At 39.9% G+C, this 288358-nt stretch overlaps 1 protein-coding gene across 1 annotated transcript; it reads right to left on the reverse strand.

Annotated features, from left to right (window-relative positions):
* Positions 1-421: 421 nt before the first annotated feature.
* On the reverse strand, positions 422-240599 carry MYO3A (myosin IIIA). The gene is made up of 35 exons (XM_080662723.1): positions 240397-240599; positions 239517-239600; positions 206927-207111; positions 203681-203815; positions 185539-185643; positions 184653-184752; positions 160192-160268; positions 152882-153027; positions 150294-150359; positions 144390-144545; positions 117381-117480; positions 114918-115034; positions 113217-113321; positions 113029-113112; positions 108161-108363; positions 104891-104989; positions 104688-104802; positions 97058-97184; positions 90606-90816; positions 86910-87057; positions 73723-73876; positions 71936-72024; positions 69903-70032; positions 59216-59295; positions 58653-58730; positions 55663-55868; positions 52003-52114; positions 49359-49521; positions 47442-47565; positions 44346-45228; positions 42474-42618; positions 15737-15843; positions 10783-10823; positions 8255-8398; positions 422-1071 (listed from the first exon to the last, which is right to left on the reverse strand). The coding sequence occupies exons 3-35, from the start codon at positions 207092-207094 to the stop codon at positions 942-944; spliced, it is 4848 nt and encodes a 1615-aa protein (XP_080518849.1). The 5' UTR covers positions 207095-207111; positions 239517-239600; positions 240397-240599; the 3' UTR covers positions 422-941.
* Positions 240600-288358: the final 47759 nt, after the last annotated feature.

A 288358-nucleotide genomic window follows, 5' to 3' on the forward strand; every position in this document is an offset into this window, starting at 1 on the left:
TAGGCCCCCTCCATCTTAAATTCACCAAAATTCAGAGCTGGGAGATTGCTTCAAATCTGCAGACGGAGCGAACCTAAAACATCTGACAGTTCATTCAGCAGTGGACCAAAAACTTTATAGGTGGGGCCAAAGGAAGCCACAGTGTTTGGGCAGGCTGTGTGTGTGTGTGTGTGTGTGTGTGTGTGTGTGTGTGTGTGTGTGTGTTGGGGGATTTGGAGATTTGGAGGCCACGTTTGTGTCACAAGTACAGGTTGTAATTTCGTATGAGCCTTTGGGGTGATGGTGGTGTATTGTTCGCTAGTGGAGACAGAAGGCGAGGCGCCTCGCCCGCATACCTGGTCGTCCCAGCCTGCACAGCAGGACCACAGGAGCTAGACCTCCAAGGGGAAGACGCGCACCGGCCCAGAAAGCCACGGACTCTCCAAGGCACTTCCTTTATTTAGTAATTTAATAACCATGGGAAGGGAAAGCGCGAGTTTAAGTTCATCTTCAAAACTTCCCCACATCCTAGCACTTCTCCTCCCACCCAGGCTTTATTCTGTTTTAAGAGACTCAACCCGCCCACGAGTGTTCCGCGGGCCTGGGAGAGGCGTTTCCACGAAATAGGAACTCTTTGAAGTCACCCTAAATGAGAGAGGAGGGGGTCAGCGAGAGCTCAGGCGCCTTCCAGTCATCAGCAGGAGTGAGTGGCAGCCAAGTGAACAAAGAGCTGCATTGGGGGCCAGCAACAGGGGCTGGTGGGCTGGTGGGAGTGGAGGGTGAGGCAGCGCAGCCAGTTGTCGTCCGAAGAGCTCCCAGTCTCCGCCTTCCGAGCACCAAAGCTGGCCGGGGCCCTCCATGGAGAGTGTAGCACCTGCCAAGATCGGGGTCCAGACTTCAGCGCTTTGGACCCTACAAACAGCGGTCTTGGGCACATTACGGCTGCCACTGTGGCAGCGGGGCTACACCTGCTGGACCAGGCGCCGGCGCTGGGAGGTTTTGCGCAGGAGCCTCCTGTAGTCGTAGGGATTGCTCGAGGGTCCATTCTCCCCCTCCTCTTCCTCCTTCTCGGGATCCTCCACCGCCCAGCACCTGCCAGCGAGATCCAGAGCCCAGCGTCAGTGGCGCCATCACGTGCAGCGCATCCCCGCCCACCCCGAGTTAGCCGAGTCTTCTCCACACATTCCACCATCTTCAGGCATTTGAAAAACGTACATTTAAGCAATCAGGGTAGTGGTCAAACGGATCTGCGATAATTTTTCTCAGGTTTTCAAAGCTCCTCTAAGCTGAGGAGCAGAAGAGCTGGTGAAATCTGGTGACTTTGCGTTTGAATGACAGCTAAGGCTAAGTAAAGCACCAGAGAATGTGTAGTTCAGAAAGACTAGCTTCTTTGGGCTTGAAATAGCTCACAACCAATAAACAAGCACTTACTTTAGTTGCCTAATAGACAACCATTATTTTGCATTTTTACACTGCTCAAATGTTTCTTAAAAACTCTCCTGCCAAATCTAACACACCACTGGGTTAGCTACACAGTTGGTGTTAGCCCTGTAGGCATTTTCCATGTTTTCAATAAGGCTGTTGGGCCAAATTTCCCATCGCTGGGAAACCCTGCCATTGATTACCTTTGGATTCTACAGCCATATACACCTAAAAGGCAGCCACGGAGATTCATCCATTTTATGGAGCACCCACTAAGTGTCAGCCACCAGTGCACATGATGAGTGAGCAGAAGTCCCTGCTCTCATGGAGTTTATAGTCTAGTATGGGAAAGGACCATAGATAGCTTCTAATACCAGATGGTGAGCGGAGCTAGACAGACCAATTAAGAGGCTCATGGGAAAGAGTGATGGGTGTGTGTGTGTGTGTGTGTGTGTGTGTGTGTGTGTGTACAAGCCATCTCCTAGTGATCAGGAAAGGCCTTGCTAATAAGTTGGCAAATGAGGAGAGATCTGAAGGAAGGGGAGAAGTAGGCCAGACAGATTTCTGAGGGAATGACAGTCATTCCAGGATGACAGTCAAACAATGAAAAGGTTCCAAGACTACAGTGTATATATTGTGCTCAAGGAATAGCAAGGAGGCCATTGAAGCTTAAATTGAGCAAGCCAGAGGAATAATAGCAAGGGATAGAGAGAAGAATGAATGAGGGGATAGTATGGCAGATAATTTAGTGCTTTGAGACCATGACAAGGACTTGAATGTTATTTAGAGTGAGAGAAACATTGGAGAGTTCTGAGCAGAGGAATGATTCCTAAAAGGACCTGACTCTCAGAGAGGAAGTAGGGAGGTCTGTTAAGGCTTCTAGAGGAGGTAAAAAATTGATCAGATTCTGGTCATATTTGGTAGGTAGAACTGAAAGAGTTTGCTGATGGATTGGATATAGGATGTAAAGAAAAGGAATCGAGAATGTCCCTAAGGTTTCTGGCTTAATCAACTGAAAGAATGGGGCTGCCATTTGAGATGGGGAAGGCTGCAGAATAGTATTTTTTGGGGGGTGAGGTAAAGATTTTGGTTTTGGTTATACTAAGTTTACTTATTAGCTATCCAAGAGGGGGTATTGAATAGGCAGTTGGCTACATAAGTCCTGATATAGGCTAGATATTTCAGTTCAGGAATTTTAAGTAAATAGATGACACTTAAGGTCTTGAGTGTATATGTTGACAAAGCAAAGGACTGGGACACTCGAATGGTTGAGAGATCAGTGAAATGAGGAAGACTCAGCAAAGGAGAATAATAAGGAGGAGTCAGAGAGGTAGGAGGCAAAGCAAGAGAAGTCCTATCCTGGGGGCAAATGGAAAGAAATGTTTAAAGAAAAAAAATGAGTAATTGTAAAAGAAAACATGTTAAATGTTGATAGGGCGAGATAAAGATTGAGAATAGATAATGGCATATGGCAAAATAGAGGTCACTGGTGGCCTTGGCAGTGGAGTTGTTCAAGTGTGAAGTGGCTCAAGAGAGACTGGGAAGAGAGGACATGGAAGAGGTTGAGTCATTCTCATGTATTACCCTTGCTATAATGAAGAGCAGGAACATGGGTGGTTTGGCAGGGGATTAAGTCAAGGGTATTTTTTTTATGATGGGTCCAACTGCATCCTGTTCACAGGTTGTCAGAAATGGTGTTGTAAAGAGAAAAAAATGTTCAAGTTGCAGAGAAAAAAAGGGACAATTGTAGGACAGTGTTCTTGAGTAGAGGAAGACACTGGATTCTGTGCTCAAAAGGAAGGTTTGGTCTTACCTGGAGGACAGTCATCCACGCTAAACTGAGGGAGGTATATGATAAGTGATAGATATGGTGGTAAAAGCATGTGCCTGTTCTCTACTATTGTTTTCTTAGGAAAAGAGGTTGTCTGATGAGAGTGAGGAGATTTTGAGGGTTTGAAGAGAGAAGAGGAAGTCTGAAAGAATGAATTGGAAAAGTTGCATAATGGATTTTTAGGGAAATGTAGTATTGCAAAATGACTTTTAAGTGCCCACCTAACATGTGTGGTTATAAGTTTTAAATGATAATAGACTGTTTTTTTTAAAGCTACATTCAGCTACATGGGTGTATGTATAGATTGAGTAGGAAGCTGGGTTTACCCACCACTGAGATTTATCAGTTGAATATAACTGAAGGAGAAAGGGGCAAGGTCATTGAAGATATATGCAAATGAGTGAAAATACTGACAGGCTAGAAAGGAAAGACTAGAATTTCTGCAGATGGAATAGACCTTTATTCTAGCCCACTCTGAATAGAGTATTTTAAAAAAGAAATCCTTTGGATTTTTGCACAGCAAAGGAAATCATCAACAAAACAAAAAGACAATGACTGAGGGAAAACATATTCACCAATGATACACCTGATAATGGGTTCATAGCCAAAATTTATAAAGAACTCATACAATTCAACATCAAAAAACCCCAAACAATCCAATTAAAAGTAAACAGAGAACCTGAAAACACACTTCTCCAAAGAGGACATACAGATGGCCAATAGACGTATGAAAAGATGCTCAATGTCACTAATCATTAGAGAAATACAAATGAAAACCAAAATGAGATATTACCTCACCCCTGTCAGAATGGCTACCATCAATAAATCAATGAACAGCAAGTGTTAGTGAGGATGTGGAGAAAAGGGAATCCTTGTGCACTGTTGGTGGGAATGCAGATTGGTGTAGCTACTATGGAAAACTGTATGGAGGGTCCTCAAAAAAATTACAAATGGACTTGCCTTATGACTCAGTGATTCCATTCTAGGAATATATCCCAAGAAACCAAAACACTGATTTGAAAGAATATATGCATTCCTATGTTCATGCAGTGTTATTTCCAATAACAAAGATTTGGAAGCAGCCCAAGTGCCCATCAGTAGATGAGTACATATAAAAGCTGTGGTACATTTACACAATGGAATACTACTAAGACATAAAAAAGAATAAAATCTTATCATTTGTGGTAACATGCATGGACCAAGAGGGTATTAAGCTAAGTGAAACAAGCTAGTCAGGGAAAGACAAATATAATATGCTCTCACTTTATGTGGAATATAATGAACAAAATAAACTGACAAATAGAATAGAAACAGACATCATAGATAGAGAAAACAGACTGATGGTTGCCAGATGGAAGGGGGCTTGGGGCACTGGGTGAAAAAGGTGAAGGGATTAAAAAGTACAAATTGGCAGTTACAAAACAGTCACGGGGATGTATTGTAGAGCATAGGGGATATACTCAATAATACTGTTATAACTATGTATATAACAGGTGGGCACTAGAAATACCAGGGGGACCACTTTGTAAAGTTTTATGATTATCTAAGCATCATGCTGTATACCTGAAACTAATCTTCTATATAATAAAATCCTAAGCGGTCATTACAGCGGAACGACCAGAATGACCAGTTGCTATGATGGGCACTGACCACCAGGGGGCAGATGCTCAATGCAGGAGCTGCCCCGTGGTAGTCAGTGCGCTCCCACAGGGGGAGCGCTGCTCAGCCAGAAGCCAGGCTCACAGCTGGCGAGTGCAGTGATGGTGGCGGGAGCCTCCTCTGCCTCTGTGGTAGCACTAAGGAGAAGCGAGCCGAGCAGTAAGGAGCAAGCAGGTGGGTGGTAAGGAGTGAGGGATACTGGCTTGTCAGAGGGCGCAGGCCAGGCTGAGGGACCTCCCCTCCCCCAGTGCATGAGTTTTGTGCACTGAGCCTCTAGTATAAAATAACACTGAATGTAAACTGTACTTGAAAATTGAAAAAAAAAACAACAACATTTGGGAAGGTCTTTTAGGACATCATGAGCTCAGTGGATACTTGAGAGGGAGACTTTGGGTGGTACCTATGGGGAGGATCTTGGGTAACTGATGTGAAATCTCATGCCTGTTCATCTCATTTCTGATCAAAGAATATTGAGGATCAACTATCTGCCAGGTACATGGCATACATTATCTTTAATTCTAAAGACAGCATGACAAAGCCTTAGTTTTTCTTATCCTCAATCTATACATGAGAAAATTCTAGTTGATATGACTAGTAAGGAATAGAGTGGGGTTTCAAATTCAGGTCTAGAGCACTTAGATCTCATACTTTCCCAATTGTATCCCTTTGCCTACTTTTTGCTGACGCTTCTTTTGTGATTCTCCTAACCCTAAAATGAGGAACTCTTGTTCCATTTTATGTACCCATCCTTCACCTCCTATCCTCCCTATATCTTCTTGTCCAAATTAAAACCCAGCTATGACTTAAATACCCTACATCACTCTCTATTGCTTAACAGAGACCCCACTACTTCCTGTCTTAGTATTAGATAAGGAGACATCAGTTCTACTGTTGCCCTCTAATGCTAATTTCTAATCACTGACTACCTGCCACCATTTTTATTCATTATGAGACTCTTAACTTATCATTGCTGTTCCTGATTCCCAGATCTACTCACACCTTCCTGGGTTATATCAGTACTTGGTGTGTTTGTGTGTGTGTGTGTGTGTGTGTGTGCGCGTGTGCATAATACATATAACATTGTTAGAATAATATATTATACTTATTACAGATGATATAAATATGTTATATTTATGTGCTATAAATATATAATATAAACTATATATATTTCATAATAATTTAATTTATAATATGATATATATTCTTTCTGTAGTACTAACACCATCCGACTTTTAGTTTAGACTCAAGTTTCTCTGTCCTAAGTGTCCTTTAGAGCTGTTTTTCTGAATTGTTTTTTATTTTAAATTCAGGATCCTATAAGATTTATCTAATGTCTTTGGGTATTTTTTAAAATCCTCACCCAAGGATATGTTTTTCATTGATATTAGAGATAGAAGAAGGAAGAGCGGGAGAGAAACATGGATTGGTTGCCTCCCATAGGTCTCTCAACTGGGGGTCAGACTTGAAATTGAGTATGTGCCCTGACCTGGAATCAAACCTGAGACCCTTGGGTGCATGGGATGATGTTCCAAGGGACTGAGTCCCACTGGCCAGGGCCATTTGAATGTTTTGTCTTTTTAAGCTTCTTTAATTTTGAAAATCCCATCTCAGAGCCACCTTGTTCAGCTTTATTAGATCAATATACTTTCTCTCTAGAACCAAGTTCCTTCAATATAAGGGTCACATTTCATGCACCAATGTATTACAACTCCTTCCTCAAACACCCGGGGGGTGGGGTGTTGCTTAGGGAGGCGATACAGAGCAGTGCTTAAGGTCATTGACTCTAAACTCAAGAAGGCCCATGTTCAAATTCTGGCTCCATCAATTATTGTTTAGGTGAGTATTTAGAGTCACTAAACTTGTAGACAGCCTTCTCATCTATAAAATGGGGCAATATTAGTAACTGCCTCAGAAGGTTGCTGTGAAGATCAAGTGAGATATTAGCATAGTGCTTAACACAAGGTAAGCACTCAACCAATACTAGCTTCTAGCATTCTTATTCCAATGAGCATTAACTACACATCCATAGACACTACTAGAATACCAGGCAGTACTTCAGGGATGTAATGCTTTTAGAGTATGTGTGTGTCTGCCAGTGGAGACACTGGAGAGGAGGCAGGCTGGGTTGTTAAAATGGGAAGCAGGTAAGTAGGTGAAAAGCAATTTGAGCAGGGAGTAGAAAACACTTGGATTTTGGTTCACTAACTCAATGTATGACTTTGGGCAAATCACTAAATCTTTCTGGCACTTGGTATTCTCCTGTATAGAACTCTGTGGTTAGATTGAAACATCTCTAAGCTCCAACATGTTACAGTTCTTGATCCCAAGATGAAAGAATGCATCCTCTTTGGGTATAAGGAGAAGAAATCATAGTTCAGGTAGATTCTGGAAAAGCAAATAGAGATGGTAACAGTCTTTAAGGACTGCCTCTCCGATGCCACATCTAGTGTTAAGCGCTTCATATACATCATTTCATTAATTTTCATGACAACATGGTGAGGCAGTTATTAGTAAATCCCTTTGCAGATGTAGAAATGGGAGCTTAAAGAGGTCCAGGAACATAAGCAAGGTCACTCAACTAGTAAGTAGCAGAGTCAGGATCCAAGTCTGAGATGGTCTGACTCTAAAACCTCTTCTCTCAGGCACCATCTCACACTGTAGAAGAGACTGGAGCGGGGCCGAGTGGCCCAGGTTGCTAGAATGTTTGTTTAGGATTTTAGAAAAATAGCTTTTCATGGTTTGTTATTGCTCCCATTTCTCATATACCATGTTTCCATCTTATTATGTGCCCTCAATTTTACAGCTTCATGAAGAATGTCTGGGGAAAGAAAAAAAAATTACCAAGGTAGTAAGTAAACTACAAATGGTTTGTTACTTGAAATGAAAGCCAGTGGCAAAGTGAGAGAATAAATCCAAAATACCAGGTACATATTTCTCCCAAATATTGGTTTGGTCTGACATCACTGATTCTGAGAAATTACACAGCATAGCTGAGAAACTAGTGATTAAAATTATATTGGTTAGAGGTTAACTACATTTTGAATATGGTTTATTGCTTATGGTTTATATGACCATAAATTTATCATCCAAACTGAGAAACTTTTAAAGGTGGGGGGTTGTAATTAATGATTACACCAAAAAAATAGGTATAAACTAGGATTGTGCTAGAAAAACTGGGATGTCTGATTACCCTACCATAATATTTACAGTTTTACTTTTAAACAACATATTAATCATAAGATGCAATATTCAGTAAGTGGCTTGTCATTAAATGATTTGTCATACATAAAATGAAAGTGCTTTAGAAATGGGATTGTGAGTATAAAATTGAAAATGCTATGCTTTAACGTGCTATGCTATTACCTTTCATCAGCCTTAAAACATTGATTCTGGAGTTCTCTCTGTTGTCTTCGTTCTCGTAAACTAGGGTTATGTTCCTTTGGTCCAGAATGATGGGGCAAAAATTCCTTATAATAGAAATCTTCCAAATCTAATAGTTTTCCCTGACTGTAAATGAACACATAAACACACCAGAGTATCAATTGAATTTTCTATTAACTTACAGGACACTTGCTTTCTTTTTAAAAGTATTTACTGTAATTTAAGAGTAACACATATATGTCAATAGAAACAGGAGTAATCTTGAAATGTGCAAAAATAGCATATACTGTAAATTAAAGAGAAAAACAAAACCTTTACCTCTTACCTTTAAGAGAATATTGGTTGCTGGAGGGAATTGTCCTGGTTCTGTCGCCTTCAACTTGTCGCAGCATTAGTAGCTACTAATAGCCAGTGAATACAATGTTCCAGCTTGGCTGGACTAAGTCAGGGTTGACAACAGACCCTTGGGCCACTTTATGTACTAACACATAGCATTTTCCAATTTTATCAATCATCAATACACTGATGTACATGATGTGTCATGTTCTTACCTTATTCCTTTACAGCTAACCTTCTGTCTGCCCCCTACCCGTTGGTCTTTTGGGAATCATTTTTTGTGTGTGCTAGATTTTAGTTCCTGCCAAGGGGGTGTGCCCTCAACCATTTTAATTCTTGGATCTACTCCGACTGCAGTTCCGGTGCCTGTGGTGCTCAGCATCTGTAGGACTCAAATGAGGTCACCAGGGACAGGTCTGGACAACTACCAGGTGCTACAGTGCTTCTGGGGACAAGTGCTTTTCAAGTTACAGATGCCAATGTATAAATTAACTTTCATAAATTAAGAACTCTGCGTCCATTCATGCCTAACAAAAGAACCTGCAATTGTAATTAACACTGTCTGGACATTAGTTGATTGAAATAGCGGCAAAATATTGAAATAGTAAAGTTCTGGTTGGCTGAAATACTATAGGTAAAGGGGACCAGTGTGAATTTAAGTGTGCCACACCTGCAGGTGACACAAACCTTATCGTCCTAACAAGTCCGTAAAAGTGCGATTTAGCATGTCTTATCTTCAAGAACAAAAAGCAAAAAGGAGTTTGGGGAAAGAAAGTTCATGGGCATGGGCAGGTTCAAATTGCCCAACCAAAACCATATCAATGGACCAAGAAAAGCAAATTCTGTATTGTGACAGTACAATTCATTCAAAACTATTTGAGTTCTTAATGTATGCTTCGCACTGTGCTAGCTCAGTGTATTGCCAGTAGACAAGATCTTAGACCACATATAGGCATTTATAATATAAACTGGAGGCCCAGTGCACGAAATTCAGCCTGTACCCTCTCCCATCCAGGACTCCTTGGGGGATGTCCAACTGCCGGTTTAGGCCTGATGCCTGTGGGATCAGGCCTAAGCCAGCAGTTGGACATCCCTCTTGCAATCTGGGACCGCTGGCTCCTAACCACTCACCTGCCTGCCTGCTTGGTCACCCCTAACCACTCTGCCTGCCTGCCTGATGCCTCTAACTTCTCCCCTGCCTGCCTGATCACCCCTAACCTCTCTGCCTGCTTGCCTGATCCCCCTAACTGCTCTCTCCGGCCAGCCTGATCCCCCTAACTGCTCTCCCCTGCTGGCCTGATCCCCCTACCTGCTCTCCCCTGCCAGTCTGATCACCTCTAACTGCCTCTGCCTCGGCCCTGCCACCGTGGATTTGTCCGGAAGGACATCTGGAAGGTCGCCCAGAAGATGTCCGGCCTAATAGCATATTACCCTTTTATTAGTATAGACTAGAGGCCCGGTGCACGAAATTCTTGCAAGGGGGGAGGGGGTTGCCCCTCAGCCCAGCCTGCACCCTCTCCAATCTGGGACCCCTTGAGGGATGTCCGACTGTCCGTTTAGGCCTGATCTGGCAGTCAGATATCCTTCTCACAATCCAGGACTGCTGGCTCCCAACTGCTTGCCTGCCTGCCTTCCTGATTGCCCCTAACTGCTTCTGTCTGCCAGCCTGATTACCCCCTAACCACTCCCCTGCCAGCCTGATTGCCTCTAACTGCTCTCCCCTGCAGGCCTGGTCATCCCTAACTGCCCTCCCCTGCAGGCCTGTTCCCCCTCAACTGCTCTTCCCTGCAGGCCTGGGTCCCCCCCCAAACTGCCCTTCCCTGCAGGCCCGGTCGCCCCCAACTTCCCTCCTCTGCCAGCCTGGTCACCTCTAACTGCCCTCCCCTGCAGGCTTGATCACTCCCAACTGCCCTCCCTCGCAGACCTGGTCCCTCCCAACTGCCCTCCCCTGCTGGCCATCATGTGGCAGCCATCTTGTGTCCACATGGGGGCAACCATCTTGTGTGTTGGAGTGACAGTCAATTTGCATATTACTCTTTTATTAGATAGGATGCATTGAGAGCACACTACTTTCCAAATCTATCCACATAAAACTGGTGATTATTAATCTAATTTGAACATAGAGATTTATATTTTGGTTTGATAACTTACTGAAATCTAGAAAAAATAATTACCTATCTTTCCTTGGTCTTCGTTTTTCTTCTTGGATTGACTTCTAAAGAAAACATAATTAATTTGAAAAATCTCTATATATTAATGTCTTAATATAATTTGTATATTACTATAATCTTAATAAATAAATACATTTGTTCCTATAAAGCTAACTTAGCAATAAATAAATGGATACAATATTTTTAAGATCTGAAGACATATAGTTTACTCATATTTTACTAATTGTGAATTTGTAATTATTTTTACCAGCACTGGACTGAAATTAATCTTTGCATTCCATACGAAAAAGGAGTTCACCATAGTGACCACTATACACAAGACTACATAAGGTCTATCTACCTAACAATGGGGGGTGGGGGTCAGAATTTCCTGAAAATCCATCTCTTCACAAATGCAGTTGTGACTTAGGCAGATAATTAGGCTGCTTTGTGGTATTGTTCCTATGCCACCCTTGTCTACAGGTAAAGCAGATGGGCGGGCAGTGAGGGTAGCTGCAACAGTTCACAGGCCAATGAAACCGACTTCACTAACCTATAGGAGTCCATTTATGGCATAAAAGTAGCAGCACAGCTGATATATACGTTCATTTGCAAAATGTTTTCAAGTTGAGAACTTTATGTATGGAGGCAAAAATGAGAATATTTAAGTATAGGTATGATTAGATATTTTTTAATCAATGCTTTGATTTGAACTCTAGCAAAATGGTACTTTACCTTACTTACAAAGCAATATCCTCTTTGTAACTGGGTTGCCCTGTGTGCTAGCTCAATATATTTGAACATATATTTACATGCTGCAAGGGCATATACATCTCTTAGGCTGAGGAAACAATACCAGAGTCACCTTGATCAAGCCAAAGTTGTTATAATTGTGGAAACCCTAATGCAGACATCAACTTGGCTGGTACCATAAAAGTGCGAAATAATAAAAATAGCAATTAATAACGGTTTGTAAGGACTGAGGGTTTTCCCAGTATTTATAGACGCACAATCATTTTTTTCTCATGATTTATCATTTGCAATAAACTAAAATGTTGCATGAGTCAAACAGTTCATAGTTTCATTCATTTTCATTGGTTGTAATTTTAGTGGGTGGATGAGGCAGAAGTAATACTTAAATGCATCAAGTCTGGGAGTGGACCTTTCAGGAAATAACAATGTAAGGGGCAGGACACCAATTACATTCCTGCCCTCCTTCCCATTTCCTATTACTTTGTATTCTTGACCCAATGCCCTAGGCTAGGAGGTGCTTAGAAATAATTGTATTACCAGTATAGGTACAATGGCCCCTAGTGGTCCAATTAATGATCCCTGGGACCAGGGTGGTGTTTTCTGTGGTTGATGTTGTTGTTTTAATATGACAGAGGTCCTGTCTCCTTGATCCATGGTCTGAAAAAAATGTCTGTTTTGCTCTTGGTAACAATTTTCTATAAACCAAAATTATGCTGAAATGATAGCATGATGTTGTGCAGTAGAGATCCCTTTTATACAACCAAGAATGAAATAACGTCCTGCCTTTGAATTCCCAAGCTGGCCAGAACCCTCTCTCCCCCTTTTTAAAGCTCACCTAAGGATATGTTTTTATTGATTTTTTTTAGAGACAGAGGAAGGAGATAGAAAAAGAAATTTCGATCAGTTGCTTCCTGTACGTACCCCAACCGGGGACTGAACCTGAAACCTTTTGGTGTACTGGACATGCTCCAACCAACTGAGCCACCAGTCCAGGGCAACCTCTCTTAATTCTGTATTGCCTTTTCCCCTGGGAGGTAGTGTGTGTGAGCTGGCTCTCAGTTACAGGAATTCTTAGAAGAGGAAACACTGTCCAGGCTTTACTTCACTCTTGCCTGTGTTAGAATATTCTAATGAAATGCAATTCCATAATAAAAATTTCCCAAAATGATTTAAGATGGTTTATAATAGGAGCAATTATACAACCAAGGTAATCCAACGTAAGTTGTAAATAAGAAAGGAGGACAAAAATGAAATGTGTTAAGATGGAGCCTTAGTGTTTGTCTCTTAGATTCCTAGAGGCTAAGTCCAAAAGGGAAGCACGAAACTACATTCTTTATCATAAAGAAGGAAGCACATTGTCCCTCACGGGAGAGGATTTAATGTAAATTTTAACCCATGGAACTTTATATTAGGGGCATTTATTGCTAAGACAAATAATGTTTTCAATTATAGTTTTGAAATTACAAGTTACCAACTTGAAATCTTAAGTGAAAATAAAGAAGCAAATGTCCTCTGGCAGTTTCTTAGGGAACACAGTAAAGAAGAGAGAAGGACAAGGAGACAACAAGGACTCAAGGAGGAGATTTTCCCGTGAGGGGGTTTCGTAAGGGGCCTTTTGAAAGGACAGAGGTCTTAGCTCAGAGGACTTGGAAGACTCAGCTGCATCACACTCCTTCCCCTCTAACCTGACGTAAAGAAATTTCTTTACGTTTATAATGAAACTTTAAATTTCACATCCATTATATCATGGTGGACACAGTTTTACATTCCTTTTGGAAATACACTATATATTTAGAAGTCTTCACAAAGATAAAGAAAGTAGGCAAATCATAGGGGGAAAAAGATCTTGGAATGGCCAAATACCTACTGCTATAGTCAGGGAAGGTACTGGAGAAAATAATGAAACTGGAAGGCCTTTGGAATTATGTGGTCAGTTACTCTTCTTGAGGAAACTGTTGGCCCTGAGCTGTTTTTGCTGGCTGCCCAGCTTCTGCGTGTTACAGCAGCCCCACACGCCATTACAGTGTGGTGTGCAATCCCAGCTAAGGTTCTCCCCTCCTCAGGCATGCTTCTTAGGCTCAGCCTACTCTTATTTTGGACACAACTATAGCAACATTTCCCAGATGTAAGAGATGAGGAGCATCAAATCATAGAGGAGAGCTGGTATTGATGTTAAGGCAGTCAGAACGACCGTAGTGAGAACTGACATTCAAGGAGAAACACAAGCTATAAAAACAGGTGAAACAACTGAAAGCACAGCTGTCTATGATAAGCAGGTTTAGGGAAATAATTTTCACAGCTCAGCAGCTCCATAAATATTTATAAATGCTCTGAGAAAATGAAGCAGGGCCACGGGACACAGAGTGATGGGGTGCTCCTTAGACATGGTGGTCAGAGAGCCTCGCTGATAAACATGGATCTGAATAAAGTACTAACATTGCTGCTCACTGCAGTGACCCTGGATCATCAAGAAAAGGTTAAAATGTGCATTATAATATATTCTAGAATGATTTTCATGCAAACAACTTAAAATTACAGTGTTTTGATGGCTAAAGGGAGGTGTTTTTTTAATGTTTTCACTGATTTTTACAGAGAGAGGAAGAGGAAGAGAGAGAGAAACATGGATGTGAGAGAAACATAGGTAGGCTGCCTCTCAAACACAACCCAGGCATGTGCCCAGAACCAGTGACCTTTGTTGCATGAGATGATGCCCAACCAACTGAGCCACACCAGCTAGGGCAAGGGAATGTTTTGACAAGTAAAGGAAGTGGGGCCCCATCATTTCTGTAAATTTCACCTACGTGTAGCACCGAACTCAAGTAAGGGCCAATTGAATATGAATACATGGTGTGTTTTCACTTATAATAATAAACTAGTTTTCTATGTTTTATTTTTCACTGAAGCCACAGATTTAAAGACTCAGGGTTATATAAAGGATTCCAGTCACTATGGTAATAACTCAAGATGTATTAAAACACTGTACATTCATTAAAAAAATCATTGTTCAATGACAATGTAAGCTTTTTGGGGGCAGGGACTCATTTGTGGAGGCTCAGAATGTGCTCCACTCTGGTTGGCTATTAGTCATAAACATTCCTCCTTTATTTCAAAGTCTCTTATAATTTCTCATCTCGAGAATAGTATCTGTTGTTGAAGTCACTGTAGCCAATTGCCATTTCAGTGGCAATTAATAAATATTATTGAGCATCATGTTTGGTACTTTCTAATTTTGTGCTCTGCTATTAGAAATAATAGCGTCTTGGCCTTCATGCTGAGGGAGTTGCTGAGCTATAAAGGGATTATCAAGGGAAGAACACGATCAAATTGACCATTTAGAGAAATTTGCTATTATGGGCTACAGAGGCTGAGATTAGAAGCTCTTAGGTGGGGCCTGAAGCATTGCAGGTGAAGAATGATGATAGCCTGAAATAGGGCTGTTGCTGTGAGAGTACAGGAGGGGGATGGGGATGAATGGGAGCGAGGCTTTGCTGGTAGAAGCCACACTTCAGATTGAACGGTTAGATGCTGTGTATGAGAGAGAGGGCCAGGTCCAGGATGACACCAGGTTCTTAGCTTAGGTAACCAAGTGGATGATGGTGTCATTCACAGAGAACAGGAACATGAGAGGAAGAGGAGGCTGGCAGGGGGGATGCCAATGAGCTCACATGGTGCCCACAGTGAGTGAGAGGACCCCAGTACAATGAATGACCTTGACAGCTAAGAAGTGCCCTATCTGTGTCTCAGAGTCCTGATCGGTGAGATGGGAATGCCCCTGTAAAGGCTGTTTCTAGGATTAGATATTCCAGTGCACGTGAACATACCTCATTCCAGGCCTGGAATTTAAAAGGTGCCTAATAAAGGCCTCTTTTTCCTTCCTTTCTTCCATTTTCACCTAAACTCACCCATTCACATTCAGGTCCCTCTCAGGAGAGCTCCTGCTACGACACAGTTCTCTTTCTGGGTTAATGTTTGCATATCAGCTCAGATGAAAGGACCAGCAGAGAACTGCTGGGAGGCCATGGGGTTACAGGACTGGGGGAGAGGCCTGGGTGGTGAGGATGGCGGGAGGATAGCCACGTGTCCAGGTCCTCAGCTAGGGATGGGGCAGGGAAGCAGAAACTGATGGGAGTCTCCCATTTAGAGTCCCCCCTTTGGACAGGCCTAGTGTGGACACGGTTTTGTGGATGCTATGGCTCCCATCTGATAATAAGAGTGAGCCACTTACATGTAGCAGATAATAGTATGTGCAGTCTTCAGGATTATTTAATGTTTTGGGTTTCCGGGGCCGTCTTGGGGGTCTCAATATTTTTGGCTCCTCTCCTTTAGAAATACCTACAAGAAAGGTGATCATAAACAAGTATTCAATTACAAAGACTATCATCAAGCAATGTCTTCCTTTTGGGATAAATAAAAAATAATATATGCACTACTGGGGCAAAGCTGGGAGAAAGAGGAAATACCTTTTGTTCCCCAACCAACCCTCACCAGATTCCTCACCATGTGCTTCCTTCCAGTTGTGTGGTGGTCTATGACTTTGAATGTTAAGGGGGAGAAGGGAAGGGGAAGAAAAGAAATGCATAGTCTGGTGATGTGGAATAGTGTACTGCAGTTCAAAAGGTAGATGGGGAGAGGAGACAAAGCTGCTAAAAATCTTTTAAAATGGGGATTATGCTCATGGAATTTTGCTCCTCCCCTCTCCCCTGCTGCCAGATTCACACATCCACCTGTCCGTCTAAGACCTGCCTGACTTTCACTTTAAGGTACCATCTCATGTTATGGCCCAAACAAGGACTCTTCCTATAAGACTAATCAACCCTTTTGCCAAAATTTAGAATTTTCAGACCTGACTTTAAAAACCATGACCAAGAAAGAATAAAGACTGTCATTCTTTACTGCCCCTTCTGTCAATACTAGAGGCCCAGTGCATGAAATTGGTGCACGGGGGGTTGTGTCCCTGGTGCACCGTCTCCAATCTGGGACTCCTTGAGGGATGCCCGACTGCCCGTTTAGGCCCGATCCTATCAGGATCGGGCCTAAATGGGCATTAGGAAATCCCTCTCACAATCTAGGACTGCTGGCTCCCAAATGCTCGCCTGCCTGCCTGCCCAATTGCCCCTAACTGCTTCTGCCTACCAGCCTGGTCACCCCCAACAGCCCTCCCCTGCAGGCATGTTTGCCCCCAACTGCCCTCCCCTGCAGGCCTGGTCCACCCCAACTTCCCTCCCCTGTAGGCCTGGTCTCCCCCAACTGCCCTCCCCTGCAGGCCTGGTCACCCCTAACTGCCCTCCCCTGCAGGCCTGGTCACCCCTAACTGCCCTCCCCTGCAGGCCTGGTCCCTCTCAACTGCCCTCCCCTGCAGGCCTGGTCCCTCCCAACTGCCCTCCCCTGCAGGCCTGGTCCCCCCAACTTCCCTCCCCTGCAGGCCTGGTCACCCCTAACTGCCCTCCCCTGCAGGCCTGGTCCCTCTCAACTGCCCTCCCCTGCAGGCCTGGTCCCTCCCAACTGCCCTCCCCTGCAGGCCTGGTCCCCCCAACTGCCCTCCCCTGCAGGCCTGGTCCCCCCCAACTTCCCTCCCCTGCTGGCCTGGTCACCCACAGCTGCCCTCCCCTGCAGGCCTGGGTCCCCCCCAACTGCCCTCCCTTGCAGTCTTGGTTGCCCCACTGTCCTCCACTGCAGGCCTGGTCCCCCACAACTGCCCTCCCTTGCAGGCCTGGTCCCCCCTCCCAACTGCCCTCCCTTGCAGGCCTGGTCCCTCCCAACTGCCTTCCCCTGCTGGCCTGATCGCCCACAACTGCCCTCCCCTGCTGGCCATCTTGTGTCCACATGGGGCGGCCATCTTTGACCACATGGGGGCAGCCATCTTGTGTTGGAGTGATGGTCAGTTTGCATATTACCCTTTTATTAGGATAGCCATGTTCTCAAATGGTTGCAACATCATCAGAGCATGCTTGGTTGTTAGTGATCATAGGTGGCTTTATATTTACAGAGATAATAGGCTTCTCATAAAGTATTCCTATTTTTCATGATTCTTGACACTCCATCCACTGACTGCAATTGTGCACGAATGTCTGCTTGATAGAATATAAGAATCAGGGTGGAAAAGGGTCATGGGTGCTTATTAGAAAATACTACTTTAAATGGATACTTGAGCATACATTTCATAGCTGAATTTAAGGGTATTAACGGATCATTTTTGTGTACAGGAAGGGGACAGGAACAATCTCTAATTCTTTTATAAGAATACACAGAGAAACTGAATTGCTCTAAACCAAAAGTAATCAAAGCAAGTCAAACAAAAACAAGTCAATGAATATTTAATAGTTACTATGTGTAAACAACTGTGGCTGGCAGTGTAAATCAGGTTCAACCAGATGTAGAAGCCACAGGAATGTGTGACTTTCTAGTCCTTGTTCAACCCACTAGGTGAACATACTGATCACAGCAGCATTCATAGTCTAATGTCATCCAGCTCATTCATTTTAAAACGTATGGGAAATTGCTGGATGACAAAGATACATCAATAGTTGAGAGTACTTCCTAGAGATTTAACGCATAGAACAACGCTAATCAGAGAAAACCATGACAATCTTACATTACCATTTTTTAAATAAAACAAAGGAAAATGAGGTCTCTATTAATGAGACCATGTTAAATAGAGATTAGTAATAGACTAAGGAGTGACATACTTTTCCAACCAATCCCTGGAAGTTCATCTCCCATTCTCTCTCTCTCCCTTCTTCTCCACAGGAATAGACAGTGGAGAGAATTGAGATATCGAAGCCCTGACAGCATCCTGTCTTGCACTGTCACAGGCACAAGGAGATATGGTAAAACCTGAATTCTTGCCACCACCATACACAGTATTTTTTTTAAAATTAGTTTCCTCTCTTTGCTTATCATCTGTCCCAGTGCTGATCAATAAACAGCTTCCATTGACTCTTACAAAGTGTTATTTAGAAATGTATTGGTCATATTCACTTATATTACTCAGTTGAATCTGAATGGAAGGAAACATAAAAAGACAGTATGAAATTATTATGGTTTCAGAAACATAAAAGTCACCTGTGACTAAATTTAAAAATTTTTGAATTTATTTTAGAGAGAGGAAGGGAAAAAGAGAGAAAGAGAGAGATAGATATCAATGTGAGAGAGAAACATCATTGCATCATGATGGGTTGCCTCCCGCATATGTCCCAACCAGGGAGAATCAAATCCCCACAACCTCCATATATGCCCTGAGGGAGTTGAATACACCACCTTTCAATGTATGGTGAATGGGATGATGCTCCAACCAACTGAGCCACAGTGGCCAGGGCGACCTGGGACTAAATTTTAACTTGACTGTTAATTTTATTTAAAGTCTGAATTAAAGTATCAGAACATTATTATTGAAATTAAAATTAATTAATTTGAAAATGACAAGTAATTTGAATAAATGCCAGGAGAGTGAAAAACAATCAAATTCTGGGAACAAAAGAAGTCTTGCTCTTGCCTCCATTTTCTCATCAAATTTTCCCCATTGAATCTGATTTCTATTATCAAGACTCTATTGAAGCTGCCCTCCAGACACCCAAGGGTGAACACTTTATTGACAAATCAAACGCCCTTTATCTGTCCTTATTATCTCTCAGTGTATCATTTTACTGGTACATTATTGACCACTCCTTGCCTTCATGACTGAGGATGAGGTTTCTGAGGGCAGACACTTTATCTTATTTACCTTTGTATTCCTGGCACTTAAGGAAAAGTGGGACACATAGTAAATGCTTAATAAAAGTTTGCCCGCCATACTGACCACTTCCTAATGCATACCTCAGGTTTGACCCTCTCAGCCCTCTAGACTTCCTGCCCTAATTTCTTATTGAGTACTTCCATCTCAAACTCTCAGACTCAAAAGGACCAGTGGCTGCCTTTCTCCTCTATCTACAGTTCTGTATACCACAGCCTCAATGGTACTATTATTTCTGTCCTTCACTAGGTTCAAAATACTGATGTCATCTTGTCTTATCCCTCTTCTTCATTTCCTGTAAACAGGTAATCATCAACTTCTGTCAATGCTGAAGTGGTATTTCAGGAAGGAAAATCTGGTTTTCATTTGTGAGAAATTTCATTAAAAAATTTTATGAAGCTTCTTTTTCTTACTTCCTTAGGCCTAAACTTCTAAATCCAGATTATTTCAATCAGCAGTTTGAACTTGATCTTCCACTCCCCCCCAAAAAATTATCTCCTCTGGTCAGCCTAGTTACCTCATAGGAACCCTGACACACCATGTTTATAGCTATGACTCCATTTATTCTCATCTTCTTGCAGCAAGACTGAAATCTCCAGCCTCTTTCAGTGTCCACCTCCAGGCCTCTCTCTTCCATGATGCTCTCACTAACTGTCCAGCGACCTCTCTCTCATGTGAACACCGTTGGTACTTAAAGGCTGAACAAATCATTTGAAACATGTTATGGGCTGAATTATGTTTCCTCAAAATTCATATGTTGAATTTCTAAGCTCTAGTACCTCAGAATATGACCATATTTAGAGAAAGGGTCTTTAAAGTGAGGTCATATGGGTGGGCACTAATCTAATAGGACCAGAGCCTTATAAACGGAGATGAGAACACAGACACACGCAGAGGATGACGATGGAAAGACACAGGGAGAAGATGCCGTCTACAAGCCAAGGAGAGAGGCCTCAGAAGAAACCAACTTTGCCAGTGCCTTGATTTTGAACTTCCAGCCTCCAGAACTATGAGGAAATAAACTTCTGTTGTTTAAGCCACCCAGTCTGTGGAACATTGTGATGGTAGCCCTAGCAAAATGTATAAAACATTACTATTTTTAACCTGTGATTTGTTTTTCTAAATAATGCGTCCGTATGTTTTGGAACGATGGGGATCATGACTCAGGCTTTCATGCCCTCCTGCCTTGCCGGTGGTGGTCTGCAGGTGCCAGGTGCTGGATGGATTCCGTCTTAGCCTAGAGACACAGTGCTAAGTGAAGAGTAGACCCTCAATGTACTTTTGTTAACTGGATCTCTATTGTCACTAGATATAAAATTAAATTCCTGATGCTTTAAAGAAAAATGTAAATTAAAAAACCAACAAAGCTCTTGAAAGAGAACCCAGAGGCTTCATGAGCAATCTAGGGGTACACATGTCTTAACCAAAACTCAGAAGTCATAAAATGGTAGATATATCTGCCTATTAAAAAATAGATGATGTGGGATTACTGGGTCAAATGGGAGTTCCATTTTTAGTTTTTTGAGGAAACTCCATACTGTTTTCTACAGTGGCTGCACCAGTCTGCATTCCCACCAGCAGTGCACGAGGGTTCCTTTTTCTTTGCATCCTGGTCAGCACTTGTCGTTTGTTGGTTTGTTGATGATTGCCATTCTGACAGGTGTGAGAGATGGTACCGCATTGTCGTTTTGATTTGCACCTCTTGGATTAGTGACTTTGAGCATGTTTTCATATGTCTCTTGGCCTTCCTTCTGTCTTCTTTCGAAAAGTATCTATTTAGGTCTGTTGCCCATTTTTTTTTAAAATTTAATAAATCTTTATTGTTCAGATTATTACAATTGTTCCTCTTTTTCCCTCTGATAGCTCCCCTCCACCTGGGTCCCACCCCACCCTCTACCTTTACCTCCCCCCCACTATCCTCATCCATAGGTGTACGCTTTTTGTCCAGTCTCTTCCCGCACCTCCCACACCCCTTTCCTCCCGAGAATTGTCAGTCCACTCCCTTTCTATGCCCCTGATTCTATTATATTCACCAGTTTATTCTGTTTATCAGATTTTTTATTCACTTGATTTTTAGATTCACTTGTTGATAGACATGTATTTGTTGTTCATAATTTTTATCTTTACCTTTTTCTTCTTCTTCCTCTTCTTAAAGAATACCTTTCAGCATTTCATATAATACTGGTTTGGTGGTGATGAACTCCTTTAGCTTTTTCTTATCTGTGAAGCTCTTTATCTAACCTTCAATTCTGAATGATAGCTTTGTTTGGTAGAGTAATCTTGGTTGTAGGTTCTTGCTATTCATCACTTTGAATATTTCTTGCCACTCCCATCTTGCGTGCATAGTTTCTGCTGAGAAATCAGCTGACAATCATATGGGTGCTCCCTTGTAGGTAATTAACTGTTTTTCTCTTGCTGCTTTTAGGGTTCTCTCTTTGTCTTTTGCTCTTGGCATTTTAATTATGATGTGTCTTGGTGTGGTCCTCTTTGGATTCTTTTTGTTTGAGGTTCTCTGCGCTTCCTGGACTTGTAAGTCTATTTCTTTCACCAGGTGGGGGAAGTTTTCGGTCATTATTTCTTCAAATAGGTTTTCGGTATCTTGCTCTCTCTCTTCTTCTGGCACCCCCATAATTTGGATGTTGGTATGCTTGAGGTTGTCCCAGAGGCTCCTTACACTATCTTCAAAGTTTTGGATTCTTTTTTCTCACTTTCCTGGCTGAGTGTTTTTTGCTTCTTTGTATTTCAACTTTTTGACTTGATTCTTGTGGTCCTCTAGTCTGCTGTTAGGTCTCTGTATAATATTTTTTATTTCAGTCAGTGTATGATTAATTTCTAGTTGGTCCTTTTTCATATCTTTGATGGCCTCGCTAAATTTATCGGCCTTTTTTAGGAAATTCTTGAAAAACCTTATAATCATGGTTTTGAACTCTATATCCAGTCATTTGCTTTCCTCCATTTCTTTCATTTGTGATCTGTTTCTTTGTCTCCGCATTTTCGTTGCTTCCCTGAGTTGGTAGAGTAGCTTTGTGTGTTAGGTGTCCTCTAGGGCACAGTGGCTCAGCCTCCCCAGTTACCTGAGGTGGACACTCTTGGTGTACCTCTTTGTGGACTGTGTGCTCAGCCTTGTTGTAGTTAAGCCTTGATTGTTGTTGGTATCACTGAGAGGAACTGACCTCCAGACCAATCGGCTGTGAGGATCAGCTGTGTCTACGCTGGGAGAACTTCTGTGCTGGAGACACCCTTATGAGGCAAGACTTGCAAAATTGCAAAAGCCTCTGTGCTCAGCTTGGATGGGGCAGAGTTTCAGGGCAGAGCAGACAGCCTTGGTTTCCTGTCAGCCCTGCCTTATGAGGCCCCTGGGTCTCAGTGTCCCGCGGTAATCACTGCAAGCACCTCTGAGTGAAAGCCGCCCTCGAGTTTCGCCCGTTGCCAGACAGTCCAGTTTCTCCCCGAATGAGTCGGGGTTCCCAGAAACTTGCCCGGAACTGGAGTTCAGCGCAGTTGGGAGCTTCCGTCTCCCTCCTGCTTTAGAAAGCCAGCTGCGCACTCAGCCACCTCTGCATTCAGCAGTCAGTCCTCTCTGCGCGTGCGTGCCTCCTGACCTCTGCCTTCCACAGCTCCTGAGTCTCAGTGTGCTTTCTCTTTTCCTGACAGTCCAGATTCCCCCCAAATGAGTCTGGTTTCCCAGCGTGTTGCCTGGGACTGGAGTTCAGTGCAGTCGGGAGCTTCCTTCTCCCTCCCGCTTTAGAAAGCCAGCCATGTACTCAGCCGCCCGTGCACACAGCCACCTGTCCTCTCCACGTGTGAGTCTCCGTACCTCAGCCTTTTGCAGCTCCTCTGAGTCTCAATGTGCTTTCCTCTTTCCTTCTAGTTGTAGAATTTCCACTCAGCCAGCTTTCCTGTGGTTCTGGATGGTGTCCGTTTTGTCTTTTAGTTGTAGTTTTGATATTGTTGTGCAAGGCAGCAGTTTAGGTGTTTACCTATGCTGCCATCTTGGTTTCTCTCTGTTGCCCATTTTTTTTTTATTGGATCATTAATCCCACTTCTAGGAATATATTCCAAGAAACTAGAAACACCAATCACAAAGGATATATGCACCCTTATGTTCATAGCAGCACAATTCACCATAGCTAAGAGTTGGAAACAGCCTAAATGCCCATCAGCAGATGAGTGGATTAGAAAACTATGGTACATCCACACAATGGAATACTACGCTGCTATAAAAAAAGAAGGAATTCTTACCATTTGCTGCAGCATGGATGGAACTGGAGAGCATTATGCTAAGTGAAATAAGCCAGGCAGTGAAAGAAAAATACCACATGATCTCATTCATTTATGGAAAATAAAGAACACTATATCCTGATGAACAAAAAGATAGATACAGAGGCAGTAAAGCATTGACTAGACGGTCAAATTACAGCAGGAAGGCTGGGGAGTGTTGGGGAGGTGGGGAAGGAGATCAACCAAAGGATTTGTATGCATGCAAGCACAACCAATGGACACAAGACACTGGGGGGCAGGTGGGATGAGGGCATGCTATGGGGGGTAGAGGAGGCTGGGGGAAAGTCAATGGGGGGGGGGAAGAAGATATATGTACTATTATGTGTAATACTTTAAACAATAAAAAAAAATATATGAAAGCCTTAACATGTCAATGAAATCAAAGAGACAAGATAGATTTAGAAAACCACATGTATAGCACAGATTCCAAATAAAGAGGTGATATTTCTAATATACAAGAGGAAAAGCAAATGACTACAAAATTAAAGAGCAACAGAAAAATGGGTAAAAGATATAAACAGGGAAGTCAAGATGAGCAAATCCAAAAGGCCAATAATCACAGAAGACACCTAAGCTTACTAGCAGATAAAAACTATATATAAATTAAAATAGCAATGAATTATCATTTTACTTCAGACACATCAGCAAAGATCAAAAAGAAGGATAACACGATTGGACAGGATGTCAGAAAAAGTGTATTCTCAGAAATTGTTGAAGGAAATATCAATTTTAAGGGCCTTTTAATGAAGCAATCTATCAAAATCAAAATTACCTTTCAACTCAATAATTTCTGAGGACTTTTCTCAGAAAATTAAAATCCTAGGCTACAAGGACATTTGCAAAGATGTTTACTGCAACATTTTTCACAGTGCCAAAAAATTTAAAAAGTGAATATCTGACAATAGAAGAAAGGTTATATAAAGTATTGTGATCCACACATGGAATATTATACAACCAGAAAAAAAGAATAAATTATAACAATTCCAGTTGATATTACGGGATTCCTGTTAAAGTACTGAGGGAGAAAAGCAAGATACATAAGTGTTTATATTATGATTCTATTTATATAAAAGAATGACAGAAAACTCTGTCTATATGTGTGTATAAGTACATGTATGCATATCTACAAAAATATTAATGCATATTTGATAATAAAGGTTCCATTAAGGGAAAATAATGTGGGTTGGGGAGGGAGAACAGAGGGGTGGGGGAGAAGAAAATAGGAAAAAAGAGAAAATAAAACATACTGCATAAAAAGAATCCTGAAATGTATGGTATGGTCACATTTATTTACTTAAAGTTATAAATTTATATGCTAGTATGCAGATATTATAGAGATTTAAAAAATGTCAAAATGCATTGAATTTTCAGAATTTCTGTTTAATTCTTGTATTTTGCAGGATCTGCTTAGTGTTAATTGACTTTTTTCCTTCAGCAGGACAATCTCGAGGATGCATATTCTTTTTTTTTTTTAATACATTTTATTGATTTTTACAGAGAGGAAGGGAGAGGGATAGAGAGTTAGAAACAATGATGAGAGAGAAACATTGATCAGCTGCCTCCTACATGCCCTTGACTGGAATCAAACCTGAGACCCTTCAGTCTGCAGGCCGATGCTCTATCCACTGAGCCAAACCAGTTAGGGCGAGGATGCATATCCTTAAAGGGTGTCTCATTTAAGATCCTTCCATGCAAAGTGGGCAGCCAGCAAGGGAAAATTATTGATGAATATAATAAACAGGGTCTGATTGTTCAGATTAAATTTACCCAGACTATTTTTTATTTTTGAAGAGCAAAGTTCTCATGAGCTTATCAGCATACAAATGTTTCAGAAAAGTTCAAGTTTATTTTTGTTTTCTAAATTTTTGTTCCTTTGGGGGAGTACAAACACTGCCTGCTACCATCACTCTAGTCTAACCCCTTAATTACAAAAGTGACATAAACATTTATAATCACAAATGATCAGTAGCATATCAATGTTGGCAGTAGCAAAATTAGGTTTGTGACTGTTTTGTGTGATGTGCATGATAAATATTAGATGGTAAAGGTTATTGCTATATTAAATAGTCAGAGGGTAAATATTGATTTATATTATAGTTCTGGTAATTATCTCATTAAGTGTCTTAGTTTACTAGGAATGAACATTTTAAAAACAACGAATGGACAAACATCTCAACACTTTGCATCCTCCTCCCCAAAAAGATAGATTTAAAACTGGTCAATATTTGCTTTAGGAAATTAAATTTCAGTATTACTCTCATTTTAATAATTACACGATTTTATTTAAGAATACATGCATGCAGAGTATAATTTGTATAAGTATCACATGCCTAAATTAGATGAGGACAGAAGTGCATTTATGTTACTGTAATTTCTTAAGAAATCAGTTTTTGTAAATTTCCATTTACTCCCGACAGTCTGAATGTTGAGCAACAACAGTGACCTACAGGAAACCTTGGAAGGGAGGTATATTCATTGCTGCATGTCCAGGGCAGGATTCACCGTTGTCAAGGTTGCAACCTGCCTTTGGGAAGCTGCTGGTTTTGCCTTTCCCCTCCTCTGTCCTTCAGCCGGGCTAGCCATTCTTGAAGAGAAATGGATACAGGTTCTGAGCTTGTGTGGGCCGTTTAGGTCTGCATGGCTCCTATCTGCTTTCTGCTGAGCTCCTGGAGGTCTTTTCATTTCTCATGCGGGGCCTAGATTTGACCACTAGCTTTACTCTGCTACGTGGTCTTTGTTCTTTTGAGTCTGTCTGAGGTGAAGAGTTATAAGGGTGGGTTCTTCTCGTGCGTTGTGTGTCCTTAACACTTCTGTTTGCCTTACTGTTCAGTGGGTCTGACTCACCCCTCTCCTCTGACCTTCTCAATAGGCAGCTACCAGCCCCACCCCATTCAGAACTGCTCAAGCGATTCCTTCTGTCTTCTTTTCTACCACCTGGACACTGATGCCCTATAGCCAGTTTACACCTGTACTCACCCTATAGGTCATGGGCTCTAAGCTTTTTGTCACTCTCTGATTTAGGTATGTTGCACTGATATCCAGAACCTTATCACAAAACATTTCGTTTTTTAATTACACTCTCAGATTTAGGTAAGTTGCTTCCCCCAGCCTGCCCTTTATGTCTCTTCTAGTTACATCACAGGAGAAACAGGGGAGAATCAAATAGCTCTGTTTGTGGCATGAGGCCTTTGGACTATCATTTGTCTCTTGGATATGATCACTACATACCTTCTGTCATTTTCGTTGGGCTGGGATCATGGGGGGTGGGCAAACTTTTTGACTCGAGGGCCACAATGGGTTCTTAAACTGGACCGGAGGGCCGGAACAAAAGCATGGATGGAGTGTTTGTGTGAAATAATATAAATTCAAAGTAAAGGAGCGGAGGGGAGAGCAAGAGAACCCTCTGCTCAATCCGGCCTGCGGGCCGTAGTTTGCCCACGGCTGGATTAGAGTCTTCAAAGGCTAGTTAGTTTTTTTTCAATCCCTGGGGTTAGGTTACACCCTTACTTCCAGCTATCTGCCATTCATGTGCACAGTTATCGAAGGAGGGTGCCCTAGCAGAGGCGTATGAGAATGCACAGTGATGCTGATGCTGTCTTGACAGTGCCGTCTTTGATGGGGACAGTGAGCTGTCACACTGACCCATGAGCATGTATCCTGTGTGTGCCCATCCACAGGACAGGATACAGTCAAACAACAGAGCACAGACTTACTTGCCTGAAGAATGAGGAAACTCAGGAGTAGCATTTAAGGCTCCCTAATAACCTCTTGGTTATAAATAGTTGGGTATATAGCCTGAGGTGAAAACCTGTTCATTTCTTTCCCAAAAGAGCCAAACTTTAGAAAATTATTTATTGACTATTACATAGTAATTTTCTCAGATTGGCCTTTTTTAAAACACATTGCCTGATTTTAAACAAGCAACATTTAGGTTTTTTTCTTACCCTCTGCTCATGTTTGATAACACAAGCATAGATGGTTCCTCTCAAGGTAAGGTAAGACATACCAATACTTTAAAAAAGCCATATTCCATATTAGAGCATGTCTGGTCACAAGCATGGCCAGAGAAGATGCCAAGCAAGATTTTAGTGGCTCAAGCCAGCCTGGCAGCAAAGATAACATACCTGCAGATGACACCCTAGTCTTATTACACATGGCTGTGCAAGCTCTGTGCCAGGCTGCAGTAACATTATTCAGATGATTAATTTTATACATACATGGACTCTGAGGGCCCAAGTCAGCAAGGGATGGAAAGTGTCTGCTCTGTTGGTGAGTGAGCACCTAGTTCTTATTCAACCAGTCACCGGGCTTTTCTAAAGCTCTCTACACAGATGCTCTTGTTAATGAACCATCTCACATGAGGGAATATTAAGCTGATTTATTTACATTATCCAATTCCAATTCTGCAATATTTTATCCTGTAGCTAGCAGTTTGCCAAGGTTATTCTTTGAAAAATGAATTTAAGGGCTGTTAGTATTCCATATATGAATGTGTCATTCCTTATTAATCATTTCCTTATTGTCTAATTTTTTATTTTGCCATGTACATACATTTTTATTTTTCAGCTCTGATTATTCCTTTAGGCTATGTTTTCATAAGTGGGTTTACTGGGTCAATGATATAAATTATTTCAATGTTTGTTTCTTCTTTTTACATAGTCAAGTCACTTTTTGAAATGTTGACTCTTTACAGTCTCACCATTACTATTTGAGAATAATTAAATTCGCACATTATCCTCACAGTTAAATATTTTTTTCTTTCTTGCCAGTTTGATAAGTAAAAATAGCAACTTGTTTTAATTGTATTTTTAGGGTGATCATATATATGTTTATTGCCATTTGCATTTATTTTTCTATAAATAAATCCATTCTTGTGCCCATTTTTCCACTGGGGTATTAATGTTTTTCCTAATGATTTGTGAGAGCTCTTTCTACATTACATATGACAACCCTTTTTACATTTGTTTTAAATATTTTGTCCAATTTGTCCTTAACCCTTTAACTTTTAATCTTGGCTTTCTAATCTCTAGAAGGTTTGTTTATGCAGTTCAATTTTTTCTTTGTAATTCTTTTATTACTTCTTATGCTTTGTCCTGTCCAAAGTAGAGATTGTACAATACTCAGTTCATACCATCTGGTTTCTTTTGGGTTATTCCTTACTTTTGAATCATTAGTATAGCTGGGTAGTCAGCATAAGGTAGGATTCTTATTTCTTCTCCCCAAATAAGAAATATTTCAAGCATTATCTATCCATTTCTTATTGCTTTGCTGTGTATATTTTAGTGACAAGTTTTCAGAAATACTAAGGTCAATTTGGGGGCTATCTATTCTGTTCAAATAATCTGTGGTTGATTATTATAATAGAGGCATATGGTTTTAATTGCTATGGTTTTATATTATTTATTTTATTATTTAATAAGAAAAGTCCTCATTTATAATAATTTTTCCTGAAATGTACAAATAATCTTTAGGGACATTTTCTTAAGTTCTAAAAAAATCTCAGAGATTGAATGCAACATTTTTTAAGTCTAGAAATTAATCTTAGGATAGTCATGTTTATAGTATCTTATCTTCCAATTCAGACACACTATGTAATGTCATTCCATTATCCACCTCTTTTTTGGTCTCTTTTTGGTTTTCTTATTAGCTTTATTTCAATGTCTTTAATTTTTTTTGCTGTTATTTCCAATGATCTCTTTCTCCATTTTACATTTTTATAAGAAAGAATATCTGTATACCTATCTATCATTACTGAATTTTATTGCTAGTATCAATCATTATTTTGGCTCATTCTTTTGATTTTTAAGGTCAAAATTCATGTTATATACAAATACTCTTACAATTCTGTCTTTTCCTTTTCAATAGGTATAAGTTTTAGAAATTTCTATTTTCTGTCTTAGTGTGTCAGTTAGAAATTCTCCCAAAATACAAAAAAGTATTTTTGCTAGCATGCTTATTGTAATGCTGCCTTCTAAATGGAACTGCTTCCAGTGTTTCATAGTTAATTATGATGTTGACAACGTGTTTAAAAAATACATTCTGCATATTGCTAAAAAGTCTGCTCTTCCTAACTTAGTAAGAATTTGGCTTCTCACCAGGACCACTAGTTGGATTTTATGAAGACTGTTTCAGCATTTATCACGGTGACTGTATTCTTTTGACCTTCTGATATTGTTACATTAATGTGTTATTTGGAGAGTCTTTTAATGTAATATTGCATGCAATTATCTAGTACTGTATTAGGAGTCATACCTCTAAATTTCTGAGATTGATCCCTAGCTTTCTTTCCTTGCTTCCTTCCTCCCTTCCATCCTCCCTGCCCCCTTTCTCTTTCTTTCTTAAATGTTATTTGTCAGACTTGGGTTTGAGGATACATGACTGTCATAAGATATGTAACCTCCATTTTTCTGTTGTTTTTTTTTTCTCAGATTACATAGTATGGGAATTACCTGTTTCATGAACTTGGATTGCAACTGCCTATAACACTAAGTTCTTGGAACCTTTTTGTGAAAGTAATTCTTTTACAGACATAAGGTCACATTGACTAATTTATTCTTGAAAATTTATATGTCAGACCCAAATTGTCTTAGTAATATTGATTGCATTTATTGAATGTGAGATTTTAATATTATCAATTATAATTGTTATAATCTTGTTCTATTTTCTATTCTTTTTGCCTTCTTTTTTAAAGTAAGTAGCTATATATTTATTTATTTTTATTTTCAAAAACATTATCTTAGCTTCATTTAGATCTTTGATGTATTTCTTTTTAAATTTTTATTTAATTTATTGGGGTGACATTGGTTAATAAAATTATATAGGTTTGAAGTGTACAATTCAATAATAGATCATCATATCCTGTATGTTCACTATCCCAAGTCTCCTTCCATCATCATTTATCCTCCCTTTACATCATTCCACTAGCATCCAACCACCTTTCCCTCTGGTAATCACCATGTTGTTGTCTGTGTCTATGAGATTTTTTTGTTTATTTTTTGCTTAATCCCTTCAACCATTTCACCCAGGCCCCAGCACCACTCCCCTCTAACAGCGGTCACTCTGTTCTCTGTATCTATGAGTTTCTTTTTCTTTTTCTTTTGTCTACTAGTACTTTGTTCATTAGATTCCGCATATAAGTGAAATCATATGGCATTTATCTTTCTGTGACTCGCTTATTTCATTTAGCATAATACTCTCCAGGTCCATCCATGCTATCCCAAAAGGTAAGATTTCCTTTTTTATGGCTGAGTAGTATTCCATATAAATGGAATACTACTCAGCCATAAAAAAATTACAATGTACCAGAGGTTTTTAAAGTTACAATGTACCAGAGGTTTTTACAATATTACAAAATGTACCAGAGGTTTTTACAAAAATTACAATGTAGCAGAGGTTTTTACAATATTACAATATTTTACAATGTACCAGAGGTTTTACAATATTACAATGTACCAGAGGTTTTTATCCACTCATGTACTGATGGGCACTTGGGCTGTTTCCAAATATTTACTATTGTCAATAGTGCCTCAATAAACTAGGGATGCATATATTATTTTGAATCAATGTTTTGGATTTCTTTGGATATATTCCCAGAAATGGAATCACTGGGTCATAAGGCAGTTCCACTTTTAATTTTTCGAGGAAACTCCACACTGCTTTTCACAGTGGCTGCACCAATCCTCATTCCCATCAACAGTGCCTGAGGGTTCCCTTTTTTCCACACCCTCACCAACACTTGTGTTTGTTCATGTATTGATGATAGCCATTCTGACAGGTGTAAGGTAATATCTCATTGTGGTTTTAGTTTGCATTTCTCTGATAATTACTGATGTTGAGTATCTTTTCATACGTCTATTGGCCATCTATGTTCTCTTTGAAGAAGTGTCTATCTAGATCTTTTGTCCATTTTTAAATTGGATTGTTTATTTTTAAGGTGTTGAGTTATAAAAATTTGTTATAAATTTTGGATATTAACCATTTATCAGCTATATCAATAGCGATTATGTTCTCCCATTCAGTTGGTTGTCTTCTCATTTGGTTGATGGTTTCCCTTGCTGTAAAAAAACTTTTTAGTTTGATGTAGTTCCATTTGTTTATTTTTTCTTTTGTTTCCCTTGTCCAAGAAAATGTATCAGAAAAAATATTGCTATAAGAAATGTCTGAGATTTTACTGCTGATGTTTTTATCTAGAATTTTTATGTTTTTGAGTCTTACATTTAAGTTTTTAATCTATTTTGAATTTGTTCTTATATATGGTGTGAGAATGTGGTCTAGTTTCATATTTTTCATGTGTCTGTCCAAGCATTCCATCACCATGTACCAAATACCTCTTGTATGTTCTTCCCTCTTTGGTAAATATTAATTGACCATAAAGGCATGGATTTACTTCTGGGTTCCCTATATTCTGTTCCATTAATATATATCTCGGCTTTTTATGACACTACCATGCTGTTTTGATTACTATAGCCTTGTAGTATAGTTTGATATCAGGTAGCACGATTCCTCCAACTTTGTTATTCATTCTCAAGATTCTGTGGCTATTCAGGGTAACTTCATGGTTCCATATAATTTTGAAACATTGGCTGTATTTCGATAAAATACACTTTTGATAGGAATGCATTGATCTATGGATTGCTTTGGGTAGTATGCACATTTACAGATGTTAATTCTTTCTATCTATGAACACAGTATATACTTCCACTTATTTTTACCTTCTTTAATATCTTTCTTCAGTGTCTTACAATTTTCTGAGCACAGGCCTTTTACCTCCTTGGTTAAATCTATTCCTACATATTTTGTATTTTTTGATGCACTTGTTAAATGGGATTCTTTTCTTAGTTTCCCTTTTTGATAGTTCATTATTGGTGTATAAAAATGCAACTGATTTCTGGATGTTTATTATGTATCCCAATACCTTACTGAATTCATTTATCAGGTCTAATAGTTTTTTTGGTGGAATATTCAGGATTCTCTATATTCAGTATCATGGCATTGGCAAATATTGACAGTTTTACTTCTTCCTTTCCAATTTGGATGTTGCTTATTTCTTCTTCTTGTTTGATTGCTGTGGCTACAATTTCCAGAACTATGTTGAATAATAGTGGTGAAGGTAGACAATCCACTTTTGTTCCCGATCTTAAGAAAAAAGCTTTTAGTTTCTGCCCACAGAGTATGATGTTGGCCATGGGTTTGTCATATGTGACCTTTTCTATGTTGAGGTATGTTCCCTCTGTCTCTCTTAGTTTCATTGATCTTTTTAATATATATGTATATGTGTATTTATATATATCTATTCTATATCTATATATACATATATACATGCATAAATATATTCATATATACATATACATACATACATATATACATACATATATATATAAATGGGTGCTAGATTTTATCAAATGCATTTTCTGCCTCTATTCATATGATCATATGATTTTCATCCTTCATTTTGTTTATGTGGTATATCACATTTATTGACGTATGAATATAGTACAAACCCTGAATTCCAGAATAATTTCACCTAATAGTGGTATATGATCTTTTTAATGTATTGCTGGATCTGGTTTGCTAATATTTTGTTGAGAATTTTAGCATCTACATTCATCAGGGATATTGGCCTATAATTTTCTTTCTTTGTAGTGTCTTTATTTGGTTTTAGAATTAGGATAAAGTTGGCCTCATAAAATGAGCTTGGAAGTCTTCCCTCCTCTTGCGTATTTTGGAATAGTTTGAGAAGGATGTTAGTTCTTTAAATGTTTGATAAAATTCACCTATGAAGTCATCTGGTCCATGACTTTTGTTTGTTGGGAGGTTTTTTTTGTTGCTGTTGTGTTTTTTTTAAATTACTTCTTCAATTTCACTAGTTGTAATCTGTCTTTTAAGATCCTCTGATTCTTCCTGATTCAGGTTTGGATGATTATACATTTCTAGGAATTTAACCATTTCTTCCAGATTGTCCAATTTGTTGGCATATAGTTGTTTATAATATTTTATTACAATTCTTTGTATTTCTTTGGTGTTGTTTCCTCTGGTTAAATGTTTATCAATCATGTTTATCTTTTCAAAGAAACAGCTCTCTCTAAGTTTCATTGATCTTTTTAATATATATGTTTATGTGTATTTATATATATATTCTATATCTATATATATACATATATACATGCATATATATATTCATATATACATATACATAGATACATACATATATATACACACACACATACATATATACACACACACACACATATATATATATATATGTATTGATTTTAGAGAGGAAGGGAGAGGGAGAGAGAGATAGAAACATCAATGATAAGAGAGAACCATTGATTGGCTGCTTCCTGCACATCCCCCCATTGGGGATTGAGCTCGCAACTTAGGCATGTGCCCTGGCCAGAAATAAAACTGTGACCTCCTGGTTCATAGGTTGACGCTCAACCACTGAGCCATGTCAGCCCGGCTCATTGATCTTTTATATAGTTTTTATAGACTCTATTTTTTTTTTTTATTTGCGCTTTGGTCTTTATTATTTCCTTCCTTCTACACACTTTGGGCTTTGTTTGTTGTTCTTCCAGTTGCTTTAAGTGTAAAATTAGATTGGTTGAGATTTTTCTTATTTCATCAGACAGGCTTCTAGTGCTATGAATTTTCCTTTAGGACTACTTTCACTGTGTCCCATACATTTTCAGTTGTTGTATTCTCATTTTCATTTGTTTCAAGGTATCTTTGATTTCTTCCTTGAACTCATTGTTAACCCATTCATTGTTATTTAGTCTCCATATCTTTGTGTGTTTTTCAGATTTTTTCTTGTATTTGATTTCTAGTTTCATACCATTATGATAAAAGACCCTTCAGAAGCCAAAATCAAGCTTATTTACAAGTAATTCTGCCATTAAAATAAGCCTAAGAGGCACCTGAAATTTTAATTATCTTGTATTTCTCAAAAATCTACAGGCATTTTCCAATAATTGCTGCACCCAACTCTGTTGTAAGACCTCAATAAGCCTTAGCTAGATTATGTAAAGTGGCTTGGAAATGCTTCTTACCTACTCTAAAGAAAGCATGGATAATAAATAAAGATAATTAAATTTTGCAAATTTTAACAAGCTATAACCTTATTTTATAAGGTTTCTCTTTGTGTAAGACATGTTTAAAAGGGCAAAAGTGCCAAGAGTAAAATAATATGCATATGAAAACTGAGGAGCTAATTATGAAATTTAAAAATAAGGTAAGTGCTTGAACAGATTATTTTATATCTTTGTTTTGCTAATTATGTTTATAAATTGAAACTGATATGAGCTAACTTCCCCTGCATTTTCACCAGGAGAAATATATAAATAGGTTGTATTTAACTAGAGCATGGTCATTTGATTACAAATTCTAATAAATGCTGTTATATTCATAAGTATGCAATGACATTGCATTATTTCTCCCTGAATGGTGTGCGGAGTTTGGGAGATGTTTTCTTCTTAATTATGGTACACCTGGCAATTTGTGTTGACAATTGTGAAGAGCAGAAAAAGATTAATTGTAGAACAAATAAACCCAGTAACACAAAAGCATGTTCTCCTCTCCTTTTATGAAGAAGCTATACCACCAACAAGCTACAATTTTTAAATGGTTGCAAGGTTAACAAATAAGGATGCTATTATAATTCTGTGTTTCATTTGCATAATATCATCAGTAAGTTCAACACTAAATCAGAGCAGTCCTTTGCCATGCAAACGTACAGTAGGTATAATGAAAATGCTTTTATGCTGCTTTCAGAGTAAATGTCAGGGAGGAAAATAGCAATTTTCCATTTGCTTCTAAATATTTATGACATTTAGATCCATACAATAACCCTGGAATTTTCAGTTATAATGGTGCAGATTTGATATTTTTTAGATATGCCTATCATTTTACCATTGTAATGCTAGCATCTAGAAATGTATTTTGCAAACTATCCAACAAGATTCCTCCACATGTATCTGTAAATATACCTACATTTATGTGAAAGCCAGGAAGCTCAAATAATGTTGGGTTATATATTTTATATGATTATTATTTCATTAAGAATAGAAAATAAAGAGGTTATATTGCTTCCCACCCAACATACCTCTGGTGAACACTTATCTTCCTAAGTTTATTTGCTATTTTTTTTCATAACTGGTAATACTAATTCCCCAAAACTCTTAAAAACAACAGCAACCTTTAGTATTCAAAAAGAAATTATTTTTATTTATAAACTTACAATTCAGTGAGAATCATTTATTTCTAGTATTTTAGTAATACTAAATACTAATTATATAAAGCAGTTTGCCTTACATAAGTTTGCACTCTGAAGTATGGATTTATGATGAGTTCACCTAATTAATTCAGACTAACCACTTGACCTAGAAGCCTTAGATGAAAAGAGCTAAATTTTTTTTTTTTAATATACTTCATTGATTCTTTACAGAGAGGAAGGGAGAGGGACAGAGAGCCGGAAACATCAATGTGAGAGAAACATTGATCAGCTGCCTCCTGTACACCTCCCACTGGGGATGCACCCGAAACCAAGGCAAATGCCCCTGACCGGAATCGAACCCGGTACCCTTCAGTCTGCAGGCTGACGCTCCATCCACTGAGCCAAACTGGTTAGGGCAATAGCTAAATTTTTTGCATCCAAAATATTTCTTCTCATTCCATACTTTTAATCTACTTTAAACTACAGAGGACATGGAGTTAACATGGAAACAGAAACGTTAGGAACAATATATCCCCCCATCTCCCCATTATTTTTTTTAATTAAAATGCACCCAAAAAAGACCAATAATATTAGCAGTACTGTAAACTAAGTTTTTTCTTTACATGTTGTACACCATATTACTTACTACATGAGGTCAGTTCAAAGATAAATTGCATATCATATTTAATAAGATAGTATAGTCAACAAGGTAAATTCACATATAATCTATACTAATAAAAGGGTAATATGCTAATTAGATCGGATAGACTGGACATCTTCCAGTCATCCTTCTGTCCTTCCGGACAAAGCCACGGTGGTGGGGGCCGAGGCAGAGGCACATAGGGGAGATCAGGCCAGAAGGGGAGGGCAATTAGGGGCAAATCAGGCAGGCAGGCAGAGGCAGTAGGGGCGATCAGGCTGGCAGGGGGGAGCAGTTGGGGGCGATCAGGCCAGCAGGGGAGCAGTTAGGGGCATCAGGCAGGCATGCAGAGTGGTTAGAGGCAATCGGGCAGGCAGGCAGGTGAGTGGTTAAGAGACAGCAGTCCTGGATTGTGAGAGGGATGTCCAAAACTGGCAGTAGGACATCCCCCAAGGTGTCCTGGAATGGAGAGGGTGCAGGCCGGGCTGAGAGACCCCCCACCCCCATGCACAAATATCATGCACTGGGCCTCTAGAATATTCATATTTTCATATCAAATAGAGAAAATGCCTTCTTTTAAAATCCTAGTATTTTTAATTGTTCTTATAACTAGACATATTAGACTAGTTCACAAATCCTGAAAATTATAAATTGACCCAGATTATATTTCCTGACCATGATGTAATTGAGATAGATGTGAAAAATAAATTTGCATATTAAAAATCAATAAGATAGTCTGGAGTGAAGAATTTATAATTAGTTATAAATTATTTCAAAATAATGAAAATAGCTACATATAAAAACTATGAATGAGATGCAGCCAGAACTATATTCATAGGAAAATGTAAATCATTAAATGTTTTAATTATTAATTGAAAGAAAGTAATTTAAAAATGGTTGTAATTTAATAAATATTTTTAGAAAAAGAAAAAAATACTATTCAACCACAGGAAAAACAGAAAAGAGAAATACACTGGGAGATCCAAGATGGCGTGCAATAGATGGAAGGTACCTCGTCCCCCAGGACCAAACTGGAATTACAACTGAATTATAGAACAATCAACCTGAATAACCAACTGAAAACCAGCTGCAGAGAAGTGTTATAACCAAGGATTTACAGAAGAAGCCACATCAAGACTGTTAAGAAAGGTAGAGATGCAAAAATGACTCACCCAGTTCCCATAGGCAGTGACTGGGGTTCTGGAGGAATAACTCAGCTGTGTGGGATTCTCCCTGAGAAATTGGGGTCTCAACCCCAAGCTGGGTCCACAGCCCAGAGCAACAGAGCCAAGAAGAGATGCCAACATAACATCTGGCTGTGTAAATCAGCAGAGATTCTTTCCATCAGGAGAGACAGGAGTCCACTAGAGACACCGGTACCCTCTTAAAAGGCCAACACACAGAATTTCCTTTGCACCACTGGGCTCTGGCAGAGAGAAGGCAGACCAAGCTAAAGTCATGTGAGTAGAGTCTGGGTTTGTGACTCTGGGGAGAGAGCTGAAGGACAGCTACCAGGATTCCTGAACTGAGTTCTTCTTCCACACCATACATGCTACCTTTCTTGGTGAAGCACTCCTCTCTGTGCAGCATCAGCCTGGGGAAATTCAATAGCCCTACCCTCTGGACTCACTCTTGCCCCACCCTGATGATCTTACACCTTGCTGAGGAGTCAGATGCCTTGGCAGGGTTGTAGAGATCTGGGCAGACTCAGAGAGTATCACTGACTGAGTTGTGTAGCTTTGGGGCAGGTGAAAATTCTCATGGGGAAGTAGGGTTTGCCATGAAGGACAGTACTGCAGGGGTGGCCTGTTGATCCCAACCTAACAGGTCCCACAGCATATCAGCTAAATCTGCCTCTGCATGTGAGGGCAGCTGTTTGTACTTTGAGGTTCCAAATTCAGTTGTTTAGCAATAAATAGGTGATCTAAGGAGACAGGACTTCTATATAAGAACTTATTTATTTATTTTTTATCACAAGGTGCATTAGAGTAGACAATATATGAAAATAAATGAGTATTTAAAGAATGTAATGTTACATTTTTTTGTTTTAACAAAAAACAAACTTTCTAATCTTCACTCCACTGGTCACTATACTTCACTCCCCTATAAATATTGGAGGAAATTAAACACCTTTTCAGCCAATTAATAAGCAGTTATTGAATGTTTACTATGTGATGAATAAATGTGTTATGGTAACAAAAAATGAATATATAATATATGATATTGTCCTGCTGGCAAAGGATTGAAAATCTGTTTGAGGAATACAAAACTAATCTACGTGAAATAACTTTGAGACAAGTGGTAGTGATAACCTAATCCCTTCAACAAGTATGCACCTGAATGCCTGTGTGAAGTGTATAATGTCTACAGGTGTATAAAGGTCACTGAGAAAACCACTAGAACTAGAGGAATAAGGAATGGGTGGTGGGAATTCTTGGTTTAAATATGGTTGGCAAACCTAGGCTGTTCTATAAAGAAAATCAGAGTCTGAAAATTTAGGGTGGAGTTGTCCAATTCCTAGGTAAAACAAGAACATCCAAAGATATAATAATGGACCTGGAACCATTTCAGGGATTAAATATTGACCAAGCAATATCTGGTTCAAATTGTGACTTTAGTTTGAATTAATTCAACTACATTTTACCATAACATTTTATAAACTACTCAAGAAATAAAAAAGCATTTGCATAGATCATTAAATATATGAATATAGACTATATCCAATGATAAAGTCTAGCAATTATTGGGGGTGAACTTCCACAAAAATAGCATAGTAATTATTTGTATCTATCCCTCTTTTCAATTCATATCTATTCTAATATTGTAAAAAACTGAGGAATTTAGTAAGTAATTGTTAATACTTCGGCAAGTCAATGGATATGTTACAGTTCTCTTTGTCTTGCTCCATCAGCATCATTCTGTACAATATCTTAGGAGCCTCTTCCCATGGCTTCTGAGGTACTGGGCTCCCTGGTGTCCTCCCTCCCCTCCTATTGCTCCTCTTTGCTGGTTCCTTTCTATCTGACCTGTACACGTCTTAACTCTTGCTCTGGGTTCTTTTCTCTTTTCATTGTATGCGGAGTACTTGAATGATCTCATTTACTCTATGGCTTCAGTAACCACATACGTGTCCACCTGCCTACCTGGCAGGTCCTCTACTGACTAACAGTCACTTGAAACTGTTTACCTTCCAGCTATCACTTTGTCCAAACCACTATCATCTCTTGTTGGCCTTCCATGTTTCTTTAAAAGTCATCAAATTCTATTCATACAGTGCAATCTGAAGGATCTTTCAGCAATGTAGTTGTTTATGGCAGGGTTAAATTTTCACAACGTGCAACAATTCAGATGTAACTTGATTTTCCTATAACTAGACTTAATTCCTACCTCTTAGTGCTCATTTCTATTTTCTAGCATTATGTTATTTTTAATGAATCCTAATTAAACTCAGTGACTTTCAATTTTCTTAGTATCTTCTGAGTAAACTTAATCATTTTAGGTTTCTAATTTTCCTCTTTTTTTCCATCTTTATTTTATCCTCTTTTAGTCCACATCTAAGTTGGGGTTGGGGGTGGGGAATATTTGCACCTTCATGGCCTTAATGAAGATAGGCCATCTGCTCTGAAGCTATTCTTGGCTTTTCATCAGCATCTGTTGAGAGTAACTGTACTGTCTAGTCTTGTCACTGGCATCTACTACATCTCCCAGTGTCCTTCCTTACTCCTTGGTTCTGGGTTTTCACTCACTCAGGCACTTCTTCTGCTCCCTCAGGGACATGGAATGATTTGGATATTTGCCAATGTAGCCTCAAACAAGTGGAGTAGACTATGTAACCTTTCTATATGTGCATGGAGCAAAAAGTTCTCTCTCTATACCTGAAGTTAAAAAAAGTCACTGAGTTACAATTCTCTCCAGATAAGCTAACAACTGGTTCTGATAGCCTTTTTAGGTTCATTAAAATATTGGCACACTGAAGAAGAAAGTGAAGTAATTGGACTTTCTAGAAAAATTTAGCTGTTATGAGGCCTATTCAAAGTCCCTGACAAAGAAATCTTGAGAGACAAGAACAAAGCTGGAGGCATAACATGTCCTGATTTCAAGCTATATTATAGTAATCAAAAACAATATGGTATTGGCATAAAAATAGACACATATACCAATGGAACAAAACAGAGATAAACCTAAGCATAGCATGTCTGAGTAACTACTTTTCAACAAGGGCACCATGAATACATAGTGGGAAAAGGATAATCTCTTCAATAAATGGTGCTAGAAAAACTGAATAACCACATGCAAAAGAATGAAATTGGGCTCATATTACATTATACACAAAAGTTAACTCAAAATAGATTCAACACTTAAACGTAAGACCTGAAACCATAACAATCCTAGAAGAAAACAGAGAAAGTCTCCTTGACATTGAGATGGCAATGATTTTTTGGATATGACTCAAAAGCTCAGGCAACAAAAGCAAAAATCAACAAGTAGGACTATATCAAATTAAAGAGCTTCTGCACACTAGAGAAAACCAGCAACAACATTAAAAAGTAACCTATTGAATGGGAGAAAATGTTGTAAACCATATGTCAGATAAAGGTTAATGTCCAAAATATATAAGGAATTTGAACAATTCAATAGCAGAAAACAAGCAACCTGATTTAAAATTGTCAAATGACCTGACTCATACAAATGGCCAACATTATATGAAAGGACTCAATATCACTTATCATTAGGGGAATTATATCAAAATCACAATGAATCACCTCACATCTGTTAGGATCTATTATCAAAAAAAAAAAAGAGTAAAAATGCTGGTGGGATGTGGAGAAAAGGCAACTCTTGTACACTGTTGGAGGGAATGTAAATTGGGGCAGACACTAACCACGTGGAGGTTTCTCAGGAAACAAAATTAGAACTATCAGAAATCCCTCTTCTGGGTATATATCTAAAGGAAAGGAAAGCATACTTGTATTTCCATTTTCATTGCAACATTATTTACAGTAGCCAAAATATGGAAACAACCTCAGTGTCCGTCAACAGATGAACACACACACACACAATGAAATATTATTTAGCATGAGAAAGAAGGATGAACCTGGAGGACATTATGGTAAGTGAGATAAGCCAGGCACAGAAAGAAAACAACTACATGATCTCACTTATATGTAGCATCTACAAAAGTCAAATAAGTAGAAGCAGGGGAGAATAGTGGTTACAAGGGGCAGGCAGGTAGTGAGAGAGTGGAGGGCCTCCAAGAAAGGGAGGGAGAGTGAGTGCGGGAGGATAAATGTAGATTCTCTCAGGGAGAGGTCAGAGCCACAGGGGCTGCCCCTGGGGGAGGTGATAAGGCTGCAGACAGTATTTGCAGCACATGTGGACCATCTAGGACTCCAGACTCGCCAGTTACCAGGTGCCCCTTGCATGAATGGGGAAGTAGAGCCTCCCAGCTTGAAGGGATCATCAGGCCAGCTAACAATCAGAGTCCCAACAGTGACTGTGTGGGCAAAGGACTAGTCACCACAAGCTCAACCTGATCCTCACCCTGGGGTGAGGGGGCAGAGTATAAGGCTGAAAGGCCTTTGCACATCCTTGGGGAGCAGGCAGCCTGATAATCACTGATCTGAATTCCCATCCATTTTAGTAGAAAGGGAGCAAAATGTGACTTAGGTTGATTAGAAGAAAATTGAATAATGCATCTGGGTTTGTATATCTGCAGAGAGTGGCACTTTCACACTCTCCTCAAAGTGGCAGACACTGGCAGGAGGAACAGATACATTTTACTTGTTGGCTCCCTCTTATCAAGCCTGTACGCTGCCCAGTCCCCCCAACTCCATCCCCTTTTATTCCCTCTGGTGTCACCTGCCAAGTTCTAGTTAAAGTGTATATAAAGGGAAAAATAAAACACAAGAAAGAGGAGGAGAATGAAGCCAGAGAAAGAACATTCTGCTTATTAGAAACAAAATGAAAAGGTTCTCCCCAAGACTGGTCAAACACAGTCACCTCAAATCTGCCATCGAATAAGTGTGGGAAACTCAGAAGTAAGCAAAGGACAGTATCTGGCATTGTCTTTCCTTCAGGGAGATCTAGCTACTGATTTTTACCTGAGAGGTACTGCTGAGGAGAGACTCGTCTATTAATTGGCTTATGAGGATAGACACCCAGATAAAGAGGCTTCAGTTGCTGTGACAAAATCATTTCATTCAGTTTTTTCTGCAGAATGAAATATTCTTCAGATAACTTTGATATCTAAAAAGAAGGCCATGTGTCAGATTAAATCAAGGAAAAGAATTCAGAGAGCTCACAGGTACACTGGGGTCTAATAAATTCCTTATCAGTGGTCCCTGGGCCTGTCATGAACGTCTTCTTAAGGACCCACCCTGACCCTGTAACAAGGGCTGATGAAGACCTCACTTGACAGACCCCCACTCCCTGTGCTACCTGCCTATTTCACATTTTCCATTCAAAACTGCCAATCATGTCATGCCACACCGAGTGTTCTGTCCTGGGGTTCCTAAGACCTGGCTTCTGTCCTTACCGTTCTATTGGGACTGCCTGTCTGCTTTGAACTGGAGGAACCCCACTGCTGACTGACTGACCTTCTTTCCTTTACATCTCCTCAGCCTGACTTCAGGGTCATTGTCTCCTGACTCCTCTCCTCTCGCTCCGGCCCCTCTGCCTCCGTCTCTCCTGTGAACATGGCTGTCCTGCGAGGTTGAATGTGGGGTCCTGCTTTTCTGCCTCTAGCTCTGTCCCTGTGGAGCACCCAGGGCATACCAGCCTGCTCTTGATAGATGACTGGCCATTCTGCATCTCCTCAATGTCTAGGTTGCAGAGCAGGTTAGGGTTTTAACCCCGAGTTCGGTCTTTAGTGTGAACAAATTTATGCACCAAGGGAAAAGAGACTTAAAAAAATAGACCAGGAAGGGGTGGGTAAATTAATCAATTGCATATCTCTACTACCAGCGACAAGCTGGAGATGTCTGGGCCACACCTCTAACCCTCAGGGGTGTCCAAGGGCTGTTACTGTGCTTTCTCATGGGCTCAGACACGGTCAGACAAAAAAACAGTTTTGGAACTCAGGAGTATTAGCTGATCCTTCTTTGAACTTAACTATTATGATACTTCTCCCATGATTTCATACACCAGTGACCACCCTGGTATTAATTTATAATATGAACTTTATCAGTCATCTAGTTAAAATCCTTCACCTCCCAAAAGAAAATAAAGGTTCTGATACACACGGTGATTTCTTAAGGTCAAACATCTAGTGAGAGCAGGAGCTGGAAATGGCATTTACAGGAGCGAGTCCCTGTGATTGCTTCATAGCACTAACTTTTCAGAGTGCCACATGCACCTCGGAGGAGCCCTATAGTGGATTGCTCCCTGCTAGAAACAGCTGAGACATGCCCACTAACGGCAGGCCATATTCTCCAAGAGGGAGTTTTTCTTGGTGGTTTTTCCTTAAGGTTCCTCACTGTCATGACGTAACATGTAGACTTACAGCTGCAGTGCATGTGTGCCTCGGTATGGCTGCACATCAGATTTTGATACCTGATTATGTCTTCTCAAAATCTGAGGTCAAAAAGCATAGGCTTTAAAAATTTTAGGAAACCTTTTTTTACTCAAACCCCCCCCCCCCCCGCAAAAAAAAAAAACCTATACTGAAAGATCTCAGATACATAGAAACATGCATGGACAAATGCCAGAATTTTTAAGTTGTATAAACCAATGACTAAACCAGTCTTTCTACACAAGATTTCTATCATATTTTATACTAATTTATCATAACAAATTGATTCAAAAGTTATGGCAATTTGAATAGCACAACCCTTGGATATTTTATTAAAAGTGTTTGCAGTGTCATAAAAACAGATGAAACAATATGTCAGTTATTAATGAGCTGTGTGTTTAATTCAGTTTTTATGTAGTTCCCAGAGATGTGTACTAGTAAATAAATCTGCTTATTTACATACCTGTTTTGAAAACATTGCCAAATCACATGCTTCTTTTTCTGACATTGCTTTTGAGTCTTTATCATTCCTCATGTTGATATTATAGGATTCCTCATGTTTTGTGGAGTAGGAATACAAATTGTGAGTATTTCTTGCTACTTCTGTCATTGTTGGAACAATATTTTGATTTTTAAAAGAAGACCTCCTGTCCTTCCTTAACTGCTGCCTTCTCCTGTAACCCCGGTATTTGCTTTGAATGAACACTGCCGCTTTATCCTCTTCGTCCTGGGCTTGTGCTGGTGGTTCAATTTGACTCTCTTTGGCCATCCCGTGCCTCAGGTGGCTTCTCTGTGGGCTGCATGTGGGTGCATTGTGGGTGACCACAGATGTCTTTTCTTTTTCCTTACTGTCTGCATTTTGATAAACTGACCTCTGGCTAAGACTAGGTTGCAAAGGTTGTTTAAAAGAAGGCGGCTTAGTTTCATTCTCAGCTAACCAAAGTCCTGGGTAGCTTGGCCTTTCTGATATGGCCTTCCTTTCTAGGTACCCTGCTTTTAAGTCTTCAGAATTCCTTTCCTCAGTGTAGCTCTGGTAGTAATTCTGGATCACAGTCCCCTCCTTCTCTTCTTTGCTTATTTTATTGTTCTCTTCCAGGTCTTTCATATACTTCTGTCTGGGGCTTACTTCTGTCCAAGGGTCCCCCACCAGATATAATTCTTGCTTAGCCTCTTCCCCATATACATTATTCATTTTTTTCTGAGTATGATATCCTCTGTTTTTACTTTCGACAGCATTAGTGGCTTCCTCTTCAGCTTTGAAAGTAGAAGTCTTGTTATTTGGAGCTGGACTGATTCTTTCATTAGTAGGGGCTGCATTTTCTGTCTGTTTCTTCACAAAAAGTTCCCTGTGGTAAAACATATTGCATCTGAATACATGATACTAAACTAGAGCTTATTACCGCTTTTGTCAATAGTTACATGCTACATAATGGAAGAAGAGCAGAAGGGACAAAAAAACCTCAAAATAAAAACTTTGTGAAGTCACATTAATCAAGTGGTTTCCAAAATGCTCGCTTTAATGATAACTGTAATGGCTACTCAAACAATCATAAAACCAGTTTAAACTTAGAGTGAGAAACATCCTAGCCTATTTTCACTTTATGAGGGAAGCATCAAAATCTTAGAAAATTAATTACTTCAAATATGTCCTTTTCAAACAAAAATACCTATAGTGAGGAGATGTTGAGAAAAATTTGAGACCAGTAAGCAGGGCATGTATGTTCTCTAGACTGATGTGCTGATTTTAAATAAGCTTTAAGTCTACTGATCACAGGAAACACCTTATGAAATGGAAGGAAAAGCAATGTTCCTGAGACAGCTCATCCTAGCTAATAAAGAGGAAATATGCTAATTGACCCTCATGCTGTTGCAAAGATGGTGGCACCCACAGCCAATAAGGAGGGAGTATGCTAACTGCTGCCCCGCCCTCAAAGATGGTGGTGCCCACAGCCAATAAGGAGGGAATATGCTAATTGACTGCCCCATCCTCAAGGAAGGCGGTGCCCACAGCCAATAAGGAGGGAATATACTAATTGACTGCCCCGCCCTCAAAGATGGTGGCACCCACAGCCAATAAGGAGGGAATATGCTAATTGAATGCCCCGCCCTCAAAGATGGTGGCACCCACAACCACAAGATGGCGGTGCCCAGTCCCCTCAGCCCTCCAGCCACCCAGGGCCGGCCCGAGGCGAAGGCAAGCCTCGGATGGTGGCTGCTCAGCCACCCAGGGTCGCCTGAGGCTCAGGTAACCAGGGCTGGCCGAGGCTTGCGCTGCTGGCAGTGGCAGCAGCAGAGGTGTGATGGGGCGTCGCCTTCCCCTGATCACCGGATCGCCTCCCGCCCCTGAGGGCTCCTGGCCTGTGAGAGGGGGCAGGCCAGGCTGAGGGACCCCCCCTCCAGTGCATGAGTTTTCATGAAACGAGCCTCTAGTAAACATATAATATGGTGGCCAACATTTTACACTTACTACTTTACCAATATCCTTCCAAAATCATTTCCCCTTAACTTGAATATAAGATTGTCTCCACAAATCCTTTGTGTGTGTGATGGCAAAACCCTCACAAGATCAATTTGGGCATGAAAAAACAAACAAACAAAAAACCCTGGCTGGGTAGCTTAGTTTGTTGGAGCACCCTCTCATACACCAAAAGGGTAAAAAAGCTTCTGCACAGCAATGGAAAGGCAACCTGCCAACTGGGAGAAAATGTTTTCAAATTATATATATGATAAGGGGTTAATTCCCACAATATATAAAGAACTCATTACAACTCAATAGCAAAATAACCCCAAACAACATAATTAAAAAATGGCCAAAAACCTGAATAGATATTTTTTCAAAGAAGACATACAAATGGTTAACAGGTATATGAAAAGGTACTCAACTTCATTAATCAGGAAAATGCAAGTCAAAACCACAATGAGATACCACCTCACACCAGTTGGAATGGCTACTATCAGACAGACAAGATTTCTTTTCCACAACTCTGCGAGCAATTTGAGGGTAAGGATTTTGTGTCACTTATCTATGTGTCCCCACTGCTTAGCATAAAGCCAACTGTATAAATGAATTCAGGTTGGTCTGTGAATATCCACTTAGAAATACAAGTATGAAGGTTCAGGTGGGAAAAGGGCTAAGATGCTATGCATTGTAGATTAGATTATGACTTAGAAGCCAATGGCCTGTTCGTTATTAAGGCCATGAAAATGAATGAGAGGGCCCAGGAACAATATTTAGAGGTGGAGAAGGATTGATTAAGTATGGGGAGAGGAGAAGAATTAGCAAAGGACACTCAGAATTAGAAGCAGAAACACAGAGAGCGGTGTGGCAGAAGCCCAGGAAGAAAAAAATTCGAGAAAGAAAGTATGATCATCACTGTGAAATGCCAACAAACTCCCCGGAAGGATAAAAAACTTGAAAGTGCGCACGAGTGTTCGCTGACATTTATGCATCAGTATTAGGACCTGCTGGGTATAAGAAAGATTGTGAACTTTACTTGGTAACTTTACAGATTTGAAAACTCTATAGTGTCAAAGTGGTATATAAATGACATTATTATACCTTTTATTTTCAAAGTTTTTCTTGTAGTCAAATTCCTGATCGTGAGTCTGAATGGTTGCTGCAGCTGTGTTTTTGGTGTTGACGATTTCTTTTCTTTGCTTCCTGACTAGAAGTCCTCTTGCAGCTGAAACATATAAGGCCCAGAGTAGTGTTAATCCTAATAAATAGAAGACCATTATTTGAGTAGAACAAATATTTTTTTTGGCCATCGATGTCAGAGAGGAAAATGAAATTAAAGGCTCCAAATAGAACAGATTCATAAAAAAATATGGGACTCATTAACAAGACTCTTCTAGAGGACAAGCTATAGTATGAAAATAATTAAAGTACCTTTTGTATTAAGTAGAGAACTAAGATGAAACTAAAGTTATAGAAATGAGTGAAATTAATAAGAAAGACAAAATGTACTCATTTGCTTAAAATTTGCTGATAATTACTTTCCTTTTACCAGTATTTAGGCCATGTTAACCTATTCACAAGAGAAAGCCCCTATTACCTAAATATATGTTTTGGATCTTTTGGCCAATTATCCTTGAAGCCAGATATCTTTCAGACATCAGATTTAAACATGTCCTTTTTTTTTTTTTTTTAAAGAAAGGTAATTCAGAACAAATAACATATATTTTGTAACACTCCCCATATCAGGGCAGCATTCCATAGCCCAACACTATTTTTAAGTGGCCTGGGATGAATAAAGGACTGTAAAAATTAGGTCATATTTTATTTCAAATGAATTAGGAAAAACATTTTTTTATCATTTTATAAATTTTGGAATTGTGGATAAAGAATTAGATCCCTGCCCTGACCGGTTTGGCTCAGTGGATAGAGCGTCGGCCTGTGGACTGAAGGGTCCCCAGGTTTGATTCCGGTCAAGGGCATGTACCTTGGTTGCGGGCACATCCCCAGTGGGGTTGTGCAGGAGGCAGCTGATCGATGTTTCTCTCTCATCGATGTTTCTAACTCTCTGTCCCTCTCCCTTCCTCTCTGTAAAAAATCAGTAAAATATATTAAAAAAAAAAAAAAAAGAATTAGATCCCAAACTATAGGGTTTGCATTTTGATGTCCGGGTGAGGAGTTAAGGGCTTAAAATTCCAAGAGATGACAAGGAGCCTTTGTAGTCCACAGCAGTAAGTTGGAGCACGCATTTCCTGAAAGGGAGTTAGCTGTTCTTCAGAACACAGGTTGCAAATCAATAGTGGACCCTAAAATGGATTTAGTGGGCTATAAATCTAGCATCTAACTATGAAATAAAACAGAATAGAAAATGTCAGAGTGCACTGCTTGCAGTATGTGTATGCATCAGGTTACAGAGTAAAATATATTTTTTACTATGGATGTCTAATCAAAAATTTTGGAAAGATACTATATTAAGCCATAATAGGTTCTAAGTTTAGTTTCTTACAGATGAATGGAAAGCAAAATCCAAAGTCTATAAATATATTTTTAAAAAATTTTGAAATATGGTTCTAAATATTATTTTCCTACAGTTAATAAAAAGGAATGAATGCCATTTAAAATGAGATTTAATTAAGTTGTCAAAAATTATGGCAAGTGTAACCTTTGGAATAAAGTTGGACAAATCTTATCATCCAATGGATTATAAGAATACGATCCTTGAGATCTCTAATTAATTCAATCACTTGCTATGTCTTGCACAATAGGTCAATTGTGTTTCATTACTACTTGACAGAAAATTTAATGATTACATTATTTTATTTAAAACAAAACATTTATTCAAATATTAAAAGTGCCAATCACTAAAACAATCTGATTTTGATTCAGTATAGAGAAAGCATCAGGGTAAGAGTCTGGAATTAAACATGAAAGCTACATAAGAATTGGAAGTTTGTATATAAAATTTTGTTTTATGCCCATACCTAAATATAACATTCTATTTTGAGAGGTCTGAGTGATTACCTGACTGGATTATTATAGCGCTCTCTTTCCTTTTCTCTTGTATTTTTTGGTACCTTCTTGAACCCAAGAATCCTCTGACACAGGCTTGAATCAAAATAAGCTTGTCAATGGCTTCCTTTCGCATTAAATTTAACTGTTCCACATGATAATATTTAAGAAACACCTTAAAAGAATTAAAATAAAATACAAATAAAACTCAGACACACAGATGTGAAACAGTCATGTGCTATGCTTTGAAGAACAGATTAAATTTTAAATCGTTTTAGATTTTGGAGAGCACTACCTTATGCTTCTTTGGCCTGAATGTTGCTCTAACACTAGGTATTTATATGCTAGAAGAAAACCTCTATTTGAGAAGAAATGCAGTTTGAAAATCATACTGTTTATTTGCAACAGGTAACTAATTCTTGTTGGGGGAGCCAATACAAGTGGAGGATATTGAGCTCTTGTATCAAAAGTTTTAGCATCATACACTCTGAGCAAAGATGACTTTCATGCTTTTATTTTTTTTTGGAAAAAGGCAATTATACTTCCCAAATATAAAAATATTACAAATCTATTTGTAAGACAGAAAACAATTATATTATAGCTGCTCGTTTATCAAATGCTTATTGAGACCTATTTGTACTTATCTGCTGGGGATACAAAGGTGAATCAGGAGGTGCACTGTCCTTCAGGGGTTCTGATGTTGTCAGCGAAGACAGGATTGACAACTTTCTCACTAGACCCAGTGGCCACCAGGGAGAAAGGAGAGCTGACTTTTTATCATTTTAAAATAAAAATGAATTCCAGCAACAGAGGAGTCTGAGGGCCTGAGATGTTCTCACCTAAATGTTTTCAACTCACCCCCCTCCCCGCCAGGAAATTTTTGTTTGTTTATTTTCTTACTTCTTTTAAAGGCAACAGTTTCTAATGAAATTCACCTCAAAGAGAGTTTACTGAATCCACTAGAAAAGTCACTTAATTTCAAATTTAACAGCTGACTCATGACACCTGGTAACCCTGACTCTAAAATTCCCTCAGCATTCCATTACTTGAAAGCTTGGCCCCACAGGCAAACAGTTGAGCATTACACAATTTGATTGAAGTTAGTTTTAATTTATGCAGGACTCTGGATGTTAACATATTTAGTCCATTCCACTGTTGACAATTCATTTAAAATTCAATCTGTTTAAAAAGGTCATCATTTTCTTTGAGCAGCATTAGAAGTGTTTTTATATTGAATACTTTTATCCATCTTAATGAGTTGGAAAAAGTGAAGTGGAAAAATATAAATAGCTTTAAAATGCTACTCAAATATCATGCACAACTGGAACTTCAAAGGTCTTTTTCACAAGTTAAAACTCCATTTGGAGTTAGGCATGTGTTTCAGACCATGAATCATAAGATTTCAGCCTGAAAAAAACTCATCTTTGTGAGCATCTAAAAAGGTGTGAATAAAATACAGACTTTGTTAGTGGTCAGAATTTCCCCTTACTAAATACTAAAGTAAATATAGATTATGAATATGTAGGACTCAGTCTAAGATAAATATTGAAACAAATCCCTGAAGTTGTTACTTCTCATCTAAACTTTATGAAAATTCCCTCCCACACCTCCCACAACTAATACAAATTTCTTTTGCAATGCCGAAGTTTGTTTCAGTTTGCATCTGTGGTGTGGCTGACAGTGGGTATTCTTCTGTTTTTAAAATTTAAATTCTTTATTGTTGAAAGTATTACATATGTCTCCCTTTCCTCTCCCCCACTGACTTCTCCCTGGAAGCTCCCACCCCCCAGCACATGCCCTCACCCCCTACTGTCTGTGTCCATTGGTTATGCTTATATGCATGCATACTACTCATTTGTTTGATCTCTCCCCCTTCCCCGCACCTTCCCTCTGAGGTTTGACGATCTGATCTGTTCGATGTTTATATGTCTCTGGAGTGGTCACTTCTTTTCTTTAGCTTGACTCTTTTCTCCCCCGTCCCCCAGTGATACATTTAGTGTGTCCTTAAGACCTGCTACCCTGTTTATCTCCTTATACCGGTCTTGTAATGCTCTGAGGATATCTGCAAAGCCCAAAGCATCCTTTCTCCAAGCAGCCACCTATTTTACTTCCATATTCAACACTGATTATGATTTTTTCACTTCATTCTTTAAGGGACTAAATAAGCTAAGACTTCACAGGCTCTCAAATCTAATACATGAGCATACATAGTAATATTGGTGAATATTTCACTCTGGATAAATTTCAAATTTATAATAGAAGATTTGAGAATTAACGAAAAAAGAAAAAATGCTACTTAGAACATTATGATTCTTTACAGCTTCTTGACTATATTTGGTGGTGATAAAATCGAAAATATATGCATTTGTTTTCAACACTATTTGAAGTATACTCACTATAAATTTCATCCTCTTTTTAGATACGTCTTCAAGATAAATTTTTCTTGAATTTCTTAAAAGATAGCATTATGAGAGCAAAGTATTTAATTTTCCTGAAGAAAACCTTTATAAATTTATCAGTTTACTTCTCCTATGTTAAAGGTAAAATTGTGTAACATAAAAAGCTTAACATTTTCAGTCAATGTAGAATGTTATAACTCTCAGTAGATCCAATATAATTATTAACTTTTGTCTTGAAAATTACATGAAAACCTTACTTTTGTTTTTCCTAGAGCCCAGTTATCAAGACCAGCTTTTTCCAAAATTGCTGCGCAGGTGTCAGGGCTCACGGGGGGCTCCTCGCTCCACTTGTAGCAGAGAACCTGGTACCTGGGGTGGGAGGTCAGTCAGGTTAGTGTTTCACAAAGGCCCAGCATCTCAGAGCCTGGTGGACACTGGACAGCTCTGAGCAGTGAGGGAAGAGAATCCCAATTTAATGCATGGGGTCCTAGGCATTCTCAGAACAGCTCTGGAGTAGACTGAATTCCAGGCTGACACAAATCTGGTCCAATCTATTTGTATAAATTTGAGCAATGTTTTTTTTCAGTTTAGTGATTGCTTTTCAATACTTAACACTGAAATCCCCAACAAAAACTCCACTGGGACAAAATAAACAAACGAACAAAATACAAACAGACTCAAAAATGGAGAACAAAGACTGACAGCTGTCAGAGGGAAAGAAAGTTGCGGGGCTGGGTGAAAAAGTGAAAGGATTAAGAAAAACAAACAAACTCACAAACACAGACAACAGTATGGTGATCACCAGAGGGAAAGAGGAGTGGGGGCAGGTAGAAGAAGGTAAAGGGGGAATAAATGGTGATGGAAGAAGACTTGACTTGGGTGGTGAACACACAATACAATATACAGATGATGTATTATAGAATAGTACACTTGAAATCTGTATGCTTTTATCAACCAATGTCACCCCAATAAAGTCAATGACAATTAACAAAAATCAGACGGGCATTTTTAAAAAAGTAACTTTTTTCTGGGCATTAAAAGTAGAAGGGCTACAGTAGCAGGAAGCAGAGGGAATGATTTTATTCTCTTTTTCACCTTCACAAAACATTGGAAGCTGATCTGAAAATTGATAAAGGGATTTAATTCTATGCAAACTTCCCACATGCCATCTATCGCTGATCAAGCCTGCAACCTAGGCATGTGCCCTGACTGGGAATCGAACCTGGAACCTTTTAGTGCAATGGACGACATGCAACCAACTGAGCCACACAGGCCAGGGCTTTGGCTCTGATAATTTTAACTGGATTGTTAATTCTTGAAAATCAAGCCTGCACTTTAAAGTTTTAAAATTCAGTGTTTCCCACAGATTAGCATGGTGCCTTATACATTAAAAAGTTGCTAAAATATAAGGATACTTATATTAATACTAGAGGCCTGGTGCATGAAATTTGTGCATGGGGTGTGTGTCCCTCAGCCCAGCCTGCACCCTCTCCAATCTGGGACCCCCTCAAGGGATGTCCAACTGCCCGTTTAGGCCCGATCTTACCGGCCACAATCCAGGACTGCTGGCTCCCAACTGTTTGCCTGCCTGCCTTCCTGATTGCCCCTAACCACTTTTGCCTGCCAGCCTGATCACCCCCTAACCACTCCCCTGCCAGCCTGATTGATGCCTAACTGCTCCCCTGCCAGCCTGTTTGCCCCTAACTGCCCTATCCTGCTGGCCTGGTCACCCCTAACTGCCCTCCCCTGCAGGCCTGGTCACCCCTAACTGCCCTCCCCTGTAGGCCTGGTCCCTGGTCCCCCCCAACTGCTCTCCCCTGTAGGCCTGGGTCCCTCCCAACTGCCCTCTCCTGCTGGCCATCTTGTGTCCACATGGGGGCAGCCATCTTGTGTGTTGGAGTGATGGTCAAATTGCATATTACTCTTTTATTAGATAGGATAGAGGCCTGGTGCACGGGTGGCGGCCAGCTGGTTTGCCCTGAATGGTGTCCTGGATCAGGGTGGGGATTCCCTTGGGGTGTGGGGCAGCCTGGGCGAGGGGGCTGTGGTGGTTTGCAGGCCGGCCACACCCCCCGGTGACCCAAGTGGAGGCCCTGGTATCTGGGATTTATTTATCTTCTATAATTAAAACTTTGTAGCCTTGAGCAGAGCCAAGCCTCCTGCTTGTTCCATGGCCACAGCCATTTTTGTTGGGATTTATTTATCTTATATAATTGAAACTTTGTAGCCTTGAGTGGAGGCCTAGGCCAGCCAGGGTGTGCAGAAAGCTTGGCTTCCTCCATTACTGGGGAAACCCAAGCCTCCTGCTTGCTCCGTGGCTGACGCCATCTTGGTTGGGTTAATTTGCATACTCGCTCCTGATTGGCTGGTGGGCGTGGCTTGTGGGTGTAGGGGAGGTGGGGTCAATTTGCATATTGCTCTTTTATTAGATAGGATTATATCAATGTTATTTATATTGATATTTAAGTGAGTTAAAGATTTACTCTTCACCTAAAGATGAAAATAATGATAATAAGGTCAAATTTTAGTTAAATTTGGAAGTCCTTTGCAATAAGTACTTTTGGGTTACCTGCTTTCATGTACAGAATGCAGACTTTACCTAATGGCCAATAAAAAAATTACAGTATCTTTTATTTCTTAGTTTTGGATGTAAAATGTGAGAAGTAAAGTCAGTGATTAGATGCTGGCTGTACTTCTGAACTCTAAAACTTGAAGTTTTAAAATCTGTCTTAAGCTATTATAAAGAATTTGCAAAATGAAAATACCATATTTATGTAATTTTGTGCTGCATCATAACAAAGTGGTAGGGTGTTCTTTATTTAAGGTGCTCTAAATGAATACATTTGCTTTGAAAATTGAAATTTCAAGTTTAATGGCTAAAACAAATCATTGAATTGATACATATAAAAACATGAGCATTTAGCCCTGGCTGGGTGGCTCAGTTAGTTGAAGTGTCATCCCATACAACCAAAGGTTGCAGGTTTGATTCCATGTAGGGCACACACATAGGTTGCAGGTTCCATCCCCAGGTGGGGCATATATGAGACCCAACCTATCACTTCGATGTTTCTCTCCCTAAAAAAAAAAAATATCCTTGTGTGAGGATTTAATAAAATAAGCTTTTAAAATATTATATATATATATTTTATATATATATATTAAAATATATATATATATATATGATACTGAATCTATATCACCAGTAATGTGTTACTTAATAAAATATATTTAATCTATAGTTTAATTCATTTTACATTAATCTCCTATATCAGAAAGGACTCCTTATACCTTTTATGTGTCCTAAATCACCTTTAGAGATACTACCTCATTTGACTCTTATAACAATTCTATCAGGCAGTCATGGCAGATTTATTAGATGAGGAAAGTGAGGTTCCATAAAGGCCAGGGTTTCTCAACCACTGCTTACATTGTAAGCTGGATAATTATTTGTTGTTGGGAGTTGTCCTGTGCATTTTCAGATGTTCAGCAGGATTCCCGGCTCCTATCCACTAGATGCCAGCAGCCATCCCCCCATCCCACCAGTTGTGACAACCCAAAATGTCTCCAGACATTAACAAATGTCCTTTGAGGGCAAAATTTCTCCTCACTGAGAATCACTGGTGTAGGCCATGGTCACACAGCAAGGGGCAGCTCGGACGGGAACCGGATAGAAGCTCAGGCCTCTCACTCATGCTGCTGTGCCATGCGCCCTGTGCTGCCACAGAGGACTCCCAGCTGGCGAGAGGAAGTTCCAGCTCCAGTTCAGAGTTACCTTCTTTTCAATACACAATCCTTAGCATGAACAAAATGCTTCCTTCCTAGAATGCCTAAGTAATTGTTTCTTATCATTTCCTGTATTTCTTCCAAAGCATTTTGATATAAACTGCACAAGGAAACTTAAAAAGAAATCCACATACCGCTTTATAAAGTTAGCAAAAAGTATCCGATGTGAATATCCTAGCCTTCGAATTCTTGCTGTTTCCAGAATTCCTGTGTAGCGGAGCTGTAGCAGAACTTTCTCTTTGTCGTATTTTCTTGCCTGACGTTCATTGTTTGGTTTGATGCAACGAACAAAATGAGGTTGGCCCACCACCATTTTAGATAACAAATCCATCAGGGAATACTGTAATATGCAACAAAAATAAATTTCCAAGTGTACCATGCAAAAACTTATAAGCTTGTAATTCTTATTCTAAGAAAAATATAAAAAACTGAATGTTACACATGCTTGCACTAATTCACAGTAAATGGAGGGAAAGCTGTATTAATGAGAATTTTATATATAGCATTTTAAAAAAGACAGATTTACTCATAAAAATGTAGAGGCAATAACTAGGAACTTAGCTATTAAAAGGTTGCCTATAAATTCTAAAGACAACTTTAATTAATATATAAACTTATTTTTGATAGTTTGTAAATAATTATGTCCTCTCAGGGAAACTTGCCAAAGTACAATATTTAGGAACACAATCTAACTTCCTGCTTATGCTACTAATTTCTTTATCTTTCTTTATAGAAAGAATAAAAGTAAACACTTTAATTCCTGTCAGAATCATCTCCTAATCTAAAATAAGGACTGAGAAGTTAATGCAGTTTAATATATAGGACATAGTTACATCTTTTTGTTGTTGTTGTTAACCCTCACCTGAGGATTTTTTTCTTTCACTGATTTTTAGAGAGTGGGGAAGGGAGGAGGAGGACAGAGGCAGAGAGAAACATCATGTGAGAGAGTCACGATTGGTTGCCCCCTCACGCACTGCGACTGGAGCGTGGATCGCACCTGCTACTAAGGTAGGTGACCTTGACCGGAATTGAACCTGCGGCCCTTGAGTCCATGGGCTGATGTTCTAACCACTGAGCAAAACATCTGAGCTAGGACACAGTTAATACACTAAGCAAATTCATTTAAGTACTCTAATATACTCCAGTTTGATAATTTTCTTATTTTAGAATTTTAAAATCACACAGATGAGAAAACTGTTATGCAGCAATCAATTAAAACAGCAGTCAATACTTTTGCTAAGTATAATGAACTAGAAGCCAATTAACTAAGTATGTAACATATTAGAATAATCATGGGTAAATTAAAATTGGAATCCCAGAAAACTAGTATTTTAGAGACCAGGTTTACAATTTGTTGGTCAGGTAATGAATATGCGGACATCCATAGCTGTTGACAGCTGGATCTCAGTGCTGGAAATGCAAAAGCCTACAGTTGCAAAGCCAGAGCAAACCGAATGCTGGAACTGGGGAACTGACACAGCACTGGATTCACATGGCTTCCTCCTGGGCACTGAGATTCAGATGTGATCTTCAAACAGCTGGGTTTGTTATGTTGGAGCCCTTTTTCATTACATTTATCAGCGAGTCATCTTCCTTTAGTCACGCAAACGTCTGCCAGGGAGCAGAGATACTAAGGTGATACACTTGTCTGTTGGCAAGCTGAGCAAGAGCTCACCACCATTTAGGCATCAGTTTTCTTTAGGGAGCAAGGCAGAATGTCACTCTAGATTCATTCTTCTCTGCAGAATGAAAAATAACTTCAAAAACACATCGCAGACTTCATGAAATCATCTTCTATCACTTTTCACTTCAGCCTGAAGAATAACATGATTTTATGATCTAATGGTGTAGGCATACACACAGTATTTGATGTTAACAATAGTGGTATGGTAATGGTTTGGATAGGTCGCTTAAAAAGAAAGAAAAGAATCTGGCTGTAAATATTCTCGGTGAGTTAGCTGTGCTGCAGTCTTGATGTAAGCTGAATGTATCAGCAGCAAATGTGAGATAGTAAGCATTTAAATGTAGTAGGTGCTACTCAAAGATGATTAAGCACACACGGTCTACTTTAAGTTGAGGACTGGAAACATATTTAATAAAACTACCCAGGTATTTTTAAGAAGTATTTTATGATGCTGTTAGGGAGCTGGGTTTATTTACTGAGCACTTACAGTAAACTTAACCCAATGTCCTCCTCCACATTAAATTATACTATTAAAAATTTTAGGTGGTATTTTCTTCCTTTTCACTGGCTGGTTAATATGATTTTATCAGAAGACATAAATAAGAACTGGAACCAATAATGAGAGCAGGGTTATCTAGAGCTCTCCAGTGCTTCTTTTCCCCTGTCTCCCCTACTGTCCAAAAAGGAAAGGTCACCTTGAACCTAAGCTGAGGACACAGTGAGTCACTCCCATGGCATGTCCCTCTGTTTCCCTCATGTCTCTTCTCCTTGCCCCATTCCTATACCAGTTCTATTTTTCTTTTGAGGTTTTCAGCTTTTCTGTGTGCAGCAAGATATGGAATGGGAGGGGATGCTCAACCTTGTCCCACCTGTTTATTCAGGAGAAGGAAGGGGCATTGATAGTTATCATAGCATCAAAAAAGCCTTTTTTTTTAAAAAAAAATATTTTATTGATATTTTACAGAGAGGAAGGGAGAGGGATAGAGAGTTAGAAACATCGATGAGAGAGAAACATCGATCAGCTGCCTCCTGCACATCTCCTACTGGGGATGTGCCCGCAACCAAGGTACGTGCCCTTGACCGGAATCGAACCCGGGACCCTTCAGTCCACAGGCCGATGCTCTATCCACTGAGCCAACCCGGTTTCGGCCAAAAAAGCCTTTTTAAGTTTTACTGGTTTACTCGTGGAAATTCACTTGCTTCTAGGGACAAATTTTGACCCAGGTATAGACCTCCATTAAGATGGACCTTGTATACATTAAGTTTACAGAGTTTTTACAGTATACTCTACCATAGCTTACATCTAAAAAAGAATAATTAAAATACAGTAAAAATTCCTTTTTGGCTAATAGCACTCTATGTTATTTGCTTTTGATATGTCACTATCATTTAAAATAAATGACACCCCTAATCACAACACATCATAATTTAATATCTTACTCTAAAATATGATGCAACTGTTTGTGTTCTCATGTTGGTCGTCTCTCTCGCATGAAATGTGGCTTCTCCAGTTTCACCCTAAGACCAAGGGAGACAGTGATGCATTAGTACTGATTGTGCTTTCGGATCTACAAGGAGCATGGGGAATTTTTCTTCAGGTTATCATAGTCTATGAATTCAAATACCTAAAACAACAAAATGTCATTGATCATTTTACTTTAAGGTAACTGTTTACCGGTAAGGTAATTGTTTAAAGTCTCATTGAAATTTGCATTGGTCATGCATAAGATGTGAGTATCTCTGACCTTAGCTAATAAACTTTTAATTGGCCTTAGTGTAACATTAAAACTAGCTATAAATGAAGAGTTAAGAACATATCAGAAATGCATGATTATTTTAGTGAACAGTGGAAATATGAACATAACATAAATATCTGTTTAAGCAGAAAAGAAGATCAAAGGAAGAAAATGAAGAAAAAGACTGTACTTTTAGGAGCACACAAATGTTGCCCTTGTAAAGGTTAGATTCTTAGATTGACTGCCATGAAAAATACATTTTCTTACCTTTGTCAGGTTGATTGATTTTTCTGAAGTTCTCATTTGATAGTTTATTATATTTTTAGTTTTTGAATGTGGCAGATTACCTGTGTGAATTTAGATAAAATTAATATACCTTTTAGAATCCTTAAATGGCTAGAAAATTTCCCTCATTTACTTGAATGTTAAAATAAGCATTGTTGATCTCACAATATTCAGACTTACAAGCTTGGTTAACTATTTATTGAGAAACTTAGAGATAAAGTAATATTATGTGAAATTTTATGCCAAAATTTTAATTCAGAAATAAATAAACTCAGCTTGGAGAATAGAAAGATAGAGGTAACTGTTGGATTGCCTTTTATTTATTTTTTAAACATATTTTTATTGATTCAGAGAGGAAGTAAGAGGGAAAAAGAAATAGAAATATCAATGATGAGAGAGAATCATTGATCGGCTGCCTCCTGAACGCACCACACTGGGGACTGAGCCCGCAACCGGGGCATGTGCCCCTGATCAGGAATTGAATCCTGACCTCCTGGTTCACAGATCAACACTCAACCATCCAGCCGTGCTGGCCAAGCTGGATTGCTTTTTAATTGCTATAAAATATGGGGTGATTATGATAAAGGAGGCAATGTGTGTGTGTGTGTGTGTGTGTGTGTGTGTGTGTGTTAAATGGCATCTGAGATTTTCTTTACTACAAAGATAAGTTTTACAATGGGCCTTAAAAATCATGTGGATCACCCTAGCCGGCTTGGCTCAGTGGCTAGAGCATCAGCCTGCGGACTGAAGGTTCCCAGGTTCGATTCTGGCCAAGGGCACATGCCTGGGTTTTGGCCTCGATCTCCAGTAGGGGGTGGGCAGGAGGCAGCCGATCAATGATTCTCTCTCATCACTGATGTTTCTATCTCTCTCTCCTTCTCCCTTCTCTCTGAAATCAATAAAGAAATGTATTTTTAAAAAGTTTTTTTTTTTTTTAAATCATGTGGCTCATTAATTCATGCAAAGTGGTGAATCAAGTGTGGCTGATAGCACTGGACAATTTCAACTTAACATTCAGAAATGTGTGTCTAGTTCGAGGACTATATAAAGGTTCACAACACAAGGTTGTAGAAAAAATAGTGGTGTAGTAAAAAAAAAATGACCTACGAAGCCAGGAAGACCTAGGTTTGATACCAGCTGTGGTACTTAAACTGTGTTGCCTGTAGGTTATTCACTTACTAGTAAGTCTCTGAGTTGTAGTTTGGATCCATAACATGGGGTTAATGATGCCTCCCTCACAGAATTTTGATGAAATGTGATAGTATGTCTGTTACATCGTAGATGCCTGAAAATGTTAGTTCACTCCTTTCCCAGCCCCTACCAACCACAATAACTCAACCACCCACAATCCAAGAGTTTATCATCCTAATAGTAATGTTCAAAATATCTCCAGAATTGAGTATCGCTTTAGAAAAGTCATTTCTTGTCACTCTCACTCTCTTAGGTGAAAAGCAGAGGCTACATATTTCTGGCAAATCCTTCACATTCTTTGTGGTTGAAAAGGTGGCTCAGAGAGGAACTCTGCCTGAGGTGTGGCTGGCAGTGCCTCTGCTCTGTTCATGCTCCCCCACCCCCTTGCCTCTTTATTCCAGAAAAAGTGCTGAGAAGAGTGCAATGGCTTTCGTGCTGTGCTGACACTGCACACGGCACTGTCACTCTTCAAATGGGAAACTTACTGAACACAGCAAGGTGGATAGAAACAGCAACAAATGACTTCCAGACAAGCATGTCAGGAGTTTCAATCAGTATCATCATCATTAGGATTACCAGGGAGTTTTAGAAATAGATTAGCAGACTTGGAGATTTCTTAGAAGTGTGATGAATATACAAAGTGCTAGTAGCACATTAATTAGGATAGACCCATTACTTAATAGATACCATTACTTTGTATTACCCAAATAAAAATTAAAAATTGTAAGTTTATCTGAAACTAAAAAACTAGAAGAAATTTAGTAAAGGATTAATAATTTCTCTTAAACAAAAGTTGTATGCTATACATCAAATAATTTAACAAAATATAAATGAAAGCCTTTTAAAAATTCATCTATGCATATTGATAGGTACTAAAATTAGCATAAATCTTAAATTTAGAAACTATATTCAGTTTGCTTTTATAGTTTATCTGATGACAAACCGATGATAAACCAAATTGGAGATGTGAGCTGCATTTCCCCTAATGAGGGCTGACCTCTTTAAAAAAAATTTTTTTTTTTTAAATTTCAGAAAGGAAGAGAGAGAATGAGAGAGATAGAAACATCAATGATGAGAGAGAATCACTGATCGGCTGCCTCCTGCTTGCCCCACACTGGGGATAGAGCCTGCAACTCAGGAGGAGAACAGTGACCTCCTGGTTCATAGGTCAATGCTCAACCATTGAACCACGCTGGCTGGGCAGGGCTGAACTCTTTCATATTTGAAGTCACACATGCAAAGGGCCATGGTTATTTTAGAATCTTGGAGACAGCATAAATAGAGAATTGAAGAACCTGACTTTTCAAGCCTACTTCTCTGGGGTAACACTGAAAAAGCTGCTCACCACTTCTAAGCCTCAAGGTCTCATCTGTAAAAGTAGTTCCTCCTCAGAATGTGGTTATTAGGATAAATAAAAGAACTTGGCACAGTGCCTAGCATAGTGCAATTTTAAAACAAATTTATCAATTATTGCTGTCGCTGTTATTATTACATGTTTGCACAACTAAGTGAATATAAAGCCCATATGCTTTAGATAGTTTTGAGGTTCTGAGTTCCTGAAACACTTTTTGACTATGAAGTTCTCTTAAACTAGAGAACTGTTCTACTGATAGTCAGGAGGCATAACAGAGTATTGAGAACCTGACTGCATGTTTTATAAGGATGAAAAGCATGAAGTTAGATGCCTAGAGGCTATAGGTGGATACAGAAAGAGATAACAATTGTTAAGATCAAAACTGAAGACTTGCTTCTAGACAAGATAAAGTAACAGACTGGATTAAATGAAACAACTAAAAAACATACACAATACATGAAACAGTTTTTTTTCCTTTCCCTCTTTTTATTGTGGTAAAATACACGTACCATAAAATTTAGCATTTTAAAGTGTATAGCTCAGTGGTATTAAATACATTCATAATGTTATGCAGCCACCACTGCCATCCATCTCCATAGGACTTTTCATGCCCTAAAATGGAAATGCTATACTTATTAAATACTAACTTCCCATTCTCATATCTCTCAACTCCAGACAACCATAATTCTGCTTTCTGTCGCTATGAGTTTGACTAACTTATATAAATGAAATCATACAGTATTTGTCTAGGAGAAACCCTTGCTATACATTGTTAATAAAGCAGTACAGGACAGTGATCCATGAGAGAGGGGAAATAAATGAAGTGAGTCCTATAATTCCCCCAGTTTTCTCTGTCTGCAGAGATTTTAGGCTGAAATGCAGAGAGGGGAACCCAGGTAAATAATGGGAAAAATAATAGATGGAACAAATAGAAAACAAATAACATGATGGTAGAGTCATCCCAAACATATAATTAATCACATTAAGTGTAAATAGTCTGATCACCACAATTGAAAGGCAGAGATCGTCAGATTGGAATTTAAAAAGCAAGGGTCAACTATGGGTTGTCTAGAAAAAAAACCATTTTAAATATAAACACAAAAATGAGTTGAAATTAAAAGTATAAAAAATGCCATTCAACCGCTAATTATAAGAAAGTTGGAGTCTCCATATCATTATCAGGCAAAGTAGACTTCAGAATAAAGAATATTACCAGGGATAAGAAGAGTCATCTACACTAATAAAAGAGTAAGATGCAAATTGACTGTACCTTTGTGATGCCCACCAGCCAATCAGAAGTGAGTATGCAAATTAACCCAAAAAGATGGTGGGTTAATTTGCATACAAAGGCGCCAAGTGGCAGGGGTGGGGCAGGATGCTTGCGTCATTGCCATGCGATTATGCAGGAGTTCCGCACTGCCCCAGCCACTCCGGGCCTCTGGGCAGCGTGGGAAGGCGAAAAGGCAGCTCTGGCTGGAGCGAGGGGGGTGCTGGCAGCCAGCGGAAGGAAGGCCCATTCTTGCACAAATCTTTGTGCATTGGGCCTCTAGTTTAATAATAATAAAAGGGGTCTATTCATCAAGAAAATGAAATAATTCTAAATTTTTATGTCCCCACTAGCAGACCTTAAAGAAACATGAAACAGTCCTGGCAGTGACTCAGTTGGAGCATCACTGAGAGGTCGCAGGTTGGATCTCCAGTCAGGGTATGTACAGGATACCACCAATAGATGTTTCTCTCTCTCCCTCTCCCTTCTTTTCTCTCTAAAATCAATAAAAACATATTCTCAGGTGAAAAAATACAAAAACTATATAAAGCAAAAACTGATTTTAATGAAAGGAAAATGTGATAAATTGACAATTATAGTCACATATGTCTAAGCCCCTCTCTCAGTAATTGATAGAAGCAGGAGTAAACCAGTAAGAATATAGAAGATTTGACCAATATTATCAAACAAGTTGACCTAATAAACATTTATATAACACTCCACCTAACAACAGTAGAATACACATTATTTTCAAGTGCAAATGAAACATAAAACAAGGTAGAGCATATTATGGGCCATAAAAATGTTTAGTTAAAATTAAATGGATTAAATAATACAAAATATGCTTCCTGAGCCCTACAGAATTAAATTAGAAGTCCAGACAAAAAGATATCTGGAAAATCCCAACATATTTAAAAATTAAATATAAGACTTATAAATAACCCATATAAGTGCTTATATTAGAAAAAAGAAACATTTTCTTAAACTACTGACCTAAGTTTTTAGCTTAGAACTTAGAAAAAGATAAAGTACCCAAAGTAAACAGAAGAAAGGAGGCAATAAAGATAAAAGAAAAAAATCTACAAAATAGAAAGCAAAGGTAACAGAGAATATCAATGAAACCATAAGCCAGTTCTTTGAGAATATCAATAAAATTGATGTCTCTAGAAAATATATCAAGAATAAAATTAGAGAGGACACAAATTATCAATATCAGAAATGAGAGAGCTGATATAACTTCAAGATCTACAGATAGTAAAAGTATAAGGAAATAATGTAACAAACTTTATGTCAATAAATTTGACAGATGAACAATTTCCTAAAAGACACAATCTACTGAAGCTTATTTAAAAAATTGGATAACTTAAATAGCCTTATATTTATTAAAGAAACTGCATTTGTACTTAAAAAATTTATTACAAAAAGCCCTTCAGGCTTAGCAGGTTTCACAAGTAAATTCTATAAAGCAATCCTATATAATACAGAGGTAATATGCAAATTGACCATCACTCCAACACACAAGATGGCCGCCCCCATGTGCTCAAAGATGGCCACCACAAGATAGACAGCAGGGGAGGGCAGTTGTGGGTAATCAGGCCAGCAAGGGATGGCAGTTGGGAGGGACCAGGCCTGAAAGGGAGAGAAGTGGGGGCAATCAGGCCTGCAGGGGTGGGAAGTTAGGGATGACCAGGCTGGCAGAGGAGGGCAATTGGGTGAGACCCAGGCCTGCAGGGGAGGGCAGTTGGGGGGGACCAGGCCTTTGGGGAGGGCAGTTGGGGGGGGGGACAGGCCTACAGGGGAGGGAAGTTGGGGGCAACCAGGCCTGCAGCAAAGGGCAGTTGGGAGGGGGACCAGGCCTGCAGGGGAGGGAAGTTGGGGGCAACCAAGACTGCAGGGGAGGGCAGATGGGGGGGACCAGTCCTGTAGAGTAGGGCAGTTGGGGGGGTACCAGGCCAGTAGGGGAGGGTAGTTGGGAGGGACAAGGCCTGCAGGGAGGGCAGTTGGGGGAGACCAGTCCTGCAGGAGAGGGCAGTTGGGGGTGACCAGGCCTGCAGGGGAGGGCAGTTAGGGGCAATTGGGCTGGCAGGAGAGCAGTTAGGCATCGATCAGGCTGGCAGGGGAGTGGTTAGGGGGTAATCAGGATGGCAGGCAGAAGGAGTTTGGTGCAATCAGGCAGGCAGGCGAGTGGTTGGGAGCCAGCAGTCCTGGATTGTGAGAGGGATGTCCGACTGCCCACTGGGATTGGGCCTAAATGGGCAGTCGGACATCCCTCTAGGGGTCCCAGACTGGAGAGGGTGCAGGCTGGGCTGAGGAACACACCCCCTGCCCCCGTGCACGAATTTTATGCACCAGGCCTCTAGTTTAGAAATAAATAATACTCATTTAACTTTTCCTGAAAACTGAAGAGGAGGCAATACATCTCAATTCATTCTATGAGGCCATTATTACTTTGATTCTAAAATCAGACAAAATAATCATAAGAAAAGAAAACTACCCAATGTCCATGAACATAGATACAAAAATTCTTTTTTTGTTGTTAATACTCACTCGGGGATATTTTTTCCATTGATATTCAGAGAGAGAGAGAGAGTGGAAGGGGATGGGGGGAGACAGGGAAGAGAGAGAGAGATAAAGAGAGATAGATAGATAGAGAGAGAGACATCAATGTGAGAGTGACACATTGATTGGTTGGCTCTGAAAATACCCCAATTGGGGCTGGGGATTACTAGTAAACCAGGTACATGCTCTTGACCAGGGCTTCGGTACCAGGGCTGATTTTCTAACCACTGAGAACACTGGCAAGGGCGATACAAAAATTCTTAACAAAATGTTAGACAATTGAATTAGGCATTACACTAAATGTCCAATGTATCATGACCATGTCTGGTTTTTCCTAGAAATAAAAAATGGGTATAACATTAAAAAAAAAATGCATCTCACCCTATTTACAGATTAAAAAACAAGCAAGGAAAATAGCTCAGATGCAGAAAAAGAATTTGGCAAAATTCAAACATGTGTGTCTGATAAAAAACTCCACAAACAAGGACTAGAAAGTAACTTCTTCCTGATAAAGACCATCTACGAAAAACCTACCACTGGCATCATTCTTAATGGAGAAAAACTGAATATTTTTGCCCCAAGATCAGGAATAAGGCAAAAATATTCTTTCTTGCTACTTTTATTCAGTATTGCATTGTTGATTCTAGCCAGTGCAACCAGGTAATATCTATAATAATAAAAGCCTAAGTGACCATCGCAACCAAAAGGATGACCGAACAGGCTGCGTGGGGCGACTAGGCCGGCAGCAGGGTTAGTGAGGGACAATCAAATGACTGAGCAGCAGGCTGTGTGGGGCGACCAGGTCGGCAGGGGGGCAGTGAGGGGAGACCAAATGACTGAGCAGCAGGCTGTGTGGGGTGACCAGGTTGGCAGGGGGGCAGTGAGGGACAAGCAAATGACCCAACAGCAGGTTGTGTGGGGTGACCAGGCCCGCAGAAGGGGCAGTTGGGGATGACCAGGCCAGCGGGGGGGGTGGGGGTGGCAGTGAGGGGCAACCAGGCTGGCAGGGTGGGGGCAGTTGGGGGTGACCAGGCTGGCAGGGGGGGCAGTAAGGAGCAACCAGATCAGTGGGGGGGGGCAGTTGGGGGCGACCAGGCCAGCGGGGGGGGGGTGGCATTAAGGGGCTATCAGGCAGGCAGGAAGGTGAGAAGTTAGGAGCTAGTGGTCTTGGATTGTGAGAGGGATGTCCGACTGCCGGTTTAGGCCCGATGCCCAGGATCAGGCCTAAACTGGCAGTTGGACATCCTCCGAGGGGTCCCAGATTGGAGAGGGTGCAGGCTGGGCTGAGGGGACCCCCGCCTGCCCCCCTCATGCATGAATTTCATGCACCAGGCCTCTAGTGAAGAAATAAAAAGTAAACAATTTGGAGTAGAAAGGGAAAACTCCTTAATCAAGAATGACATGACCATCTATGTAGAACATCCTATAGAAATTACAACAAAAAAACCTACTCAAATAGTAGCTAGTCAGTGTGCTAATAACTCAATGTTTTATATCTGTAGTAGAGACAAGGTGAGTTTGCTGAACCCCAGTTATTGTTTACAATGTCAGTCTCAACATTTTAGATACCTTATGCCATAGCATCTGTAATGTCTTGAATCTAAGTCCTTTCTAAATTTATTACATCACTAGAGGCCTGGGGCACAAAATTTGTGCAATTGCTGGGGGGGTCCCTCAGCCTGGCCTGCACCCTCTCAATGTCTGAGAGCCCTTGGACATCCTTAGGGCTGTCGCAGAGGCGGGAGAGGCTCCCACCACCACTACTGCTCTCGCCAGCCATAAGCCTGGCTTCTGGCTGAGTGGTGCTCCCCCTGTGGGATCGGGCCAAAACTGGCTCTCCAATATCCCCCAAGAGGTCCCAGATTGCGAGAGGTCACAGGCCAGGCCGAGGGACCCCACCAGTGCATGTTCGGGGCCAGGGAGGGATGCGGGAGGTTGGCCAGCCGGGGAGGGATCATGGGAGGGCTCCAGGGCATGTCTGGCCCATCTCGCTCAGTCTGATCAGCTGGACCCCAGCAGCAAGCTAACCTACTGCTCGAAGCATCTGCCCCCTGGTAGTCAGTGCACATCTTAGCAATGGGTCGACCGACTGACTGTCTGCCCCATGGCAGTCAGTGCACATTATAGTGAGTGGTTGAACAGCCTTAGCATATCATTGGCATGACGCTTTGATTGGTTGAACGGCCAACCAGACGACTGAACACTTAGCACATTAGGCTTTTATTATATAGGACTAGAGGCTCGGTGCTTGAAATTCGTGCACTTGGGGAGGGGGGAAGGAGTCCCTCAGCCCGGATTGTGAGAGGGCGCAGGCCAGGCCAGGGACCCCACCAGTGCACATTCGGGGCCAGAGAGGGACACGGGAGGTTGGCCTGCCGGGGAGGGACCGCAAGAGGGCTCCAGGGCATGTCTGGCCCATCTTGCTCAGTCCTGATTGGCCGGACCCCAGCAGCAAGCTAACCTACCAGTTGGAGCATCTGGCCCCTGGTGGTCAGTGCACATCATAGTGACTGGTCTACCAGTCGACTGTCTGCACCCTGGTGGTCAGTGCACGTCATAGCAAACGGTTGAGTGGCCTTAGCATATCTTTAGCATATTACACTTTGGTTGGTTCAATGGCCGACTGGATGATATTAGGCTTTCATTATATAGTATTATTATTAGGTTTTTATTATATAGGATTATTATTCTTGTAATTTAACTCTTTAGGTTGAAACTATTCTTTGGGGAAATGAGTTCCATAAGCTCTTGCTTCGAAGCCTAATATAATATTTCCCCATTTTATCTATGTTATTATAGCAAACTTTATGTATAATAAACGATACCCACCTACTCAAATAAATTAAGCAACATTGCAGGGCAAAAATTAATACACAAAGATTAATTGGGTTCCTATATAGTAGCAACACACAGAACTTGAATTAAAAATTACCACTTATAATAGCTTAAAATGTGATATACTAGCAGATAATTTGACAAAAGATGTATAAGACTTGCATGCTGAAACTACATAATATTGTTGTAAGAAGTTAAAGAAGACTTAAATAAATGAATAGCTATATTTTGCCTCCTGATTGGAAGACTCAAGATTGTGAAGAACATTTGGTTAGGGGCAGGGAAGAGTGGGAGGAGGATTACAAAGAGTCAGGAAGAAATATCATTTGGGGGTGATCAATAGGTTTATTATTGATTGTGGTCATGGTTTTACAGGGATTTATGTATGTCAAAAACTCATTAAATTTTATTGTCTAAATATGTGCATGTGTATATGTCAGTTATACATCAATCCTATCTAATAAAGAAGGAATATGCTAATTGACCCTCATGCCGTTGCAAAGATGGCGATGCCCACAGCCAATAAGGAGGGAATATGCTAATTGACTGCCCTGCCCTCAAAGATGGTGGAATCCACAGCCAATAAGAGGAAATATGCTAATTGACTGCCCCGCCCTCAAAGACAGCGGTGCCCACAGCCATAAGATGGTGGTGCCCAGTCCCCTCAGCCCCACCTGTCTCTGGAGTCCCCCAGTCCCCTAGCCCCCCAACCCCCAGGGCCGGCCCGAGGCACAGGCAAGCCTCAGATGGTGGCTGCCCAGCTGCCCAGGGCTGCCTGAGGCTCAGGTAACCAGGGCCGGCTGAGGCTTGTGCTGCTGGCAGAGGCAGCAGCAGAGGTGTGATGGGGTGTCTCCTTCCCCTGATTGCCAGGTCACCTCCCACCCCTGAGGGCTCCTGGACTGTGAGAGGGGGCAGGCTGTGCTGAGGGCCCCCCCTCCAGTGCATGAATTTTCATGCATCAGGCCTCTAGTAAAACTATAAAAAATGCAGAGGAAAATTTCAAACTCCAGTAAAGAAAAACAACCCAAACTACATTTTTTTCTACTTAAAAGCAGATTTAAGAATGTATGTGGTTGAATGGAACAAGGTTGTGTGAGTCTTTAGTCAATAAGTCAGAGCTCACTAAACCTGTAGACCTCAAAGAACCATCCAGATGCTACCTGCTCGAAAATAGCAGGCAATTCTAAACTCTCTGGAGGGAAGCATATTCTTCTAGTGAGGTGCTAGGACACCACCATACTTTCTGGGAGGTGCTTCACTTTCTTTAATGAAAACCTGCCTTCTTTATGTTTTATTATGTTCTTCAGATGATCTAGGCAGGGGATGTTAATAATTGCCTATTTAGTGAGCCAAAAACAAACCAATGTGAAAAACTGAGGATCATACTCTTGAAAATTACAATCAGAAATTATTTGATCAGGCCTGAAAAACTTTTTCATTTAAAGGTAATTGTCTTATCTTACCTGTTTTTGTCAGAGGGTGGTTAACTAGTTCTCGAATTACATTGTTTTCTGATGACCTCAAGAGTAGCACAATATCAGTTGGAAGAGTATCTCTATTTTTAGCTAAGAACCCACTTGCATTGTAGAGGACCTGTTGATAAAGTATATTATCATCATCATCACAATCAGTGTCACTGCCATCATCATCATCATCATCATCATCAATAGGTATCTATGATGAGAGCTTACTCTGTGCGGAGTGACAGACAGGCATACAAAGATTTATAAAGGTAGTCCCTTACAATTTGGTTGGAAAAGCAAACTTCTCCAGGTTTACAATAAATCTTGTCAGAGAAATATTTGTCTCACTGATTTTTGGGGTGTTGAAATGATAAGTTTGATTCCTCCCATGTTTTATGTTGGAAATCTGGTGTATTTCTGGAGGGTTGGGTGTGGCAGGAGGAAGCACACTGGGACCACCCGGGCATTCTCATTTCTATTACAATTGATTCACTGCAGTGAGTTAGCCATTACAGATTTTTGTCTCAGTAGTAAGAATGGTCTAAGTTCACTGTGGGGGTGAATAATTTTAAGGCTTTAGAAAAATCAAGGTAACCCAAAGATCTCTGTAGGCTGGTCCAATATGGTTGTTGTCATGGACTGAATTCTGTTCCTCTAAAATTATTATGTTGAATCCTCATCCTCAAATGTGACTGTATTTGGAGAGAGGGTATTTAAGCAGGTAACTAAGGTTAAATGAGGTCATCGGTTGGGGTCCTAATCCCATAGGACTGATGTCCTAAAATGAGGAAGATACACCAGAGATCTGTCTCTCTGGACCCCAACCTGTACACAGAGAAAAAAAAGATATAAGGACACAGCAAAAAGGCAGTTGTCTGCAAGCCAGGAAGAGGCCTCAACAGACACCAGCCCTGCTGGCACCTTGATATTGGCTTTGTTGTCTCCAGAACTGTGAAAAAAAAATTTCTATTGTTTTAAGCCACTCTGCCTGTGGTATTAATGGTATGGCAATCCAAGAAGACTGATATAGTTATTAAAACCTGGATAAAATGATCATAGGCAATTCTTAATGGTTGTTTTAAAAGAGGCTTTTTTGAAAAATCAGATGCTAAAAATCATGAGGGGCTATAATTATGTTTAAGGCAGATTTTTTTTTTCAGTGACAAGTCTGTGGAATATCAAAGTTTGTGGAATATAGTTCTAGCAAACTAGGGTACTCAGGATTATGAATTATTTTATTTTGTTTATGTATTTTTAATCCATTGCATTCTTTCTTGATTTTAATACCTTCCTAGTCCTCCAATATTTATAACATCATTGTGAGGGAATGGCCTGTTATTCTCTGCAGAAGGTAAGGAAAACGTCCTCTAGGTACTGAGGTTTGCTTTGGTGTGGGAGTGTGTATCTGTCGATGCATAAACATTTCTTCCTCTAACTGTGCACCAATTCCATTAGCCAATTCCATCTATCTAGGTTAGCTCAGTTATCTGATCACACCTCTAAGCCTGATACCATCTCCTGTTGGGAGGAAGAAGAGACAAAGTCGGCAGTGAAGAGAGAAGCACTAATGTTTGAAAAAGTCAGTTTATAATGAAGTTTCCAGCTCTCATTAAAAGAAGAAAAAAGTGGGTACCCATTGCCAGCCAATCTCACCCAAAACCAGATATCAGGATCAGAAAGATGGACTGTTGAAGACTTGTCTCTTTCTTTTCTTTCTTCTTTTCCCTTAGTTTAATAAAAATTCCTCTAGAAAAACTATTACCTTGTGTTGTTGCAGAATTTTTAATTTTTTTTTTTTTATCTTTTCAGGATAGATGCTAGAAGTGGAAGTGGTTGGAGCAAGAGTGGTTGGTGAAGAACAGGACAGACTGTAGGAAGTTGCAGAGCAGAGTAAGGGCCAGATAGGGGCAGACACAGATGGCTATCTCATTATAACCATCTGTAAATATTTCAGGCCATAATTTTCATGTCTACCCTTATTATTCAACAAAAGACTAAAGAGAAATTCAATCATAATTCCTTAAAGTTCTTACCTTTCCTGCAAAATGGTGAATTCCAAAACTAAGTTCCATTCTTTTGGCCCTCCAGAAGTACTGTGACTTCAGATTATCTTCAAATTTTTCTATAGAAAAAATGGAACACCAATATTAAGTATGTAGGAGATCCTCAAAAAATGTATATTGACAGAATCACCCCTTTCTCCATAAAATGGACAATGTGCAGTAAAAAAGAAAATTTTACATAGCTAATATGTGCAGATTTGGAATATAATTATAAATGGTATGGCAAAATTCAAGATAATGAATTTTACCATTCCGTTATGATTTATAGCAGTAGTTCTCAGACCTTAGTAAACAACAAAGTCCCCTAGAGGGCCCATTAAAAACTCAGATTGCTAGGTCTTACCCCCAGAGTTCCTGACTCAGTATATCTGGAATGGGATCCAAGAAATCACAATTCTAGCACGATCCCAGGTGATGCTAATGTTCCTTGTCTGGGGACCATATTGTGAGAACCGCTGGTACAGAGGAAGGGAACTGCTGGAGTCTGACTGAACAAAGGGGTTTGTGAAACACAGCAAAGCCAGGCACCTAGAAACTGGGTGTTTGCCTTTCCTTTCTATTAGATGCTATATGCTATTATTGATTGTGTGGAAAACACAACAGGACCATAAAGACAGTTACTTTTCTATAACAATTTTACTAACCTCAGAGAACTTTTTACTCCATGTTCTAGAAGGAACATTTTAGCATCAAAATAGAGTGACTGCTATGCAATCATTTTCCCACAATTTGGGTATTATTTTCTTTTCCATTAGTATTGTGCAATTAGAGGACAGAAGAAACCAATCAGTAAGAAAGAATTAGCACCACTGACTTTAATGGTCAGAAACAGACCAATATATCACCAAAAGTAAGTGAGAGAATATCTGAATTTTTTGCAAATATTGAGTATACATAATGGTTATCTCCTACCATCAGGGAATATAGTGTTCCACATTAAAAATTATTTTTTCAGATAGCTGAAAAAGCTGAAGTTTTTTTTTTTTTAAATTTAAGGAGTAGGACATTTATGTTAACCATTTTTAGATGATAATCTTTTAAATAGAGTATACATCTCTGCCTTATGAAACAGAAAAAATGTTTAATATTTTTGATGACTTGGGATTATTATAAACACTTAATGTACTGTAACTTAGAGACTATTAAGGTATTTGAGTCTAGTTGCATCTAGTAGATAAATGACTAGAACATCACAGATGAATTTATTTCCTTTCCATTAGCTAACTCATTTCAAATTCTAGAACTATCCTTTTGCCTTGCCCTCCAATTTCTAATTTTGGGCTGGATAATTTCTAAGGTCATTTCTAACATAACATCCTATGGTTGGGGTGCTACCATTAAAGTTAGGAGAAGTCCAATGTCTAAATTTGTTTAATTTTTCATGAAATATTTCACCCTATTATCAACATTCACTGGTCCAGTTATTAAATCCAAAGCCTCTTTAAAATCCAATATGCAGGCTTTGTGATAGCTGTTTTCTCCCAAATAATTAAAAACCTATTAAAATTGTTTCATTTCAATCCTCACCTGAGGATATGTCTAGAGAGAGGAAGGGAGAGAGAGGGAAACACTGATAAGCTCTGTCCCCATGCACCCCAACAGGGGATGGAACCCGCAACGCAGATAGGTGCCCTGAATGGGAATCAAACCTGGAAACCTTTTACTCCAACCAACTGTGCCACCCAGCCAGGGCTAAAAGTCTGTTTTTCAATCATTCAGAATTAGATGACTATATCAGAAAAGGTAGACATACTCACCTATTAGAGTCTGGTCAGTGGCCTTGGGAAATCTACTTTCTTCATCAAGTAGGGATAGTAAACCCATTGGCTTCTGCAGAAACATATCTAGGATGGGCCGGTTATCTTCATATTCAATAACTCTGGCATCAACATCCTCATTTACATATTCATTCTGTAATAGGACATGAAACATATTGAAAAATACACTTTAAAATTTATGAATAATATGTAGCTTTACAGTAATGACCTAACATCCTACTTTACACATATTATAATAAATCACTCCCTCTGACCTTGACCTTAAACTGAGGGTGTCACTGTATTTTTCTCTCCCCAGAAATACGAGATCATTAAAGTCAGCACTGATTCTTATTCAGGGTAGTTAATGAAAAGTTTCTAGTCTCTAGACCAGAATTACAGACAACTTAAGATTTCAAAATGCAAGGGAATATGTTATTAATGGGCAGTAATAAAATTATGTTCAATAGTTTATAGAATATTAATTAGGTCTATTTTAGGATTACACTTCCCTCAATGTAAGCCTTTTATCTAGTTCCAGATGTGAATGTCTCACAAATATTTATATAATAACTAGAGGCCCGGTGCATGAAATTTGTGCACGGGGGCAGGGGGAGTCCCCTTAGCCCAGCCTGCACCCTCTCCAATCCAGGACCCCTCGGGGGATGTTTGACTGTCAGTTTAGGCCCGATCCTGGCATCAGGCCTAAACCGGCAGTCGGACATCCCTCTCACAATCCAGGACCACTGGCTCCTAACTTCTCACCTGCCTGCCTGCCTGATTGCCCCTAACTGCTCCACCTGCTGGCCTGGTCACTCCCAACTGTACCCCTGCTGGCCTAGTCACCCCCAACTGCCCCCCCACCCCGCCAGCCTGAATGCCCCTAACTGTACCCCCCATCCCCCTCCCCACCGGCCTGGTCGCCCCATGCAGCCTGCTGCTCAGTCGTATGGTCACCCCTCACTAACGCCCCTGCCGACCTAGTCACCCCATGCAGCCTGTTTGGCCGTCCGTTCGGTTGCGATGGTTGCTTAGGCTTTTTTATATATAGATGTTTCAGTTATTGTTAGCAAAGTGGACAGCTGTGGGTCACAGGAACAACCGATGGATTCAGAGCCAAGCACAAACAGGTTCATGCCTGGGGTCTGCCACTTCACTAGCATGTAATCCTTTGGAGTTTTCATCCTCTGAAGCTTCCACTTTCTCATGTACTCAGTGGAGCTCACAATCTTCATCTAACAAAAGTCAAAATATCTGGCTCATTAATAATAATTTGCTGTTGAGTATATAAGATTCATAAAATAAAGAGCAAGAAACAATTACTGTACGATCATGGTTCCAGACCAACATAGTGAGGATGATCTACTTTCCAAAAGGGACATGAAGAATTGTGCTACATATGTGTTTCTATGACTTTGCCTTCATATTGTGTCCCTACTTCACAGGCTAGAAAAGAGAGAACACATATGACATCTGAACAATAACTTGTAGCAATGCTTATGTGCAGGATACTCACCGGCTCTCAGGTGAGAAGCAACTCTTACTGGCAAGTGTATCAGATAACCACAGATTCAGGAAGAATGTCCTGCTCCACCCACAAGTTAAAATTACAGGCTATTTTTCCTTTATATATTTAACTTTAATTTTATATATTTTATATTTTTAATTCATTAAACATCTTGTAATAAGGAACTGTGTTGGGTGATAAATAGATGTTTAAAACAAACTCCTGGTCCTCAGTGGGTTTAAAATATAACTTGACTGATAAGTTTAGTAAATACATATTCAAAATGCAAGGTAAGATGTGACAGATAAATGCTACATGTATGACAGGAGTTCAGAGAAAGAGAAGTTATTTCTGGCAGCTTCATGGAGGAATTTAGTCAACGGCAGGTGGGCCATTTGATAAGCAAAAGTTTTAATCGCTACTTTTGGAGCCTCATGAAATTAAAATCTCAAAGGTGTCACCAGAAAAAAAAATTTATATTTTAAAATAAAATCTAATACAGAAAATGAGGCAGAACCCCTGATCTCAGAGGTAGACAACCTGAAAGACATTTTGTTTATCCAGTACAAAAAAACAAATGGAAACAATGTCTTGATGTTTCACAGCTTTTTCTCATCTCCTAAACTAATTCAGCAAGCCGCTTTTTCATTTGAAGGTAACCTTGGAGAAGTATGTAGACCTAGATTTACTTTACTATTAGACACATTATGCTGACAGCATGTTATAGCTTAAATGACAACTGCAAAGTTCAAAGGCAGTCTTGTATCTTTTATATAGAAAGCACATGAGGTTAAGGTCTAAACCAATGCATTTGTCATCTCTATTTGCCTGTGTCAAAATCCACTGAATGCTTCCATGGCAGGTCACACAGAGCAGAGATGAGGAGCTTGGAAAACAATAGGCTCCCCTTTAAGATACTTGTTAGTATTACAAACTCCAGGCAAACCAATGGAGGAAAAATGCTGTTACTCAGGATTCATAAAGCACTTTTAGTAAAATGATCATGACTAAAACATATGTTATATATTGTTAGCGTAGTTATAAACTCAAAATGCTTAGTTTAGTTGTTTTTGAGTATATGCAGAGAATTGACACTCACCTACCACTTCAGAAAGTCCTCTGCTTTGCCCTGTACACTAAAAATACATTTTCAGCACATCAGTGGAATTACTCAGGAAAAGCTGAGCTGTTTAGCATATGTAATCCCATCTCTGTTCAGACAGCTGGAATTCTCTTTTGAAAAAGGTTAGATGAATTACTTTTTAAAGTATATATCAAGGGGGCAAGGAAAATCATAAGACTTGAATGGTAAGAAATTTCATCCTGAGTTAAATTCTCCTTTGTTTTTCACTGAATTTTGAGTGTGGGTTGCGAAAGGACACATTGGCAAGAAAGCCCATGGAAGGTGCACCCCCATAGCTACAGTGCTTAGACAGCAAGCTTAAATATTGAGGGTCAATATGTCATCTTATGAGAGATCTGAGGTTACTAAAGTAAGTCCTCAGGCTCACACAGCAGCGTGGAAGGGTGGTCACCACAGGCTGAGAGAGGCTGCAAGCTTCCATGGCAGGAGTAAAATAAGGGTAGGTTACTCAGCACAGATTAGTAACACAATAAAGGCTCGATTCTCAGGTCCTCAGAGAGACCTCCTCTCATCTCCTAAAGTAATTCAGTAACCTGCTTCCTAAACTGGTCACGGTTTATCCCCCCCCCCCGCCCCCCCAACCATGTGCATGTCTCTTATTTTAAAATTTTAGTCCACTTTTTTTTTTCACAGTGAAAATTTTTTATATTTTGAATTAGCCAGTCCTAGCTCGTTTTGTTCAGTGGATAGCCTGCGGACTGAAGGGTTTCAGGTTCAATTACAGTCAAGGGCACATGCCCGGGTTGCAAGCTGGATCCCCAGTGTGGGGTGTGCAGGAAGCAGCCAATTAATGATTCTCTCTCATCATTGATGTTTCTCTCTCTCTCTCCCTCTCTCTTCCTCTCTGAAATCAATAAAATATATTAAAAACCAAAAGAATTAGCCAGCTGGACTTAGTTTAGATGACCCTAATTTTGTTGGCAACATCCAAAGCATCATAATCAGGAGCCAGTCAAACATATGCCTTCTTTTCGCCATCAGGCCTGATCAGGGTATTGATCTTGACCATGTCAATGTCATAGAGCTTCTTTATAGCCTGATTTGTTTTCCTTTTTATTAAATTTATTGGGGTGACACTGGTTAACAAAATTATACAAGTTTCAAGTGCACATTCTACAACTCTTCATCTGTACACTGTATTGTGTGTTCACCACCTCAAGTCAGGTTTCTACCATTTATTCTCTCTATACCTTCCTCCACCTCTTTCCACCTCCTTTGCCCTGTACATTGAAAACATATTTAGAGCACATCAGTGGAGCTATTAAGGAAATTATATCCATGTCCATGTCCACTGTTGTCCATGTCCATGAGTTTTTCCTCTTTCTTTTTTGCTCAATTCCTCTCCTGTCCCAGCAACTCCCTCCCCCCTCAGAGCTGTCAGCTTGCTCTCTGAGTTCATCGCTATTTTGCTTGGTAGTTAATTTTGTTCATTAGATTCTACTTGAGTGAGATCATCTGATACTTGTCTTTCTCTGCTGGCTTATTTCCCTCAGCACAATGCTCTCCAGGTTCATCCTTGCTTCATAGCCTGTTTGATCTGGTGCTTATTGGCCTTGACCTCCACAATGAACACAAGTGTGTTGTTGACTTCTATTTTCTTCATGGCTGACTGGTAGTCAGGGGAAACTTGGTGTGTGTGTGTGTGTGTGTGTGTGTGTGTGTGTGTGTGTGTGTGTGTGGCTGTGGACGTCTTTCAGCACCACTTTCTTTGCCTTCAAAGCCTTTGCTTTAGCTTTGGCTTTGGGAAGGGAAGGTCTTCTTCACTTTTGGTATGTGGACGAAAGGAGCCACATGCTAACCTGACAAGCTCAGGGGAGGCCTGCGTGGCAGTCTTGCAAACTCAAAGATCTAAAATACCACAAAAGATGGTCTGAAAATTAAATATTTAACTACAAACAGGTTATAGTGGGTAGTCATGTCCTAGGCCGATATTTTCCCTGACAAAGATCAACTTAGATCTTTACTGAGCCCATTTGCCTTTCTGCCTCTAGGATAACATATCTGTGAGATGTCTGGCTAACTTGTAACTTCCTTTTTACCCGGGACCCCTCAGGGCACAACAAATGGCACCGGGACATTCCCTCATTGTTATTGTTATCAAGTTAATTGTCAACTGTTAATTACGTTAAAGTATCCTGTATTCATCTCTGTAAAAGAAGCACATGTCCATCATTTCATTTTTTACCCTATCCCAGAGGTTTCCCCACTTTGCTTTATCCCACCTCCCTAATCTATCACCAATGAATTTCATGTAACCCACCTACCTCCCTTTCCTTTGATTGCAATGTATAAATACAGATGTAACCCTCCATTCTCCGGAGCATTATCTCAATTCATTGAGGTTCTGCTTCCCGGCATATGTCAACAGTTTGGCTCGAATAAATTCACAAAAATTCTTTACAGGTCTGAATTATTTTTTACGTTAACAGGTGTGATCTTCGTGAAAAGGCTCCACTTCAAAAAAAAATGCTTCTACCCATTTCAAATCATGGGACAAAGAATGAATGAGATTTATATCAAGAGATGGTATTTGGAATTCACTTAGGTGTGTAGCACTGTCTCTGTACTATAGACCATTGTAGAAAGTGCCACATACTAAAATTCCTCAAATATTTGAGGAGCACCTACTATGTGTATGTTCTGGAGCAGATGGGGTTAGAGAAGGTAGAACAAAGATGAAAAAGGTAGAGTCCCTGTCCTTTAGGGCACAGAAATAGTGCTCTATCCGCCTTGCCATTCCAACCCAGAAGAAACATCTTTGGATTTCTCTGTTTTTAATATACTCTCTTTCAGTTGTTCCACCTTATATCCTTTCTGCTAGGCGGTCTCTGCTCCCTCCACTGCCACTTGCTCAGTGTACTCTTCTCTCCACTTTCCTTCTTTCTTCCTTATGTTGACTCTCCCTGGATTTTCATGTGAAAAGATTGTATCTTTCTCTTTCTTTTTCTCCCTCCCTTCCTCTCTTTTTCCTTCCTTTCTTTCAAATACAAGGAGCACCCTTTTCTTTCGCATCGGAGATTACTTTTCTTAGATCTCTGGCTCTTCTGAACTTATTTGTTTGTTCTATTTGTTTGTTCATAGGAAGAACCTGGGATAGGTATCAGAAGACTTAGATCCTGGTTCTGGCTTTGTTCAACCAGACTGCAACCTCGGGCAAGTCACCAGAAGTCCTTGTTATCTGTGAAATGTAAATCATCTATTTAGGTTTCTTCTGGTTCTAACATTTCAAAATGCCAAGACTGCCTCAATGTGTTGCGAAACTTAATGAATAAATATATATTCTGTTGACAGAATATTTGCAAGGGGAAAAAAGCCACATGAACACATTTATTCCTGAAGTCTATCTTTTAGTAAAAAAATTCCTACTCACCAGCTGCTCCTATGAGTGTACACACTTACAAAAACATTTCCCACACTGGACAGAAACCATTGAGAAGCTACTCATTCTAACCATTGACAAAAATCCTCATTCTAAGAGAAACATTTTAAAGGTTGAAAATCTAGGATTCAGAGTGCTATTAGTGCTCAAGGTAAATTGAGTATGTTTACTATAGTGAAAAAAAACACACCTTCTGCCACTTTTTATTTTGAAATAACTTCAAACTGAAAGACAAATTGCAAGAATAGTACCAAAAAACTCCCATGTCCCCTTTAATCAAATTCCCCAATGGCTAATATTTTACCACATTTGCTTTCATTCTTTTTCTCTTTATAGATATTATTTTTAGTAATAACATTTTACTGAAGTAACTAAGTATTTTAAAAAGCTAAAAATGAAGAAAACAAAGTGACAATATGCATGTTTAAAAATCTGAACACTTGATGTAAAATAAAATGTATTAATTTGAAGTTGATTTCTTCCTGTATTTTCTATTCAAAGTTGGTATTAATGATCCTGCTGATTTTTATGTTAATACTAATGGCAAACCACAGGGAATGTTGTTATCATTACCTTGAGATGACATAGGTCATTCATTCAGAATCTGACAAGTAACCTATGAGAAAAGTATTTTGGATAATTCCTGATAAAATATACATGTTTTATTTCACATACTAGAGGCCTGGTGCACGAATTCATGCACAGGTGGGGTCCCTTGGCCTGGCCGTCTCGCCCTGTCCCGATCAGGCTGGCCAGCTGGCCAGGGTGTGCGCATGCGCGCGCGCGCGCGCGCGTGTGTGTGTGTGTGTGTGTGTGTGTGTGTGTGTGTGTGAGAAAGGGACCGTGGGAGGTTGGCTGGCAGCTCCTGCATTGAGCGTCTGCCCCCTGGTGATCAGTGGTATCATAGTTACCAGCCAGTTGTCTGGTTGTCTGGTCGTCTGGTTGTAATGGTCGCTTAGGATTTTATATATAGAGATTTTTAATGAACTTGGAAGGAAGGAATTTCAAGTGGTGCTCTTAGAGCATTTCCTTTTTTTTTTTTTCCCAGAAAAAGAGCCATATAATGCATGTTAAGATGAAAAGTCTTTTTGTGTATGATACCTATTTCTGAAGCTCTTTAAAAGTCATAAAGAGTTTTGCAAATTTATATTCTATTGATGGGCATTGGCTTAAGATAAGGAGGCATTTTGATTGGAAATTCAGAAATGTAATTTTCTATATATACCTTTCAACTTAAAAGTATTTCTCCTTTACTGTCATGTTTAAATCTTTACCAAATAATTTTATTTCAGTTTGGCAACAATATGCTTTAACCTTACATATAGAAACTATTGCAAGTGTATGGATCTATGCTCCTAATTACATATCTCATTTAAAATTATCTTTTATCATAATTAAGAGCTCTTGTTTTGAAAAATGTTATCAAAATAAATGTCCACATTGCATTAGGGTGCTGACCCAACTTCATGGGTGCAAAGAGAAATGTGCAGCACAGTGCTGAGTGAGGGATGACGTGGGCACAAAACCCAAGAGGTTTCCTGTGAGAGCCAAGGGAGAGGGAGACACACCCCCTGCCAGGAGCTGCTGCTGGGCTGCTCCACACATACCTTGTCATTTGCATGTCAACTTCCACATTCTCCTAGTATGTGAGAAGCCTAAGGAGCATTTGCACGTGATCTCAAACACTAATCTAAGTCTTGGCTGAGCATTTAAAAAGGAAGATTTGTTGTATCAAGGGTTTCTTAAATGTCTGGCTATTTTAATGCCTAAAGAAAATGCCTATAAATGTCCTTTATCACTTGGAAAGTTAAAATAAGACAAATGCTACCACCACAGCACTCTTTAATAGGGAAGATTTATTTAATAGGGAAGAAAGTTGGATATAAAATAAAAATTCACATTTTGCAAGAAAAACAATTTGAAGACATTTATAAGGGGTTTATTTTGAATTACCCACACATTTTTTATCTGATGGCTGATTTTTACTTTACGATGTTAATAAAGTTAAAAATGTAGGTATTATATAATTGAATGAATTTTTGTCCTTTGTTATTGCCACAAATTATGTTTTAGAGCCCACATTAAAAAATCTCAAAAGCTTTCATCTTCAGGATATGAGCAACTGGAGATGAAAGTCATACACATAATTTTCAGCAAGAAGCCAGAGCATTATTACAGTTATCGTTTCTATTATGTGCTGTAAATAGTTTCCTGCATATAAAATCATTTTTGACTTTTAATTCTAAACCCACAGGTACTTATATAAGTGATACATGTAACAACTTATCCTCATACAGAAAACATATTAATATCTCACTTTAGAAATGAGCTTTAGCTCAGTGACTAGCCAGAAAGCTGAGCTGCACTAATGGATAAGGAAGCTGGTCGTAGTATAAATAGGCATGTAAGGAAGTAGAGTGAATCTTCAGGGTTCTAGAACAATGCTTTGTAGTATCCTAACAGCCCTAAAGAGCAATGGCATCTGTTCCAATTCAAATCATGCCCAGGGGTGACTAATTAATGGTTTGTGTGCATTCCCCTTGATTTGAAACATAAACTTGTAGGGAATAAGTTTCATTTTTCTTTTGGTATGTTCATACTATAATGATTATACCATAGTGCAAAATTAAAACAAAGGACAAAACCGACCATTACAGCACTAACATGACTAACTTGAAGAGAATGTCAAGCTTGCTATCACACTTTTTACTGTTGAGCTCTCTTTTACATGGAAGAAAACCTGAAAATGAAAAAAAACAACCCCCCCATCTTGGTTACATAATTACCATGGAGATTCAGTGTGAGGGTTGTTGTAGAAAGATGCCTCCTGCATGGAAAATGGGATAACGTGTTTCCTGTTCTTTGAGCTGCTAATTAAAGGCTTTTAAAAAAATATGGAAGTAAACAGTGTGCATCAATAGAACCCTACACAGATGTAATAGGAAATATGAATAATATATTTGTGGAATGAACAAATTAAAAGAAAAACATATACTTTATGGTTGCAACTCATTTAGAAGAGTTTGAGTCTGGAATTTTAAAAGGTTATAACTATATGCCTCATCATCAATTTGCAGAGATGGGGACCTAAGTTATCATCTAATATTCACACTATTGTCTTCAGAAGCAAATCATCCCTTTAAATTTTATTAAATTCGCCAAAACCGGTTTGGCTCAGTGGATAGAGCGTCGGCCTGCGGACTGAAGGGTCCCGGGTTCGATTCCGGTCAAGGGCATGTACCTTGGTTGCGGGCACATCCCCAGTGAGTGGTGTGCAGGAGGCAGCTGATCGATGTTTCTCTCTCATCAATGTTTCTAGCTCTCTATCCCTCTCCCTTCCTCTCTGTAAAATATCAATAAAATATATTAAAAAAAATTTTATTAAATTCAATCTGTATAAAATGATTCTTCTAGTGCTAGAAAAATGTGAAAACTTCAAATATTATGAAATATCAAACTCCAGAAAATTTTCAGGACCTATCAGTTTACACAGTAGGAAAATAATTCTACCATAGGCCAGCTATCTTAGATATTCCAAATATCTAGATAATAAGAGGAAAAAAAGATACAAGTTCTGGATGCTCTTGTTTGGGTGTTGGGATTCCAAGACATGTGATTTATGTCCACAGAAAAGCTGGTTATGAAAAGAAAGGAGGCATAGATGCCATCAAGCTAAAAGTGGGGTTCCCAGATTTAAGACCTTTAAAAGTAATACAAATGGTTAGTTGGAGGCAAGCATTCTATGAAACATAAAGCTATTCACCCAGCAAGCCATGGATTAATAGGTCACTGTCATAAACTCACTAAAAAGGTTTTCCTGTAGTCTATTAATTATTGTTTTAATGGAAAGTAAAGGGAAAATGATACTCAAAATGCCTTTGTAACCAACTTCGTTGGAGTGTCCCAGTGTATATTGCAAGTAAACTGAGCCTGGGAGAAATAAGGAAATGCTTTCAGGAAACCTGTATTTGTGTTCTAATGTTGTAGGACTGTCAACAAAGAGAACATTTGCTGGTTTAAGCAGACCAGAAGTTGTTTCATCTGGGAAGGTGCTGCCTGAGGCAGGGTGCCTTTTGCTCAGATTGGCCAAATTTTTTGTATGTGCATAAAATTGAGAACAGCATGTCCTACTGATAAGCAGCAATGACTTTATTAAATGAAGGAGTTCTGTGTTAGACTGAAAGTGTGATTATATTCTACCAAAAAAAAAAAAATGTGACCATGACTTTAATTAATGACTTGGCTTACTACCTATTTCTCATTTATAGAAATTAGTGTAAGTATGCTCTCTTTATCTGTGACAGCTAATCATACAACTACAGTTAACATTTCTCAGTTACTTTTTTTGCCTTCACAGGAAGTGACAGTGAAAGAAAAAAAAAAAAAACCACACGTGCACCCACATATTAAAGTTAAAAGAATCCCTGACTAATCTTGTATGGAACAAATCACACATTCATCACACACTCAGCTGCCTGGTCCTTAAGATTATGAAGAAGGGGTTCTTGGGTCACTTCTCTAGGAAGTCACTTGAAAGAATTGGGAATGGCCTTAATTCCTCACTGGATCCTACTTAAAATTTTAAATTGGGGACAATTTTGAGTTGTTTTGTCTAGAAAACTTCTCAGGTACATTTTTTTGAAGGGCTGAGGAGGGTAAAGGGGGAGGTAAATGGTAATGAATGGAGACTTGACTTGGAGTGGTGAACACACAATACAGTGTACAGATTATGTGTTGTAGACTTGGTCACCTGAAATCTGTATAATTTGTTAACCAGTGTACCCCAACCCTATCTAATAAAGAGGGAATATGCTAATTGACTCTCATGCCGTTGCAAAGATGGTGGCGCCCACAGACAATAAGGAGGGAATATGCTAATTGACTGCCCCACCCTCAAAGATGGCAGCACCCACAGCCAATAGAAGGAAATATGCTAATTGACTGCCACACTCAAAGATGGCGGCATCCAGTCCCCTCAGCCCCACCTGGGAGTCAGGCACACGGCAAGGCTGGGCCCACCCCAGGCACCTGCCTCTGGAGTCCTCCAGTCCCCTCAGCACCCCCAGCCACCCAGGGCCGGCCCGAGGCACAGGCAAGCCTCGGCTATCAGCTGCCCAGCCACCCAGGGCCACCCAAGGCTCAGGTAACCAAAGCCAGCCGAGGCTTGTGCTGCCAGCAGTGGCAGCAGCAGAGGTGTGAAGGGGCGTTGACTTCCCCTGATTGCTGGGTCATCTCCCGCCCCTGAGGGCTCCTGGACTGTGAGAGGGGGCAAGCCAGGCTGAGGGACCCCCCCTCCAATGCATGAATTTTCATGCACCAGGCCTCTAGTTAATTCTGTAAAAAGGAAAAAAGGTATGTTATAGAATAGTCTCATTTGTAGCAAGGCCAAAGACAAAAAAAAATAAAAAATTAAGAGCATCAGAATCATGGATGGAATTCAAGACTATCAATAAAAGTGAATTATAAATTGTAACATTCTATAAAAGTGAAAAGCAAGTAATAATGAAAGATCTGTACATTGGTTAAAAGGCTAATTCCAATAAATTAGGTCCTAATCTTAACCTCCAAAAGAGAATAACAGTAGTCTATCAACAGAAACTCTTAATAATCATATGGGAAATACATGGAGATAAATCTTGTCTCCTGAAGCAGGTAATCCCATTTTTTTTTTTACTTGTTTCAATATCTGGTTAGAATGAATTCTGTGAACAGTGTGAAGCATTAAAGCAAGATGAACTTAATTTAATAAATATTTGTTGAGCACTTCTTATATGTCAGGGTCAAGGATAGAACTCTTTGGAGGATCTATCATTTAGGCCAGAAATTACCAACATTGGAATACACTGGGAACCTTAAAAAACAGTGGTGCCTGGGTCTCAGCCCAAGAGATCTAATTTAATTGGTCTGGGACAGGGTCTGGGCCCTGGACTTCTACAAAATTGCCCAAGTGACTCTACTATGCAGCCCAGGTTTAGAACCATTGGTGTAGGATGGTGCAGAAAGAGTAAAGGAAGGACCATCAAAGAGGAAAATAGAAAGATGGTGTTAGTAATGCTAAAGGAGGGGTTTTCCAAAAATAGGGATCTGTTAATAGGGTGAAAATTACAGAAAGACTAATAATGTGCGGAGTAAAATGTTTCTGGTACCATTGACTGAGGAGATTAGGAAGGGCCATCCCGATTCAGTGGGGGCAGTCAAGCCAGATGCTATGGGTTCAATGTACCAGGTGGGGAAGAAATCGATACAATGCAATGAGTATTGAATATGCTTTCAAAGAGCTCGTCTGTGAAGGAAAGAGAGAGAGAGCCTGGCGATAAGAGCTGGGTAAACACAGATTAAAAAGTGTAAGTATAGTCTTTTTTTTTTTTTTTTTTTGCTTAAGAAATGTTAAGATCTAAATATTTTCTTTTGTGACCGCTGTTTTCAAAATGCAATTTCAAAGTTAATGCTCAATAAGCCTAACTATTTTAAATCAAAAGAGGTTCAAGTACCTCTAATTTATCTCAAATTTAAATAAAAACTTCAGTTGTAATCAGTAAATACAACTTTCATATTATTTTAAAAGAGACAAATGACATACTGAATATGACTATTTCTTTTAGACTTGATAAAATATTTAAAATAGTCTTAATACTACAGTTTTGCCAAATGCAATTCAAGTAAGTCTCTGATTTTTCTCTAAGGAAGAATATTTTTGAAGCTGAATCATGAATTGCACATTGTACCCTGACAAAATTACTGTTTCATGGCATTTGCATCAAACCCATTATCTTGTGTTCTGTTGCCTAGTTACTGGAATTCTGAAGTTTAATGCATTTTAGATGGATATTTAAATTTCAAACAGAATTTCATACAGAAAGAGAAACAGTTGGGTTCATCTATTTAAATTCCCAAAGGAAACATCTTTGTTTGCAAGGGCTCAGGCTTGCTAAGTTTTGGAGAAGGGTGCACTGATTTTTGATAGAGGACATTCAACATCGAATATCATACTAGCTTTTTGGCTTGTATTTGTTTTTCCTATGGGAATGAAGTGAGAAAATATTTTCTTTGTCTTTATTAAATGTTTAAGGCTTTAAATATATGATTTAGGTCATGCTTCATTAGTACAAGTCTGCATATAACATACATGCATGCATCTTTATAGTATATTGACTTACCTGTTCCCATGCAAACACGTGTTGATTAAAATAATACTGAATTTGTTCATTTGCAATGTTAATGCAAAGCTGCTCAAAGGAATTTTTTTTGAAATTTTCAAAGCCAAATATATCCAGTATGCCAATGCTCAGTTCATCACCATTCCCACTGGAAAATTAGAGACATTATTTTGACTTCTTATTTACTTTCTTAAGAGGTACTATAAATCAGGTTATCTCAGAGTATGTTTTTGTGATTTATCTAAAAACTTACCAGCATACACACTTAAAGTGAAAATATTAATTGAAAAGGTTCCCCTCCATAGAACTACAAAAGATAATTATTAAATTATTTCAATTTTAATATGAAAATGGTCAATATTTTTCTTGTACTACAGAAACCACTGATATACTATCTTTATATTTAAACAAAAGAAACATTACTCCTATGGGTTTATGAGCACAAGATCACAGCCCTGAGTGAGTCTTCATTCATAGAGAAAATATGGCTAGCATTCAGAACATAACAAAAATATGTCCAATAAAAACCATACCAAAAAAAACACAAATTCTGTGAAAGAGCATACTTAGTCTTTAATTTTAGGGCAACAATTAAAAAATCTTGCTAAAAATATTTCAATTATTTTAAAGAATTCTTATGTATTGTAGGTTTATTCACTCATAATTTTAAAATATGCAACAAATGATAACCCACAGGTGTAAATATATATGGATTCATTTTACAATTAAATGTTTCAAAATACAATTAAATACTATCTTACAATTACACATTACAAATGCATTTTTTCCTGCTCTTCCATAATGGCTATCTCCGCTTACTAAAGGTTAGATACTTGGTCAAAAGTCTGCTCTTCTCCCAAGAAATACATACATTTCCAATTTATTTTCATGTGAATTTAAAAAGGAAAGAACAAACATTAGTCCTGTGTTCACCATTTACATAACTTAGGTTACTCTTAGTGTTGTGTGAGGCAGGGATTTGGAAATGACAGCTAGCAACTGCATGCTGTGAACTGGGGGATAGACTCTCTATATTGGAAGGAATAGACTGCATTTAGAATGTAGACTTACAGAACATTTTGAATATGTGATAGGATGGACAAAATGAAAACTATTGAATATTTCTGAAAGTTCCTAGAAGTACAGTGAGTATACTTTTATGTGGTTACTAGAGGCCCGGTGCATGAAATTCATGTACTGAGGGAGGGGGAGTGTCCCTCAGCCCAGCCTGCACCCTCTCCAATCTGGGACATCTCTCTCATAATCTGGGACTGCTGGCTCCCAACTGCTCGCCTGCCTGCCTGACTGATTGCCCCTAACCGCTTCTGCCTGCCAGCCTAATCAACCCCTAACCACTCCCCTGCCAGCCTGATCGACGCCTAACTGCTCCCCTGCTGGCCCGATTGCCCCCAACTGCCCTCCCCTGCCGGCCCGGTTGCCCCCAACTGCCCTCTCCAACTGGCCTGGTCTCCCCCAACTGCCCTCCCCTGCCAGCCTGGTCACCCCTAACTGCCCTACCCTGCTGGCCTGATCACCCACAACTGCCCTCCCCTGCTGGCCATCTGTGGTGGCCATCTTGTGACCACATGGGGGCGGCCATCTTGTGCAATAGCATGACAGTCAATATGCATATTACCTCTTTATTATATAGGATATGAGGCAAAATGTCTAGTTAAAATTTATATTGGTTTAGTCAAAATGATTATTCTTTTGCCATCTCTGTTCCACAGGATTTCACTGAGCTAAATAACTATCATGTATATTAATATATATTACATCCAGTCAGATAGCACACAGTTTAGCAGGGAGGTAAAGAAGCAATTTGAAGATAATTTTGACTGGATCATATTATGGTGCAATGTGTATTTCAGTGGCAAAATAACAATAAATTGCATCCTGAAATGTATATAAAATGGTCTTTTATATTTAAATAGAGGCCTGATGCACGAAATTCATGCAAGAGTAGACCTTCTTTCCCCCGGGTGCCAGCCCAGGCTTCCCTCCAGCTGCCAGTAGGTACCTGGGACCTGGGCTTCCCTTGAAGCCCTGGCTTCATCCAGAAGGTCGTCTGGTCTAATTAAGTGTAATATGCTAATTAGAACAGAAGACCTTCCAGGAGACCTTCTGGACATCCTACTGGACAAAGCCATGGTGGCAGGGCTGAGGGCAGAGGCAGTTAGGGGTGATCAGGCCAGAAGGGGAGGGCAGTTAGGGGTGATCAGGCCAGCGGGGTGGAGGGGCAGTTGGGGGATGAGCAGGCCAGCAGGCAGAGTGGTTAGGGGTGATCAGGCAGGCAGGCAGGTGAGCGGTTAGAAGCCAGCAGTCCCGGATTGTGAGAAGGATGTCCAACTGCCAGTTTAGGCAAGATCCTGTGGGATTGGGCCTAAACCGGCAGTCAGACATCCCCCAAGGGGTCCCAGATTAGAGAGGGTGCAGGCCAGGCTGAGGGACACCCCCTCCTCCTCCTGTGCACAAATTTTGTGCACCAAGCCACTAGTTATAGATAAGCAAGTGTGAATGAAGTGATCTTAAGGCAGGTATCCATCTTCTTTATTCATTTTCAAATTTCTAAAGCAGGGGTCCTCAAACTACAGCCTGCGGGCCACATGCGGCCCGCCGAGGACATTTATCCGGCCCGCCGGGTGCCGCTGCCTGTCCTGCTTAGCAGCCGACTCGTCCTGGGCCCGCAATGCACATAGGAATTTGTTCATAGTTTTTTTTTTAAACTATAGTCTGGCCCTCCAATGGTCTGAGGGACAGTGAACTGGCCCCCTGTTTAAAAAGTTTGAGGACCCCTGTTCTAAAGGTTGTATAATTTATGGCAGAACAAAACTTTAGATGTAAGTGAAAGATATCTATGCACAATCCCTGCACATAGAAAGCACACAATGATGGCTACGGTTAACTTTATTTAAGATAAGGCACCAGGCAGGGTGTAGACTATGATCACATAACGTTGTTTATATCCTGAATGTACCATTTACTAGTTATTTAGAGCATTTCTGAACCAAATTTCATTGACAGTCATAACACATACCTCTCCAGGATTATAGTGAAAGTTAAAATATGAAAAAAAGTTTTTGTTTGCCTTCAAAATTTAATTCAGAACCTCAAAACAAAAACAAAAAACTGCTGAACTGACATTTTATACAAGTATAAAATGGCAAGCACTTCACAGTACATGTGAAGTACACCTTCTAATTACACCCTCTAATTAAAAGATATAAATTAATAGTAAGATGTCACATTAAAAATTCACTTTCTGCCCTAGCTGGTTTGGCTCAGTGGATAGAGCGTTGGTCTGCAGACTGAAGAGTCCCAGGTTCAATTACAGTCAAGGGCACATGCCCCCCGGATTATGGGCTCGATCCCCAGTGGAGGGTGTGTAGGAAGCAGCCAATCAATGATTCTCTCTCATCATTGATGTTTCTATCTCTCTCTCCCTCTCCCTTCATCTCTGAAATCAATAAAAATATATTTTAAAAAATTCACTTTCTATTATGTTTATTCATATTACTGGCACAATGAATTGGTAGTATTAGGAAATAAAGTATACCTATTGAAATATAATGTTAATAAATTAAATGATACTGACTAGAAACATCTTCAATGGGACTCTGATATAAATCAATAAAAACAACATAGATTTACATCACCTGACATTTGGGAAAAAAATGTGTCCAAAAAAATTTTTACCTTGGTGATGTATCATGCTTCAACAAGCTGTTAATGCGATTAACTATCCAACTAAAGAGACGGCCATATAAAGTTTTAGCCATAGCATCTCTGACATCAGTAGCTTTTTCTACAGTGTTGGGTCGTATAATGGTTTCTCCTCTAGTGACCACACAGTGGGAGGTGAGGGCTTCTTGTAGCTCATCTGCCTGAATGCAAAGCAAAGAAGCAGCTAAAAAATAAACAGATGTGTGGTTAGAAGAAATTATGGCAATGAAGAAACTTTCCAGAGAAAGAAAATGTCTTAATTCATCCTCTTGATATGATATGAAATATGCAAAGATTTTATAATCCTATGTAATAAAAGGCTAATATGCAAATAGACCGAACAGCGGAACAACCAAACAACTGGTCACTATGACGTGTGCTGACCACCAGGGGGCGTGTGTGGAACATGGCAGGCGTTGGCCATGGTGGGATGGTGGAGCAGGTGAGTGGGGGCACCAGACCAAAGTGGGGTGCCAGTCGCTGTCGTCGGGGCGAGCCTCTGATGGTTACTGAAAATTCTTTGCTCCCACGCTTGTTGGTCCCACCTGGCACTTGCACCTGCAGCTGGTGCCCAGCACCGGTCCCTATCACTTGGTGCCGTCAGCGTGTGGGAGCGGTGGTGGTAGGAGCGGAGCTGCCGGCAGACAGGGGACCAGGGACTGCAGCAGAAGAGGCTAGGCAGAGGCACAGAGGATGGACCGAGACCTGCCCCTATGCCTACCGCAGCCTCGCGGACCACAGTTCCTTTCAAGGTGCATGAATTCACGCACTCAGCCCCTAGTGTAAAAATAAGTTACGGTTCACTAATAGTCCTATGTCTCTTCTTGATTATTTTTCTGTATTTCTTTTGACTGGTCAAATGTGAGTGGTTGTAAGATGCCAAACATAATTTCACTGAATTATGTTAAATAATTTAAAAACATTAATAGACGTGGTATAAATTTGAATACCACTATTATATAAAGATTTTCAAAAGGTAGAAATTAATTGGAAGGTTACCTAGACTTCAGGGCTATACCCCAAAAAATGTATTTTATGTACCTTCTGCAATATACAACCCAAAGAACATACGCCTATCATGACATTCATATACCTTCTTTCATACTACCATTCAGTTACATATTTCAATTACTAAATATTTTTAAAACTTGATGCCTGAACAAACATTTATTATCACAGGGAGTTTTAAATTAATAGTACTTAACATCAGTGAACAAAACTCAGTTTTTAAAAATAAACATCTTGCCCTGGCCAGGTGGCTCAGTTGATTGGGGCGTCATCTCATACATCAAAAGGTTGCGGGTTTGATTCCTAGTCAGGGCACAAACCTAGGTTGCAGGTTCAATCTCAAGTAGGGGGCGGGGAGGTGTACAGGAGGCAACAGGTGGATGTTTCTGTTTCATATCTGGCTCTGTCTCTCTCTCTTTTTCTCTTTCTCTCTTCCTTCTTTTCTCTCTAAAATCAATAAATATATTCTCAAGTGAGGATATATTTAAATAAATAAGTAAATAAACAAATAAATAAATAAATTGAAAATAACTCAAACTATTACATGATAGATAGGCTAAGTTTTCAAATTAGTTTTTCTTTTAAAATATTTTGAACATAGTGAATTTACTTTGAGCATTTGGATCAAGGTATTCCTTAGTTTTGTGGCAAAGATTGCTGGCCCTTATTTAAACAAAATATTTTTTTCACATTAACATTCTACATTTCTTTCCTTCTAGGCATTTTATTGCCATTATTCTGCATGTACATTTTATCTTAATGTAGTATCTTTAGCATTTTTTTATTTTGTTGAATATTGCTTCTAATTATAATTTAAATTGTTACACAATATTCTGGTATCATAATATAGTAATCATTTTTAAATTGTTGGATTTTTATATTGCTTCCATGTGTTCATAATTGTGAAGAATGATGGGACAAATATTTTGGGCATGAATCTGTGTTCTTGTTTTGTATTATTTTCTTAGCATAGATTTTCTAAATTCAGCATTTGGTTCAAAGTATATAAACATATTCAAACCTTTGATACATACTATTTAGCCACTCCACACACTCTGAACCAATTATACTCCTATCAGCCAAATTAAAACACACACAATTTCAACAGAATTTAATGGACACCAGAGATTATTTTAAACAATGGCCAGTTTGATAGAGAAAAAAATGTCTCTTTCAATTTGTTTTTTTATTGATTCCTAGTAAAGCTGAATACTTTGTCCTTTTTCATATTTTTCTTAGTGATTTGTGGCTCTATTTTGTAAACTGCCTTTTTTCATTGATATGTTCATCTTTTCCTAATCAATTTATGAGAGCACCTTATAGCATAAAGAGAATGTTTTGATACATATTGCAAATATTTTCCCTTGATTTTCATTGCAATTTCATTTGTTTTTTTTAATATGAAAGTTTTAATTTTTTATGTAGTCAAATATCCATTTAAAAAATAGTTTCTGTTTTTTCTGTTTTTCACATAAAGTCCTTCAAGTATTTCCTTATCTCAGGATTATATAAATACATTTTGTCTTGTGTTTTTATACCTTTCTTTTTGCATTTAGATTGATATACATTTGGCATTGATTTTGGTACATGGCTTATGAGAAGGATTCAAATCTCCTCTCACCCAAATGGTTAGTCAGTTGGTGGTCCCTGCAACACTATTAGTGATTTGTAATGCCATTTCTGGCAATTTTACTTGGATTTGTTTCTGAACAGTGTCTCCCATTGATTGGTGTACCTATTTACATCCCATGTTATTCATTGGATATATAGTCATTGGATGTCCACTTCATGCCAGGCATTATACTGCTAAGTATAATACCTTGTAAAACAAAGTCCTAGTCTTGATGGTCTTCATACAGGGGATATGGGAAGCTAATCAAGAAACTTAAGAGAGAATATAGAGGGAGGAGGAGAGGAAAGGGGAGGAGGCGAGATAAGAGCAGAAGTGGGGAAGGGCGAGGAACAGGGAGAGGAAGAGGGAGATTGAGAGAGCCCACTTATAGATTCTTTAAGTAGTTTCAGAATGAGTTGTGGAAAATGGACTGGAAAAAATAAAGAACTGATGTAGAATGAGCAATTGGAAGGTCACTAGGTGAGAGGTGATATTGTCTTGGATGACAAGGATGATGATAGAGATAAAGAGAAGTGGTCAGATTTGATAAATCTATACATATAAAAGCCTAGGTGACCATTACAACTGGTTGACTGAATGACCGGTTGCTATGATGTGCACTGACCACGAGGGGGCAGATGCTCAACGCAGGAGCTGCCCCTTGGTGGTCAGTGTGCTCCCACAGCCAACCTCCTATGGCTGGCCAACCTCCCGGGGTCCCTCCCCCTTGGCTGGCCAGCCCTGATCGGCCCTGATGGGGACTAGGCGAGACAGCCCCAATCAGCACCAATCGCCTGCCAGGCTGAGGAACCCCACTCATGCACGAATTCGTGCACCAGGCCTCTGGTATTTAATGAAAAGAATGGATAGAACTGGTGCCTAATTGAAGCAATGCACTTGTAAAATCATCTGGAAACATGGCCTTGGTTTAAAGATAATTCCTTGTAATTTTAATTATAAATAATTTTAATGTAAATTAGTAAAATTTCTACTTTCCATGATGGCTATTCCAGAAAGTACTTTAATTAATTTTAACTATATTTGTATTAATTTTAACCTTTCAGACCTATATGACTCTCCTGCTATTCAGAAATAGGTTTTCAATCATCAATATCATGTTTTTAGTTTGTTTCTAAGTATAATCATAGCCACAAAAACCTCTATTGTAACTCATTATGTTGGCTGCTGACAACTCTTCTAATTATGATCAGATAGTGAGATTTTAATCCTATTACTGGAGTTTTCTGGTTGTTACACTTCTGATAATGTCTTAGGTGCCAATTACGTTTATCAGAACAACTTTTTAGTTTGATATAGTCTCATTTGTTTTTTTTTTTCTTTGTTTCTCTTATTCTAGAAGATGTATCTGTGAAAATTCTGCTGCATGAGATGTTTAAGATTTTGCTGTCTGTTTTCGTCTAAGATTTTTATGGTTTCATGAAAGAAATCATCCTCAAAATGCAAAGGGAACCCACTGTATGGGAGAACATATTTGCCGATAATACATTGGATAAGAGTTAATTTTCAAAAAATATACAAAGAACTCATATAACGCAACAAAAGGAAGACAAACAATCCAATTAAAAAATGGGCAGCCTTGGCTGGTGTCTCTCAGTGGTTAGGGCATCAGCTTACACACAGAAGGGTCACAGGTTTGATTCCCAGTCAAGGGCATGTACCTGGGTTTGACCCTCAGCCCGGATTGGGGGACATACAGGAGGCAACCAATCGATGTGTTTCTCTCACATAGATGTTTCTCTCTGTCTCTCTCTTCCACTCTCTTCTTTCTCCCTCCATTCCACTCTCCAAAAAACAAAATAAAACAAGCAAACAAAAAATCAATGGGGAAAAAATGGGCAAAGGACTTAAATAGACACTTCTCCAAAGATGACATACAGACATCCAAGAGACATATGAAAAAGTGCTCAAAGTCTCTAATCATCTGAGAGATGCATATTAAAATGACAATGAGGTTATCACCTCACACCTGCCAGACTGGCAACCATCAATCATTCAACAGACAGCAAGTGCTTTGTCAAGGTTGTGGAGAAAAGGGAATGCCACTACACTGCCGGTAGGAATGCAGACTGGTGGAAAACAGTATGGAATTTTCTTAAAAAATTAAAAATCAAACTGCTATTTGACTCAGTGATTCCACTTCTAGAAATATATCTGAAGAACCCTGAAACACCAACCAGAAAGAATACTATGAGTATAGGCACCCCTATGCTCATAGCAGCACAATTTACAATAGCTAAGATCTGGAAGCACCCAAAGTGCCCATCAGTAGATGAGTGGATAAACAAGCTGTGGGACATTTACACAATGGAATACTATGCAGCTGTGAAAAAAGAAGGATCTCTTACCCTTTGAAACAGCATGGAGGGACCTGGAGAATATTATGGTAAGCAAAATAATCCAGTCAGAGAAAGACAAGTCTCACATGATCTCACTTACATGTGGAATCTAATGAACAAAATAAACTGATGAACAAAATGGGCCCAAAGGCATGGAGGCATGGCACAGACTGACAGATCTCAGAGGGGCAGGCAGAGAATAACCAAAGAACTTATATGCATATATGCATAACCCATAGACACAGACAACAGTATGGTAAAGGTCTGGTATGGGGTAGGAACGAGTGGAGGGGGCAATGGGGAACATCTGTAATACCCTTCAACAGTAAAGATAAATTAAAAAAATATCGTAACAGGTTCCTAGGTACATGTCAACCTCAGACATTTGTTCTGCTGTATTACCAACCTGGTTCCTGAGATACAGTGGGATGGAAATGTAGGGACAGGTCCAGACCAGGATGATTGGGCATTTGGTCTCTCAAATTACCCTAAAACATCTCATTCGGTTCATGAGTATATATAAGCCAGAAAAATATATAAATAAAATTTATATCATGATTTCCTATGTTATGAATGAAACTTATAACAAATCTGGTATTATGGGGACATACACTGATAATAAAAAATAGGTGTAATCAAAATACTAGTAAAAAAGCTATGTCATTGGATGATATCAGTGGGGAGACAAATTATTGGCATTAAACATCAAACTCTGCAAGTAAGAGAAAAACTGATTTGAAAAAATACCATGATGTACTTTTTTTTTATGTAGAAAATGACTGCAAATTTAATCAACCCAGGATGAATATGTGAACAAAGTCTACCAGGGGTCCTCAAACTTTTTAAACAGGGGGCCAGTTCACTGTCCCTCAGACCATTGGAGGGCCGGACTATAGTTTAAAAAAAAAACTATGAACAAATTCCTGTGCGCATTGTGGGCCCGGGTCGAGTCGGCTGCGAAGCAGGACAGGCAGCGGCACCCGGCGGGCTGGATAAATGTCCTCGGCGGGCTGCATGTGGCCCGCGGGCCGTAGTTTGAGGACCCCTGGTGCAGTAAGAAAATAAATATACATCTTTATTACCTACAAAATGGTACAGATGCTAAATTTATAACAAAAAAAGCTTTAATTCTTTTTAGATCAGTTAACTAAATTTTAATTAAATTTTCTGTGTTTTTCTTTGAAATTAAATGGATCCTAAAATAGTCATGAGAGCATAGTCTTTAGAAATGTTTTCTCCAGTAATCAGTGAATTTGGAGGCATGAAGATTTGTTTCAAATAGTGGACTTCAAAAACTTCCCACTTCATACAAATGGAATCTAAGTATTATTTTTAAAGATTCCATAAAAGTACAATTACTTAAAATTATCCTTATATGACATTTACAGTATGTCGTCAGGCTTTTTTTTAAAAGAGTTCAGTTTAGAATGGAAGATAATAGAACTCACAGTTCTCCAGAGCAGCAAGATTGGAAATGTGGCTCTTGTCCACCTGGTGTTCAGTTGCCACTGAGGAAAATTCAATGTTCCCAACATTCAAGATGGCAGCAAGTATACTGTATACACTTCCAAGTTGCTGAAACACACCACACAAATGTTAGAATCACTATGCCCTTGAATATGGCAAGTATGTGTGGGGACAAACTGGGGAGAACCCTTAGGCTCCAGAATAAGAAGGTAACCCTGCAGACTACAATGTCAAACTAAGAGACCCACGTGGCATGGATCCAAGTTTGCTCTCCTCTTTCATTCATTTTAGAGGTGAGCATGGTATCTTTTTCTCAGTGAATGCTAAAAATATTTTATGAATGTAAATAGAAATGAGGAGCAAGTAGAAATAGCTAAATCATTAGGCCACAGAGAAATTTATCCATGCAAAACTTAACTTTTGACATTAATATGGTCATTTCCATATATGTTCCTTTTCCTTGAGTCAATCTTAAAAGTGAGGTTGTATGTGTGGATATAGTTAAGGAAGAAAATTCAAAAGAGCCCAGTACCAAAATCAGAGTATGTGTGGTTTAAGAATAGGTAGGAGTTCAACAATAAAGATTAAAAAAAAAATAAAACAAATACCCGACAAGGTAAAAAAAACACATATGTTCCTTTCAAAAAAAAAAAAAAAAATAGGTAGGAGGCCCTGGAGGCATTTTGTCAAGGAGTCTATGGCAATTCTAGGTGTTATTCCAACTATGTTCATGGTGCAGTGAGGAACAGGAAAGAGAGAAAATCCTTTATTGCTTTCTTATTTTGCTGCATTTATTTTAGCCCATCTCCTACATTCAACAAAAAATAATTATCTCATCCACTCAAACATTCCAAGTCAAGATAAAAGCTGGATATGAAAAATATCTTCAGGAATATTTATTCATTGATATATAAATATACGTTCAATCTTACCTAATAATAGACAAACATGTAAACTGACCGTACCTCCACTACGCCACCAGCCAATCAGGAGTGATATACAAATTAACCCAACAAAGATGGCGGTTAATTTGCATACACAGGTGCTGAGTGACGGGGGGCGTGATGCAGGCATTCTGTCCCACCCCTGGTCTCTCAGGGCCTCTGGGCAGTGTGGGAAGGCAGGGCCAGAGTGGAAAGAGGTGGCTCTGGGGCCTGAGCGGAAAGGGACTGGGCCGGAGTGGAAAGGTGGTGCCGGCAGCCAGGGAAAGGAAAGTCCATTCTAGCACGAATCTTCGTGCATCGGGCTTCTAGTGAATATATAAATATATTTGTTGAATGAATCCTCATCAGCATGTGGTGTCAGAGTTTTAGAGAGCAATGGCTCATGGTTTGTGTAATCAAAGAGTAAGTGTGCTTCTAATGGCAGACTAGAGGCCCATTGGCCTGCGCCCTCTCGCAGTACTTAGGTCTAAGAAGCAGGGAACCCAGGTTCTGGCTGAGCGGTGCTCCCCCTGTGGGAGCACACTGATCACTGTAGGGCAGCTTCTGCGTTGAGCATCTGCCCCCTGGTCGTCAGTGCACGTCATAGCAATCATTTGTTCTAGCGTTTGGTTGATTTGCATATTAGGGTTTTATTATATAGGACAATCAATATCATTGTGGGGGGAAAGCCAGGGAAAGTAGGATGAATATATCATCTTGTGGTTCTTTACAAAATATAGGATATATTTGATTTATAAAACTTAATATTCCAAAAGTTTCTTTGTTAAGTGACTTTGAGACATGGAGCATAATGCTGTAAGACAAAGCACCTTCTTTCCTGATGGCTTTATCAGCCTCAATGTGTGACCTGCTCAGAAGGAGAAAGGAACATGGCCATAATAGAGCATACCACACTCACAATCTAACTGAAATAAAAGGTAGAATATAACACTATCAAATTATATTAAAAATAAATTAAAAATATATTCTCGAATAAAATGATATAGAGTTCATGATTAATAATTATTTCTCAGCTTGACACTATACAATCTGTCTTCCACACAGCTATCACAGTGATTCTCCCATGCTAAGTGACTTACTTCACTTAGCATAATACCTTGTAGGTCCATCCATACTGTCACAAATGGTAAGATTTCATTCTTTATTATGGCCAAGTGGTACTCCATTGTATATATGTACTACATTTTCTTTATCCACTCATCTACTGATAGACACTTAGGATGCTTCCATATCTTGGCTATTGTAAATAATGCTGCAATGAACATACGGATCCATACTTTCTTTTGAATTAGTGTTTTGTGCTTCTTTGAATAAATTCCTAGAAGTGGAATCACTGGGTTAAGAGGCAGTTCCATTTCTAATTTTTTGAGAAAGATCCATACTGTTTTCTACAGTGGCTGCACCAGTCTGCACTCCCACTAACAGTGTTTGAGGAGGTCTCTATTTTCTCCACATCATCACAAACACTTGTCATTTGTGGATTCATTGATGATTGCCATTCTGACAGGTGTGGGGTGCTATCTCATTGTGGTTTTAATTTGTATTTCTCTGACAATTAGTGACATTGAGCCTCTTTTTATATGCCTATTGGCCATCTATATGTCCTCTGGAGATGTGCTGATTCAGGTGCTTTGCCCATTTTTAAATTTTGTCCTCATTCTTTTTCTTTTTAATCCTCATCCAAGGATATGTCTTTATTGATTTTTAGATAGAGGAAGAGAGAGAGAAAGGGACACAGATTTGAAAGAGAAACATAGATTGGTAGCCTCTCTTATGCACCCTAATGAGGACTTGAACACTTTACCTTTTGGTGCACAGGATGATGCTCCAACCAACTGGCCACCTGGCCAGGGCTTGTCCCCATTCTTTACACATACTTCCTTCTTACAACTTATTGACCAACTAGTAACCCAGCGCGTGAAATTGCACGAGACCCAGACCTGCGGAAAATCGTGCAAGACCTGGGATCCCTGAGTCCCGCCAGTGCCACAGGACTCCCCCAAGTCCCGCCGGCACTGCAGGACCCAGAGTCAAGTCCCCGTCCACCCGAGTGCGCCTCGCCACGCACGCACACAGCTTCCTGGTGACCAGTTGTTGGTCGTTACAGCGTTACGACCACTGGGTTTTTATTATATAGATACTTCATGTTTCTGTATTGTTTTAATCATGTAATTACGTTTTATTGAAACTTTGCTTAGTGTATGTTTCTTCTATCAGATAATAAACTTGTTGAGAATAGAGACTGTGAGTAGTTCATATCTCTGATACTAGCACAGGGCTTGGAACACAGTTGGCACTCAGACAGCACTTAGACATGCTGGTCAAATTGTTTTCTTTTGTATCAGTCAAGTGACAGGAAAATTTCCTTCACTTTCAAAACAATTTCTCTCTTATTTACCTTGAAGACTTTCACTCTATGCTTCTCAGTTTTTGCTCCTCTTCCTAAGATTTTTTAAAAAAATTCTAGTTGTCTACCTTTTTGGTCGCAGGCTTTGCATCCTGGGTTAGTGGTCAGATTTTATGAGAATAACAAGACCATACTAAGCCAAGTGTTTTTCTTCCAAAAGCCAATTAAACTCCTCTAAGTGTAGAGTCTTCTCATTGGAAAATGCACGATCCCCTTTCTCTGATGTTGTTTTGGGAATGGAAGCCACACCCCAGCTGGATGGACTGAGTTTGGTACAGCATCCCTCTGGTGACATGTACCATGTCTTTTCTTAAAGCCTCAACTCATACTTGTTGCTTAACTGAAATCCATTCGAGAGAGGAGTGAGAAAGGTGACAACATATAGTCCTCAATGTAGGTGGGTGTCACCATGGACCGTGACATTAGCCCAGGCTGGGGGATGTGGCACTACCCATTTCAGTCCTAGGAAAGCCAAGATGCTGATGCTACTCTTAAGAAAGAACAGAGAAGGCAGGATGGGGAGGAGCAGACTGGGGCCATTAGTACAGGACCAGATGCTATCAGAGACCATATACCAGGCAAATAGGAGTGGGTGGGCTCTGTAATCAGCATTTGTAGCTGTTTAAAGGCATATTAATACTTCTATATGCTTATGCTGATTTTTGCAGATACCTAAAGCAATAAAATGACATGAACAGTCTGCAAAAATTAGAATGAAATTAAATAGCCCTCAATTTGAGTCATAGATAGCGACTCAGAAATAAACCACTTCTCTGCCCTCCTTTTACTGATACAGTTAGAGCAGAGAGGTTATTGATCTCGAGATACACAGCCAGAGACAAGCAGTGCCAAAGACTTTAACTCACAGATATGACTCATTAATATAGAATTACTTTTATTTTAAATAACTGGCTTTATTTGTCCTGTCGTTCCATTCAAGTAAACAATGTTGAATTATAAAACTGTAGAATTATAATTTATTTTATGTATTTGAATGAAGACAACTAGGCATCAAATGATTATTTTTAAATTATCAAATGAATACATGCACCTCCTACCCTGACCAAAACAATTTTTATAAATGAAGTATTTCACAGAAATTCAACACTTTGTGTCACGCTTTAAAATACTTAAACATTTTTTTTCAAAAATATTATTTGATTGTAACTAAAGTCATAACTGGTAATCCAAAGAAAATGTGCCAGATTGTGATTTTAGACTATCATAAAAAAGATAAGCAAAATTAAAGGAGAAAAAAACACACACATCCTCAGCTTAGATGTAAGACATATGACTTTCTACAAAGAAACAAAAATTCCTGTCATGACACAGCAAAAATTGCCTCGAAATGAGTTGAATCATAAAACTACTAAAATTTATTTTAAAACTATGGCAGGAAAATGACATAGGAAATACATGGTTAGAAAAATTTTGGAGTTTTACATTTTGTTATTTTTTGAGACTATCCCATTTTGATTTTCCTGAATTGTGCTGAATAACAAACCTACAAGGGACACAAACTGTGGGTGCTGTCAACACCAATCAGAGAAACATCAAGGTATAAAAACAGAGAAAGAGAGACTTTATATTCGAGAATCACCACAACTGTGCTACAGAAAACTGTGAAGGCAGCAAGCTGTGCTCAGAGGATGTGAGAATCAGGCCACTTCACTTGATATTGAAAGTTGCCTCTTCCCTAAATGGAACTGAAGCAGCTACAGACAAAGGACAAATCCAAGCAAGCCAGTGGGAAAACAAAACAAACAAACAAACAAGCAAACAACAAAAAACAGGAGTGGATTTCATTCTACTGCCTCCAAACTGTGTCAGTCTGCCCTGTGAAGTCAACCCCTGCTTTAGGCGGGAGCCCCCACATCACAGGAGAGTCATCTTGAACCAGACCACATCTTCACAAAATATGAGCAGTGACTGTGCTTCAGCTTCAGAAACAGCTGTTATATTTCCCTTTATCATAAGCCGAATGTTCAGATGTTCAATAAACAGAGTATGTTGACATTTGGAATAAACAGTTTTAAATAAATGAAATCTATTTGTCAGTGGATGCTAACTGCAAGACTGGTTTCATTTAATGCTACTAAACATTGTTCTACCAAGCAAGAGAAAGGAGTTGAACCAAATATAAATGAAACATTGCCTCTAATGAGTGGGGCTTAGAAGTAAACAGACTAATTAAAAATGATTCATTGCTTCTAAGATAGCAACCTTTGGGGGAGGGAATTGGTAAGAAGGTCAGCTCTTCTGATGACAAAAAGCAGGGAAAAGAAGTACAGAGGCCCAGAGCTTCTCTCCTCACCACGCAAACAAGAGTCAGACCACAGTCTAAAGGAGCATCTACCACTAGCAACATTCATCTTAAGACCAAGGATTGGAGAAAAGGTGAATGCTGCTTTTTTTAAAATTCACTTCACCCCTAAATAAACTGGGTCCCCCTAGTGCTTACACTGACGGCCTCCACAGGTGTAAGGTGTGGGTGAGGACAGGGCTAGGTAGAGCTTTGGTTGGGAAAGGGACGCAGCAGAAGGGGAGGAGCCAGATATGAATTTGAATTTTGTCCAGGGGAAGTGAGGAAGATGCACCTGGAAGTGGCCACATCCAGGAAAGGGTTGGTGTCCACACAAAACTAGGATTAAACTAATTAGTATAACACGCCAGGCTGTGGAGCACAGAATTTGTGGGTTTTTTGGTATGGTTTTTATTGAACATATTTTTGCTATGTTCTGAATGCTAGCCATATTTTCTCTATGAATGATGACTCGCTCAGGGCTGTGATCTTGTGCTCATAAACCCATAGGAGTAATGTTTCTTTTGTTTAAATATAAAGATAGTATATCAGTGGTTTCTGTAGTACAAGAAAAATATTGACCCGTCTCTATACAATCAATTAATTCATCTAGAATTAGTAGCAATGTTTATTTACAACTCAAAGAGGGACTCTAAGTTGTGGGGCTATAAAGCAGCCAGGTAGGGAGTCTCTTCATCAAATCTGAATTTCTTTTGGCTATGGACGAAGGCCACACTAGAAAAATTAACTCTAATAGGTGAAATGTTTCCTGATGGACAAAGATTATCCTGATTTACCTAAACACCTCCTTGTATGCAGGGCCCTAATTTCTAGTCAAGAAGATATACACATGATCAATCAGTACATGCAAAGAAGTTCAGTATCATAAGCCATTAGGGAAATGCAAATCCAAACCACTTCACACCCACCAGGATGGCTATGATAAAAAAGATATAATAAATGTTGGGGAGGAGATGGAGAAATTGGAACCTTCATACACTGTTGGTTGAAATGTAAAACTGCACAGCTGCTTTGGAAAAGTCTGGCACTTCCTCAAAAGGTTAAACATAGTGTTACTTTATGCCCCAGTAGTCCCACTCATAGTTATATACCAAAGAGAAATAAAAGCTTACGTCCACATAAAAAATGTACACCAATGTTCACAGCAGTACTACTCATAATGGCCAAAAAACAGAAGCAACCTAAATGTCCCTGAACTGATGAATGGATAAATAACACAAGGTATAGCCAAAAAATGAAATATTATTCAACAATAAAAAGAAATAAAGTAATGATACATGCTACAAAATGAATGAAGCTTGAAAATGTTATAGCAAACGAGAGAAACCACTCCCAAAGGATGGAATATGGCATCATTCTATTTATGTGAAATGTCCAGAATAAAGAGATCGATAGTGATGGAAAGCAGAGGTTGCATGGGAATGCAGAGGAACTGATCATAGCATGTTTCTTTTGGGGTGAAAAATTTAAAACATGAAAATATTCTAAAAAAGATGATGGTGATGGATGCAGATATCTGTGAATATACTACAAGTCATTAAAATGTACTTTAATATGGCTGACTTGTATGGCATATGAATTATGTTAATAAAGTTGTTCTAAAAAGACTGTACTAAAAAAGAACATGTAATATGATCACATTTATGCATTTATATAAAATGTAATATATGCAGGAGATGCAAATATAAGTAAAATAAAAGATTAAGAATAAAACCAAATTCAATTATATCTTAAGGCCATTGCTTCCTTATCCATAAAGTAAACATCGTAATTCTAGTCATTTCATAAAGTTATTTGAGTAATTAAAAGGATGACCTATGTAAAACCAGTTAGCACATTGCTCGGCATGCATTAATCACTCCATAAATGTTAACTCTTGCAATTAGTGATGATAAAAAGGTATTTCCTAATCGGGTTCAAATGTCGTTCATACTCACCTCCATTGTAAAACCTATGACTTTGAAACATTGCTCAATTAATTCATATTGAGATTTATAGAAACTATTATTCATCATGTCCTGTACTGTTCTGAGGTGGTCATTTTGTAGGTATCTGAAAATATATGAAAGGATGGGTAAAATCTAATATTAAGTAGAAAAGGGAAAGTGTTATTTATGAAACATACATGCTGCTGAATTACCTGGGAGGCTTGTTTTCAGGCAATTTGTAATGGGCTAGTTTCTTCCTTTCAGCTAAACCAGCATAGATGTAGTAAAAAACATGGAAGTTCTTTTCTCCACTTAAAAAATAAGACATTTTTCAATAAGGTGGTTAGTAAGAATAGTTCTTTAGGGCAGCTAGAAAAATCTTAATTCATAGCATGCTTAATATATAATCCTAATTGTGCAATTTCCTAGCATTTATCCTATGATATTTTAATAAGCATTCATGACAAAAATTAATTTTATGGTTACAAACCCAGGGCATCATTGCATAGCTCCAGAGTTTATTGGATGTGAATGATGCTTCATGGAACCCACTGTGACTGGTGCCCTCTGACATTGTGCAACATGGTGGCACCATCTAAATCTCAAAACTTTGCATCTTAGGTAGACTTTACCCAAATGCTTGAAGGAAAGAGTCTTACATGGCTATGAGAGCAGTACAAATTGTTCCGAGAACCAGTTAAATCTCCACATCTGCATAAGACCCCGAAGTGCCTCTAGGTTTGGGTAGCAAAGGACACCCATGCATGTCCATTAAGTTCTGGGCACAGGGCACACATCAATAATAGTACTGTAGCTGCTATTTACTGAACATCTTCAATGTTCATGTCTGTGCTAGATGTTATTGTAATCTTCACACAACTATCAAGATTACTACTGCTAATAATGGCTTACACTGATGGGTTCTTACTATGTCTTATTCACCATATTTGTCTAATATTCTTTCCTTCCATATTTTGAATTGAGGACCAAAGGATAATTTTCCACACTGAGGACTGAGCTCAGGAGCTATACTCCAGGCAACTTATATTCACAATTTACTCACCTTTGAAAGTACTTATATTAAACTAGTGGCCCGGTCCACAAATTTCGTGCACAGAGGGGGTGGGGGTTCCCTCAGCCAGCCTGCACCCTCTCCAATCGGACATCCCTCTTGCAATCTGGGACCGCTGGCTCCTAATCGCTCACCTGCCTGCCTGCCTGATTGCTCCTAACTGCCTCTGCCTGCCTGATCGCCCCTAACTGCCCTCCCCTGCCAGCCTGATCTCACCCCCAACTGCCCTTCCCTGCCAGCTTGGTTGCCCCCAAATACCCTCCCCTGCTGCCCTGATCTCACCCCCAACTGCTCTCCCCTGCCGACCTGATTGTCCCTAACTGCCTCTGCCTGCCTGATCACCCCTAACTGCCCTCCCCTGCCGGCCTGATCTCACCCCCAACTGTCCTCCCCTGCAGGCCTGATCTTGCCTCCAACTGCCCTCTCTTGCCGGCCAATTTGGTTCTGATTGGTCGGTTTCTATGCCAGTCAGCGTCAAAAGCTCCACCTCCTAGGCAGCCATTGGCTCCTCACAGTTGACCCAGATTTGGTTCTGATTGGTCAGTTTCTATGCCAGTCAGCATTTCTGGGCCTATCTCCAGGCCTGATCAGAGAGGTGGGGCTGATCAGCAGCTCCCGCAGAGGCCTGGAGAGAAACAGAGGTGTGGTTGCTGGCAAAGCCCAGAGAGAAAGAGAGAGGTAAAGGCTGATCAACAGCTGCCATGGAAGCTGTGGATCAGACCCTGACTCTCTCTTCAGGCCTCTCTATGTGCCTGATCCACAGCCCCCTTGGCAGTCAATGCTGGGTCGCCACAGCAACCCAGTACTGAATGCAGGACTGACTTCTGGTGTTCGGTCGAGCCTTTGGTCGGTCATTATGGACCCTGGGTTTTTATGTATTAGTATAATAATGTGCTAATCCTATCTAATAAAAGAGTAATATGTAAATTAACCATCACTCCGCTACACCCACAAGCTATGCCCATTAGCCACGCCCACTAGCCAATCAGGAGCGAGTTTGCAAATTAACCCCAACCAAGATGGCTGTGGCCACGGAGAGAGCAGGAGGGAGGCTTGGGCTTCCCTGGCAATGGAGGAAGCCAAGCTTTCCGCACACCCTGGCCGGCCCAGGCCTCCGCTTAAGGCTACAAAGTTTCAATTATAGAAGCTACATAAATCCCAACAGAAATGGCTGCTGCCATGGAGCGAGCAGAAGGCTTGGCTCCGCTCCAGGCTACAAAGTTTCAATTGTAGAAGATAAATAAATCCCAGATACCAGGGCCTCTGCTTGGGTCACCGGGGGGCATGGCCGGCCTGCAAGCCACCACAGGCGCCTCGCCCAGGCCACCCCACGCCCCAAGGGAACCCACACCCTGATCCGGGACACCCTTCAGGGCAAACCAGCTGGCCCCACCCATGCACCAGGCCTCTATCCTATCTAATAAAAGAGTAACATGCAGATTGACCATCACTCCAACACACAAGATGGCTGCCCCCATGTGGTCAAAGATCCTGCCCCCATGTGGACACAAGATGGCCACCACAAGATGGCCAGCAGGGGAGGGCAGTTGTGGGCCATCAGGCCAGCAGGGGAGGGCAGTTGGGAGGGACCAGGCCTGCAAGGGAGGGCAGTTGGGGGCGATCAAGCCTGCAGGGGAGGGCAGTTAGGGGTGACCAGGCCGGCAGAGGAGGGAAGTTGGGGGCAAACAGGCTGGCAGGGGAGCAGTTAGACATCAATCAGGCTGGCAGGGGAGTGGTTAGGGGTGATCAGGCTGGCAGGCAGAAGCAGTCAGGGGCAATCAGGAAGGCAGGCAGGCGAGCAGTTGGGAGCCCGCAGTCCTGGATTGTGAGAGGGATGTCCGACTGCCCGTTTAGGCCCGATCCTGGTAGGATCGGGCCTAAACGGGCAGTCGGACATTCCTCGAGGGGTCCCAGATTGGAGAGGGTGCAGGCTGGGCTGAGGGACACCCCCTGCCCCGTGCACTAATTTCGTGCACCGGGCTTCTAGTACATGATAAGAGCTTATGTTCCCATGAAGTTAACATATGACAATTTACTACAATGTAGATATGTTTAGCATAAAACCTACAAAAAATGAAAGACTCTAACTTGCCACACTTTAAAAATATATGTAACAGACAGTGTGGAATCTGATGTTGTGACTACAGTTTCCTCTTAAAAAAAACAAAAAAAATTTTAAGATCATTAGGCCAGAACAGAAATTTTGTTATTCAGCTACAAACGTGCCACTATGAGTTGCACACCACTGAGGGCAGTTTTAGATCACAATGACAGACTCGTCACTAATGAAACATATATTGCTTATGACATGCTTGCCACCTACAACACGTGTGCTGCTTGGGGCACATGTGTCACTTGTGACAGGGGTGTCTTTTATGACACATATCTTTGCCTGTTTCCCAGAACTTACAGGGCTTGGTGTATAACTCGGGATTTCTCCAGAAGGTATTCATAAATCTGTGCTCCCACTACAGCTCCAGAAGAGGTGAATTTCATTTCTAAATATTTTCCAAATCGGCTAGAATTGTCATTTATAATGGTGCAGGCATTGCCAAAGGCTTCCACCAAATTGTTCACTTGTAAAATCTTCTCTTGAAGGGTTATGTTATTAGCCTATGGAAAATGTCAAGATATATTTTAAAATGTATAAAATTAATTTTGTATATAATTTTCTTCTTTGATAAGCACTTTTTCCAGACATAAATGTATCTGAGCATATTCTTAGTATACTGTCAGACATTATGACCTGCCCTATTTCTCCCCTCCCATATGTGTATTCACCCACTTGCTTCCTTAGAGGGGCTAAGAGACTTTCTGTACTTTTTTCTATTCAAATATAATTCTACTCTGTACCTAACTTACCAACATAATTTATGCATTGTGAGGTATACTTCTTATTTTGTTATGCTCTACCTGCTCAAGCCCCCATCCAAAGCTTCCCCAAAGCCTGAAACATTATCTTGCTTCCATGGAAGCTGCTAAATCTGTAACTAAGTGAATTAAGATAATTTGTAAATTTGAAAGTAGAGGAAAGGGAGCAATTGTGAAAACTGAGGACATCTTAGAAGTATAGATGCAGGGAGTGGAAGCCAGTGGAGGCCCACTTGCCTGTCTCTGTATTTTTCCCTACCCCACCTCACATTCTTCTCTCCTCAAACAAGTGTAACTTTTTTGTTCTTTATCATTTTACTTGAAATATCATCAAGTAGACATTTATTTGGATTAAAAGCCAACCTCTTTTAGAAAAGCATCCTCTACTCTGTGTTTCAGTCATACATATCTTGGTAGAAATTTGGATCAAGTAGATTGTATGCAGTGTAATACTTTGCTGAGCTTGGCTGTGTTAAAGGTATGGAAATTTTGTGTTTTAGGGAGAGAAGCAGTAGGTATTTCTGGAACATAGCCCACAGGGGAATGTAGGAGGGCTGGAAGGGGCATTCACAGTGAGGTTTTAAGAGCATATTAGGACTTTGAGTATTTTTTAAAAAGAGGAATAAAGGTTGAGAGAGGAGAGTAACAAGAATTGAAACAAATGTGGATTGAAGCAAACGGGGCTGGCCTTGCATCCACGAAAAAGGTGAGGAAAGATCTTCATCTACCTCTAATAAATAACAGTGCTCTGATAAGTAAGGTTTTGCATATTACAAATAAATATTCAATCCACCAAACATCGCATATTTGTATGTGATCAAGCTTTCTCAAGGAAATAAGTAAAAGAAATGATCAAGTCTGATAAGGTTACGGTTGAGGTGTGTGTGTGTGTGTGTGTGTGTGTATGTGTGTGTGTGAGACCATCCCCAATTGATATTAGATAATATATTCAGATCTGGAACAAGATAAAGAGATTAGATGAAGTTTGCTTCCATCTATAAAAAAAAAAAAAACACATTCCATTATTGATAAGGACCTCTATTGGCTCCACAAATCAAGAATGGGGCCCTGGCCGGTTTGGCTCAGGGGATAGAGGGTAGGCCTACAGACTAAAGGGTCCCAGGTTTGATTCTGGTCAAGGGCACATACCTCAGTTGCAGGCTCCTGCCCAGCCGAGGCCCTGGTCGGGGGTTATGCAGGAGGCAACCAATCGATGTGTTTCTCTCACATCGATGTTTCTCTCTGTCTTTCCATCTCTCTTCCACTCTCCCTAAAAATCAATGGAAAAATATTCTCAGGTGAAGATGAACAAGAAAGAATTAGAAAGGCCCTTTTATTACAATAACTTGAATAAATTAATTCAGCTGTTCAACTCTTCTATTCCAGGATAGTATGCTGTGTTTCAGCACGCTTCTCCCTCAAAAATTACATCTAATTTCACTGCACTTAAAAACATTTTAGAATGATACTTATCCTAGTTGTAAAGAGAGGGGAAGTGATGGGCTAGGGCAGTGGTCGGCAAACTGTGGCTCGTGAGCCACATGCGGCTCGCTGTTAGAGAGTAGAAATTTTTGAGCATGCTTCCTCCTAGTCGACTTAGCCTTGAATCCCAGCTGCACCTCACAAAATAGCCTTGCAAGATAGAACACTGTCAGCTTTCTGAAGAACAGGATGACCCTGTAAATAACAGGGTCATCAATAATATGACCCTGACATTAAAAACTGTTTTGTCTTAAATTGCTTGCTCTGCAAAAATAAAATGTGGTGAATGTGCTTAAAAGTGGTCCTGCACAAAGGGTCGGGGCTGCTCTCTGGACTCCCTGCGTGGAGAAAGGCAGAGCAGTCGCCGGCTGGCTAATAAAGGCTCCCTAAGCTCCAGTGGTCGTTCACTTGCGTTCGCTCCACAACACTTGCGAGCCACGGTTTGCCACTCTGTTGACTAATGAGTTTGCTGACCACTGGGCTCGTGAGCCATGGTTTGCTGACCACTGGTAGGGGATAGGAAAGGGGTTGAGATGACAGCCCTGACATAGCACCATCTGCCTGGTCTCTTCTGGCTCTTCCAGTCTTTCAGGGTTACAAGTCTGGTTAGTAGAGGTAATAGTAATCCACTGGGCAAAGTAAATTTCTGTTCCATACCAATACACAATTGAAAATATTAAAACAAGTTAATTGATTTTTTTTAATCCTCACCTAAGGATATGTTTTCCATTGCTTTTCAGAGAGAGTGGAAGTAAGGGAAGAGGAAGGGGAAGGGGGGGGCGAGAGAGAGAGAGAGAGAGAGAGAGAGAGAGAGAGAGAGAGAGAGAGGCATCAAGGCGAGAGATACACATCGACTTGGGTTGGGGAGTGAACCCAAAACTGAGGTACGTGCCCTTAACTGAGAATCGAACCTGTGACCTTTTGGTGTATGGGCTGACGCTCTAACCACTTGAGAATACCAGCCAGGGCTGATTTTCAATAGGAACATTAAATTTTTTCAACTCATTATGTTGAAAAGGAACTATACTCAATTAAGCAGTTGTTTTGACACTATGAGGTCTCACCTTTTAACAGAGGGGTTAGGTTTGGTCTTATATACACAGTACTTTGTAACACAAAATTCTATAATCACAGTGATCACAATACTTTTAATATGACTCTAATTTTAACTACGTAGATCATAATAAAAATTTTCACAGTGATAAGTTGTGCACAATGATTTTTAAACTATTAAGACTAATAAGAACACATAATTCTTGACCTATCTCATTTCAAGGGCTGTACCTAAAAAATCAAACCAAGTCTCTATCATCAACTTCCCTTTTAAAAAAATTAAGATAATTTACATAAAGTAACATTCACCCTTTATGGTGTAAAGTTCTGAAAATTTTTTAACATATTTAATCATATAACCCCCACTAAAATCCACACATAAAACAATTCCATCACTCTCCAAATTGCATCATTACCCTTTGTAGTCAACACCTCTCGCCATCCCTGGCCTGTGATAATCATTGATCTGTTTCTGTCCCTATAATTTTAAATGTGCAAGAATGGCATATAACTTGAATCATACAATATGTACTCTTCTGAACCTGGATTCTTTGAATTAGCATTATGCGCTTGAAATTTATCCAAATCTCATCTAATAAGATTCATACATTGCTTGTAACAGTGTTTTTGTTTTTTTTTTTTGTTTTTTTGCTTTTTTCATTGATTTTAGAAAGAGAGGAAGGAGAGAGAGAGAGAGAGAGAGAGAGAGAGAGAGAGAGAGAGAGAGAGAGAGACACTTGTTCCATTTATTTATAAGTTCATTGGCTGATTTCTGTATGTGCCCTAAACAGGAGTCGAACCCACATCCTTGGAATATAGGGACAATGCTCTAACCAACTGAGTTTCCTGGCTGGCCAGGTATGTAACAATGTTCTTTCATTCATTTTTTTAAAAATTATTTGATTTCTTATTATTGAGTCTTAAGAGTTTTTAAACATATATCTTAAGAATACAGTCTTTTATTAGATATGTGACATGCAAATAGTTTCTTTGAGTCTGTAGCTTGTGGTTTCACTTTTATAACAATGTCATTCAGAGAACAGAAATTCTTAATTTTGGCGAAATCCAATTTTTTCCTTAACGGGTTATGCTTTTTATTATATCTAACAACTACTGCAGCTTCACAGTAAGTCTCAAAATCAGGTAATATTAACCCCCAATTTTGTTCTTTTTGGAAATTATTTGCTTACTATAGATCATCTGCCTTTCCATATAAATTTTTGTTTCAGTTTGTCAATTTCTACCAAAAAAATCCTGTTGGGATTTTTATTATAATTGACTTGAATATACAGATCAATTTGTAGAAAACTGACATGTCAATAACATTGAGACTTTTTATCCATGAACATGGTAAATCTCTCCATTTATTTAGGTCTTTTTTATTTCTTTTATCAACTTTTTCTACTTTTTAGAATACAACTCTTGTATATGTTTTATAGGGGTTAGGCTGAAATAGTTCATGTTTCTTGGTGCCATTGTAAATTTAAAATTTCAATTTCCAATTGATAATTGCTGGTATGTACTAGTATGTATGACATATAAATACAATTAGTTTTTATAATATTGACTCCTCTTTAACGTGCTAGTAAGAAAAGGAGAGAAAGTAAATAAAGCATTCAGTGAGTGTGTTGGGGCTAAAAAGAGAGAAAATTATATTTATAAAGCTTTGCAACTAAGTGGGAGATAAGTTAGAATATCTTCAAAACAGAGCATATGATTTTTATATTGTTTGTTATATTTTAAATTCACAAAGAATAACAATTGTGTTTTATAATTTTATTATTAAACTGCTGAATATTAATCTAATCAGTTATATTACGCTCTGATATGTAACAAATATTTCTATTAGGACAGATAAAAAATCAACTGTACCTTTCCGAGCACTGTCAGCTGCTGAACTAAAAGATGAGCACTTTCAGTCTTTCCAGCACCACTTTCCCCAGAAATAACAATGCACTGTACAGTGAGACAAGGAAACTGTAAGAAGACTTTATCCTACAAAATTCAGCTTACACAAAAGAAGCTAAGAGGGGAGTTTCTAAGAATGTGAGACTCCTTACCTGATCTGAATTATATGTTACCATCGACTGGTAGCCTAAGTCAGCAACTGCAAAAATGTGAGGAGGGTTGGCAGTTCTCTTTGCTCCAATATAGAGTTTGGAATGCTAAGGATTTTTAAAAAATCACATTTTACAAGGCTTTTACTTTTTTGTTTTGTTTCATCCCTAGATTATTTACAGGTACAGCTCCAATTTTTAAAGCACAACGTAAGCAAAAATAGAGTTTCATACCACCAAAACATTATACACATGTTACACAGACAACACACACACTTAGATATATGCAGAATTCATGCAAAATTATGTAGAATAAAAAAGTCTGACACCAAATAGCCCAGAAATATGATAGGACAATCCTATATAATAAAAGGATAATATGCAAATTGTCGGAACGGCCAGTTGCTATGACACGCACTGACCACCATGGGGGCAGCGCTCAACGCAGGAGCTGCCTCCAGCTTGCAGGCCCCTATCACTGGATGGGGCCTGCCGGCCAACCTCTTGGTCCCTTCCCCCGGGGCCAGACTCTGATCGCCCGATGGCGAACGGGAACCGGGGTGGGTGGTGGTGCAGGACGGGGCGCGGGGGGCACGGGGCTGGCACAAATTTCATGCGATGGGCCTCTAGTATGCTATAACATCACTCTGGCAGTAGTATTTGAAAGAAGACTCTTGGAAGTGCATACCACTCCAAAACAGAAGTTAAGGTTTAAAAATACTATTATTTCTTTAACACGTTAAGCGCCAAGCCTGTTTTGTCTTCCTTTCAATTTCAGTCACTGGTGACTGACATGGCACTTAATGTGTTAAATAAAAAGACAATTTATAAATAACACAATAGGTATCATTTTTTTGACTATTCCTTGGATATAATAATGTCTGGCATATGCTCACCACTTTTTTTTCCTTTCACATCATTTTACATACATTCTCTCACTTGATTTGTCCAAGATCATATAGTTAATTGATAGCAGAACTTGCACTAAAACCCAATTTACCTGAAACTCAGGTCAAAGTTCACAAATTTATCATTCTTCTTGTAAATTTTAAGGTGATAGAGGATGACAAAATTATGTATTTTTCACATATAAAAAATAACTCTAAGGGAAAGCATTCAATAATTTTTGGAGTACACAAATAGTTAGAAGAGAATGGGTCCAATTAAAAATGGCCTCATTTAATTCCAGAATACTATTCTATATTTAAACCATTAGGGGTTGAAAAAATGGATAATTATATATTTATAGTCATACAGCACACATGGTCTGATATTAAAAACAAATCAATATGTCCAAAGAATTTGTAAATTTACAATGACAAGTTTTATAGCCATTAAGTATATTACCTACATAAATAATGTAATTATATCTTTAATTCTCTGATGCTTGGGTCAGAGGCAGATATTGAGCAGACACGTTTTTAGATACCTGTGTATTGTTATGATATACAGTATAGACTAGTTATCAATAACTGTAAGTAAGTAACATTCTCCCACATACTTTTGGGGAAAGAAAGACCACATATTGCATCCAGATTAATAATTCATCTTCTATTTTTTCTTATCTCTATGTTGTACAATAATTATTTAACTGTTTATTCAAGGTACTGAATAAAATGTTCCTTGGCATAATGTAAATTAATTTCAATATATGAATAGTATATTTATTAGTACAAATAAGAGAATGCAAGGCACACCACATACCTCTTTGGAATAAAGACCCAGACTCTGGAAAGGGTTAAGAGCAAGGAGTATGTCTCCCACATAGATATAAATCTGATCTCTGGAATAACACTTCTCAAGTTGCTCAGAGACTGTATGCTATAATAAAATAAAAATAATTTATTTTTCTTAAAAATCATTTATGGTCAATTACAATGTAAAAACCAAACAATCCTATATAATAAAGAGGTAATATGCAAATTGACTATCACACCATCACACAAGTTGGCTGCCCCATGTGGTCACAAGATGGCCACCACAAGATGACCGGCAGAGGAGGGCAGTTGGGGGCGACCAGGCTGGCAGGGGAGGGCTGTTGGGGGTGACCAGGCCTGCAGGGGAGGGCAGTTTGGGGCAACCAGGCCTGCAGGGGAGGGCAGTTGGGGGCAACCAGGCTGGAAGGGGAGGGCAGTTGGGGGCAATTGGGCCAGCAGGGGAGCAGTTAGGCGTCAATCAGGCTGGCATGGGAGTGGTTAGGGGGTGATCAGTCTGGCAGGCAGAAGCGGTTAGGGGCAATCAGGCAGGCAGGCGAGCGGTTGGGAGCTAGCAGATCCCTGATTGGAGAGGGTGCAGGCTGGGCTGAGGGACACTCCCCACTCCCCTGCCAGTGCATGAATTTCGTGCACCGGGCCTCTAGTAATAAATAAAACATTTGGAATCTGGGCCAAGGCTCTAGAAAGAAATAGACAGATTGACAGTGAGACATGTAACATTTGGTCAGCAACTACCCTTTCACTGGACAGGCATTTTCTTTGGTTCTGAGAGCCATAGAGGGATGTCATTGTTACCTGTGTTTCCAAAGGGAAAATCTGATATTGCAGAGATATTATATATACTAGTGGCCGGGTGCATGGATTCGTGCACTGGTGGGTGTGTGTGTGGCCTGTGGGGATGGGCCGCTGTGGGAGCGCACTGACCACTAGGGGGAAGCTTGCACGTTGAGCATCTGCCCCGTGGTGGTCAGTGCGTGTTATAGGGCTTTTATATATATAGATGATGCTTTCAAGGAAATAAGTAAATGCAGATAATGAAATAAAGAGAAAAAAACACTAGAAAAGAAAAGGGAAGGTACAGTAAACATAATATAATGCCAAATTGAGATTATTCAGTGGCTCTGTGGGATGTTCTAGCCTTTTGCTTAGACATTTGGCTTTATGAGGCAGAATAAAACACAGTCTGGTGATTGTGGAGGTAAGAAGGGTGGGTGCAGGTGGAAGAGGGCATAAAGGAAATAAATGGTGATGGAAAAAATAAAGTAAAGTAAAATAAAAAAATATCAGAAAAGTAACTTTCATAAGTTATGAGTATATGGTAACAATTTTAATAGTGTCATTAAAATAGTACATGACACAAGAGAAGAACAAAAGTTCTTAGGTTAAAAAAAGGCAAAAAAAAAGCACATACAATAAAAGCAAAAAAATAAACACCACAAACCCAGTGTTTAACGTAAGTCAGCACTATGATACCAAGGTCCTCCTTATAATCCACAAACCTAGGAATTCACATCATTGGAAAATCTGATACATAAGGATTCGTAAAGGTTTTGGCAATCTCTGACTTGCAAACACTGTCTGATTACATGATGTTTGATATTCACAAGAGAGATTATTTTGAGGAAGTACTTGAGTTGTTTATGCAACCCTAAATTTACCAAATGACTACTTCTGTTGAGAAAATGTCTCCTGATTTGTTGCATTTCTGAGCAAAATGATCAGGCATGTATCAGAAGTATTTAAAAAACAAAAATCTGTTGATCAAGCAGGATAGTGATCCCAACCTTTCACTGAAAAGGAACCATTCATTTCTCTAATGATCTGATTATCTGCAGTAAAGGGGGATGAAAGGAAAGGAGGCTGAAACTGCAATTTACTGGCTTGGATTTGTACCTACACAGAGATGTTTGATCTATTTCTGACATCACTGAGGTAAGTAAGGAGTTTCAAGCAGAATTCAATGCCTTAAAAGGTTAGCTCTGTGAGAGCAGGGGAGCTGAGAACCCAAGACGGGGACCGCTCATGGTAGTAACAGGCTCGTGAGGTAACGTGGAGACCTCGAGGCACTGCCACTGAGAGGGGAACAGGAGAGGAATAAGTGGAAGGAAGCCACATGAAGGTTGTAGGAGACGACTTTCTGACCTCAGTAAATCATCCCTTTGAAACTTAAAGAAAGAATTCAGGGGAAGAAGAGTCTGTGTCCTATAAGCAAGTCCTAGTGGAAACTAACACCTTTGCAAGTTGAATATCAAAAACAGGAAAAAAATCGACACCAGGCTGGAGCTATGCGGAAATGTGGCTTACATGTATTCAAGCCGAAGACACGAGAGAGAATCAGGAAGCTAAGAGTCACAGGAAGTATGAGAGGCACAGATATTATTCAAACAACCTCCTATGAGGTTGAATTAAAAGAATCTAGAATGTTTATGTTTGATTAAACTGCGTTCCTTACCTCATCCAAAACTTCTAGAGTTGCTAAATCATCTACATCCTTCAGACTGGAAATTAAAGGTCTGCTGAAGTTACTTTTCTTGGTGTGAATACGTTCATGTCTGTGGAGCAATACAAAAAGAAAAACCCTTGCTGATCTGAGAACTTATTATTGATCATAATGGAAGTACGTTTTAGAGTCAGATGAGACTGAAAAAATTCTAATGAAGCTAATTTACTAAATTCAATGATAGCAACTTATCAGAAAATAGCCTATTGTATTTGATCTGTTTGCTTTTCTTCTCCATTGGAAAAATGTTAACATGTCAAACCTCATAGATGATCAAGAGTTCACAATTCTTATCAAGAACTATCCTACATATAATTTGCTTTAATGTTCCTTCTAAATTCTGTGAGTGATTTAATCTGCTACAAAGTGGTGAGTCAGAGAGATTTGAATTCATTAAATTTCCAATTTTGTCTGAAGTAGTACTAGGCCATTGGTGCTCAAGAAATAATAATTTCAGTTTACTTTTTTATTTAATTAAATGTTCTGGGGTGACACTAATTAATAGGATCATATAGGTTTCAATCATACATTCCTATAAGATCTGAATATTGCACTGTGTGCACCCATAGTCAAATCATCTTCCATCATCATATATTAGACACCCTTCACCTCCACTTAATCCCTTTCATATGACAACCACCACACTGCTGTGTCTATGGGTTTCAGTTTTACATCCCACAAATGAATGAAAGCATATGGTTCTTAGCTTTCTGACTGACTTATTTCACTTAACACAATATTCTCAAGGCCCATCATGTTGTTGCCAATGTCGCTATTTTATCTTTTCTTATGGCTGAGTAGTATTCCATTGTGTATGTGTATCACATCTTCTCTATCCAGTCTTTTATCACAGGACACTTTGGTTGTTTCTATGTCTCGCCACTGTGAATAATGCTGCAATGAACATAGAGGAATATATCTCTTTGTGAATATATGTTTTTAAGGTTTTGGGGTATATACCAAGAAGAGGGATTGTTGGGTCATATGGTAACTCTATTCTTAAGATTTGAGGAATTGCCAGACTGTTTTCCATAGTGGTTGCATCAGTCTACATTCCACCAGCAGTGAACGAGGGCTCCCTTTTCTCCACAACCTCTCCAACACTTGTTATTACTTGTCTTGTTGATGATGGCAACTCTAACAGGTGTGAGGTGGTATATAATTGTCGTTTTGATTTGCATTTCCCTAATAGATAGTCAAGTTGGACATCTTTTCATATATCTGTTGGCCCTTCATATGTCTTTTTGGGAGAGGTGTCTGTTCAGGTCCTCTGCCCATTTTTAAATTGGCTTGTATGGTGTTGAGTTTTATGAGTTCTTTATAAATTTTGGATATTAAACCTTTGTCAAAGCTATTGTTTGCAAATATCATCTCCCATTCATTCAGCTGCCCCTTTGTTTTGTTGTTGTTGTTTTTTGCTGTGCAGAAGCTTTTAAGTTTGATATACTAAAAAATGGTAATTTTAAAAATTATTACTCAGCATAATTTAAGAGGTATACAAAAAAAGAAACCACATGGTGGATTTTCAAAAGGTTAAATGTATGTAGAAAATTGATTTAAAACATTAGGAAATTTATTTTCAAAGGAAAACATTTCAACAATTTTCACCCACGGCATAAGAAGTTTGATTTGACATGAAGGCTGGAGAAAAAGTTGCTGAGATAAACACAAGGGTTTGTTTAAACTTCTCTGAACATAAAATTACCATTCACTTTATTTTGAGCAAAACTGTATTTTCAATGTTTCTTTTTGGACATACTTTTAAGCATCTGAATTTGTCTATAGTAACAGGGGAAAAGAATAAATAGATTATGAGGATTAACACGAATCATACCCCTCACTCATGAACTTTAATGTTTTCTCGTTGCTTAGAGAATTAAGTGTCTACTGATAAACTGCCCCCCCTCCATCTGTGCCCAGCCCGGCTTCCATGCACCAGATTCTGTCCCCTTTCACTTAAGGACATCACTTCTGCCGGTTCCCCTCTCACTCCTACTTCACTTACTTCCCCCTCTCAGCTGTTACAGCAAACAAAAAACACCTTTCCCTGATGCAGTTTCTTCCATCTACTGTTCCATCTCCTTGTTTTATTGCAAAAAAAATCCTCAAAAGAATTTTCTAAATTTAGTATCTTCAATTTCTCTCCACTCATTAAGAAAACCCATTTCAGTCAGGCTGTCCTCAATACCCTCCATGGAAACAGTTTCTGTTCAGGACATTAATGACCTTCACATTGCTAATCCAAGGGGTCCATTCCAATCCTTTTACTTAACCTACCAGCATCATATAACAGACTCCTTCCTGAATACATCCAGCTGGGCTTCCTGCACCCCTGGCTTGACTCTCTTCCTTGATTCACTGGCATCTTCATCTGAGTGTCTTTTTCTGGTTTCTCCTCATCTTTCTGTCATATTTTGGAGTCTTTCACACTTCAATCCTTGCAGCTATTTTCTTCTCTATCAACATTCACACCCTGATTTCATAGATTTAAATACCACTCATGTACTAACAAGCTTGCTAACCCCCAAACTTAAGCATCCAAATGCTTACTGGACACTTCAATTAAAAGTCTAACAGGCACAATCAACACATTCTAAACCATGCTCCTAAATACCCCAGCTCCATGCCTGCTCTTGCCCCATGATCCTCATCTCAGTAAATGGTGATTTTTTGTTTGGGCAAAAAACCTGAGAGTGATCCCTGGCTCTTGTATTTCTCTCAGATTTCTCATGCAATCTATATGCAAATCCACCATATATGTGTGTGTGTGTGTGTGTGTGTGTGTGTGTGTATCCTTTGTTTTTGTTATTTCCTCTTTGACCCCATCTGCATGATGAAACTTTATTCACTTTCCACAGTACCCTCAAATGCCACCTCTTTTGAACCCCTAAGCATAATTCTTACATCCTTCAGACAATAGTTAAGTCATTTCAGTCAATCATTTGTGTACACATCTTATTCCCTTTATTAGCCTGTAAACTGCCTTATGATAGGGATATCTCTTCAAAATATGCTGCTTAAACAGCTAAACATAGATGCAAAAAAGAGAGAATCTGGACACTAACGTTACACCTTTCATAAAAATTAATTCAAAATGGATTGTAAACCTAAATGTAAAATACAAAGCTAAACAACTCCTAGAAAATAAGAGAAAAATATAGATAACCTTGGGTTTGGAGATGAGTTTTTGGGTACAACACCAAAAGCACCACCCATAGAAGACAAAATGATAAGTTGGATTTCACTAAATTAAAAACTCTGCTCTATAAAAGACACTGTTAAGAGAATAAAAGGTGAAGCCATAGACTGGAAGCAAATATTTTCAAATCATGTAGCTAATATGATTTGTATCTAATAATAGGAACAGTTTCACTCCTATTTGCAATTCTTAAGATTCTTCCATAACTTTTATAGCATTTACAGAAATTTATAGTTATGCACTTATTTGTGTGGATAATTTAGTTAATACTTGAATCATTTACTACAATGTCAGCTCTAAGATGTACAAAACTATGTGTCTTTAGTTCCCGTTTAGAACATAGTAGGTCCTCAATAAACATTTGCTGAATGAATGAATGAAGGCATATCGTCCATGATTTTGGGCACAGGACTGGCACATAGTTGGTCTCCACATTTGCTGAACTCAACAAGTATCATCTTATTTATCCTCCTATTTCCACAGAGCTTCATATTATATATTTTTTCAAAAACTAGAAAAAAGAAATTCAATTATCCAATTGATTGAAGTGAAGAGCCCTGAATTTTTCATCAGTTTTTATGGGAACATTTGGCAGCTAAAGACTGTTCCTGGAGAATGAAAAGGAGTGGATGGTGAAGAACCAGGGGATCAATACTTTCTGCTCCTGTGAATTTGTCTTCCATGATGCTTTTGGTATTAGCTTCCAAAACGTAGCAAAGATTTTGATACTGTGAAGAATAAAAACCTCAGATGGCTCCCCAGTTTCTATAGCATGACTCAAAATTCCTTGGCATGAAATCAATGAACCTTGAAAAGCTTGCCTCAAACAACCTTTCCAGCACCATGATCTATCATCTCTGTACAGAACATTCCCCGATCTGTTAAGTATTTTCAAGATTCTGTACTTTGCTCATTCTGCCTGGACTTACTTTCCTCCCACATCTGGCAAATTTCTACTTATCAGGCAAAATCAGACTCAAATATCACCCTCTTTGTGAAGCCGTCACAGAGAGAATACACCACTAGTAGAGATACTTTCACACTCAATTAGGTATACCAGGTATTCATGTTCACCGTTCCTGTCAGATGGGGGGCAATTGTGAGAGATACCAAGTGTTATTCATCTTTCTATGCCTGGAATCAAGGACACGAAGATGCAAAATACAACTGGTGGCTTGAATAGCAATACTTAGTCCTACCCAGTAGGGAGTGTGCAGGAGGCAGCTGATCGATGTTTCTCTCTCATCGATGTTTCTAGCTCTCTATCCCTCTCCCTTCCTCTCTCTGAAATATCAATAAAATATATTTAAAAAAAAAGAAAAGAAAAATAGTACAGGTCCCTGCTCACCAGGAGCACACAATCTGGTACAAGAGTTAACAGAAATCAACAAAAACGTTTGGATAATTTCAGCTATAATGTATATGTTTGAACACATCATTTTTTATGAAGAAGAATATGTTAAAATCAAGGAGGTACAACTAGCTACTGCTTCAAATATTACTCTGTTAATTGACATAGCTATATCTGTTCACATGGCTTTTAAAAATACTTGAATGATGCATAGTTAAGTTAGGTGCACGAATTAGTTTATAAAAGCTTTCTCTATGAGTTAAACACTTTAAAGTTATTAAAGTTGTAATCATAATGAAGAAACAAAAGTAGAGTATATAAATGAAAATTAAAAAAAGAACCAGCAGTTGTGAAAATACTTTACACTTTCTTACATATCTCTTTTGGTCACTAATGTATCCTAAGAACTTAAAAGAATAGCTGAGGCATAATAGATACTCAATAAACATGTATAGAATGACTAAATGATTATTCATCAAAGGAATATGTCTAGTCCAATCTTCATTATAACATTAATCTGATATCCATATTTGTCTGAAAAAAACTGAATTCTTTGGAGTCCCTTTGGGTAAATAATAGCTTTGAATGATTTTTCTTACTTATACTATTATGTATTTATTAAAATGAATTAGTACATTTTTACAAGGACATCTAAATGTTTCTATAATTTTATACATTAGTGAATATCTTATCAGTCATGGCTGATTTTGTTCTGGTTGACTTCCATTTTTCCAATATCAAGTGATTTTGATTTGTTAGATGTACCTATATACCAAGTACCAGACACAATTATAATGCAAATAATTTTTGATACTTTAAAAAATACACATTTATAGAAAGTGATTGCTACAGAATTTGGAAGGGCTTTTCTTTAGAATATTCTCATATGACTGTCATTTTAATAAAAATCTTATTTATTTAGACCCTGCTATATGCAAGGCATTGTCCTAAGTGTTGAGGGGTTACTGTGTATGAAATAAGATCCTGACCATGCATTCAATGAGTTTTATTCTAATGGGAGAGAGAGATACAAATATTTAAAACAACACAAGGCATATAGCAAGTGCCACAAATAAAGTAAAAATTAAATGTTATGGAAATAGCAAGGAGGAATAATTCCTTCTGGTGAATTGGGAATGGTTTTCAGTAGTTCAGCATTTAATCTTGGTTTTTATGTAAGAGTAGATTCCCATGACCTGAGGGAAGGTATATGTATGAGGGACTGGGGGCTGGTGGGGGCGGGGGGTCAAACCTGAAAGAAGATCCTGTATGAGTGGCAGTGCGTGTGCACCAGAACAGTGATGTTGTGCTTGCTGTAGCCAGAACTAAAGTGCATGACGTTGGAGGCTGTGGAAACTTGGTCGCGGGAGGGCACAGTCATCAAGAAACAGAGATGTCTTAAATGCATGCAAATTCCAGATGTCCAAAGAGCAAAGCATGACCTTCCGCAGCACAGTCTGAAACTCCCCCAGTGTTTCTTATCTCATTGACTGACACCACCATCTAATTCGTTGCACACACCAGAAATTTCCATCTTCCTCACCTCCTGCATCCACATCATCACCAAATTATAGTGTATATCTCCTTAAAATTTCTCAAACTTCAATTTCTCTCCATCTCCACTGAGGAGATGATGGTTGCAGGGAATGAGATGGAGTTGTCTGAGATTAGAAACAGTGAAACTGACAGGTTAAAAAACTCAGATGTTGTGAAAGCTATAAAATATATGTAAGATCATTTAGAAAATTTTCCCTGGACTTCTGGGTAAAGTGGGGGATTTCTTACAATTGAAAAATATTCTGATTTCCTTCTAAATCTTAGAAAGAGTATTTAATAAAACCTTAAATGCTTCAGAGGCTCAGCCCGACTCTTCCTTCTGCCTGGAGAGACTAATGTACCTCCCTCCGTCGTGAGGTCTGAGCTGATCCCTCATTTTTAACATTGCAATTCCACCCCACCCCCCAACCCAGGATTCCCAATCCAGTTTGCTCTTTTTTTTTCCTTAGCATGCATCACCATATAATATACTATATTATTTACTAATTTATTATATTTGTTGTCTGGGTTTTCCCATTGGCATGTAAGCACCATGAGAACAGGATTGTTTTTTAAATTAAATCTGTTGACTGATAGATCCCATACTCCTAGACCAGATTCTCACAAATGGTAGGTGCTTAAAATATATTTCTTGGGTAATGGAGTGAATATTTTCCTTTTACTAAATGTTCATCTACTATAGAACCAAAGAAAAGTTTTATTAATTTTAAATTCTGGTTGTAAACAATTGAAATGCTAAAATAAAAAGTATATATATTTCAAGATAATTTTATACTTCTAACATTTTCCCTTTGCCTTCATTTTACACAATTAATTTCCATTCTTATTACTTTATTCAATATTTAGTTTCTGTAAGACTTGGAGAAAGCAATGCTAGAATCCTTCCATAAGATTTTTGTCCTCTTGTGAAAAGTACAGCTTGTTAGCCAGATTATATATTTCATTTACTCTGTAATACTGGAGACAAATAGTTTCAGACTATAAACATTTTCTTTCTGTGTTGTCAAAGGTCACAGTTACCCACAGGGATGGTTATTATAGTTTCACTGTATTTCAGTTCTACACACTAAAAAAAGAAACAACAATTGCTGCTCAATGTTAAATTTTTATCTTTACTATTCAGTTGTTCTATTGCAATGCAACAGCTTTATTTGCTTTTATTTTAGTTAAATATACTCTTGTAAATATCAAGCTCTATCTTCTAAGACCATCCAGGAACCACTGGGGTAGTCTAGCAATCCACTGTTAAACATAATTCTAATCAATGGTTTTATTTTCATTTCCTTATCCATCGTTAAATTCTAGTAACAAAGTCACAACTGGTAGTATCAAAGGGAGTATGGGCTTTCACTGATGTGCCTTGGAAAAATAGTTTTTATTTCTCTGCAGTTTGACCCTTTTGGCCAACTGTGTAGTTCTGAAATGATGGTGGGAAAGAACACCAGGTCAGCAGAACAACTCTGGCAATGGCTGGTGTGACAGATGTCATAGTCACCCAGCCCCCATTAAACTTTTAAATGTCCTCTTCATTCACTAAATCCTTCCTCTTTCCCATATAACTCCTCAGAGATGTGCTTTAATCTGGACTGTATACATAAACACATGTTCATAAAACTTGTAGCAATGCTGGAGGAGGTTGGAAAAGTAATACAGTTGACTCTTCAACAACACAATGGGGACATCACTGCCCCCTCCCCTGTAGTCAGAAATCCATGTAAAATGTTTGACTCTTCCAAAACTTTACTGTTGAGCAGAAGTCTCATCAATAATTAATAAATATTTTATTTGTATTATAATTATATACAATGAAAGTAAGCTAGAGAAAAAATGTTAATAAAACCATAAGGAAAATACATTTACAGAAAGTACTACACATATTTATTGAAAAAAAAATCCATGTATTAGTGGACGCTTGTAGTTCCAACTCATGCTGTTCAAGGGTCAACTATATATGGAAGCAGATAAAAATCTTACCTATGTCAGCATCTTCCTTCATTTATTCTATCTAAATCTCTGTATTAATAGTCTCCTAATCTTTTCTCCATGTGGGTACTAAAGCATCTGAAATAAATGAACATCAAGGGGTTATGTATGAAAGTAGCATGTTCCTACAGCATTCTCTGTACCATTATAACTTTGTTATTGCTGCATTTAAAACCACTTCCTGGTTTTTCTTTTTATTCTAATGCTTTTTACCCATTCATTGCCATGACCGAAATTCTACACTCTAGGGCAGTGGTTTGCCGCTCTGTTGACTAATGAGTTTGCTGACCACTGTTCTAGGGTATAGATTGGCAAACTTCTCTGTAAAGGGCCAGATAAATAAAACATCTTAAGTTTTGCAAGCCATTTGACCAGTGTCACAACTACTAAACCTTGTTATTAGGGTGTGAAAGCAGCCTAGACAATACATCAATGAACAGGCATGACTGTTTTCGAATGAAACTTGATTTATAAAAATGGGCAGCAGACCAGATTTGGCCTGTAAGCCAGCGGTTGTCAACCTTTCGGACCTCAAGGACGGCCAGTGGTCCACGGAGTCTAAGCAACAGCTTGCTGACCCTCTGAGAGGCGCCAGATCTGGAGGGAGGGACAGAGACATCATCAATGATTGCTGGTTCACCAGGTAGAGAGTACTTTTTAAGAAATAAGTTCATTAAAAATTAATGTATGTATGCTTTGTTTTTAAAAATTAAACCATGAAATGCTTAGTATTACATTAAAAACTTAAAAGATAGTTGCAGAATAAATGAGATATCCTATATAATAAAGAGGTAGTATGCAAATTGACCATCACTCCCTCACAAGATGGCTGCCTATGACCAGGCCAGCAGGGGGGTTAGTGAGGGACAACTAAAAAACTGAACAAGCAGGCTGCATGGGGTGACCAGGCCCGCAGGGGGGTTAGTGAGGGATGACCAAACAACTGAATAAGCAGGCTGCGTGGGGCGACCAGGCCGGCAGGGAGGGGCATGAGGGGCAACCAGGCCGGCAGGGGGTAATTGGGGGTGACCAGGCCAGCTCGGGGGGGCAGTTGGGGGTGACCAGGCCAGCAGGGGAGGCAGTTGGGGGTGACCAGGCCAGCAGAGAGGGGCAGTTGGGGGCACCCAGGCCAGCAGGGGGGGCAGTAAGAGGCGACCAGGCCCATGGCGGGGGAGAGTTAGGAGCAAACAAGGCCAGCAGCGGGGGGCAGTTAGGGGTGATCAGGCTGGTATGCAGAGGCAGTGAGGGGTGATCAGGCCAGCAGGGGGGGCAGTTAGGGGTGACCAGGCAGGCAGGAAGGTGAGCTATTAGGAGCCAGCGGTCCAGGACTGTGAGAGGGATCAGGCCTAAACCAGCAGTTGGACATCCCCCGAGGGGTCCCAGATTGGAGAGGGTGCAGGCTGGGCTGAGGGGATCTCCCCTCTGTGCATGATTTTCATGCACCAGGCCTCTAGTTTAATATAATTGTTGTGTCAGTTAAAGAGGTATGGGAATCAACTTTAAAAAACTGTCTTGCCCTAGCCAGTTTGGCTCAGTGGATAGAGCATCAGCCCGTGGACTGAAAGCTCCTGGGTTTGATTCTGGTCAAGGGCGTGTACCTTAGTTGTAGGCTCTATTCTGGGCCCTGGTCCGGGTGCGTACAGGAGGCAATCAATCAATGTATCTCTCACATTGATATTTCTTTCTCTCTCCCCCTCCCTTCCACTCTCTCTAAAAATCAATGGAAAAGTATTTTCAGGTGAGGATTAACAAAAAATTATTTTAAAAAGTGAGTCTTCTCTCCTATCTCCAACACTTTTATTCAGAAAAATATTAAATTCTCTCCAATCTCTAATTGTCATTGGTTTTTAACATTATATGCCTCTCTGACCAACCTTGATGTTTCTGTTCAAGTGATGGAGTATTAAAAATTTAAATTAAGTATTAAAGGAGGCTTGTTAAATTTTCCTTTAATTCTCTAGTTATTTGCTTGTATATAAGAAGAGTAAATCTAGCCTGGCCAGTGTGGTTCAGTGGTTGAGCATTGACTAATCCACCAGGAGGTCAGGGTTCCATTCCCCATAGGGCACATGCCCAGGTTGCGGGCTCGATCCCTGGTAGGAGGTATGCAGAAGGCAGGTGATCAATGATTCTCTCTCATCATTTGTGTTTCTATTTCTTTCTTCCTCTCTGAAATCAATAAAAATATTTTAAATAGAATAACTCTAGAAATATGAACAAGGAACTGCATTGGTTGCCCTTGGGAAGGGACATCGTGAGCAGACTATTTTTCACTGACTATGCTGGCACTATTTCAATATGTGTGGATCATCCATTCAAGAAACAGAATAAAAGAAATGTTGTTTTCTAGCAGAGATTTTGATTTATAATTAAGAAGCAGCCTGATTCAAGAAAAAAGGATATGATCCTTTGTTTATGATTTGGACAACAGGTACAATCTCACTAATTAAAATGAGTGATTTCATTAAGGCTATTAGCAAATTTTAAGCAACATATACCATCTGGTAATCATTTTTATGTGGTTCTGGGCAGGGTGAAAGTGTGCCTGCGGGCTCTTAAAAAAGAATCAGTTATCTGGAGACTGCAGAAAAATGTTCCCACTGGGAAAGCCTGTCTGTTTCTGCTGTGAATGGGACTTTTCTGTTCTATTGTTTTAGATAGTGACCTGGTTTTCGATGTTGAAATAAAATGGACATCTGTGTTTGCAAGAATATTTGATGGCTTTTCTTCACCTGCCAAGACTTCCTAACATCTTTCTTCTCCACTCTTAGCTTAGAGACAAGGAAGAGAGCAGAGAAGACACAGCTTCTGTACGCAGAATTTTGTTGCAAAGAGGGAGTGGCACAGCTCCTTCACTAGGCAGAGCTGTGTTACCACGGCCCCTGTAAGTATCTGTAGGATAAACATCACTACAGAAAATTTACCTGGTTAAGAATATGGCTGGGGGGTTTGGTAGAGGTTGTATTTTCAAGGAATGATAGCATTAAGGGTCACTTAAGATTGTGTGATTATCTTTATTACATTAACTTTATTCCAGGTATAAAAAAAATATCTTCTTTGTTGAAAAATTGAAAAATGCCAAAAAATGTAAGACAAAAACCACCTATACCCCCATTACTAACAGGTAACCACTATTGACATTTTAATGTTTCCTCGTTGTTAGACAGACATGAGCAGAGCTAGAAACTCACCAGGTACAGAAAATCACCAGGGCAGAAAGCCCTGGATGCCTAGCAAGGGGAAAACCCAGGAAAACAAGAACCTTGCTGCCAGGACAACCTATCCTCCCTTGGCATATCAATGGTCATGCGGTTTATACCCCCTGACTTTTTCCTCCCTAAAAGTGACATCTAGACCTCAGTTGTATTTCAGCTCCAGGCCCAGAAAAGCAGGAAAACCAGACAAGTGGTGCCCTGGCTGCCTCAGGACCAGTTATACTGACTAATGACCCCAGCCTTGGCACCAACCAATCAGTAGAGACCATGACCCTGAAAGAGCACTCCTAAAAAGCTGATGAATATTCTATTGAGACACTCCCCTGAGTCCTCCCCTAAGATTTCTACCTGCACGACAGAAATAAATACACTCAGATGAAGGACCCAGAACATACGCTCCCCCAGGGCAGCATGCCAGCGCCATTTCCTTCCCCCTTCTTCCCTCTAAGGGACCCCACAAGACTTGAAACCAGGGGAGCAATGTGCAGCAGCAGCTCATCCCAGGCTAACCCCATGCAGCTGTTTCCAAAGTCCCCTTCTCTCTGACTTCTCAGTGAGCCAAAGCAGCCCGCCCGCCGAGGCTATCCTGTTATTTCTCCTCTGCACCTTCTTATGTCCCTGCTGCCATCATTGACCCAATACCCTTTGGCTCAGTGCTGTGTAAACCTTCCCTTTGGATATCCCCATCCCCCATGCCCTTTTCTTTAAATAAATTCAATTTTTCTTTATTCACCCTCTGACACTGCTATTTAGCCTACCCAGGCACCACCACCAACTTTAACCTTTCAGTTGTATGTTTCTTTCTTTGCACATATTTTTTTAAAACAAGTTGACAGAATTTCATTTTTATGTCACCTTATTCTCGCAGTCTCCTCTCTGGTTACATAAACAAACTATCCCTACAGTGAGCAAAGGCCAACTCTTCTACTTGTGCACCTGCTCTCTCAGGACTGCTGTGAGGATGCTCTTTCACATGCATTATCAGCTTCTCCCTCCATCAGCATTCAAATGGGCTCTAGGATCTACCATCTTTAACAATCTCTCATTTGATCCTCCATTCCTTCACTACTATCTCATTTCTCTTTCTCTTACAGCTGAGCTTGTTGAGAGTACTTCACGTTCCCTCTCTCTTCTTCCAGATCTCTCCCCTCTCCTTAACTTCTCCCAACTGGGGCTTCCTTCCAGCAAGCCTGCTGTGATGGCTCTTGTCAAGGTCACTGAAGAACTTCTTGTGTCCAAATTCAGCATTACTCTATTTTTCCTAAATTTTCAGTGCTGTTTGGCGGAATTGACTATCCTCTCCTTCTTGAAACACCTGGTTCACGTGGCTTGCCACAGACTACATTCCCCTGCTCTTCCTCCACAGAGGGTCACACTTGCTTATTTTCCAGTTCTGATTCCTCTCCCTCTGCTGAGTTCCTCAATGTGGGTGTCTCCCATGCTCTGCCCTAGGCCCCTTCATATCTCTTTCTAAATACATACATCAGTGATCGCATCCAGTGCCATGGCATTAAGAACCTCTATAAGCAGATGACTTATAAAGACGACCTGACCTCTAACATAGACTTCTCTCTCCTGATTTCTGTATCCAACTGCCTACTTGAAAACTCTACTTTCATGTTCAATTACATCAAATTTGACATCTTCCCCAAAGAATTCAAGACCTCCTTCCACTTTATTTGAATAAATATAGGAGAATTACACTATTGTCCATGGACAAGGAAAACACCCACATTTTAGGTTGGGCTGCCAAGGTAATGTTTTTATACACACACACACACATTATTTTTTCAGAGGAACTTGTGGTACAGTAAAATATATATGAGTCAATCATAAAACAATAGAATTCTATTTTAATTTCAATTCTCCAGACTAGAATAGCCATAGTTAGGTACTTATTTCCCTTTCTTTCCTTTTTTTTTTTTTTTTTTTTTTGAAAAATAAAACATGGCATTTTGACTTCAGATTTTTTTTTCACTTAAAAAAAACATCAGCAACTCCAGCTGTATTTATATAGAAATCTAACTTCAAAGTGCATCATAATCTTCCGAAACTAAAAATTCTCTTAAATACAGCACTTTTTTTTGCAGAGATTACAAAACTAAATGGGGAAGCAAACAAGATTAGGGCAGCTGAGCAGTCAGAGATAAAGCTTTACGTGCTTTGCAGTAAGGAATGAGGAGCACATCATTTTGAATTCTACTCAAAGACTGAAATATTCTGCTCTAATTCTTTACTACTATCCTTAAAAATATTTTCACTCTTTCCCTGCTAAAAAGATGGTTAAAAGTTTTAGCTAATTTAAATCACAAACATTTCCAGTGTTACTCTCAACAGACTTATTACTCAGCCCCTTAAACATGAAGACAAAATGCAGAGAACAAAACAGGGGAAGGTGCTCAGGGAAAATGGTTCCTCTGTCCTCCATTCAACCTACACATCTTGTAAATCTTGCTTTGCTGCAAAAAATTAATATCAACCACATTCAGTGTCCTGCCTCCTGTGAGGCACTGCAGAATTCAACAGTAAATGTAATTTTATGCAAATATGTCTTTTCTTATGGCAACAATACCAAAAATGGATGTGGTCAAATCCTAGGCCATTTAATTTGAAAAAAAAAGTAAGTAGGCAATATTGCAGTATTTTTTGCAACCATTATAATGTAGGTTAATACTCTTGATAATCCCTTAAGCTATTTTTATTCTAGAGAATAAAATTTGTGCCCAGCAAGTGTGGCTCAGTGCTTGAGCATCAACCTATGAACCAAGAGGTCACAGTTCAATTCCTGGTCAGGGCACATGCTGGGTTGCAGGCTTGATCCCTAGTAGGAGGCATGCAGGAGGCAGCCAATCAATGACTCTCTCATCATTGATGTTTCTCTCACTCTCTCTTTATCTTCCTTTCTGAAATCAATAAAAATATTTTTAAATGTGTTAAGATGAATGTCTTTAAGAAGAAGGCCAAATAATGTACACAGATTTTTTTCAGAAAATTTTGATTTTTTTAGAAAATAGGTTATAATTTGTTTTATTTAACTACATATACTTGTTGGATTCAAAGCATTTTATTCCATGAATTCAAATGTGATTATTTTCAGAAACCTCTGTAAGTAAAATAATTATAAAATTACAAGAAAAAGTACAAATATTTTTAAAATAAGAAGTTGAGTCAAATTAATATAGTTAAAATTGGATAATGCCATCTTTAAAATAATGACTTCTAGAACATTATTTGAAACATGTATATTATAGATATTTGGAAATCTAATGTAATTCCAGAATTTATAAAGTGCTCCCAATATATAAAATTTAAATTTCCCTACAAATAATTAGCATATTTTAATACTAAATTCTAATGAAAAACAATCTTCCATTGAATGATGCTGAAAATACCAAGGAAGTGATAAATAAATTAGTCCACATGAACTTTAGGGAAACAGATTTCAACCTTGTATAGATTTGCTGAAAGCATTTTTATGTGAAGGCAATTTTATGTGACAGTACTTTAGAATGCATAAATTTTCAAGCTAGTTAGGACCCAAATAAAGTATGAATCAGGGACAGCTCTTTATCCAATTCTCTAGTTGTGCTAAAATCGGGTGTATGTAGATATCATAGATGGTGATCAAGTTGGGTTATAAAACAAATTTAGAATTTTCCCAGGCTCCTGATCCACAGTCCACAATGTACAACACCAAAGGGCATCACTGATGTATCTCTGTTCAACATTCATGTGGAATATGACATGAATGGTGCCCCTGGAGGTGTACAACATGGGCCATCCCATACTTTGCTGGCTCATGGTCCCCATAAGTATGTCTCAAAAGTGCTCGTGGACAAACCCACCTCAGCAGACACTGTGTTACTCAGTTCTTGCTTATTGGGTATTGGTATCCTTCCCACTTACTTGGGAAATGGTGACTGACACACTGTTAGTCACTCTGGGTGCTCTGGTTGCTCCTCAGCACAGCGTCCTTCCTGACTAGGAGGGGCATTGCTCAGCATTGCTCAACCTGTAAGCAGTGCCTCCAGTTACTCTGCCAGGTAGCTAGTTCCTCTGCTGAGGAGCCTCTGGGTTGATGACACACTATTGCTGTGTGGATATTTGGCCCTTCCTGCTGCTGCTTTCATCCAGGAGTCCTTTGGGAAATGGAAATGATGGACATTTCCCCTTTGTGTTATATGTGGACTGAGATGGGGCAAATATTGTTGCTTGTACCAAATTTACAGATTGCGTGAAGCAGTTCTTTCAGTTTTCACTTATAACCTCACCTTTCCTTAGGACACAGACATGTACCCAGGTCATTGGGCTGGGTTCGGGATAGCTTTGATTAACAGCCAATACTTGTATCCAGATTTCCAACTCTTTCCACTGCTGGGTTTTTTTTTACAGGTCAAACCTGTGCTCTTTCCCTTAGTAGCAGTCATCGCCCAGAAGATTACATGACCCTAGGCAAAAAGACTCCTATTGGGCCAACCCACTGCCCATCAGAAACTCCTGGCTCCCTGTTGTGGGCACAACTCCAGTTCCTTCCCTAGGAGGCTCCTCAGTACCCTCCATCTATGTGAACACACTCATCTCACTGGTAGCCCAGACATATCTAATCTCTCTTAGACTCAAGGTGGGACTCTTGTTATATAAGTTACCTAAGGTTTTAAGTCACAATGATTCAATGAATATTGGTGACTTCATTCATATTAATATTTTCTTGTTTTGGTTATTCATTGCTATGTAACAAATTATCCTAAAATTTTGCAGCTTGTAAAAAACATCTATATATATAAAGGGCTAATATGCTAAGTGTCCCTCCACCTGTCCAACCAGTCGCTAGGACACGCACTGACCACCGGGGGCAGTGCTCACAAAGGAGCTGCCAAGCTGCAGTGACTTGGCAGCAGCGGTCTCGGGTGATGCACCCCGAAACCAGAGAGGAGGGAGCCCGATTCCTGGCGGGGTTGCGAGATTCTACCTTTGGCCATGGGTTATGTTGTTGCTGGGGCACTGTTGGCCCTGAATCTGATTTACTGCACACTTGCATTTGCGTTCCACACCCTGTACCATAGCAACTTTGCAGAGTGCCCTCTTGCATCCCGGCACCCCTGAGGAGATGTCGGAGAGCTGGTTTCGGCCCCATCCCCGCCTACCAGAGGGACCACGCTCACTCCATAGACGCCGTTCAAGCCATGGCGCCACCCCAGGTATGGCTGGTCAGGAAGGGACCACAGGAGGTTGGCTCTAGGACGTGTCCGGCCCAACTCACCCAGTCCTGCCCCACTGGCCACCTTCTAATTAATTTCCTTTCAATGTGCATGAATCCATGCACTGGGTCACTAGTTTTATTATATTTCATGATTTTGTGGGCCATGTATTCAGGCAGGACTCACAGGTAGGCAATTCCTTTGCTCCGTGTTGTGTTAACTAAGGTCACATGGTGACATTCAGCTGATGAGTAGGCTGGTCTGAGGGGGCCAAAATAGCTTCAGTCATACAGCCAGCACTTTCTAGGGACAGCTGTGAGGCTAGGCCCAAGCAGGTCTGTTAGCCGGAGTGCCCACGTGTGGTCACCCCGCACAGTGGTTTCATGGTTCATCTCACGCAGTTCAGGGTTCTCAGAGACAGTGCCCCAAGAGACCTGAAGAGGACACTGACAGCTTCTTAAGGCCTGGGCTCAGAACATCACGCATCACTTTTGCTATCTTCTGCTGACTAAGGAGGCCGCAGAGAATGCCAGCCTCGAGGGCAGGAAGGAAAGACTCCAGCGCTTAATAAAAGAAGCATCAAAAAATTGTGACCATCTATCATCCATTGCACCGTCCTATTCTATCAAGAAGCTGGTTGAGAGTTAGTCCAAGTTAAAGGCCACAGAATAAAGTAATTTTCCTGTCCCTTAAAACTCATTAAACAGCAAAAATAATGGAAAGTAGAGAAAAGTCTCTTTCTTTCATGAAAAACAGAAATGACCATAGTCCCACAATCTATAAAGCAAATTGTCAAACACTGTGAAATCTGTTTATCTGAGAACCAACACATAACTCTTTATGTGTTCCTGGTTCCACCTGAGAAGAGATTCATCGCCATACATACTTTTCACAAAAGAGGAAAAGAAAAAGAGGAGGAGGTGTTAAGGGTTATAAACAAAAGGCAGATGAAGAACATATAACACAGGAAAGAATCATGGAAAAGGTTCAGACAAAAGTTCTCCATCCCTCAAAGACACTTCTTATATGATCTCTCATTAAAGAGATAACTCCTCAAGAGAAGGTACATAGTTTTAATGAAGAGACAAGAAGAAAACAGAAATAGATTAACACTGAGACAGTTGAATTGAGAAAAGAAATGGAAGAAAATCATGACAGAAAAGCAACGAGCTGCAGAATAAATATGACTGAAGTCATGGGTAGGGTAAGGTGCATGGTTTAAGTGTGAAAAATGAAGAAGAAAAGAACGAAGATTCACTTGGCTCTCACAAGCCAGTGTGAGCTGGCTATAACACATTATAAGGTACAAACAAAATAGATATGGAAGGACTGACACTAACACACAGCTTGGCAAAATTATTGAGAGCGTATGGGCACCCTGCAGACAAAGTCAGTCATGAACAAAGGGAGGCATCTCATTGCCTTAGTTCTCTCAACAGCCAGACACACTGCCAAAGAGCTAGTGGAACAATGCTTATAACATCATGAGGAGAAGAAACATTAACTTAAGTATATTTTACCTAATGAAACCGAGCTTCAAATTCAAGCAGGAAAGAATTCAGGGTTGAGGCTTCCTGTAAATAACCATGCAAAGACACAATTTAACCACCCAAGAGAATGATGAAAGGACTCAGAAAACAAGAGGGTATAGTGAAAAAAACACAAACTTGTCATGAGCAATGAATAAAGATTATGCAACCCTACAAATTATGGTTATAGACAGACTATAAATGTTAAACTCTGGCAATGTAAAATAATAGTGTAACAATACCAGAAAGTGAAAACAAAGGAGATGGGAGGACATATGACTGCTAACTGCATCCATCAGATCCAGGAGACAGTAGATATTGTCTATAACTGAATCAAAATGAATCTAGCTTTTTAAAATCCAGCAAAAGCCAAAAACTCTTGACATGAAGAAAGATAAACATATATCTTAACTTCAGCAATGTATTCATTTTCTCTCTAGTCTCTTTTTCTTCTGTTAAGTTTGAGTAAAACGTTCATTTAAAATAGCATTTACTGTACTCCCCCTTTGCTTTCTGCAGTTCCAGTTACCTAGTCAACCACAGTCCAAATTCCGGAAGTAAACAATTCAAAACTTTTAAATTGTGCACCAGTCTGAGTATCATGATGAAATTTCGCACTGACCTGCCCGGACCTGAATCATCCCCAGGTCCAGTGTGTCACACCGTTTATGCTCCCTGCCTGTGAGTCACTCAGCAGCCCTGAGTTATCAGATCGATGGTCACAGTCTTATGGTAACCCTTATTTTACTTAATAATGTCACGTTCACATAACTTTTATTATATCATATTTTTATAATTATTCTATTTTACTATTAGTTATTGCTGTTCATCTCTTACTGTGCCTAATTTATAAATGACACTTTATCATAGGTATATATGTGTAGGAAAAAGCATAGTACATATAGGGTTCAATACTAGCCAGTTCAATTTCGTAAATGTTGAGTTTGAAGTATCTTTGAAATATTTGAAATTGAAGTGGAGACAGGAATCAAAAGGCTGTTTATTGTAAGAGCAGCTGGAATAGCATTTTAGAAATCCCATGTATTAAAGGAAAGGAGAAGCAAATGCTCTAAAGCAGTGGTTCTCGACCTTTCTAATGCCACGACCCTTTAATACAGTTCCTCATGTTGTGGTGACCCCCAACCATAAAATTATTTTCGTTGCTACTTCATAACTGTAATTTTGCTACTGTTATGAATCGTAATGTAAATATCTGTGTTTTCCGATGGTCTTAGGCTCTACAGCAGCGATTCTCAACCTGTGGGTCACGACCCACAGATTGAGAACCGCTAGCAGGGTTGCCTAAGACCGTCAGAAAACACAGATATAAATAATTTTATGGTTGGGGGTCACTACAACATGAGGAACTGTATTAAAGGGTCGGGGCATTAGAAAGGTTGAGAACCACTGCTCTAAAGGGTGAATAATTCTCACCAGGACATGGTCACAGCCATTAAGAGAAAAATTATCTTGCTCAGAAAATAGAAAGTAAAATGGAACCACGCATTGAATTGCACTGAAAGAACCTTATTATTACTTATTATTGATTTTTCTTTCTCCCTTCATTTTTTAATAAAACTCCCATTCAAGCGAATTTCCATTACATAAAGTCTTACACCTAACTAAAGAATTGACAGCTCTTTCAGCATTGAATGGTTAGACAGTTTTCTAGTTTGTATTTCATTTGTTAATCCTTTGAGAAATGTACCTTATATCCTGGTTTGAAAACCACAGGATCCTTATATCCTCACAGTTGCCTTATATCCTGGTTTGAAAACCACATGTGCCAAGGACAAGGGGTGGGAGTGGAGGTGGGGAGTAGGGGTGGAGGTGGTTACACAGCACCACAAATGCAGTAGTATTTTTGGCCTAAGACATAACTATGTTTGAGCTACTAAATTTTTACATAGATTCCTTCTGCTACTATAAAATTATATTCAAAATGTAATTTATCTATTTCAAAGTTAATCAACACCAGCATATCAAGCAAGTCAAATAAAATATTAAAGTTATTTTGCTTTGTACATAAAACAAAAGAAATTTAAAGGATAGCATATCTATATATATAAAACCCTAATATGCAAATAGACCGAAGGTGGAACAACCAAACAACCAGTCGCTATGACGTGCGCTGACCACCAGTGGGTGCGCGCAGAACATGGCAGGCATTGGCCGTGGCAGGATGGAGGAGCAGGTGAGCAGGGGTGGGGAGGTGTGCGCCAGACCAAGGTGGGGCGCCAGTCACTGTCATCAGGGTTGCCTCTGGTGGTTACTGAAAATTCTTTGTTCACACGTGCCGTGATCCCGCCTGGCGCTCACACCTGCTGCCGCTCGCACCCGCTGCCGGCGCCGGCCCCAATCGTTCCACACCATCAGCGGGTGCAAGTGGGGCCGGCGCCAGCAGCCCATGGGAGCAGCGGAGGCCGGCAGACAGGGGACTGGGGGCTGTGGTGGGAGGGGCCGGGCGGGGATGCTGAGTATGGACTGAGACCCATCCCTGTGCCCAATGCAGCCTCGTGGCCCACAGTTCCTTTCAAGGTGCACGAATTCATGCACTGGACCTCTAATTAATATTATAACTACCACAGAAAGAAATTTTAATTTGGAATTTGTCATCATCAAGTAGATACTGGGCTAGGTTTTCTTTTATTTACAGGGAATGCAAATCACAGCTTAAATAATATTTTTAGGTAAATGTTCAAGGTATATATAAAAGCATTTTAGGAGCCTGTTTGCGTATTCCACATAATGAATATTCACTCTTTCAGTAGCTCAGAATACTTTTCTTCTGCAGGAGCTGGGGTTTGAGGGCCTGGAGGAGGGGGGTGGTTCCAAGATGGTTGAGAGACAGGACTCTGCCCCCCAAATAGAAACCAGAAGTAAGGGAGGACCAAGAGTTTCTCCCTGTACTTTTCACCTACAGCACGGGTCTGTGACCTAAGCATGGGGAATCGGATGGTCCTGTATGGAACTTAGAAGGTCAAGGGAGTGACACAGAGCTCAAGGTCAGTTTACTGACAGTTTGAGGTGGCTGTGGCATTCACAAAACCAGTGTGGCTGCAAGAAATGTTGTGATGTGGAGGGTGGGTATCACTGGCAGTTCTTGAGGAAGGATATTTGAGGACCCCTGCTTCCTTTGCTGCATGCCCAGACGTGGCTCTCTGCTTCCCAGTTCTCTCAGACATTCATTATTTTTCACTAAATTGCTTTTTTTTAAATTGACTTATATTGTTGTTTTTAGTCAAGAATATTTTCATTACAAATTACATTTATCCATTCCCATTAAATCTTTGATTATTTTAAAATACTGAATGGAGGAATTAAGCTTTTCTTTTAAAACATTCTATAATTTGAATTTCTCGCTGATTTAATCTGTACTCTAACACTGTCACCCATAACTCCCATGAGGAGTATGTCTTGGAAGCAGTTTCTGCATGCACATACATCTCCATTTCTCAAATTAGCTAAGGATGTTATAAGTGATTTATTATACTCAGACCTTGATTTAAAATAGAAAGTTCTTGTATCCATTCAACAGTGCCTTCTAACACCACTACCTCCCCATCATCTAGAAATTTAAAGTACTCAGTTTACGTAGAATGGTCTTCTTTAAAAATGAATGTGATTTCTTATTTTTTAAAAGTATCCTCTCAAGCACATATATCAATCCAATTTCAAAAGTTAGTAGCAGGTACAATAAAATATCAGCTTTGAGTTAGCTATGTTGATTGAGCACAGTCAGATTTTAGATCAACTTATCAATTTGGGAACTGTGACAAATCAAATGATTTTGTGTGATCTTGAAGAGGACTATTTTTGCCTAGGTGTTGCCCATGGCATACTAGAGCCTCATTTCTTTTCCCGAGTATGTTTCATAATTTGGAACTAGTACAAAAATGCTGAGAGCAGTAAAATCTTCCCTCCTCATATGACTTGGGACTAAGATCTGTAATCAAAAAGCACTGTGGGTTAATGATTCAAGATCCACTTCCACCTCCTTCAAACATATAGTTGTGAAAAATAAAAGATGAATGTAACAGTGGACCTAAGGGTCATATACACAGAGGGAAGAAACTATAGGCTGACTCAAAGCCCAGAACTAGAAATAGGCAGAAGAGGCCTGGAAGGTAAAGGAACTATGTCACCCAACTCTCATAATGAAGTTCCTGACCTAGACTCCATGGAAAACATGTGTGTGTGTGGCGGTGGGGTGGGGGAGGGTGTAAGAGTTTCACTTGCCGGAAGAAAAGATTGAAAAAATTCTGCACCTTCTCCCTTTTGTGCAGCCAGCTACTCAAGATTGCAGAATAGAGCAGAGACAAGAGACACAGGGTCTACTTCATACTGGCTTGGTGACCAGATTTGCGATATCCTCAAGTCATGCTAGGCAGCAAGGCTTTGGGGCTAGGGGACTCCTAAAGCCACATTATAGCAAAGAAAAAAACCTTCAGAACAGGAGAAAAGAATGTCAAAAGAAAGAAAAGCAAAACACAAAACACCCCATCTAAGATGAGAGAGTAAACTAAAATTCTAAACCACAGAAGGAAACAAAATATTAAGGAAACAAATGAACTCACTAACCAGGACAATTCACCATTATTGAAATGCAAATCAAAAATTGACTGCTAAATAGTGTAAGATAAAAAAGAAAAGGAAAGAATTAAATTCTCACACACACACAAATACAAATTTGCCGTATATGAATAGCCATTTATAAGAAATCATATATGAATAAGAATAAATGGTGAAAAATAAAACAGTGAGAAAGTCTAGAAATGAAAAATACAGATGTTAATAAAAATATTAGCATGAAAAATCACTATATAGAATCTATACTAATAATAGAGGAATATGCAAATTATCCGGGATGCCATCACATCATGACTGTTCAGCAGGGTGGGCGGGGCTGTGGGGCCACAGGGTGGAACTCCGGGTCTCCTGTGATTTTATCCCGCCCAGGCAGACTCCTCTGTGGCCCCACAGCCAAATCCCAACGCGGACCCGGGGTTCACTAAACTTTATTGGAGCTGCTCCCCACAGCCCCACCCCCTGCCCCAAGACCGTGCTGCCCGCAGCAGAGTGCCCGGCAGCCTCCTGACAGGCGGGTGGCCAGGGAGAGCTGAATGGGGTGGGGGTGGCAGGGAGCCACGGTGGGGTGGGGCGGCCAGAGCCAAGTTCCCAGGGGTCTGAGGAGAGTGCCTGACAGGAGCCCAGACTCAAGGAAGAGAAAGTGGCCACAGGGAGCTCTTCCAATCCCCAGGCACAGACACCCTACCCCAGCCCCCACACCCGCAGGGTCGGGGAGGCTGACCAGACGGGGAGAAGACCCAGCCTTGGGGGTAGTCACAGCCCGCACCTCCGACTCCTGATCTCTTTCCTCGCCACCTCTGCCAGGGGCACCCACAACAATAGCATGCTGACAACAACCCGTCAGTGCCCCCGAGGCACCCGGGGCCCGTGGCCCACCACTGCCGGGCACCCTCTGCTGGGGCCAGGCATACCTCTCTCCCTACAACTCCAGACCTGGGTGGAGGCAGGCCCAAGAGGCCCCCCAGGGTCAGAACCATCCCCCCCAGGCAGCAGCACTGTTGTCTCTGCAGCAGAAGGTGGAGGCAGGCCTGAGTGGCCCCCCAGGGTCAAACCCTTCCCCCCAACAGCAGCAGTGCAGTCTCTGCAGCGGAAGCGCACTGAACCTTGCTGGGGGCACGGCTAAACCCACCCTCCTAGCCTGCCTGGCTCCGCCCTGGCCCAGCCCCCACCCTGCTCCAGGATATTGGAGGCCCACCCTGAGCACGTACAGCTGTGAAACAGCCACATACAATTTAAAGAATGCCCCTTCAGCCTCACCAACCCCTAGCGCTGCCCCCCCCCCACCCCCCCCGGCCAGCAGCTCCAGGGATGACCACCGCTACAGGGCTGCTGGCCAGAACCTACCCCTCTGAGGCCTTCAGAACCCTCTGCAAAGCTTTGATAGCTACAGTCCCAGGAAACAATCATGCCCTCCTCCCCTAATCAGCACCTGCTACCTTCGAGGGTACCCATGGGCTTAAAAATAACAGTCCCTTCCCGTTTAGACATCACTTACTTGATGAAACATTTCTAGGTTTATTAGCTCAGAACCTCCTCATGACAACCCAGTGAGGTAGGCGGAGAAGAGATTACAATTCCCATGGTATATGCGTATGTATTCAGAAATGAAGCTCAGAGAGGAAAAGTGTCAAGCCCAGTGGTTCCCAACGTGCAGCACATGCCCCACAGGGAGGGCAATTTGATTTTAAGTGGGGGCAATTTGAGAATGAGTTAACAGTGAATTTTTTGCATTTCTTATGGTTCTAGGGGGCCTCATCTATAGCGTATCCTATATAATAAAAGGCTAATATGCAAATGACCAAATGGTGGAATGACCAGTCACTATGATGTGCACTGACCACCAGGGGGGCAGACACTCAATGCCGGAGCTGCCCTCTGGTGGTCAGTGCGCTCCCACGGGGAAGTGCCGCTCAGCCAGAAGCTGGGCTCATGGCTGGTGAGCACAGCAGCAGTGGTGGGAGCCTCTCCCGCCTCCATGGCAATGCTAAGGATGGCCGACTGATGGCTTAGGGGCTTCCGACTGCAAGAGGGCGCAGGCCAGGCTGAGGGACCCTCCCCCCCATTTATACTAGGCCTAGTCTAAGAGAAAATTAGTGAATTGGGAAACAATTCTGAAGAAATCATCCATAATGCAGCAGAGATTAATAAATGGATGACAACATGAAAAAGAAATTATAAAATATGTAAAGTAGGACATTCCAATATTTATCTCTTTTAAGTAAAAAAAATAAAAAATATCAATATTTAAAGAAATGACTAAAAATTTCCCATAATTGTTAAGACATGAGTTCTCATATTGAAAGCATACTCTGAGTTCTTAGTTGGATAAACAAGACTAAATTTTGTGATTCAGAAACAGAAGTATTGAGTCTAACACAGTGCACAAAAATATAGCAGTTTTCAAAATTTTTATCACTAAAATTCAGAGCACCAGGATTACGATCTAAAGATATATCTCCCTCCAGAACAGATGGAAGTTAAGATAACGTTTGCTCCAGGGATAAGCTTGGACTGGTTTGCTAGCACACTCCTTAAAAGATTAGTTTCTCATGCTTAGGTACCTCAACTGTGAGGCAAACCTATTGTGTATACAGTACCTACGTAGGCCAACACCCCTGTGACTTGTTGGGCAAGGACAACAAACATGAACATAAAACCTGCTGCTGACTTAACTGTGAGTAACAAAGTCCTTTGTCTCTGATGCAGGAGTCTCATATCTTCTTCTAGCCTTCACAAAACTGGCAAGTCAACTTACTAGCTTTCAAGTAGGGTAAAATCTCAGATCCCTCAGAGTTCTTGACATTGAACACCCTGTACAATGCTGGTATAGTTCAGTTCCTGTTTGATTGCTTGTTGTCTGTTTGTTTTGAGAAGGATGGGACTGTGGCAGACTATAAAACTGTATTCACACAAGGATAAAAATATGAGCATGTATGAGCCAAAGACCACCTCTTTGCTATAAACCCCATGCCTGCTTCTTGCTTTTTGGCACTCTATTCCACTCACAACTTTAATATTTTCTCATTACAGGTGTATTAGTTCTGTCTCTTCAGCAAAGTTGTAAGCTCACATAGGCAAGGATAATATCTCCCCAGATCTTCCACAATTGTTAGGCCATTTACTCTGATGTGAATAAAGCTTGGGCTTTGGGATCAGGATTTGAAATCCTGCTGTCATTCATTACTTCTACAGCCTCATACAAGTTAATGAGTCCCTTCAAACTTCAGTTCTTCTCAGCTGTGAAAATGGAGTATCAAACACATTCCTCTCAGGGTTGTTGTAAAAGCCCATGGGGTAATATAAATAAAGTCCTCATACAATGTCCTGCATACAGTAGGCATTAAGAAAACAGGAATTAAATATGTAAAACTGCAAAAGGAATTCAAATATAATTGTCGTTTAAGTCATGTCCCAACTCCCTAAATAGTGATAGGCTCCTGAGATGAAACTAATAGGATTCTCAAGAATGAATTTAAATGACAAATGACTACTCTTTGACTTAACAGTACCATCTATAGTAATTTATCTTAAGGAAATAATAAGAGATTCAGGTACAGCTCTTTTCAGTATGGTGTTACTTACTAGAATAAAAACAACTAGTAACAACTTAAATGTCTAATAATAGAGGTTTATTTATATCAGTTGTGCAAGAGAATGTTGTGCGGGCATTAAAATTTTTTTGGTAGAAGGATATTTAATGACATGAAATATCAGTGAAAGAAGGTGGTCTCCAAAACACAAAAATATTACTCAACTTTTTAAAAATATATTTCTGTTCATAAGATACTATAAGGTTATAGATTGATTTTATGTTCTACATTTCTTCATATCTTCTAAATTTCCTAAAATAAACACATATACTATCTATAATAAATAAAAAAAACATGGAAATATTATAAATACATAGATTTTTAAAAATCCAAATAAGAAGTATAAATAAATATGTTAATTATTTTTGAATATAATTCAACCAAGGGAAATGATACCAACAAATGATAGTATCAAAAAATCAAATTTTATGTTCCTTCTTAAATCTCAATTCTAAGATAGCTTACTTTACAGAGGAGCAGAAAATACATGAAAATTTACACTAATACTAGTCACCTATTGAAGTTTACATTCTTTGTTTTGATGAAGTTTTTGTAAAAATGCTGCCAGTAATTTTACCAATTTCAGATGCAACTCAACTTCTGACAATCACTTTTCATGTAAATGCCCCTGAGCTCTAAACCACAATCATGGCATTTAAGTACTTTTCTCACCTTAACTATTTCCTTATAAAATTGTTCAGTCTTTAGATGATCCTTGGGCTTTTAAAGTTAAGATGTTATTTGATTACCTGGCCTTTTCTGTGCCTCCCATGCACTGATAAATGTCAATGAATTCCATGAGTTGTTTTTGCAACATCACATCTTTGCCCTCAATTTGAGTAATGAATTTATGCTGCAGAAGATCTGACACTGTTGGACGCTTTTCATAATCTTTAGTCAAGCACCTGCACTGGCAAAAAAGAACATGCAATTATTAGATAAGTTATATAAAGTATGATTCATATTCCTAAAACTACTCAAACATAAGAGAATAATGTTCCTCAAAATTGCTCAGACCAGGTCTCAAAAACATCTAAAAAAATGTTAAAGTGGAATGGGACAAAATGAATATTTGTGAAAGTGCACACATCTGTGATTACGCTACTAAATGCTACTTCCCTAGTCACCCCGCAAGCATTATTGCATAGTGAAAATTAAATTCGGTCTCCACCGTGAAGTCTCCTTTACATGTCACCAGCTAAAAATAAATAATGAAGTCATTACAGTTTTAATGCTTATCTGAAATTAAAACAAACTTTTCAGTTTCCCTCACTAATGCTTCTAAAGGCTTCTCATTGATGTAATTCTTTCTGGGTGATAAAACTGCTAACCCATTTGAGAAGGCTAATGTACGGAGGATGTTTAAATTCCATGTCAGTAGATGTTTTCTGAGGTCATACAGTAGATGTACATGTAGGTCACACGTCTTCTTGAGAGGTTTGCCCAGAGCAGAGTCATAAGAAAGGAGGTGGGGAGTGAGAGCACCAACGCAGCATCACAGGAGGAACATTGGAACAAACTTAGGATGTTCAATCAGCTGAGAGGCTGTCTTCAGATATTTGGAAGAGAGAGTAGACAGTTCTCGGTGATTACAGGGGACAAAAAACCACAGATGGGGAGAGAAACCAAGATGGCGGCATAGGTAAACACCTAAACTGCTGCCTCGCACAACAATTTCAAAACTACAACTAAAAGACAGAACGGACACCATCCAGAACCACAGGAAAGCTGGCTGAGTGAAAATTCTACAACTAGAAGGAAAGAAAAAAGCTCACAGAGAATTGGAGGTACGGCAAAGGGTCTTTGTGCGTGCAGAGAGGAAGGGCGGCTGAGAGCCTGGCTGACTTTCTCTGGCGGAAGGGGGAAAGAAGCCCCCGACCGCACTGAACCCCAGTTCTGACTGCACTGAACCCCAGTTCCGGGCGAGCCCCTGGGGACCCACGCTCTTACGGGGGCAGTCTGGACTCTCGGGCAGAGACTCGGGAGCCGGGGAAGGCGGAGGACTGAAGGCGCGCGCGCGACAGTGTGCACAAAGGCTGCGGAGGTTGCCACAGGCTTTCCCTAGTGGAAGGGAGTCAGAGGCTCCTGAATGCACTGAGCCCCAGTTCTGACTGCAGTGAACCCCAGTTCCAGGCGAGCCCCTGGGGACTCACGCTCTTGTGGGGGGAGTCTGGACTCTCGGGCAGAGACTCAGGAGCCGGGGAAGGCGGAGGACTGAAGGCGCGCGTGCGCCAGTGTGCACAAAGGCTGTGGAGGTTGCCACAGGCTTTCCCTAGTGGAAGGGAGTCAGAGGCTCCTGAATGCACTGAGCCCCAGTTCTGACTGCAGTGAACCCCAGTTCCAGGCGAGCCCCTGGGGACCCACGCTCTTGTGGGGGGAGTATGGACTCTCGGGCGGAGACTCGAGAGCCGGGAAGGCAGAGGTCTGAAGGCACGCATGTGCGCGCAAGGGCAAGGCTGACGGGAAGCCAAGACTGAGACTCCACCCCATCCAAGCTGAGCACAGAGGCTATTGCAATTTGGCAAGTCTAATCCTATAAGGCTGTCTCCAGCACCGAACTTCTCCCAGCATAGACACAGCTGATCCTTACAGCCAACTGGCCTGGAGGTCAATTCTTCCCAGTGATACCAACAACAATCAAGACTTAATTACAACAAGGCTGTAGAAACAGTCCACAAAGGGGTGCACCAAGAGTGTCCACCTCAGGTTAACTGGGGAGGCAGACCCCCTGGGCCATATTGGAAACCTAGCACACAAATCTACCTTACCAACTCAGGGAAGCAGTGAAAATGCGGCGTCAAAGAATCAGATCACAAACGAAAGAAATGGAGGAAAACAAACGACTGGATATAGAATTCAAAACCACGGTTATAAGGCTTTTTAAGAATATCCTAGAAAAGGCTGATAAATATAACGAGACCCTCGAAGATATGAAAAAGGACCAACTAGAAATTAAACATACACTGACTGAAATAAAAAATATTATACAGAGACCCAAAAACAGACAAGAGGAACACAAAAATCAAGTCAAAGAATTGAATTACAAAGAAGCAAAAAACACTCAACCGAAAAAGCAAAAAGCAAAAAAAAAAAAATCCAAAAAGTTGAAGATAATGTAAGAAGACTCTGGGACAACTTCAAGCGTACCAACATCAGAATTATGGGGGTGCCAGAAGAAGAGAGAGAGCAAGATACTGAAAACCTATTTGAAGAAATAATGACCGAAAACTTCCCCCACCTGGTGAAAGAAATAGACTTACAAATCCAGGAAGCGCACAGAACCCCAAACAGAAGGAATGCAAAGAGGACCACACCAAGACACATCATAATTAAAATGCCAAGAGCAAAAGACAAAGAGAGAATATTAAAAGCAGCAAGAGAAAAACAGTTAGTTACCTACAAGGGAGCACCCATACGACTGTCAGCTGACTTTTCAACAGAAACTATGCAGGCCAGACGGGAGTGGCAAGAAATTTTCAATGAGATGAATAGCAAGAACCTACAACCAAGATTACTCTACCCAGCAAAGCTATCATTCAGAATTGAAGGGCAGATAAAGAGTTTCACAGACAAGAAAAAGCTAAAGGAGTTCATCACCACCAAACCAGTATTATATGAAATGCTGAAAGGTATTCTTAAAGAAGAGGAAGAAGAAAAAAGTAAAGAGAAAAATTATGAACAACAAATACATATCTAACAAGAAGTGAACCTAAAAATCAAGTGAATTAAAAACCTGAGGGACAGAATAATCTGGTGAATATAATAGAATCAGGGGCATAGAAAGGGAGTGGACTGATAATTCTCAGGGGGAAAGGGGTATGGGGGGTTCATGAAGAGACTGGACAAAAATCATACACCTATGGATGAGGACAGTGGCGGGGAGGTAAGGGCAGAAAGTGGGGTGGGAAATGGGTGGAGGGGAGCTATGGGGGGAAAAAGGAAAAATAATTGTAATAATCTGAATAAAGATTTATTTAAAAAAACAAAAAAACCACAGATGGACTGGTAGAATTAAGAGAGAAACAGATTTCAGGTTAATGTAAGAAAGAACTTTTTTTGGTTTATCTCTTCTTGTCACCCCAACCCCACCTCGAGGTATGTCTGTTCCATGCCTCCCTGCTTCGGGTCTTATTTTGTTGGTCAATTCATTTTGTTCATTAGATTCCACAAATAAGTGAGATCATGTGATATTTGTCTTTCACATGATCTCACTAAAGTTTGGCTTATTTTACTTCACATAATATTTTCCAGGCCCATCCATGCTGTCCCAAAGGGCAAGAGATCCCTCTTACATACTTATATGCATAGCCCATGGACAAGGGCAATATGGTAGTGAAGATCTGGAGAGGGGTAGATAGGGGCTGAGAGGAGGGTGGAAGGGTAGGAAATGGGAGATATCTATAATATTATCAACAATAAAAATATATTTAAAAATGGAGAAATATATATAAGGAAGAACTTTCAACAGTGAGGTTTCCCAAAGGTAGAATGGGCAGCATTGGGAAGTATGATTATTTTTATTAGGGGTGTCTACTGATTGGATGACTGCTCAGTGGACATGTTTGAAAAGGATTTACTCTACTACTATAAGAATGGGTTATATAAATTTACAATACTCTTCCAACCGTGAGATTCTGAGGATCTATGATTATGAGAAAACTGGTCAGAGGTGGGCTGTCATCTGGGGATATAGAAAAAGGAAAAAGGAAAGAATCTATGCCTTGATTTCAACAGTGTCATTTCTAATCTGTATTGTTGATCTTCCTGAAATGGTAATTTGGCAATTTATTTTACTGGGCTTAACCAAAAAGATATTTACCAGGTATGCTAAATAAAATATGCTAAGGAATAAGAATTATGACATCTAAAAAATACAAACAAGAGTTTTCATTTAGTTTAGCAGACTGATGATTTCTGACATCTGTAGCACTTGTATTGCACTTAGTCACATATAAAATTATTTTATTCAAGTAAAACTTCATAAAATATCTGATGTGTAGCAAGCACTTTGCTAAGACACTGGAGTTACAGTGACAGGTAAGGCACATTCAGTGCCCTGGAGTTACTTTCTGTCTAGGTAGGGAGAAAGACCTCTAAGAAGGTAGCGAAATGAAAGTGGCAATATTACAAGAGGAAGACAAACACACTACAATGAGAGCATGCAGGACAGAAAATTAACTGCCTGGAGAAAATCAGTAAATGATTCTCAAAGGTGAACTTGTGTGAAATATGTCAGTCACCAGGTTCCATTCAGGATTTGCGTGGAAGGATCTGCAAACATGGGCATAATTATGAATCATGGGGAGCCCTTCAGAGTTACCAATGGTTCTCCTGAGATTTATGAGATTCTATTGCAGTTTATTAAATATTCCCTAGTGCATAATACATACTCAGTAATGACTGGTTAAGTGAAAACTAAGGGAAAAAAAACTATTATCAATTCTTTTTAGGTTTCCACAACACTTAAATCTATGCACCTGACTTTGTAATAATAAACATATATTCTTGGTAGGAAAACCAGTGATAGCAGTTATGGATGGGTATGACTGGTTCCTCTACTTTCTTTGCCCTTTCTACATTTTTGGAGTGGAGTCTGACACCAAATCTTAATGACCCTTCTCTTCCATTTACAACCTGGGGTCATCCCTTACCCTTATTTTCTAAGGTGAAGTCATAATAAAATTGTGAAAACAGAGTCTGTGGGACAGATATTAAAAATGTCTGAACTCATGGTGTCTGGTCAACTGTCTGAAGGCACTGCACTTGAGATAAGTATCCATCAAATTAAAAATGTTCTCTGAATTTCAAATGTATAAGCATTTTATCTATATGATTATGAGATTCACCAACTACAATAAATATTCCGATTATGATGAGAATTAATGATAAAGATAAATGAAGGGTTAAATAACAGACTAAACAGATGGTGAGTGAGCAGGTGGGAGAAGCTGAGGGTATAGTACTAAAGGCAGGTGGACAGAAGAATGTGTTACTGGATGATGCAAAGTCTGCAGAACTTATTACCAATAAGTGAATCAACAGGGCCCTAAGGTCATTGTTTGGGCAACAATGAATTCCCTGAACATTCACAAGACACAACAAATGCTTGTTTTGAAGAAGATAGTGGAAACCTCTGGGGCTATCTATATATATAAAAAGCCAGTGTCGTGACAACCAGAATGACCAAATGACCGGTCATCATGAGGTGCATTGAGCACCTTAGTCCCTGCCCCCAGCTTGCGAGCAGCGGCTCTCATGGTGCAGCGGGACGGCTCTCACGGTGCAGCAGGGCACAGCGGCTCTCGCAGCTGCGAGGCCCAGGACTCAGGCAGCCGTGAGCCCCAGCAGCTGTGAGGCCCGGGGCTCAGGCTGCCATGGGCTCCGGCAGCCGTGAGCCCCAGCGAATGCAAGGCCCATGGGGAACAGGCCTAAGCCATCAGTAGGACATCCCCTGGGGGCTCCCGGACTGTGAGATAGGGCAGGCTGGGCTGAGGGACACCCCCTCAGTGCACGAATTTTCATGCACTGGGCCTCTAGTTTAACAGATAAAATGTAAGGAGGAAGTATGAAGGAATTGTTCTAAAAGGCACATTTCAAAGTCAGCAAGATGATGTTTCTTTGATTAAAAAAAAAGAGACTATCTTGTTACTCACTTGCTAATGAAATCATTGAATTCTGCTGACCATATCTCAGGCTGCCTTAGTTTGGGGGGTGGATTCCTAGAAAAATAATAATCAAGGTTGAATTAGACACACCTGTCAGTCAGTGCAAACTTCGGGGCAGAACCGGACTAATCCAGTACTGCCCTCACAGGTCCTGCTGGGTAAAATCAAGTATTATACACATCATTTTCCAATTTGAAGGCAGATAAATGAGTTATTAATCATTTTTTATATAAAATGACAGGTTTCTTGTTTCTCTGAAAGCATTTAATAGATGACCCAATTTTTCTAACTGATAATTTTTTTTCTTTTAAAGAACCTTCTTGCTTTTAGCTAACAGCCGTAGGGGAAAACATCAATACTGAGCAGAATAGAAACAAGAAGTACTAGGAAAAAAATTTTTGCTTTGAGTCTTGCAGAAGTCTCTATGGGACGTCCAGAGTACATAGAGGAGTTGCTCAGGAGATGGAGGAAACTTCAGCAGAGAGGGGCACAGGACAATGTCTTCACGAGTTCTGTTGTTACTGAATACGTGGCCAGAGATAGTGCCACAAGAGTAAGGAACTGAAAAATACGATTAGCTATAAAGCTCTGAATGCCACTAAAAAGATTTTGTTATTAATTCTTTTCATTTTTAAGCTGAACAAATCTTTTCTTCTTCAACATGTTCATGAATACAAAAGAATTACACTTGAAAATGAGACTGAGCTAACTCTGTAATCAAGCAACATTGATCAACCATGAGGGTTGCATTGGCTGAAGTACCACTTTATGTTAATTCTAACAGCTCTTTGTTTTCAGTAGTGGGATGGAAACATCTTGTCTTCAGTCCTGCATTACTCCTTGAATAGCTTATAATGAAATGAATGTACAGTCTGATTAAAGAAAAGTGCAGCTACTCATCTACCCTGGCTCATCCCTAAAGCTCATTTTACAATCCTTTGGACTATTTGGAGATTGCTGATTTCACATTAAAAGAAGTAATTCTTTCCTCCAACAATCTTGCTTTGTTTCTTGTCCTCCTGAAAAATTCCTTTGTAAGCGATCTATTGGTTTGCTCAGGATAAGAGTTTTGGTGATTTTAGAGCACTAAAAACTGGGTACTTTTTCAGATCCCATTTTTATAATTACTTCTAGAGTCAGTAGGAATTCTTAGAGGTCCATTTTGGAGATATACTGGTGGTGACAGCAGTAAGAAATAACTAAGATGAGGTAATTTCCGTAAGTGCCTTGCTCATGGGTACATGTATCAATGGTGTCATCACTCCTCCACGCAGCAACACCACCAACAGTAATATCACTGGGCTAACTATGGTCATTGAAACCATCTTTAAAATGGTCAGAAAATACAGTGCTTCATGTTACATAGTAGAAGTTAGGAAATATAGATTATTTTTTCTGTTTTCCTCAAATTTAATGACATATCTTAGACATGGTGTAGAACAGGTTTTCTGTTCTTTTCTGTAATCTTGTTTCTCCACTTACCAAATAAGCAATATATTTTATAAACATTCAGGCTTAAAAATATATTGACATTGTTATGTGTTATCATTCAGAACCTATAGATAGGACAGGAAATTCAAAAGTAACATCACAAAGTAAAATGTTTGGTGTTATACTAATTTAATTACATGCCAAATATTCCAAAAGAATCCATTTGGAAATGAATATGAAATATTGGCATGAATTCTTAGGACTGGAAACTGATCTCCAAGACTTTGTACATATGATTATATGTTCTGTAGGTGTTGGGACCAGAGAATTTAACAGAAAATGTGCTAACAAACTATAACATACCACCTACCACTCTGCCCTGGACCCCTGTCATTCCATTAGAATTAAGGTACCAGGCAAAATCCTTAAGAAAGTCTTCAGAAGATATTATATCTATACTAAATATAAGCAGTCTTTTCATATCAGCTTTCTGAACTATCTAGGAACTAACCAAATATATAAAACAATATTTAGTTAGTAATAGAAAAAGCAGGGGAAAGTTTGTCAATATACACACTGAAGGGGAGGGGTCTACATAGATATAGGAATGTGCTTTCATGGTTCCAAAGAAATTATTCTTCTAGGTCTACTGTTCAATGTTAATATATTCAAAAATTAACATATTTTAAATAATTATTATTTTATCAATAAATATTTTTATAATTTTCTTAATGTTATTTTAAAATCCTAAAAAAGAGAAGTCTTAGCAAGCACTGAAATAACTAGATTGATAGAGTGAAGAGAAGCAAATCACTGTTGCATTGACTGTGGACTAGGGTGCCTCACTGACTAACTTGGGAGTGGATAAAGACTGGGAGGAACTGCTTTTTCTGATATCAAATCCTTACAAGGAAAAAAAGCATACCAAGTATCAAGAGAAAACTCTTCTACTTAAACAGACCAATAAAATGAAACTATTAAACAAACACAATATCTCGAAGAAGCAGAATGATATTCCAGGCCACTTTGCCCCCAACTTGCTGAAATATATCTGAGTATTTCCATGCTGAGCATGATGAGCACTCAGTAGCTAGAGGAAGAAAACTGGGCTGCAGACAGTGGGCAGAGTGTTAGTATCCACTGACCTTGGTATTTTGAAGAGTGCTCGCATGGGATGCAGGTCGGCTAGTGGAGGGTCTCCATCCCCTAACTCAATGGCTGTGATCCCCAGGGACCACGTGTCACACCTGGCATCATAAGTGGTATCCAATTGCTGTTCACATGCAATCACCTAGTAGAAAATGAAAGAAAAAAAAAGTGAAGTTCGTGACTTTAACAAGCATGTAGCAAGATGTTTAGAATAATGTGTACGTGTTCAAGCTGATGAAGTCTGATAGCTACAAGTAAAGCCAGTAACTTGGGAGAGTAAAAGCTTAAACTGTTATTAGTAGTAGTATTTTCATTCTGAGAACAGAATACCTTAGCAAACACAGGTTTGCAAACATAAGGGAAGAAGCCTATGAAAAGAAATATTTTTGAAAATGTCAAACAGAAAGGGCAAAGAAACAGTGTCCCAAATGGAAAGAGATGAGATTCTAAAGATTGTGCAATCCCTATCGCTCAGTGAACATCTGATTAGTAAATGAAGTCATTCGTTGTGGCAAGATAAAGAACATATCTTAGTGAATTAAAAATAAGCTCGAGAGCCGTCTAGTTAAATGGCCTTGATCTTTCCTGATAACTGGAAGGCAAGGGAGGAATGAGACAAGTTTGAAGGAATGCAAGAAGGTTTACACCATTAATAAAAGAAAAATATACTACATAAAAATAAACATTGGTAAAGATTTATCAATACTTACCTGGGAGCATTCTAAACTGTAAAACTACAGCCAGGTTTTTAAAATTTTCACTAATCAAAAGATGTAATAGAGAAATAAGAAAAAAATAAAATTTTTTGCAATATTATAAAATAGTATTACAGAGAATAATTATTAAATAATTACTTCAGAATTTATTTCTAAATATGCAAATATAAACACAGATGGACTGCAAATAATGACTCATAACATCAATGATCACAGAAAGAAAATTCAACTTTACATTTAAAAAACTATTGTTTAAATTTTTAAAAATTTTACATTTTGTGAATTCTAATTTATAAGACAAATAAAAATGGTTTGGGGATGATGGCAGATTAGAGTTTATCATTTAACTACAGTACTTTGAAATGATACATCGAGCAAAAGAAATCTAAGGCCCTGTCTGGAACAATATTTCATCTGTCTGACTCCACTTAACATCAGGCTTAACACATTAAAATATCCCCGTGTTGGCACAGTGCAGTGTACTTGGTAGCATTTACACACATGCCATCCAGGAAGGGTGACTCCTTCATAAATATATCTTTATTCATACCTGATACTAACATTAAGAACAGAAAAGAGTTTAAATATAAACATATGAGTGTGATTAAAAAATAAAAGGAAGGAAATGATAATACAAAATCTAGGAAGAAAGTTCCTCCAGGAAGGAGTCAAGAAGATGGGATAGAGGAAGAATATAGAAGCAAATGTATGCTATTGGGTTGGGTAAATAGATGAGAAGGCCATAATCAATTGTATTCTTAGCACCTGTATGTGTGCATAAATTATATGTATGTGTGTGTGTGTGTGTATGTGTGTGTGTATGTATGTATGTGTATGTATGTGTGTGTGTGTGTATATATATATATATATATATATATATATATATATATATATATCACACTGAGTGGCCAGATTATTATGATCTCTGAACTCATAATAATCTGGCCACTCAGTGTGTGTGTGTGTGTGTGTGTGTGTGTGTGTGTGTGTGTGTGTATAGAGGCCCAGTACATGAATTCGTGCATGGGTGGGGTCCGGCCAGCCTGGCCAGGGGGAGGGACATGGGCGGTTGGACGGCCTGCCTGCTGGTCGAACTCCTGGTTGAGGGGACAATTTGCATATTAGCCTTTTATTATATAGGACTAGGGGCCTGGTGCACGAAACTTGTGCACTGGGGGTGGGGGGTCCCTCAGTCCAACCTGCCCCCTCTCACATACTGGGAGCCCTCAGGGAATGTCCTACTGACGGCTTAGGCCTAAGCCGCAGTCTGGCCTCCCTTTGTGGGAGGCGACCGGGCTGATCAGGGGAAGGCACCAGCCCCATCACCCCGCTGCTGCAGCCACTGCCAGTCACCACAGCCACCAAGGTGTTTTCATCAACACGGACTCCAGTCCCTTGACCATGAAAAAATGACAAGTTTCTTTAGGCATTTTCAGGATGTGTCTTTCATAGGATATGACATTTCTTTCTTTCTTTTTTTTTTTTTATCCTCACCTGAGGATATGTTTCCATTGACTTTTAGAGAATGTGGAAGAGAAAGGGAAAGACAGAGAGAAACATCAAAGTGAGAGGAACACTTTGATTGGTTGCCTCCTGCATGAGCCCTGACCTGGGCCCTGGCCAGAGAGGAGCCTGCAACCTAGGTACATGCCCTTGATCAGAATTGAACCCAGACCCTGCAGTAGGCAGGCTGAAGCATTATCCACTGAGCCAAACCGGCTAGGGCAGGATATGACATTTCTTAGCCCTCCAGCAGCGGACCTTCGTTTTTTTTCTCCAGAAATGTGGTGGAAAAAACCTAGATCAGAGGTCCTCAAACTTTTTAAACAGGGGGCCAATTCACTGTCCATCAGACTGTTGGAGGGCCGGACTATAGTTTTAAAAAAAAACTATGAACAAATTCCTATGTGCACTGCGGTCCCGGGATGAGTCGGCTGCTAAGCAGGACAGGCAGCGGCACCTGGTGGGCCGGATAAATGTCCTCGGCGGGCTGCATGTGGCCCGCGGGCCGTAGTTTGAGGACACCTGCCCTAGATCACCTTTTTGGATTCTTATTACCCAAGTTACTAAGAATATTACCAGTGGCATAGAGGAAGTTTAGCCAATGAGCAGTGAGAAAAGGTGTTTCCTCTGTAGTTCACACCAATCACCAGTTGGGCCCTGCCCAGGCCTAAAGCTTCTGGCCAAAGCTTTAGGCCTGGGCAGGGGACCCCCAGCTCCCTCCAATCGCTGGCTCCACCCCTGCCCCCTCGGCTCTGATCGCAGGCTTGGCCCTGCCCAGGAGCCCCCTGGCTCAGGCCCTTCCCAGGCTGCTCAGGGCCCACGTGGGGCCTACCTCAGAGTGACCTGGGTGCCAGGATGTTCCCGGGACCCAGGTCCTGGGCTCCTCTGTATGCAAATTAACTTCCATCTTTGTTGGGTTAATTTGCATACTCACTCTGATTGGCTATGGGCATAGCGTAGGTATGGTCAATTTACATGTTTGTCTATTATTAGGTAAGATATACACTGAGTGGCCAGATTATTATGCGTTCAGACATCATAATAATCTGGCCACTCAGTGTATATACTAGTGGCCCAGTGCACGAAATTCGTGCACCGGGGGTGGGGGGGTGGGGCAGGGTGTCCCTCAGCCCGGCCTGCACTATCTCCAATCTGGGACCCCTCAGGATATGTACGACTGCCAGTTTAGGCCCGATCCCACAACCGGCAGTCAGGACATCCCTCTCGCAATCCAGGAGCAATGGCTCCTAACTGCTTGCCTGCCTGCCTGCCTGATTGTCCCTAACCACTCTGCCTGCTGGCTTGCTCGCCACCAACTGCCCCCCCAACCGGCCTTCTTGCCCCCAACTGCCCCCTCCAGCAGCCTGATCACCCCCAACTGCCCTCCCTTCCTGGCCTGATTGCCCCTAACCACCTCTGCCTCAGCCCAGCCACCATGACTTTGTCCAGAAGGACATCCAGAAGGTCTCCCAGTCTAATTAGCATATTACCCTTTTATTAGTATATATACTGTATACTAGAAGCCCAGTGCACGAAATTCGTGCACAGGGTGTGTGTCCCTCAGCCCAGCCTGCACCCTCTCCTATCTGGGAACCCTCTCACAATCCAGGACTGCTGGCTCCCAAATGCTCGCCTGCCTGCCTTCCTGATTGCCCCTAACCGCTTCTGCCTGCCAGCCTGATCACCCCCTAACCACTCCCCTGCCAGCCTGATTGATGCCTAACTGCTCCCCTGCCAGCCTGTTTGCCCCTAACTGCCCTCCCCTGCAGGCCTGGTCACCCCTAACTGCCCTCCCCTGCAGGCCTGGTCACCCCTAACTGCCCCCCCCTACAGGCCTGGTCACCCCTAACTGCCCTCCCCTGCAGGCCTGGTCACCCCTAACTGCTCTCCCCTGCAGGCCTAGGTCCCTCCCAACTGCCTTTCCCTGCAGGCCTGGGTCCCTCCCAACTGCCCTCCTCTGCAGGCCTGGTCCCTCCCAACTGCCTTTCCCTGCTGGCCTGATCGCCCCCAACTGCCCTCCCTTGCAGACCTGGTCCCTCCCAACTGCCCTCCCCTGCTGGCCATCTTGTGTCCACATGGGGGCGGCCATCTTTGACCACATGGGGGCAGCCATCTTGTGTGTTGGAGTGATGGTCAATCTGCATGTTACTCTTTTATTAGATAGGATAGAGGCCTGGTGCACAGGTTGTGGCCAGCTGGTTTGCCCTGAAGGGTGTCCCGGATCAGGGTGGGGGTTCCCTTGGGGCCTGTGGTGGTTTGCAGGCTGGCCACGCCCCCTGGCGACCCAAGTGGAGGCCCTGGTATCTGGGGTTTATTTATCTTCTACAACTGAAACTTTGTAGCCTGGAGCAGAGCCAAGCCTTCTGCTTGCTCCGTGGTGGCAGCCATTTCTGTTGGGATTTATGTATCTTCTATATTTGAAACTTTGTAGCCTTAAGCGAGGCCTGGGCCAGCCAGGGTGTGCGGAAAGCTTGGCTTCCTCCATCACCGGGGGCAACCCTAGCCTCCTGCTCTTTCCAGCTCCGTGGCTGCCGCCATTTCTGTTTGGATTTATGTATCTTCGATCATTGAAACTTTGTAGCCTTGAGTGGAGGCCTAGGCTGGCAAGGGCAGGCGGAAAGCTTGGCTTCCTCCATCGCCGGGGAAACCCAAGCCTCCCTCCTGCTCTCTGTGGCCGTAGCCATCTTGGTTGGGTTTATTTGCATATTCGCTCCTGATTGGCTGGTGGGCGTGGCTTGTGGGTGTAGTGTAGTGATGATTAATTTGCATATTACTCTTTTATTAGATAGGATATATATGTGTGTGTGTGCAGATATAGAGATAGCTATATATCTCTCTATCTCTATCTCTATCTCTCTATATATAGAGAGAATATATAGCTTGCCAACTTAGAGTCAGTATGATAATGGGGACAACATCTTACACAGCACTTCCCAACTTGTCCTACCAATGCATTTTTAATATCACAGGAGAGTGAAATGCTAAAATCAGAAAGCATAGCCTAAAGTACCGGGAAAAAGCATGAGTCCCAAGTTTTGTATTAAAAATTCATGTGGAGCCCTAGCTGGTTTGCTCAGTGGTTAGAGTACTGGTCCATGGATTGAAAGGTCCTGGGTTTGATTCCGGTCAAGGACATGTACCTCAGTTGCAGCTTGATCCCTGGCCTGGCAACTAATCAATGTACCTCTCTGTGTCTCTCCTCCTCCCTTCCACTCTCTCTCTCTAAAAGTCAATGAAAAAAATATCCTCAGGTGAGGATTAATAATGACAACAAAAAATTCATGTTCAATATGAAATGGAATATTACTCAGCCATAAAAAAATGAAATATTACCATTAGTGACAGCATGGATGGACCTAGACGGTATTATGCTAAGTGAAATATATCAGTTCAAGAAAGACAAATACTATATGATTTCACTTATATGTGGAATCCAAAGAACAATATAAACAAATAAAACAGAACGACTCATAGATACAGAGAACAGACTGAATAAACTTGTCTGTCTAATAATTGCACATTAAGAAGTGTAAATTTTAGCCTGGCTTCGTAACTAGGTGGTTGAGTTTAGTCCTCTGAACCATGAGGGCGTGGTTTAATTCTTGATCAGGGCACATTCCCGGGTTGCGGACTTGATCCCCAGTAGGGGGCATGCAGGAGGCAGCTGATCAATGATTCTCTATCATCATTGATGTTTCTCTCTCTCTCTCTCTCTCCCCCTTCCTCTCTAAAATCAATAAAAACGTTGTTTAAAGTATAAATTTTAATTATTAACTCATAGTACTTCATAATTAAATTTTAGATAGGTCAAAATATTTCATTTTATGCAGAGTGGTTTCAAGACCCATTCGTCAAATTGTTTTTTACTAAGTGACAAACTTAAACATATAATAATGGCTTTGTTACTATAAATTAACATTAAAAAATATAAAGCTAGACCATTAGTTATTCAATATTAATTATATGATAGTATAATTATATATTATAGTATTTATTATATTAATAATTAAATTTGTGAATAAAATCAATGCTTGGTATTATAGCTATATTTTATTAATTTCTCAGTTTTTAAATTTTTTCATAAGCTGCTAAAACTAGCAATATATCAGAACAAACTCTAAAAAAACTCTCATTTGAGATTTTCTTATTCAATTTTGTTTTTGCTTATATGATTATAGTTTTTATTTTTATTCTAAGATGTACTCACTGCTACAAAGTTTTTTAATCCACTGGAGTCTTTAAAAGGTTCTTAAGATAAAAAAAGAAGTTTCTTAAGATAATTTATCCTTTCTCCATATTTTACTATTACATTTGCAATTTAACTTTTTTGCAAGTAATAATTGAATTAGTATTCAAATAGAAAAAGTACAGCAGGATTTAATCCTCAAACAAATTTAATTATAAGATTTTGCTATATTAATGTAGTGTTTGAATTACTTCTCCTCCCTTTACTCCTTAGGAAATTGTAGACAAATAGCAGAGCTTTTCCCAAAGGGTGCAGCGAGTGTTGTTTTCTGATAAACATAATTAAAAAGACCCGGCATTAACAGTGACTGTGGAGAGAAGATGTGACTCTATAATACTTTTCCTTAACTATTTCGGCCGTTTTCTACAACCTCCCAACACTAATAATGAAAAGGATCTACCAAAGCTGAGCACAGTCCCCAAGGAGAATGACTCCATATGGAAGTCTGTTGTATAGGTTAACAGACCTGAACCTGATTTCAATAAGGCTAGTGGTTTTCATTATATTTGTTATAATTTAAAAACAGAATCTAAACATCATTTATATAGAAACATGCTAAATAATGAAAAGTAAATTTAATGAAAAATTAAGGCTTCAAGCAATTTCTCCTTATCTCCTCTGATTCACTCATTCACTCAGTGCTTCATCTGCTCATATATTCATTCACAGCACCTCCCATGTTCCTCCTCACTCATGCAAAAACCTCACATAAAAGCAACACAACTGACATTTTCTTCTAGAGTTATTCCAAAACACGTATGGAGAGAGAGAGAATGCTCATGAAAAGGAAAGCCAGAAAGGATCAAATATGACATTTGTCTCCCTCCAAATTCCATCTGACCTCAGGAGCCATCCAAAATGGTGTTCCTACAGATGTGTTCCGACGGTGCCAGGTGCTGGTGAGCTGCGCAGACACACCTGGAAGGAAGAGACAAGACTTACTTCTTGTATTAACATTTCATGTAAACAGATTATAATTGCAGTAAATTTTCTTACAAAGTAATATCAAAATTCTGTTCCCTTAAGCTGCCACTGGACTTGAACTTTACATTCAAGTTTCCCAAGTCCGGATTTTTGCACAGCCAAAATACAGAATGGTCCCCTGTTTTTCATTTCTCATATCCAAACATATACATCCTTAAAGCCCCATTTCAAGTTTTAAGTCCTCCATGCTGACTTTTAATCTGCTTTTGATCATACTAACCTCTATTTCTTTTGACCTTCTACATTTTTTAATTTGTATTACATATTTTGGCATGTAATTATTATTTGAATGGTATGCTTCCTACCTTCTTCCTCCCTCTGCCCACTATCAATTTCTGGTGAATATGAAAATATTTTATGGTGGTATTCACCTAGGGGGTGACTGGAAGTTTCAAATTAATAGCATCTATTTAAACCAGCACCATTAGTAGAATCTGTTCTTTTCTTGGAGAGAGAATATAAACCAAAGGACTACAATGAAGAGGTACAACCAAATATTTCAATCATATCATCCCATTAATTCCAACTGGTTAGACATAATCATAACTGACCCTTAAGAAAATTAGGAGGGAAGTCTCTCTCCTGGCATTTTACACTCCTGCTCTTCACCCAGGGCCTGGTTACTTGCTTCTGACTGTTCAGTGCTGCTTCCCTTGACCTCCTCTGGACTTGAAGGGTTATATCCAAATCCTGGGCTTCCACTCCCTGGCTTCCCTGTTTTGAAAAGTACCTCCCAGTGTCACATTTGTTTTAGGCTCTGGATGTTTATCGTACAAGCCAAATAGAACAAAGGCACTAACAGAAATTTAAAATTGGATATATTTGATTCTTTTAAGATGACATTTGACATTTATCATGAAATTCAGCCAAATGGGCATTTCACTGGTGGAAATATACTTGAGCAAAGGGGCAGGTAGTATGTTTTGGTTCTACATTAATTGCATCCCTTAATGACCTACTTCATCTACATGTAAATCCTGTCCTAAACAGACTCTTCATCTCTGGCCTTCAAATTTTGCCTATAAAGAAATTTATTTGACAGAAAAAAATCCTCATTAAATCATTTTTCAAATTCAAAGGAGATTTTCTAATGTGTGCTTGAAGGTTCTCCCTTAAATATTTTCTAGCAGACTATCTGAAGAAAGTGAATCAGCACTTATTGAATCACGTTTCTCCAAAAGACATCCTCTACCTCTACTCCAGGCATTCTACTTTCAGAAAAATTAAATTTAATTCTAAACATTTTAACTTGTCTTTTTCTATGAATTAAAGGCAGAAGTGAATAAGCTTGAATTTCACAGTAGTTTCGATATACAATTAATTATGTAAGTGAAAAAAAGGATTTAAAAAGCAATTTAATTTAAAGTTGATTCTAAATTTACCAAAATATAATCTAAGGTTTTCTAATTATTTATAAAAAAATTTAAATTATATTTGACTCTTTATGAATATTTTTGTTTCAAATTCATAAAAATAGTTTAAGAATTCAATATCATATAATTGAAATGAAAAGGGAAAAGAAAAAAACACAACCAAGTAAAAAATCAGAAGTATTGCTTCTGGAAGAAAAATAACATTTTAGGCTAATCACGTGATACATTTTTTCTCTTTCTGGATATGAAAGTTATGTCATCATAACTGGCATTTTTCAGCAAGCACTCATGTCTCAGCATCTGAATTTATAAACACAGGTGGCAGAAAATATTTCACAGAAGATATTTATGAAAGGATGCTGACAAAAGGTAGACCATTCAGGCTCTCTGTCTTAGAAGTGTGAATTTTTAGTGGAGACTCTCAGGGAAGGAGATAACTAGAGCTGAGTCAACCTATGGCAGGGCTCTAAGGGTAAGTCCAGGTGAGGCTGCATGTGAGGTCCACGGCTGCCACAGCCCTCTTCGTAGGAGGTCGGAGTCCCTTGACTTTGCAAGCCAGCCAGTGTGGTTTCAGTTCTTGCCACAGTTGGTCAGTTAGCTTCTGTTGCTTACAGCCAAGGAACCCTGACTAATACAACACCCTAATGATTTTACATATGAAGGAGCAAATGTGTTTACTTCCAAAATCTTTAATCACACATCCTAAACAGTAAGAAACTTTTGAGCAAGTACACTGCACATAGATATAAAGACAATTCTCTAAATATCTACTAGCATATTAATACAGACATTATGAAATATAAAATGAAGATAATTATAAAGGATGATATTAAAATAACTGTAATAAGGTATGAATATTTCTTTCTGCACTCCGATAATAGTTTGCAAACACCCTGGTATTGGTTGACATTCCCTTCAAAGACAACAGATCTAAGGAGTGCTGAGGTAATGAATTAAAATGCTTTTGGAGTCTCATACTGTATGGAAACAAAAATTCAACTCAGATTATAAAGAAAGAAAAACAAAAATAAGTAAAAAAAGGACAAAGTAGCCCTAGCTGGTATTGCTCAGTGGATAAATCGTTGGCCTGCAGACCAACGGGCCCCAGGTTCAATTCTGGTCAAGGACACGTGCCTTGATTGCAGGTTCCTCCTTGCCCCGGGCCCTGGTCAGGGCTCATGCAGGAGGCAACCAATCGATGTGTTTATCTTACACTGATGTTTCTCTCTGTCTTTCCCTCTCTCTTCCCTAAAAATCAATGGAAAAATATCATTGGATGAGGATTAACAACAACAAAAAAAAGTAGAACAAGAAACCTATGCCTTGGCCAGTTTGGCTCAGTGGATAGAGCATCAGCCTGTGGACCAAAGGGTCCTGGGTTCGATTCTGATTCCGGTCAAGGGCATGTACCTTGATTGCAGGCTCCTCCCCATACCGGGCCCTGGTCAAGGCTCATGCAGGATGCAACCAATCGATGTGTTTCTCTCACATAGATATTGCTCTCTGTCTTTCCCTCTTTCTTCCATTCTCTCTAGAAAGCAATGGAAAAATATCCTCGGGTGAGGATAAAAAACAAAAAAGAAAAAAGAAACCTGTGAGTTGGAGAATATTGAATGATTGTCACATAGAAACAGGACAGACACCCAACTGTGAAAGTGACAGAGGAAGTCATTTACCTAATTTCACATTTGCTGACTGCATCTGCAATGACTGTTAAACCTCAAGATCATTTACTAACAAACACAACCAAAGAGCTTCAGAGCTAGAAGGCAACTTAATGGTCAGGAATGTTCCTTTTCAGAGAAGTAAACTTCAACTGGAGAGAAAAATAAGTTTCCTGAGGACACTGTTAGAGAGTAGAAATTTTTGAGCATCCTTCCTCCTAGTCGACTTAGCCTTGAATCCCAGCGGCACCTCACAAAATAGCCTTGCAAGATAGAACACTGTCAGCTTTCTGAAGAACAGGATGACGCTGTAAATAACATGGTCATCAATCATATGACCCTGACATTACTTAAGAAAACTCTTTTGTCTTAAATTGCTTGCTCTACAAAAACAAGATGTAGTGAATGTGCTTAAAAGTGGTCATGCACAAAGGGTCGGGGCTGCTCTCTGGACTCCCTGCGTGGAGAAAGGCAGAGCAGTCACCAGCCGGCTAATAAAGGCTCCCTAAATTTTAATTTGGTCTGGACTCCAGTGATCGTTCACTCGCGTTCGCTCCACAGCAGACACATGGCATTTTGATTCAGTATAAATTCTCACAAGGAAAGCAGTTAGTAGGTAGAAAAATATAAATTCTATTAAGAAATGATTGACACAAATGACTTTAAGAGGTAACAGGAATCCAAATTATGAATTCAGGAGCCCTGGGATGTAAAGGACATTAGGGAAATCATCTTGTCCAGAGAGGAACTAATGGAATAAGTCACCAAAGTAAACAGTTACGTAAGCACCTCAAGAGAGAAAACGCCAAAGGGTGGAAAATTCCAGGCAGAAAGTTGGGATAGTGAAAGGATATGGAAAGAACAGGAGGCCAAAAAGAGATCAAGGCTGAACAGAAAAAAAGACTAGAAGAGAAGTCAGTGGTCCATTTAAAGCGACAGGAACATGAAGGGGGTTTATGTCAATGGTTCTTCAGCCCTTTGCTTGACGGCACTGCTGGAGAATTGTCATGCTATTTTAAGCCCCTTCCACAAGGCATCCTGGGTTGTTTGGTGGCTGTACAGCAGATCTGTTCCCTTTTGCATTAGTCCCATTTCTAGGGAGATAAATGTCCAGGCTTCATACATGCGGTCAGAAGATCTTTGAGGGTCTTAGGAACTCAAAACAAACATCACATGTGTGTTTCCAACATGGTTCAAACAGACCAGAAAATTTCAGGGAAGTTGATTTTCTATAACCATCCAGTAAAACCCTCGACATCTCAAGAAACCACAGATAAGACCATGGGTTTCTTTGTTAAAAAACAAAATACTGTGGGAATAAGAATTGAAGTTATAAAAATATAAAATTTTTCCAACCAGAGGAGCCCTAAAATTTATTACACCACCTAATATCCTCATTTTGTTGAGGAAGTTAAGACAGTGTGATGATTAATTTTATGCATAGACTTGGCTGAGCCATGGGGCCCAGATATTTGCTCAAACATGATTCTGGGTGTGTCTGTAATTATGTTTTTAAAAATATATTTTTATTGTTTTCAGAGAGAGGAAAGGAGGGGGAGAGAGAGATAGAAACATCAATGATAAGAGAGAATCAGGATCAGCTGCCTCCAGCATGCCCCCTACTAGGGATCCAGCCTGCAACCAGGGCATGTGCCCTGACCAAACCGTGACCTTCTGGTTCATAGATCAACGCTCAACCACGTAACCACACTGGCCAGGCTCTGTGAAGGTGTTTCTTGAATAAGGTTAACATTTAAATCAGTGGACTTGACTGAGGCAGATTATTCTGTATAATTCGGAGAGCTTCATAAAATAAGTGAAAGACCTTCATAGGACAAAGACTGACCTCCACTGAGCAGGTTCTTCTAACAGATTGCCTTTGGATGCACTGCAACTCTCCTCTGGGTCTTCAGCTGCCAGCCTATCATCAGATTTTGGAGTTGCCATGCCTCCACAATTACATGAGTCTCTCTCATAAGGGAGACTTAGTCTCTCTATATTTATGCATATACACATCCATATTCTGTTGATTCTATCTCTCTGGAGAACCCTAATACTGATTTTGGTACTGAGAGTGGTTCTAGAGACAAAGAATCTTAAAGATGAGTTTTCTGAACTGTTTCTCAGGCTTCTGGAATTGGCTTTCTAATCTGATTAGATTTAAAGACACTACTGACTATTTCCAGTAGGAAAGAGCACTGATAGTCCATGAATGATGTGTGGTGATAGAGATATGCAAAATATCATCACTGGATACTTGTAACCAAACACCTACAGGAGGTACAATTCAGGGTGACCATCTATATGACCTCTTTAAACGTTTTTGTCAAACTCATGAGTATAATGAGATTGGCTGTTTGCTTTTAATGTCACTGGACAAAGTGAGGAAAGAAAAGGATGAGCTCAGGGATTCAAATTCCCAGTTCAAGTGCTACATAAATGACCTGAAAGCTACTATGTCTGCCCTGTGAGAGACCCTTCTCTCCTGTAGCTACAGAGTTGAGATTGCTGAAAGCCAAGCCCAGAATCTCATCTTGCAAGTGGTTGAATTGCAAATTAATTGCTCAACCTCACAGGGTGTCTACTGTTAAAGTGAGGGCCTTGATTGGAAAGGAATGGGATCCTGAACATTAGAATGTGGATCTGGTGAAGCTGGGGACTTTGAGCTACTAAATTATGATAAATTTCTTTGCTGGTACAATTGGTAACCTCTCTAAGCCCATCAAAACAGATTAACTTTGCACTGACTAAGGAAACTGTAATGCTTCCTCTGATGTAGTTGCCTCAGAAGACATTTATTCTCTTAGGACCCACCCTAACCATCTCCCTGCTTCTAAACCAACAACTAGACTCAAGTCCCATCAGGACCCTAAAGATGAGATACAAAAGTACGAAGAACGACTTGATTTTTCAGATTTATACAGAAATTCAGAGAATATGTATGGGAATGTTCATCAAAGGTGTAGGATAAGGGTGGAAGGAACATAAATTTGGATCAGACTCAATTTACTGATATGGGGCCTCTAAGCAGAGACATTGCAATTAATATTGTAGCTTGGGGAGTTAAAAAGGCTCTTTACCAATTTGTTTGGTTGACTCAGACATGGACCAAAAAGTGGTTCCCAGTACATGAATTTGAAATACCAGGACTACATTGGTTTACTCTATAGGAAAGGATTCAAAGGCTTAGGAAGAGTGGAATGGTAGAGTGGATTTATCATCCAACATGGGAGGGTTCATAAGCCATATCTTTCAACAGAACTGTGAGAAATAACTTTTTGAGGAGAGCCCCATAGTTCTTGAAGAGTTCTGTTATCACTCATCTCTGTAGGCTAGAAATTATAATTGGAACTGCTGCAACTAAAGAGGAAAAGCTCAATGCAATGGGAATAACTGATCACAGAGTGGCGGGGGCCAAGTGGTGACCTTCATTTGCCAAAGTCAAGGTGGACATGGTTCCCATAATGGGCAGCAGAGTCAAAGCAGTAATCAGAAGAGTGTGACTTGCAGAGATCAATGGTGTTGCCTAAGAGATCTCAATGTTCCTAAAAGTTGTAGATGGGAAGCCTACTAAATTCTTATTTGATTTGTGAAAGTAAAATACTCCTAAGTTAAGTGAACAAAAGTCTAACTAGAGTCATAAAAAACAGACAGTCATGGCCCCTCAATCAAGTCCAAGACTTCATGTCCTTTATAGACCCAGAAATACTTGCATGCAGGGGAGGTCAACACCTTAAGGAAGAACCCCAGCATACCGCCAAAAAGTTATATATTAATCTTTCTTCAACCTTCCCCAAAGGGACCTATGGCCTTTTCCCAGGGTGACCGTACAGTATGAAAAAGGAAATAATCAGACTTTTTCTGGGGTTACTGAGCACTAACTCTGAATTGACACTAATTCCAGGAGATGCCTCAAGTTGCCCTGTTCCCCCAGAGTAGGGACTTAATGGAGGTTAGGTGAGCATTGGAGTTATAGTTCACATCCCTCTCACAGTGGGACCAGGCTTTTGTTTTCTCATTGTTGATTTAAGAGATTGGAATAAATTAATGATTCTTTAATACTTTTGGGTTATAATCTACTTAGTGATTTTCATAAAAGTTTTATACTTTCTCTTTAGAAAATTCATATTCACACAACATTTAGCATATAAGGGATATAAAAAATCTTCTGACATTCCTGTACTTAATATACCAAATGATCTGTCCTCTCTCCAGTTCACCTGGCACTAGATCTTTCCCTTTCTTTAATACTCAGCTCATATTTTATAATGGACATGGTGTAGTGTTGTCTCTAAAGGCATCAAAATTACTGCTCGCTGCACTCTCCTTGGCTTTGAACATATGAACTATGCACCTAAAGCTGTCTGTGCCATTTATTCTGTATGACTTTGTATACATGTGTGCATATATACATAGTATTGAACCTCAGTTACAGAGAGTTGAGTATATATAATACTCCTCACTTAGGGTCACTATCATCACTGATCTTATCTCATTTTTTTCTCATTTTCTTTCTTCCCCATTCACATCCCCCATTGTTCTGTCTCCTGGCTCACCATAAAAATCTACTTGCTTGAAGCTCTTTGGGAATTAAAATTTTAAGCTGCAGACTAAGATCATTTAGTTCTAGTCCAAACACTTATTTTACAATGAGAAAAACTGAGGAGGCAGAGGTGATTCTTAAAAAGTATAAGGAAAGTGGCTCTGGCTGGATGGCTCACTTGGTTATAGCATCAACCCATATGCCAAGGTTGTGAGTTCGGTCCTTAGTTGGGGCACATACAAGAATCAACCAATGAATGCAAAAATAAGTGGAACAACAAATTGACCTCTCTCTCTCTCTCTCTCTCTCTCTCTCTCTCTCTCTCTCTCTCTCTCCCCCCCTATCGCCCTCTCTAAATATCAATCAATTTAATCATTTTTTTTTTAAAGGAAAGTCCTTTTTGGTTCACCTAAAGTTATCACACCATGGAAAGGAATACTTGGTAGTTGTTATTAAAATTTCTACAGTTTGTTTTTTTGTTAGGTAAATCCCTAGATGTAAAATTTCCTTTTATCTATTACTAACTAAAAACTTTGAAATGTCTGAAATCCATTCTTAATATAATTTTTGGTGTGCTTTAATTATATAACTTACTTTCAACAATTAAAAACTAAAATTTTGAACATCTTCAGAATATAAGGCAATGCACATCAATAAGAAAAAATATTTTCTAGAATATTTAGAAAATATCTTTTTCTCTCCATTTCCATATCCTCTTTTTAAAAGTCATTATTCACAGTTATTTGCAGAATAGGCAGGCCCAAGGAGGCTTGACTGTACCATATCAGCCCATTCCCCAGTCATGGCTCATTGGATTAAAAGGGGATATCCGACCCAGCTGGTTCAACTGAGTTCCTTCTCCCACTCCAAATTCCTTCTGACTTGGGATGCTGAAAATCTGGGTCAGTCAGCTGTTGGCAATGAACCAATAAGATTATTCATACAGACTTGGAAGGTTGAGGCTGTATTTTTTATTAGGCTGGATAGGCAACATGAAACTCCAGAGACTGGTCTGTAGACTCTCAAAGAGAAGCAGGGAGAGAGATTTGGTTTCTCCAGTGAGAGAGAGAGAGCAAAAGGCAACAAACAGGCCCTGGCCGGTTTTTCAGTGGTTAGACTCTAACCGTTAGAGTGTCGACCCAGCAGACTGAAGGGTCTCAGGTTTGATTCCTAGTCATTGTCAAGTTCCTCCGTTGCAGGTTTGATCCCTGAGAGAGGGCAGCCAGTTGATGTGTCTCTCTCACATCAATGTTTCTTTCTCCCTCCCTCCCTCCCTCCCTCTCTCTCCCCTCCCTTCCACTCTCTAAAAATCTGTGAAAATCTGGTGAGGATTGACAACAACAAAAAAGGCAAAAAGCAGTTGAGGTTCTTGCCTTCCATTCTCCTCTCTGTTTCAGTCCTCTTTGTCCTGTTCTTCTTATCTGAGATGGCCTCTGGGGCTAGTCTGGGTTTCTTGTCCTTACAGCTAAAATACCCCCTTGACTAAGCCTTACAACATTATCTATAAGGTTGATTGGCTTAATTCAACTTAATGTTCAGCTCAAGGAATACTTGAGTCCACAAGTTCAGCTGGAACTACAAAACGCTAAAAAAGATTCTATTTATGGTTTTGCTTTATATAAAAAAAATTATAAATGTCTTTTCTTTCAAGTAAAAGTCACTTCCCCAAAGTAAAAAAATCAAATTCTAGCTGAATAAAATATTAATCATATAGGGATGAAAATTATAAATCTCTGCCTGCCCTGCATGGCTCAGTGGTTGATCGTCGACCTATGAACCATGAGGTCATGGTTCCATTCCATGTCAGGGCATATGCCCAGGTTGCGGGCTTGATCCCTGGTGGGGGATGGTGAGGGACGTGCAGAAGGCAGTCGATCAATGATTCTTTCTCATCATTGATATTTCTAGCTCTTTCTCCCTCTCCCTTACTCTCTGAAATCAATAAAAAAATTTTTAAAAAGTTCTAAAGCTCTGCCATATTTTAAATGTTGTTGATCCTCCAACCCCCCCACCAACACATTATTTCTATAAAGCACTAGCTTTCAAATTTTTGAGATTTATTCAACAATCAAATATATATACAATCTTTAGACACACACACACACAAATATCTTTAGACCTGTGTTAAGTCTCCAACTCTACTCCATAACTTTAAAAAAATGTTGACCTAATTTCAACCTTAGAGAAAAGTTGGCAAAAGAAGTACAAATAACTTTTATCTGAACCATTTGTGAGTAAGTGGGCTACATGATGTCTCTTCCCCCCCAAATACTTTGGTGTGTAATTGCTACAAACAAGGGCATTCCGTTAAATACTCACAGCACAACTATTTAGGTCAGGAAATTTAACAGTTACATTCCTACCATCTAATCTACAGACACCATTCAAATTTCACCAAGTGTCCCAAATATGCCCTTACAATGAAAGGATCCAATCCAGGAGCATGTGCTGCGTTCAGTTGTCAGGTCTCTTTAGTCTCCTTCAATCTGGAGGAGTTCCTTCATCGTTCCTTGAATTTTACAACCTTGACATTAAGACTTCAGGACAGTTATTTTGTAGAATGTTCCTGATTGTGTATTTGTCAGATATTCCTCGTGGTTATATTTTTGACAGGAATATAACGGCAACAATGCTAAAGTCTTCTCACTGCATCCTACCAGGAATTATGTGATTTTCATTTTTTCCAAATACTGTTTCTGTTCACTTTGATCACTTAAGTTTGTGTCTGCCAGGATTCTTCCCTATGAAGTTTCTCTTCTTCTTTTGTAATTAAGTATTTTGTGCAGAGGTCCTTTGAAACAATGTAAATATCCTATTTCGGATCAAAACTTAACCAGGTAGTTTAGCATCCATTTACATTTTGGGATGAATTAATTCTTACTAAAATAGTTGCCAAATGAACAATTTTATTATTTCTTCAATATTTATTAGTTGGCATTCTTCTGTAAGAAAAGGCTTTTGCTTCTTTTCATTCACTTATTCATGTATGTAAGTATGCAAAAGTATAGATTAATGGATTTCTGTTTCATTCAATGGGTTACCACAGTTACCACCATTATTATCATTATTTTGAAGCTCCCAGATTTGATCAATGAGAATAGCTTCAATTTGGCTTGTGTCCTTTTGACATGCCTCTATCATATTTTGAGCATTGCCTTACTTTTTGGCACACTAAGGCCTAGGTTCATCTTGTACAGCCCTGAAAATCAGCTCTTCTCCAAAAATCCCCACTTCTTCCTAGCTGAGAGTTATATTTAAAAAGCAAGTGTTAGGTGCTTGATGTGCTTGACTTTGGGTATCGATGCTTGCAAGCCCTCTTAGTAGAAATATCTAGGTAACACACACACACACACACACACACACACACACACACACACACACCATACATGTATTCCTAATTTTTTATTAAACATTTTTTTCACTTTTTTATTTTAAATTTTATTGGGGTGACATTAGTCTACATGAACATATAGGTTACATGTGTGGGTTACTAATTTACAAAATCTGTATATAGGACCATGTGCCCACCACCCAAAGTCAAACCTTCTCCTGTCACCTCATATTAGGACCCCTTTCTTCCCCCACCCCCCTCCCTTTGGCAACCACCACACTGCTGTTTGTGTACATGTTTCAGTTTTATATTCCACATATGAGTTAAATCATATAGTTCTTAGCTTTCTCTGTTTGACTTTTTTCACTTCACATAATGTTCTCAAGGTCCATCCATGTTGTTGTAAATTTTAATGTTGACATATTTATTTTTATATCCCTCTATACATATTAAAAATCAGGAGTTCACATTGAAACCTCCAATTCCAATCCAACAGCATTGGGTTCATTTTTCTCCCTTTCCAGAGTTGTCATTCTTTTCTCTAACAGTAAGAAACCTGGTTCCCATTGTCATTATTCTTCCTGATTGTGTTAAGCCCTCTTTATATGTAAATAATCTCTTGTCTCCATCTTGACTGAAACACAGGTGCCCTTGTTACCTAACTCAGCTGACAACCTGACTGGGATCCTCCTCCTCCTCCTAGGTGAATGCTCTTCTTGTCCCACTCAGAGACTCAACAAGACACTACCACACACCCTCCCAGCATGGATGTCTTCCTCACCCATTTCGGGCCTGAACCACATGCTATACCACCCCGCACTTCCATGCTTGCTCTTCCCCACCTAAAGGCTATGGTTCTGAATTACTGAGGAAGAAAGAAAGGAATAAAAGGAACTTCCAAGTTTTAAAGTTCAGATGCAATTGCCTCTGATGCTAAAAAGTGGGTTTTAATAAAAAAAAAATCACAACTTCTCTTCCACCTACATTACTCATTGGGGATTTAGTCTAAATTTGGGCTTGTCAGTAATAAGAGACTAAAAGCCATAAAATATTCTGTAATAAGAACAATGTATAAATAAATCACAAGAAGTACATTCTGTACTTTTGTATTGAAATGTTAACTCTCCTATTAGAAATGAAATTCCCCAGAGAGAAATCCACAGAAATGAGAACGGAGAACCACCCTTCAAGTATAGTCTCTCTTTCATTTTTCTATTCCAGATAGGGACTGATTTTTCTGACATTAATTGACTTGCCTAAAGGGGTTTACTTCCTGGGAGGTCATATTATTTTTTGATTGATCATACACCAGTGACTGCTAATGGATTTCATTAATAACATTTCCAAGCTCACTTGTCTTTCTGGTCTCCGAAGTGTCTGGTGGTTTTCTGTAAAAGCATATCCACTTAGCAAAAAATCAAAAGATTTTCTTAACTAGTATTACCAAACTGAATCTCACTTTTAGTGTAATTAAATAGTAGTTTGCTATTTAAAGTAATACTGACCTTACTTTAGCAAAGGTCATATATATTGAAACAGAAAGAGGCACATCTTTTAGGTACTCAGACTTTCATTATTTAGCAACTACTCAGACTTTCATTATTTAGCAACTATTTAATAAAGTATGTATTTACTATTTATTGAGTACCTACTTTGTGTACAACACTGAGCTAGAGGCTACATGAGATTATAGTTCCATAACAAGGGTAATAGCTCAGATATTTTAAAATTGTAAAATGTCAGTAATTTTATCTGTATCGTCCTGTTTACTCTTCATAGTAATCAATTGTGAGGTGTACCTTTTTTATAATTGTAGATGAGCAGGATAATGTCCTTGGAGTTTTTAAATGGCTTTCTGAAGACTACAAAATTGTATAGAAAATCGTACCTCTCATTCATTCGTTAATTCATGAGTGTTTATTGAGCCCTTTCAATGTGCCAGTATCGTGCGTGGTTCTAGGGACAAAGTGATAGATCAGAGGGAGAACCCAGTCATCATGAGGCTTATAGTTTAGCAGAGAAGGTGGTCAAATTAAGCATCTGATTACAATCAAGTATGACAACTGGATGGCTACATAAAGTATAGGGTGTCGGGGAGACACTTAGCCGGCAAAAAGAAGTTAGCCGTGTGCAGGGCTGAGGAGAGATTTCTATGCAGGGAAAGCATCACGCTTGTAATTGGTCACAAAATTTAATAACACTACACTTACATATACAGAGAAACTGTAATTTCTTCAATTTGCCTATAACTCTTATGGTCTATCCCAGTGGTCTATCCCAGAGTGGTTTGCCGCTCTGTTGACTAATGAGTTTGTCGACCACTGGTCTATCTCTATGCCTCTACCCACTGGCTGGGAGGGAAGTAAAGCTTAGTCCTTTTAGATAGAGTTCAATCTCTGTTGGATAAAAGTGTGCTTGCTCTATCTCTCAGATGACGTCCCTACTCCCTCTTCTCTCCAGAAGATGGGACTGTCCATATAGGATGAGGGATGGCTTATAACTCCTTGTGGGCAGGGAAAAGAGTGTGGTGGGTCTCAGAGCCACGTGACTTCATCTGCCTGGCTTTTGGTACTGCTGGCCTCCGATGCTAGTATCTGCATCTGGTGAGCTTTGGGTGTGTTCTCCTTGTGCAAGCAGGGCTTTCTTCCCAGCAGATGAAGGCTGGGGTTGGCTTCAGCTAGAGCTCAGAGCACTCTGAGGTCTGGCTCGGATACCTATGCAGACCTGGCCCAGGTGATCTGCTCTGTGACACACTTCCCTTCCTGAGAACCCTCTTTAGAAGCTCCCCAGCCAGATTCTCGGGTACTCTTGGTTTCTGGAAACTAAGGGTAAGGATTTGGGGAAGCTCAACTTGAGCACTTCCTCTAGTTAATCTCTATACCTCAGGTAACAACAGTGTGGCTCACCTCAGCCTGGACTGCGCCAGAGTGGGCAGCGGCCTCCTCTGGAACAATGAATGGCAGCGGTGGGTGTGTGAGGTAAGAGCTCCTTTCTGCCTCATTGTCATCTTCACTTTTTAAAAGCTCATCTCACTCTCCTGTCTCTTTCTCTGTTTCATCTTTCCACAACTACCCCAGAATTAGAAAGGGTTTCCCTCGTTTCTATTCTCTCTTATGTGAAACTCAACAGTGTGTCCCTGGAAATTCTCTCTCCATATGCTTAAAAAAAGTTAGAGCAATTCATATAGAACTTTCTCAAGAGATAGCCTGAATCTTGCTACAAATTCCTATTTTTGAATGTTAAAAATTGAATATTACTACAGTTACTTTCTTGCATTTCTTCTGAAACAAACCTTGATCTCACCCCAGAGAGAGGTGCCTCAGGCAGACTGGGGTGAGACATATTTTTAGGTAGGCAAAGGAGGAAAGCATGTTGATAAAATTTTAAGTACTTCCAAAAGTACTTGGAAGTACTCAATTACATGTGCCAAGAGCCCTGACTGAGAAAGGGTTGGGCACATTTAAGGAACTGGAAGAAGATGACCTTGCTCTCTGGAGAGAGCACTAAGGGGTATAAAAAAGGTTATCGATCATTCAGCACTTACTCTGTGCCAGCACAGAAGACCGGAAGGAAAGCCCTTCCCAAGGACTAGCAGTGGTTCTCAACCTTTCTAATGCTGTGACCCTTTAATACAATTCCTCATGTTGTGGTGACCCCCAACCATAAAATTATTTTCGTTGCTACTTCATAACTGTAATTTTGCTACTGTTAATGAATCATAATGTAAATATCTGTGTTTTCCGATGGTCTTAAGCGACCCTGCTAACGGTTCTCAACCTGTGGGTTGCGACCCACAGGTTGAGAACCGCTGCTGTAGAGCAGTTTTAAGTAGCAAAATTACAGTTATGAAGTAGCTACGAAAATAATTTTATGCTTGGGGGTCACCACAACATGAGGAACTGTATTAAAGGGTGGCGGCATTAGGAAGGTTGAGAACCACTGGGCTAGAGGAAACCACTGAACAGAATACTGAGCATGAGGGTGGCAGGACCAGATGTGCTTTTTGAAAGGGCCCCTCTGGTTGCAGTGAGGACAATGGACCATAAGGAAGAGAATGAGACCAGAAGCGGGAAGTACAGCAAAGTGTAACTACAGGAGCCCAGGTCAGAGATGACGGCTAAGACTGCGAAGGAGCAATTAAGATGGAATATGAGGATATCTATACTAATAAAAGGGTAATATGCTAATTAGACCAGGTCGACCAGACATCTTCCGGTTGTCCAGTACTCCTTCTGGACAAAGCCACGGTGGCAGGGGCTGAGGCAGAGGTGGTTAGAGGTGATTAGGCTGGCAGGGGAGCAGTTAGGGGCAATCAGGCCAGCAGGGGAGAGTGGTTAGGGGTGATTAGGCAGCAGGGGAGGGTGGTAAGGGGCGATCGGGCCAGCAGACAGAAAGGTTACGGGCTATCAGGCAGGCAGGCAGAGGCGGTTAGGGTGATCAGGCTGGCAGGCAGAGGGGATAGGGGAGATCAGGCAGGCAGGTAGGTGAGCGGTTAGGAGCCAGCAGTCCCAGATTGAGAGAAGGATGTTCGACTGCTGGTTTAGGCCCAATCCCTGTGGGCTAAACCGGCAGTCAGACATCCCCCGAGGGGTCTCAGATTGGAGAGGGTGCAGGCCGGGCTGAGGGGACCCCCCCCCATGCATGAATTTTGTGCACCAGGCCTCTAGTACTGTATATTAGAGAGACAGAGCTTTCTGACTAATTATAAGTGTGGGAGGGGGAGACAAGGAAAGTCTCAATGATGAGCCTAAGATTTCTGGCTTGAACAGCAAAATAGACGCTGGTGACTTTCTAAGACAAGAAACTCTTGATAGAAAGCAGACTTCTGGGGATGGATGAGGTGGTGGAGTTCCATTTTGGATATTTTGAGGACTAGCAGCCATCCCATTATAGGTCTTCAGTACCCAATAATGAGCTTACTGTATATTTTATGAGGTGAGAAATTCAAATAATATGTATTCTAAAACCTTTACATTTAGCTATAACCCTCTCTGAAAATTTGATTTAAACATAAAATGAGGACATTGATTTTCAGTTTGATTCGGCAATTTGTGGCTTACCATATCTTATTCCTTCTACCCTTGAGAAGTTTCATTATGCATGCACCTCCATCCTCAGGTTTTTATTCATATGAAAACCTACACGTCATTTTAGGTGAATGGAATCCATGTCCTCTTACCATGGAGATTAGAAATATATGCATTATCTTGTGTATGAAAAATATAGTATCAGATCTAGGACACATTTATTTTTTAAAATTTTTTATTTTTTTAATAAATCTTTATTGTTCAGATTATTACATATGTTCCTCTTTTTTCCCCCATTGCTCCCCTCCACCTGATTCCCCACCTCACCCCACCTCACACCCTTACCCCCCACTACTGTCTTCATCCATAGGTGTAAGATTTTTGTCCAATCTCTTCCCTCACCCCTCACACCCCCTTTCCCCCGAGAATTGTCATTCCACTCCCTTTCTATACCCCTGATTCTATTATATTCATCAGTTTATTCTGTTCATCAGATTTTTTATTCACTTGATTTTTAGATTCACTTGTTGATAGGTATGTATTTGTTGTCATTTTGTTGTTCATAATTTTTATGTTTACCTTTTTCTTCTTCCTCTTCTTAAAGAATACCCTTCAGCATTTCATATAAGCCTGGTTTGGTGGTGCTGAACTCCTTTAGCTTTTTCTTGTCTGTGAAGCTCTTTATCTGACCTTCAATTCTAAATGATAGCTTTGCTGGGTAGAGTAATCTTGGTTGTAGGTTCTTGCTGTTCATCACTTTGAATATTTCTTGCCATTCCCATCTGGCCTGCATAGTTTCTGTTGAGAAATCAGCTGACAGTCGTATGGGTACTCCCTTGTAGGTAACTAACTGTTTTTCTCTTGCTGCTTTCAAGATTATCTCTGTCTTTTGCCCTTGGCATTTTAATTATGATGTGTCTTGGTGTGGTCCTCTTTGGATTCCTCTTGTTTGGGGTTCTCTGCGCTTCCTGGACTTGTAAGTCTATTTCTTTCACCAGGTAGGGAAAGTTTTCTGTCATTATTTCTTCTAATAGGTTTTCAATATTTTGCTCTGTCTCTTGTTCTTGCACCCCAATAATTTGTATGTTGGTACACTTAAAGTTGTCCCAGAGGCTCCTTACACTATCTTCATATTTTTGGATTCTTTTTTCTTTTTATTTTTCTGGTTGGGTGTTTTTTGTTTCCTCATGTTTCAAATCTTTGGTTTGATTCTTGGGGTCCTTTGATCTACTGTTGAATTTCTGTATATTCTTTATTTCAGACAGTGTATGCTTAATTTCTGACTGGTCCTTTACCATTTTTTTGGCATTCTCATTAAGATCTTTAAAGGTCTCACTAAGTTCCTCAGAGGATTTTAGCAGATTCTTGAGTAACCTTATAAATGTGGTTTTGGACTCTATGTCGTCCAGTAGTTTGCTTTCCTCCATTTCTTTCATTTGTGACATGTTTCTTTGTCTCCGCATTCTGGCTGCTTCCCTGTGTTGATGGAGTGGCTTTGTGTGGTAGGTGACCTATAGGGCCCAGTGGTTCAGCCTCCCCAATCACTTGAGGTGGATGCTCTTGGTACACCCCTTTCTGGGCTGAGTGCAAAGTTTTGGTGTAGTTAAACCTTGATTGCTGTTGGTACACTGGGAGGAATTTACCTCCAGGCCAATTGGCTGTGAGGACCCGCTGTGTCTATAATGGAAGAACTGCTGGGCTGGAGACACCCTTATGGGGCAGGACTTGTTTCAGTGGGGCTTTGGTGCTGAGTCTGCCTCTTGAATGTGTCACTTATGGATGTGAGAAGTTGAAATCTGGTGTCATCTCACACTGACCACTAGGTACACTGGCTTCTGGATCTCCAATGGCGTGCAGGTCAGCTACTGTTTGAGGCCACCCAGCAGGAGCTACAGCAAGGTCTGCAGATTTCTCCTGGTCTGACCAGAGCTGCAGTTTGTTAGGTTAAGCTGTGTTAGGGCAGGCCATTTATATGCAAAAGCTGCTGTGCACAGTTTGGGTGGGTTTGTAAATTGGACAGGGCGGGGTCTCAGGGAGTCACTAGGGCGTGGCAAACAGCGATGGCTGCCAGTCAGCCGTCTCTGCATCTCCGCGTTTCCAAGTCCCCGCATCCCGCACCCAAGGGCAGTAAACAATGATTCCTGCACGCAGCTCTGCAAGAAAGCTACCCTCACTTTCCAACCCGATGGCAGGCAGTTCAGCTTCTTCCTGTAGGGGTCTGGGTCCCCAGAGTCTCAGAGTAAACTGGAGTTCAGAGTAATGGGAAGCTGTGTCTCCCTTCGGGTTGAAAGAAACAGCACACCCAGTCGCAAACCGCCAGCACGATTCGTGCGCCTGTGTACCTCAGCTTTTCCGCGCTTGTGCACGTCTCAATGCTCTTTTCTCTTTCCTTCTAGTTGTAGAACTTATACTCAGCCAGCTTTCCCATGGTTCTGGGTGATAGACGTTTTGTCTTTTAGTTGTAGTTTTGGTGTGGTTGTGAGAGGCAGCATGTACAGGTGTATACCTTATGCCGCCATCTTGGTTTCTCCCCCTAGGACACATTTAATAGGCAGGGGCCTTCTTTTCTAATTATTGCTAAAAGTTAATATAGGGTACAGGCCAGGCCGAGGGACCCGACTGGTGCACAGTCAGGGCTGGGGAGGGACGTGGGAGGTACACTTTGATTGGTTGAACAGCCAACCAGATGACCAGACACTTAGCATATTAGGCTTTTATTATATAGGATCACATAAAAAGTCACCTTATTAATTATCTACTTATATGTTTATGATCTAGGTTATTTCAGAGGGTATCCCAGGAAGCTGCATTTCTCAAAGCTCCTGGTTTACCAACTTTTTCTTTCATGCCTGAGAAGCTGTTTACTTACACTTGTTTTAACAATTTCCATCTAGGTTTTAACCATTTTTTAGAGCCAGAGAATTTATGAAATCTCCAGTTAAATATTAAGTTCTCTATTTGGGTCTATTAGAGTGAAGTCAGGGCCCTGCCTATGGAATAGTGAAGAGCGTTTTGATGTGTGTGTGTGTGTGTGTGTGTGTGTATGTGTGTTTCAATTTCAGGCACAAATTCTTATTAGTGTCATGACCCAACCAGATTGTCAAACACAGCTTTGAACTCAACTAGAACACATACTAGCTGTATCCAACTTATTAATCAGAATTAACTGTCAAACTCACAGCTGCTGGATAGTTTTCAAAAGCTCAGCTGAGGAAAAAAAAGGAACACACATGGTTGTCTGAAGGATATGCTATACACCCATTCCTTTCTAGAGATAGTCTGAAATTAATTTCTGGGTTCAGCCAGAGAGTTACATACGTGGATATTAAAACAATTAATTTCTAAAGTTAATCAATGGACTTCCCTAAGCTTCAGTTTCCAAAATGCAAAATGAATGAAGATTCACTCATTCAATGATCACTCATTGAACTACTAATATCCAAAGCATTAGAATAAGACATAGTCCCACCCCTCAAAGACCCATCTAACTATCTTTCTAAGTATCTTTTCCTATGACCCAAGAGATAATTATAATTCTACTAGAGGCCCGGTGCATGAAATTTGTGCACAGGTAGGGGAGGGGTGTCCCTCAGCCCAGCCTGCACCCTCTCCAATCTGGGACCCCCTCGAGGGATATCTGACTACCAGTTTAGATAAGGGTAATATGCAAATTGACTGTCACTCCAACAAACAAGATGGCCGCCCACATGTGGTCAAAGATGGCTGCCCTCATGTGAACACAAGATGGCCACCACAAGATGGTCAGCAGGGGAGGGCAGTTGGGGGGGACTAGGCTTGCAGGGGAGGGCAGTTAGGGGTAACCGGCCTGGCAGAGGAGGGCAGTTAGACATCTCTCTAACAATCCAGGACTCCTGGCTCCCAACCACTCGCCTGCCTGCCTGTCTGATTGCCTCTAACTGCTTCTGCCTGCCAGCCTGATCACTCCGTAACCACTCCCCTGCCAGCCTGATCGAGGCCTAACTGCTCCCCTGCCCACCTGATTGCCCCTAACTGCCCTCCCGTCAGCCTGATTGGCCCTAAATGCCCTCCCCTGTCAGCCTGGTCACCCCCAACTGCCCTCCCATGCCAACCTGGTTACCCCCAACTGTCCTCCCCTGCCAACCTGGTTGCCCCCAACTGCCCTCCCCTGCCAACCTGGTTGCCCCCAACTGCTCTCCCCTGCAGGCCTGGTCGCCCCCAACTGCACTCCCCTGCCAGCCCGGTTACCCCCAACTGCCCTCCCCTGCAGGCCTGGTCCCCCCAACTGCCCTCCCCTGCTGACCATCTTGTGGTGACCATCTTGTGGTGGTCATCTTGTGTTCACATGGGGGCGGCCATCTTTGACCACATGGGGGTGGCCATCTTGTGTTGGAGTGATGGTCAATTTGTATATTACCTTTTTATTATATATAGGATTATTATATAGGATGTGATAAACATGAAAATGGAGAAGTATGCTGGGTACAGAAGCACAAGGAAGGCCACCTTACCTAGCCAGAGTGCAGGGGAAGGGAAAGAGAAGAATGCTGGGAAGATATTGAGATATCTTAGAATAATTATGTTCACCTTCACAGGATTAGGGTATGAGTAGGGATCAAATGAGAGAGGTGTGGGAGAGCACACTCAAAACTGGTAAATAAATGCCCAGATGATGAATAGAGGTATCAGCTAGGATGCCCTTGGCTATGAAACAGAAACTCCAAATTGGCTTATTAGTAAATAGGAAATTTATTATCTCACGTGAAAAAAGGTCCAAAGCTAGGGCAGGCTCCAAAGTTGGTTGATTTAGGGGCTGGATTACATCATCAAAGACCCTTGTTCTTCCCTTCCTTAGTTCTGCCTTTCTCAGTGTTGGCTTTCCACTTGGAATGAAGCACTTTAGGACCGAATAAGGTGCCTGTAGCAGTACAGGTATCACAACAGACACAGAGAGTCCGGAGGAAAAAGGAGACCAGCTTCGCCTGTGCTTCCTTCTTAGGAGGGAAGAAAATTTCCCAGAGAACTTTGAAGATTTCCCCTCACATTTCAAAATCCTGGATTTGGGCACATGCCCATGTGTAAAGCAATTATTAGTCAGGCCTGTGGGATTAGGTTTAGGATAATCAATGAGGTGCTATCCATTTTAGAGAAGCAGCCACACACATTGCTACAGTGGTGTTAAGGACACAAGCTAGCTAACTTAAAGTCATTCTGAAGTATGGTAGCACTCATCTCAGGTAGAAACTGCAGGGGTTTTTTTTTGTTTTTATTTATTTATTTATTTATTTTTATTTTAATAAATCTTTATTCAGATTATTACAATTATTTCTCCTTTTTCCCCCCATAGCTCCCCTCCACCCATTTCCCACCCCACCTTCTGCCCTTACCTCCCCTGCACTGTCCTCATCCATAGGTGTATGATTTTTGTCCAGTCTCTTCATGAACCCCCCATACCCCTTTCCCCCTGAGAATTATCAGTCCACTCCCTTTCTATGCCCCTGATTCTATTATATTCACCAGATTATTCTGTTCCTCAGGTTTTTAATTCACTTGATTTTTAGGTTCACTTGTTGATAGATATGTATTTGTTGTTCATAATTTTTCTCTTTACTTTTTTCTTCTTCCTCTTCTTTAAGAATACCTTTCAGCATTTCATATAATACTGGTTTGGTGGTGATGAACTCCTTCAGCTTTTTCTTATCTGTGAAGCTCTTTATCTGCCCTTCAATTCTGAATGATAGCTTTCCTGGGTAGAGTAATCTTGGTTGTAGGTTCTTGCTATTCATCACATTGAAAATTTCTTGCCACTCCCGTCTGGCCTGCATAGTTTCTGTTGAGAAATCAGCTGACAGTCGTATGGGTGCTCCCTTGTAGGTAACTAACTGTTTTTCTCTTGCTGCTTTTAATATTCTCTCTTTGTCTTTTGCTCTTGGCATTTTAATTATGATGTGTCTTGGTGTGGTCCTCTTTGGATTCCTTTTGTTTGGGGTTCTCTGCGCTTCCTGGACTTGTAAGTCTATTTCTTTCACCAGGTGGGGGAAGTTTTCGGTCATTATTTCTTCAAATAGGTTTTCAGTATCTTGCTCTCTCTCTTCTTCTGGCACCCCCATAATTCTGATGTTGGTACGCTTGAAGTTGTCCCAGAGTCTTCTTACACTATCTTCAACTTTTTGGATTTTTTTTTTTGCTTTTTGCTTTTTCGGTTGAGTGTTTTTTGCTTCTTTGTATTTCAATTCTTTGACTTGATTCTTGTGTTCCTCTAGTCTGTTTTTGGGTCTCTGTATAATATTTTTTATTTCAGTCAGTGTATGTTTAATTTCTAGTTGGTCCTTTTTCATATCTTCGAGGGTCTCGTTATATTTATCGGCCTTTTCTAGGATATTCTTGAAAAGCCTTATAACCGTGGTTTTGAATTCTATATCCAGTCGATTGTTTTCCTCCATTTCTTTCGTTTGTGATCTGATTCTTTGATGCCGCATTTTCACTGCTTCCCTGAGTTGGTAAGGTAGATTTGTGTGCTAGGTTTCCAATATGGCCCAGTGGGTCTGCCTCCCCAGTTAACCTGAGGTGGACACTCTTGGTGCACCCCTTTGTGGACTGTGTGTACAGCCTTGTTGTAATTAAGTCTTGATTGTTGTTGGTATCACTGGGAAGAATTGACCTCCAGGCCAGTTGGCTGTAAGGATCAGCTGTGTCTACGCTGGGAGAAGTTCGGTGCTGGAGACAGCCTTATAGGATTAGACTTGCCAAATTGCAATAGCCTCTGTGCTCAGTCTTGGCTTCCCGTCAGCCTTGCCCTTGCGCGCACGTGCGCACCTTCAGACCTCCGCCTTCCCCGGCTCCCGAGTCTCCACCCGAGAGTCCAGACTCCCCCCACAAGAGCGTGGGTTCCCAGGGGCTCACCTGGAACTGGGGTTCACTGCATTCAGAACTGGGGCTCAGTGCAGTCAGGAGCCTCTGACTCCCTTCCACTAGGGAAAGCCTGTGGCAAACTCCGCAGCCTTTGTGCGCACTGGCACGCGCGCGCGCCTTCAGTCCTCCGCCTTCCCCGGCACCTGAGTCTCCGCCCGAGAGTCCAGACTCCCCCCACAAGAGCGTGGGTCCCCAGGGGCTCGCCTGGAACTGGGTTCCAGTGCAGTCAGAACTGGGGCAGTGCAGTCAGGAGCCTCTGACTCCCTTCCACTAGGGAAAGCCTGTGGCAACCTCCGCAGCCTTTGTGCGCACTGGCACGCGTGCGCCTTCAGACTTCTGCCTTCCCCAGCTCCCGAGTCTCCTCCCGAGAGTCCAGACTCTCCCCACAAGAGCGTGGGTCCCCAGGGGCTCGCCTGGAACTGGGGTTCAGTGCAGTCAGAACTGGGGTTCAGTGCAGTCGGGGGCTTCCTTCCCCCTTCCGCCAGAGAAAGTCAGCCAGGCTCTCAGCCGCCCTTCCTCTCTGCGCGCACAAAGACCCTTTGCCGTACCTCCAATTCTCTGTGAGCTTTTCTCTTTCCTTCTAGTTGTAGAATTTTCACTCAGCCAGCTTTCCTGTGGTTCTGGATGGTGTCCGTTCTGTCTTTTAGTTGTAGTTTTGAAATTGTTGTGCGTGGCAGCAGTTTAGGTGTTTACCTATGCCGCCATCTTGGTTTCTCCTCAAAACTGCAGTTTTTAACCTTAATTTTAACCCTGCTCTTTGGCTTCTGTACTTATTTGCTTGATAAAACAATAGAAAAGTTATTTTGATTTTCTGAACTTATGTATGCTATCCCAATCGATTGAATATTCCATTGATGGTGGTTTGAATATCCCATTCATTGTGATCTCACTGGTTATCAAAGCACATTCTTCTGTACCTGGGAACCAGGACATCACAATTACCCTAAATTGCCTCCGTAGCTACAGATAATGCATTCCGTTGACTCAGTGGTCCCGGAATCTGGACAGCACAATTATTCTAAATTCCCCGGTGGCCCCAGATAATGTGTTTCTGTTTATTCAGTGATCCATTGACCCAAAACTATAGATAACTAACTTGCTCAATTTCGCTTCTGTAACTGTTTTGTGCAAAGCAGGTTCCTCATTCCAAACCCAAAGATGTAATCGATACCTTTGTGATATTCTGCCAATATAAGCCAGATGTGGCAAGCTTTTCAGCGCTGTGAGATCTGGAGCTTTTGCCTCTTGTATGCCACTGGCCTTTAATAAATGACTCCATAATTCGACTTTTTGAGGCATCCTTTGTGAGATTCGGGGTACAATGCAACAACTCTTCAAGGAATCTCTCATCTGTCAAATTTTTTAAAATCTGTACTTTCTAACCTCAAGGAGATACAGCTTTTTTTATACTTTCAATGCTTAGAAAGCAAGGCTAATGGTAAATGATCAAATCGTATCACACTATTCATGAATTTCAAATAAAACTTACCAAAATCTACAAGTTTAACTCCGCCTTCTGTGGTCAACAGGATGTTATTTCCTTTTACATCACGATGGATAGTTTTGTTGTTATGCAAATGTTGAAGTCCCTAGAAGGTAAAAAATATTTCCTTTTAAAGAAAGCACCAGCCTGTGGTGTGGCTCAGTGGGTGTCAACCCATGAATTAGGTTCATCCCTGGTCAGGGCACATGCCCAGGTTGCAGGGCTCAATCCCCCAGGAGAGGTGTTCAGGATCCAGCAGATCAACGATTCCCTCTCATCATTGATGTTTCTATCTCTCTCTCCCTCTCCCTTCCTCTCTGAAATCAATAAAAATATATTAAAAGAAAGGAAAGCACCAAACAAAAACATTTTCAGATGATTGCATTTGTTCAAAACCTATAAGAAACACAGTGAAAATTAAGATTCAAGCATTCTTAAATGTTTAATATTGAATTAGTCATATCAAATTACATCACTTCCACTTTGGGCTATATAAAAATTCCAAAAAAGCAGAGCATGCCCTTAACTCTCACCAAATAGTTTATTGAAAATGTGTTGATCACAATAAAAGAAAATGTTTATATACTTATTTTAAATAATGGCAAATAAAAACCTAACTCTTAGTAAAAAATACACATTATCTACCTCATCATAATCACAATCTCAGAAATATACTTAGGAGATCAGAACTCAAGGTTCTGTTGACACAAGGAGGGTAGATTTCCAGTGGAAAAAAGAAATTAGTTGTGCTAAACATTTCAGATTTTGCATATATACTCTTGCATCAATAAATTCTAATGTAGTAATATTTTTCTAAAAATAGGATCCACATTTTTTATTTAATGAGAAATGCCTCAAATAATTAATGCACAAACAATTTAAATTGCCTTACCATTAGTGCTTCACGTAAAATATAGGCAATTATGGGCTCATTCATTCTTTTCCCCTTTTTCAGAAATCCTTTCACAAGATCAGTCACTGATCCTCCATTGCATAGCTATAAAAGAATATTTCAAGATTGATATTAAAATGAATATGACATTTTAAGGACTTGCTATAAATGGTTTCTACAAAACATTTTTTTAAATTATCCAATTTTTGTTTCAAATTATTATTTTCATCATCCTTATAGTTTCATAAATAAATGAACACATAAACATAACTACTTTACAATTACTTATTGGAACACAGTTTTCATATGTGTTAATTTTTAGAGAGAATCTAAAGCACTGGGCTTGATTTTCAAATTCAAGGATAAGAATCATGATTCTACATATTAGTCCCACCTTTCAGTATCTAGGGCTTAAAAGAATTCTTGATTTCTGATAGCTTAATTAATAGTGCAATAGGTTCCATGACTTCAATACATGGCTATATACTATTTTACATGTGCATTAATTTAAAAACATGACTTCTTTCTGGAAAATTGCAGAATGCTTTGAAGGATTACAAATAATACTTTATAGGAAACTGTTTTAAATATCATGTTTCCCATGCTCTTTAGCCTCTTCCCCCCATACTACCCCCACCTGCAAAGTAGAGGACTCTAAATGGAAAAGCAAAAAGGAAGAGCATGGTAGGAGAATTTTTCACATCCAGGTTCTCCAAAGTTAGGAAACATGAAACCCCACAGAAAATTCTCAAAGGAGCTGCATATTTGCAGAACTTAGAAACACTGATATTAGCAGTAGAATAGGAGATAGGAGATACCTAAGCAAATGACCTCAGAACCCACAAAGCTTTGATACATGAACACTGGATCCCCTCATCTCTGGCCCTTTAGCCTTTGTCTTCAACCTGCCTCTTCTCTGGGGGCTCTCGTCCATGTTCTCCTTACCCTGACCCGTGAGCCTCCACTCCTATCTGCCTTGGTACCCACAAACTCCTGGAAACTGAAAGAGCCACAATTTCTACTAACCTAAATGGAGGCAGAGGAAGGAGGTGAGATGAAGTATATTTCTAGCACCCAAGTTTGAAACACTGAATACATTTTCTCACAAACCTTTCTCTATCATGATAATTAGATTTACTGGATGCCTGAACATTTGGAATACATTATGAATTAAGTAAGTGATAACAGTTAAGGGGTATTGAGCACATCCTTTGTACCAAGCATATTTCAAATCCATTTACAGTATTATCTCTATGACTCACCATGCTCTAAAGTAGGCATTATTATCACGTCCACATTAAAGATTGGAAAATGGAGACACAAAATAGTAAAGTAAGTTGCAAAAGGTCACACAGTAGTGACAGACTAGTTTGTGGACTCAGACAGTCTAATTATAGAGTTGAGCTTCACACTTAACCATGATCCCCCAATAGGTTTTATGGGCTGGCTGGTTGATCTAACCATCATGTACACATTGTTTCTATAAGAGAATGTTTTAAAATCTAAACATGAACTTACAAATGAACATGTAGATGAAACCCCATTTATAACCAGTGTCTTTCTACATTTAGAGAAATTTTTTTCAGCTTATGCAGTAGATACAGTCCTAACATTCCAACACCTGCATTCTCTTCTGTATCTAGTCCTCTAACTGGATAGATAAGTGTTCTGCCCTGGCATCAGAAAACAGTGTTACAGTGCCTACATTGAGGCCCAGCATAATCCTATCTAATAAAAGAGTAATATGCAAATTGACCATCACTACAACACAGAAAATGGCCACCCCCATGTGGACAAAGATGGCTGCCTCCATGTAGACATAAGATTGCCGCCACAAGATGGCAGGCAGGGGAGGGCAGCTGTGGGCAACCAGGCCAGCAGAGGAGGGCAGTTGGGGGTGATCAGGCCAGCAGGGGAGGGCAGTTGGGAGGGACCAGGCCTGCAAGGGAGGACAGTTGGGGGGGATCCAGGCCTGCAGGGGAGGGCAGTTGGAGGAGACCAGGCTGGCAGAGGAGGGCAGTTAGGGGTGACCAGGCCAGCTAGGGAGGGCAGTTAGGGGCAATTGGGCCAGCAGGGGAGCAGTCAGGCGTCTATCAACCTGGCAGGGGAGTCATTAGGGAGTGATCAAGCTGGCAGGCAGAAGTGGTTAGGGGCAATCAGGCAGGCAGGCAGGCAAGTGGTTGGGAGCCAGCAGTCCTGGATTGTGAGAAGGCAGTCGGACATCCCTCAAGGGGTCCCAGATTGGAGAGGGTGCAGGCTGGGCTGAGGGACAACTCCCCCCCACCACCCCGTGCATGAATTTCATGCACTGGGCCTCTAGTTAGTTCATAAAATGACTCACAGATTGCCCTAGCCGGTTTGACCTAGTGCCGTGGTCGGCAAACTGCGGCTCGCGAGCCCCATGCGGCTCTTTGGCCCCTTGAGTGTGGCTCTTCCACAAAATATCAAGGCCTGGGCAAGTCTATTTTGAAGAAGTGGCGTTAGAAGAAGTTTAAGTTTAAAAAATTTGGCTCTCAAAAGAAATTTCAATCGTTATACTGTTGATATTTGGCTCTGTTGACTAATGAGTTTGCCGACCACTGACCTAGTGGATAGAGTGTTGGCTCTCGGACTGCAGGGTCCCGGTTTCGATTCTGGACAAGAGCACATACCTTGGTCGCAGGGTCAATCCCTGGCCCCTAAGGAAACCAATCAACGTGTCTCTCACATCGCTATTTTTCTCTCTCTCTCTGTCTCTCCACCTCCCTTCCATTCTCTCTTTAAAAAAAAAAAAAAAAAAAAAAGCAATGGAAAAAATATCCTCAAGTGATGATTAACAAAAATGGATCAAAATTGACTGAAAAGAAATTAGAGCCCTTTAAATTGCAAGGAACTTATTTAAAATAACCAAGTCTCAGGACCAGTTTGAAAATTTCTAAAAATAACTGCAGAGAGACTAAAAGTTTTTCCTGTTTCTCCAAAGTATGCCTCTCTTTGGATGCACCTTCTGTGCTTGACTATTATGTTAATGCAAGAGTAAACAGCTAGACTGTGCCAGGGGGAATAAAGGAACCCAAGGAATGTGCAGTAAACAAAATTGTAAAATGCAATCATACAATTTGCACTAAGCAGTTCATATTTTACTTTCTGGTATCAATTTTTATTTAAAACAGGTCTTTTCCCCATTTATTACAGATTAAAATACAGAGTTCCATGTATTGTATATATACTATATATAATATATACTTTACTTTTTAAAAAGTAAGGTATATTGAAGAATAAGTTGCATATAATAAAATTCACCCAATTTAGTGCACGATTCTGAATGTTGACAAATGTATTAGTCACATAATCACTACCACAATGGAACAAACCCATCACACAAAAATCTCCCTTTATGTCTCTTTGTAGTCAAGTTCCTTTCCTAGCTCCTGGCAACTGCTAACCCGTTTTCTGTCCCTACAGATTTTGTCATAGAAATTGAATCTTAAGGTATGTAGCCCATTAAATCTGGCTTCTTTGAACTAGCATAATAAATCTGATATTCATCTATGTTGTTGCACATTACTTTTTAATTGTTGTTTTAATACTGTTGTTTATGGCATTTTTTGATGTTGAGTATTCTATTGAAGAAAGGACTGTTTGTTTAATCATTCATAATTGAAAGACATTTGCGTTGTATCCAGTTTTGGGAAATTATAACTATTAAATATTCACATATAAGTTTTTATAAGAATACTAGAGGCCCAATGCGCGAAATTTGTGCGAGCGTAGGCCTTCCTTCCCCCAGCTGCTGGCACTGGCTTCCCTTTGGCACCCAGTACCCGGGCTTCCCTCCGGCCGCCAGCAGGCACCTGGGACCTGGGCTTCCCTCGCAGCCCTGGCTTCGTCCAGAAGGTTGTCAGGTCTAATTAACATATTATATTTTTATTATTATAGATAGTTTTTATTTATCTTAAGTAAATACCTAAGAGAGGGAATGGCTGGGTTCTATGGGTCATATATTTGACCTTCTAAGCAACTGCCAAACTATTTCCAAAAGTGGCTATCCCATTCTACATTCCCACAAGCATTATATAAAATTTTTCTCCTATATTTTCTTGAGGAAGTTTTGTATGTTTAGATTTTAAATGTAGATAGTTCTATGATCCATTTTGAGTTAATTTTTGTATATGGTGTGAGGTATGGATTATATATGTATGTCCAATTGTTACAGCACACTTTTCTATTAGTCCAAAGTGTCCAAAAACAGAAGATACAACTCTGAGTTTAAAATCTAGCTGCCAACATCAAGAGAAGGGGAACCTTAAGTATATATTATTAAGTGAAAAAGGCAATCTGAAGGCTACATACTGTACAATTCCAGCTATTTGACATTCTAGAATGTTCTTTAATCAAACAAAATTAAAGTATAATTTTCTTAAACCAGAGATAGAGTTATAATACAGCAGCACTGAAAATGAACTGTACTCAAGCTGTAGTCAAACATTAAAAAAGAAATCCTAAATTAAAACATTCTATAAACAGATCATTATAACTAGCTTCCAAAGACAGCCTTTATAATTTTTCTAAATGTATTCTGTCTTTACCATGTTAGAAGAGGATATGAGATTTTCATTCAAATTTCTGATAAAGGACTACTTATTTCTGCAGTTGGCAATTCTGTCTTGTTCTATTTTTCAATTGTGTTTTGTTTAAGAATGCTCAAAGGTCATTTGCTTAGTCTGACAATATTCTATGAAAGGCCAGTAAAGCAGAAACAATTATTTTCTTCTTCTTTTTTAATGAAGGAAGGGAGGTTTTTATTTATTTTTTAAAATTTATTTTATTGATTTCAGAGAGGAAGGAAGAGGAGAGGGAGAGATAGAAACATTAATGATAAGAGAGAATCACTGCTTGGCTGCCTCCTGCATGCCCCTTACTGGGGATCAAATCCACAACCTGGAAATTGAACCATGACCTCTTGGTAGATAGGTCAACATTCAACCACTGAGTCACACCAGCTGGGCAGAAACTCTTATTTTCTAACACTCATTTTAGTTTTTACTTTGCTCATTTTATAAAAGTGCTCTCAACACTCACATTTAAGTACTCTTGTAGAAACTAATCTTTAACAAATGCCCACTAGTAAAAATTTCGTATCATATGGTAAGTGTATGTGTAATGTTACAAGACACTGCTGTACTGTTTCTAAAGTGTGTTTTACACTGCCTAGGCAATGTGTAAAAGTTTAATTTGCTCTGCAACTTCACAAATATTTGGTATTAATAATCTTTTTAATTTTAGCCATTTTAGTTTTGGTGTACTAGTAGTCTAAGTGTGGTTTTAATTTGAACTTCACTAAAGATATTGAACACATTTTATATATATGCTTTTGTGAAGAGCCCACATTTTTGCTCACTTTTTAAAAAATTGGGTAGATACACTTTATTAGGCGAAATTTCTGTCTATTCCTAGTGTTTATCACAAATGGATGTTGAATTTTGGCACATTTTTTATGATTTTCTTCTCTTTCTCTTAACACAGTGAATTATGATGCAGTGAATTTTAACATGCAAACAACTTATTGTAATAAACTTGCATTCCTGGGATTAACACTACTCAATTATGATGTATTAACATTTTTATATCTTACTGAATGTGATATGTTAACATTTTGTGAAGGATTTTTGCATCTATGTTCATGTGGAATGGTAGAATATAGTTCTCTTTTCTTGCAATATCTTTATATTCTTTTGTCAGCATAATGTTGGCCTCATAAATTAGTAAAAAGACTCATTATCTCTTTACTAAATATTTCATATGATTATTTTTTTCCAGAATGGTGATGTGAAGAACTCTTAGACCCATTCTCTAGTGAAACAACTATAACTGGTAAAAATCATAAAAATAAACAACCATTTAAAATCTTTGGAGCCCTGGCCAGTGTGGCTCAGTTGTTTGGATATCATCCCGCGCACTGAACGGTGGCTGGTTCAACTCCAGGTCTGGGTAGTGGGCTTGATCCCAGGTAAGGGGAGTGCAGGAGTCAGCTGATGGATGTTTGACTCTCATATTAATGTTTCTCTCTCTCTCTCTCTCCCCCCCCCCCCTCCTACTCTTTGTCTAAAAGTCAATTTAAAACGTCTTTTATGAAAAATAACATCTTTGGAAATTTTATAAGGGCATATGGCAAGTGAAGAAACATTCAAGAACAGAACTAAATCTCAGTAAGAACAGCAAGAGTCTGAGACACTTGAACCACCCTACTTTCCTCACCTCTGAACAGCACAATTACAAAAGTTCTACTCTGGTGAAGTGTTTCCAAGAAGACGACGAGTTCTCTCTCCTCAAGGTCTATAGAATCTTCCCAAGAAGGGCAGACCACCATCATTTTTCACCCTTCTCCCCAACTCTGAGTCACAGATACTAAAATCCAGGTATGTGTGAGAGGCTCTATTCTTCTATCCGGCTCCCATTCATAATATGGAGTTCTAACTCAAGAGTAGGAAGTCAAGCCTTGGAGTGTTTCTCAGTGGTTAGAGCGTCAGCCAATACACTGAAGGGTTGTGGGTTCAATTCCCAGTCAAGGGCATGTACCTGGGTTGCAGGTTTGATCCCCAGCCCTGCAGGAGGCAACCAATTAATGTGTCTCTCTCACATTGATGTTTCTCTCTTTCTCTCTCTCTCAAACTCCTCCCTCCCTTCCACTCTCTCTATAAAAAAAAAAATCAGTGGAAAAAAATATCCTTGGGTGAGGATTAACAAAATAAAACAAAGAGTTGCAAACCAAGAATAGGGGTCCCCATTATCCTCACACCATGCCATCTGACACAATTTGAGAAAACCAGAATCTACCTCTCTGGTCCTCAACCCTGATTATAAAGTAGGATGTCATTTCAAGAGATGGGGGGACCACTGTCCAGCTGCTAACTCCAGAACAGTAGCTCAGATATTTTGCCCAGGGAGATAAGCAGGACATAAAAACAGAGAGCTCCCAAACTTCCCCAATGGACTTGACTTAATTTGAGAGATCAGATGAGGTAGTTCAAGCCTAAGGGTACTTTTGAAAATAGTGGAAACCTCAGTAATTACAAGGAGGGTGATAGATAGCTGCATGAGAGCAAGAAGCTAACCATAGAAGGTTTAGAAGAGCAATTCAGGAAAGAAACAGCTAGAAATGTTTCCTGGGATCTGAACCAGCTTCAAAGACCTCAAAGACCAGCCTCAAAAAATACCCATTTAGAGAGGCCTGAACTTAATTAGATCAGACAGTGTATCAATCTATACCCCACAATATACATTGTGGAAAACAACAGAGAAATTAGCTGACAATTAGTGGAACCAATAGCTGGGTGTTATATCAACAGAGGTGGACAGCCTAATATAAGGATGGGGAAAAACACAAAGGAAGCACTGTTAAAGCCATTGTTGCCCCAGGGTGACTGTGAACATGCCCAAGGCTTTGACCTCTGAGGAGCAACATCAGAGGCTTCCTACTGTGGGGGATATATTTCACTAAAGCAATCCAGCCAAGTCACTAAACAAATAAAAAAGCAAAGATAACATAAATGCCCCCAGGGGATTAATATCCAGAGTTCCTACAATAAAATGTCCAGTTATAAATGGAAAAGTTATGAAATATGCAAAGAAACAAGAAAATGTTGTGCATACAAATGAAGTGACAGAAACTGCCTGTGAGAGGGCCCAGATATTGAACTTAGCAAGCAGGATATATAAAATGTTAAAAACGGAAGGAAACCATCTTGAAGAAGTGAAGAAAGGTATGATGGCAATGTCTCATCAAGTAGAGAATATCAATAAAAAGATACAATGCACACACACACACACAAAAAATAAATAAAAATAAAAATTCTAGAGTTTAAAAGTAGAATAATGTAAATGAAAATTTACTAGGGGAACTGAAAAATGGATTTTGAACTGACAGAAGGAGTCTACAACTTTAAGAGAGATCATCAGAGATTATGAAACATGAAAAGAGAGAGGAAAGAATACCTTCATTATAGGAACAGTCTCAGAGAAAGGTATGCACACCAAAATATATGTAATGGGACTACAAGAATAGAAGAGAGAATATAGAGCAGAAAAAAAAAACTTGAAGAAATAACAGCTGACACTTGCCAAATGTAAAGAAAATATTAATCGATACATCCAAGTAGCATAAACACAAAGAGATTATAGTCAGTCACATAAAATAACAACGTTGAAAGCCTAAGATAAAAAGAAAATTTTGAAAGTAGCAGGGAAAAAATGAATTCTCATGTACAAGGGACCCTAATAAGTCTGACTTCTCATCAAAAGCAGTGGAGGCAGTAGGAAGAAGGATGACATATTCAAGTTGCTAGAGCAAAAACTATCCACAAGAATCTTACCCAGCAAAACTATCTTTCAAAAATGAAGAGGAAATACATTCCTACATAAACAATACTGAGAGAATTTGTTGCTACCAGATCCACCTTATAAGAAATACTAAAGGAAGTTCTTCAGTATAAAAGCAAGTGATCACAGACAGTGCTAATATTAGAGGACAGTGAAAAGCTAGGAAAATTCCAGGACGAGTGGAACAGGGAAACTGAAACAGGAAAATTAAACAAAGCCAAAAAGCTTTGCAAGCTGCTTGTAGCAGGACCTTATCTTGAGAACAAAGGGTTAAAACCTCTCCTTCTCACAAAAGAATGCAGGAGAGGAGGGAGAAGAGAAAGGGGAATGGAGGAGGAGGAATCCTAATTCAACTTCTCACAAACCAGAGACTACTTAGTGCAAATCAACCGGGAGTTGTTAAGGCAGCAGGGAGGAGGGGGAAGGAGAGTGCAGTCTTATCTCATCCCACTGTGTAAACAGAAAAGCCAGCAGTCTGGGGATTTAATTGCCAGGTGCTTCTCACAAATTGTGAAAAAGCCATAGCAAGGAAAAGGGGTGACCTTCAGAGTCAATCTATACCAGGATAATTAGCAGAGGAATTAAAAACAAACAAACAAAAACTTAGACAGGAGGGTATATAATGCCTCGAACCCCCACCCAAGGGAGCTTTTCAGATTAGGAGAGTCCATCTGTGATTCATAAGGCAGATGTAAAGATTTGCTTGTATTGCTTCTTTAATAAATAGGCATGCTTTTAATTTTTTTATACATATATATATATATATATTTATTGATTTCAGAGAGGAAGGAAGAGGGAGAGAGATATATAAACATCAATGATGAGAGAGAATCAGTGATCAGCTGCCTCCTGCACGCCACCCACTGGAGATCGAGCAACCCAGGCATGTGCCCTTGACTGGAATCGAACCTGGGACCCTTTAGTCCACAGGCTGACGCTCTATCCACCGAGCCAAACCGGCTAGGGCTTTAATTTTTTAATAAATTCATTTTAACACAATCTAATCAGGGTCACTCCTTTAAATTTATTTATACGAGAAGACCAGAATTGAGGTGGAGAGAGCCCTCTCCTCTGACTCAGGGATGTCCAATAACACACTTCTGCACCAACTTGCAGTCCCACCAACAGTGCACAAGTGTTCTCTTCTCCACATACTCCCCAGCATATGTTTATTTAGTTTTAAATGGTCTTTCTCCACCATTCGTCTGTAAGCTCCATGATCACAGAGTTTGTCTTGCTCTCTACTGAAAGCCCAAAGTCTACCAAAATGCCTGGGCCAAAGTCACAGATGATATTTATGGAATAAATGACTGGTTGGATAAACTTAAGTTCTGTACACTTACGCGTGCACACAAACGCATACAAAATGACAGAATGACATCTTTTCACATGGTACATAAGGTACCTCTTCAAAGTGTGACATTTTTTACTTATTAGTAATTTCAATGAAATATATTAATGTAGTAAATTCTGTACTTCAATAAAATACTGATAAGATATGAATGAGAGCTGTCATCATCACCTAATAGATGGTTCCTAATGCGTACTTTCATTATAGGTAAAATTTTCACATTACTTTTCAAATGTGTAAACTAGAAGCAGTTCTTTTAATGTATTATCCTATATAATAAAAGGCTAATATGCAAATAGACCAAACAGTGGAACAACTGAACAACCGGTCACTATGACGTGTGCTGACCACCAGGGGGCACGTGGACCATGGCAGGCGTTGGCCGCGGTGGGATGGTGGAGCAGGTGAGAGTGGGGCGCCAGACCAAGGCGGGGTGCCAGTCGCTGTAATTGTGGCAAGCCTCTGGTGGTTACTGAAAATTCTTTTCTCCTGCGAACCGCAGCACCGCCCAGCGCTAGCAACCTGCTGCTGGCACCAGCCCCGCTCCCACTTGCACCCTCTGCTGGTGCCAGAGCCGCCGCTCGCACCTGCTGCCTGCGCCTGGTTCCAGTCCCAATTGCTTGGCGCAGTCAGTGGGAGTGAGTGGCGGCTGCTGGTCGCCCCTTAGGGCTTCTCCACCTCCCCCTGCTCCTGAGGGACAGAGGGGTGATCGGGGCAGCAGCTGCCGCTCACACCTGCTGACAACACCGGCCTCGCTTGCACCCGCTGCTGGCACTGGCCCCTATTGCTCCGCGCCGTCAGCTAGTGCGACCGGGGCCAGCACCATCAGCACGTGGGAGTGGTGGCGGCAGAAGCAGGGCTGCAGGCAGACAGGAGACCGGGGGCTGTGGTGGGAGGGGCCAGGCGGGGGCACAGAGGATGGGCCAAGATCCGCCTCTATGCCTACCGCAGCCTCACAGCCCTCAGTTCCTTTCAAGGTGCACGAATTCGTGCAATGGGCCCCTAGTTGAAATATAATTGGCTCATTTAAGTATACAGTTTGATGTATTTTGGTAATTGTATACAATCATGTAACCAGTAAATCAAAATATAAAACAGGTCCTGGCCAGTTTGGCTCAGTGGTTGGAATGTAGGACTGCAGACTGAAGGGTCTCAGGCTCCATTCTGGTCAAGGGCATGTACCTCGGTTACAGGCTCGTCCCTGGCCCTGGTCGGGACCCATGTGGGAAGAAAACAATACTTGTGTTTCTCTCACATTGGTGTTTCTCTCTCTCTGTCTCTCCCCTTCCTTCTACTCTCTAAAAAAAAAATCAATGGAGAAAATGTCCTTGGGTGAGGATTAGCAAACAAACAAAAAAGATATAAAACAGTTCCCTTATCCTAAACTGTTTTGAAATTCTTAGGAAAACACCATTAAACATTGGTAATGCTAGCAATAAGAAATCTATGATAAAATCTAGGATAAATTAATCTATGATGAAAAAAGAAAAGAACTCAGAAATGTTTCGTGTGCATGGTAGGAATATGTTGATTTAACAAAAGGCAACACATCTTAGGCCACACCATATTTTTCCTCTGAAGTAATACTATAAACTTGCACTCCTGTTCAAAGAGTGGATGCTTCTGCAAGCACTGAATTACTACTAGAGAAGAAATATATAGAAGCCATATATATGGGTTTCCAGGGTTACAATTAGATTTTTTTCCATCTTGCCCTTTAAACAAAAATAAAATGAAATGACTAGGTAACTGGCTGTCTGTTCTACTGCAAGTACACTCAATAACAGCATTTTACATGAGAACTTGGAACGGTGGTTCCAGCCCTAAGAACATGAAAAGAGTCATCCTGACCTTTATGCTCCTCCACTGCAACTGTACACAGCCAAAGGCAGGAAGGAGCAATGCTGGGCTATCAGAGCAACTCGGAAGCCCAGCTTCCCACTCCTGCCCTCCATCCCCTGGCCCCTCCCACACATGCAAGTCTGAAGTGGCTTCATGTCTCCTGTGTACATGCTCTCTGAAAAAAAAAAAAAATAGAAACCATTCCTTCATTTTACTTCCTATCATCCTATGTTTACTTTCCTCATGACAGGATTGCTAGATGCAAGTATAAAGACAGAATAACTACTAATGCATGTCATATGAAAGTAGTACTTGTCTACAAAAACCACATCGATTACCTGAAATATGTATTTGAGAGGCTTTATGATTATTTACTGAATTTTTGTGCTTTCAAATACCACCTGTAATTTTTAGTCTTTAATGCCTTGAAAGGGATATAATTTCAAAGAGAAAAACTGCTATAATTGGAAAGCAATGAGAGAGAGCAATGTCACGGTTAAGAATGAACAGATCAGGACCAATTCAGACAAATAACAGAATGCAGTGTGCAGCACCACTGCAAAAGGAGTAATTATACCTCAGACTGAATTATGAGGAAGCGGGTCTTTTAACACAAAGATGTCCTAACTCTGAATCTTGGCTCCATTCTGGCTGAGGGAACACTAGGCAAATAGCCTCTGAGAGAGAAGACTGGATTGCTTATGGATTTAAAATGTAGCTGTTCATCCAACCCAGAAGGGGAAAATTAGTTACATCTCAGTTTTTCATTTGTCATCATCAGTAGCAAATGCTTAATGACTCGATTTTGACTCTGTGTTTCAGTCTCCAGGTTCAGTGATGAGCATATGCGGAAACCTAACCAACTCCCATGTCCCCCTCGGTCCTTGCCACTGACCTTCAACTGGAGACATTAGGAGTTAAAGGAAGTACAAACCCAAAAGAGGCACAGTAGTTCCCCTCTTATCGGCAGTCTTTTTTTTTCCAGGGTTTCAGTTAACCGCGATCAACCACGGTCTAAAAATATTAAATGGAAAAATCCAGAAATAAACAATTTATAAGTTTTCTATTGCATGCCATTCTGAGTGGTTTCAATGATGAACTCTACTGCTGTCTGCTCCATCCGGCCAGGACATGAATCATCCCTCTATCCAGCATATCCACACTGTACATAGAGTACATAAGGTATTTTGAGACAGAGTAGAGACCACATTCACATAACTTTTATTACAGTATATTGTTATACTTGTTCTATTTTATTTTCAGTCATTGTTATCAATCTCTTACTGTGCCTAATTTATGTATAGATAAACTTTATCATAGGTGTATATGTATAGGGAAAAAACATCCTATATAATAAAAGAATAATATGCAAATTGACCCTAATGGTGGAACGGGAATGACCGGTCACTATGATGTGCACTGACCACCAGGGGGCAGACGCTCAATGCAGGAGCTGCCCTCTGGTGGTCAGTACGCTTCCACAGGGGGCATTCTGCTCAGCCACAAGCCAGGCTGATGGCAGCGAGTGCAGCGGCGGTGGCAGAGCCTCTCCCGCCTCCATGGCAGTGCTAAGGATGTCTGACTGCGGCTTAGGCCTGCTCCCAGCCGGTAGGTGGACATCCCCCAAGGGGTCCTGAACTGCAAGAGGGCTCAGGCCAGGCTGAGGGACCCCACTGAGTGCACAAATTTTTGTACACCGGGCCTCTAGTAGTACATATAAAGCTCAGTACTATCCATGGCTTTAAGGCATCCACTGGGGGTCTGGGAACACATCTATCGCCCATGAATAAAGGGGTCTACCCTATCTATATTTTACTAAGCAGGTCAGCCAAGGGATGTGGTAGCAATAGGCAAAAATTAATATAAGTATGGTACTTTAAAATGTGGTATAGATAAAAAACCAATTAGTTCTCCCTTTATGCCTTCATGATTAGGAAAACCTAAAATGTTAAATGACAGTAAAAATCTCCATAGACCTTCCTGTAAAAAAAAACAAAAAACTAATCAGATCCCATAGCAAAAAATGTTCTACCTCTTATCTTAGTAGGTCATTTCATTTCAACTGCAGAACTGGAATTTCAGAAGGCTAGCAACTAGTACTCTTTTACTAAATCAGGGCAACATTTATAGTCTGAAGATAAATACACAGAAAATTTAGAAGGAAAGAATTCCCAAACAGAACCTTGTATATTATTCATGCTCAAAAACTTATAGTATGCCCTGGCCAGTGTGGCTCAGTTGGTTGAATGCTGTCTCATACACCAAAAGGACTCCAGTTGATTCCTGATCAGGGTACACACCCAGGTTTTGGGTTTGATCCCCAGTCAGAGTGCTATGGGAGGCAACTGATCAATGCTTCTCTCTCATATGGATGTTTCTCTCTCTCTCAATCAAGTCAATAAAACATATTAAAAATTATAGTATAGCCGAAACCGGTTTGGCTCAGTGGATGGAGTGTCGGCCTGCGGACTGAAGGGTCCCGGGTTTGATTCCGGTTAAGGGCATGTACCTTGGTTGCGGGCACATCCCCAGTGGGGGGTGTGCAGGAGGCAGCTGATCGATGTTTCTCTCTCATCGATGTTTCTAACTCTCTATCCCTATCCCTTCCTCTCTGTAAAAAATCAATAAAATATATTTAAAAAAATTATAGTATAATAAAATGAAGGAAAGATACAAGAAAGAAAAAAAACTATATCACAGTGAAAGAAATAATTTTAAATCACAACTAAATAATAGATAAAACAGACTGCCCGGAAAGATCTACATACACATTATTCTTAGGATTTCAATTCTATTTTGAAATATAAATACAATGATTTCTCCTGGTAAAAAGTCACTGGGCAGCAGTTGGTCTAAGCTGGCACAGCGCTTACCCACATGGCAGACTGATAATGAGGTGTGTGACGGTGGCTCAGCCCCTCTGGGACACATCTTCCTTATGTAGATTCACATTAGAAACCAAGCGTTGTTAGCATGGCTTGGTAGGTAACATCACAGCCTCTTTTGTGCCACTCTTTTGGTATCCTCATGCAAAATAATTCATTTGGGCTTTATTACAATAATAGGTATAATTAGCAGTCATTTTGTAGAATAAAGTATTGATGTCACAAGCCAATTTTCTGAAAGTTCCTCTAAAGCAGCATTTGCACCATTCATGTTTATAAATCAGATAATTATACATCTGGCCACTTATGTGTATTTGTAATGTGTAATTGATTTACATATGCAATTCAATTATCTTATATCAGTTAGCTTCTTGCTTTCTTTACCCCTTTCCCCCAACTTTGTAAGTTCAGATACATTAGATTTCTGAAATCACATTATAATAAACTACCATTTATTCTTTTTTTCTCAAGCTATTTAGAGATATTTCCAATACCACCACCTGATAAGAAAATATAAGGACAAATCTCAAAGAAGCTGTTAAGTCTCTATTGATTCATTATATCAGGAAGCTGCTTCACTTTACTGGATATTCCAAAACCATTTTAATCAATCTTTTCTGTCCTCTAAAAAGAACATTTAACTATGATCAGGAGTCTCAACTCTACTAATTCCACGTGATAATAATGAATGTCAGTATAGGATTGGATCATCATAAAAGACAATGACTGATCTCATTCAATATCTTTAAAGGCAAAGATTTATACCTTGTAATCCTTGCCCATTTAGGCCTACATTACAATGCCTAATCATCTGCCAACGATTCTACATGGAAAAAAGTAAAGATGCAATTATTGAAAATGCTTTGAAGGATACAAAGACATGAAATTTTATTCAAGACTACACTAAGGATTTGCACAGCATTACATCTCAAATATACAAACACAAACATGAAGTAAGCCTTTTAAAAATTTCCATTAATTTAAGGCAAAATGGTTTAAATTCATAATTTACATTGTATTACTTAGGTGATTAAGTTTTGCTTTGTTTTCATGTGTGATTTAACTAAAAACATAAAGCTATTTAAAACTTAATTGAGAAGTACAAAATAATTCTGAAATCCTAATAATTTGCCTATTTCTAAAAAACACATCTGGTTATTTAAAATTTTTAAACTTCTATATAATAATATAATACAGTTTCAAAATTTTGGAAAGGTTCTTGAAAATATTATTTTACAGTTTTGAAAGCTTCTCTGGTTCAATTGAAGGTGGCCGATTAAACATATAAATTTATTTCCTCTCACTCATGAATCTCCATTAAAATGCTAGTAAAGGAATAAAAAAGTATAAATCACAAGAAAATAGAGAACAGAAAAAGAGAGAGCAGTGGACAAGAGGTTCAATAAAATTTTTCAATGTGGAAATCAGATAACTAGTAGTAACTGATTTAGCAATGCAAAGGAAGCCACAAACTAAAGTGCTCGGTGAGCAGATTAGCCCAGACAGGACTGAGTCACAGTGAAAGTGGAGGTGGAGTAGGAAGGAGAGATGCAGAACACAAAGAGTCCTTTGGAAGTCTCTAATCAAAACACTTGACCCCTCTTAACCCACATACAAGCTATCCACATCCAGAAGCCTGCCTGGTACTCCTCACACACTCACCCAGCAAGAGACTGGAGGTTTTGTTCCCTACAGAGGCCGAACTGAAGAGACTCGAGATGTGATGACATCACGACAGCGGATCATGAGAGTAAGGCGCATACCACTCATTACATGATGTGCAAAACAGAGAAATCAAGTTGGAACGTGTAGGTGAAGAGACCCAGAAAATGATGGATTCTACCCAGGTGAGCAGCAGAGAGATATATCAGAGGTGAGATGCATGACAGACCTCCAGAATGGAGCAGGACACCGGTTCCAGAAGTGCAAATAATAACCTTGCTAAAATGCAGAAAATGTTCTACATAAAAGAGCAGAGATGCTCAGTCAGACATTTCCAGGTACATCAACCAACACATCAAAAGCACAGACCTGCTCAGGAGAAGGTGGCACCACTAAACGGGAAATACATTACTATTGCTTTACATTTTAGGCCTTTTGGTTCTACTTGCTTTTTACTGTGTATTTATTTTGAAAAAGGTAAACAGTAATTAAGTCTATCTGAAATTACATAAAGTGAAAAATAGGATAATTTGCTATGTGATATTTTCAATCATTTAAACATACAGAAAAAGGTAAAGGATATATGTTAAATGTTAAGAATGGTTGTTAAGAATGGTTCTTATAGTTTCAAGTATTTTCTACAATTATCATCCATTATTTCCATAATCCTTTATAATTCATAATAAAAATATGATGTTGAGTAAGAAAACAATATAATTTATAAATGATTATTGTGCCACTGCAGGAAAACCAACAGAACATTCTGAAAGAAGAAGAATAATCACATGCTAATAAAATCATAATGAACACAATAAACATATGATATTACAGTGGTCAATAAGGGTTTTACTAGCCATGATAACAACTTTAAAAACTTCTTAAATCACTTGAATAATGATATTCAATGAAAATTAGTAAAATCACATTCTCCTAGGACAGTTACCTGAGCAGGCACCGTCTAGAGCTCGGCATTAGAGAGAACTGTCCAAACTATTCTCAGGACTTAAAAGGCAGAATCTACAGCTTTCCTTCGGCAACTTAGTCAGTATTCTACACCATTTCTACTGTTGTTCTCCGCCCCCACCCCCAATGTAAATACCTGGTTTTGTAATTTATGTCATTAGTATTCTACAAGGAGAGAGAGAGAAAAAAGAACCACAGCAGCTCACCATTTTTGCATAATGAAGCCTCACTTAAATTAATTTTCTCTTCTATCCTAGCACCTGGCACAGAGCCTCAATCATGTATTAGTTGAATAAAATATGGATGAATAAGTAAATATTATAATGAAGTCCCTTTTAAGCTTGTTCTTCTGCAAGGAAAATAATCCTAGTTTCTCTATGCTTTTATTGTAGAGATGTTCCTTTAATTTTTTAAAAAATATATTTTATTGATTTTTTTTACAGAGAGGAAGGAAGAGGACAGAGAGTTAGAAACATCGATGAGAGAGAAACATCTATCAGCTGCCTCCAGCACACCTCCTAGGATGTGCCTGCAACCAAGGTTCATGCCCGTGACCGGAATCGAACCTGGGACCTTTCAGTCCGCAGGCTGATGCTCTATCCACTGAGCCAAACCAGTTAGGGCTGTTCCTTTAATTTTTAATAATCTTTGTGGCTTTTAATTTCCAATGTGTCTTAAGATGACAGGGCCTGCCCTAGCCAGTTTGACTCAGTGGACAGAGCATTGGCCCACAGACTGAAAGGTCCTGGGTTTGATTCCGGGAAAGGGAACAGTTGCAGGCTCGCTCCCTAGCACTGGTTGGGATGCATGCGGGAGGCAACCAAGTGATGTGCCTCTCTCACATCGATGTTTTTTTCTCTCTCTCTCCCCACCTCCCTTCCACTCCCTCTAAAAATCAATAGAAAAAATCCTTGGGTGAGGATTTAAGAGAAGATGACAAGGCCAAAACTGGGCACAACATTCCACTGAGGATGTAACCAGTCAGGAACACTGCTTTGGGATATCGATGTTGCATAAACATGACGTCATTCCAAGACCACACTGCAAATTTCTACACATAAAATAATGTTGAAACACTTACCTCAAGAACCAACCAAAGCTTATCTCCATTTATTTTATCCTTCTTGAAGTACATCCCATAGAATTTGACCACATTAGGATGGTCAGACAGAGTTTTTAAGATGTTATACTCTGCTTCAATCTCTTCATCAATATCCTAGTTTTAAAAAGTCATAGGAATAGAACTGTGAGAAAAGCATGAATAACATCAAAGAAACATATTACAGAAACTGAACAGAGAATTTAATTTTGTCAAAGCAAAGTCATAATAGTTTTATTGTGCTCAGCACTGTCCATTGAAATTTCTCGTTACATTGTTTAAAGGGAGAGTTTGGGATTTTCCTGCTAATCAAATACATCTCCAATTATGTTAATTAAATTGAATTAAAAAGGGATTTAAAAAGGCTATTTTGGCCAAAACCGGTTTGGCTCAGTGGATACAGCGTCAGCCTGTGGACTGAAAGGTCCCAGGTTCGATTCCGGTCATGGGTACGTAACTTGGTTGTGGGCACATCCCCAGTGGGAGGTGTGTAGGAGGCAGCTGATCGATGTTTCTCTCTCATCGATGTTTCTGACTCTCTATCCCTCTTCCTTCCTCTCTGTGAAAAATCAATAAAATATATTAAAAATAAATAAATAAATAAATAAAAATAAAAAGAATATTTTGGTATGTAATTAAAGAGAAGCATATATGGAGAACTACTGCAGATGATTTCCTTTACTTTGTAGTGTTAACTGCATTTCAATGGCAAGGCCACTAATTTAAAATAAAAACTTTTAGCTAGTTCATTTTATTGTTTTGAAATACAGGATATTTATAAGCTATAAAACCCAGTCATACAATAAATTCCCACCTTTCCAAAAAAGTAAAATACAATAAATTCCTATCTTTCCAAAAAAAGTGAAATGCAGTTAAATTATATAAAATTATGTATAGCCTTTAGTTAGCTAAAGGCCCATTAAGAATAAGGAGAATTGGTTGCTATCCTGTTAATAAAAATTCAAAATAGCCACTTACTAGTAGTCATGTTTCTAGAAAACCACATATACATAAAACAACTCATAGAGGAATAAATAAAAGAAAGCTTTCTAATACCGTTTTACAGTAATATTTAATGTCCACATTGTTTTAAGACCGATGATGGAATCACAGAGCTGAAAAGAATTTTAGACCATAGCTCTAATATGAGAGGAAGACACTAAAGCTCAGAGAAGTTAGTCACAGAGCTGGTTAGTACAAGATCCAGGACTAGCCTGCAAGACCACTGTCTGCTACCTTCCAATCCTGCTTATTCCATCCTTATTGTTGGAGAAAAATTTACTAGTTCAAAATCCATAATAATGAGACCCTTTTAATAAAAAAGCCACTCTGTGAAATGCTTGGATGCATTTAAATTTATTTTATTTAGATTATAATCTCTTGGTTATAAATCTTTTTTATTTGACTTGTGACATGATGGATGAAGAGTAAATAATTCTTAGAAAACCACATAGGTACTATGACAAGAATAAAAGCAGCAAAATTTCATACTAGAGTTATGCAATCAATATGTTCCATTAAAGCAATACAACAAAGCATGATTTATTAGGTTAGTAGTATACCAAACATGACTATATTATGAAAGCCATCTGTTCTTCTCCATAAAGAAGTAGGGAATGGGAGACACTGATTACAGAGTCACACCATTGGATCTGTCTGGAATATTTTCTCTTGTCACCATGAACCCCAATCCCTAATTGCGAAGACTAGAGGAGAGAGGTACAGTCACTTTGGTACAGCTTAATCTGGGTCTTTCTTCCATTAGTTTAAATGGTAAGAACTTTCCAATAGGGAAATGAGAAGACAGCCTACATCAGTTAAGACTAAGCATAGTGCTGCTCATTATTTTTCCTCATTATTACCTAGTTACTGGGGGAGTGGGGGGGGGAACAACCCACACTCTTTCTTCTTTACTCAAAATAATATGAAACACTATAGTCAGCATGAGTTTAGTAGAAATAAACTATCCAAAAAAAAAATCAATCTTAACATGAACAGTGGCCCAGAGACCTTTTGCAGTGACCTCCAGTTTTGTTAGTGGGAGAGCTGGGAGGAGGACTAGGACTCTGATGTCCCCCACCACAAATCACATCATTTATATCAGGCTACATTCCCATCACATGTGCAAGAGTGATATAAATGGAGAAGTGGCTTTCAATAGGAACTTGGGGATTATGTGATCACTGAGCTCATTCCCGCTCATCCATGTGCTATGGAGAGCTACATATCTCCCAATAGCTGAAAATGCTCCAAAAGAGCAAGCTCACATTCCCAGAAAACAGAATCTTGTCAATCTCCTCATGCTTATCAGGGCAAAGAAAGACTTAGTAGGTTCCCTTATCACTACTGCTATTCCAGAAAAAGTAAAGGGAGATCCCATTCGGGCATTGCTTAAACAGAACATGAAATTCAGTTCTTCACAAGGAACCTCAACCTGATTATAAATGAACACTGTTGAAACCATTTAAGCAAACCTGAAAATTAATTTCCCTTCTCTGAATGAAATTTACTATTTTTCAATCCTCACCTGAGGATATGTGTTTTTACTGATTTTAGAGAGAGAGGAAGGGAGAGAGAGAGAGAGGGAGGGAGGGAGGGAGGGAGGGAGGGAGGGAGGGAGGGAGGAAGGAAGGAAGGAAGGAAGGAAGGAAGGAAGGAAGGAAGGAAGGAAGGAAGGAAGGTCCATATAAGAAACATTGATCATTTGTCTCTTGCACACACCTGGACCAGAAATCAAACCTGCTACCTGGGTATGTGCCCCACTGGGAATCGAACCCACAACCTTTCCGTGTACGGGAAGATTCTCCAAGAAACTGAGACACACTAGCAAGGACCGAAATTTAATTTAAAAAAAAATATATCCTGGCTTGGCTTAAGAAAAATTCTTCCTGCAGCCTAAATAAATGCAAGAAGAAAAGGAGATCTGGTCCTGATGACATGTGAGGACTACTTCTAAACCCAGGGGTCTATTATTACAACTTTTTGAAATCTAAAGTAATATAAAATGAACTATTGAGCTGTTGTGAGCTGTATTTATTTGTATTATATATTTATTAATTTATCAAATATTTCTTCGGCCTTATCTTATAGGTTAAGCATACAAACAAGGAAAATCTAACAATCAGACTTTTTTCCCCACATTTTCTTCAAATTGCAATAAATAAATCAAGGTAAGGTACTTACAGACAGAAACAGAGTTAATTACATGATAAGAACAATGTGACTTACATGAATCGGATCCAAAATTTTGACTGCTGCTTTTTGGCCATTTTTCTTATTCAACACTTTAAAAACTTTCCCATAAGTTCCTTTGCCAATTGTTTCGGTGATTTCCCATGTATCAGAAGGATCAGGAAAGTTATCAAAGATGATTGTTTTTCCAATTAATGGCAGCATCTCAAAAGTTTAAATCACTGGAGAGAAAAAGTACAGAGTTTCATCTCCATTTGATTGGGATATTAAATAGCACACATAAACTCATGGGAAATTATCTAATATTTTCACTGATATGATGGGAAATATACATCAGTAACCAAATGTACTTAGAGTCAAGGAAAATTTTAATTTCAATTCTTTTTGCAAACAGATTCATATGAATTTAATAATGCTTTGTAAGCAAGGCTTTATTTCTATGTTTAATATAGTCCCATATTAATTACTATTCATTCTTTTCAGATTAAAATAAGAGGTCTATATTTAAATCATTTTATTTACTACTTTATACACAGGTATGAAAAATTTTAGCCTGCTTAGAGATGATAAAATTCAACTTCTTCATAAAAGCAAATCCTCACTTTAAAGTGATCTTTTCTTTTAACACTTCTCTATATAAAACCTAATAATGGGTCCTTCCACATTGCTTTTAGGAATAAATTTCTTTAACATAACCTACTAGTTCCTTTAAAATATGGCTCTTGCTTAATTTTCTAACCTTGGGCATCTACACTTCTCTCTTCTACACTAATAAAAAGGATGCAAATTGACCGTACCTCCACTACGCCCACCAGCCAATCAGGAGTGAGTATGCAAATTAGCCCGACAAAGATGGAAAGTTAATTTGCATATGCAGGCATCCAGCAGCCTGGGTCCTGGGAACATCCTTGGGACTCAGGCTGCTCTGAGCCTGTAGGCCTGTGCGTAGGCCCTGAGCTGCCAGCTGCCTGTGTCCCAGAAGCCCCCGGCCGCTCCTAGCCTACTGGCCTTGGTGCAGATCAGCCAGGGCAGGGCAGCAGAGGCTTGAGCAGGGCCTGAGCGGAGCTGGGGGGTCCTGCCCATGCCACGGCAGAGGCTTGAGCAGAGCTGGGGGGGGGGGACCTGCCCAAGCCGCAGCAGAGGCTTGAAGGGGGGGGGTGCCCTGCCCAAGCTGTGACAGAGGCTTGAGCAGGTGGTGGGGGGCAGGGGGAGGTGCCAGCCTCGGCTTGCCAGCAGTCCTGCCTCTGGGCGTGAGCTGTAGAGGAAACACCTTTTCTGACTGCTCATTGGCTAAGCTCCCTGTTTGCCACTGGTAATGTTCTTAGTAATTTGGGTAGTAAGAATCCAAAAAGGTGATCTAGAATTTTTCCACCACACTCCTGGAGGAAAAAACAAAGGTCCACTGCTGGAGGGCTAAGAAATGTCATATCCTGCCCTAGCCAGTTTGACTCAGTGTATAGAGCCTCGGCCTGCCTACCACAGGGTCTGGGTTCGATTCTGATCAAGGGCATGTACCTAGGTTGCAGGCTCCTTCCTGGCCGGGGCCCAGGTCAGAGCTCGTGCAGGAGGCAACCAATCAAAGTGTTCCTCTCACACTGATGTTTCTCTCTGTCTTTCTCTCTCCCACACTCTCTAAAAATCAATGGAAACATATCCTCAGGTGAGGATAAAGAAAAAAGAAAGAAAGAAATGTCATATCCTATGAAAGACACATCCTAAAAATGCCTAAAGAAAGTTGTCATTTTTTCATGGTGAAGGGACTTAAGTCTGTGTTGATGAAAACACCTTGGGGGCTGTGGTGGCTGGCAGTGGCTGCAGCAGCGGGGTGATGGGGCTGGTGCCTTCCCCTGATCAGCCCGGTCGCCTCCCGCAGAGGGAGGCCAGACTGGGGCTTAGGCCCACTCCCCACACCGGGCCCCTAGTCTATATTATAAAAGGCCAGTGGCCATAACGCCATAACGACCAAACGACCGGTCACCAGGAGGTGCAATGATGGGTCTCGCGGCACAGCAGGTTTCTGGGTCCCGCCGGTGCAGTGGGTTTCTGGGTCTTGTGCAATTTCGCACACTGTGCCTCTAGTATACCATAATACAGCCTCTCAGGATCCTTCAGGTCATTTCTTTCTCACTCAAGAATCTTAATATATACTATTTCCTCCCACATCCCCCCATGGTTTCTTTGCTAAATTCAAACTCCTATTTATCTTTCAGCTCTTGGCTCATATGTCACTTCCTCAAAATGTGACCACTCTCCATCCTATTTGGGTTGCATGACCCACCTCTGTACTCCAACAGCATGCTGCACCTACCTTTATTTGATAACTAGAGGCCTGGTGCACGAAAATTCGTGCACTCGGGGGGTCCCTCAGCCCAGCCTGTGCCCTATCATAGTCCGGGACCCCTCGGTGGATGTCCGCCTGGTGGCTTAGGCCTGCTCCACAGGGAACAGGCCTAAGCTGTTCGTCAGACATCCTTAGTGCTGCCACGGAGGCAGGAGAGGCTCCCGCCACTGCTGCTGCACTGGCCAGCCATGACTGGCTTCTGGCTGAGCGGTGCTCCCCATGTGGAAGTGCACTGAGTAGCAGGGGGCCGCTCCTGCGTTGAGCGTCTGCCCCCCTGGTGGTCAGTGCACATCATAGCGACCGGTCATTCTGCCATTAGGGCCAATTTGCATATTATCCTTTTATTATACAGGATACTATATGCCCAGCATCTGGCACAGGGCTGGAATAACTAGGAGAATGTGGCCAATGAGGTCAAGGCTTTAAAAAGGAGATTTTATATATAACTTGAGATAAGATCCCCAAGTTTCTGACTTCTAAGTAGATATTTTTTACCTTCCACTTTCTCTCTAGATTACATTCAACCATTTTTATGAAATTAAAAAAAGAAAGAAATAGAAAGAGCTCTGGCATTCAGCCCATGAAATTCACTTGTCTGACCAAAACTTTCATCCTCATCCACACTACTAATACATTCCTCACTATCAAACCTCTTCAGTCTTCATTCCCTCTTTATTTTCTTCTTCCCCAGCATAAATTCTACAGCTTGAATGACGGTGACTTTCTTGAAAACACCTTCAACACTTTGTTACTCTCTTTCTTCACCATAATTTCCTGGGATAAACTCAACTCTTGTTAAACACTACACCTTCTTGTCACCTGTGTCTGTATCTGGAGAAAACCACACAACTAGCTTCACTTTAAATTCAGGATAAAAAAAGCTATAAGTAGACCCTCAACAAACTGCATTTTCTTAGTCTGCCTTTTCCCTTATTTTTGGAGTGACTATTTTACAGTGATCTCATTAAATTTTTATCTCCTCAAATTGTTCCCTTAAAACTTCCCAAATGATGCCCCCATTAATTGAAAAATGGAACCAATGATATATTCCTTAATTTTCTCATCTCAAAAACTACAAACCAATGTACATCAAACACAGTGAGTTCATTCAGATCATCAGCAACTGCTGTTTGGCCTCAACTAATCTTTTCCTTTGGTTCCTTGTCAGCTCAGACAACTCTTTCTTAGAACAAATCTTTCCTGGCCAACCTATGTAAAAGTAGCTTTCCCCATAACAAGAACATATAGACTTTGTTATTTTTACTGCTGTATCTACAATTCCCAGAACAATGTCTACCACATAGTAGGCAATCAGTGAATACTGGCTAAATGGGAAAATGTTTGTTCATTTGTTAATTCTGCCAGCAGAGATCTTATCTACCTTGTTCAGTTCCAAATCTAATAATGCCTAACTCTTTGCTTGGCACAAAATAGACGTTAAGTATAGCTGTTGAATAAATGAATCAATATGGTTCTTCAAACAAGTGTTTTTGAAAAAGAGGAGAGAAATTAAGATTATGGAGAGCTGAAAAGAATTTTTAAATCTAAACAAAAGTGGGTCTTATTCTGATGCGTTATCTGTAAGAGCACATCATCAATTAAATGGCTATGAATACCTGCTAAAACTTATATCACCACATAAAAACATACTTATGAATAGTTCTTAGAACACTTAATTTTTATGAAATGTGTGCCTTTAATCTGAAATGCAAAAATAAAACACAACGAAGTAGGAAATAATCAGTAATAATCATCCACTTGAGTGATTTCATAATCAGTGGCAGGATAACTACTTCTTATATCTATCTACTTGAGTCATGCAAATAGCATTTATGCCATCCATCTAATGTAAAAGTTAGACCAAAAGACTGGCTTAAATCTTGTTAAATGCCTGAAATGGGAGTTTTCAACCATTAGAAACATTCTTTATATGGAATACTTGCTTACAAGCAGTAATATTATGGAACACAATTTTAATTTCTAATATATTAACTATTAGGAATTAACTATTAGTCTTTAAATATACAGGTGTAAAAATTTAATTAAAAAGTGATGAACACCAAATGAATATAAAGTATTTTAGAGATAGGCAACTCATGGATAGATAAATTTAAAACTATAATATAGTATGAATAGCAATAAATAGTAGAAATATGCATAAAGTGCTATAGTAGCCTAGGTCAGTGGTCGGCAAACTGCGGCTCGCGAGCCACATGCGGCTCGCAAGCCGTGGTTTGCCGCTCTGTTGACTAATGAGTTTGCCGACCACTGGCTTAGGTCAAGAAGCAATTAATTCTGAAGTGATAATGAAAAGATACAGAAAATAAGCAGTATTAGAACTGGACATTAACCATGAGCAGGAGTTTATTTAAAATGCAATTTCCTTTTTAAAAGTCCTCAACCAGACAAATATTTAGAGCAGTGCACTGCTTTATTATAAAATAATAATCACAGGAATGACAAAAGCACAGGCATTTTGGAGTCAGAATATATGTAGTCAAATACCATTAAAAACAAACAAACAAAACTCCCAGCAAGTGAGTAAAATAAAGCCTAAAATGACTTTCTAAAAGTCAAACATTAAAGAATTTCAAGAATTAAAATAGAAACAAGTTTTCTGACACCTAAACTATACTTTCCCCACTCTACACAGTTGTTTATTCTCTAAGAATAAAATAAACCAACACAGTTAGTTAACAACTAATTATTTCATGAATATAGTAAACTGCATCTACATAGCAATAAACATTCACATTTTTTCTAGTCCTTTAGCATTCACAGACTAAAATATAATTCTCTAGCTCATAAAATTAAAACATAATTAAGTTCTTAATTATATGATCATGTGAGCTAAGGAATTATTTCTGTCATATATATTTGCAGTATTTTGATATATGTATTTGCCATAATTCTGAAAAGTTACTTACAAAGCTACATATAAAAAAAATGAAAAATCATCCTTTTAAATTGATTTATTATATGTTCAGCTGTTGGGTTCTTTTTCACGATAGAAAAAAAAGACCATAATATAATGAAAAAAGTATCTTTCTTCAGGATCTTAACATTCATCTCAACAATTATTCTGACTGCTTTTGTAAATCTGCACTGTTTTATAAAATAAACTGCCTTCATGATCATTCTAAAACATAGCAGGAATGATCTCCCATTAAGCGCTCTCTTCCATCTGCCTGGAATGCTCTTTCTTCAGATATCCACATGACCTTCAAGTCTTACATCAGCATCAGCAATCTTCTCAATAAGTACTATCCTGACCATCCTATTTAAAATCTCTTCCTGCCCCCCTCCACCTCGTCCGGCCTCCCAACTCCTGGCCCCCCTTAACCAGCTCTATTTTCATAGCACTTATTATCTCCTAATACACTGCATCACCTCGTTTATTATGTTTTATTCATTGTTTTTCTACACTACTAGAATGCAAGCTCTGTGAGAATTGAATGTAAGCTTCATGTGAACAGAAAATGCTATCCAGGTTGTTCACTAATGTATTCCAAATTCAAGCACAGAGGAGGTACTCTACAAGAATTTGTTAAATATTTGATACAAATGAATAGAATAGTACATAAAAAAATTTCAGATGGTTTTACCAGTGAATTCTATCAAACACTTAAGAGACTAGAGATAGAGAAAACAATTGAGAGTATTTATGAAGATATAAAAATTATAAAAAAGAACCAAAAAGAAACCAGCTGATTTCACAAAATAACCGAATTGAAAAATTTTCTAGAGTGGCTCAATATCAGACTTGGATAGACAGAAGAAAATCAGCGAACTTGAGAAAAAAGAAGAAAGAATGAAGAAAAGTGAATTGAGCCAGAAGGACTTCTGCAATACATCAGGCATTATAATTCATAAGCATTATAAGAGTCCTAGAAGAAGAAGAGAGTTATCAAAAGACAAAGACAAAGGAGGAATCCTGAAAGTAGCAAGAGAAAAGTCTCCTGTCATTTATAAGAAATCCTCAATAAGATTTCTCAACAGAAACATTGTAAGTCAGAAGGCAATGGGATAATTTACAGGGTGTCCACAAAATATGTATACACACTTTGAATGATTATAAAGTCAGTGTTTATTAATATACAATTCATTTTCAACATTTTAAAGAATCTAAAGAAATGAATCATTTGTTTTGTCAATGCCTGTTTTCAACTGATGACCATTCTGTTCCAGGCACTGCTGATAACACGAAGCAATGGAATTAAGAATCATTTTGTTCAATATTTGTGTGCTCTCAATTCATTGACTGTTGTCAGTTTTGTACTATAAACTTTATCTTTTATGTAACCCCATAGAAAAAGTATAGTAGTACTTTAGGATAAATTTTCTTTGTTCAAAGCTTGGTCTGGCTTCCCCCATTATTTCAAATGAGTTAAACCTGAAAAGAAGTGTAAATTAAGTTAATGATTATCAGCTGTTAAAGTGTGTATACATTTTTTAGGACACCCTATATTTTAATGTGCTGGAGGGAACACACCTTGTCATCTGAAAATTTTATATCAGGAAAAACTGTCCTTCAAAAATGAGAAAGAAATGAACACTTTACCAAATAAACCAAAGATGAGGGAGTTCACTACACTAGATCTGTCCTACAAGAAATATTAAAGAGAGTCCTTCAGATTGAAATGAAAGGATGTTAGACATTATATAATGATAAAAGGATCAATTCAACAGGACAATATAACACTTACAATTATATGCACAAAACATCAGAGCTCTAAAATACATGAAGCAAACACTGACAGACTTGAAGGGAGAAATAGACAGTTCTACAATAATAGTACAAGACTTCAATATCCCGCCTTAAATAATGGATAGAACATTGAAACAGAGATCAGTATGGAAATAAAAGATTTGAACACCACTATAGAGCAATTTTATCTAATACAAATATACAGAACACTCCCCCAACAAAAGCAGAATACACATTTTTCTCAAGTGTACATGAAACCTTCTCTAGGATAGACCATATGTTAGGCCACAAAACAAATCTTTATAAATTTAAAAAGACTAAAAACTTACAAAGTATCGTTCCCAATAAAAAAAATGGAATTAAACTAGAAATCAAGAGCAAAAGGAAAATTGGAAAATCCACAAATATGTGGAAATTAATGAGTCATTCCAAAAATTATAAGAATAATTAGAAAATATCTTAAAGCAAATGATAATATAACTACAACCTAGAGCTCTGGCCAGTATTCTAAGTGGTTAGAGTGTTGGCCCGTGGACTGAAAAGTTATGAGTTTTATTCCAATTCTGGTCAAGAGTACATACATTGTTACAGGCTTGATCCCCAGTGCCGGTCAGGTTGGGTGCAGGAGGTAACCAATCAATGTCTCTCTCTCTCTCTGTCTCTCCCCCTCCCTTACACTTTCTCTAAAAATCAATAGAAAAAACATCCTCAGGTGAGGATTAACAACAACAACAAAATACAACCTAGAAAAACCTATGGGATGTAGCAAAAGCAGTGCTCAGAGGCAAATTGATAGCTATAAAAAACATGTTTAAAAAATTTCAAATCAATGACTTTACACCTTAACTATAATTAGAATAAGGGGAACAAATTAAACCTAAAGGTAATAAAATGAAGGATATAATAAATACTAGAGCAGAGATAAATAAAATAGAGAAAATCAACAAAATCAAGAATTGGTTCTTCATGAGCAAAATTGAAAAACCTTTAGTTGTATTGACTAAGAAAAAGAGAGAGAAAACACAAATAACTTAAACTAGAAATAAAAGGGGACATTATTAATGATTTCACAAAAATAAAAAAGATTATAAAATAATACTATGAGCAATTGAATGCCAACATAATAAATAAATTAGACAAAATAGACAAATTCCTAGAAACACACAACCTACCAGAACTGAATCATGAAGAAATAAAAAATCTAAATAGACCTATAACTAGTAAGGAAATTGAATCAGTAATCAAACCCTTCAAATCTCTCAACAAAAACAGAAGCAGCCCAGGATTAGATTGCTTCACTGTTGAAGCTATCACACATTTAATAAAGAATTAACACCAATCCTTCTCAAACTATTTTAAAATGTTCAAGACAGGGAATACTTCTTAACTCACTATATGAGGCCAACATTACCCTCAAAGCAGAGCCGGACAAAGACACTACAAGAAAAGAAAACTGCAGACCAATATCCCCATAAACACTGATATAGAAATCCATAAAAAGAAATACGAGCTCACTTAATTCAATAGCATATTAAAAGGATCATAAACAATGAACAAATGGGATTTTCCTTGAATGCAAGAATGGTTCTAAGTATGAAAATCAATGTAATACACCATAATAACAAAATGAAGGCAAAAAACAAATAATTTAAGTTGATGCAGAAGAAAACATTTCATAAAATTCAACACCCGTTCAAGATAAAAAAAAAAACCAACACTCAAAGTAAGAATAGAAGGAAACTACCTGATTATACCTAGTAAGAAAGGCCATATACTGAAAAACTACAGCTAACATCATACACAGTGGTGAAAACTGAAAGCCTTTCTTTAAAGATCAGAACCAGTCAAGAATACCTACTTTAGCAATTTCTATCCCAAACAGTACTGGCAGTCAAATAAATAAATAAAAGGTATCCAAACTGGAAAAGAAGAATAAAATTATTGACGTGGCTGGTTTGGCTCAGTGGATAGAGCATCAGACTGTGGACTGAAGGTTCCTGGGTTCGATTCCGGTCAAGGGCATGTACCTTGGTTGTGGGCACATCCCCAGTAGGGGGTGTGCAGGAGGCAGCTGATGGATGTTTCTCTCTCATCGATGTTTCTAACTCTATATCCCTCTTCCTTCCTCTCTGTAAAAAATCAATAAAATATATTTAAAAAAAGAATAAAATTATCTTTATTCACAGGTGACTTAATCATATATGTAAAAAACCCTAAAGCACCCACACAAAAAAATACTGTGAGGTGGATCCGGAAGATGGCTTCGGCAGGAAGGTAGGGAGGGAGAGAGTGTGAGAGAGTGCGGGAGCCATAGAGGAGAGTGTAGATGTATGTGGTATGTGTGTGTATGAACTAGGGACAGTTAGATTCTGCAGGTCTTCCAAGGGGCTGGCAAACTGGGCAGTCTTAGATGGCGGAGCTCCGCGCACAAAGCAGACACTTCTGGGTGGCCAGTGTAGGCACAGAAACCACGCCATCTTGAGAAACAGAACTGCTTGAGACTAGGATCCTGGCCTCAGCATCATTCAGTCGCGTCTCAGACACAAACCAGGACCCTGCAGCCACTGGGGACAGAGAACTGCGACCACAGCTTCAGACCAACAGACAACAAGAATCCAGACTTCCCGCCCGCAGATTTCTGTGAGTCAAAGAGCCTATCCCCCTCCCCGCAGAATCTCGGATAGCGCCATAGTAACTGATAGACCCGCCCCTCACTTGGGCCACAACACCCCTTCAGGAATTTGAGCCTGCGCACGCACAGAGACTGGGAATCTGCTCCCTGCAACGCAATACGGTGACCAAACCCGAAGCCCACACAGGGCGGAAGTGCCCCCTGAGTTTGATTCTGGGCAAGCCCACATGGAAGTCTGTTTTCCACAGCACAGGCATGCCACAGTGCTACTGTGCAACCCAGTCCCCCAAGGTGACCGGGACCCAGATTCTACCAGCAAAAGGCAGCAAGGAGCACCACTGACTTGACTCTGTTTCTTATGGCATGCGCCTGGGATCCCTGACTCAGCGCATTCACACTAAGAGCCAGTGACTCCAATTCTTGGTGCATGCACACACAGGGACCGTGATTCTCAGCGAGAAGCCGCACGGGCAACAGTCTCTGATACTCGATTCTTGATGCAGGCAAAGGGGAACTCTGACTCCTGGCACGTGCTAGGGGACTCTGATTTTTGGCACATGCCAACAGCACAGTGTAGGCGGGGTCCCTGATTCTAGGTGCGCACACAAGAGCACACTGAACGCTGGTAACACTGACCCTCGGCGAGCCTGGTTCCCACCAACCTACAGCAGCGACACGTCTTAGAGTCGGAGCACTTCAGTGACACTCAGGTGGTGCAAAGCTCCCATGGCACATGGCCCAGGTCCATGCAACTCAAACCTTCTGGTGATAGTCAGAATGGGGAGATGACACAATCCCCAGAAAAAGAAAATGAGGAGTCACCAAGAAAGGAAATTAGTGGAATTGAAGCATGCAACATGACCGAAAAAGAATTCAGAGTAATGGTCATGCAATTCATACATCGGATGGATGAGAAAATCAACAACCTATGCAAGAATCAGGAAGAAATGAAAAGTGAAATAGCTACAATAAAAAACACCATGGAAAGTTTCAACAGTAGACTAGAAGAAGCAGAGGACCAAATTAGTGAGTTAGAAGATCAGGTACAGAAACAAGCTCAATCTGAAAAGCAAGTGGAGAAAAAATTAAAAAGCAGGAGGAGAGCCTAAGGGAGCTTTGGGACAACATGAAACAAAGTAACATACGTATAATAGGGCTGTGAGAAGGACAAGAAGAGCAGCAAGGATTAGAAAACCTATTTGAAGAAATAATGACAGAAAACTTCCCGGATATGGGGAAAAAAAAAGTTACACAAGTATAGAGAGTCCCAAGCAAGATCAATCCCAAAAGACCCACACCAAGACACGTCATAATTTTAATGGCAAATATTAACGACAAAGAGAGAATCTTAAAGGCAGCAAGAGAGAGACAGAGGGTTACCTACAAAGGATCCCCCATCAGATTATCAAATGATTTCTCAACAGAAACACATCAAGCTAGAAGGGAATGGAAGGAGGTATACAAAATGTTGCAAAGCAAAGGACTGAATCCAAGAATACTCTATCCAGCAAGACTATCAATCAAAATTGAAGGGGAAATAAGGAGCTTCGCAGACAAAAAAAGGCTAAAGGAGTTTAGCACCACCAAACCAGCAATGCAAGAAATGCTAAAGGGAATACTGTAAAAAGAAGAAATAAAACAGTAAGAAGGAACACAGACACCAAAATAGATATGACTACAAACAAGTACCTTTCAGTAATAACTTTAAATGTAAATGGACTAAATGCTCCAATCAAAAGACATCGAGTGCCTGAATGGATAAAAAAACACGACCCATATATATACTGTCTACAAGAGACCCACCTCAGAACAAGGGACTCACATAGGTTGAAAGTGAAGGGATGGAAATATATCTTTCAGGCAAATGGAAATGGAAAAAAAGCTGACAAAAGAGACCTCAAAGTGAAGGCCATAACAAGAGATAAGGAAGGCCACTTCATAATACTAAAGGGATCAATACAACAACAGGAAATAACCCTGATAAACATATATGCACCCAATACAGGAGCACCCAAATACATAACAAAACTCCTGGAAGATATCAAGGGAGAGATCGACAACAATACAATCATAGTAGGGGACTTTAATACACCACTGACATCACAGGATAAATCCTTTACACAAAAAATCAGCAAAGACACAGCAATACTAAATGACTCACTAGATCAGATGGACTTAAATGACATCTTCAGAACATTTCACCCCAAAGCTGCAGAATATACGTTCTTCTCAAGTGCACATGGGACATTTTCAAAAATATACCACATATTCAGTCACAAGCAAAGTCTACCCAAATTCAAGAAGATTGAAATCATACCAAGCATCGTCTCAGACCACAATGCCATAAAATTAGAAATAAACTACAATAAAAACAATCCAAAAATCTCAAACACTTGGAAGCTGAATAGCATGCTATTAAATAATGACTGGGTTACCAAAGAGATCAAAGAAGAAATTTAAAGCATCCTGAAAACTAATGACAACAAAAACACAACAATCCAAAATCTATGGGACACAGTGAAAGCAGTCGTGAGAGGGAAGTTTATAACTCTACAGGCCTACCTCAAAAAACAAGAAAAAATGGTAGGAAATCATCTAACTCTACAACGCAAAGAATTAGAAAGAGAGCAACAGGAAAAGCCCACAGTGAGCAGAAGGAAGGTGATAATAAAGATCAGAGCAGAAATAAATGACATAGAGACCAAAAAAACAATACAAAAGATCAATGAAACCAAGAACTGGTTCTTTGAAAGAATAAACAAGATTGATGAACCTCTAGCTAGGCTCAGCAAGAAGCAAAGAGAGAGGACTCAAACAAAATCAGAAATGAGAGAGGCGAAATAACAACAAACCCCACAGAAATACAAAGGATTGTTAAAAAATACTATGAAAAACTCTACTCCAACAAACTAGACAACCTGGAGGAATTGGACATATTCCTAGAAAAATACAATCTGCCAAAACTCTATCAGGAAGATTCTAAAAATCTCAATAGGCCGATAACTATGGAAGAATTTGAAGCAGTCATCAAAAATCTCCCAGCAAACAAAAGCACGGGGCCAGATGGCTTCACAGGGGAGTTATACCAAACATTCAAGGAAGAACTAAAATCTATGCTCCTCAGACTATTCCAAAAAATTCAAGAGGAAGGAACACTTCCAAGCTCATTCTATGAAGCCAGCATCACCCTAATACCAAAACCAGATAAAGGTAACACAAGGAAAGAGAATTATAGGCCACTATCCCTCATGATCATAGATGCCAAAATCCTCAACAAAATTCTAGCAAATCGGATCCAGCAGTACATCAGAAAGATCATACACCATGACCAAGTAGGATTTATCCTGGGGATGCAAGAATGGTACAATATCCGCAAATCAATAAACGTGATACGTCACATAAACAAAATGAGAGATAAAAATCACATAGTCATATCAATTGATGCAAAAAAAGCATTTGACAAAATCCGACACCCCTTCTTGATAAAAACTTTCAGCAAGGTAGGAATAGAAGGATCATACCTCAACATAAAAGCCATATATGAAAAACCCATAGCCAACATCATACTCAATGGGCAAAACTAAAACCATTTCCCCTAAGAACAGGAACAACACAGGGATGCCCACTCTCACCACTCCTGTTCAACATAGTACTGGAGGTACTAGCCATTGCGATCAGACAAGAAGAAGAAATAAAAGGCATCCAAATTGGAAAAGAAGAAGTAAAACTGTCCTTATTCGCAGATGACATGATATTTTACATGGAGTCTTTAGAAAACCCTAAAGATTCCATCAAAAAATTATTAGACTTAATAAATGCATTTGGCAATGTAGCAGGATACAAAATTAATGCCAAGAAATCTATGGCATTTCTTTACACCAATAGTGAACTTACAGAAAGAGAGATTTAAAAAGCAATCCCATTTACCATCGCACCAAAAAAAATTAAGATACCTAGGAATAAACTTAACTAAGGAGGTAAAAGACCTATACGTGGAAAACTACAGGACACTGGAAAAAGAGATAGAGGAAGACATAAACAGATGGAAGAACATACCGTGTTCATGGATTGGTAGAATCAACATCATTAAAATGTCCATACTACCCAAAGCAATCTACAGATTCAATGCAATCCCCATTAAAATACCAACGGCTTATTTCACAGACCTACAACGAACTTTCCAAAAATTCATCTGGAATACAAAAAGACCCCAAATAGCTGCAGCAATCCTGAGAAAGAAGAACAAAGTAGTTGGGATCTCAATACCAGATATCAAGCTATATTACAAAGCCACTGTTCTTAAAACAGCCTGGTACTACCACAAGAACAGACATATAGATCAATGGAATAGAATAGAGAACCCAGAAATCGACCCAAACCACTATGCCCAGTTAATATTTGACAAAGGAGGCATGAACATCAAATGGAGTCAAGACAGTCTCTTCAATAAATGGTGTTGGGAAAATTGGACAGATACATGCAAAAAAAAAAAAAATGAAACTAGACCACCAACTTACACCATACACAAAAATAAACTAAAAATGGATCAAGGACTTAAACATAAGATGGGAAACCATAAAAATACTAGAGGAATCCACAGGCAGGGAAATCTCAGACATATGCCAAAGCAATTTCTTCACTGATACTGCCCCTAGGGCAATGGAAACTAACACATGAGACTACATCAAAATAAAAAGGTTTTGCACAGCAAAAGAAACCATCAACAAAACAACAAGAAAGCCCACTGCATGGGAGAACATATTTGCCAATAACATCATGGATAAGGTCTTAATCTCCAACATTTACGGGGAACTCATACAACTTAACAAAAGGAAGATAAACAATCCAATCAAAAAATGGGAAACGGACCTAAATAGACACTTTTTGAAGGAGGACAGAAGGAAGGCCAAGAGACATATGAACACATGCTCAAAGTCACTAATTATCCGAGAGATGCAAATCAAAATGACAATTCGGTATCACCTCATACCTGTCAGAATGGCTATCATCAACAAATCAACAAACAAGTGTTGGCGAGGATGGGGAGAAAAAAAAACTCTTTTGCGCTGCTGGTGGGAATGCAGACTTGGTGCAGCCACTGTGGAGAACAGTATGGAGTTTCCTCAAAAAACTAAAAATGGAACTCCCATTTGACCCAGTGATCCCACTTCTAGGAGTATATCCCAAGAAACTAGAAACACCAATCAGAAAGGATATATGCACCCCTATGTTCATAGCAGCACAATTTACCATAGCTAAGATTTGGAAACAGCCTAAGTGCCCATCAACTGATGAGTGGATTAAAAAGCTGTGGTACATCTACACAATGGAATACTATGCTGCGTTAACAACGAAGGAATTCCTATCATTTGCAACAGCATGGATGGAACTGGAGAGCATTATGCTAAGTGCAATAAGCAAATCAGAGAAAGATAAATACCACATGATCTCACTCATTTATGGAATATAATGAACAACATAAACTGATGAACAGGGACAGAGACAGAGAAGCATCTATCAGACTGTCAAACCTCAGAGGGAAGGTAGGGGAGGGTGGGGGTAAGGAGGAGAGATCAACCAAAGGACTTGTATGCATGAATATAAGCCTAACCAATGGACATGAACTCTAGGGGGGTGAGGGCATGAGTTGGGGGGGTTTTACGGGGTTAATGGAGGGATGAGGACACATATGTAATACCTTAATCAATAAAGAAATAAAAAAAAACTATAAGAACTAATAAATGAATTTGGGAAAGTTGTGGGATGCAAAATCAATGTGCAAAAATTAGTTGCATTTCTATATACTAACAATAAATTTGAAAAGGAAATTAGGAAAACAATTTTATTTACAACAGCACCAGAAAGAATAAAACATTTAGGAATAAATTTAACCAAGAAAGCAAAAGGCTTATACAGTGAAAACTGCAAGATATTGTTGAAATAAATGTAAAATGACACAAATAAATGAAAAGACATCCCATGTTCGTGTATTAGAAGACTTGATATTGTTAAGATGTCAATAATACCCAAAGTGATCTATAGATTTAGTTCATTCCCCCATCAAAATTCTAATGAGATTTTTTGCAGAAATATATAAAAAAAATCACCCTAAATTGCAAAGGACCTCCAATAACCCAAATAATCCCCAAAAGAAGAATAAAGTTGGAGGTCTCATATTTCTTGATTTCAAAACTTATTACAAAGCTACAATAATGAAAACAGTGTGGTAGTGCCATAAAGACAGACATATAGACCAATAGAATAAAATAGAGAGCCCATAAATACAACTTATTATATATGGTCAAATGCTTTCTGGCAAGGCTGTCAAGACAATTCAGTGGGGAAAGAACAGTCTTTTCAATAAATGGTGCTGAGAACACTGAATATCCATGTGTGAAAGAAAGAAGTTGAATCTCTCTGTTACACCACATACAAAACTTAACCCCAAATGGGCCAAAGTCCTAAAAGTAAGAGCCAAAACTATAACACTTAGAAGAAAACAGGGGAAGAGATTCACGACATTGGATTTGGCAATGATATCTTGGATGTGGAACCAACGCACAGGTAATAGAAATAAATAGATCAATTGTACTTCATAAACACTAAAAACTCTTGTACATCAAAGGGCACTAGCTACAAAGTGAAAAGATAACCCACAGAATAGGAGAAAATATTTGCAAGTCATATATCTGATAATGGGTTAATATCCAGAATATTTAAAGAACTCCTACAACACAACAATAAAATAATAAATTTTTTAAATGGGCAATGATTGAAATCGATATTTGTCCAAAGAATATATACAAACTAGAGGCCTGGTGCACGAAATTCATGCATGGGGGGAGGGGTCCTCTCAGCCCAGCCTGCACCCTCTCCAATCAAGGACATCCCTCTCACAATCCTGGACCACTGGCTCCTAATTGCTCACCTGCCTGCCTGCCTGGTCGCCCCTAAATGCTCCCCCTGCCAGCCTGATCACCCCTCACTGCCTCTGCATGCCAGCCTGGTCACCCCTAACTGCCCCCCTGCTGGCATGGTCACCCCTAACTGCCCCCTGCTGCTGGCCAGGTTGCCCCCAACTGCCCCCTCCCTGCTGGCCTCGTCGCCCCCAACTACACCCCTCCCCCCCCGCAGGCTTGGTCGCCCTCAACTGCCCCCCCCCCGCCGGCCTAGTCACCTCTCACTGCCCCCCCCCACCAGCCTAATTGCCCCCAACTTCGCCCCCTGCTGACCTGATCGTCCCATGCAGCCTGCTCGTTCAGTTGTTTGGTTGTCACTCACTAACCCCCCTACTGGCCTGGTCGCCCCATGCAGCCTGCTTGTTCACTTGTTCGGTCATCCTTCATTTATGCCCCTGATGGCCTGGTCGCCCCACGCAGCCTGCTTATTCAGTCATTTGGTTGTCCCTCACTAACCCCCCATGCCGGCCTTGTGGTAGGCAGCCATCTTCTTTATTATATAGGATGGCCAGTTAACACATGAAATAATACTCAACATCACTTATCATTAGGGAAATGCAAATCAAAATAATAATGAGATACTTCACAAACATTAAAGTGACTACTATAAAAAAACAAAAAGAGAAAACAAATGTTGTTGAGGGTGTGGATAATTAAAACTCTTGTGCATTGCTGGTAGAAATGTGAAGTAGTGCAGCTGCTGTGAAAAATGGGATGGCAGGTCCTCAAAATAAACAGAGTTACCATATAATAGATGCAGCAATTCCACTTCTGGGTATACAACCAAAAGAAATGAACACATGGTCTCAATGAGGTATTTATACATCCATGTTCTTAACAGTACTAGTCACAATAGCTAAAAGTTGGAACCAACCCACATGTCTGTAAGTGGATGAATGGATAAATAAATGTTATATATACATACAATGGAATATTATTCAGCCTTAAAAGGGAAGGAAATTCTGACACATACTACAACATGGATGAGCTTAGAAGTCATTATGCTAACATTGGGCAAACACTGTATGATTCCATTTTATACATAATACCTGGAATAGTCAAATTCAGAGTCAGAAATTACAATCATGGTTGGTAGGAGCTGAGGAGAAGAAAAATGGAAATTATTGCCTAATGGGTAGAGTTTCAGTTTGGGAAGATAAAAAAGTTTTGGAGATGGATGGAGGTATTCATTGTGCAACAATGTAAATGAACTTAATGCCACTAAACTGCACATTTAAAATAGTTAAAAGGGGCGCCAGCTGGTTTGGCTCAGTGGATAGAGCGTCGGTCACAGACTGAAGGGTCCCAGGTTTGATTCCAGTCAAAGCCACATGCCTGGGTTGTGAGCTCGATCCCCAGTAGGGGGCTTACAGGAGGCAGGTGATTGATGATTCCCTCTCATCATTGATGTTGCTCTCTCTCTCTCCCTTCCTCTTTGAAACCAATAAAAATATACTTTAAAAAAAATGAAATAATTAAAAGGGTAAATTGTATGTAATGTACATTTTACCACAATAAAAATATTATTTAAAATGCAGTATAGGAAAACAAAGTAATAAAAAATCCGAAAGTCAAATCGAAAGATGTGGAAAGGAGAATGGAATGGTTTGTTTGCTCTCAAATCCATGCATGACCTTCCATGTCCTGAATCTTTTATTTATTGTCTAAAGTTTTACATATGTCTCCTTTTTCCCAACTAACCCCCCCCCCACGCCCTGCAGCCATTCCCACCCCGGGCAAGCCCCCACTGCCCCAGTGTCTGTGTCCATTGGTTATGCTGATATGCACACATACAAGTCTTATAGTTGCTCTCTAACCCCCATTTCCCTACCATTTGTTTATAGATCGATCTATTCTTGTTCATCAAATTATGTTGATCATTATATCCCACATATGAGTGAAATCATGTGATATTTATCTTTCTCCGATTGGCTTATTTCACTTAGCATAATGCTCTCCAGTTCCATCCATGCTGTTGCAAATGGCAAAAGTTCCTTCTTTTTTATACTGGCATAGTATTCTATTGTGTAGATGTACCAGTTTTCTAATCCAGTCATCTACTGATGGGCACTTAGGCTGTTTCCAAATCTTAGCTATTGTAAATTGTGCTGCTATGAACATAGGGGTACATATACCCTTCCTGATTGGTGTTTCTGGTTTCTTGGGATATATTCCTAGAAGTGGGATTACTGGGTCAAATGGGAGTTCCATTTTTAACTTTTGAGGAAACTCCATACTGTATTCCACAGTGGCTGCACCAGTCTGCATTCCCACCAGCAGTGAAGGAGTGTTCCTTTTTCTCCACATCCTCGCCAGCACTTTTCATTTGTTGATTTGTTCATGATAGCCATTCTGACAGGTGTGAGGTGATACCGAATTGTCCTTTTGATTTGCATCTCTCGGATGATTAGTGACTTTGAGCATGTTTTCATATGTCTTTTGGCCTTCCTTCTGTTTTCTTTTGAAAAGTATCTATTTAGGTCCTTTGACCATTTTTTTATTGGATCGTTTATCTTCCTTTTGTTAAGTTCTATGAGTTCTCTATAAATTTTGGAGATTAAACCCTTATCTGAAATATCATTGGCAAATATGTTCTCCAATGCAGTGGGCTTTCTTGTTTTGTTAATGGTTTATTTTGCTGTGCAGAAGCTTTTTATTTTGATGTAGTCCCATTTGTTTATTTTCTCCTTAGTCTCCGTTGCACTAGGAGATATTGCTACAACATATGTCTGCAATTTTGCTGCCTATGGAGTCTTGTAGGATTTTTATAGTTTCCTGTCTTACATTCAAGTCGTTTAGCCATTTTGAGTTTATTTTTGTGTATGGTGTAATTTGGTGGTCTAGTTTCATTTTTTTGCATGTATCTGTCCAATTTTCCCAGCACCATGTATCTGTCCCTTGGTGTCGGTCTTTTGGGGTTCATCTTGTTTGGGACTCTGTGAGCTTCTTGGACTTATGTGAGTTTTTTCTTTCTGATATCAGGCAAGTTTTCTGTCATTATTTCTTCAAACAGGTTTTCTATTCCTTGCTCAGTTTCCTCTCTTACTGGAACCCCTATTATACAGTTGTTTCATTTCATGTTGTCCTAAAGTTTCCTTAGGCTCTCCTCCTGTTTTTTAAGTTTTTTTTTCTAGATGCTGCTCTGCTTGGGTATTTTTTCTTACCTTGCCTTCTAGCTCACTGATGCGGACCTCCGCTTCTTCTAGTCAACTGTTGATGCTTTCTATTGAGTTCTTTATAGTATCAATGTCATTTTTCATTTCTTCTTGGTTCTTCTTCATTTCCTCTTGGTTCTTACACATTGTTGAATTTGTCCTCCATCCTTTTCAGTGACCTTATACCAGGGGTGGGCAAACTTTTTGACTCGAGGGCCACAATGGGTTCTTAAACTAAACCGGAGGGCCGGAACAAAAGCATGGATGGAGTGTTTGTGTGAACTAATATAAATTCAAAGTAAAGGAGCGGAGAGGGGAGCAAGAGAACCCTCCGCTCTTTCGGCTCCGTGGGCCGGATAGAACAGCCAAACGGGCCGGATCCGGCCTGCGGGCCATAGTTTGCCCACAGCTGCCTTATACCATTGCTCTGAATTTTTTCTCTGACATATTGCTTGCCTCTATTTCAGTTATTTCCTTTTCTGGTGATGCCTCCTTTACTTTCTTATGCAGGCTGTTTCTTTGTCTCCCCATGATCGCTCCTCTCCTGGTGTCTGGTTATGTAGCTCTGTCTTGTGTTTACTTAAAGGCACAAAAATACAACACAACAAGACACAACACACAGGGCACCAAACACAAATGTATTCACGATACTAATAACCCAAAATAAAGGTGACCACCAGAGATAAGAGAGTTAGGGGATAGAAAAGAGTGCAAAAATGATATTGAGAAAAGGAAAAAATGTAAGAGAGAAAAGAAAGAGGAGAAAAAAGAAGGGGGGAAATATATGTATATGGGGGGAAAACTGCAATAAAATAACAACTAATGCAAAAAAATGCAAACAAACAACCAGAGCTGAATGCAAACTACAAACAACAACTAATCAAAAATATGTAAACTACAAACCCCCAAACAACAAACACCCAGGTGAATCTGAGGAAGCAGAGCTTATTTCCAGAAGGTAAGGTCTAGGAATTCGATGAATAGGGGAATAGCCACAATTCAGTATAGAGGAGGTAAAAAGAGAATGAGTGTGTAAGAAAAAAAGTAAAAAACTAAGTACAAAAAAAAAGAAAAAATATGTATATTAAAGTATAAATACACAAGAAAATTTATATATATATACCTTTTCCCCTTCTTTATTCTATCTATGTATTCATTTACTATTGGAAAAGAAGACTAGAGAATAGATAGGCCTGAGTTTGTGATTAGAATTAGTTAAACTATTAGTAGAAAAAGAGAACCAGTGAGGAGATGAAGAACAGTAGTAAAAGAAGAAAAAAGAAAAAAACAATAAAAACAAATAAGCAATAAAAACCAAACTTAACATCAATCAAACAAACAACACCAAGACAGATAGAAAGAAAAAGACAAAAGAAAAAAAAAAGGAAGAAAAAGAAACTTTAGATAGTGAAGAAAGAGGAGAGAGAAGTGTGTATGGACTTGGAGCAGGGGAGCAGAAATTAGATATATGAGTAAGATCAATTTTTAACAGGGAGTAAATAGAAAGGATAGAGAAAAACTAAAGCAGGAACAGGGTAAGAGAAACAGGACAAAAGGGGAAAGTGAGGAAGAGAGTATTAGCATAAAGAAAAAGTTGAGATAGAGTAAAATAATGCTAATGGAAAATAAAAATAGAATGTAGAACACTAATCCCAAAATAAAATAAAGAAAAAATAAAATAAAACCTTAAAAAGTGTAAAATAATAGTAGTAATAATTAAAAATAAAAATATAATAAAAAAGGTAAAATCAAGTGAGAAAAAAATTTAGTTTTTCAAGTAAAAGATAAAAAATAAAAATGTGAAGTAGTGAAGGTCGTTCACTTCTTCTGCTGTTCTGCTTGGCAGGTCTGTTTCCTGTCAGGTAGATAGCACAGTATTGAAGTTCCCTGCACTCCACCCCTCCTCTGTGTCATAAGCCACAACCCTGTTTGCAAGCACTTGGGGTCTCTTTGTTTCTCAGCCTGCCTTTAGTTATATTTACACAAGAGTTAATTTCTGATACAACCCCTAGGTGGCAGTGTTTCTGTATTGATATCTGGTGCTAAAAGGCCCCTCCCCTACCCAGTGGTTAGACTGCTTTCCCTGCAGCACTCAACACTGAGTTTGGGGTATAGACTGCCCTAGAGCTGGTTTTCTACTCATCTTTCCCCACTCTGAACCCCAGGTTCCACAAAAACAGCTTTCCCCTGCAGTCTTGGTGAGTGTTTTTTAATTGGAAGATCCTATGTACTAGAATTAGCAATCAAAAGCAAGGATTTAAAAAGAAAAAGAAAAAAAAAGCCACAGGATGCACACAGACTCGCGTCTTCTTCCCCTTGGCACTCCTCAGCCGGTATACTGGTAGAACTTCAGGCTGCCTTTCTGGGCCCAGCCCTGCTGTGGGTTAATTTCTATAGTCCCCTTCTGCCAGCAACCCTGTGGACCCCCTTCCACATTTGAGGGCTACACTGACCCCAACAGCCACGGATTTCGTGGGACACAGTTTTCCCCTGAAACTCTATTTCCCGCTGCGTATGTTTTGCACACGTTTTGCTCCTGTTTCTCCCTCCAGCCTGGATCCCAGATCTCACCTTTCCCTAGGTGATATCTGACCTTTCTGTCCATGGATTTCCTCACCAGCTGTATTTAATTCACCAATTCTGGGTGGATGTAATTGATTCAGTTGTCCCTTCTATCTGCTCTGTGAGAAGGCACGGGGCTCGTCCACATATTCACACCGCTTTGTCTCCTCCTGGACAGATTGCTAGGTGCCCACGATCAAAGAGGCTAGAGCAGGGGTGGGCAAACTTTTTGACTCGAGGGCCACAATGGGTTCTTAAACTGGACCAGAGGGCCAGAACAAAAGCATGGATGGAGTGTTTGTGTGAACTAATATAAATTCAAAGTAAAGGAGCGGAGGGGAGAGCAAGAGAACCCTCCACTCTTTCGGCTCCGCGGGCCGGATAGAACAGCCAAATGGGCCAGATCCGGCCCGCAGGCCGTAGTTTGCCCACGACTGGGCTAGAGTCTTAGTGTTCATGGGTTCGCAGTTGAGGCAGCTTTACCCTGGGGGTTGTGGTTGTAGGGTCCCAGGAGGTATCTGAGGTCTTCCTGGTTGAAGGTAAAGTTGGGCTTCAGATCACTGCCACTCTCCCCTTCAAGATGTCGCGGTCTCTATGGCAGAGCCGGCCACTCCGGGAGAGATTTCAGCAGCAGTAGAGGTTGCCCGGGCAGGGGAGCCCTGTCTGGCAGTCCCCAACAATTCCTTGGAATATAGCTGTCCCTCACTCACAAATATAGACACTCCCCGCACTTCCATGCATGCTCCTTTTGTTCTCTCTCACACACTGTCTTGCAGCCTGCTGTCCCCTTGGCAGCCATCTTGGATCACCCTGAATCTTGGTGGTTGACATTTCAAAACTGTATTTCCCAAACTCCTTGTCCAATGGCTTCCTCCCCTGCTAGACTCTGTCAGTGAGAGTCCCAGGCAGGAGACTAAATGGTAGGAGGAAGAGAGAGACCAGGATATTTTTTCTCTGCTTTCCCCAAGTTTTTTGGTGTCTCCATCAGTAGCTATGCCTCTTCCAGGGTCCATGTCCCTAGAGAACAGAACCTGCCCTCAAATTAGATGGCCTCAGCTTCCAGGTTCTGGTAGGACTATCTCCTTACTGTATTCCTACAACCCAAGAAAGGATAACCATTTTTTGCTATTGCTAACTTTTAAATCACCACACTAACCACTGTTTGGCTTTCAGATATCCTAAAACATTTGCAATTAATTTCCCATATGTCTTAGTCTATTTGGGCTGCTACAATTAAAATGTCATAAACTGGGCGGCTTATAAACAACAAACATTAATTCATCATAGTTCTGGAAGCTGAAAAATATAAAATGGTGCTGGCAGACTTGGTATCTGGTAAGGGCCCTATTTTTAGATGATCATATTTTTGCTATAACTTCACATGATGGAAGGGAGCCACCTCTCTGAGGTCTCTGAAGATACGAACCGTCATGATCTAATCATTGTTATCACAATAGAGTCCTCATAACTTAATCACTTCCCAAAGGCCCCAGCTTGCAATACTATCGCCCTGGGGGTTAGGATTTCAACATAGGAATTTTGTGAGACACAAACTTTCAGACCATATCACCATATTAAATTTCCTTTGTTGAATTACATGGCATTAACTCTGTTTTCCTGATTAATTCAGTCTAACAGACACCTAATCAGAGTTTAAGAAGGAGAGAATAGAGAAAAGGCAATAGATAATGACTGAGAGTTTTCCCAAATAGGCAAGAAATATGAACACTCAAATTTAGGAAGCTCAAGTAGGATAAATAAAAAGAAATCCACACTTAGATATAATACAATGAAACTATAGAACACCAAGTACAATGAGAAGCTCTTAAAAACTAACCAAGTAGAAAATATATATTACATCAGAGGAAAACAATTAAAATGAGCATTTGTATTTCAATTGAGAACAGTAATATATTCAAAATGCTGAAAGAAAAATGACTATTAAACTAGAATTAACAAAAGTACCCACAAAAGTATTTTTCAAAAATCAAAGGCAAAATAAAGATATTATTCACCCTCAAAAAGCGAGTTTAACAACATTGACCCCTGAGAAAGAGTTCTTCTAAAGGTTATCTTTAGAGAATGATAATGATCCCACAAGGATGGCCTACATTGTCAAAAACAGCAAAAAAATTGTTAAGCATAGGTGTAAATCTAAACTAACAATGACTGTAAGAAACAATATAGCCAATAATAAATAATAATAATCAAAAGTAGAGTAACATGATTTAAAATGTTCTTAAGTTCCTCATATAAACAAACAGGCAGTCAGAGATAACTTCAGACTTTAAGATAATTATACATGTCAAAACTTACATTAAACATGAGAATCTCAAAACATCATGCTTAGTTTCCAAAATACTAGAGAAGAAAAACTGATATTAAAAAACTCATTCAATCAAAAAACTCCGGAAAGGAAAATAAAAGAAGCATAGAAAAAAACAAAAACAAAAACAGGAGAAACAGAAAGCATTAAAAAAAAACTTTGTAGAAATAATTAGAAATATACCAGTAATCATAACACTTATAAATGGATAAAACTCACCAGTGAAAATTGAGAAATTGTTAGCCACAGGTTATCAATTTGAAAGATAATCACATAAACTATAGACAGAGATAGACTGAAAGTAAGATAATAGTACCATATAAATACTCAACAAAAGAAAGCAATAAGGCTAGATTAATGTCAGACAAAATATACTTAAAGGCAATAATAATAATTAGAAGTAAAGAGGGTCACTAAGTAATAATTAAAGACTTAATTCACTAAGATAAATATAAAAGCCCTAACTAAATCCCAAAATATAAGAACTAAAAAAAAAAAAAAAAAAAAATACAAGAAAAAAATGGAGAAATTCACAATTTTAGTGGCTGATTTTAACATATCTCAGTGATTTCTGGATCAAGTGGACAAAAGAGTTTGTAAGAATAAATAAAATTTAAATAACATAACAAGGAAAATTTAATGGATATAATGGAATATACATGAAATCCTATAACCAAAAATCTATAATAATAAAAGCATAATATGCTAATTAATTGGACGTCTTTCTGGACATCCTTCCAGATGACCTTCCAGACGAGGCCAGGGCTACAAGGGAAGCGGGTCCTGGGTGCATGCGGGTGGCCGGAGGGAAGCCCGGGTCCCGGGTTCCAGACGGAAGCCGATGCTGGCAGTTGGGGGAAGTAAGGCCTACTCTTGCATGAATTTCATGCGTCGAGCCTCTAGTAAATAGATATTCTCCCTGAGAATCTGTAACTCCAACACAGTTAAATAGACAACATGGAGGGACCTGGACAGCATTATGCTGAGCAAAATAAGCCAGTCAGAGAAAGACAAGAATCACATGATCTCACTCATATGTGGAATTGTCTGGACTGACCAGCAGACCCTGAGCAACAGATGAATAGATTACTCTGACACACATTTCTGTGAAAGAGAGGCTAAGGGGCTGGTTGGGAGGAGAACCAAAACAGCCTTAATTACCTGCCTTGTTAGGCTTTTATTGTAACAACAGCTTGAACTAAAATTAACCTCTAGATACAATCAGCAGGGTAAGTATCCCTGAAAAAGCATATGCTTCTACAAGGTCGGGTCTTAAAGACTAAATGTACATATTCTAACAAAACACCCGGGGGCTCGGACTTGTTTGGAAAAGTCAAGGCAAGGGCTGTCGCCTTCGGCAAGGTCCCCCTAAAAGCCCCCCAACCTTTCGGAGACTCCTTCTTACAGACTTTCCAACCAAGTCCTGTGCTTCCCACAAGGAATCTAAAGAACAATATAAACTGATGAACAAAACAGATCCAGAGACATAGAAGCATAGAACAGAATGTTGAATCCCAGAGGAAAGGTGGTGGTGGGTGGGTGGGTGGGTGGGTAGAAAGAGATCAACCAAAGAACTTATATGCATACTAGAGGCTCAGTGCATGAAATTCGTGCACTCGCAGGGATCCCTCAGCCCGGCCTGCACCCTCTCGCAGTCTGGGAGCCCTTGGGGGTTGTGCAACTGACAGCTTAGGACCGCTCCCTATCAGTCGGGCATCCTTAGCACTGATGCGGAGGTAAGAGAGGCCGCTGCGCTCACCAGCCGTGAGCCTAGCTCAGGGCTTCTGGCTAAGCAGCACTACCCCTGTTGAGCATCTGCCCCTAGTGGTCAGTGCATGTCATAGCAACCTGTCATTCCACCATTCAGTTGATTTGCATATTAGTCTTTTATTATATAGGATATGCATAACCCATGGACACAGACAATAGTGTGGTGAAGGCTTGGGGTGGGGGAGGAGCACAGGTTCCAGCTACAAGGGGTCAATGAGGGGAAAAAGGGACATCTAAAATACTTTCAACAATAAAGATAAATTTAAATAGCAAGAAAAAAATAAAAAATGAAAGGTAAGTTTTTAAGAACCTATACAATGGAATATTTTTAAAAGCCCTCCTAAACAATGCAAGAGTCAAAGAGGAACATAATGACAATTTTAAAATAAACTTAAAACAATAATAATTTCAACATCCACAAATCAATTAATGCAATACACCACACTAATAAATGAAAAATAAAAAACATATGATCATCTTAATAGATGCTGAAGCATTTGATAAAACTCAACCTCCATTTATGACAAAAACTCTCAACAAAATAGGTATAGAAGAAATATACCTCAACATAATAAAGGCCATATATGACAAGTCCACAGCTAACATCATGTTCAACAGTGAAAAGCTAAAAGCTTTTCCTCAGAAATCAGGAACAAGACAGGAATGCCCACTTTCTGCACTTTTATTCAACACTAGAGGCCCGGTGCACAAAATTCGTGCTGTGGGGGGGGTGTCCCTCAATCCAGCCTGCACCCTCTTCAATCTGGGACCCCTTGAGGGATGTCCGACTACTGGTATCAGGCCTAAACGGGCAGTCGGACATTCCTCTCACAATCCAGGACTGCTGGCTCCCAACTGCTCGCCTGCCTGCCTTCCTGATTGCCCCTAACCACTTCTGCCCGCCAGCCTGATCACCCCCTAACCACTCCCCTGCCAGCCTGATTGATGCCTAATTGCCTGCCAGCCTGATCATCCCCTGCCAGCCTGATTGATGCCTAATTGCTCCCCTGCCAGCCTGATTGCCCCTAACTGTCCTCCCCTGCAGGCCTGGTCACCCCCCCCAACAACTGCTCTCCCCTGCAGGCCTGGGTCCCCCCCAACTGCCCTTCCCTACAGGCCCGGTCACCCCCAACTTCCCTCCTCTGCAGCCTGGTGACTCCTAACTGCCCTCCCCTGAAGGCTTGATCGCCCCCAACTGCCCTCCCTTGCAGGCCTGGTCCCTCCCAACTGCCCTCCCCTGCTGACGTGATTGCCCACACTGCCCTCCCTGCAACCTGGTCCCTCCCAACTGCCCTCCCCTGCTGACGTGATTGCCCACACTGCCCTCCCTGCAACCTGGTCCCTCCCAACTGCCCTCCCCTGCTGGCCATCTTGTGGTGGCCATCTTGTGTCCACATGGGGGCATCCATCTTTGACCACATAGGGGCAGCCATCTTGTGTGTTGGAGTGATGGTCAATCTGCATATTACTCTTTTATTAGATAGGATAGAAGCCTGGTGCACGGGTAGGGGCCGGCTGGTTTGCCCTGAAGGGTGTCCTGGATCAGGGTGGGGGTTCCCTTAGGGCATGGGGTGGCCTGGGCAAGGGGCCTGTGGTGGTTTGCAGGCCAGCCATGCCCGCCAGTGACCCCAGTGGAGGCCCTGGTATCTGGGATTTATTTATCTTCTATAATTAAAACTTTGTAGCCTTAAGCAGAGGTCAGGGCAGGCCGGGGTGGCGGGGGGAGCGGGAAGCTTGGCTTCCTCCATTGCCAGGGAAACCCAAGCCTCCTGCTCGCTCTGTGGCTGATGCCATTTTGGTTGGGTTAATTTGCATACTCGCTCATGATTGGCTGGTGGGTGTGGCTTGTGGGCGTAGCAGAGGTATGGTCAATAAACTTTCATATGATCTAACAATTCCATTTCTGAGTACTTATCCAAAAAAGACAAAATCACCAACATTAATAAATAAATGCACCCCATATTCACTGCAGCATTATTTATAATAGCCAAAATATGGAAACAACCTAAGTGGCTATTAAAGGATGAATGGATAAAGAAAATGTGAGATATAATATATATGAATATTATTCAGCCATAAAAAAAGAATGAAACCTTGCCATTTGTGACTACATAGATGGACCTTGACAGTATCATGCTAAGTGAAATAAGTTAGACAAAGGCAAATACAATACTATTGCACTTACATATGGAATCTAAAACAAGGCAACACAGAAAAAACAACAAGCTCATAGATACAGAGAACAGATTAGAGGTGAGGGAACAAAATGGGTAAAGGAAGTCAAAAGGTACAAACTGCCGGTTAGCAAATAAGTAAGTCATGAGGATGCAATGTACAGCATGGCAACTAGAGTTAATAATACTGTATTACATATTTAAAAGTTGCTAAGAGAATAGATCTTAAAAATTCTCATCACAAGGCAAAGAAATTCTGTAACTGTGTATGCTGACAAGTGTCAATTAGACATATATTGGTGATAATGTCACAATATATACAAATATGGGATCATTATGTGCATACCTGAAACTAATATATGTCAATGCCTCAATTTAAAAATTAATAATAATGAAAATACTAGTCATCAAAATTTGTGGGGCAGCTAAAGCAGTACAGAGAGGAAAACATATGGCCTCAAATTATATATTGCAAAGGAAAGAAGGCTAAAAATTATGTTTGGAAAAAAGAGAGCAGAAATTAAAGAAAGACATTATAAGATATAAGATTGATTAGAGGATTGATAAAGATAACAGTTCTTCAAAGAGAATTTTTAAAAAATTGACAAACTGCTGTCAAGACTGATCAAGAAAAAAGAAAACAAGAAAGAAGGTACAGGTGAGCAATATTAAGGATGAAGAGACTAACAAATTATAGCAGAAACTAAAATGATTATTAAGGGATATAATTTTATATCAATAAACTTAAAAACTAATTAAATGGACAATTTTCTAGAAATAATATCATAAAAGGAAAAAACAGAAAAAGAAAACTGATTTTTTTGGTATGTTTGCATTAATTGGTCCTCACACTTCTAACATTTAATTCTTAACTCATCTAATCTCTGAGGAGGATAGATAAATTAATGCCAGAAAAGAATCACTCTTTCCAAGTAATTCATAATACTTTAGATGTAATGACCAATTTTATCAGTAGAAGGGGCTAGAAACCCTATTTAGGGATCACCACTTCATAAATGAACATGAACACATTTTCTTTTCTAATATAATACAATCTTTAATCAGCTCAATTGTTAAGTTTCCCAGAACACATTCAGACAACACCATTTCTCAATGAAATGCAATTTCCCATGATATCTATGATATGAAACACACTAAGAAAGTAGCAGATGGCTTTAGTCAAAACCAAACAATATTTGAATACTGAGATTCTTATTTTTAAAAACATTCTATATATATTTACTGTAGAATATTATTAAAAGATCCTTCCCTTTGCCAAACTGCTTAAACTGCATTAAATAAGGTTTATGATAGATTCAGAAGGAGCTCTTGCCTACCACAGAAGAACATCAGCAAGTCAGCTACAGAACTTGTGTCTCTCCATATAGAGCAGCCAGAATGATCTCAACACAGAAATCCGGTCACATTATTTTCCTGACAAAAATCCTTCAAAATCCACATTCTTACCATGTCCTCCAGACCCAGAATGATTTGACCCTTTCTGATCTCCCTTAATTCATCCTATGTTCTTCTTCACCATTCATAGTGACTTCAGCCTCAACTGCCTTCTAATTGTTCTTAGAACATTGTAAACGCTTTTCTGCTTCAGTACCTCCTGATGTCTTTGTTTAGAGATGTTTCCCCCAATCCTCTGCTTGGCAGTCTTGAACTTCTCTCATACATAGTCACATATAGTTGCTACATTCACAAATAAACTACCTCTGATTAATTTATTCTATAGATCATTCTCTTGGTATGATTATGAAAGTAATAAAATAAAGCCTACAAAATGTGAGTTTGACATATAAAACAAGCTTCCAGAGACAACGGGCTGAATCACCAAACAAGGGTGTCTCCTTTTTCACAGAATTTTAAAACTTTGACTCACAAAAACTCTGGTCTAGCTTAACTACAGACTAGATGAACTGGACACATATCCCTTTCAGCTTTTCAATGATACAAAGTATGGTTTAAAACAGATGTTGTCCACTTATATGTATGGCCTTTCTGAATAAGGAATAACCAATGTTTCGTTCCCTTCAATTTACTTTAAAATGTTTTGTAAAGAGGGGGAAAAAGTCTTCTTATGTACTTTATACATGTATTCTTTCTACCACTCATTTTATCATTTTGTAATTGTAAGGATAAAAGTACTTGCTAAAAATAAATGCTGGAACCAAAAGAAACGCTATCTTTTCCTAGAAAATTCTCCATATTTAAAAACTGGCATTAGTGAGAACCTTAAGAACACTGTAAGTTTCATTATCCACAGCTATAAAATGGAATAATGATGTATGTCTGAACTAACTCTGAGAATTGATACAAGTATCAAATGAGTTTTAGGAGGAAATGCTTTGTAAATCATAACACAGGATTACTCTTTTCCTTTTCTAAAAAGCATCCAAGTTGGGTCATAGCTTTGGTCACACAAATTTCTGAATCAGAAATCACAAATTGAAAGTATCTTCAGGGGCAAGGGAGGTAAAATACACGAGTGAAGCACATCTCCATGAAATAAAAGGGAGTGAAGGCATTGTGGCAAAGTGGAGAGCATATATCCCATCCAGAGTGGAAAACCACATCCTGGCTTCAGTGTTGGCAGTTGCAAGCCCTGCCTTGCCTTGTCCTCTTGTTTTTCAGGAGAAATTAGTATTTAAAATTTGCTAATTTTAAAACATTGGTAAATAATTTTAAAGTATTCAATGAAAGTACTGAGCTGACCCAAATAAACATATCTGAAGGCGAAATTCAGCCTTTATGCTATCAGCCTATGACGTCAACCTGGGGTTTTGTGTTCTTTGGCAGGAAATGGCCAATAAACATAAACCTATCCACAGGGTGTAATCATCCTCAGAGAGAAGGGAAAATGGATAATAACAGTGGCTAGCATTTTTCTGGCTGCTTGCTATATGCCAGGAACCTACTGTGCTTATAATTTTACATCATTGTGTCCTTTAATACTCCTAAGAAACCTTTCAGAAAGGCATTACTGTAACCCCCAATTTCAGGAAAGAAAACTGAGGATTAGAGAGAGTTCTTAAGGCCATGATGCTGGTAAAGAGTAAAGAAACAAACCAGGTCAAAGTCCATGGTCAATGATCCTGATTTCAGTTCAAAAGAGTAATACTTCCAGCTTGAGGTTCCTGACTCCCTCTGTGCCCCCAAAGTGGTAAGGGGCCTTCTGTGAATTAGTTTGAAAGCCCAATGGAAATCTCCTATTAACCCTGTAATGGATAACTGTGTTTGTTTCCTATTACCCAGGGAAGGGAGTTTGTTTGTTAGATACAATCTCTCATATTATCGATTCAGGGGGAAAATAAACCAAGGGATCCTTATTATGTTTTGTTTTGTTTTGTTTTTTAAAGAGTTGGAAATGACTAGGTTAGGAGCACTGATATTACAGAAATTATTAAAATGCTAAAACATTTTTTACATCAAAACTTTATACAATTTACACTTATATAATCTAAAGTATATTTTTACTTTCAAATCTTTACTTGTTTATCAAACTATTAGTAACAACTAGTGGATTTTCAAATATTTTGAATTTGACAGATAAAAGTTACTTTTCAAAGAATATTTGCACAAAAAATTAGGCTAGTAAAAATACAGTTGAAAAGGGAAGTGCAGGATGATGCCATCCTATTAGGAGATGTGACCAAAATCTCTGCTTGTAGCTCTACTAAGTTGGTATTAGAGATCACCAAATTGAATCATTTACTTTGCACCTTTTTTTTTGTTCCCAACAATAGTAATAAAAAAGGACTGAGACGAATGAGAGTAATTTTTCACATGCCAGACATCACATCAATATATTCATAAAGAGCAGGTTATCTTTGAAAGCTAATACATCTCTCAATTTTCCCATTTAAAAACAATTATCTTTGATAATGTAATGAAAATCAATATGGCACGAATAACTTGCACCCTCATTTATCTGTCAAAACTTGACACTTAGGCTCTAGCAAATCCTGAACATCTGTCAACGTTATTACCCACCTTTAGCAAAGCTTGAACGTAATGCATAATAATGCTCAGATATCAAGACAGAGCAAGTGTCCAGGCACAGCTGTGATCCTGGGCCTGTAACACAGAACAAAGAAGTCGTGGTGTTACAAGGATAAGCATTCAGGATCTAGGGAAAGTAATCAGAAGTTGAACTTAGAACCATGCGGGCAGTATGGCAAGACTATAATTTATTCCTCAGTTTTAGCATTTTTACATAACATGGAACACGAAGCACCTCATCTTCTGGGCCTGCATAGAAGAACTCTGAGGTTGTTCTAGTTATACTGGAGCAGTGTGAATCATAAATACGTTTAAGAGGCTTTGAAAGCACCTATGCAATCACCAAGAAACTGGAGACATTAAAATCCATGAGGATTTGGCAGGTTTTCAAAAAATCTTTAAAAAAACAACAACCCACAATTTCAGTACCATTACAAAGGCTACTTCAAGGCTTATGTCCAATTACCATCCTAAAAATAATAAAATTTTAAAAACAATTTATTTTTATTTTGGGTTTTTTTTTTTTTTTTCTCGTAGGAAGATTTTATCAAGGGGTACAGAAAATGCTGGGGTACAGAGCAAGGTTGTTCTGGAGCAAGTTGAACTGCTTGCTGTCGTTTCTGGTAGGATTTCTCTGTTTCCCAGTAACCATCACCATGATTTTATCTGTGCTTCCTCCTGAAAGAGAAAACCTGGCAGATGCCTTTTGAGTAGCAGGGACCCCAGCTCCACCAAATTGCCCTAAAGAGTCAACCCTGAGCAGCTGTTCCCTCGCGTGGACTCCGCGACGCGGCCGCCACCAGGTGGGTTCTCCCCTCGGGTCCCCCCCGTGGGTTCTCGCGTGCCCCTCGCGCTCTCCCTCGAGTCCAACCTCACGTTCTTCGCGTTTCTCCTCCAGATCAACCTGTGGTCGGGCTGCCCGGGAAGGCGCGGTGGTTTCCTGCTCTCAGAACCCCGCGCGCGCCCCGCACGCCTCTGTGGCCACGAGGGCCCGGCTGCCTCCCACAGGCCCCCGTCCCCGCCCCCGGCGTGGCCAGACCTCTACCTGCGCCTGCAGCGGGTGCTCCCGACTCCCTGCCGGGGCGCAGGTGGCTGCCGCTCCCCGCTGGGAGGGCGGTCCGGGCGGCCGGACGAGGGCGGAGGTCTCCCGGGAGTGGGACGGAGCCTCCAGCCGGGGGCGGGCCCAAGGTCGGGGGAGGAGTTGACCCGGGCGTCCGGTCCCAGCAGAGGGAATCGTCTCCCACCCGCCCCGCGAGCCGCCGCCCCGAGACCTCAGAGGAGGAGCGCCATTCGCGCGGGCGGTGGGCTGGTGGCCAGGGCTGCGCGGGCTTTCCGGACTCGGGGCGCTTCCCTGGCCAGGCTCCGAGGGAAGAGGAGCACGGCGCCCGGGATCCCTGCACCTTCTCGGACAGGCCAGTGTCCTAGAGCAAATTAACCTTTGAACGCGCAGTGCCTTCCCGCCAAGAACGTCCCCAAACTACCTGGAGCAACTTCCAGGAGGACAGCTCTTGCTTGGCTGGCTCCTTCGCTGAAAACAAGCATCGGTTTTGATCGTGGGATCACCCCCAGACACCACTGTTGGTTTACTGTTGGTTTAAGGAGGTTGAGCTCAGGATGAAGGCAAGGCAGTAACTTTGCCCTTCTGGACACCTGTTAATTACCAACCCTCTGTAACTGGTTCCTTGTGGTGGGTTCGAGTCCTGTCCTCTCGGTCTCTTGACGAGTAGGGCTCATTGGTCCAGGCTGACCAGATTCCCCTGAACAGCCTCAAGGAACACTTTGGGCATAGTTATGCCTTGCCCCTCAAAAGGTGAAACCACAATCAAAATGTCCTTTGAGTCTCTTAACAGTCTAAAAGGGTCTGTCATTCATGATGTCTTCTAAATGAGACCAAACAGAGGTGATCCAGCTTTAATCAGTGCATCTATCTTAAGAAAAAACATGATCACTTGAATAGATGCCCAAAGGCATTCAGCATATTCAAGATCCTCTGATTTCTATAAATCTCTGAAATGTAGAAATTGGACAGTGGATTTTTCTCAGAATACTATATATCTCATCTGATGATATCTCAGAATATTGAGAATATCATATCCATACTAATGTTATATAACCAGATTCAAATTGCAAGGGGTTTCTTTTAAAGACATTGTACCAAATATATTACTTAACAGAAGAATTAATAAAGATAACAAGTGGCTCCATATAAAATAAAATAGGCCAATAATAACCAATTAAAATACATTGGAAAAAGTGGAATCCATTCACAGTAGAACAAACCACAAAATAATTAGTACTAATAAAAACAAGAAATGTGGGGAGATTTAAGAGAAGAATGTAGAAATACTGAAAAATTATTTATAAAATATTTTATTAATTGGAGAGACATAGGATATCCTTAAGTGAGAAGACAACATTTTAAATACATAATTACTATCTCTCAAATTAAGACGCAAAAAGATTCTAGAATTCATCTGAGAAACTACACAGCCAGACTAGCTTAGATCAGTGGTTCTCTGTGTGTGGTCTGAGAGCATGCGAGGTTCCCAGAAACCCTTCAAGGGGTTCACAGGCTCAAAATTGCTTTCATAATAATATTGACTTTTAAAAACTCCCCATTCACTCCCATTCTTTCACAAGTAAACAGGGAAGTTTTCCACTGATAGCACAACATGTTGAATGTAGAAGCAGGTAGGTCTTCTGTTACTCAAGACATTCAGGAAATTTGCAAGAATGTACTAATAAAACATGCCATTTCTACCACTAAATTATTTTTATTTGGTAAGCTATAGTTATTTTCATAAAAATATTATTTATGTTAACATGTAATGGATTTACTAGTGTTTTAAATTTAATTTTATAATAAATATATTTTTAACTTCTCAGTTTTAATTTCTGATACGGTAAATATCAATAGCTAGAACACATAAACAAAAGTTATTTGGTGTCCTCAATTATTTTTAAGAGTGTAAACCTGAAGACCAAAACATTTGAGAACCTTTTCATAACAATGAAAAACTACACACATTTATTAAACTCTAATAATTACGAGTATGGCACTAACACAGGAATAGAACAATGTGTCCAAACCAATCAGCCTAAGACCGTCAAAGATAAAACCTCTAGTCCCACAGTCAGGTTTACTGACACATTGCAACCGTGGACACTGGCCACCAGAGTAACCGGAGGTTGAGTTTTAATGGGCTCAGAGCAGATCAGGTCTGGGAATAGAAGCGTCAACATGAGGCTTGTACAACGAAACAGGCACAGGCGTCCCGTTTCCTTGTGTAAATGTAGAATGTTGTATGCAGAAACGCCTTATCTGAAGCTCTGCACCTGAGTTGTAAATCAAGACCACGTCTTTGTGTCACAGCGAGTTAGAACCCCCATGCAAGAATAGGATGTTTCCTTCTTTAATTTCAAAAATCAAACCCTCTGATAGTCTATGATACTAGAGAACAAGATTTTCCGTGAAGTAAGAAAGCAGTAGTCACTCAAAGAAAATGGTTGTGATGGCTGCACAGCGGCGGAGCGCCCTGGGAAGAAACAAGTCCTGCTGGCCCTCCCAGCCTGGTGAATACCAGGCGGATTTTACTTTCGCCATCGGAGCTATTTTTTCTTTCTCAAAATAAATTAATTAAATAGTCCCAAAGCACTTGCTAAAAGATATAAGAACTTCACATATAACACAAAGCCATAAAAAGCAATATAGGAGAAAAAGTTTATCCAGGAAATAATTTTAGGACTAGTGGTTAGCTTTTAGGAAATACTGTATGTCATTAGATCCTTGTCACATCATGCACAAGATAAATACTATAAGGATCAAAAAGTTAAATTTCGAATATCAAACCAAAAGACTAGAAAAAAATTAAAATTAATGTCTATCAAATATCTGGATGGAAAAATATTTTATGTTTAAAAGCAATTGTATAGGAGAATAATTGGTAAATTTAATTCAAAAATTTGGTATGTCCCCCAAAATATCAACCAAAACCAACAAAAACCAACAAACATGCCCAGGGAGACAAAACTCTGGAGGAAACAAGTGCAACGGATCGAATAGGGTTCACATCTTTAACCCATAAAGAAGTGTACTGAGATGGATAAGCAAAACACCAGGACTTCCAAGAACACTGTATGGAAATGGTTGTTACTACAAAAGAGGAATGGGCAGTCCTCACCAGTGAGTTTAGTGGTTACGGTGTCGGCCCTCTCACAGAGGGGTCTCCAGTTCGATTCCGATCATGGGCATGTACCTGGGCTGTAGGTTCGTTCCCCAGCCTCAGTGAGGGTGCATGCCGAAGGCAACCAATAGATGTACCTCACATCAATGTTTCCCTTTCTCTCCCCAGCCCTTTCTCCCTTCCAATCTATTTAAAAGCAATGGGAAAATATTCTCTGGTGAAGATTAACAAAAAAACAAACAACAAAAAAAGAGAGATGGGCAGTTGGTTGTGGGAGCAGAAAGGAGAAGGAGCTAATTCAATGTGGGCCTAGTCTGACAGGTTGAATAAGGGCAACAAGAGGGTGGGAGTCAGGGAAAGGAAAGCTCAGAGAGATGTTTGGCTTGAGATATAAAAATGCACAGAGGCTCACTAGGTAGATGGGAGAAGAAGGTCATATCAGACAAACAGAGCCTTTGTGCAGAAATGGAGACCTGGAGGAAACAAGATACTTGAATATGGCTAGACAGGCATGGGAGATAAAGCCACAAAATGGGTGAGCCTGACAAAAACCCCCACATGCCAGACCAAACCATATACATCATGGGGAGTTATTAAAGAACATTTGGTTTTGAATACAACTCCCTGATACTGGAAACAAAGAGGCAGAGGTAACTTTAAGAGCCACTAAGGATATTTATGGTCAGATTTGGCGACTGAATGTGGAAGAGAGACAAAGTAGTTAAGAATGACTGTGATTTTTGCCGTGGGTGCAATGACATAGAAAGCAAGCTCATCTTTGTTAAAGGTAGACTCCTCTTTCTCCTGCCTCCTCAAGAGATCTGTTTTCAATGAAAGAGCACCTTGATAAGCATGCTTGGACACACACGCATACACTATTAGTATCTCCTCCTCCTCCTCTTCCTCCTCCTCCTCCTCCTCCTCCTTCTCCTTCACCACCACCATCCCAAGGAAAGTAATCAATGGTTGCAGAATTGTTTCCTAGAAAAAGCTGGATTTGTCCAATGCAGGGCTTTACTTTGCTGAAATGATTGGGCAAGTTTGGGGAAAGACTCTGGGAAAAGAATTGATAGGCCCAGAAGTCATTTGATTATGTTTTGCTAGAGGGTGAGGGCCTGGAACCATCTCCCCTGTCCCTCCATGAAGCTGTCAGTAAAATCTACAGGAGAGATGGTGTGGGATGGAGACTCAATGAAGTGCCACATGCTGGCCTCAAGGTGACTCATATAGAGACAACCCTATTCTGGTTACATAAACTAGTTGGTAAACTGTGGTCCCAGAAACTGAACAGAAATATAGTAGGGGATATGGGGTTTGGGTGGAAACAATGAATTTTAAATGTTACATATTGAGATTGAAGTGTAAATTATTACTAGATATGAGATACAGCTGTTTTAGAGTGTTCACAGAACATTTCTAATAGGTTCATATTTGTTCATAGCTTCAGAAAGGGCAGTGTTTGCTTTTCCCTTGTCTTCTATGTCACTTCGTTCTGCTCATACTAGTAAGCTCTTCATATTGGTTTAGTTCTCTGCCTTTTCACAGTATTTTTTTCCCTGTGTTTCCCCCCATCTTATCAAGATATGCTCACCATCTCTGTCAGAGGTTTAGGGGAGTTAATCACATACACACATCTTCATTCACTTCGACAAAAATTGGAAATGAGACACAAGGAGCTGAGACTCAGAGTAGAATGTAATCTTTATTATTGTCCAAATGAAATGGAAAGATAAGCTCAAGCCTCTTAACCTCTCATTCTGGTTGAACCTGCCCATCAAGTGCTGGGCAAAGAAAGCAGACAACTGAATGGACCTGCCTTGTGAGCTAACAGCCCCTTGTAAGGGAGCCCAGCACAGCTGGTGCAGAGACCCAGGAGAGCGAGCAAGGTAAGGAACCACCAAGCAATAGTTGTATGTGAACTGCAACCCAATGAAATTACTTCTCAAATGTATCCTTATCTTTATTCCACTGGTAATGCCTTAGTTTGGACTTTGACCATTCTAGAATGTTCCAACACTTTCCTGATTGCCTCTGCTTGCCCTCTCAGCTTTATAATAGACTAAAGCATTAGATGTGTCACTCCAGGCCTTTGTAGGAAGACTCCTGGCATTGATAGTACACGTGTGGTGACTCAGGAAGAAAATATAAATACAATCAATAGAAAATGTAATCAGTAACAAAATTTAGTAAATGCACTTCCAATGTATTCTCGTTTTATTCGCACAACATTCCTCTCTAATGGAAATATCTATAATGCCGGTGCCTTTATTTACTAATAAGAAAACTGAGGCCAGGCCAACATGACTCAGTGGTTGAGCATCGACCTATAAACCAGGAAGTCACAGTTTGATTCCTGGTTGGGACACATGCCTGGGTTGTAGGCTCTATTCCCCATGGGGGATGTGCAAAAGGCAGCCAATCGATGATTCTCTCTCATCATTGATGTTTCTATCTCTCCCTCTACCTTCCTCTCTGAAATCAATAAAAATATAAAGAAAACTGAAGCACAGACTTATTAATAACTTCTCAAAGGCCATACCTTGTTAAAGTGATCACCTTTTTAAGATAATAAATTCCAAAAGCTACCACCCCTGTAAATGCTCAAATTAGAGTTTGATCCTCACAGGTAACAATATTGAAACCATGCTGTTTCAAACAATCTAAATACCATTTACTAGCTTTCCAGTGATGGGCCTGGGTGGGCTTAATTAGACCTAGTATGGTGAGACTTTCTTGGGACATGTCACTTGCTCCTCTACCTAAACTGAACACACACTCTCTTCTATTCTTACTGAACCATCAAAATCTCAGTTGTGATACACTTGATTGTTCCTTTCCTAGGGAAGAGCATTTACCAGAATCAGTAGGATGGATACAGTAGGCACCATTTAAGAATTCCATTCTTCCACTCTTTATTAATCACTCAATAAATATTTACTGAGGGCTTCTACATGCTAGAACTGCTCCAGATATTGAGATCGAAAAACATATGAAACATAAATGTCTGCAAAATGTTTGCAGTATTTGAGCTGAAACTCCAAAACAAGGTAGAAGATTACTAATATAAATTATACTCAGATAGTTGAGACAAACACATTCTTTCACTACTAACCTTATCTAAATCATTTAATTTATTATTTAGATTCTTGATTTATTAGAAAAGGTAGCCCTGGTGTTTTTTTCGCATTTTTTTGGGCACTTTGGCTGGCTTTCCTCTTCATCATCTGATTTCCAGTTCTAAGGACCCGTAAACATGTACATAGACATAATACTAGCTCAAGTACATCAGAACTATCTTTTTAATTACGTCTATTCGGCAAAGGAGGTCCAATATTTGACTTAGGTGGTTGTTCATAAAATATTCCACATTTTAAGATCTCATTGGTGTTACCTACTTTACTTTTCTCTATGTATTTTGAACTTCCTTCATTGTTTTGCATTATGGTATGTGGGAGGGAGGAGATATATAATATCACTTTGTAAAAAAATAGGTATAAATGATCATAATCTTTACTGTTAGGTTTATACTCATTGACCCCCATCTCAGTGTCTACAGGAAATGGAATTAAATACCCTTATGCCAATGTTATGAAATCCTACTTGTAAAGGATCAGTAGATAGAATTAAGAAAATAAGCTATTATTTCATTCATTCAGAAATATGGGTCAAAAGCTTCATGTATTTTAAGTATGGGGTACACAACAACTTAAAAAATAGTTGAAAATCACTGCCCTTATTGAGAGTGTATTCTAGTTGTGGAAACTAAGTAGATCAATAAGTAAAATATATTTCATTACAGAGAGTGATAAACATGAAAAGAAACACAGCAGGGAAGGTGGATAAAAAGTGTGTTTGTATGGGGGGGGTGGTGCAGGATGTAATTTTAAGTAATTTGGGGAGGGCAGGGCCAACTGAGAAGGTGGCACTCTGCCCTGTGAGTGAGACCCTGAGACTGAAGATCGTGCTGGGGCACCGCGAGCACTGGAGTTTTTTGGACACCATTGAAGGTGCGTCCTCCCAGGGGGAAGAGCTGCTCCTCTGAGGCCCCTTCATTTCCAGAGGATCCATCCTCATTCCTCCTTCCCTCTGGTCAGTGGAGGTATGGCCAGTGTGAGTTCACCTTCTGTCTATGACTACCCTAGACATCTAGTCATTTAAAGTATTGTGAGCACTGGTAATAAATGGAAAAGGCGCGGAAGAAAGAGCTAAGAGCTGGCAGCTCAATGACAGCGATTCTGAGATTGTGTGAAACAATTAACATCAGTGTCAAGCCTGCTGCCTTTCATGTCCCCCTCCCACCATATCTTCGGTGACTTTTTCAGGCTGATATTTGCTCTGAGGACTACTTTTATTCAGAAGCTGGGATTCATAGTGTTTGTTTCTCGAGTTCCACAGATCAAAGTTTTTCTTAATGTTCATTTTAACCAGTTTTCATTCATATACACTGAGACACGAAGGTGAAGAGATGAAAACACAGTGTAGTTTCCTCTGGTGGTCTATTAGCGTGACCTGCCCCCTCTTAGCCAAAAATTTTAAGAAGTTATTTGAGAATGAGCACTGTAGATGAAGTCCTTTCTTTCCTGGAGTTGGCTGAGAAGGAAGAGAGAATATCAACCAGCTGGACTCTGCTCCGATGCAATAGTAAAATCTGATATATATATATATATATATATATATATATATATATATATATATATATAGCTTTAAAATAGTGTATTTATACTATATATTATATTTCATAAGTATTGCACTTTTGGGGATTTTTAGTATTAGAGACAAGAGGGGAAGAGAAGAAATTAAGGAAAGATAGAGAAATGAACAGAAAAATATTTTTGCATATCCCACTCAAAGCAAGCCTCCTTCAACACAATGGGGAGGGGGTGGAGGGTGATTTCATTTAACAACCATGAAACAGAGTTATAGGCAAACATGACTCAAAGTGAACTTCTGATTAATGACATAATTAGACTTCCCTATGATCACAGTAGCTAATTAATAGGCGAAGAGTTCAGAGCATGTACATCTGTGGAAGAATTTTGTTTCCTTTGATTTAAGAAAAACCCATAGAAGTCCCAGTATGCATTCTTTTTTTGAAAATTCATGAAGGTGAATAAGGCATAGTCTTGTCTTCTGTATGACAAACTAATTTCTGATTTCAAAACTGCAAAATTCCTTTTGATGTAATTAATTCAAGGCTGAGAAGCATCAAATGATGGGGTGATACAAGTTAGGTTGGTGGTGTTAAATTATACATTTGCCTAAAGATGAGGTAAAGTAATCCAGTGGAGTTTGTTAAAATATTTACACTGCCAATTAGTGTAATGGGGGCAGTAGATGCTGTACAAGATACCTTTAAAAAGCAGGAAAACCACCAAAGTAAATGTAAAACAAAAATGGAAATGAAGAACAAAATCCACCTTTGGAAATAACTTTTTAAATGTCTTCAGAACCACCACCAAATTCTCCCCTCACCCTCAAGTCCCCAAGTATGTGGTTTTTGCAACTTCAAGTGTTCAGTCTCTGAAGTTTAAAAACACATGCAGGGACACTTTTCTGGTAAAGCAAATTAGAGCAAATAATTTTAGTCCCTTGCTAGTGGGGAAAGCCCAACGTTGGTGGAAGCAGATTGCAGGCTAGGTAGGTGGATAGTCAGGAGGGATGAGCACTGAGAACTATTGCTTCTTGTGGTGCCAAAAATAAGTTAATGGCTACCTGTATGTACACCTTATGCTGCAAAGCCACAAGGTCCTCATTATCTTCAAGAAAAAGAGTGGGCTCACCCTACTCTCTTCTATGCATATCTGCTTTTCTCATCTTTTTTCACTGTGACCCTCATGGTACAATTAATTCTCATTTCAATGTGTTTACCCACGAAAGGAAACAAACATTGACCACTGACTGGGCCAATATGCCTACCAGGCCCTTTGCATAACACCATTTTATTTAATCCCAGCAAGAAACTGAGCATAAAGAAATTAGCTTTTCCATTTTACTGATGAGTAAACTAAGGCTAAGAGAAGTTAAGTAACTAGCCTTGGTAGTACTGTTTATAAGTGGTGAAGCCAGGTAGAGAGAACCTATTTTATATGCATCGGAGCTTCATAAAGCATGGGTTGTGGAGCAGACTTGCCTTGTTTTAAAAGTTGCCTAAGATAAATTCTAATGGCATTTCTTTGTGTGTTTTTTTTAGATGCCTTGTTTACAAACAATTGTACAGATAAGAAAAGAAGGATTTTGATGTGCCACATTGGCTGGTTGCTTTTATACAAAAATGTGGTAAAATAGACATAAAATTTACCATCATAACTATTTTTAAGTGTACAGTTCAGTGATATTAAGTACATTTACATTGTTGTGCTACCATCACCAGCATCCATCCACAGAATTATTTTCATCCTGTAAAACTGAAACTCTCTATCCATTAAACAGTAACTATAATTTCCTATTCCTCCAGCCCCAGGCATCCACCATTCTACTTTTTGTCCATATGAATTAAACACTCTAAGTACATAATATAAGTGGTATCATACAGTAGTTATTTTTATGTAACTGGCTTATTTCACTTAGCATAATGTCTTCAAGGTTAATCTATGTTGTAGCATGTGTCAGAATTTCTTTTTAATGCTGAATTATATTCATTGTATTTTGTATTTATTCATTGTATTCATATATTCACATCCGGTCTAATTAGCATATTATGCATTTATTATTATATATACACTAGAGTACCGGTGCATGAAATTCGTGCATAGGGGGTGGGGTTCCTCAGCCTGGCCTGCAGCCTCTCGCAATCCGGGACCCCTCAGGGGATGCGGGATAGGGCCTAAACTGGCAGTCGGACATCTCTCTCGCAATCCGGGACCACTGGCTCCTAACTGCTCACCTGCCTGCCTGCCTGATCACCCCTAACCACTCTACCTGCCTGCTCATTGCCCCTAACCACTTGCCTGCCTACCTGCCTCATTGCCCCTAACCACTCTGCATGCCTGCCTCATCACCCCTAACCACTCACCTGCCTGCCTCATCACCCCTAACCACTCTGATGCCTGCCTGATCGCCCCCTAACCACTCTGCCTGACTGCCTGATAGACCCTAACTGCTCACCTGCCTGCCTGATTGCCCATAACCACCTCTGCCTCAGCCCCCAAAGCTGCAGCTTTGTCAGGAAGGTCATCCAGAAGAACGTACAGAATGACATCTGGAAGGTAATTCAGCTGTCTGGTCTAATTAGCATATTACACTTTTATTATTATAGACTAGGGACCCGGTGCACAAAATTCGTGCACTGGGGGTGGGGGAGGTCCCTCAGGCCAACCTGCCCCCTCTCACATATTGGGAGCCCTCAGGGGATGTCCTACTGGACCCTTTGTGGGAGGCGACCGGGCTGATCAGGGGAAGGCACCAGCCCCATCACCCCGCTGCTGCAGCCACTGCCAGTCACCACAGCCACCAAGGTGTTTTCATCAACATGGGCTCCAGTCCCTTCACCATGAAAAAATGACAACTTTCTTTAGGCATTTTCAAGATGTGTCTTTCATAGGATATGACATTTCTTTCTTTTTTTTTTTTTTATCTTCACCTGAGGATATGTTTCCATTGACTTTTAGAGAATGTGGAAAAGAAAGGGAAAGACAGAGAGAAACATCAAAGTGAGAGAAACACTTTGATTGGTTGCCTCCTGCATGAGCCCTGACCTGGGCCCCGGCCAGGGAGGAGCCTGCAACCTAGGTACATGCCCTTGATCAGAACTGAACCTGGACCCTGCAGTCGGCAGGCCAAGGCATTATCCACTGAGCCAAACCGGCTAGGGCAGGATATGACATTTCTTAGCCCTCCAGCAGCAGACCTTTGTTTTTTCTCCAGAAGTGTGGTGGAAAAAACCTAGATCACCTTTTTGGATTCTTATTACCCAAGTTACTAAGAATATTACCAGTGGCATACAGGAAGCTTAGCCAATGAGCAGTCAGAAAAGGTGTTTTCTCTGTAGTTCACACCAATCCCTGGCTGGGCCCTGCCCAGGCCTAAAGCCTCTGGCCGAAGCTTTAGGCCTGGGCAGGGGACCCCAGCTCCCTCTGATGGCCAGCTCCACCCCTGCCCAGGCCTAAAGCTTCTGGGCCTGGGAAGGGGCCCCCCAGCTCCCTCCTATCGCTGGCTCCTCCCCTGTGCAGGCCTGCCTAGTTCCCTCCGATCTGGCCGAGGCTTTAGGCCTGGGCAGGGGACCCCCAGCTCCCTCCAATCGCTGGCTCCGCCCCTGCCCCCTCAGCTCTGATCGCAGGCTTGGCCCTGACCAGGAGCCTCCTGGCTCAAGCCCTTCCCAGGCTGCTCAGGACCCATGCGGGCCTACCACAGAGTGACCTGGGTGCCAGGATGTTCCTGGGACGCAGGCGCTGGGTGCTTATGTATGCAAATTAACTTCCATCTTTGTTGGGTTAATTTGCATACTCACTTTGATTGGCTATGGGCGTAGCAGAGGTACGGTCAATTTACATGTTTGTCTATTATTAGGTAAGATATGGCACATGTTGTTTCTCTATTCATCCATCAATAGACACTTGGACTACTTCCACCTTTGTCCATTTGGCTAAAGGTGCTATAAATATGGTGCACAGACATCTCTTCAAGTCTCTGCTTTCATTTCTTCTGGGTATATACCCAAGATTTAATCTCTGGATCAAATGGTAATTCTATTTTTATTTTTTTTGAGGAACCACCATACTGTTTTCCACAGAGAATGTACTATTTTGCATTGCCACCAACAGTGCACAAAAGTTCCAATTTTTCCACATCCTCTCCAACATTTCTATGTTCTGTTTTTAATAGTAGCCATCCTCAAAAATGGGATGTGAGGTTGATATCACTTAATGCACAGGCTTGTTTTTGCACATAAAGGTATGAAACTTCAGAAGTATCCCAAAATATCTTCCTCATTATGACTGAATCTAAAATTCTCTGCAATGTGTGCCATTCAAGGCTCTCAGTAGCAAACGTATTAGTTGTTAACAATAAAAAACATTTGTGTGATTTTTTTTTCATACATGGTTAATCCTTATAACGTTTATGTGAGGTCAATGTTATCCCCATGTTACATATTAGGACACTGAGGTCTGGATTGTTCAAGAGCTAGGAGGTTCAAACCCAGCTACTCTGGCTCTGAAGCGTAGATTGTTCCACACTGCTGGAGGCCAGAGGCAGTAAAAAGGTGGGCGGGTGTTAAAAGAGGAACCTATTACCACTGATACAAAAATTATTGGATTGATTAGCAGAGAGCAGGACCTGAGGGAGTGTGGAACGTGGCAGTGCTTAGTTTTGATAATGGTTTGTAGTAAAAAAGGGTTGAGAATGTGGGTGTGTGCAGTGATACTAAATTCAGATCCTAGGGTCTGAAAGTGAGGAAGCGTTCAAAAGAGAAGAACGTTAAAATGCAATTGAGAAAACCTGAATACTGTACAATAGCATTTTGCTGGGGGCGGGGGGCGGGCAGTTTTGCCTTCTTGGCTTTTGGCTACTGACACATCTAGAATACTGGGCAAGATGGTTTTCTCCCTCTCAATTTTATGCCTGTAATATGGAGATCACTATCTTTACAGGATAAAGCAAAGTATTTGAACCTGTAATCGTTCTTAAGCTTCTCAGAGAGAAATGCTTACAGCATTTTATTTACTCTGTTTAACTGAAAATGACAAAGCTAATCAAACATTATTTCTGTGTTCAACATAGAACTTAAATATTTCAAATAAAACACTGTGAAATTATTACACTTCCTTATTATAGACACTATTTACTTAAAAATAAACCTTTAATAATGTTTGACATTAGGATAATGCAATTTAAAATATCAATTCAAGACCTGTGTTTTGAGAAAATCTAGACAGTAAGAAAAGAAAAAAATCAGACATTATGACCCCCTTAATTTGTTCATGATATGACCAATTGATACTAAGAACTTTTAAATATGGACAACTATTTAGTAATCCACTGCTTTTATTAAATAATTTGGAAGAATGGAATAATATGCATTGAATTCAGAAATGAGACAAAATTAAAAACATTAATAAACACAAAAAATAAGAAAGGATGTGGAAATAAACTTGAGAATGACCTAAGATCATCAAGAATTCCTAATAAAAATGGTTTCATAATATACCTTTTCCATTTCAAAGTATTTCTTAATTTATTTCAAAGTGTTCAAGTGGTGATTATAGTTCACACATCCACCATGACTACTAAATATAAGCTTAAAACTAAACAAACTAGCAGTCATGTTCTACCACCAGGGATAGCACATCACCAATGAGATTATACACATTTGTTCCAAAAAAGATAGTGAATTAGGTGATATAAAATATCACGAATGGTACCTAACTTAAAAGTGTTTAAATAAAAAATGAGATAGTATATCTTTTGGCAAGTGGGATATGAAAGATTATTTCCATGGCTCATTATACTCACCTGGATAAGTGCCTCAGCCAATGTTACTCGACTCTCTGGCTCATGGAGGGTGATCCAGTTCTAGACCTGTCCTGGAAATTAATATATAAACTTTAATCACCCCCAAGGGATTGACTCTGGTTATTAGTGACTGTGGAGAGTGTGATGTCTCTAAAAATTATCCTTGAGCAGGAAGGTCCTCAAAGGACCAGGGTTGATGAAAGTACTTCTGCAAAGCAGGTCAGGAAAAGCACAGAATAGCAGCACAGGAATGCTTCACCACTGTCCTCACATGTCTCTAACATCACACACACATACACACAAATACAGGTAATCCAAAATACTTTGCTTATAAAATGAACTTCATAGTGTATACTGGTATGTATGTGTACATATGCACATATACTGGGATGGTTCCTGTTTCACTCAAGGTCTCATATGTTTTTAGAATGAATGGGTAGTAAAGAAGAAAATTTACCCAGGGGAGACTCTTTTAAGAAATTTTATGATAAAGGACAGAAAAAGAGGCAGCAATGTAGAAAAGGCTTTTATTTATTTATTTACTTTTAGATTAGTGCATATCAGAGAGAGAGAGAGAGAAAGGAGCCAATAGGAGAGGAATAACTGAAGGTCACGTGTCAATACAATCTATCTTGAAAAAATATATATTGTACATGTTAAGCACATATGTCATGCCCAGACTTTCCATAAGTTTTCTCATAACAACTCTAAATTTCTCCTCGAACGTAGAGATCATCATTTATTCATTTTTGTGTCCTCCAGGCCTTTCGCAGAATGTGTGTGGCCAAGAGCTACCTACATCATCAAATTTTTGTTACATTGTTCTCATGATTGATTTGGGATCCCCAGGTTTCCCTTTGTGTGAGTTGGGAAAAGCCTACAGTGAGGGAATTTCTAGCCTCCCCTGGGAGGGTGAATTACACAGAGAAATATAGCAAACATTAAAGTTTAAATAAGACCTCTCAGCTAAACCTACTGTTGTTCCCGAAAAGAATGTCAACTGCCCATTTACCTCATCGATTCACCCACAGTGAGGGCATTGCTGACCATGACAATCCAACAAGACGATCCACTTGTATTAACATTAATATGCGATATATGTATACCTGGGTGACATTATTTCTTCCTCTGTGATTTTAAACTAGCTTTCTGATTCTTAAACACTTCACACATTAAGTATCTGATCGTCTGACTCTTGCCACTTTGATCCAGGATACCACAGTCCACGTTTTTTAAAATCACTTTTATGCCAGCAGCTGTCTGACTCCAAGATGCTTGATTCCAGGACTAGTAGTGAATGAGCATCTGAGAAAAAGCAAAATGAATCTGATCTGAACCAGACATTTTCCATTAGCAATCTACTGCATAGACCTGAGTCTCATCTCTTTTTTCCTCTTTAAATTTTTAATCATATTTTTCTTTAAAATGTTTCAGCATCTTATTAATACCATGATAGTTCTTAATGAGCAAGTATTTATTCCCTATTAACATTATGGATATGTGTTTAGCACTGTTATGTTACCTTATGAACAGAGAAGTAGATTAAATGGTTCCTGCCTTAAAGTACTTATCTGTCACAATGAACAGCATGTCAGGAGAACTTAATAGCTGCTGTTTATGGTGATTTATAGTTAACTGCTTTCTCACAGTCTCATTCCTTTCTAACAAGTCTATGGGGTCTCTTAATGGGACCAGGATTCGTATGCAGTTATTTGCGTTCTAAATCACTTTAACCTCTTTAGTACGCCATAAGTCTTTCTGTCTCTCTGTGTGTATGCATATATGTATTTATATATAAATATTTCTTAATATATATTACCTACGTGGATATATCCTATCTAATAAAGAGAGAATATGCTAATTGACTGTCAAGCCCACAGCCACAAGATGGCAGGCACCCAGTCCCCTCAGCCCCCCAGCCCCCCCAGGGCCGGCCTGAGGCACAGGCAAGCCTATGATGGCAGCTGCCCAGCCACCAGGGGGCTCAGGTAAGCAGGGCTGGCTGAGGCTTGCACTGCCGGTAGTAGCAGCAGCAGAGGTGTGATGGGGACGTCGCCTTCCCATGATCTAGTATATATATATATATATATATATATATATATATACACACACACACACACACACACACACACATATATATACACACACACACACACATACATATATATATATAGAGAGAGAGAGACACATACATATATATGTATAAATATATACCTGGTATACCTTTAATTTACATATATATGTATGTACACACACACACACACACACACACACACACACACACACACATATATATACCAGTATATATGTACATATATATTTAAATTGATGCAATTTCAAGACCCAGGTTCCCAGGTTCTCCTCTAGATTTATCACTTACTGGCTACTGAAATGGACACACAGATCAAGTTTCTTTATCTGTAAAATGAGAACACAAGCCCAGTCATAACATTTTTTGCATGAGATTTGTGAAGAGCCAACAAAACAGCTGCCAGCACCAGTTTTCTGCCAGCACCCAGGACCCAGGCCTTCACTCTGGCCACAGCGGAGAAGCCAAGCCTCTTCAGTCTTCAGTCTTCAGTTGTCTTCAGTCTTCACTCCGTGCCTGTGTATGCAAATTAACCCCCCATCTTTGTTGGGTTAATTTGCATATTCACTCCTGATTGGCTGGTGGGTGTTGCAGAGGTATGGTCAATTTGCATATTTCTCTTTTATTAGTGTAGCTATCTCCCCCCCTTATATCATTACAAATACCTCATATCATCAGATTAAACTTCTTTGGCCAAATTGATATAAAATATGTTATTGTAGTCTTAATGTGCATTACTATTATTGATAGTAAGGTTGAATATATTTTCATAAATCACTATGCAATTCTGTCAAATGTTTATTCATTTCTTTTGTGCATTTTCCCCATATGGTTGTTGATTATTTTTCTTCTTGATTTTCAGCAATGTTTCATATGTTTTGGATAGAATACACATTGCGACACAATCCTATCAAAATTCTGTCCATGTCCTTTCCCATTTTTCTGTGTTTCCTTGTCATCTTACTGATTTATCACAACTTTTTATGTTTTTAGATATAATTTTTATGACATTTACATGTGTTGAAATATCTTCTTTCAGATTGTCCATTTTTTCTGCTACACTTAGAATGCCTTTATGTAAATTGGAAATTATAATTTAAGTTTTGACAATAATGGGTTATTATCTTTGTACCTGTTTAAGAAGTCTTTCCTCGTATCAGTCATAAAGATAATCTTATACATGTTCTAAAAGTTTTATCCTATATAATAAAAGCCTAATATGCTAAGTGTCCGGTCATCCAGTCATCCGTTCAACCAATCAAAGCTTAATCTGCTAATGATATGCTAAGGCCACTCAACTGCTTGCTATGATGTGCACTGACCACTAGGGGGCAAATGCTCTGACTGGTAGGTTAGCTTGCTGCTGGGGTCTGGCCAATCAGGACTGAGAGAGATGGGCCGGACACACCCTGGGGCCCTCCTCTGTCCCTCCCTGGCTGGCCAACCTCCCATGTCCCTCCCTGGCCCTGATCGTACACGAGTGGGGTCCCTCAGACTGGACTGTGCCCTCTAGCAGTCTGGGACCCCTTGGGGAATGTTGGAGAGCCGGTTTCAGCTGATCCCTCAGGCCAGGCTGAGGGACCTCACTGGTGCACAAATTTGTGCACTGGGCCTCTAATAATTTTATAATTCACATTTGGAATTGATTATTATGTGTGATTTGGAAAGAGTCCAATTTTATTTTTTTCCTATTGATGGAATGTAAAATAGTCCATCCTTTTCTCATTGATTTGAAATGTCATTTAAAAAGTTTCTAAATATATAAACTATGGTTAGCTATTCTGTTCTGCTGGTTTATTCTTTACTCATGTACCAATGGTATTGTATAACTTTGAAGGAGCCAAATGGGCATAAATCCTAGCTCCCCTATTTATAGTTTATATGGTCTTAACTACTTAACCTCAGTTTATGCTTTAGTTTGTTAATCTGTCCTATCTAATAAAAGAGTAATATGCAAATTAACCATCACTCTGCTACACCCATGAGCCACGCCCACAAGCCACACCCACAAGCCAATCAGGAGTGAGTATTCAAATTAACCCCAACCAAGATGGCTGCGGCCAGGGAAAGAGCAGGAAGGAGACTTGGGTTTCCATGGCGATGGAGGAAGCCAAGCTTTCCGCACACCCTGGCCAGCCCAGGCCTCCGCTTAAGGCTACAAAGTTTCAATTATAGAAGATACATAAATCCCAACAGAAATGGCTACTGCCATGGAGGGAGCAGAAGGCTTGGCTCTGCTCCAGGCTACAAAGTTTTAATTATAGAAGATAAATAAATACCAGATACCAGAGCCTCTGCTTGGGTCACCGGGGGGCGTGGCCGGCTTGCAAAGCACCACAGGCCCCTCGTCCAGGCCGCCCCACACCCCAAGGGAACCCCCGCCCTGATCCGGGACACCCTTCAGAGCAAACCAGCTGGCCCCCACCCGTGCACCAGGCCTCTATCCTATCTAATAAAAGAGTAATATGCAGATTGGCCATCACTCCAACACACAAGATGGCTGCCCCCATGTGGTCAAAGATCCTGCCCCCATGTGGACACAAGATGGCCACCACAAGATGGCCAGCAGGGGAGGGCAGTTGGGAGGGACCAGGCCTGCAAGGGAGGGCAGTTGGGGGTGATCAAGCCTGCAGGGGAGGGCAGTTAGGGGTGACCAGGCCAGCAGAGGAGGGAAGTTGGGGGCAAACAGGCTGGCAGGGGAGCAGCTAGACATCAATCAGGCTGGCAGGGGAGTGGTTAGGGGGTGATCAGGCTGGCAGACAGAAGTGGTTAGGGGCAATCAGGAAGGCAGGCAGGTGAGCAGTTGGGAGCCAGCAGTCCTGGATTGTGAGAGGGATGTCTGACTGCTCGTCCACCGGGATTGGGCCTAAACAGTCAGTCAGACATCCCTCAAGGGGTCCCAGATTGGAGAGGGTGCTGGCTGGGCTGAGGGACACCTCCCCCACTCCCCATGCACGAATTTCATGCACTGGGCCTCTAGTAGTTATAATAACACCCCACTTCACCTGACAGTCATTGCTGAATTGTTCCCTATTTCTACCTTTAAGGTTTCAGGTCTTCCTTCTTCTTTGAACTAACTCCTGTGCCCCTCTTGGGTTCATTTTCATTTTGCTGCCTCTCCTGACCCTGGCATGGGAGAATTCTAAGAAGTTGTTAAGTAGCCACTGCTATTCTAAACCCACTGCCTTCTCAGTCTCTATCCAGGATAGAGATACAAATCTGCCTGAGTCATTAAATCTATGTGGGATTTCTGTTATCCACCTTCATCTGACTGGGCCCCTCATTTTTTTTTCATTTGTCAGTGAGCACTGAACACATTAACCAATGCCTTAGTCAGGTAAAATAAATATATTCTAGGAATAAATATATTTTCAAATATAATTTAGAATATATGATGCTGCTAAATTATTAATAACACATATTCAGAAAGATACTATTAACATTTCGAAACAATTATTCTACCACATCAGTGAACATTTATGTATGAATAGCCATGATTTATTTTCCAACTATTCTGAAGAAACAGGAATCTGTATATTTCTCAATGTGGCTATCATTGAAAACAGTTTCCAAAATATCCTATAAAAGTGCTGTCCACATATTAGCTTCCCAAACATTAACTTGAACTTTTAAATGAGGAGAGCAGTTATTAGTCAAAAGTCCTCTATCTGATAAGACAAGTCCTGATTAATTATTCTGTCTAAATTATTCATTGTTATAGCTAGTTAATGAGCTGGTAGAACACTTAGATATTTTCTTAGGTAGAGATTGTAATTTAATTTAATATACACTAATTCCTGAGCAGTAGTTCTTAACCACTAAGGCTTATTAAATTCTATATAACAGAAGGTATACTCTGAGAACAGAGGAATCTGTATCTCTTCCCTAACTATAACAAAAAACTGTCTTTTCTGCCCCTCTAGTTCCTGTGCCACCTTTTAGTTCTGAGATATAACAGATATTTATTTATACCCTTTGATTGAGGATTTTTTGAAATTTTTGGTAGTTACTTTCAAGTTGATTTTACATAGTAGACCCTTCTTTTTCTAACTGTAAAGCAATTGTATAATAATTTAGTGCTTAGAAACTTGACAAATTCTTTTCAAGAACCTCAGCTATTTGATAAGTACCCATTTACCTATTAACCAGTCTTCACTGTAGTCAGAACACACCCCTGAGGGCAACAGATCTTTCTAGGTAGTTTGAATCACTGTGATATTGATATTGTTGACCACAACAACAATTGAAGTGTACCTGTTCATAGTATTACTGTAGTTTGGTCAGACCATAAGTTCTGTCTCTCATTTTCCGGACAGTGAGCCCATGCCTGTTACAGGTCATTATTGAAGTTTTACCTGCATCCCCAATCAGTTGGCCTACTCCATCTAGGCTGACACCAGAAGTTTAGGATCTTTACAAACACATGTGGGAATTAAAAAATTGAGGAGGAGGTTGAGCCAAGACTCAGTTTGTGCACTCAGCACAGCTGCCCTGGTTATGCGGCTATTAATTATATTAAAATTGAAAAGTCACATAAAAGGAAATAAGTAACCGGAGGCAGAGCTGTGTGTAGTCTGTTCAGTTCCATTTTATGGGGAGATTTGAAGATGAATTTGGGACATAAACAAAGACTGAGTTCATGGGGGAAAGCATTGGATGGAGCTTCTAGGAACTGCTTGAGTGTTGCTGGTCTCACTGGCCTGTGGATCATGTTATTGTAAGTAACAAATCTGGGGTATACGTTTGTCCGCAGTGCTGCTAGAGGGAATGCTGGACTGGGAAAATGTGGGCGGCCCCCCTCTGCTGCCCTGGGTGAACTTGTCTTGGACACAAGTCCCAGGTGAAGTGCTGCTTACACACCCTCCCGCTTCCAAGAGGAGCCACGCACAGAGGGAATGGGAATGGAAATTGGCTAGCTAGCCGTTATAGCCTAAGTCTGACTATAAAATAAGATTACTTTAAAATTTTTATTTTTATATTAAAGATACAGTCCTAATTACAGTTCTATTTGTTTATTGATTGATACCTTGTTTTTATCATTTACCATGAAATTTTGGTCCTAATTTTATTTGGGATTGTGCCCCAAACCCAGGCATGTGCCTTGACCTGGAATTGAACTGTGACCTCCTGATTCATAGTTTGCTGCTCATCTACTGAGCCACACCGGCTGGGCTAGTCCTAATTTAAGTAAATTAGAGCTGAAAGTTTTGTGTTTTTTTTGAACACTTGCTATCCTCAATAGGATCTTTGGTAATTACCATATATCAAGCTCCATCCTAGGCATTTTACATAGATTATCTCCTTTATATCTCCAACGGTATTTAAAGCTCAGAGAGGTTATGCAATTTTCAAACAGCTGAGCTGAGATTCAAACCCAGAACTATTTGTTTAACCATTGTTTCAGGCCTACTATCAATGTCATGGATAATAAATAGACCATTGTTCTCTTGTACTTATGTGCCCTTTAAAACCACTAGTGTCTAAACCAGGGGTGGGCAAACTTTTTGACTCGAGGGCCACAATGGGTTCTTAAACTGGACCGGAGGGCCGGAACAAAAGCATGGATGGAGAGTTTGTGTGAACTAATATAAATTCAAAGGAAAGGAGCAGAGGGGAGAGCAAGAGAACCGGATAGAACAGCTGGATCCGGCCCGCGGGCCGTAGTTTGCCCACGGCTGGTAAACACATTTACATCTTATTATAACTTTTGTCATATAAAGAAAATTGAGCAACCAGTTTTTGGAAACGTTCTGCCATTGTTTGGAATGTCTGGAACCTTGGCCACACTGCCAGACTGAAATCCCTTTAGTGTGCATGAGAATTTGCTTTATAAAGCTGCTGCCACCAATCCCTGTCATTTATCAAAGGGTCACCATGACCTTTGACAACTAGCTGATAGCCTGGACATTTAGCTCATAATCAGGCTGGATATCTAGCTCAGCCTGGCTGTGCAGCCTCTCCAGAAAAGGGGAGTGGGACCCCTCTCCCACAGTGGCCAGCTCCGCTCCTGGGAAAAATCTCATGGAGGCTACCACAGCATTGACCCCCCTTTGGAACTTGCACAGCGGCCTGTAATGGGAAGACATGGTAGGTAGTTGAAATGATGTAATCTTTGCCGCATCTAAAATGGGAGTGGAAATTATGTGGACAATGATATAGGACATATAAAATCTAAATGAAGCAATAATTGACACAGGCTACTGAAAGTCCAATGTATTCGCACAATTTATTTTTTTAGGAATCTGTGCAAATTGCACTTGCACACATTCTCACACAGCGATTTCTTTTTAAAAAGCCCTAGCAATAAGCAGTATAAATGTGTAAAGGAGGATTAAAAGCAAGGGAGGTAAGAAGACCTATTGGTGATATTCCTTGGGTGTACATTTTAAAACCACGAAGTGCGAGTTCTGCAGGATGTGGAAAAAGCAGCTTCCCCTCCCAGTGCTTTCTCAGGTTGGTGTTCCTCCATGTCCTCTGGCTCTGAGCGGAGGGCAATACTCCTGGGTATTAATACACAGCAGAGCAAATAGCCCCCAAAGAAACCCAGATCATAACATGCCTTGGGCAGCTGCCCCTGAGTCGGTCCCCTGAGCAATCCCCTGCAGCGGGTCACATGTTCCTCTCAGTGGGATGAAGGCACAGTGAGGATGTCAAGCGCCATTGCTCCTACATCAATAAAAGAATGGACTCTTTTGTACCTATCTTCTTGCTTTCCACTTTTCCTAAGTCTTGATGGAAGGAAGCTAAATGCACATATCCTTTTCCAGATGGAAAAAATAGCCAGCCAACAAACAAAACATCCTACTACACCTTAGCTTTAACCTCTTGTCTTAATAGCAGCAGCATTTCAAATTTATATAAAAGTTAAAAGAGAAAATATCATTTATTTTCAGGAAGATTTTACTTAACAGAGTCATTTCTGGCCTACAGATGACCCAAGTAACATATCTGAAGCGCTCCATAATGGCAAACTCTTAACTCTACACAAGATTATTTTCTCTCTAATCCAAAATGTAAGATCATCTTACATATCTATTTTTATTCGATTGATTTCCATGTCAAATCAAACATGAAGTCGTTAAGCTAAAACATCCAGGAATGTTCACATTTCATTTGAGCTCTAGGCAGGAGGGACTGTTGTCACTGAGAAAGCTCTCAAACCCCTCACATGGTCACGGTGCACGGGGATTCAAGGACAGAACAGAACAACACTGATTTTTTAAGGCTCTGCTGACAGGAAATCTGCAGACACGGACACCTAGGTGACAGAACTAGGAAGTGTCATGGCCATTCTCTCTAAACAAGAGGAGACACTAGACTCATCTATGATGATGATGATGATGATGATGATGATGATGATGCTGCTGCTGCTGCTGCTGCTGCAATGGTTGGGTGTCCTATCTCAGATCAGACAACAGGGACAAGAATAACATCCAGAGAGCATACAGCCAGCTTTTCAGCTTTTTCCTAAAGAAGCAACCAAGCTTTATTTACTATGTACAGACACGTGAGGGGGCTGTGGGTAGCGGTGCTGGAGACAAGAAGCCTGTGGTGTGTCCTGAAGTTAGCATTCATTCTCTCAGGCAAGTTCTGAGAGCTAGCTGGACAGCCTGTCAGAAGTCTTTTTGCATGAGGGACTGAGGAGAGAGCTTTCCCCGAAGGGAGAAAGGAGTCGTGACAAGCTTGACCCAGAAACAAAGCCTTAGTCATCAGAGGGGAGCACAGAGCAGAAGCTGTCACTCAACTACATTCCCAGACCTTGACTGAGTCAAGGCAAGGATGGAAACTGTAAGTGAAGCAACTAATAGTTGACACACAGAAGCTGAGAGTTTCCATGCAGGTGGCAGAGAGTTGATGCTCTTTAAGTATGATTCCAACAAGGAGACTGAGGTGTCTCTTCTGCCATAGACCACCACACAGTCCAAGCCCCTCAGGGGCCCCTAAGCATCAGTGGTGGTCCAGGGGTGAGACAACAGAAGCACAATAATGCCAGGAAGCTATCATCTGAGATGATTTGATCATCAGAATGCCTAGAAAAGACTGAATTGGAGGCCCTGAAGTGTCACATGAAGGGCTCTCTGGGACAATATAAATTGCTACTTACAATGATGTTCTCTTCTGGAATATATTTTTATTATTTTTTCTTCCTTAATTAAATATTTTTATATATTACAGTCAAATTCCTTATATCTAGAAAGTACCAGGCTGCCCACAGATTATTTCCTAATTTTCTAGATGGGGAATCAGGATAAAATCCATGTGATCACCCCCCAACTGGTAACTCAGACCCCCCAAGCTATGAACAACTCTTTTAGGAAAGCCTAGATTAGTGGGACACTGGCCAAAATAGCTTCCTGGGGCCTGGAGTTCAGGGTACAGGATAAAGAATCAGCCAAACAATAGCATCAAAACAAAAGAGTGTATATACAGAAGAATGGGGCTGAGGAAATACTCTAAAATCACATGGTTAATAAGAGTACCCACACAATGCAGAAAAAGAGATATGGAAACAAAAATGGGGCAGAGAAACAAAAATGGGGCAGGGCAAGGAATGAGGAATGCAAACAGCCTGGAGACCTTTTGAAGCCCTTCTGTAGGTGCCTTCTCTGGTCTTCTTAGGTGCACTCAATACATTTAAAGGGCATGGAACAAAATCCACAGGTTTTACAATTACATGTTGTATTAATTTGCTAGGGCTACCATAACAAAGCACCCACACTGGGTTTACACAACTGAAATTTATTTTCTCATAATTCTGGAGGCTAGAAGTTTGAGATCAAGATGTCAATCGAGGTTGTTTTCTTCTGGGACCTCTTTCCTTGGCTTCCAATAGATATATTCTCCCTGTTTTTTCATGTGGTCTTCCACTTTACATGCCTGTGTCCTAATCTCTTCTCATATAGGCACAGCCATGTTGTATTAGGGTCCATCTGAGTGGTCTCATTTAACCTTAATTGTCTCATTAAAGGTCCTATCTCCAAATACATTCTGAGATACTAGGGGAGGGGGAGGTTTAGGACTTTAACATATTATTGGGGGTGGGGAGCACAATTCAGCCTATAATACATTTTTGTAGGATAATTATATCAGAGTACGTACTCATGGTTAGTTTCTTGCTAATTAATTAGTAAGGAAGTAGTCCCCGTTACATTCTTCTCTGCACTGAAAAAACACCATGGAGTAGGGAGAGGAGATAGGTGGTGGTTTAAGCTTGGGGATGGTCAGCAACAGATTGTGTTATCATTACCAATCCTGCCATCAGATACTACCTGTTCTTGAGAGAGAGCTGGGCAGGGGAGTTTTTTCATGACAAGGAAATAGGGGCTGGTGGGGAAAAGTGGCATCAAATTAACTTGGTCAGTGTCTTAAGAAGGAGACACCAGCTCCATGTTGAGGTGGAGATTTGGGTGCAGGAAGTTTACTGGGGAGTGCTCTCAGGACCAGCACCGTGGGGAAGTGAAGAGAGTAGCATTGGGCATAAGGAAAAGCCAGACTCAATGCAGTCAGTGCAATTGCAACAAAGGTCTCAGCTGAGCCTGCAGAGCTTTGGAACGGGAATGGTCCCTCTGAGTTGTGCCCCTACAAGAAAACTAAATCTGAATCTTCCCCCTACACACACACACACACACACACACACACACACACACACACACACACACCCAGGGCCAGTTATTAAATGAGGATCCCAATAGCCAGAGGAGGAGGGCCTGAATCCCACAGGGGGGGATCCAAGTGATATACCACATACCCACTGCAATCAACTTTACATATGTTGGCTAAATTATTCAGAAAATAATCAGTTGGGGGCCTATGAGAAGATGACAAGCCCCCAAATGACAAATACCCACTTGAAAAGAAACTAATCTTTGATCACCCCTAGTAAGAAATGAGTGAATTCTATGAAATGTGCTTGTAATGTTGGTTTCAAACAGGTCTCCTCTGGAATTAGAGAGAGATTTTAGAAAATGGACTCATGCGATCCAGTGGCCCTGAAAATGTCAATTAAGTAAATGCAATGAGCAAAATTCCTGAATTTACATTTGCCTCTTCAACATGACCTCTTTCCAGGCTACAGAGAATTCTCAAGCAATTGCTCCATATAGAGTGAGTTATTTCTAACCTTTGAAGGATACATGTACACGTATAACAATGTGGTATGTCACCTTTCCCTTCACTGGCCTTTCATTAAAGAGTGAAAATAAATTATTATACATCTAAGGTGTTTTCACCATGGAAATTTACAAGATTGAATTATTCAATTCATCATGTTTTTCAGCAAACATTTACTAAACATCTTTTCTGTGCCAAGCACAACACCTAACCTGAGCTTTAAAAATAAAAATGACAGATATGACCCCAGCCTTCAAGTTATTTATAGTCTTTGGGAGACACAGACAAGGAAAAAGTGAAAAACAAAATAATTACAAATCATTTTATGGGCTACTAAGAAGACAGCCTGCCAGTCAAGAGAAAACGGAGGTGAAGAGGTCAGCTGTTTTAGTTGCAGTATTGGGCAGTCCTCTCTGAGGAGATGACCTTGAATCTCTGGCTTGAAGGTGAGGAAGGGACCTGATAGGCATTCCTGTAAAAACAGAAAGGGTCCCAGGCAGAGAGAATAAAATGTGCAAAGGCTGTGAGGTGCGAAGGAGGAAGGAGCATGGCTTGTCACTTGACAGAAGTGTTGAGCGTGAGGGGAGCTGGCATTTAGGGATTATTAGGATGCAGATCATGCAGGATCCTGGAGGTGTTTTGATGTTATTTGAAGTACAGTGAGAAGTCATTGAAGGGTTTCCAGATGGGGAAAAAGATCTAATTTGTATTTTAAGAAGATGGCTCTGGTATTATGTGGAGAATGGACTAGAGGGGTCTGTGGGTAAAAGCAAGAAGAGTTAGGAAGCCTACCCTTTCTAAAAAGCAGGGAGAGATGATGATGGGATGAAAATTCATGGATTGTGTGGAGGGTGCGCGGGGCCAGGCAGCAAGGGAAAGGGGCACATTAAGGCTGATTCCAAAACACTTGGGTTGAGCAACTGGGCAGATGATAATTCAATTTGCTGCGATTGGAATGATTAGGAACAGAAAAAGCATTTGAATGTTAGGGGTTGGAGAGTAACTTAGCATTTATTTTCTGCTTTTGTCTCTTCCTTCTTTCTCTGACCTTTTCCACCTGCATGCCTACATATACCTTCACAGTATGTAGATATTAATTACATGTAGTACAATAAATGTATCCTGTCTAATAAAAGAGAAACATGCAAATTGACCGTACCACCGTCCCTCCGCTATGCCCACAAGCCACGCCCACCAGCCAATCAGGAATGAGTATTCAAATTAACCCAACCAAGATGGTGGTTAATTTGCATATCCAGGTGCAGAGCGAAGACTGAAGACAGTGTAGAAGGAAGCCAAGCACTGCAGAAGGGAGCGAAGCTGCAGAGAAGCAAACAAGCGGGGTGGGGGAGAAGGGAGGGAAGCAGACCACTGCAGGAAGCCCTATTGCAGGAATCTTCCTGCAATGGGCCTCTCGTTAATTATATAAAAACAAAAATGAGGATAACAATAACTTTTACCATGTTTTCCATATAAATAAGGGACTATGCTAAGTGCTATACATACACATTTTATTTAATCCTCACTGCAATCACAAGAGGCCATGCCTATTGATCATATGAGGAAATTAAAGCTTATGAAGTTTATTTTATTTTTTAATGATTTTTTAACTTTTTATTGAATTTTTAAACAGGTTTCAGGTGCACAATTCCACAACACATCATCTGTACAGTATGTTGTGTGTTCACCACCATAAGTCAAGTCTCCTTCCATCACCATTTATCTCTGAAGATTATAGAGTTTAAATCGCTTCCAGCAAAGTCACATTTTGTATTTATCTGGCTATTACCTACCTATTGGGATCTGAGCCCAAACAGCCTGACTCCAAAGCTTATGCAGTTTTCCTACAAACTAAATTGAAGCCTTCTGAGATGTTGAATATTTACTGTTTTTTGAAACATTCAAATATTTCTCTGCACAGAAACTTCTTTCCTTCATATTGTCATGTGGTAGTTTCAGTTAATACTTTGTCACCATCTGTCATATGACCAGTTTAGCATCAGAAGTCTGCAAATATTTTGTATCAACAAGAAGCCTCCTATTTGAATTCAAATATGCTAAACTGAGCTCAGAATAGAGAGCATGATGAATTGTCAAATCCGAAATGTATTTCTAAGGATTTCTATTAATGTTAAAGGCAGTGAGAGACCTTCATTTTCTCTGATAGTGAACAGGCCCTTATGATTTGAGAATGATTCTATGACAGGAGACTGGATATTTAGAATTTGTAAATCACCAACATTTATTCCACACAAAAAGAAAAACTAAGCTCACTCAGTTGTAATATTATTCAACAACATTCTGTTATATTGTAAATCAGAAGATGCCTTAATCAATAAGCCAAATTTATTTGGAGTCCTTTTCATTTCGCTAATGCTAGCGGGCACAGAGGAAATATTGCTTCTCAAATTCTGGAGCTCAATATGGTGGAAGTCTTTCCTATTTATATGTTTTTCAGCCCTTTGTTTTCCAAATTTGGAATGAGACTTCCGGACCTTCTGAGAAAAAGTCTTGTGTGCTGGGACAGGGCCGTGAGACCATATCTCAAGGCCTGGCCTTGAGCCAGCACTGACAACTTTGTCTGGGGCATAGTTTATGGCCTCTCTGGAATGGGAGTAATCTTATTTTCCTTATTATTTAAGCAAGCAAATGTTTACAGAAGGCAGAATAGTAGGGTTAAATTTCAAACAGCAGTTTTTACCCAAGATGGAGGTTACTATGCTTCAATTCTACCATCCACTTTTTTTTTTTAAAAAAAAAAAAATGTTTTTATTGATTTTAGAGAGAGGATGGGAGAGGGAGAGAGAGAAATATGGATGTGAGAGAGAAACATGAATCAACTGCCTCCTATACCCCCTACAGGGGATTGAGCCAGCAACCCAGGCATGTGCCCTGACTGGGAATCAACCTTTGGTGCAAGGGAGGACACTCAACCACTGAGCCTCACAGGCCAGGGCTACCCCCCTCTTTTGTTTCCTACTTTTTCAGTATCGTTTGGGCAGAAGAATATGCACTTCAAAGCCAACCTAGGGAGTAACCACAGGTAGCATAGAAGTTCAAATCTAAATTCACCTAAGATTAAAACAAAAACATGAAAACCAAGCATTCAAAGCAGGTCTTTATTTTTGTACTTTAAAATCCAGGAAATGTATTTCATCGTGTCCTAATCTGATTATTACTATGCCTCATTTAATCCTCCGTGTGATTACGATAATGTACTTATTTGGAGGAGCGTGTTTTAATTGGATGTACAGTGGGCAGCAGAAAGGCAGCATCCCACAGGCAGGGCTGCCAGTGTGTCCTTCATTTCTTGCTCTGATGATTTACAAATGGTAACTGTATAGCTGGGAATCAACACAGTGGTGAACCAAGTAAAAAAAAGCCCCTAATTTGTTAAATGGCCAGCAGGCAAGTGTCCAGAAAGCATTGTTATCTGAAACAGCAGAGTGACAATGGAAACATTGATGTTGGAAGATAACAAGTCACAAAGCTAGATGAGAATACTAGCTTAAATGTTTCATATTGTTTTCCAAGATGCAACTTTTATTAATCAGTTCCACAATGGTACATCCACAATGGTGCATAGAAAATACCAAGTGGCTTTTAGATAATATTATGGTAAGCATGACAAATAAGACGCTTAAAGAGAAAGAGTAATGTCAATAGTTCAGCTTGAAATGGATATTAGCAGATGGCTACATATTCCCAATGCACTATTGAGTCAATGTTCTCTTCTCTGTATCTAATAAAGAGTCACCTTTCTCACATGAGGGGAAGCAGACAGAGACACCAACCTGGGGCTGACCAGAAAGCTGAGGTGGGGCTGGGTCAGCAACGAGATTCTAGTGTAGAGGTGGATTCAGTCATGGTTGTGGTCAACCACCTCAGTCAAGTTGGTGGGATTATTTTCTATTGAAAAAACGTGTGCCCAGAAAAGAAACAAACAAACAAATAAATAAGAACCACTTTTATATAGTACTTTGGGCTAATAAAGTGCTTTCATATGTATTATCTCTCTCTCTCTCTCTCTCTCTCTCTCTCTCTCTCTCTCTCTCTCTCTCTCTCTCTTTTTAAGGCAAGTATTTATTAAGGACTTATTCAGCCTCATCCCCTGTGTGGAGGGCATGACAGCATCGTCTCATTCAATCCTCACAAGGGCAGCACAGGGTGACTTTCAGATTAGCCCTATTAAATAGATGAGGGAACAGAGGTTAAAGAGGTCAGGGAATTTGCCCATGGTATGCTCCATTTCTAGCAAGTGCTTAGAAAAGCATCATTCTTCTTTCTGTATTTGGCCATCCTGGCCCAACTTCCCATAGACTTCAGAGGCTACTCTGCAAGTTTCTTGATAAGCCTATTTTTCCAGTGTTAGATATCCTGTGATATCTGGTTTGGCCTCCTAACCTCTTTCCTCCCCATCTTCAAAGCTTCTCTAGAAGCAGCCACAAAAGGGATCTTAGTATGAACCCCTGGATGGAGCAGCGGTAAAACTAATCAGTTGGAAGAATCAGGTCTGAGTAATTAAGACAAATTCAGAACAAGAGGATCTGACAAAATGTATTTAAAATACTTGGGACTCAGAGGTGCAGGCTAATATCAGTTTCCCTCTAAGAGCACTGGCATATAAAGTTCTATCTTGTGTCTTTGCAAGATAAAATAAGGAACTTCATTCTCTTCCATTTACATCGGGACTTGAAGGAAAAAAGAATAATTTTGTTCATTCTCCCCTTGATCTGTAGTTGTGGTTAAAGCCTGGCCCGAGTTTGAATCTTGGAAACAGCCTTCATAATGATGGAAGCTACTCTCCCTGGGCCTCAGTTTTCTTGGTATTTACACCAGAGGGTAATAATAATAGTGCTGTGTTCATGGTGTTGTTAGGACTAAACTAGGTGGCATCCAGGCTAGTATAAGCACAAAGTAGTGTCAGCTATTATTATTTTTAAAAGGAACTGTGCCTTTTTAAAGGAGTCCTTCAAAAGTTTCAGATACCTGTTGCAAATAAGTATCTTTGTTTGTTTACCCCTTAAGAGCCCCATCACACTCCCACACCGCAGGGGCTGCTGTAGACAAGGATATGAATTGAAGATTATGCCTTGGAGAGCCCTTGGCCCCTTCCTTCACGTCCAGCTTGGTTGTATGTGAAGTGATTCTCCGGGGCTCCTAACAGGGGTCTCTTTCCCTTGCTTCTGGCACCTGACCTTATCTTCAGTTGTTTAGTGGACAATTTTTCTTGGATGTGTTAGATTCACCCTAAATTCAACACGTGGCCATCCCTTCTCAGCATGTTTTCCTTCACCAAACTGCTCTTATTCCTGATTTCCCTATCTCTATTCTCTCTCACCTTCAGAATAATTTATCATTCCCTCCTTTTGCTTAAAATGACTTATCAAAACAGACCTGGAGAGCATTATGCTAAGTGACATAAGCCAGTCAGAGAAGGACAAGTACCATATGATTTCACTTATATGTGGAATCTAATGAACAAAATAGAAATAGAAACAAACTCATAAATAGAGACAGGAGGCATGGAGGGATTGAGTTTAAAAGAAAAAAGAGAACTCATGGGGAAAAGAAACAACAAAAACCTAAAACAAACAAACAAAACCAGGAGTGTCAGTTCTGTTGATGGCAGCCACCCCTGGTATCTCTACTAGTATTTTCAACTCTTTGTAATGTTAATACTTATTTACAGTTATTTTCCATTATTGGTTGAATGTCTTTTCCCTGCCAGACTATAAACTCCATGGAGTCTGGTCTGGTTTCTTATGTCAGTATCCTTAATAACTGGCATAATCTCTGATCATGGTTGGCACTAACAAATAGCAGTTAACTATTCATTTTCTTTCTCTAATATGTGTTGGTGGTTTTTGTTTTGTTTTGTTTTGTTTTTTGCCCCATTCCCATCCTACCATTTCCAATGACGCCTTCCCTAGTGAAACTATTAATGCTTTTCACTTGGACTTTGAATGACCCTCCTGTAGGAATATTTGGGTCATCATACATAAAGGAGTATAAATCCAGGTTCTTCAGCTTATTGTCTATGTAATCTTGGGGAACTTTCTGAGCATCTGTGTTTCTAAAATGGAAAAGATAAAACTTGCCCATGGGGTTGGAAGATTAAATGAAATAATATATTTAAAGGCCCTTGGAATTACCTGACCTATAGGGATTCTCAATTCATGTTGCCTGGGGGGCGGGAGGGGGGTGCAAAATGAGGGGCATAAAAGAACCCCCCCCCCAATTTGTTTTTTTTGTGTGTTTTTTTGCCCTCCTCACTCTTTTTTCATTTTATTTTATTTTTTATTTATTTTATTTTTTATTTTTTTAAATAAATCTTTATTCAGATTATTACACTTGTTTCTCCTTTTCCCCCCATAGCTCCCCTCCACCCGGTTCCCACCCCACCTTCTGCCCTTACCTCCCCACCACTGTCCTCATCCATGGGTGTATGATTTTTGTCCAGTCTCTTCCTGAACCCCCCCATACCCCTTTCCCCCTGAGAATTATCAGTCCACTCCCTTTCTATGCCCCTGATTCTATTATATTCACCAGATTATTCTGTTCCTCAGGTTTTTAATTCACTTGATTTTTAGGTTCACTTGTTGATAGATATGTATTTGTTGTTCATAATTTTTATCTTTACTTTTTTCTTCTTTCTCTTCTTTAAGAATACCTTTCAGCATTTCATATAATACTGGTTTGGTGGTGATGAACTCCTTCAGCTTTTTCTTATCTGTGAAGCTGTTTTTCTGCCCTTCAATTCTGAATGATAGCTTTGCTGGGTAGAGTAATCTTGGTTGTAGGTTCTTGCTATTCATCACATTGAAAATTTCTTGCCACTCCCATCTGGCCTGCATAGTTTCTGTTGAGAAATCAGCTGACGGTCGTATGGGTGCTCCCTTGTAGGTAATTAACTGTTTTTCTCTTGCTGCTTTTAATATTCTCTCTTTGTCTTCTGCTCTTGGCATTTTAATTATGATGTGCTTGGTGTGGTCCTCTTTGGATTCCTTTTGTTTGGGGTTCTGTGTGTTTCCTGGACTTGTAAGTCTATTTCTTTCACCAGGTGGGGGAAGTTTTCTGTCATTATTTCTTCAAATAGGTTTTCAGTATCTTGCTCTCTCTCTTCTTCTGGCACCCCCATAATTCTGATGTTGGTACGCTTGAAGTTGTCCCAGAGTCTTCTTACACTATATTCAACTTTTTGGATTTTTTTTTCTTTTTGCTTTTTCAGTTGAGTGTTTTTTGCTTCTTTGTATTTCAGTTCTTTGACTTGATTCTTGTGTTCCTTTAGTCTGTTGTTGGGTCTCTGTATAATATTTTTTATTTCAGTCAGTGTATGTTTAATTTCTAGTTGGTCCTTTTTCATATCTTCGAGGGTCTCGTTATATTTATCGGCCTTTTCTAGGATATTCTTGAAAAGCCTTATAACTGTGGTTTTGAATTCTATATCCAGTCGTTTGTTTTCCTCCATTTCTTTCGTTTGTAATCTGTTTCTTTGACGCCGCATTTTCATTGCTTCCCTGAGTTGGTAAGGTAGATTTGTGTGCTAGGTTTCCTATATGGCCCAGTGGGTCTGCCTCCCCAGTTAACCTGAGGTAGACACTCTTGGTGCACCCCTTTGTGGACTGTGTGTACAGCCTTGTTGTAGTTAAGTCTTGATTGTTGTTGGTATCACTGGGAGAAATTGACCTCCAGGCCAGTTGGCTATAAGGATCAGCTGTGTCTATGCTGGGAGAAGTTCGGTGTTGGAGACAGCCTTATAGGATTAGACTTGCCAAATTGCAATAGCCTCTGTGCTCAGCTTGGATGGGGTGGAGTCTCAGGGTGGAGCCTCAGTCTTGGCTTCCAGTCAGCCTTGCCCTTGTGCACGTGTGCGCCTGCAGACCTTTGCCTTCCCTGGCTCCCGAGTCTCCACCCGAGAGTCCAGATTCCCCCCACAAGAGCGTGGGTCCCCAGGGGCTCGCCTGGAACTGGGGTTCAGTGCAGTCAGAACTGGGGCTCAGTGCAGTCAGGAGCTTCAGACTCCCTTCTGCTAGGGAAAGCCTGTGGCAACCTCCGCAGCCTTTGTGCGCACTGGCATGCGCGCGCCTGCAGACCTCTGCCTTCCCCGGGTCTCCTAGTCTCCGGGTGCCTTTCTCTCTACCTGACAGTCCAGACTCCCCCTGTATGAGCCTGGGTCCACGGGGTTTCGCCCAGGACTGGGGTTCAGTGCAGTCAGAACTGGGGTTCAGTGCAGTCGGGGGCTTCCTTCCCCCTTCCACCAGAGAAAGTCAGCCAGGCTCTCAGCCGCCCTTCCCTCTGCGCGCACGAAGACCCTTTGCCGTACCTCCAATTCTCTGTGAGCTTTTCTCTTTTCTTCTAGTTGTAGAATTTTTACTCAGCCAGCTTTCCTGTGGTTCTGGATGGTGTCCGTTCTGTCTTTTAGTTGTAGTTTTGAAATTGTTGTGCGAGGCAGCAGTTTAGGTGCTTACCTATGCTGCCATCTTGGTTTCTTCCCCCCCCCCCCGCCCCCAATTTGTAATATGTGTAAGAATATCCACCCTAGAACTTGATTTTCTTCAATTATCCTTTAAATCTAATGTCTGAATTTTATTCCCTCAGGACACTACTCCCCATGTTTGAAACTAACACTCATCTGTCAGGGTTTAAAGTGGTTCCTCTCTGGCAATATTTTTTATCTTAACAGATCTTCTAAAAGATCTCCAGAATATGATTCTGAAGATGAGACATTTACGCACATGGCAGGTTGGCTGGTGATTTCAGGCCTGCCAGGACTTCCCCCAGTGTTGTTTTTCCCCCATGGCTAGCCTCTTCACTCCTTCCATCTGGCTCAGCTTCAAAAAAAGCTGTAAAGATCAACCTATATACAGGATCAGGTGCAAGACATTTGATCCTGTCCAAAATGTTCACCGACACATTGTCCTTGCTATTTGGTCCTGCCAAAAATGTCTACACTTAAGAAAACATCCCTAGAATCAAACATCCCAAAATATGTATTTTTACTTTGAGTTTCCCAGATTAATTCATAAAAATTCCATCATATTTCAGGTACAATAATTGGGTTGTGGCTATATTGCCAATAATAACCCTTCTAGCTTTGGGAGCCTAGCTGCTAATGGCACATAGGGTTGGGTAGATGGGTTGGCATGAACCAAATGTCTCCATGGATGATTTGGACAGGACCAAATGTCCGCTAATTGATTGGGGAGTTCTTGCCTGACACTCTGAGACTCTGAATGGGTCATTTTTGCAGCAAGTTACATTCAAACATTAGGTTTCCTGCCCCGGCCCTGTCCTAGTACCATTTTCCTTCTAGAAATAAGGCCTACATTTGTCTTTCTAGTCTTATTCCAGGTGACTAGCACCATTGCCCCAATTCCTAGATTTTCTGCTGGGTGCCTGCTATATCTGATAGACTTTTGTCAATACTAATTCTCTATGCCAGCCTGATTCTAAACTCCATGTACTTTGGAATCACCTGTGCTTCTTTTCTACTTGTTTGTGTAGAAAACCCCTCCCCTGACACCTTGTCAACTGCACAGAGTGCCTAGCTTCTGGCCCAATAGGCTCTGGACACTACACTCTTTCTATCTGACTGGCCTCCCTTCTAGAACTGTATTTTTTTTCTTTATTGATTAAGGAATTACATATATGTCCTTACCCCCATTGTACCCCCCACCCCTACCCCACACCCGTTCATGCCCTCACCTCCCCCCACCACCCCGGTGTCTGTGTCCATTGGTTATGCTTTTATGCATGCATACAAGTCCTTTGTTTGTTCTCTCCCCCTTACCCCACCATCCCCTACCTTCCCTCTGAGGTTTGTGCAACTGATCGATGCTTCTCTGTCTCTGGATTTGTTTTTGTTCATCAGTTTATGTTGTTCATTATAGTGATTGGCCAATCCAAGAAACCATATCTAGAAACAGCATCTTCCAATCTACCTTCACCAAGTGGAGTTAATTGGAGCTTTCATAGCTATAATCCCAAGATAAGAGAAATGGAGGAGCAACAGACCTTTTTGCTATCCATCTAATCATCCTATGCAGAAAGTTATTTATTCTACAGAGAGCTAACATCTTTAATTCTTTGAGCTAGGCATAACCAGAAAGATAATTAAAGAACTTGGAGTATTAAACAAAACAAAACAAAAACACACCAAAAACTCCACTTGGCTTATAATTAACCCTAAATTCCCATATGTATATTATTACTGAAGTTTATCTGGCATGAAATATTTTTGCTTAAGACAGATTTGTGAATCTTAGTCATATGACATCCACCATAAAGCCCATTATAAAATTATCTGTAAATTTCTCAACAATGGTAACCTAAATTTTTCTTAATGTTAAAAACAAATATACAATAGCATAATTTGCGTGAGATGTGACAGATTTATGTAATTATAACTGCAAAGTGATAAGTAATGATGATTTCCAAAATATTTGTAACGATTGAGGTCTGCTGAGGAAGCATGGCCTCTGTTATACCAGAGGATTAATGGCACATAGATCATCTGTCACATTTGGGAGTTGTTTGGAATTCTGCAGGCATTTCCCTACCAACTCAACAATATAAACTGTGATTAAAATTTTAGTCTGTGGAATACACATCTTTGGTAAATTTGAAATGTTTAATGAGCTCCTATGAGAAATGCATTTAATTTTCCAAGCAACTGATTAATAAAAGAAAATTTATATACAACTCAGAAGAGAACAATTGCTTATTTGTAGTGTCATATAGCATGATCTAAACAAGGACAAGCAGAGAGGACTCCTGCTTCCTCTGTGATGATACAACGGGCACTAGACCTGCCCTGTCTTGAAAAAAATTGGAAAACTGAGTAAAGTGTTTCTAGATATTGTTGACAGATAGCACTGGGCTGTGTTACCTGAGAGGAGCAAAGTATATGAAAAAAATGTCTCTTTAGGGTAAAACTCCATGAAGCAGAGCAAAAAGCTACCAGGAGCTGTAAACTGACCATTTCCAAATAGTTGAGTCCTGACTAGCTGGAATGATAAAGCTCATTGTACACCCGGGTCTACTAAGGGCATACTAAACTAAATCTTAGTGTGAGGGCTAACCCAGCTCAACATCACTTCTTTACTATCAGAATCATGATTTTGATCATGGTGGCAATATGTCCAGTCAAACTTACTTTTAAAAAAATGTTAAATCAGCTTTCCTTGCAGCTAGATTTGGTCATGAGATAGATCTAGGTAATTGTAATATAGGTGAAAATCAGTGTGAGAGGTTTCTGAAAGAGCTCTTTTAAGGGGGACAACTCATCTGGCTTATGTCTTTTTTGTCTTGCTCATCCCTTTCTTGTTCGCTGAAATCCAACAGCAACTGGGATGGAAAGCAGCCATCTGCAACCAGGAAGGAACAAGCTTGAGAGTAAGTCACTCACTGAGCATGGCTACGAGGAGCCTACAGGGAACTTGTTTTCTCTGGAAGGTATTGTGGAGACACCAGAGGTTCTTGAGGTTTCTGATTAAGAAAATGGTTGAGAAAAAAAAATCCAGATTGGAAGATGCCGACCTGCAGGAAGGTAGGGAGGGAGAGAGTGTGAGAGAGTGAAGGAACCATAGAGGAGAGTGTAGATGTGTGTGGTGTGTGTGTGTATGAATGGGGCACAGTTAGATTCTGCAGGTCTTCCAAGGGGCTGCAAAACTGGGCAGTCTTAGACGGCAGAGCCCTGCGCACAAAGCGGACACTTCTGGGCGGCCAATGTGGGCACAGAGACCATGCCATCTTGAGAAAGAGAGCTGCTTGAGACTAGGATCCTGGCCTCAGCACCACCCAGCTGCGTCTCAGATGCAAACCAGGACCCTGCAGCCACTGGGGACAGAGAACTGCGACCACAGCTTTAGACCAACAGACAACAAGAATCAGACTTCCCGGCCGCAGATTTCTGTGAGTCAAAGAGCCTATCCCCCTCCCTGCAGGCTCGTGGATAGCTCTATAATAACTGATAGACCCGCCCCTTGCTCGGGCCGCAGCACCCTTACAGGAATTTGAGCTTGGGAGCGTGTGCACAGACCACAGCACTGCTATGGGAATTTGAGCCTGCACACACAGAGACTAGAATTTGCTCCCTCCAAAGCAATCGGGCGGCCAAACCCAAAGCCCATGTAGAGCGGCAGTGCCACCTGACTTTGATTCTGGGCAAGCGCACATGGAAGTCTGTTTTCCGCAGCGCACAAGGAAGTCTGTTTTCTGCAGCGCAGGCACGCCACAGTGCTAATGTGCAACCCAGTCCCCCATGGTGACCGGGACCCAGATTCTCCCAGCAAGAGGCAGCACTGAGCACCGCGGACCTGATTCTGTTTCTTACCCTGTGTGCCTGGGATCCCTGACTCACAGCACATTCACCCTAAGAGCCAGTGACTCCAATTCTTGGTGCATGCGCACACGGGGACCCTGATTCTAAGCGAGAAGCCACACGGGCAACAGAGACTCTGATACCTGATTCTTGGTGCACACACAGGTGAACTCTAACTCCTGGCACACGCTAGGGGACTCGTTTTCGGCACACGCCAACAGCGCAGTGCAGGCGGGGTCCATGATTCTAGGTGCGCACACAAGAGCACACTGAACGCTGGTAACACTGACCCTCGGCGAGCCTGGTTCCCACCAACCTACAGCAGCCACACCTCCTAGTGTCGGAGCACTTCAGTGACACTCGGGTGGTGAGAAGCTCCCATGGCACATGGCCCAGGTCCACGCAACTTGAAGTTTGAACCTTCTGGTGATAGTCAGAATGGGGAGATGACACAATCCCCACAGGAAAGAAAATGAGGAGTCACAAAGAAAGGAAATTAGTGAAATTGAAGCATGCAACATGACCGAAAAAGAATTCAGAGTAATGGTGGTGCAATTCATACATCGGATGGATGAGAAAATCAACAACCTATGCAAGAATCAGGAAGAAATGAAAAGTGAAATAGCTACAATAAAAAACACCAGGGAAAGTTTCAACAGTAGACTAGAAGAAGCAGAGGACCAAATTAGTGAGTTAGAAGATCAGGTACAGAAACAAACTCAATCTGAAAAGCAACTGGAGAAAAAATTAAAAAGCAGGAGGAGAGCCTAAGGGAGCTTTGGGACAACATGAAACAAAGTAACATACGTATAATAGGGCTGTGAGAAGGACAAGAAGAGCACCAAGGATTAGAAAATCTATTTGAAAAAATAATGACAGAAAACTTCCCGGATATGGGGAAGAAAAAAGTTATACAAGTACAGAGACTCCCAAGCAGGATCAATCCCAAAAGACCCACACCAAGACACGTCATAATTTTAATGGCAAATATTAACGACAAAGAGAGAATCTTAAAGGCGGCAAGAGAGAGACAGAGGGTTACCTACAAAGGATCCCCCATCAGATTATCAAATGATTTCTCAACAGAAACACATCAAGCTAGAAGGGAATGGAAGGAGGTATACAAAACGTTGCAAAGCAAAGGACTGAATCCAAGAATACTCTATCCAGCAATACTATCAATCAAAATTGAAGGGGAAATAAGGAGCTTCGCAGACAAAAAAAGGCTAAAGGAGTTTAGCACCACCAAACCAGCAATGCAAGAAATGCTAAAGGGAATACTGTAAAAAGAAGAAATAAAACAGTAAGTAGGAACACAGACACAAAAATAGATATGACTACAAACAAGTACCTTTCAGTAATAACTTTAAATGTAAACTGACTAAATGCTCCAATCAAAAGACATCGAGTGCCTGAATGGATAAAAAAACACGACCCATATATATACTGTCTACAAGAGACCCACCTCAGAACAAGGGACTCACACAGGTTGAAAGTGAAGGGATGGAAATATATCTTTCAGGCAAATGGAAATGGAAAAAAAGCTGACAAAAGAGACCTCAAAGTGAAGGCCATAACAAGAGATAAGGAAGGCCACTTCATAATACTAAAGGGATCGATACAACAACAGGAAATAACCCTGATAAACATATATGCACCCAATACAGGAGCACCCAAATACATAACAAAACTCCTGGAAGATATCAAGGGAGAGATCGACAACAATACAATCATAGTAGGGGACTTTAATACACCACTGACATCACAGGATAAATCCTTTACACAAAAAATCAGCAAAGACACAGCAATCCTAAATGACTCACTAGATCAGATGGACTTAAATGACATCTTCAGAACATTTCACCCCAAAGCTGCAGAATATACGTTCTTCTCAAGTGCACATGGGACATTTTCAAAAATATACCACATATTCAGTCACAAGCAAAGTCTACCCAAATTCAAGAAGATTGAAATCATACCAAGCATCTTCTCAGACCACAATGCCATAAAATTAGAAATAAACTACAATAAAAACAATCCAAAAATCTCAAACACTTGGAAGCTGAATAGCATGCTATTAAATAATGACTGGGTTACCAAAGAGATCAAAGAAGAAATTTAAAGCATCCTGAAAACTAATGACAACAAAAACACAACAATCCAAAATCTATGGGACACAGTGAAAGCAGTCGTGAGAGGGAAGTTTATAACTCTACAGGCCTACCTCAAAAAACAAGAAAAAATGGTAGGAAATCATCTAACTCTACAACGCAAAGAATTAGAAAGAGAGCAACAGGAAAAGCCCACAGTGAGCAGAAGGAAGGTGATAATAAAGATCAGAGCAGAAATAAATGACATAGAGACCAAAAAAACAATACAAAAGATCAATGAAACCAAGAGCTGGTTCTTTGAAAGAATAAACAAGATTGATGAACCTCTAGCTTGGCTCAGCAAGAAGCAAAGAGAGAGGACTCAAACAAAATCAGAAATGAGAGAGGCAAAATAACAACAAACCCCACAGAAATACAAAGGATTGTTAAAAAATACTATGAAAAACGCTGGTAACACTGACCCTCGGCGAGCCTGGTTCCCACCAACCTACAGCAGCCACACCTCCTAGTGTCGGAGCACTTCAGTGACACTCGGGTGGTGAGAAGCTCCCATGGCACATGGCCCAGGTCCACGCAACTTGAAGTTTGAACCTTCTGGTGATAGTCAGAATGGGGAGATGACACAATCCCCACAGGAAAGAAAATGAGGAGTCACAAAGAAAGGAAATTAGTGAAATTGAAGCATGCAACATGACCGAAAAAGAATTCAGAGTAATGGTGGTGCAATTCATACATCGGATGGATGAGAAAATCAACAACCTATGCAAGAATCAGGAAGAAATGAAAAGTGATATAGCTACAATAAAAAACACCATGGAAAGTTTCAACAGTAGACTAGAAGAAGCAGAGGACCAAATTAGTGAGTTAGAAGATAAGATAGAGAAACAAGCTCAATCTGAAAAGCAACTGGAGAAAAAATTAAAAAGCAGGAAGAGAGCCTAAGGGAGCTTTGGGACAACATGAAACAAAGTAACATACGTATAATAGGGCTGCCAGAAGGACAAGAAGAGCAGCAAGGATTAGGAAACCTATTTGAAGAAATAATGACAGAAAACTTCCCGGATATGGGGAAGAAAAAAGTTATACAAGTACAGAGACTCCCAAGCAGGATCAATCCCAAAAGACCCACACCAAGACACGTCATAATTTCAATGGCAAATATTAACGACAAAGAGAGAATCTTAAAGGCGGCAAGAGAGAGACAGAGGGTTACCTACAAAGGATCCCCCATCAGATTATCAAATGATTTCTCAACAGAAACACATCAAGCTAGAAGGGAATGGAAGGAGGTATACAAAGTGTTGCAAAGCAAAGGACTGAATCCAAGAATACTCTATCCAGCAAGACTATCAATCAAAACTGAAGGGAAATCAGGAACTTTGCAGACAAAAAAAGGCTAAAGGAGTTTAGCACCACCAAACCAGCAATGCAAGAAATGCTAAAGGAAATACTGTAAAAAGAAGAAATAAAACGGTAAGGAACACAGAAACAAAAGTAGATATGACTACAAACAAGTACCTTTCAGTAATAACTTTAAATGTAAACTGACTAAATGCTCCAATCAAAAGACATAGAGTGCCTGAATGGATAAAAAAAACACGACCCATATATATACTGTCTACAAGAGACCCACCTCAGAACAAGGGACTCACACAGGTTGAAAGTGAAGGGATGGAAAAATATCTTTCAGGTAAATGGAAATGAAAAAAAAAACAAAAAAAAAACTGAGGTAGCAATACTTATATTGACAAAATAGACCTCAAAGTGAAGGCCATAACAAGAGATAAGGAAGGCCACTTCATAATACTAAAGGGATTGATACAACAACAACAGGATATAACCCTGATAAACATATATGCACCCAACACAGGAGCACCCAAATACATAACAAAACTCCTGGAAGATATCAAGGGAGAGATCAACAACAATACAATCATAGTAGGGGACTTTAATATACCACTGAAATCACTGGATAAATCCTTTACACAAAAAATCAGCAAAGACACAGCAATCCTAAATGACTCACTAGATCAGATGGACTTAACTGACATCTTCAGAACATTTCACCCCAAAAACACGGAATATACGTTCTTCTCAAGTACACATGGGACATTTTAAAAAATAGACCACATATTCGGTCACAAGCAAAGTCTACTCAAATTCAAGAAGATTGAAATCATACCAAGCATCGTCTCAGACCACAATGCCATAAAATTAGAAATAAACTACAATAAAAACAATCCAAAAATCTCAAACACTTGGAAGCTGAATAGCATGCTATTAAATAATGACTGAGTTACCAATGTGATCAAAGAAGAAATTAAAAGCATCCTGGAAACTAATGACAACAAAAACACAACAATTCAAAATCTATGGGACACAATGAAAGCAGTCCTGAGAGGGAAGTTCATAGCCCTACAGGCCTACATCAAAAAACAAGAAGAAATGGTAGTAAATCATCTAACTCTACAACTCAAAGAATTAGAAAGAGACCAACAGGAAAAGCCCAGAGTGAGCAGGAGGAAGGAGATAATAAAGATCAGAGCAGAAATAAATGACATAGAGACCAAAAAAACAATACAAAAGATCAATGAAACCAAGAGCTGGTTATTTCAAAGGATAAACAAGATTGGTGAACTTCTAGCCAGGCTCACCAAGAAACAAAAAGAGAGGACTCAAACAAAATCAGAAATGAGAGAGGCAAAATAACAACAGACCCCAAAGAAATACAAAGGATTGTTAAAATATTATGATCAACTCTACTCCAACAAACTAGACAACCTGGAGGAAATGGACATATTCCTAGAAAAATACAATCTGCCAAAACTCTATCAGTAAGATTCTAAAAATTTCAATAGGCTGATATCTATGGATAAAATTGTAGCAGTCATCAAAAAGCTTCCAGCAAACAAAAGTCCAGAGCCAGATGGCTTCACAGGGGAGTTATACCAAACATTCAAGGAAGAACTAAAACCTATCCTTCTCAGACTATTCCAAAAAATTCAAGAGGAAGGAACACTTCCAAGCTCATTCTATGAAGCCAGCATCACCCTAATACCAAAACCAGATAAAGACAACAAAATGAAAGAGAATTATAGGCCAATATCCCTCATGAACATAGATGCCAAAATCCTCAAGAAAGTTCTAGAAAATTGGATCCAGTAGTACATCAGAAAGATCATACACCATGACCAAGTAGGATTTATCCTGGGGATGCAAGGATGATACAATATCTGCAAATCAATAAACGTGATACATCATGTAAACAAATTGAGAGATAAAAATCACATAGTCATTTCAATTGATGCAAAAAAAGCATTTGACAAAATCCAACACCCCTTCTTGATAAAAACTCTCAGCAAGGTGGGAATAGAAGGATCATTCCTCAACATAATAAAAGCCATATATGAAAAACCCACAGCCAACATCATACTCAATGGACAAAAACTAAAACCATTTCCCCTAAGAACAGGAACAAGACAGGGATGCCCACTCTCACCACTCCTGCTCAACATAATACTGGAAGTACTAGCCATTGCGATCAGACAAGAAGAAGAAATAAAAGGCATCCAAATTGGAAAAGAAGAAGTAAAACTGTCCTTATTCACAGATGACATGATATTTTACATGGAGTCTTTAGAAAACCCCAAAGATTCCATCAAATAATTATTAGACTTAATAAATGAATTTGGCAATGTAGCAGGATACAAAATTAATGCCAAGAAATCTATGGCATTTCTTTACACCAATAGTGAACTTACAGAAAGAGAGACTAAAAAAGCAATCCCATTTACCATCGCACCAAAAAAATTAAGATACCTAGGAATAAACTTAACTAAGGAGGTAAAAGACCTATACGTGGAAAACTACAGGACACTGAAAAAAGAGATAGAGGAAGACATAAACAGATGGAAGAACATACCGTGTTCATGGATTGGTAGAATCAACATCATTAAAATGTCCATACTACCCAAAGCAATCTACAGATTCAATGCAATCCCCATTAAAATACCAACGGCATATTTCACAGACCTACAACGAACTTTCCAAAAATTCATCTGGAATAAAAAAAGACCCCGAATAGCTGCAGCAATCCTAAGAAAGAAGAATAAAGTAGGTGGGATCTCAATACCGGATATCAAGCTGTATTACAAAGCCACTGTTCTTAAAACAACCTGGTACTGCCACAGGAACAGACATATAGATCAATGGAATAGAATAGAGAACCCAGAAATCGACCCAAACCACTATGCCCAGTTAATATTTGACAAAGGAGGCATGAACATCAAATGGAGTCAAGACAGTCTCTTCAATAAATGGTGTTGGGAAAATTGGACAGATACATGCAAAAAAAAAAATGAAACTAGACCACCAACTTACACCATACACAAAAATAAACTAAAAATGGATCAAGGACTTAAACATAAGATGGTAAACCATAAAAATACTAGAGGAATCCACAGGCAGCAAAATTTCAGACATATGCCAAAGGAACATCTTCACCGCTACTGCTCCTAGGGCAATGGAAACTAAAGAGAAAATAAACAAATGGGACTACATCAAAATAAAAAGCTTTTGCACAGCAAAAAACAAACAAACAAAAAACCATCAACAAAATAACAAGAAAGCCCACTGCAGGGAGAACATATTTGCCAATAACATCATGGATAAGGGTTTAATCTCCAACATTTACTGGGAACTCATACAACTGAACAAAAGGATGATAAGCAATCCAATAAAAAAATGGGCAACGGACCTAAATAGATACTTTTTGAAGGAGGACAGAAGGAAGGCCAAGAGACATATGAACACATGCTCAAAGTCACTAATTATCCGAGAGATGCAAATCAAAACAACAATGCGGTATCATCTCACACCTGTCAGAATGGCTTTCATCAACAAATCAAGAAACGACAAGTGTTGGCGAGGATGCGGAGAAAAGGAACTCTTTTGCACTGCTGGTGGGAATGCAGACTGGTGCAGCCACTGTGGAGAACAGTATGGAGTTTCCTCAAAAAACTGAAAATGGAACTCGCATTTGACCCAGCGATCCCACTTCTAGGAATATATCCCAAGAAACTAGAAACACAAATCAGAAATGATATATGCACCCCTATGTTCATAGCAGCACAATTTACCATAGCTAAGATTTGGAAACAGCCTAAGTGCCCATCAGCAGATGAGTGGATTAAAAAACTGTGGTACATCTACACAATGGAATACTATGCTGCGGTAAAAAAGAAGGAGTTCTTAACCATTTGCAACAACATGGATAGAGCTAGAGAGCATTATGCTAAGTGAAATAAGCCAGGCAGAGAAAAATAAATACCACAAGATCTCACTCATTTGTGGGATATAATGAACAACATAAACTGATGAACAGGGACAGATCCAGAGACAGAGAAGCATCGATCAGACTGCCAAACCTCAGAGGGAAGATAGGGGAGGGTGGGGGAAAGGAGGAGAGATCAACCAAAGGACTTGTATGGATGAATATAAGCCTAACCAATGGACACGAACACCAGGGGAATGAGGGCATGTGTGGCAGGGGTGGGGGGCGGTTTGGTGGGTTAATGGAGGGATGAGGACACATATGTAATACCTTAATCAATAAAGAAATTAAAAAAAAAAGAAAATCCATAATTTTTAAAACTGCTTTTTAAACTAGTTTCTGTTGTGTGTGGGGTTTTTTTAATATTTAAATATCTGGAAAATTCTGCTTGTTGGAGACTTTTCATAGCTACTCTCAGATGCTTTGTTTCTTCAGATAAAAATCTACATTAAAAATTCTGAGGAATCATCTTATTTGGATTTTGATTGTAATCTTCTTCATTTAGAGAGCAGAGGCAGTCTCACTTGGATTGTGGAAGCAGACTGCCTGGGTTTGAGTTCTGATTGTTATGCCACGTAGTCGTTGTATAACCGTGGGCAAGTTACTAATCTCTCTGGGTATCAGCTTGTCATTGGTAAAACAGGGGATATTGACTTCTTAGGGTTGCTGTGAGGATTAAATGAGTTAATATGTCTAAAGTATTTAGAACAGAATGAGTCACATAAGAAGTGCTTAGTGTTAGCTAATATTGTTTCAAATATATATATTTGTAAAGTATGTGTTCTATGTTATTGAGTCTTATTATCCAGAAACAACTATATTTACTATATTCAAATATCCTTATGCAAGATTCTAGAGTTTTAAGTATTTAAATATTTTATTAAAGATGTAAGCTTTTCTTTTTTAGACAATCTCTAATTTAGATGCAAATGATTCTACTTCAATAAAAATATATTTGTTCTTTTTATCCTCAAATTATATACTTTCTGGATATAAAAAAGGTAATATAATGACAAATTGAATAATTCTGTTATCCCATGTTAATAAAAACTCAAGATTTAATTATATTTTGAGGAAAAAGAGAACATTATAAAATAATCAATAATCAGGTGTTTTAGTCTGTGGAATACACATCTTTGGTAAATTTGCAAATGTTTAATGAGCTCCTATGAGAAATGCATTTATTTTTCAAGCGACTGATTAATAAAAGAAAATTTACATACAACTCAGTGTTATCAAATGAATGTAGCTGGTATACAGGTGTGAAAGGGGACGCAGTTTGTTAGTTCAAGATATATTTAGTGATCTCAGTGATTTATATTTTACAACAATTATCTCACACTCTTTTAAAGCACAAAATATTATTTTCTGGAAAAAATGTAATGAAGAAACAAAAATGAGTTTCATAAAATTGGTTACATTGGCTGCTTTTATTTCCAATAAACAAATATAATTCCAAATTGAAAAATATATGTACACCAGGGGAAAATACTGTTAATAAAGAGTGTTTCCAAATGTCAAAACCATGCAGAATGTGTAGTTTTGGAAATAAACTCTAAAATCCAAATGTCATAAACACTCAAGTGACCTTTGTGTTCCAAACAGAGACCAAATGGCCAGTCTGGCTTGTGTTACCATGGTGACATACTTTGATGGAAGGACCTCTGATGAGGTTGAGCAGCGTGAATGATTAGGGGCAGTGTTGTGATAAATAATAGTATGTGTCAGTGTAGCACCCTCTGCAAGAGATTAAGGTGTGTGTGCTGAGTAGATAGCATTGTTTAAGAAAACATAATATCAGCTAATGTCTATAATTAATGAGAAATAAAAAGTAGTTGTAATATCTCTTTGGGGTTCTAAATATATAAACATAGCATGAGAGAAAGATATCAATTAAATTTTAAGGACAAAAGTTAATCACAAGAATAATTTATTTTATTGTGCTTCTCAACAAATACCATTTGATATTTAGCCCAGGCACAGTATAAAGATAAATTTTCTCTTACTGATGGGGAATGGCCACAATTTCAAATTAATTCAACTTCAGTCACAGATGTTTGTCCCTACTATGTGGAAGGTATTGTTACCTTCAATGGGAATACTAAAATAAGAAAGACACCATGCTTGGTTGTGAACGAGCAATTAGTTCACAAATAATAAATACTGCTTTGTTATAACTTAGTTTTAACAGATTCAAATTAAGGACTATAAGCATTCACTGGAGGAGAATACT

Source organism: Plecotus auritus (genome assembly GCF_963455305.1).
Source record: "Plecotus auritus genome assembly, chromosome: 1".
Lineage (NCBI taxonomy): Eukaryota > Metazoa > Chordata > Mammalia > Chiroptera > Vespertilionidae > Plecotus > Plecotus auritus.

Coding starts and splice junctions, on each gene's coding strand:
- MYO3A (XM_080662723.1), bottom strand. CDS start 207,094: ATGCTGCCATTAATTGGAAAAACAATCATCTTTGATAACTTTCCTGAT. Junction 160,269..184,652: donor AGTTAAACTTGTAGATTTTG/GTAAGTTTTATT, acceptor TCTTCCTTCCAG/GTGTGTCTGCGCAGCTCACC. Junction 97,185..104,687: donor TCATAGGTTTTACAATGGAG/GTGAGTATGAAC, acceptor GGTGTGTTTCAG/CAACTTGGAAGTGTATACAG.